The 288,358-nt window shown below is 42.2% G+C and overlaps 4 protein-coding genes and 4 long non-coding RNA genes across 12 annotated transcripts; 4 read left to right on the forward strand and 4 right to left on the reverse strand.

The window, feature by feature from the left end:
- Positions 1–13,351: 13,351 nt before the first annotated feature.
- Positions 13,352–163,247, reverse strand: JADE2 (jade family PHD finger 2). 2 transcript variants are annotated; one of them, XM_081185556.1, is made up of 12 exons: positions 163,079–163,247; positions 143,493–143,550; positions 139,729–139,814; positions 117,818–117,975; positions 79,364–79,533; positions 56,525–56,736; positions 50,995–51,162; positions 50,244–50,360; positions 41,305–41,766; positions 29,137–29,254; positions 20,604–20,732; positions 13,352–19,141 (listed from the first exon to the last, which is right to left on the reverse strand). In XM_081185556.1, exons 2-12 carry the CDS (start codon positions 143,548–143,550, stop codon positions 18,246–18,248), a joined length of 2,574 nt encoding a protein of 857 aa, XP_081041682.1. In that variant the 5' UTR covers positions 163,079–163,247; the 3' UTR covers positions 13,352–18,245. The 2 variants fall into 2 exon arrangements, with proteins under 2 accessions (XP_081041682.1, XP_081041681.1); XM_081185555.1 differs by lacking the exon at positions 163,079–163,247 and adding an exon at positions 159,835–160,863.
- LOC308582509 lies at positions 43,176–49,519 on the forward strand. Its single transcript, XR_014005719.1, has 3 exons — positions 43,176–43,281; positions 43,880–44,032; positions 48,565–49,519. It is a non-coding gene; the product is annotated as an uncharacterized lncRNA (long non-coding RNA).
- Positions 163,248–169,865: 6,618 nt separating the features above from the next.
- Positions 169,866–185,210, reverse strand: LOC308582515. The gene is made up of 2 exons (XR_014005724.1): positions 185,177–185,210; positions 169,866–171,552 (listed from the first exon to the last, which is right to left on the reverse strand). It is a non-coding gene; the product is annotated as an uncharacterized lncRNA (long non-coding RNA).
- On the forward strand, positions 171,167–173,436 carry LOC308582504. The gene is made up of 2 exons (XR_014005713.1): positions 171,167–171,258; positions 173,343–173,436. It is a non-coding gene; the product is annotated as an uncharacterized lncRNA (long non-coding RNA).
- A 6,008-nt stretch (positions 185,211–191,218) lies between the features above and the next one.
- LOC308582506 lies at positions 191,219–213,813 on the reverse strand. Its single transcript, XR_014005716.1, has 3 exons — positions 213,074–213,813; positions 198,183–198,442; positions 191,219–191,328 (listed from the first exon to the last, which is right to left on the reverse strand). It is a non-coding gene; the product is annotated as an uncharacterized lncRNA (long non-coding RNA).
- Positions 213,814–213,923: 110 nt separating this feature from the next.
- Positions 213,924–217,021, forward strand: CDKN2AIPNL (CDKN2A interacting protein N-terminal like). 2 transcript variants are annotated; one of them, XM_081185705.1, is made up of 4 exons: positions 213,924–214,236; positions 215,337–215,436; positions 215,798–215,851; positions 216,821–217,021. In XM_081185705.1, the coding sequence occupies exons 1-3, from the start codon at positions 214,037–214,039 to the stop codon at positions 215,807–215,809; spliced, it is 312 nt and encodes a 103-aa protein (XP_081041831.1). In that variant the 5' UTR covers positions 213,924–214,036; the 3' UTR covers positions 215,810–215,851; positions 216,821–217,021. The 2 variants fall into 2 exon arrangements, with proteins under 2 accessions (XP_081041831.1, XP_081041832.1); XM_081185706.1 differs by lacking the exon at positions 215,798–215,851 and having other exon boundaries at positions 213,925–214,236.
- An 11,210-nt stretch (positions 217,022–228,231) lies between these two features.
- UBE2B (ubiquitin conjugating enzyme E2 B) lies at positions 228,232–241,561 on the reverse strand. Its single transcript, XM_081181623.1, has 6 exons — positions 241,365–241,561; positions 236,157–236,237; positions 235,409–235,434; positions 230,538–230,627; positions 229,166–229,254; positions 228,232–228,798 (listed from the first exon to the last, which is right to left on the reverse strand). The coding sequence occupies exons 1-6, from the start codon at positions 241,406–241,408 to the stop codon at positions 228,670–228,672; spliced, it is 459 nt and encodes a 152-aa protein (XP_081037749.1). The 5' UTR covers positions 241,409–241,561; the 3' UTR covers positions 228,232–228,669.
- A 6,715-nt stretch (positions 241,562–248,276) lies between these two features.
- Positions 248,277–271,466, forward strand: CDKL3 (cyclin dependent kinase like 3). 3 transcript variants are annotated; one of them, XM_081181619.1, is made up of 13 exons: positions 248,277–248,430; positions 249,959–250,140; positions 251,069–251,263; positions 252,483–252,661; positions 253,874–253,986; positions 256,025–256,164; positions 260,692–260,780; positions 263,542–263,683; positions 265,036–265,361; positions 265,631–265,724; positions 268,960–269,119; positions 270,717–270,814; positions 271,271–271,466. In XM_081181619.1, exons 1-13 carry the CDS (start codon positions 248,364–248,366, stop codon positions 271,307–271,309), a joined length of 1,824 nt encoding a protein of 607 aa, XP_081037745.1. In that variant the 5' UTR covers positions 248,277–248,363; the 3' UTR covers positions 271,310–271,466. The 3 variants fall into 3 exon arrangements, with proteins under 3 accessions (XP_081037745.1, XP_081037747.1, XP_081037746.1); XM_081181621.1 differs by having other exon boundaries at positions 248,303–248,430; positions 249,968–250,140; XM_081181620.1 differs by lacking the exon at positions 248,277–248,430 and adding an exon at positions 248,449–248,470.
- The last annotated feature ends 16,892 nt before the right edge of the window (positions 271,467–288,358 follow it).

Raw genomic sequence — 288,358 nt, forward strand, 5'->3', positions numbered from 1 at the left:
TCAATGCAGGAAACTGGCTTACATTTTAACGCTTGCTGGATCCAGGGGTTAGAAGGATCTTGCATAAACCCTACTTCCTCCACCCAAACTCATAACAGTATATATGCCAACCAACTGTAGTGTGAGCACTGGTGATTTAAGGGGAAGACTTCAGAGCACCAGCTAATTTCTCGTAGGCTAATAAAATAATTTCTGGACAATTAATCTCCACTAACCTAGGATGGACCTGAAGCATACATCAAAAATTGAATTGCTGTACAAAAGTTAAAGCTTAAAAAGAACAGATGGATGTTCCTATGCTTGTTGAACATTTGGATTTTGAATGTTGGCCATGTATTTCTGAAATTCATATATATATTTGCCTCACCTTGCTGTCCAGGGCAGCTATTATCTTTTCACTTTTGTTGATTCCGTTTTGTCAATATGGACAGGATTGTACTACAGTGGTACCTCGGGTTGAGTACTTAATTCGTTCTGGAGGTCCGTACTTAACCTGAAACTGTTCTTAACCTGAAGCACCACTTTAGCTAATGGGGTCTCCGGCTGCTGCCGCGCCACCGGAGCACGATTTCTGTTCTCATCCTGAAGCAAAGTTCTTAACCTGAAGCACTATTTCTGGGTTAGCAGAGTCTGTAATCTGAAGCGTATGTAACCTGAAGCGTATGTAACCCGAGGTACCACTGTATTATATTGGGCTGTATCCAGTGATGCTGCTCTGATGACGGAAAGCTTACATCAGCAGAAAGAGGAGAGAGGCAGGCACCCAGCAACACCCTGCAGCCATCCTAAATCTGCTCTGGAGGTCCTCCAACTACTGAAGGCAGCCATGGGCAGTGTCCAACTAGCTCATTACCTCAGCTCAAGGACTGTCACTTGTGCAATAGAGCTGCTTCCCCTAAAACTATTCTGGGTTTCCCCACAGCTGCCCAGAGCAGATTTGGGGAGGGTGTGGGGCATGCACAGAGAGAGGAGGGGGGTGTTCCATTTTGTCTTTTTTGCAAACTGATTTCACATTAGTTATCAGATGTCTATGTCTGCGAAAGGATTGTTTCAAGAAAGAGAATTCTGGAAATTCTGGCTCTGCAGCAGAAGGTTTTGTGCAGTGCATAACATACCTTCTTGCTGCAGCTCCACAGCAGCTTCTCCGCTAATGCCTTGTCTGTCATCCTCATTTCTGTAGGAGGCTGCCTCTACCATAAGATCAAAGTGAGAGCTTGTGAGGCTTGTGTGTGGGAAGTGCGTGAACACTTCCACAATCATCTTCCCCCAACCCACCCTCTAATATCTCTTTGCTGAGTAGTGGCACAGAAAATGGATGCTGTGTGTGTGTGTGTGTGTGTGTGTGTGTGTGTGTGTGTGTGTAGACAGCTAACCATCTTGGCAGGTGTTGGATGGACAAATCTCTCAATTTTCATTTCCCCTATTTCAGTCTTTAGTTTGCCAGTCTTTAGTCTGCTTGAGTTGGTGGTTTTTTAAAAGTCTGTTTGCAATTAACTCGGTTTTTTTTAATTCCTCAGGAAAATACTCAAGCATTTCTTCTCCTGATACATATACCTTTTTGCATGCAATTTTGCCAAATATACAGGGGGTTTTTTTGCATGCCATTTAATAAAATGCATTTGTGTATGTTCACAAATACAGGCATTTTGATTTCTAAGGATAGGTGAATTTTGGGTCTCATATTGTTCTAGGAAGTGCAAATCAGGGAGCTTTGCACTGAGATGTGAACTGGATCAAATTTCTCCCACACCCCTTGCTAGCACATCAGAAGAATTATAACTTCAGTGGCAACTTACGGTACTAGGCACAAGGAACATGTAAAGAAGTGCAATATAGGACCAGAAATTTGGGTAACAAAGCGGGTTGTCTCATGTGTCATTTGGCCTTTGGGACCCAGTCAGGCAGTCAATGTGGAGGGGGAGAGAAAAGCCCATATGCTAATTGGACCTTAATTAAGATGCTTGTAAAGCAAAAGAAAACAGCAAAGAAAAAGGGGGAAGGGAAGAGAAGGAGATACAGTATACAAGTTGTATGGATACTCTGGAAACTTGGTCACAGTTCTAGCTCTGCAGTGCCTCCCCCTTGGATCATGTTCTATTTTCAGACTCTGGAATAAGTCGTCTCCATTTCTTCCTTTGATCCCTCCCCTTGGTTTCTTAAGCTTCCCACAGTTTGCAGTTACGGAGCCACCTTCATCTCCAAGTAGACAAAAGTGGATGGTGTGCTGATAAAGAGGGGCAGGGACCAGGGCTGCCTGCCTCATGACACCTGTCAGATCACTGCCTGGAAAACATGGCTCATCCATCCCACAGATAGGAGAATCAAACGTGACCTTGGATGCTGGCTCTTTATCCCCCTTTGCTAAATTTGAAGCTCTAGCAATTGGGAGCACTGTGTGTTGGATAACCCTCAATGAGAGATAATGAATTGCTCGGGTACATTTGGATCAACATCTCATTTATGTCCAGATGGATTTGCTGAGGGAGGCTCTGAAAGCAGTTATCTTCTGTATCTTTTTGGCAGGAGTTGCAACATTGTATGCATGTGTTATTTTGCTACTTAACTTGATTGACTTTCAGGGAAAATTCAGCTTTATTGATCTGACAATTTCAGCCTCAAGAGCAAAGCCGCTAATGGCCAATCTGCATGAGTGCCCTTTTAGCCTCCATCTTTTTGGAACGTCTGTTTCCCTGGTACCTGTTATAATGGCAGTAGGGTAATTCATTGTTTCAAAGGAGAAGCACAGCTGGCCTAGCTATTATGTCATCATTAAAACTAAATGTACAACAATAATTCTCCACTTTTTTTTTAAGCCTCCTTTATTTTTTACTTTTTTTAAAGTAGTTCTTAGCTGAAATTGCCTTCTTGGAGCCTGCCCTAAATCTGACTCACAAAAATATACTTTATTGATGTGAAGAGTCGTGATGTACCTTGATAGGGTATTTCTTTTCTTTTTTTGCATGAAAAACATTAGATCATCTGCCCTCCAGCAAGTCCTCCCAAAACCTGTCACAAATAGTCCTGGGAAACTTAGGGCTGGATATAATAATCAGGAAGCCAGCAGAGTCCAGCAAACAGAGTTAGGCACTCACATATCACCGCTGTGGTTTTCCTGCCCCATCTATGCTAATGTCTAATTGTAGCAGAAATACATTCATAATGGAAATGAGCATTGTGGTCATGGTTGGTTTAGCATTCACATCACCACCTGAAGTTGAATTGAGAGCCCCTGGGGTGTGGGTTGGGGTGGAGGAGCTGGATATAGAATGTTCACTTCTACTGGAGTCCAATGTGTAGCCTTGGACAATTGGGGTCAGATTTAGCCACCTGGATCCATTTGTGGAAGCCAGTGCAAAGACTCCTGCTAGCACAATGGGGCTTTCCCCACTCTCCTCCCCCAACAAATCCACATTGGAGGATCAGAACTCCCAGAGCAGTGCATGGTGGGAGGAAAGGGGAGTTCCATCAGGCAAGCAGGAATGTTTATGTTGACAGAATGATCCCCTTAGCGCCACACTGATTTCAATCCTCTCTATCAGCCCAGGGTGGTGGTAGTGTGTGGCCTGTGAACATAATAAATATTTCAAGGCAAAAGTGGCATTTAAAATGATGCGGGATCTGCAACATAATGTTGCAGTGCATCCCTCGCCCCTAAAAGGAGTGCTTCTGTTCACAGATCCAGCCAGCCTGGAACAGGAGCCTTGTAGGCCTCTTCAGAACTTGATGGAAAGAGGGAAGTTTCAGCTAAGGCAGAGGAACACCTTTTCCTTCCCATTATATGCTACATAGCAGTAGACTTGGAACCTGAGCGTTTTATGGTGTGTGTGTAGAGGAGAATAAAAAAGGAGGGAAATGTCATTCCTCCGGAAACATTCCTGTGCAGCGGGAAGTGGGGTTTACATTCAGGTCATGCAATTCCACTACCCTAAGCCACCCTTTTCAGCCTACATGCTACAAAGCAGCTTTTACAGGCCATTTTCTCCCTGCTCTCCATTTAACTTTCCCACCTCCTCCACAGAGATGCTAACATGCTGCTTCCAACCATAGAATTGGCAGAGTCGCACAATCTGGTTGACTTCTTGTTCCTTTGGCACCTTCTGCTCCTGTTTCTTTCTGGTCTCGACTGCCACCCACATTCTGCAGGTCCTGGAACCTTTTCAGGTCATTTGTTAGGGTATTTACCTTTTACCTTTTTTGCCCCTTAATTTACACATTATATACGTCTGTGTACCTGATTAATTATCAGATGGGGGCTGACTTGCAATTCATGCTTATAGGCCCACTCATCTGGGAAGCTCTCTTACACGAGTCTCCTTGACAAGAATGGGAACTTGCGCAGGACAATTCTCCTGTGAGTTGCAGCTTAGGCCATGACATTATTATGTTTCTATCCCACCTTTCCTCCGAGGAGCTCAAGGTGGTGTACATAGCTCTCCTTCCTCCATTTTATCCTCTCTACAACCCTGTGAGGTAGGTTAGTCTGAGAGACTGTAACTGGCCCAAGGTCATCCGGTGAGCTGCATGGTTGTGTGATGCATAGAGAGCAGTGGCAGGCTGAGGCAGGCAGGAGGGGCTCACTGGCTCTGGGAGGAGGGGTTTGAGTCCAAAGCTGGAATAGGCTTGGAACAGGTCTCATCAAGCCCAGATGCTGCAATCCACATGCAAAGTACAAAAGGGAAGCGGAGCTGAGGTGCTTTGTCTGCTCATGTTGAGGGACCTCGTTTTGGATGCCCCAGGACTTCTACAGGACTGCACTTGGGGTTTGATTCTGGACTGTGTTTCCCGACTGCTGGACTTCAGACTTTGTTTACTTGGCTTGACCCCCAGATCATGTTTTCTGACTGTTGAACTTTGGATTTGTCATACTGTTTACACCAGTGGGAATTTTCGCCAGGTAAGCTGGAGATACAGGTCAACACCACCCTGGCCTGCCTAGTAGTCTGAATTCTCTAAGACTATCAAGAGACAAGGCCACTGAATGCCCAACTTTTCCACCTCCTCAGTGCAGAATCATCATGCACTGCAGCTGCCAAAGGAGTGAATGTATTCTTCCAGCAAGGATCCATCTGGATCCTTGGCACCCATACATCTCGGCTGTGCTGTTTTCCTTGCTGCTGCTTCCAGCTCTGTCAAGTTAATTAAACTCCTGATAGTATGTCTTGAGCTCCTGGATGCGAGTTCCCTTTCGTTCTTTCCTGCAAGCCCCCTTCCTCCCTTACTTGCCTCTCTGTGCCAGTCCTAATCTCTCTCCAGAGCCCTTTCTGTCTGCAGGTGATCTGCCTGAGTGACACAAGCATTGCTTGCTGAGTCATTCTCTGCAAACAGCCACAAACAGCAAAAGCTGTTGGTTCTGATCTCAGGATTATTCCTGTTCCCGACGTAGCCATTGGCTGACTTCCCTCACATTCTTTTGCTGCAGATAACCCTTGCATTCCATCTACGCCTCCCCCTCCATTGCTGGAGGAGAAAACATCGCCACCTGCAACGAATGAGCAAATCCACTCCTGTGTGCTGATTAATATTTGTCCTTGTTACTCTCCCATCTGATGCTATCTATATGCATTTATTAAAGTATTCCAAAGGACGCACCTGGGTTCTGTATTGAGATGCTGCTTCCCATTGACAAACAGCAAGGGCATTAAGCCTTGTGCCTTAGGAGATGATAGACTTGCAAATTGTCACATTCAGAAAGGTACCCCTGAACATTTGCATGCAATCAAAACCTGATTCCTTTCTGTCGCTCCTGGCAGAATTGGCAGACTCCAGCAAAAGCTTAAGTTGTAGCACATGTCTGTGAGCCAGGGTCTTTGCTTCCCCCAGACGGGATATTTCCCTTGGTTCGCTGCCACTTAATAGTAGATTTGTTTTCAAATCACCGCTTGCAAATTGCAGCAGGTGCACCTCGTTTTCCATCCCTACATGGACATCCATGAGAAATGCGCTATTTTAGTACCCAGCATGGCTGCCATAAATGGATTAATTTGGGAAGGCTAGATCTTATAATGCATATGTGTAAAATTAAATGCCTTTATGCACAAGTACAGCACCATCCTCTTCACATTTAGGGAACATATTGCTTTTACAGTAGTATTGAATCAGCTGTGGTATAAAATATCTTGTGCCACTCCTTTTAAGTTTGTAAGTTCAGCATTTTTCATATTCATTGGTGACATGGACCCACACTCCTTTTATTCAAACACTTCCTTTCTAGAAGCATTAACCAAAGCTGGATTTTATTCCGTTTAATTTTTGCTGGGTACTCCTGAATTAGTCAGTGTAATGCTGTGCACAACCCCATAGGCTACTCTATGCAACTTCATTGCCAGGCTCATATAAAGCTGTAAACAAAGCTGTTGTCTGGCTTTTGTTTGTTTTCTTTTCAGCAGGGGAACTTTCCTGTGAAACACAAACATTTGTGCTTGCATTTCAGAAGCCTTCCAAAACCTAGAAATGTTGTTGATGTAGTGAAAGATGCAACGAGAGAGAAAATAATCTTCCATCACGTCTGGAGGGCTAGTTAATGCTGCCTCTTATGATATCTTGTTGTGACAAGACCATCATCCAGTCTTACGTTTGCTATCAAAAAGCCTGTCATTACAACAGGTGGTTTGGTTTTATGTGTGCGTAAGCAGGGACTGCATATTGCGAGAAAATATGTATGGATGAACCGCAGCAGGCAGTATGAGGTGGAAACATGATGGCAGAGCCAACCCTGGCACTTCTGCCGCTGCATTTCCACTGCACTGACCTTGCTGCCACCATGCTCCTCCTCTCTCCATCCTGCTTTGCTGCAGTGTCCCAGTGGGATGGAGGTCAGGATAGTCGCACAGCCCCGCCACATCACTTGCATGCTGCTACATGTGACAGTGCCTTAGTACTGAGTTAGGTCATTGGTTCATCTAACTCAGTATTCATCTAGCTATCGAGCACCACAGCTTTGAGGCCTTTCTCAGACCCTTCCGGTGCTGGGGACTGATTCTGAACTCTCCTGCATGCAAAGCTCTACCAATGAGCTGTAGGCACATGTACAATGCCTCTCTGTATACTTTGCTCCCACCCACCCCTTGCTGGTGGGGTTTAGATCATCTGTGGACAGGAGTAGTTGGGCCTCTTGCAATAATTATTTCCCTCCTTAGAGTGCAGGAGGAGCTATTCATACGTAAATGAAGTAAAGGGGTACAGTTGGGGATAACATTGCTTAATCACTGTTTCTATCCCTCTTGCTCTCTGAAGTCTGGGGAAAGACCACCACCTTCTTGAATTATGTTCCAGATTGTAGCTTCCTTAATGAGAGCCACAGATCAGTATCTTCAGAGCCCCACTTAGAGCCCCACTTCTATGCACTCAACAGCTCTGGGTTTGGTCCTGTAACACACACACACACACACACACACACACACACACACACACACACACACGTCTGTCTAAGAGATTAGATGTAGTTCCTGAATATACCCTGGGTTGGTTTTCTTTGAAAAAAGGGACACGGGTGGCGTTGTGGTTTAAACCACTGAGTCTCTTGGGCTTGCTGATCAGAAGCTTGGTGGTTCAATTCCTTGTTACGGAGTGAGCTCCTGTTGCTCTGTCCCAGCTCCTGCCAACCTATCAGTTCAAAAGCATGCCAGTGCAAGTAGATAAATAGGTACCGCTGTGGTGGGAAGGTAAACAGCATTTCCATGCACTCTGGTTTCCATCACAGTGTTCTGTTGTGCCAGAAGCAGTTTAGTCATGCTGGCCACATGACCCAGAAAACTGTCTGTGGACAAACGCAGTCTCCCTTGACCTGAAGCGAGATGAGTGCCACACCCCATAGTTGCCTTTGACTGGATTTAACCATCCAGAGGTCCTTTACCTTTACACATTTTTTACCTTTCTTTGAATGAAGGTTACTGGGAACTTAGCGTTTCTGCGATATGAGGTTTTATTTATGCAACTATACAACCTGAGTATAAGATGGAAGATTCACAGCATCCACAGAACTGCTCCCTCTGTAGGTATTTTGGGGCAGCCCCAAAGTCAATAGAGGTACACAGACACCAGCCAGGGGACATAAGAAAGAGAGACGTGTTGCCAGCTACTTTGCTCTATGGCAACACGTCATTTGTACTTGGTCATCTGTTGCAAAGGCCCAACCTCCCAGCATAACATAATCTGCCAGGCTAAGCTTGTTCTGAAGAGGGTTGACCTCTTCAGCAGCCTCTTTTTCTTCAGAATCCAGAGTTACAGCAAGAGCACAGGGTCGGAGGGGACCCTGAGAGTCATTTAGTCCAACCCCACTATGGTGGAGTACAGAACAATGTAACTGAGATAACGGCATTATATTGCCATTGGTGATGCTTGGAAAAGAGCTCATCAGTGAGCATCCTGTTCGATTCCGCTTCTAATCACACTGTGCAGATTCCAGGGCTAATGACACATTCCATGCAAATATGTGTCACTGAACCTTGGTGGCTTTCTTCCTCATGAAGCCATATGGGATTGCTTTGCTTAGAGCAAGAGGTTCAGTGCTGTTGGGGAAAAATGTGGAGACCTAAGTTTTTGCTTGCAAAGAGGCTGGGGATTGGTGATAGTAAAATCAATGTGGGAAAGGAAACAGAGGATGTGGAGACAGCAGGATGTGAAATAGCCAGGGTGGTTGTAGGAAGGGAGAGTCAGCTGAAAAGCAAAGCCCGGAAAGAGGGGAAAGGCGGCAGTAGGGATGGGCAAATCCGTCAATTTCAGTTTCTCATTTTACCAGTCTTACATTTGGTTCCCCACATTTCCACATCCGTTTGCAATAAACCAAAAAAAGTCCCCGTGAAAATTAATCAACATTTTAGTGCTAATTTCTCCTAACAGACATATTTTTTTGCAAAGCAATTCCCCCTACTAGAATGCATTTTATATGTTATTTTCACTATTATATGCATTTTAGTGCACATTTGACTTTAGTATATGCATTTTTGTACACAGTACTTGGCTGGGAAACTGCAAAATTCAGAATAGTGTGAATATTGAAGGCTGGCTAAATTTTGGTTCACATATTGCTTCAGAAAGTGCAAAATGAGGTAGATTTGCCTTTAATTGTGAACTGAATCCCATCCCTTTTCTCCCCCATCCCTACCTGGGGGGGGGGGGAGAAAAGGGTTGGATAACTACACGGAACCTAAAAACAGACCAGGCTGCACACTTTTAGCAAGAAGAAAAATTGGGGAAACCCTTGGGACCAGTTACTGACCTGGGATGGATCTGGGATACGGGAGGCAAGATGAACATTATTTAGTAATTTAAAGTAACCACACAAAACTTTGGGAAGAATTCAGCTTCATGCTATTATGATTGTTCCATCAGTGCAAGCATTTATGCTGAAATGGTCTCTCCTATCCCTGTGGCCTGTTCTGGGGATTCTCCTGCCCCCGCCCCACCCTGAGCCAATTTGAGAGGCACGGGGGGGGGGGAGGAAAGGATGGAAACTCCAGTTGTGCTGGCACAACTCATTGTGCTGGCTCCCACTAGCACAACGGTGTGGTTGAATCCAGCCATTTGGCTCAAGCTCAGGGAGTGGGGGAGTCAAGTTGAATGTGCTTGCCATTTTGCCTCCAACCTGCCAATCGGAATGTCTCCTGCTGCTTTCCTGCTAATATATAGGGTGCTTTGACGAAAACCTGACTTCCCTTTGCCTTTGACTTGTTGGTTGGCATCCATCTGTCTCAGGGGACAGTGGAGGAGTGTGCCTTTGGGAGTGAGGTCAAACCATTGTAGAGTTAGAGTGCCTGCTGTGGCTGTAGAGCCCAGTACAGGAAAGACATGGCTTGTAGCATCCTTAACAATGGGTGGTCATAGCTTGTTTGCTACCATTAGAAGGTTTGGTGAGAGTGTTTTTGAATCGGGCCCTGGGATGCATTCGTAGCTCTTCCATCACTACTGATTTCAGCATAATAGTTACTGTTCTCTTTTGGTTAACAAAGCAGTGGTGCAGTCATCATACTGCAGCATCTCTTCAGAAGCAAGTTACCTTACTGCATACCTTATAGACATGGCAGTTGGCCCAGAACGAAAAAACATTACAAATGTGTCCCAGACCACTTACTGTCTTTTAAAAGCAGGGAGTTGATCTAGTGGGAGCCAAGGTTTACAACGGGGGGAAACATTTCCTATATTCTGACACAATCAGACCCACCCGGGTAATCATCTAGTGATCTGAGAGAACAATCACATGGCTGGAAGATTATTGTTTGTTTGGGTGAAGCTGCATTTCTGTTATGAATGGAAACCATAACTGCCACTAGATGGCCATTTATCACTTTTAAAAAACTCTGCCGAATGAGTCCAGCGGTTGTCTTATGGCCGTTATTCATGTTTACAGCAAAAGTAGCCAATATTTCATCTCCAATATGAGAGAGTGCAACTTTATTGTTATTTTCGCTGGCTTCTGACCAACGTTGATAGCAGATTATATGTTTCAGCTGTTTCTTTTCCATTTGGGTATTACATTAGCAAAACGTTACTTTTTAATAGATTTGGTTCCATTTGACCTAGTGTGCAGTTTCAGAAAAAGGAGTTGGGGGTGTATTGCTTTTTTAAAGTTTCTATTTGGTCTGGTTATTAAGACATTTGGAAGATGAACAAACGATGCCTCTGTTGAACTTGTGCTTTGGCCTAGCTATGAGCCTTCTTCAAACATACCTTCTTCAAACATACAGAAGGCGGTAGAAACTGTCTAGCACAATTCCAATCTCTTCCTACATAGATCTTAGATTTTGTTTGCTGTCTGTCACCCAAAGATGTATCAGTGGCCATTGGATTGATGCTAGCTTTTAAAAATCGCATTCCCCCCCCCCCACATTGAAAAACAAAGTGCTTCTCCCAATCCTCTATTCCCAAGCCTTCCATTTTCTCCCAATCCTCCCTATGAACCCACTGGGTGGCCAGGGACTGGCAAGGCCCTGAAGAGTGTGTGGAGGAGGCAGCAGACCAGGGGAGTGACTCAGGAGAGGGGACCAGTGATTTATGTGGTGTCACACCACCTGCAAGGCAGGAACCAAGGGAGGCAAAGGAAGGCATGCAGGATATTCCCCACCTTCCTCCCACCCCACTATCTATTAGAACCAGGAGGGATTTGAAAAGGGAAGAGCAGTGGTGACTTCCCTGTAGGTCTCAGGTTGTGGCCACACATCTGTTCAGAGGAGGGGATTCTAATAGGGGACAGATTGTTCCCCACAGGATTTTTTTCCTGCTCTGAGGCTTATTATGGGCCTGACCTGCATGGCAAATTCTATGATACATGTACCAGTAGTTAACTGCAAAAACCAATGTGGCACTGAAAACTGAAAATCCTCCCACTTCCCTCAAATTTAGAAAGTTAAAATACTGTAAGAAGTGTAACGGTGTAAAATTTCATGTTGAGAGCTCATATAAGAGCCACCTTTGCATAAACAAATATCAATGCCTTTACAGACATTATACACCTACTACTATTTTGAATGACCCAGCATGTGAATATTGTGTTTGTGGATGCAAACTCATGCTTTTCATTTACGGGATGTATATGTAAAAGTAAAATTACATAGAAAAGAACATGTAAACCCAGCTGTTATAAATGACTGTGATTTTAAGCCTCAGAGTTTTTGGTATAAAATTAAACACTATGTGAAGAGCTTTGCCCTTTCGGTGGTTTTCTGATATTTTGCTGTTCTTGTCTTATAAGCCCTTGTAGTGTGTGGAGATCTTCTCCAGAACTGTACTCTTGAGGAGCTTTCTTCATGCAATATTGCACGCATGTTTCCTTCAAGAATGTAGTAAGTTGCATCTTCAAAATGTCTATATCCATTTAGCTTGGTGACAATATAGGTCTCTCCAGTTTAACAGATGAGAAGGGTATCTTCCTGCTACAGCTAGTGTGAACTTGCTTCTACTAGATTGGAGTGTTCCCATATGTTTTGTGACTCCCAAGGCAATTAAACAAAACTGGGGATTCAAAGCCTAGTGGCACAATCTAGATAATCTTGATGGGGAGGAAGTCATCTTATACTTGTTGATCAGGCAATGATACAACAGAAATACACAGTGGGAGTAGTGGAATCATTCTCTGTTGGGATAAAGCTACAAAGGAATACTTAATAATTTGGTCTGTCTTTCCTTCTCTTTGGGGGCTATCTGTACTTTTCTCCACTGTTGATATGTTCCTGCTATTATTATAGTCGACCATTCCTGCAGGATTACAGCATAAGCTCCAAGCCCTTACCTTAAATTGTATTTTGTGGTTGTCTCATTCAGTTACTAGATTGGAACACATAACCAATGGGGGTTAAAGTATTATGTATGGAAGCCACAGGAAATAACAAGCATGTATTGAAATGATTGCCTCCCCCCCATTTCTTTGTATATTTACATACTGCATGGGAAGGTGAATACATACAACATAGTGAGATAAACCTGTGTATACTTTGCAAGATGAGCAGCGGCTGGGGAGTAGAAGAGACGACTGCTTTCATGCCCAACCAGTGGACTTTGGTCACTGTGGGAAGCAGGATGTAGTTCAATTCAAATTATTATTTACTCTGATCAGTTTTTCCTTACATTACAGTGCTTTCCGAACAGGAAAGTAGTCCTTAGAACAGGAACAGGCAAACTCGGCCCTCCAGATGTTTTGGGACTATACCTCCCATCATCCCTGACAACTGGTCCTGTTAGCTAGGGATGATGGGAGTTGAAGTCCCAAATGTCTGGAGGGCCAAGTTTGCTGATGCCTGCCTTAGAATTTAAATCCCCAGGAGGAAATGGCACCTCAAAGATACAGCTGATTCACAGCTCAGTGTGTTGTGCTCTTACTCCTATAAAATGTTACTTTGCAGGTGTATAGCACCTGGTGCCTGCTGTGCACACCTTTGGGTTCAATGGGATGTACTGCCAGGTAAGGGTGTATAAGATTGCCTATGGCATTTACACTCCTGATGCTGCAGTCCTATGTGCACTTGTTTGGGAGTAAACTCCAGTGCATATGATTGCACTGGCTGCATGCTTTGAAGGACCCTGCTCTAATATTAATAATAATAATAATAATAATAATAATAATAATAATAATAATAAATAAATAAATAAATAAATAATAGAAGGGATACATCCCTTTTCTACAGTGTTTACTATTCTGCAGCTTTCTTGCACTTTCAAAGTCCTGTGGCAAGAACACTGTACCACTACTGAGGAATTAAAAAGGAACTATGCCCTCAATCTTGATAGAAACTGATTAATATTGTATAGATACTAACTAGTCTAGGGCTCACTGCTACTGAGATTTTATGGAAAGGTGAAAAAGATGACTCCTTTGGATATGGAGGTGAGTCCTGTTGAATACTCAATAGCCAAACAAAAGTACACAGAAAACACGGCTTTATTGACTGCATTTGCCAACACATTGAAGAATGCAAAGGTATTTCTTTTCTTTTTTTATAAGCAAATGGTTCATGGTCCCAATGTGTATTAAAGCATACACTGAATTGAAACATGATGAAAATTATGGCGGACAGACCTATTCCAAAGCAACACAAACAGCATGCATAATACAGCTTTCACACAGAACAACTTTTGATACATTATATTGCTTTAAGGATTAACTAACATGGAAAATGTACAAAAGGAGAAATAGGTTTTTGCATTAATGAAAAATACATTTTTTTCTCTACAAAGGAATTTCTAATACAAGAAAATAAATATCGCAACATAAGCCAAAAATAATTTAAAATTGCTCTTTTCAATATATTTTCAATATTTCTCTTTTATATTAACAAATGGCACATCACTTTCTTTGAAACAAAGAAAACAGAAGGGCTTTACCTTCTGTGACATTCATATCGTTTCCTGTAACTGATATGGAGTGGGCCTGTTTTGCGTCTGTGTGGAATGGAGCAAAGTATCCTACAGTTTCCTTAAAGAACAACCAAATTAACACACCTACCTGGTAACAGGAAACAGGAGTCTTTTTATGAGAGCTTGCAAAAACCTCACTTTGAGGAGCTCTTGGGGGGGGGGGGAAACCAGGTGGGATCGAAATCTTCTCCTTTCTTCCTGCAGAAATGGCTAATTCTCCATTGTGTTTTGAGGAAAAGCTCTGTCAAATAATAGTTTAATTTTATTTTTTTAATAATAAATGTTAAAATCTTCAAAGAGATGCAAAATATGCTACAAAATTGCCTTTAGGAAATTCAGTTGACTGAACACTGATATTTTAAAAGCAAGATTTGATTCTTGTTGATGAACGAAAGAGGAGAATCGTTATGACCATGTTAATGGCAAAGCATGACGCTGCTTTTCCAAAGGAAATGAGATTCATCCTTTACATTGCAAATACAAATGCTTGCCATTCACACATCATCTTAAAGACCGTTGCTTAATAAAATAGACCATATATGCTCTCTGTTCATCTCAAAATACATTTACAGTTCATAAAAATATTTTCCATGGACAATTTCTTCTTCCTTTATGCAAATCTTTGTTGTTGCTGTTGTTGAGAAAAAGGCAAGTGCAAAACAGTGAAGGAAGATTGGAGTTCTAAAAATATTTTTGAGCAATATGCAGATATGTCAACCGCACAGAAACGTCAACAAGACTTTAGATGGTCACTACTGGAGACCATATGAAATAATCAGAACTGGAAATGATTTAAAGTAAGTCAGAGCTGCACTGCCAGAAAACCCCTTTTCATTAGCAATGCTTTTGGCTACAAACGTTTTAGCGTAGCCAGCCAGATATATACCAAAACTCTGATGCCAGAGGTGAACCTGGACTAACCATATGGAGTACTTCTGTGTACTTAGCACTGCATTATGCTTGTAAAGTGGCAGCTTACATGGGCTCCTCTACAACTCCAGAGACTATGCCTTGTTCCAAGGCACTCACTGGCCGCCGCCGCCACATCTGCAGTTACATTAGGAGCATTATTGCCAGGCCAAGCACATTACAGAATCCAGATCAAGGGATTCCACAGCAGTTATACAAAAATACTAACATTTTGCCAAAGCAACAAGGTAAAAGTAGTTATGTATCCTACTGCATGCTTGTCTACACTGAATACAGTGAATATATTTTCTAACACACAGGTGGCTCCAATGGTGTTCTTCTGTTCACATGTGTGACACAATTGTTTAAAATACTTCTCCTCTCTCCCCCCCCCCCATCTTCATCATGGGAGGTGGGGGGCTGCATGTGGAATCTGCGCCCCATACTTCTGTTTGCAGAAGCCCCTTCCAAGCCAGAAGGGCATTGTCATCAACTAGTTAGGAACAATGTTATATTCCTGGCTTCCAGTAAAGTATTCTGCATCTTTTTCTTTCATCTTTCTCCACACAAAAAGGCCAGAATCCACATACACCCGGCGTTATTCCCTGTTAGTTGCAAACGTGGATATATTACATGGAAAAGCTGTGATCCAAGACTCCACAGGGCTTTGGTTTCCCATGTGAACAACAGCAGCCCTGGCTCTCTTCCATTTTGTGGGGCTTCTCCTAGTGTGTAACTCCATGGTGTAATTTCAGAGACTTTGTGTACAGGGTCTCATTAATGGGCTGAAGGTGCTAGAATGGGAGAAAGCATTTCTTCTTTTTCCCCATATATTTTAAATTTTTGTTTTTGGTTCACTATTACTTCTTATTCACAGTAACAATGGGAGTGTCTCGGAGTGCTACATATAATCCAAATCAAGACGATAGGTGTTGCTTTAGTTTGGTTGTTCTTTAAAGTTTGTTCCTTTTGCTGTCCTGTACTGGTGAGCAGGCAGGTTATGCAGTAGCTGATGAACAAAGCTGTGTACAGTGAGAATTCTGGATTTCTGTTTCTCTCTTTCTCTTTTTTTTTTAAGCTATAGTTGAACTGAAGCACACGGAAGCAAGAGCCATTAAAAGGCAGCATATTGATTATTTGTATGACATAACTAGGATATTGTAGCTAAAGCCTAGCAAGCTTGATAAGATAAAACTAAGTCCTATTTACTGTATTTAACATTATCTGAACATACCAAGCCTTAATTAAGGAGCAGAATTTACTTGCCAACTCATATGGGTTAGGCAAACACCAAATTGTTCCATTTCAGTCAGTGCTTTTGAAAAATCATTTTGCGAACATAACTTCTCAAAGCAGCAAAAACACTGATGTGTGTTTGGCTCCTGATTTTGGTTTCTTTTCAGAATAAAGGTTCTCCAAGTTGTGGCTCAACTGGAGTGATATTAAGGACTTTGGAAGGCTTGTAAAATGACTGACTCTCAAAAAACCAAGGACAGCCAATGTCTGGCATCAGAAAACATAAAACCAACATTGCTCAGAATGCAATGAGCAAAGAGCATCAGAAATCAAAATGGTGGGGTGTGATCCAAATGATAAAAGCATCATCTTCAGCAAGCTTGCAACCTAATGCCTCAGCTGTGTCATGAACACTGATTTAGTCCTTTTGCAGCTAAACAGCTTTCATTCATTCATCACCCCCCCTCCCCAAAATGACAAATTTCCGGTTTCTGGCTGTGCTATTCTCAAAATATTCTTTGGCATCCATAAAATAATTTAACTGATTCATCTGAACAACTGCAACGTCTTCATCTCCCCCAGTTTGAAAGTGATGGATTAACAAGCGGAAGTGTCCCAGTATATATATATCTATATCTATACGCACACACTCACATACACACATTTAAAGTAACATACCAACAACAAAAAGTTTTAGTGAAGTTCACTTTTCTTTTTGTTTTTGTTCCCTGAGCTCACACTGGGGTCACTCCAAGAAAGTATGTAGCAAACCTTAACCATGACCTTTGAAGCCAAAACTGAAGTAATGGTGTAATTAAGTGCAAACATGGAAAACCTGTGTGACTCATAGGTAATATGAGTTTCTGAATGACACTTAAGGCGTACTAGACACAATTTATGCACAACAGTATTGAAATATTTAGAACGGTGACATCTGTCTATCACTTTCAACGGCCTCCTAGTAGGATTTCAGTTATGAAACGCAAGGGCGGAAAGGGTAGGAAAACCATCAAATCCATTACAGTGTTTAAAGACAGAAAAGAAATGGCAAAGGAAAAAAGGTTCAATTGCCTCTCGATGTCTACACTAAAATGATTGTACAGAGGAGGTTTACATGTTTTGCTACCTGAACAGGAGCCATAATTTGGGTATTTATGCTGAAAATGTAGACTGGCCTCTTTTATGGGAACTGAAGCCATTTGATTAAAAAAACAAAACAAAACCCCAACACATTTGAGTAATATTTTTCTCAGGTTCGTGGAGTTGCATCTTCCGTCCTATTATCTCCATTGTGTTTTGGTAAGAGGCTACTTTAATCAACCTGAGCAAATTACGGGAATTGCTTCAGACAACCAAGGGTTTAGGTTTTACCAATAAATAATATCGGATGTCACTCAGGATGCATACTGATTCAAAGCAGAGCAGCTTTAACAAAGATATGTCATTCTTTATCTTGGATGAGGGTTTATGGTGCTGCCCAGCTGATAAGTTGTGAGTGATAGGGCTAAATCTTGGTTCCTGAACCCTTGGATGGACTTGGATCAAACTGGAGGTAAAAAAGAAAAATCAAGGATTTAAAAGACCATAAATACAATGTTGTCTTTCCTCCAACCATTAAGTGCTTTCTTCAAATAAGCTTGTTGTGCTTCTTTAAAAAATAATCGCTTATTTTACTTCATAGTTGCGGCGCACACACACACTGACAAATCCTGCAGATGTATGCATACACACACACATGCACACACCCACAATTTACTTTTCCATAAGTTCTGTGTATATAGTTGGCTACTACAATAGTACCCCCATTCTGCAGCCTGCTAAACAGAGGCAATACCAGGCAGACCATGAAATCTATTTGCTTGGTTTAAATAATGCCCATAAAACTGTCATCCCTGCATGAACAACAGATACTGGCAATCTAAGGCCTCCTTGTTAAAATTCTAGGATGTCCTGCTCACTACCAGCAAGCACTAGCCCCTAATAATGCACATGCTTGCATTTTGTTTCACTATGATACACATGTTTTGACTAGGAGAGGCTAGCTACTGTTACAGTATATAAGTCTAAGTCAGTGAAGCTTTGAGTCAAACAGAGAAGAGGAAAAACAACAGTTCTTTTTTCTTAAACTATATATACAAATTAAAAACGAAACGAAAAACAAAACCCTCTGTTATGATACCAGGTGGAAATTAGACATGGCAGTTGTAACTGGATTTAGGGCTCACAGAGCTGTCACAATTGGTCTATCTGGCGTATTAGGATGCCAAAATGCTCATTCTGAAATTATCCTCATTTCCTGAATCTAATTGGCTATGGTGCCCTCTGCCACTACCAGATTCTGTGTCAGAGTCACTCATTTCTGCATCTGAGAAGTAGCCATCAGTCTCATTGTCAAAAGGGTGTAAGATAACTTTCGACCTCTCACTTCCTGAAGGTCCATTAACCAGCTCAGCAGGCTTCTCGCTCTGGGATCTCCGAGTCCCTCTGCCTTCTTTTGGTAATCTGAACCTCACTACTGTTTTCGGACTACCTACTGAATCAGGCACTTTAACCAAGGGTTTGGGATCAGAAGATGGAGTATATTTCAGTGGTTCCTCCTCCTCATTGCTCAGGTTACCTATCAGGCTCTGGGAGGCATGTGAATCATTTGCTTTTGGAAGAGTTGTGGGGTGTGAAGAGCCCTTCTTAGCCGACTTTTTCACTTCGCACATCGCCTTGCGCTCTGGCTGAAGTTTGTCCCCACCTTTCTCTGCTTTGCTGTTTCTTAAATCATGGGGTGAGGACTTGGTGGTGCTATCTGGCAAAGAGCTCACGTTAGTCCAGTGATGTGAGTCCTCTTGGTGTCTCTTAAAGATGGTACTCAAGCCGTTTCTTGCCACTTTCTTCTTCGTGTGCGTTCGCACTTTGCTCCTAGCTTTCTTTGAGGTGTCACTGTGCTTTAACGGGGACTTCAGGGAATGATCCATCATGAAACTCAGCAAGGTCTCTTCATCTTGTAGAAGTTCCTCAGAAAGGCCTGGGGTGGTGTCTTCATGGTGGTCATTGTTCAAGGACCACTCGCTCATTGCCATGTTCTCAGTGGTGATCTGTACAGATTGAGCCAGCCAGCTGTTGAAGAAGGTCCCATCAATGGGAAAGGAAGTGGACAAACCTAAACCAAAAAGGAGTAGAAAAAGAACAGGACGCCTTAGGATTCAGTAAACATCTAACCGCTGTCACAAAGGTAATTTCTGTTCCAATTAGAACAGTTTTCTTTGTTTATAATTGTAACATTTTAATCTAATTTTTATAATTGTATTTTACATTGTTGTAACTCAGCATGGGGTTTTACGGTAAAGGGTGGCTATGGAAACAAACAAACAAACAAACAAACAAATTTGGGTCAGTAATTAGGCAGACAGAAGTTTCAGAAAGACCAAGGCAAAACGTGCCATTACGTATGATTGTAATAACACAACACCTAAGTAGATTGTTCAGTCCGGGGAAGCCTGGATGTGAATCACACGGCCACCTATTTGCATCAAATATTTTATCATGGCTGGATACAAAGCCCTGATATAGTAACATGAAACTCTATAGTTATGCGTGAACAAGAGGAGAATCATTAGCTTTACAACCTAGGGTCTCCAACACGGCACCTGCATACATAATGGCACCCTTCCAATTTCTTAGTATTTTCAATTTGACATGTTCACTTTCCCCCCCTTTTAACTATGGGTGGCACTGGGCGGGACAGAAGGCATCCTTGCTTTCTCCAGATTTCCTCTGGGCCCCACATGGTGGTGCTTTGTTAGTTTGTTGGGGGACTTTTTCCTTGTTTGCCCCCCCCCTCTTTTTTGGCTGTTTCTGTTTTATTTGTTTTGGAGTGTGGGCGGCTGTTTTGTTTGTCGTTTGAGGGGGAGTACCTGAGAACTGCTTGCTTTTCTTCTGTGAAATGGGTATATTGTGGTGCCCACAACTGTTTCTTAGATTTCCAAAAGTGCCTAGCCCAAAAAGGTCAGGGACCCCTCCTCTAGACAGATGGAAACTCCTAGACTTGGATGCACTCCCACGGAGTGGATTCTTTATGATCTAAATAGCCAACTCTTTTCACGAAACACATGGGGTTCACAAATACATTAGTACATCCTCATAAAGAATCAGTTTGATATAGTGAACTAGTAAACCGAGATCAGAATTCAATAAAAGTTATCTCAGGATCAGCAGGTGGTAGCACCTAAGGGCCTCAGTCACTGGCTGACAGCCCTGCTAAAGAAGTCATATTGAAGATTACTTCACTAACAGTAGAACCTTCTTTCTTTAATGTATGAATTGTTCTACGATACCAATAACAATCAGAGTTCCAGGTTGTGTGGACTCAAGACTCCATCTGCCAGTCCCTGCCATTGGGCATGCTGAACATGTGATATTCTGAGACCTTGCTGGCCAGTGCCCATATGCCTGCGGCATAGCTATTCAGTGCAGTCCTATTCACATGATCACTTAACATGTGAATAAAAGCTTCTGAATGGGGCAATCGTTAAACTTCCCACCCATAAGCTCCATGGGCAACATTTTTAAAGCATTTAACCTCTCCACAGGTGCTAAAGCAGCTTTTTTGAAGCCAAACTTACCCAGCTGCCCCAGCACCAACTCATTCCCCGATTTCCTTTTTTCTTTCTTCTCTGGGCTGCTTTTCCTATCATCTCTTCCTTTTCTTTTTGGGTCACTTCTTCTTCCCTTTGTTTTCTTTCCAGTTTGCTCTGTTTGGGTTTAAAAAACAGAAATCATTAATACTAAACACAACCAGCAGACACTTAGGAAATACAGAGGAAACGAAGAAGAAACAAAATGTATCAAAGTATTACAATGGCTCCTAGTAGAGCGTGAAGTTATATGGAAAAATCATTTACCACCGTTTTAGGAAAGTGGACATTGCAAACTTGCCTTGTGGCCCATGAGCAAAGCATCACAGGCTGCAATTCTATGTCACATAGTCTAAGACTTTTTTTGTTTTGAGACACACGAATGGGGTCACTGGCACACGGGTTTATTTGAATACATAAGATTTAACTCAATGTGAACCACTGAAATAAATAAGACTCCTTGGATTAAAACCAGTATCTTTTAAAGTCAAGTACCTCTCTTCGTGAATCAGACTATTAGGTTGTGATTCACAATCCACTTTTATGGTACCAGTTTTGCCCATCTCTAGAAAGTTTGGGTCAGCAGAGCATTCCAGCTTTTGGAGGACATAATCAACTGGTTCTTTATCTTTTAGGACACTTTGCTTATCTTTAATTCCACTCAAAACAGCCCAACGGCTGTATGCAAATGCAACAAGTTCCATTTGTGTAATGGGCCTCCCCCTGTGTACCACCTAAACTTGTTCTGGGTTCCCTCCCCACAACTCTCCAGAGCAGATTTAGGGGCTGCCAGGATAGTGGTGGGAAAATGCCCCATTGTGTGAGTTGACCTCATTCCACAAATACAACAAACTAAATTGAATCCTGCTTCAACATTCAATTTATACAAAACAATCTGAATGATCCCCAGGATTTATTTCCCTTGGCTGATTCATACTAAAATAACAAGGGACTTTTGTTAAAATATTCCTTTTTTCCAGCAAAGGAACTTCTCCAAGCTTTTTACTTATTCCTTGGGATGCTGAGCATTCTCAGTGAGGTCTTGCCTAGAGCTACTTCTGCTGGAGGCTGCAGAAGAGAGGGGAGCTCTTGTGTGCTCAGGTCCTGATTACGGCTTTCCATAGGAATCTGCTTGGCCACTGTGAGAACAGATCGCTGGACTTGATGGGACCACTGGTCTGATCCAGCAGCCTCTTCTTATGTTTACACCTAGGACCGCATTAGGATGCCACATGAAAAATGAATTTGCACACTTGATTCTGCTTGTGGTGGACAGCTTGTTGTAATAGTGTTATGGGAATACTAATACCCTGCGTTTTAGTAGGTTTCTACCCGTTTTGATGTTATGTGAGGCTCATGGTTAGATTACTTGCTTAATGCAAGAGAGTTGCCTCTACATGCTGCCTGGTGGTTAAGAGAGAAACACAGCAGCTACCATGGTACACATCAATAGGTCGTACTATTATGAACCTATTTCCAAGCATGCAGAACGGTCTGGTGTTAAGAGGAAGACTACAAATGGTGGTGGTGTTCAAGAACTGCTGGCTTAAACTAATTAGGCTGTCCTTTGGTAGTCACTTAATAAACCCACTGATGTGGAGAATTTATGTTTCCAGGCATGCCAATCAAATACTTCCCTCCCCCCACCCAGCCCTCACAAGTACTGAACTGACTTCCAGGAAGAAAGAAAAGGAACATTGATGTTTGCTCAATTCCTGCCAGCTAACTGGAGAAGGGCAGACCCATTTTTCACTTGACTTAACAAATAAAAGTATCTGGCTTTTGTTTAGATGCTGCAATGCTTCCAAACAGCAATATGAATGTTAGCCTTTCCGAAAAGGAAGTCTGTCAAAAGGAACAACAGCTGCATTTCAAAGTCTGACAGCTAGGGGGGGTTGCTTTTCAGTTCACGGGAGATAAATAGAAAACTCCCACTTTTAAACGGGCAGCCCCTTCCCACTTCAAGAGGCAATGCCTAAATGATTATTCATCAGTGGCAAAATAAAAAAGCAAGCTTAACTTTACGAGGGCTGTCTCCAAAAGTGAAGTGTGCCAAATGTGTTTCACCAAGAGGTTGCTCATTAACCTCTGTGGCATACATTAATTAATAACTTGCACTGGGCTAATGATGGATGAGGAAGAATTTTCTCCCTCCAGAAAGAAAAGACAACAGAGGACAAAGACATCTTGGGTCAATCTCAACAATGCATTTTGTTCGGAAAGCATGTCGTTCCGTGCAAGGATAGTAACACTAATAACGAATTATCCACAACACTGATCCTTGTGCCCAATTAAATGCAACAGGGGTTGAGGATATTCAGCCAATTTCCGAGGGCTACCAGCTCCATGCAGGCTTTTGATTCCAAACAATGCCAATTTGGCAGGGCTATAACTCACAGAGTAACTACTTGCTGAGGAAGTGATTTCATCTTTTGTCTAATTGACCCATAATAATAAAAAAGCAAACCTCCTCCATCCCTTGCACCCAGGAATTGGTACAGACATAAATATATTATGTGAAGTACAGTGAGCAACATATGGCCTATAGCACTTCATCTTCCAGCCCACTGCCTCCTACCAGGGCGCCCACTTCATAGAAGCTGCTGGCAGTCTATTGCTCATCTCAACCATTTCCTGCTCTGGAAACCAGAAGTGGGTTAAAGAGAAACCTGCAAGTGCCAGTTCCTGGACCAAAACTCTGAAGAAGTCAAAACTTTGTGCCCATACTCCTTAGAGTGGCGATTTGGTATTTTTGTGTATCTGGGGGCGAAACTAAATGAGACAAGGAAGTTGCACAATTGGCTCTTCCATCTCTTTAACTTTTGGAAAAGAGCATCTGGGGAGGGAGGTGTGATACAGACTGAGACTGTTGGGCTGGGGAACAGAGTTAAGTCTCCCATTGCCCCATGATACATTTTTCCAATTTCTTCCTGCAAATTAGTATTTGCCCAACTAGGAGGGGGGCGGGAAATACACTTACAGGCTGCATAAACACAAGTCCTCCTTTACTGTACAAATAAGCAGCTTCAAGAGAAATGACCGGGGGGGGGCTATCTCCCCCCTACTCTCAGCAGCATGCTCCTGGTCCAGATGGTTATCTCTCTCTCCGCCCTCCCTCACCCCAGATATGGTTTCTACTTGCTAAAAGAGAGAGAGAGGCCAGGTAACATATTATTCCTTCCATGAAACTTGCCTGGCTGTTCTTAGGGGTGCTGAGAGGAAAGACATTAGTCAGAAACATTGAAGGAGAAAAGTTGCATCTACAGTGGTACCTCGGGTTACATACGTTTCAGGTTACAGACTCCGCTAACCCAGAAATAGTGTTTCAGGTTAAGAACTTTGCTTCAGGATGAGAACAGAAATTGTGCTCTGGCGGCGTGGCGGCAGCAGGAGGCCCCATTAGCTAAAGTGGTGCTTCAGGTTAAGAACAGTTTCAGGTTAAAAACGGACCTCCGGAACGAATTAAGTACTTAACCCAAGGTACCACTGTATTTAACTACTCCTTCAGCAGCTACAGATAATGCGTTTTTTTCTGCTTGCAAAGTGGAGGAGGAGCTGGCAGGGTGGCCTGGCTAGTGGCAACCGCAAACCCGATTATCATGGGCCATAACCTGTGCCATTAATAGCCCTTATATAGTTGCCTATTGGAGTATCACAACCTACACTGTGATATATAGGACAAGCTACAAGAATTTCCATAACTTCATCTTTCACAAGCCAAGCTTCCAAAGTGACCACAAGTGACAGCACGAAAGGCCACTTTAAGCACATTTCCAAGAAAACAGATTTGTTTTGGAAGTAAAGGCTTCTGGGCTACAGATCAAAAGAGTGAAATGCAACTCTTATGCATTTCTTGGGGTTACTTAATAGCCTCTGTGACCACTGGGATTACAGAATGATGTGCCAAAATTAAACTCCCAGGGCAAGAGTGATTACTTATCCAAAACACATTGTAAGTAGAAAGTATGTGTGAAAATGATTATCGCAGGTCTAGCTAGTGACTGCCAAAGCAGAGTGGCATGTATGTGAATGATCTGCATATCAGTCTCAGAAAAACAAAAACAAAAACCTATTCCTATTTCACTTAAATAGAGGTTTGATTTGTATAAATGGGGAGATAAGCATGAGGCCCATGTATTCTTGTTATAACTATTTTTAAAACCGGTAAAATAATTAGGTGCTCTACCCAGCTGGAGGCGGGGGAGAGGCTCTGCCTAAAGGCTTACAATCATAGAGAGCAGTAAACAAAGATGCTGCCTTATGATTGTGTTCATGGCCGAGATTGCTTTTTCTAGTGAAGCTGCAATTTCTCCTTAAATCACAGAACTGATATTTGTGGCTTGATCCCATTTCCGCATTTGTCACTGGCAAAGCTCCACTTCACTTAACAGGAAGCCGGAAAGAGCTTCTTCAGTCTCAAGTCTCTCTCAATCTCACTAGCTCTTTTGTGGAAGTCTGCATCACCTGAGGCTAGCAGTCAAATCTCAACTACAACTGAAACAGAAAAGACAACTCAGCTCCAATCAGTTCAGCTCCTGTTTAAAAAAATAAAATAAAATCTAAGCTGGCAAATGTGAACCATTTGGAGTAGGCGACTGAAACAAAACACCTGCACCAAAACATCCTGGCTAATTACAAAACCGGCATGGAAGCTGCCATGTGAATCAAATGGTAGCTGCAATATTCTCCTTGACAGCTTATTTTGGCAGGAACAACCGCTAGATTAGCAGGTGGGGACAGTCTTTCCCAAGCATACATGCAATATTAACACACTTCTAATCCAAATGTGGCTCATGGATAATATAGTTCAACTGAATTCTCAAGGTTACCATTATCACCCAATATAAACAACAGTTCCCTTATCTGAAGTCTGATTACATGCAGGCCTATATATACTCTGTGTAAGGAACGCAAGCAAAAAGCTCCGATCCAAATTCTGCAGCAAAGACAGGGGTGAGTAGGGAAGGAGTCACAGACAAGATAAGGACTCTCTGTTGTCCAACAACAGCTGGAGGTCCACAAGGCTCCTTTCAGCTATCATTAACCATTGATAGACCAATTTTTAAATCACTTTGTCAATCCTTTTTGAAACTCAGGTAAATGGCTTATTTTGTGAGAGTGAAACTTGAGAAATACGTATGCTGATGGAGTGACCTGCTCAGTGCTATGTTGGATTCCTCCAATTGTTTATTAGTTTAAATACTGCTTATATGCCAAAATGGCTTTTAAGTGGTTCACAACTATAAATGCACTGCATAAGTTCTATGCATCCACATGGTATTTTTATCTCACTGTTTCTGGTGGAAACTCCTCAACCTTAGTCCTCTCCCAAAGGTGGAAAGAGGCTGAAAGAAAGAAAAAACACACCCATGCTTGTGCAGAAGTACCCATGACTCTCTCTGGATACCAGTCATTTGTATTTTTCATGTAATATAGGAACTGAAATTCCAAGATAATATTTGAATATTCTTGTAGATAGGTTATATTGATTAGTTGTGTCATGATGATTGCTATCTTCACAAGAATTTATTAGTGTATTCAAACAGAACTACTAAAATAAATAAATTATTGTTGCAAATTTGCACGTTTTCAAGAATGCTGGCTGCTTTTGCTACTACAGTTACTGAAAATTCAAGGTCTGCAAAAAAATAAAAAGAAAAAAGGGCAAAGCACTATTTTGAACATATACACTCCATAGAATGTTCACAAAGAAGGACTCTAAATTATTCAGCCTGAAATGAATTTTGTTCCCTTAGTCACTGTGTAACTTGCTGCTGGGGATAAGCATCAATTCTTGATGCACTGAAGGTTTTCATGACATCCCTACCACCTTCACCTTCTGTTCTCCCCACCCCTCTTAATAGTTCTGCTAATGGCAATATTGTTTGGACACAGAATTTCCAAAGTGGTTCTAATTCCACTGCTATCTCTATTTTCCTGTTTATTTCCATTAATTGAGTGAAATGCTGTTGTTAAGTAATGTTCCCCAATTATTGCAACCCCCTCAATCTGGCGATAATTAAGCATAAATATAACTCCCCTTTTCTGCTATGCAGGCTCCCGTTTGACACCTGACTCCCAACCTAATCTGCAAATCTGCACAAACACGTTGAAGTGAAATATTAGCCAATGAGGAAGTAACCCTAGCAAATTAAGTCTATGAAATGTGTGACCCCCACAGACTGTTGCAGCAATAGCATGAGTCATGCCATTAAAAAAAGGGAAAACACATCGTTCAGAATCAGGCACAGAATTAGGTGACCTTAAACCCACTGGAAATTCTGGAACTTCCCTAACACTTTGTTATATCGTTGTTGTTTCCTTTCAGTAAGAAAACTTAAGATAATGAAGAAAATATGGCTGAGTTTAGACTTCTTTCCTTTGTTAATGCTCTCTTTTTATAGAGAAAAGAGCGCTACACAGCAGCTGACAAAATACTGTGATCCAAACCCCCTTTGTGCTGTCCTGGATTTCCCTGTGCCAGCCCTGCTGGCCTCCGGCAGCGGGAAGTTTCCCCTTCTGCCTGTGTTCCAGGGCTGAGCCAGCCCAGACCTACTGGATGCTGATCTGGGCATGATCACAGCATCAGTCATTTGGATGTCCCCACCCACCTAGAGGGCTGCACATCCTACTGTGGCCCCACTGCTCTGTCAAGTCCTGCCAGGCAGCAGCCAGGGTAAGAACTGCAGTTTAACATATTACTTTTGGCATAAACATTTCTGGACCAGAGCCCACTAGATGCATAAACAATGATCCCCAGTTGGCAGCGAGCGATGCATGAATACTGCAAAAACTGTAAACACCATGCCTCAAAACACAAGTATACAGCAGGAAATCTGTGACATTTCTATGATGATCCCAAATGTATACAAGGTAAAAACAGAGTGATCCATTCACACCAGGAGTCTATTCTAACAGATGTTGTTTAACTACAACTCCCATCATCCCTGACCACTGGTCAAGTTAGCAGGGACTGATGGGACTTGTAAAATAGGATTTGGAGGGCCCTACACTGGTGTCCCTGATGTGGTGAGTTTTCTGAAGCTTTTGTCTGCCTCTGCTTGGGTTGCCATAAATGTAGTTATGGGATCTTATCTTCTGCGCACAAAGAAAGTTTGCATCATGGTCAAACAAACATGGAACCACACATTTCTCAGGTAACACATTCCTCAGACCCTCAAAATTGAACTTGAGAAGAAAGCTTTCAGCAAAAGAGAATGTGGTCCAGACAGTCCTAAAGAAACCCTAACCATGTGATGGCTTCTGAGGAGGCTCCAAAGCCACAAACACAACAACTGACTGGAAACTCTGCCAGACAGCCAGATGCTCCTTCTGGAGAAAATGTTACATAGCTTTGAGTTTTGGGTTCTGTGCTCTTGTTGCAAGAGGGGATTTTTTTTTAATTTTCAATTTATAAGATATGGACTCAACAACTATGTGCTTTTTGGCTGGGTGTGCGCCTTTTCAAAGGAGCTTATTTTTAAAATCTTCCGATGGTTGCATGCATCTTAAGGCTCTCCTTATTAATGGATAGCCACAACTTAATTTGCAGATAAAGCTAAGAGCAAAGAGGAGCAAAAAGATCAGCTGCCAGCAGTTCAACCTTTGATCCTTAATAGAGTCAGAGGCAGTTGCCAGGAAGCCAGTGTAAGTGCTGGCAAACCATGCTAGTGAACCAGATGCTGTCACTAAAAACACTAAAGTCTAGAGCCTTGGGGGCCAAGAGGAGCAATAATAATCCAAAGAAGGTGGGAAGCAAACAGCATGCTTCTGCAATAGGATTTCATAACAGGTCAGGTTGATTAAACAGAAATTAACTAATGCAGTTAGGATTTCTAGCTAATTTCTACCTTAGATGTGACATATGGCTTGTTTGCACAGGGTCAGCCGGAGCTGCGATATCAGGTTCTTCTGCAAATCAGGAAATTAAAGGATTTGCCCTGATGTCTTGCTAACTATGTGAAGATGATTTCCTATATGTTCAGAAGGAACCTTGTTGCTTATCCCCATTAATAGCTGGGTGATGACACACTGGCTTACCTTTTAAACAGCTACAGCTTCTACTGTGTAAGTAAGCTAGACCCTGGGTAGCTAATGGCAAACCAATTAACTGTAGTACCATTTCAGATTTTCATGGCTTGGCATTACAAATGAATAATAATTAATTCTCTGGAATGGTTAGGTGGTAGTTTCCTATTATAACAAAAAATATGTTTTTATAAGTCATGTTATGACTTAACATAGTGACATTAAGTGTTTTTTTTAAAAAAAATCTCTGACCGTTCCTTATTTAAACTGGCTTGAGGGAGTGTAAGAGGGAGTGAGTATGACATCCAACAAAGTTGAGCCCCTGCAGCTTATATTTAGAAATTAAGCTCTTGAATTAATGCATCTTTACAGGAACACATACATACCCATTACCAAAAATAAATAAATATAGCACTTTAAAATGTCAGCAAACACATCAGCAGTAATCATTATGTTGACACTAGGTTTTTTGGGCCCCAGAAGGAACATATACCTGGGTAAAGGTCCTTCTCAATAAGTTTCATCTGAAGGTGGAAGATCTGTTCCTGGAGTTTGCAAATGGAGTGCTTCATTTTCTCTCGCCTTGTCACCATGTAACAGAGATTCCTAACCTGCAAAACAGAATAAGCCCGGTTTCTACTTTAGTAGTGAATTCTGACAAAAATCCACTGGCATCTCAGCTACTTAAAATGCCACCCCATTTCTCTGCTTATCCTTGCCCTCTTGTTTATCATGATCAAATCTTTCCATGGCACACTTTGTTTCTCCATCTTTCATGCCTGCATTCTTGTACACTCTGGAGGCAGTTTGAATAATGCAAATACTGCGGGCAAAAAACTACCAATAAAAGAAACATCACCCTCTTGGATCAGTTATCAGCCAGATACCTATGAATAACTGACAATAACCTAAAGCAGGAATGGGTAACCTGTGGTTCTCCAGATGTTGGTGAAATACCCACCATCTCCAACCATTGGCCAAATTGGCTGGGGATGAGGAAGTTGGGGTCCAGCCATATCTGGAGAGTGGCAGGTTTTCTATACCTGGGCTCAAGGCAAAGGCTGTTATAAGCTGCCATTGACCATCAGCAGAGGCCGTCTGGCATCTAATTCATGTAATAGGATTGGGGGGTAGCTTATCTACCTTTTCATGCAGCAATTGTTTGCAAACAGAAGATGCCACAAATATTTTGTCCAGTCTTAATCCGGGAATGGAGTTGATCTGTGGAGGGCAGGAGAGAGGACTACACATGGCATGAAGTGTGGGTTCTTCTGGTTATGAGAGCAAGAACTATGGTGAAAGAATGAGGGAAGGTGAAATGTGCAAATTGCACTTGTCAGAAGGCACCCTGTTGGAAAACTTGCAGCAGTACCTCTCTCAAATAAGTCCCTGTACTTTCTTATACCTTAGTGCAGGCAGAACTCATGCCTTTAATGTAAAAAGTATTTTGCAATCCACTTCTCATTTTTTTCTCATAGTAACATTTGGCAGTACATCATTGTCCCCATTTTAGATACAAGGGGCAACAGTCACTGGGGAGTTATGCAAACCCCACTGAAATTAATGGGGACTGTGTAAGAGAACTTCATGAAGGAAACAGAGAAGAAATAGTGGTGTAAAGACTATCCAAGGCATCAAGGAATGAACAGAACTAATCATTTCAAAAATAGTTCTTTAAACATTTTCAAGAAAATAAAACCAAAATCAAAGCATATTAGCTAAGATAATTAAAATAAGAAGGCTTGAATTAAATCCTACAGTTTCCAAACTACTAAAAAACAACAACAACAAAACCTTAACCTGCACATTCCAGTTTACACATGGCTGGTTCTTGGGGTGGGGGAGTCTCTCTAGATCTTGCCTTTAAATTGGGTTAAACAATTCACTTTCTCAAGACCCTTTTCTCTGAATCAGGAGAACTTCCATGAAGAAAAACAAAAACAAAGGAAATATTATTTCTTCTGGGTCCTTGTTAATTTTAGGTTGCCTTTAAGGAATATTTAACTGCTTCTTTGCATGTTTTTGAAACTTTAAGGAAGCTTACAAACTCTTATAAACATAATATATAGACCATGGCTGGTGCTGGGGAGAAGCAAAGTAACTTCTTTTAAAGAGGAAGTAAAATGTGGTAAGCTACCTATGTCTCTGTTAGTTAAGGGTGATGTTTTGTTACCTAAGATCAGCGCTTTTTTTCTAGAAAAAGAGGTGGCATTCACCATGAATACCTCCCTTGTTCTCTTATAATGGCAATGGCGCCCACCTGAGAGGTTCCAGAACTGAGTTCCGGCTGAAAAAAAAGTCCTGCCCACAATATTGAAGCCTTTGGGAAATGTTTGCAGCTAACACGTCTGCTCTGCATTAGAAGACCATTTTAGGAAATGCCAACACCCCAATGCAGTTAATGTTAGTTGCAACTAAGGCTGCAGTGCCAACTCTTCCACCCCCTTGACAGGGCTTTGCAGAACTGTGGAGCCATCACTGCATCTGCAGTCTAATCACTCATGGCAGTCACAGCAGAGAGGAGGGTGGGCAAGTTGATCAAGCCCAATTCCCACGCCTGCTGCAGCCTGAAACAGCAACTGGTTCCGGACTGGGCCTGAAGCAGACAGCTATGATCCACCTCGAGATCCAATGAAACCCTGCTGTGGGGCTTTCTGCCGGCAGCAATACGACCAGTGGCCCTCCTGCGCACATGTTTGGTGGCCAGTCAAATCAGTCAGCAGAGCCGAGTGGAGTGACATTGCCACTCAATCTAAACCTCACACAGCCTGCCATAAGAGTGAACTTTGTCAGTACTTACTACAAGTGTTGACGGTTGTGCAATTGCAATGACTAGCAAATATTAATGAGTCATAGACTGGGGTAAGAAAACCTCTGTTGTGTCTTGAATCTTTTAATAATTATTAGTAAGTGTCTGCTTCTTCTAAAGAAAATTTTCTACCCTACACTTGCAGGGCACAACAAAGTTCTAGGCTGGAAGAGATGAAATTGTCTTGTTTTATCCTTCTCATAGAACAACTCATATGCTTCTCATATGACAATGTCAGCCAGGCAGGGCTGAGACATAGTGACTTGGCCAAGGCCACTAAATGAATGTCAAAGATAGGAAAGGATTGGACTTTGGGTCTTCTGCATCCACGTCCAAGCTCAAAATCCAGCTACTATGGTACAACCGCTCTCAAGCAGGCAACTAGTGTGCCTTCAGCAACCAGAGGCAGCCCAGCTGTCCTTCCTTCCAACAAAGATTGAGCTATTGGTACAATGCATTATTTTGTTTGAGCGTGGCTCTGGTTGGTAATGGGAATGAACTTTAAAATCACAACATCTGTAGGATACGTTTAATATAATTAAAACCTACATAAAATAGTACTTTTATGGAATTCTGCAGTAGAACTGCAGCAAGTTTTTCTGTCATTACGTTTAAAGGTCCTGTGTTGCTAGTAATACAGTGGTGCCCCGCAAAACGAACGCCTCGCGAGACGAAAAACTCGCAAAACGAAAGGTTTTTTCGTTTTCGAGTTGCTTCGCAAGACGAATTTCCCTATGGGCTTGCTTCGCAAAACGAAGCTTGCCCCGTAAGCTCCGGGGATAGCGGGAAGCGCAGCGCGTCTTCCCCGCTGTCCCCGGACCTCTTTTGAAGCAAGGGGCGGCGCGGAGAAGATCGCTTCTCCCCATTGCCAGCCCCGCAAGCTCCGGGGACAGAGGGGGAGGCGCAGCGCCTTCCCCTCTCTCCCCGGACCCCTTTTGAACCAAGGGGCGGCAAGGGGGAGAAGCGATCTTCTCCTCTCCGCCCCTTGCTTCAAAAGAGGGGACAGAGCGGCACTCCCCCTCTGTCCCCAGACGGTCTCCATAGGAACGCATTGATTGATTTTCAATGCATTCCTATGGGAAACCGTGCTTCGCAAGACGAAAAACTCGCAAAAAGAAAAAACTTGCGGAACTAATTAATTTCGTCTTGCGAGGCACCACTGTAGCTTTGTATAGTGGAAGAGAATTATACAGCAAAGACTCAGTTTGCAGACACTGCTGGAGCCTTGAGGAGCAGGATTGATCTACAAATGTCAAAAAGATGCAGTGGCCCACTTTGCATGGCATGGTAAACCACAGTTAATGGTTCACCATGAGTGCATCTTTCTGGACTATTTGTCGGCTCCCTGCTAGCATGTAGAGGAAACTCTGGCTTAAGTGTTATATCCGAACCAGGGATTATGGTTTGTTTCACTCCATCAAACCATGATCAGTACACTAACAAACTTTGGCTACGGATTGTGGTTTACAAGGAGTGGAAAAAACCACAACTCTTCATAGTGCTAAGACAGGGGATGTGGTTTAATACTACTGGCTTTGTTTGTCCCCACAGACAACAATCTGCCACAGAATTTTCCAAATGCTTCTTAAAAAAAAAACAACCCACAGAAAACAATAACACCTTTCTCTCTGGCAGGTGTACAGCAAATGACAGTGCTTCTAAAACAAACCCAGTCACCCAAAGGTCACTTCTGTCTTGCTTCCTTCAGGAGAGCTGCTGTCATTTCACCAGTGACTGATGACCCAGTTGCAAGAAATCCCCCTCAGAGAAAAGCTCCATTCAGCATAAATACTGTATGCAGAGGGAATGTCAGTGGTAAAAGAAAACCTTGTACCAGTTGGCTATCCTGTTTCAACAGCATAGCTGTTCAGGAGAGAGCAAAGCCCAGACACAGACCAAAAAGAGCTGTTCAAGTTTCAAATTACTTCCCGACACATTATCATGCTGAGGCAACTGCAGGGGTCCGAGACCTCAACCCCTGACCCCTGAAGTTCAAGATCAGTCTTCAAGCAGAAGAGCTCCTGATTTTTAACATTTGCTTTTCCAAATCAGTACAGGGGCATGAAAAGCCTGTTGCTAATCTCTAACAGGACTTCATTGATGATTTAAGCCACCCTGTCACACAGTCAGAGGCACAGTGTGAAGTAAATATAGACTTTACAGGCATCTAAATATACCCATCCTCTTCTGACCTAAGACTGCCCTGGTTCATTCATATACTAACTGGGCCAAATTCTGATTCATTAAAGCCCTGTGCAATGCTGTTACACTCATGCCCATGAACAATAACAGCAGCTGGTATGAAAATAAAGCTTTATTCACGTAACAAAAAATCTCTCTGGAGACCCCTCCTTCAGAATCCCTGCCAACTCCTACCTACATCAAACTTTTAAGAAACTGTACTATTTCATCAGGACCTTACCCACAACTGTGTATAACAGGCACTTGGGGGGGGGCAAAATAAGCAAAACCAAAAAGAAGTTCTGAACCAATTTAAGCACAAACTCTGTGTCTTGCATGATGTTTAGCTCATTAAATTTGTATACAGATTTACAGTGGTGCCTCGCAAGATGAAAAGAATCCGTTCTGAGAGTCTCTTCGTCTAGCGGTTTTTTCGTCTTGCCATTGACGGATTAGCGGATTAGCGCTATTAGCGGCTTTGAAAAGGGGGGGGGAGGAAAAAACCCCGCAGGAACTCGCAAGACATTTTCGTCTTGCGAAGCAAGCCCATAGGAGATTCGTTTTGCGAAGCACCTCCAAAACGGAAAACTCTTTCGTCTAGCGAGTTTTCCGTCTTGCGAGGCATTCGTCTTGCGGGGCACCACTGTACATTAAAAAGTCCTGAAGCGATCTCCAAGCAAGTAAAGAAAAGGGGTGGGTGGGTGTTGAATTCAGCAAAGTATTTGCACAAGAGGAACAGTGTCCAAGGTAGGAAAAATGACTAAATTCAGCTCCTCCCCACCCACTCCAGAAAAAAGAGAGTTCCCAATAGCTATGCGTGTGCAGCCCTAATAGATGGATCACAAATGCATATAACCAGGCAGAGGGCCTTTTCGGTAGTGGAACCCATCCTGTGGTCTTCCCATCAGATGTCAAGAAAATAAACAACTATCTGACTTTTGGAAGACATCTGTAGACAGTCCTGATTAGGTAAGTTTTTAATGTTTTATCACGGTTTTTAATATAGTATTCTGTTGGGAGCTGCCCAGAGTGGCTGAGGAAACCCAGCCAGATGGCTGGGGTATAAATATAGTTGTTGTTGTTGTTGTTGTTGTTGTTGTTGTTGTTGTTGTTGTTTACATCTACTTGTGTTTATGAATCTTCTTCCAACTAGGGACTGTGCAAGTGGAAGCTTGATTCCATGTTTGTAGGCCAATTGACTGGATTAGGCTATGTGTATATAAATAAACAAATCCCCCTCATAACAGCATTGTATTTCTGAAGAAAAACTGTGGGATGGCGTGAACGTAGGGAGGAAAAGTAAATTCTCACTGGAGTGCTTAATGCACAATGTCCTCAACAATATTTCCAGTATTTTATACAGACATAGAATGATATTCACATAACATTTTTCATTCTTCCCCTCGCTTTTTGGTGGGGGAGATGAATATCCATCTCTTTAGTAAGCCTTGGATATCCATGGCTATGCATCCCTTTGGTAAGCTTTTACAAAACAGTGCAAGTATTTAGGAGCCTGTGTATCTCTAACATCACATTTGATCTGCCCCTCACCATTAATCTCTGCTAGCTGGAACCAAAATAGTAAACAGAGTTGTTTGCTTGTCAGAGGCTTTTTTTGAAAGCTATATGGTGAAAGAAACACCATGAATTTACACTTGCCCAATTATCTGGGTTTCTTCTGTCTTCACTGATGAATTAATGTGAGTGAGACTTTGGGCAGTGAGCTTCCTGGATCTTAATTGTAAATAACCAGCAAGACAAATAAAAACAAGGGCCTGTTCCTTATGTAATTAAGGAGGACAAACCCTGCACTCAAACAATTATTCTTTTCTCTGGGTGCAGTTAAGAAAATTGCATCCAGACTGGGTGCATTTGCACTGCAGTGTTTATGTCAGAGTAGACCTACAATGTAATCCTTCTAGGAGACTGTCACCTGCACAATAGTAACTGATGTCCCAAAATTTAAGGTATTACAATTTATGGTTCTCTCTGCTTCTGAAAGGTGTTTGGTGGGGAAAAAATACCCCTGAAATCTATTGGGGTTTTTTTTGCCACTGAGGTGCTTTGTTGTCCCTATCTATATTAACATATCCAGGTAAAAAAATGCCCATGCAGTTTTGCAAGCAAAAACTGACCCAGTGAAGCATGCAGGTGCCCTTTTTCTGACAAAACACACATTGCTTTGCATGGGGGCTTTTTACCACCCTAAGACACAATGGAATCTAGACTGGGACAGCGCACAAAAAAGGTAAAGGGACCCCTGACCATTAGGTCCAGTTGTGACCGACTCTGGGGTTGCAGCGCTCACCTCGCTTTATTGGCCGAGGGAGCCGGCATACAGCTTCCGGGTCATGTGGCCAGCATGACTAAGTCGCTTCTGGCGAACCAGAGCAGCGCACGGAAACGCCGTTTACCTTCCCGCCAGAGCGGTACCTATTTATCTACTTGCACTTTGCCGTGCTTTAGAACTGCTAGGTGGGCAGGAGCAGGGACCGAGCAACGGGAGTTCACCCCGTCACAGGGATTAGAACCGCCAACCTTCTGATTGGCAAGTCCTAGGCTCTGTGGTTTAACCCACAGCACCACCCGCGTCAGTTTCTTAATTTTGGTCTATCAAGGTCAATAATGTGAGGGGCAAAAGAATCAAAGAAACAGGACAGTGGAATACTTTAAAATTGTCACATCTGTGAATGGGTGGTTTTGTTTCTTTCTTTCTGTCTTTCTTGGGTTTTTTTTTTAAATAAAGGCTTCCTGGAGTAACATGAATACAAAATATGATGTCAGTTTGGAAGTAAAAGCAATCAAAAGTGAATTGAAAATATCACTAATTCCTCAATAAGTCCTAATTAGCCAGAAAAAGAACACCCTCCTGAAACGAATGTGTGCTGTAACAGTTCAAAGGGAACTAAATATGCAAAAGCAGAGGGCTTGACTTTACTGATACAAGCTCATTAAGGTTTTAAAAGGGTTTGAGTAGATTGGTAAAATGCATATTGTGCACCAAATCTAAAAACAATCATCTTATGAGGATATAATTGTGAGTTTTATTTATAATTTTATTCACGGCAGCTCTGACTGTGCTCTCCCATTGCCAAAGCAACAAAGGTCCTGCGTGAGTGCAGTAGCCCGAATCCTGGATTCAATACAATGCTTCAATAATACACAGCTCCTGGGTTTGGCTCCTACTGCACAATTACTTTTTAGGGATATAATCATATGCATGCTTCTTTGGGAGGAAAGCCTTCCGAACTCAGTGGGACTGAGTTGTGAATAAACATAGGTAGGATCAGGCTAAAAGTTTGGTTAAGCACTCACAGGATTAAGTAGTTCCTACATGGACAGCTAATCCTGAATAATAACACAAGAATCAATCTGCTCACGGGAACAAGCCTTAAATACTATAAGGGATGACACCTCCAGCTAATAGATGAGGCTTTCAGTATTTTCTAACTCCTGTGGGTACTCAGTGATCAAAGAATGCTTATTTTAAACCTATCAATCATGTTTCTTTTGTTGGTTTTTTTTGTGGGGAGACCAATCGTTGCTTAAATAGCTGCCTATTGGTAGGAATTGTGCCAGATATTCTGCCCTCCTTAACTTTAGGTTTGGGTGGATAGTCCACTTTGCTCTGTGAACTTCCCTTTCACATAGTCCACTTCTGCATTAGGTTCAGATCTGTAAATTTATACCACCTCAAGCCATGATTACACTTTGCAACTCCTTTGACACTTTCCCCAGCTGCAATATCTGTAACTGAAGATAGCCAACAAGGGGTCTCTACATGAACTTTCAGGCTGTAACCCAGGGCAATAAAGCAAAGATAGTCTCTAAACTAAATACTATGGACTGCTTAGAATCAAAACCTGGTGGTGAAAATGGACTACAGAGACTGGGAATGGTGTGGTATAAAAACGGGTTAAAAGAAATGCGGACAACTAGTTGTGAAAGGTGGGACAATTGAGGTGAACCAACAGAGGATGATGGGAGGTTTGTGGCATTAAAAAAACCGGGTGGGTCTAGAAATTGGGCGGCACTGTAACGGGAATAGTAGGTTTTTATGGAAGAAGGTTTAAATAGTAAAATGTTTGTCTTATCTGTAAAACACCCTAGAAAGCAGTCTTCACACTGTCAATATATCCTGTATGCTCTTTTTGATGATCCCTAGGTGAAGTTTTCTATACATTGCTTGCTTGGTCTTATAATACACACATTGAAATATACTGAGACAGCTCCTAGTCCCACCATAAAACTGGTGGAGGAAGCAATAAGAAAGTGGATGACAGAGAAGGAAGTTGGTGCAAAACAATACCGTCTTATCTGCATTAATGTATCATGACTGCTCTAACAGTGATGCACTTTCCTGTCAGACCTACATGGTTTGGACTGCAAACCCATACAAAATGTTAGTATTATCTCAAGAAATTTTGGAAGGTCCTGTTTTAGAGGTGGAAAAGTTTTTAGAAAAAAACGGTAAGAATAAATACCCAAGACTCAAGTATAGAAATGTGATTTATGCACTATATATTTTATGTGATCTATATTTTAACACACACCTTTCGATTTATTATGGTTTGAAGTGAACATCAGACTGAAATCTCTTTACAAGGGAAACAGCTGCCTCTGGCAAGATATATGTTAGAATGTCTTTCAGTTTCTTAATTTATATGTCTAACAGAAAAATGCTTTTTATTGGCCATTTAACTACTTTCACCAGCATTGCTAAAACTACACACACACCATAAACAAGCTGCACTTCTCTGTCAAGTAACTGAAAGATTATGAAGCTTTGCTGAAGTTGATTAAGATAAATTAATTTTTACAGCTGCATTGTTTTGAATTCACTGAGTCTCGGGGGAAGTTAGGACAGTGGCTCTCGGTGGAAGATTGTTTTGCTGTGTTTGTCTTTGTTGCTAAAAACACAGCTTCTACATCCTAAAATTACAGAGATCAGAAATGTAAGCAAGAGAATCATTTTCCTATGTTACAGGAAGAAAATAAAGGGTGAAGGGAATGTACATGGCTGAAGAGCAATCTTGTAAGTCCAACACAGTTTCTCAATGCATAATCATGTCATCTAGGATAAAGGTTATATCTGGTTCAGGAAATCTCTATTCCACTTTTAAAATCTTTTAGTCCAATTCTAAAGATATTTCAGATTGGCACGAGTCCCCCCCCCCCTTTTCAATCCATGCCTCATCCTGTGATCTGTCACTTACTGTTCCTGTTTAATGCAGCATCCTGCCCCTTTACCCGCTCCACAAAAACTAGTACTTTATTAAAGAACTTGAGCTATTAGCCTCAACTCAAGTGTTGTGGTATTCCTCTTCTTGGCCCTGTTCTTGTTCCTGGTTCTTTTGAATTGAAATGGTGTCAATAGTGGTTTTTATGAACAATATTGTCCTAGATGCAATTGTATCTTATGGATAAAGTTAATTTGGGTTCTTATATAGTTTTTAATATCAATTAAAATATTTGTAAAAGAGCAGAGAAAACAGGTTTCTGACCATGAATTAAATCATAAAACAGGGATGAGGAGCTTGTGGTCCTCCAGATGTTGTTGGACTGGTTGAATCTAACAAAATCTGGATGGCCTCAGGTGCCCCATCCTCATCATAAGAAGAGATCTGGATAGCATTTTGGGGGCATGATGCTGGTTTCGAACCTGTTTTCAAGACTGTAGCAGCAGCTGGTGCAGAAATAATAATGAGTTGGAAGAAACTTAACACTAGCTGGGTTTTTTTTTTTTTTTGAGGTGGTAAAAAGGTGTCTTTTTTTAAAGTGAAGCATTAAATTCCTTCATGAAGAGCAATTTCTTTGGGTCACTTCATCTCTTACATACAGAACACATCCTAAGGCCCAGTGGCATTTATACACAAAATGCATGAAGTCCCCCAGCTTCACATGGTAGAGATCAGGAATTGCATTTCTGCTGAGTACTGTTTATGGTAGAAAGGCAGGCGATACATTTTAACATAAGCACACATATAATCATAGGCGAAAGAATCAAAATTAAGTGTGAATACAGTGTTTTACAAAATGCTTTGATTCTTCATCTTCCTCTCTGATCAGGACGGATCTTATATTTTCATGGCTTATTTGAACCTCCACAGTTTCACCTCTGAACCTGGCACAACTAGGGCAGTCCGTCACAAGGATGACACCTGCAATATCCTCTGTCAGTGCTTACCCCTTGTACATTTATTTCCATGCACTATTAAATCCTCTTTTGCTTCCCATTCCTAGCTTTTCCTTTCTGCTTCTCTGTGTTTTCCTTTCTCAAGAGATGTTCACTAGGCAATTTGTTTTGTGTCTTCAATCTCCTCAGTTGTTTATGCAGTGCCAACTCCATCTCCTCTACTGCCCCCACCTCCTCTACTTTCTGTAGCATCACAGTTGGTTCCGCCACTGTTTGTTTTTGTATGCATAGCTAATAAAAGAGAAATTTACAAGAGTCCAAGAGTTCTGGCAACGTGGAACTTCAGAAAGCAGGACTCTAATAAATTTCCTTTTACTGTCTTGCATGCGGCAGCACAGCCTGCACTAGACACAGCAGGGGAAAAGTAGGGCAAAACAAAAGTAGATGAAGGTCTGTCATCATAAATTGTTACACTGAGCAATTTCACAAATATTGACCATTCCTTTGAAAAGAGTATTAACAAAGCATTCCCTGGCCTTATCTAGAAACTGATTCCTACTATAAAAATTAATCACAAAGGAAAGAATAAATTTAATGAGAAAAGATACCCTTCTGTCTATGCTATCCTAGCAGTGTGCTTTTAATTTGCTTAGGAGGGACCAAAATGTGTGGTGGGGTGGAAGGGACTGCAGGATTTATGGGCATTTGACTTCCCTACTGAGCTTTTCAAGAGCTAATTCTAACCAAACCAACGGGTCTGTGCTGAAAGACACCCCATGTCATGGACCTACAACAGATAGTATTGTTCTGCGCTCTCTCTCTCTCTCTCTCTCTCTCTCTCACACACACACACACACACACACACGCAATTCCTACCCCCATTTTTCCATTTGATTTTTGTGCTTGCTTGGAGTAAGCATGGACCCACAACTTTTGGTTTACATGGAAGGAAAGTTTGATTGTGTTCATTCCGACCTAACCCTGGTAAATATACACAGGACTGCAGCCCTCATTTGTCACCTGGGGAAGAGGAGCAGGGACTTGTTTTGGTTCTGGCTGACAAAAGTGCTTTGAGTCCTTCACTCTGTCACACAAGCTACCCAAGGAACAGGAGGAAAAGTTTGGTGCTCATTTTGGTCCCATGTGGCCAAGAGGATCCATGTGCCAGCCAAACCTTCCTCTCTGAGTTGGAAAGGGGGTGGGGATTTTCTCCACTGTTGTACTGAACCCTCGGAAGCTCACTCAGCTGTGGGGACAAATTCTGCCTTCTTGCTAGCTCCAAGGTAAAGAGGAAGGCTGGGGCCTTTCTCGTTATCTTTACAAAAGGATGATCTAGACAGGCAAATGAAAAATATGGAACTCCTTGAGTAAAAATCGTAACGAAAATGAATATACAGATAGCGATCAGAACAGAAGCTATGCCTGGGCGCTGTGAAGTTTAGGTGATTGTTAGGATAATCAGGCCACTGGAGTTAAAGAATTACTAGAAACGGGAGAACAGCAGAACATTTCACAAAGCCTGTAATTCTACTCACCCTTTCAAGATCTTGCCTGAGGTGTGTGAAGAGCTTCAAGCGTCGGTACAGCACATCTTGCTCTTGCTGAGCCAAGTTGTCCACCTCATCTGTTTTGGGCATCATTAGAGGCTTGTTGTAATTGGCTTTCCTCTTTAACTTCCAGTACTGATAGACAAAATCCACTAGCCCCTCAGTCAAGTCAAGGTTCTCAGCCACTTCAGAGGGCTTCACAAGATCATAGAAGTCTTCCTCCAACTGTTGGAGCTTCTGTTTCCTCAGCGTTACTTTTTCCATATCCAGCTTGCCTTGATCTGCATCCGTCCGTGCTTCGTCTGGTGGCTTAGTGGCACCGCTGCTGTGCTCAAGACAGAAGGACTTGAACTTCACCTCATCGTTCTCTGCTAAAAGCGTCCGCATGTCCAGATTGCGTTCAAAGGCGCATGTTACGTGGAAGGCTGTGATGCAGGAAGGCATGGAACACTGCAACAGGTAGGGGGAGAAAGCAGAGCGAAGACCTGAGTATTCTTGTAAAACCATTTCATGGTTAACTAGGATCACTTTTACAAGAGTACCAACAGCAAAAAAATTCCTGCCGTAATTAAAGCTAGCAGTAAAATTAACGGAGGGTGATAGTGGAAAGTGCCACATCCCCATTACTCTCTGTTCAGACCCCTCACTTTTCTTGAGATGGAAAAATACCCCTCCATAGTGCCCTCTCTCACTATTCATCTTCCACAGTACATTTCTATCCAGTAAACTACAGCCTGCTTACACACTACGTTTATGTTCTTGCTGCTTTTCCTTCATGTAAACATTCCTCATGGGATCTGTCTACTTGATTTTGCTGAGGAGATATTTAATTATACAGCACAGCTGATCCTGTGCCCCACCAAATTGGCTCAGTGTGATGGTCAGGTATTTTGCATGGCCAGCCCAAGTTTTCCCAATTTGTTATTATATTTCCACTGATTACACTCAGAAGCCTTGTTCTAGCAAAAATAGAATGAAAGCCCATCCAGGAAGAGTTGCTATGTGGAATGGGGTGAAGATGAGATCTGCTGTTTTCTTTGCTCTTCTTAAAACTTGTCCAGGTGGCCTCTCTTCTGGGGGAGGGGGGGAGGGCAGGAAGAGTGCACTGATTTCACATTAACAAGCTGCATCCCAGAGAAAGTACAGGTCTGTCTATCTATCTATCTATCTATCTATCTATCTATCTATCTATCTATCTATCTATCTACTGGCTTGTTTATTTTTACACTGCCTTTCATCCAAAAGGATTCCAAGGTGGCTAATGCAATTTCTGTAGGATGTCACAAACATTAACATCCTGAGAAGTTGCAAATCAGAAAAGACCGATGGAGGGTTTTTATTTCTCCTCTCCATATTTTCCCCTGGTGACCAATTATTCAGAGCACACAAGGGCCATGCCTTTGCCCTGCTTACTACATTTTGAAAGTTATTGATACTTGAAGCCAGCGTGCTGGTCAAAAGGTCAGCTAGCTATGATATAATACTAATTACCATGGGGTAACATGAACTATATGAGTTTGACCAAACTGCGGTGGGCAGTGGAAGACAGGAGTGCCTGGCATGCTCTGGTCCATGGGGTCATGAAGAGTCGGACACGACTAAACGACTAAACAACAACAACAACAAATATGAACTATGGAACTGTGGGAGATTAGCAGCCAAACGTAATTAATGCATATTCCTTGCTAGTTAGCAGGAGAAGGGGCCAATACCATAGAGCGGTACTGCTGACAGGCAATTGCTGAGTGTCTACTCAGACCACAGAAATACAACTGGTAGAGAGAGCTGTGGGTTACATCATTTCCCCTCCTCTCCTGGAAAGGAAGCAGCATAAAGTACTTCCTGTTCCTCTCTCTTCTCTCTTCCTTTGATTAGTGCTGGATGTAGTCATGGCCCTGCTTGCTGCAGCTCTAGGTATGGGGCTTTTGCTGCTACTGTTGCTGTGAAGCAAAGCATGATTATAAAGTAGGTAAATCTTATTTTTAAACTTACATTACAAGTTGTTGCCTGATTCTTCGTTAAGTGGGGTAAGAAGGGGAAGCCAGCTTACTTTATAGTTGAACTTTCTCCAAAGGGAGGCCCTGCAGACTAATTCCTATTCTTTTAATTGAGGTGCCAAAGATGGGATTTTCAAACTCTGTTAACCCACAGGCATGGGGGCCTGGTGGGATAAACTGCAATCAATATATCCTCTCCTACCCATTTAAACCTATCCCACATGTACCAGTTTCCAACACTGCAGAATCCTTTTTTCACTGTGCCACAGGGAAGGGCAAGGAAAACGGAATTCAGTAAAACAGTGTCAGAAAAAAACATTTTACTTGTAATGTCTGAATGGTGAATAAGACTTTTTTTTTTGCCACTGCCAAAAAAAATGAGGATACTTTCTTTATTACATTTATACACCAGCTTTCCTCCAAGGAGCTCAAAGTGGTAAACATAGTTCTACTGGGTTCCTGGAGGTAAATACCCAAGGTGAGGGTATTTATATATGACACAAACATTGCTGACATAGAAAGTAATCTCCTGTTAAACTAAGCAATATGTTTAACCCTTTGAGTAGAGCTGAGTGCATGTGCCAAAACAGAGGAGAGGAGCCTGTGACCCTCCATAATATGTTCTGAGGCCACAACAAACATCCACCCCAGTCAGAAAGGCTAATGGTGAGTGATGATGAGAGTCACAGGCTGTGCAACCCTAATATAAAAGGAGCAAGGTATGGAAAAGTTCTGATAAATGAGTGGGTTGGTTTTTGTTTTGTACTAAAATGCAGTAACAGTAGAAAGAAAATGGACTTTAGAGACTCTCCCCCACTCCCCAAATAATTCTGGTTGAGATTTTGCCTTTGCCTATAAAACAGAGCAACGAAAGTACTAATGGCGCAGAAGCATACATTTGCCCTTCTGAAACACTCATATGATATTATTGTGTGTTTATGAGGGTGGTGGTGAGACCAGAATTTCTACCTCATTGTTCTGTTCTTTTTGAACTACCTTAGCTAATGTGATTTTTGGGTCGCGGACTGGGTCACAAGTTCATGAATAAATCTACACTCTTGGGGGCTTGCAATGCCCCTGGAAAGACTGGACCTTTAACAGTATCTTCCCCTTTGATATATGTTCTCTAATTATATATTAAAAAGAAAGAGAGAAAAAAAGTGAGCCTCAAGCTTTTGGCAAGCTAGTAACATAAAAATTAACTGATTAACGCTCATTGCAGTCGCTAAATAGCTGTCAACAGTTCTTTTAAATAAAAAAAATCAAACAATTTTATTAAAGCCCTCCCTATCTAATTTGTTCTGTCCCCCTCCTCCCCCAGGCAGCAACATCTGAAGTGCCATTTCCTACCCAATATAACATATTCCCCAGCTAGCTGTATGTAACTGCTGTCTCTTCATGGATCCACCCACTATTCATTAACTGTTTTTTAATAGCTCTGAGTGTCAGGTAATTATTTAAGCCATAACCCATAAGAAATCAGTCTATTCCAGCTGCTAATGGCCAGTTAAACAGCAATAAGGAGCTGTTCTGAAGACCTTATTGCTGAAGACACCACACTGAGCAGTTTACATAGTTCAGATATATTTGTTAAGAACCATGGCTGCTCCAGCTTGAATGATCGCATTAACGCAAGGGGACACTTCCTGAAGGATGTTGAGAAGCGTTTCAGGATACTGTTGTTGTTGTTTAGTCGTTTAGTCGTGTCCGACTCTTCGTGACCCCATGGACCAGAACACGCCAGGCACCCCTGTCCTCCACTACCTCCCGCAGTTTGGTCAAACCCATGCTGGTAACCTCGAAAACACTATCCAACCATCTTGTCCTCTGTCGCCCCCTTCTCCTTGTGCCCTCCATCTTTCCCAGCATCAGTGTCTTCTCCAGGGAGTCTTCTCTTCTCATGAGGTGGCCAAAGTACTGGAGCCTCAGCTTCACGATCTGTCCTTCCAGTGAGCACTCAGGGCTGATTTCCTTAAGAATGGATGCGTTTGATCTTCTTGCAGTCCATGGGACTCTCAAGAGTCTTCTCCAGCACCATAATTCAAAAGCATCAATTCTTCGGCGATCAGCCTTCTTTATGGTCCAGCTCTCACTTCCATACATCACTACTGGGAAAACCATGGCTTTAACTATACGGACCTTTGTTGGCAAGGTGACATCTCTACTTCTCAAGATGCTGTCTAGGCCTGTCATTGCCCTTCTCCCAAGAAGCAGGCGTCTTTTAATTTCGTGGCTGCTGTCACCATCTGCAGTGATCATGGAGCCCAAGAAAGTAAAATCTCTCACTACCTCCATTTCTTCCCCTTCTATTTGCCAGGAGGTGATGGGACCAGTGGCCATGATCTTCGTTTTTTTGATGTTGAGCTTCAGACCATATTTTGCGCTCTCCTCTTTCACCCTCATTAAAAGGTTCTTTTAACCCTCATTTTCACCCTCATTAAAAGGTTCTGGATACTACACGTACTCAATTGAGTGTGAGGGCATTTCAGGGAAGAGGAAAAACAATTTTATGTTCAGTTTTAAATGCACACTCTGTGCAGCTTTATCTCTGCCCCACTGGTCCCTTAAGGTGCTTTTCTCCTCTGCTGAGCTCCAGGAAAAACATCTGGTGAGACGATGCTAAGGGAATATGAGAGGTTGGGGCAAAGAGAGTTCACTTCCCCCTCACCTAAGCATCTCCCTTTCCTCTAAAAAGGCAGACCCTTATCGCTGTGACTGGGGAAGACATAGGGTTAAACAAAGAGGTCTGATACTGACATGTCAGGTTTGGTCCTCATATTTTCAGCATCTTAAGGAGGGCAAAAGAGCCATAACAGTGCTATGGGACACTCTGCCACTTGTGGAGCTACTAACAGAAATCTGTCCTGGGCGGTGATCTGATAGTCCCTAAACAGCAGATCTAACCAAATATTTTCAACTGCATTCCATGCAGGGATGAGATGGGGTGGGATGCACTGACACAGACATGACCTAAGGATCGGTGTATTGAGTTCTCATTCATTTTGCTGGATGCACAGTACCAGTGCCCAGATTTGTAAAGCAATGCTGTTCTGCTATCATGCGGTTTTTATCATAGGCCTGCCTGATATAAACACCTGGGCTGGGGATGGGAGACTATGTTGAAAAGATGCAGCGGAGTCACTTTCCTAAGTGTTATTGCATTTTGAGGTTACAGGCTTTTGCCAGCAGTAAACAGCTTTGATTGAGTTTTCTTGTCCGGTAGCCAAAGCTGTAATTTTACTGCATACATAGCTAGATGGCTACTGATGGAGCCAATTGTGTTTATATTGGAGTAACATCTGGGGGTACTTTAAAATGAGTGATTGGAAAGATCCTTTGTGCTGTTGTGCACACAACTAGCTGCAGTGCTGAGATGAAAGCTGGGCAAGGACCTCTCCGGCTTAGCAAAACTACTGAAATAAACGCATCTCGGTTTCTCCCCTCCCCTCCCTATTTGCGTCACAAACAGTATTAATATCATTATTAAATTGTTTATGACTTTTGCTAGAACAACAGCCTACACAGTGCCCTTTTATGAAGGAAAGATTATCCGCGCTACCTTAGAGATAAAACAAACAGAATGCCACCCATCCTGGGTTTCCTCTGACAGATGGCAAGTAGCAGTTGTCAGGGACTCTGCCCGAAATGCAAATAGGAAATAATTAGCAAGCTGAGCTGACAGGTCAACAACGAAAAGTACCTGTTCAGCAGTAGCTACCAAAGAACCTTGCATTAAAGTGATAATGAAGACGTTATTGATGCATTATTCCCCTCCTCCAGCCCAGCTAGCAGAATAAAACCCTACAGCAGAGTGGGGGGAAGAATATACTGAAAGGTAGAAGGAGTTGGGAATTGTGTTAATGCTCATATTACCCTACACCCATCTGGCTGGGCCTCCTCAGCCACTCTGGGCAGCTTCCAACAGAATATTAGAAATACAATAAAACATCAAACAGGAACCAGGCAGAGGGCCTTCTCGGTAGTGGCGCCCGCCCTGTGGAACGCCCTCCCATCAGATGACATTCACTACCTGACATTCAGAAGACATCTGAAGGCAGCCCTGTTCAGGGAAGTTTTTAATATGTAATATTTTAATGTATTTTTCATCTTTGTTGGAAGCAGCCCAGAGTGGCTGGGGAAACCCAGCCAGATGGGCGGGGTACAAATAAATAAATAAATAATAATAATAATAATAATAATAATAATAATAATAATAATAATAATAATTATTATTATTATTATTATTATTATTATTATTATTATTATTATTATTATTATTATTTATTATTATTATTATTATTATTATTTTGCCTTGCCTAAAGGTACTATCTCCCAGACCACCTCCTTCCCTACAGCACTTCCCAGATGTTAAAATCGGCAGAGGTGGCCCTCTTGGTAGCGCCACCTCCCAGGAGAGGGCATTCTCTGTGTCTGCCCCTCTTACAGAGGTGCATGTGGCTTCTTCATTATAGAGTATTCAGAGAATGCTCAAGACACAGCTCTGCCTGTGAGCCCAAGGAACTCCTATGGCTGAAAACTGTTTAAACTGTTTTTAATTCTTAATTTTAGATTGTTGAAACCCGCCCCAAGACCTGTTGGCGAAGAGTGGGTAATAAATTTAACAACAACAAATGTATTTATAATAGTTCTTATCTGACCTTCACCATAAGGTTCCAGGGTGGGTTATAGTAATATAATCATACAAGTAAAGGAGGAAGGATTTATATATGATTATAAAAACAAGTAACACAATTCCTAGCAACCCCATTACTCCATTACCTACTCCATTACTTTTCTCCACTAAGTCCCTGGCTATTGTCACTTTCACTGAGCTGCATGAATTTTGATCCCTTTGCCTGGAAGGTTTCAGGAAAGTTACCCCCCCCCCCGGCCAAAAGCTATTTTATAAAGCTATTGTGGAGTCTTCTATGCTAAATTTCACCTGCATAAGCAAACCCAGATGGAGATGCTACATCAACACAAATAATGAGATTTGCAATCCTAATGTGATGAGAGTGGGGGCAGATCTGAATTCTAATTCCCCCCCTATGTTTCAATTTGATGCTTAGTCATTGCTTAAACGTTTAAACAAATGAATCATCTACATATTTCTTTCATTCCTGCTTTTGGTGAAAATGTTCTCCCTCTTACGAGGCCAGTGCCAACAAAAGCTCAACTGTCAGTCTTATGAAGACTTATGAAATGTGGGATGTCAGCAAAGGAGACAATAAAACCCTGTTTTCCATTTCAGGTGACCTTTCATGCAAATCCACTCAGCTCAGAGCATTTCAAAACTAACACGCGAGCCAGAGCTAAGAGGATGAAGTCTCAGAGAAAACTGAATTCTTCCTTTTCTTCCCACCCCCCCCACCCAACGCTGCCAAGTGTAGCCGTCTCGTTTCCCTGCCCTTCCGTTCTTCAAAAGCAGTTGCCATTATGACAGAATATCTCCATCTGGCAGGGTGAATAAGCAGATCCACCCAGAGCCATCGCAAATGAAATTGAATCAAATGTTGGAAAGATTTAATGAAACGTGTGTGAGAGCTTTCACTTCAGGCTAAAAGGGATTGCTTTAAAATTTCTCCCTCACAATGCCCCAAACGTTATGGTGGTGGCTTCACACTTTCTGTTCATATAGCACATGACTTTCCTTCCACCAGATAGCTGTCTCACGACAGTTGCAGCCTCAACATACAAACAATCTTTGACAGATCCTCCCTTTGGACCCAGAGATCAACACTTCGGTAATCTTCCTAGAGATCAAAGTGAGCTTGGATAAGATAAAATACTGTGATAAAAGAAGTGGAAAAGAACACTCCACTGTATTCAGTGGCATATCTTGTTACCTGGGAACTAAAGATAAAAAAGACCAACATTCTGCTGCTCCCTCCTGCAAAACCTGACAGGAAGGGAAATAATTTACACACAAACCCCCTTGACTCCATGGAGACACTGGGAGAGGAGAGGAGGGGGAGTCCATCTCCTTTCCCTTCCAACTAAAAGCTGCATATGAGATAAAAGCCAGTGGGGTCAATGTAAAGTAACATAATGGTTAGCAGGTTGGACTGTGACCTGGGAGACCAGGGTTCGCCCACTCAGTCAAGAAGGGCACTGGGTAACCTTGGGCCAGTCACCATCTCTTAGCCTAACCTACCTCACAGGGCTGTTGTGAGGATGTAATATTTTGGGGGGTGTCAGGTGACTGCCATTGGGGGGTGTCAGGTGACTGCCATTGGAACAGGGGAGAGAGGCAGAGACACCATTGGAATACAGGGAGCCTCCAATGCTTCTAAGGAGCAGTTCCTCTTCCAGCAAGGGGAAAAGCCACACCTCCAGTGGAGAAGAGAGGGAAGGGGCCAGCCAAGCGAGGAGAGGGCTCAAAGATGCTGCTGAGAGCCCAAGCACCTCACCTAGCCCGGCTGGCCAGGAGGCACACACGCCACTTCCGTCGCCAAGCTTGCGCAGAGGGGTGAAACACAAGGAGGGGAGGCGGAGATTTGGGGTGTCTAAGTTCTTATGTTGGGGGAGAAGCCGGAAGGGGCAACTCCCGGATTCTGCAAGTGACTAAGACTGACATGAACCTTGTATATCTGCACTGTAAATAGTTTGCACAATAAAACCTGTAAAAGACAGGTCAGAGTCCTGCCTGGTTACTCACGAGCAACCACCACCCAGCATTCTGACAGGGGGGACACCCATGTACACCATCTTGAGCTCCTTGGAAGAAAAAGGTGGTATAGAAATGAAATCAATCAATCAATCAATCAATCAATCAAAAGTTATAAACACCCAGCAAGGCCTAACAGGTTGTGCCTTTTGGTTGCTTGTGTATATTATTTGCCAGTGACTCTCAACATGCATTTCATTAAAACAATTTCTTTATCTTTCTGATATGGGTGGTGCACAGTTTGACTATACATAACTGCTTACCTGAATACATGTTCCCGTGCACTCCTTGCAAAGACTGCATGACAAAGCCCATCTGCTAGCTGGGATATGTGATATCTTCGTAATGGGTTCCATTTTTTCAGGGCATCCAATGCTAACCTGAGCACAACACAGAACACACCAATTATTGGCCATCCTGTATCTTCTCAAAGGATAAGAACAGAACTCTAAGGGTGGCTCTGATACAAACTAAATTCGACACATCAACCACAGTGGAATTTGCTGCCAAGGAGTGTGGTGGAGTCTCCTTCTTTGGAGGTCTTTAAGCAGAGGCTTGACAACCATATGTCAGGAGTGCTCTGATGGTGTTTCCTGCTTGGCAGGGGGTTGGACTCGATGGCCCTTGTGGTCTCTTCCAACTCTGATTCTATGATTCTATGATTCTATGTAATGTGTGAAACAGAATTAAACCGTGAAAACTGCTACCAGGAAACTGCAAGTGTATCCATGGAATGCCTGCAATGTGTGTTACAACTGTAGTGTGAATAGCCCTGGGGATAATTATAGCACATTGCATGGAGAAGGTTCTGAATGTATGAATGGACTGTTTAGAGATCACAGTGCTCAACAATAAGCTTTTAATTTCAGGCATCCTTAAATCCTGTGTGCTCAACATAATCCTTGGCATGAATGACAGGTGATGATTCTGGACAGTACCTGGCATGGTGAAATCCAAATATATCTCATCTACATAACATCTACCTACTACTTAGAAAGTCATTTAGTATCTTACTTCAGGTATCCATAAGGCACAGCTAACGTGGACCCATTTTGTCCCACTCCGGGTGGGTTTCAGAGCTCCCCCTCTCTTTGGGCAGAGTAAACACTTTGGCTGGACTCCAAGGGCACAGGTTCGGCAAAGCCAGTTTCCGATGGGAACTTTCAGGATTCCATAGCAAGCCTAAGTAAACATAATGCAAAAAGTAAGTTGTTTTTATGAGGGATGGGAAACAACACTGTAAAATACGCTACAACCAAGACAGGCAAATTAAATGTGGCTATCTCTGATACATTTAATTCCATGTGCTAAACCTGTTGGTAGACATATTGCACTTCTTACATTATTCAGTCTTATTTTCTTAGTCTTTGAGAATCCATCAGTATGATTATTTACAAAGCACTGGAGTTCAAGTCACAAGTGTCCAAATCTTAAGTATTCTAGACGTTATGCGACTGTGTGTGTGGGGGGGGGGGCAGGCATGCGCCAAACACGCCTTTCAGGATTCCACAGCAAAGTTTAAATGATTTATATAAGTGGCATTAACTTCCAGATTTTGTTCATTATACACCCACATATTATGTATGATGTTTAAACGGTACATCACTGTGCAATTATGCCTAGATTGAACTTCAAATAATTTACTAATTATTTAATTTAAATTACATAATTAAAAAAAAACTGTTGTCAAGATTGCTTTGAGATATTTGAAAGGAAGAAATTAATAAATGGAAATAATAAATAAATAAATATGTACTGTGGACATCCCTAAGCTTAAATTGGCCCTCACCCATGATGGGGGCTGAATGATGATCTCATTACAGAGCTCTTCCTCTCTCTGGTGTTTTGACAATCCCAGAGCTCGATATCTTTGCTACTAATGAACAACTGGGAGAGGAGTGAACATGGGAGGAATGAACACAGGTACTGGGCTCTCATTTTTTGAGGCAGTTTAGGCATATTAACATCCTAAAGCAGGGGTGCCCAAACTTTTTTCAAAGAGGGCCAGATATGATGAAGTGAACATGCGTGAGGGCTGACCAAAGTTGTTGAAGTTGACCCCAAGATTGTTGAGTTGTTTCTAAAATTGACATTGTTGGGCTTTTGTTAGGATTTTACCCCAGGACGTATACTGCTACGGGGACTGGATTAAATCAAACGGCAGGCCAGATTAGGCCCCCGAAACAGACTTTGGACATGCCTGTACTAAAGAGTCATGGATTTCTAGAGGATAGTTTTTGTCACATACAGCAGGTCCCAGGTTCAATCCTGGCACCTCCTGGTTTAAAAAATGGGGGAGGGAGTATGTTTGCATTTCAAGTTAGCAGGATTAAAGAAGCCTGAGACCTGCTTGAAGCCTTGGAGAAAGATGCTTCCAGTCAGAGCATACACTCTTGGGTTAGATTCCCCACCCCAATCTTACTGGACTGCAACTCTCATTGTCCCAGACCATTGATCATGCAGGCTGGGGCTGATGGAAGCCGGAGTCCAATAATATCTGGAGGGTCACAGGTTCTCCCTCCCCCAGCTTAAATGGACCATTTTGACTCAGTAAAAAGCAATTCCTTATGTTCATGTTGAATTCAAGCCACCCTGAAAGTCACTAAGGCACTCTTGGAGAAAGAGTAACACCTCAGGTTCATTTCCACACAAGCTACAGCTCAAGCCCATCAGTGTGGGCTACCCATACTGGAATGAATACATTAGACGTTAAAAGCTCACTGCCTCATTAGCAGGTCCCTCTGTAGGTGGTAAATTTTAAAGCCTAAAGGTAATCCAAAACCAGCTCCTGACTTATTCATTTAATTGATCTGACGTGTGTGGCAAGACGGCAGTTGATGCACAATTTAAAGTTCCTCTTGGAAAAGGTAGAATTTGTGCTCTTTCCTGCAGCTGTTTGCAATCTTTAACTATAAGCTCCTTAAAATTCACAATGTGTCCCAGATTGTTGTGTTCTTCCTTCCAGGTTAGTTCACTTGTAGGTTAGTGTGTGAATCACATTATGGACTTTTATAGAAAATCCAATATCCATTTTCTTCATTCTGAGCTCATGTGTCTTGGAAGCACAGTGTTTAAACAGCTTTGATTTAACTGTGCCAGAGAGAATGGAGTAAGAAGAAATCCTTAGGAGCAAAGAGGAATCTATAATCAACTGCCTTCAAATTCACCTGTCATTTGCATCCCTACACTGAGATCAACAGCATACTTGTTTGGAAAGGGGGGGGCACACAGAAGCTGCACCCAAAGAAGTAGCAAAGGGTACTAATGAACCAAACGAAAATGTATTTCCTTCAAAGACCAGTTCTCAGCACCCCTAGTAAGGTAAAGGTACCCCTGCCCATACGGGCCAGTCTGTCGACTCTAGGGTTGTGTGCTCATCTCACTCTAGAAGCCGGGAGCCAGCGCTGTCCGCAGACACTTCCGGGTCACGTGGCCAGCGTGACGAAGCTGCTCCGGCGAACCGGCACTGGAGCAGCACACGGAACGCCGTTTACCTTCTCGCTAGAAAGTGGTACCTATTTATCTACTTGCACTTAATTGTGCTTTCGAACTGCTAGGTGGGCAGGAGCTGGGACCGAACGACGGGAGCTCACCCCACCGCGGGGATTCGAACCCCCGACCATGCGATCGGCAAGTCCTAGGCGCTGAGGTTTTACCCATAGCGCCCCCCGCGCCCCCCCAGCACCCCTAGCTGTTTCCAATTTTGAAATTCATATGACTGTTGTTGTTTTGTAAAGGCAAAGTTTTCTCATCTGCTTTTTGGTAGAGGGCCAAAATAAGGTCGTAAAATTATAGCGTGCACAGAAACTGCTGGTGACACACTTTGTGGGCAATTGCAAGGCATGCCTTCCTCGTCTGCATGTGGTTTGCATGTCATGATAAGGCAAACTATGAGCTTGCACCTGCTTTGCTCTTCCCCGGTTCTTTTAGCACAGTATGGTGGGGCAGCTAAGTTAAGGCTTGGCTGAGCAGAACATCTGAACCCAGGATCCTAGTTAAGGCCTCGCCTTGTTAACCATGACCTGTAGCACAGCTAAAAGGACTGAGGAGGAGCAAAGTGGGTGGAAGCTTCTTTCTGAGAGCCAGCTGTTGCATGGTTTTGGTAAGCCATACAGTGGTGCCTCGCAAGACGAAAAGAATCCGTTCTGTGATTCTCTTCGTCTAGCGGTTTTTTCGTCTTGCGAAGCAAGCCCATTGACGGATTAGCGGATTAGCGCTATTAGCGGCTTATCAGATCAGCTGATAAGCGGCTTAGAAAAGGGGGGAAGGAAAAAAACCCTGCAGGAACTCGCAAGACATTTCCGTCTTGCGAAGCAAGCCCATAGGAGATTCGTTTTGCGAAGCACCTCCAAAACGGAAAACTCTTTCGTCTAGCGAGTTTTCCGTCTTGCGAGGCAGCACTGTATTTCAGTTTACTGCAATGTCTTAAAGAGGCTACAGAAGGGACCGGTTGCTGCTTGCTACTGGTCAAGATGCAGCCAGTCTGACATAGCAATTCCTGCCTTCCTGGAGGAATTCAATCATGAGCCCAAGCCTTGAGTGAGAGAAGAAATGTTTGCTTCTTAACACAGCGTGAAACTCTCCAATGAGGTGCATTAAGCACCACCTTTTTTCTGACAAAGGCTCTGTCCCATGTAAGACAGACAAAAGTTCAACACCATGAACTTTTTCTACTATGGAAATACAGCTGTCCCTGCTGGACTTCTCTTTAAAATTGTAGCTTTTGAATGTATTGGGGGAAATTGTGAAATCAACAAATGAAGCAATTAGACAAAACCAACAAACAAATAAAAAACCTCACAAGGGACCATTTCTGTGTCTTTTTGCATAAATTTATTGCTCAAGCACATAAACCAGGGAAGAATTTGTCTGGATGAGGGTAAACAGATACAAAGGAGAAGTGAACTTCTGCAGCTGTCTGACAGGTGCAGCTTGTTGTATATAGTTGATCGGGGGTGGGGTGGGGGGAGAGCATGTTCTGAAATTCTTTCATGTACACAACACTTAAAGAGTTATCAAAACCCTTTTCTTCCATTATACTGGATCAACCCAGAGATATAGCCTGCCCACACTATATTCTGCCGTGTAAGAAATCTTTATGATTCCTGGGCCTCCCTGGCATTAGAACTCATGGGGGGAAAATGTGTTTTAAAGCATCTTATACTGTGTCACAACACACGGAAGCAGAAAAAAAGTGACAAGAGGCTGGTCATATAAGTGAGGATTTGTTATAGACATGAAGAGGGCAGGGAACAAAAAACAAAAGAAGACTCACTGGAAAGGAAAATTTAGAAGCCCATAGCCTTCCTAGCACTATGATGCTGACTACTTTTTCCATATACATGAGGCTACTTCTGTAGAAATACATTTAATTTCCATGTTCTATTTAAGGACATGCACCTTTTGTACTAGAGTTGACTCCTCTTTGTAATGCTGGTCTTGTAACATCCTAAGAGTAATCTCTGGAAGATATGATAATGTTTTACTTTTAACGTATCAAAGACTTGCATAACTGTGATCCACTAGGAAATGGACACCAGTGATGGAAGCTGTGCCCTGTGTCCTCCTCAACAACTCTTTTTCTAAATCCCAAAATGCTCTGGTGCAAAACCTGCTAGCAAGTGGCAGCACTGAAACTCCGCCAAAAGAGAAAGAGGGGAAAGCCTGTTCTCTCTGCCTAAAGGAAGCTACCTATGATTACACAGAACATCCCAGAGTCAGGTTCACACTATTGATGGCCTGACTTCAATGGCCTTCCATGGATTTTCTTTCCTTCTAAAGGACAGTCGGGAAACTTGACTGGACAGACCTGCGTAGGATATTTGCTACGTATTTGCCTATTAAATTGATTGCGAGCAACTTATCCAAGATCCTCTCTTAGTCACAGCCACATTCAGCTCAGTCAAGGCCATTAAATCATCAACCAGAACTTTGTTACAAAAGGGCATGTAAATGAGTAGTTAAAGATATACCAGATTCAACTATACTTGAGTAAAAAAGGGGAAGGAAATCATGGGGCGAAACTTAAGAACTTAGCCCCATGCCTTACACCCATTATATTACTGTTTTTATACCAGCATAAGCTACTGGTCAACACAGGCATGTGTGAATATACTTAAGCCTATGTTCAGGTGGGCCTGAAGGATGTCTCTTTTTCCTCCAATATCATGGTACGCAATAATGTGAACACAATACAATACAAAACAAAATGCAGGGAGAAATAACATATGAAGAACATAAATACCGAAGAATAAGAAATGCAAAAGGCAGGCAGGAGATTATAAGCAGGATGAGTTTGGCAGCATCCTCTATTCCCTAGCACAGTGATTCCTCTCTCTTACCTCTGAGGCAAGACTGTTGTCTCAATGCACATGCTAACTGTGAAGAAAAGCCCAAATTTTCCCATGTCATGAGGGGACGTGACAAGCCACAGCAGTAATGGCTGGAGGATGGCTGTCATTCTTGGTTCTGGTGTGTGCCAGGCAACTAAGTCCTCTGGGGGAGGGGGCTGTACTGCCTCAGCAAAGTGAGAAATGCTACTCACCTGGTGCACACAGACGTTGCATTTGTCACAGAAAACCATCTCGTTGCCATCCTCTCCTTCTGGCGAGCGGCACACGTCACACACGACATCCTCATCGTACTCTATGCCGAGACCTTCTTCTGTCTCGATGGCAACGTTCATGTTCTCATAGCACAGCGTCTCCAGCTCCTCCAGTACTCTTTCCAAGGTGAATTCATCCATTTCTGGCTTTTCTAAAAGACCAAAAACAACAACGCTCAAATTACTTTAATGTCAAGGGTTCTCAAACTTTGTTGCAGTGAGAAAGGGTGGGTGTTATGTTTAATCGCAGCACAACCGACACAAAAGGAGCACATCGTTGACAGAGCCTCATCACCTTAGCCCAATCGAAATATGTGCCAAAGCTGGGCATAGAAAAGAATGCTTGCCTCCCTTGACTATAATTGGTGCCTACTTAAAGAAACAACAATCCTGCTCCCTTTGTGGACTATGACTGTTCTGTTAACCAGTCTTGCTTTTAAGTCCTGGAAGCAACTCCCTGGAGTACCTGCCATTGTACCTGAGCTACATAAGTAACTACCTATAAAGGGTATTTTTACAAGGTCATTGTACATAAAAGAAACACTTTATAGTGTTGAATAGACAAATGGATTGGTAAAACAAGGTCTTGTTCAGAAAGCTGCTTTTGGTTCTGAAGGCTGAGTTTATGTGTCACAGTTAGTAATAAAAGGATGTGTCCATTAAAGTGGCAAACAGTGGGTAGTAAAGAGGGATGAGATCAGTCAAACCAGTGCCAATAATTTGCTTTGGCAGTATCAACATTTATGTCTTGCAAGGATGTTCTCTGTTGTTTGAACTTTTAAAAAGAATGCTTTGATGCAAATAAGCTTGTGAAAACTGATCCACTTTAACAGTAATGGCAACTGCTCACAAAAATGTGTTTATTAGTTTGCTTTACACCCCCCTGCACAAAATTGAAAGGGGAGGGGGCATTCACAAAAACTACAAAAAGTGAAAACTTAATTTGTTTTGTATTTTTTGGTATTTATGTTAACTGTATTTTATAAAAAAAAAATTCTTGCACTCTTAAAATCTACCCCTTTTTGTGGTAGTGGTTCTTTGTTTTCCCTAGTCAGCTGATATGCTAAAATGGGGTGGTCTGCTTACTTTTTGTATGTCTTACTTTGCTTTTTATTCTCATTATACCAGATTTCTCAGTAACAATAGCTAGTAATGTGATCCTGTCAGTGGCTGATCCACAGCAGGAATCTTTACTTTGAAATTATACCAAAGACGTCTTGTTAGCAAAAGTAATTTCTGGCTGCTACCTTAGTCACGTGATTATTTGTTTTTTAATAATTGTTATTTGGACATTTTATTGATATTTTGTTAATTAGCTAAGATGTTGATAATGGGAGAGAAATGATATACAGTTTTTTAAAAGATACAAATAAATAAATAAAAACTAGCAACTAAAGCAGGAAAATCTACAAATGTTAAAATTTCACCAAGCCTTCATTCTCACTCAACTTGTTCTTTGAGGGTTTTTTTTTTTCCATTCCAACACTTTTCCAAGGCCAATAGGAATGCAACCCCACTGTTCAATGGAACAGTCTGGCATTGAGCATGTACAATAAGGCTAACTAGAGCACCATAGCTCTTACCTTTAAAAACACTGAATAAGCAGGGTGTCTCAGAGGGGTACTTTGAGAAGTGCTATATTTGCAAGACACTCTTGCTGCTACACATTTTATTTTGCTAAGGGTATTTGCATCATATTTCCCCAACTGAAATCTAAATCAATAAATAAATGATGAATATGCAAAAGAAAACAGGTTAGATGACCACAATTAAATCAAAAGTACACAATTAACACCACCTAACCCAATTATCTTATTCATAAGCAGGATCATAAAAGTGATTTTCAGTTATGGTTCACACCATATGTTCGTGGTACAGAATGATGCTGTGATTTATCTGTAATATGCACACATTGCATTCAGTGCAAAATCAGTGGTGTAAACACAACTGGCAAATGCACAACTTACACTCCTGTAGCGCATATTCAGGGTGCAATAATTATTCCTCTGCACCCAGTACAAAGTTGTAACACAGATCTGCTTCCTTTTTTCCTATTTTGAAATATTAGAGCATTGATTGGTGTCCTTTGGGCTTTTTAGGTCCCTTTGTTTCTTATGTTTCTGGATGTATGACTGCCAGACATGAGAATATGATGAGCATACATATTAATTTTACGCAAATAACAAATGCCCTTTAGACATTGCTCCCCATCTCTCAGATCCATTCTTCTATGCACTCCCCTTGAGACCAAATACACTGGTTACATCTGACCAATCAATGTAAGCTATCTTCAAAGGCTCTTCTGCAGGTGCTCCTATCAAATGGGCTTCCTGTTGATCTCTAAGGTGGTGCACCCTAACCTCTGGCCATGACCCCTGGGACAATGATGTGATGAACTGAATGTGAGGATCAAAAGAGGGGAGGAATAAAAGGCTTCTCTTAATACGGGCAGAAAAGTAACAACTGCAAGATAGTGTAAAGGTTGGATCCAGACTGCAAAAGGAGTAGTTACAGAATAATAGGTTGAGCTTCTGTTCCTCTTCGCTTCCCATCCCCTTTTCTTTTCGTCATGTACTGAAAGCCTGGTTCGCTAGTTTTTTAATTGGGAGCTTTTCCAGTTGCAGAGCAGGAGGTACATGTTTCGAATGAATGAATGGAAATTCATGCAAGTACACAGAGCCCCCTTGCTGCTGCTTCACTCCTTCCTTCATGTGCGTGGACAAAACAAAGTAGAAAGTGAAGTTTACCATAGCTTACTGCCATATGTGAACTGGAAACCAAGCAGAGACGTACCTGGGGGTTTGTGAAACTGGCCCCCGCTGGGGGGCGCAGGCCCAGGGAGGGGGAAGGAATCACCTCTCAGACTATGGAGTGTACAATGTATGTGTGTGGTGGCACGCCGCCGCTGTCACAGTGAATTCAAATGCAGGAGAAGCTTCCAGTCCTTCCTGCAGCATGGCACAAAAGTGTGCAGTAAAGTGATATTTTTCGGCGGGTGGGTGGGTGCTGTATCAGCTCCTTGCAAGGATGCAAGGGATCCTATGTACGTCTCTGAAACTAAGGTCAACGGCTTCCAAGCAAGCCAGGATTCGGAAGCCACATATGTCCTGGGGCTTAGAAATCCTATTGGCAACATGGACTCCCACTTTCCCTGTGATGTTAATGCCCTTGATTATTGTAGTGCTTGCTCCACCCTCCTGCTGCCAGACCCTGTTGGTGCCTCAGACTAGGAAATGTCAGCAGGAACTCTTTGGGGCTTGTTGCTCTTGAGACAGCATGTCACACATACTGGCACGGGACTCTCTTGTGTCTCAAACCACAAATTCTAGAATTTCATCTATAAGCATGTTTTGTTTGTTTGTTTGTGTTTGCTCTACAGAGCCAGCAACCTAAAAGAGAGCCTAAAAAGGTGTAAGAATTTTGCCATTTCCTCCCCAGGTCTCCAAATATCCCCACCCCAATTTTTTTCAAGGTATGAATGGCCCTGTAAAAGTGTGCAGGGGGTAGTGGGTATATATGGTGCACCTTTAGTAGATACCCCATATAAAAGGTAAAGGTAAAGGGACCCCTGACTGTTAGGTCCAGTCATGAACGACTCTGGGGTTGCAGCACTCCTCTCACTTTACTGGCCGAGGGAACCAGCGTACAGCTTCCGGGTCATGTGGCCAGCATGACTAAGCTGCTTCTGCGGAACCAGGGCAGCGCCCGGAAACGCTGTTTACCTTCCCACCAGAGCGGTACCTATTTATCTACTGGCATTGCACTTTGACGTGCTTTCGAATTGCTAGGTTGGCAGGAGCTGGGACCGAGCAACAGGAGTTCACCCCGTCGTGGGGATTCGAACCGCTGACCTTCTGATCGGCAAGCCCTAGGATCAGTGGTTTAGACCACAGTGCCACCCGCGTCCAGATACTCCATATAGTTACAGATAATTAAGTCTGGCAATTTAGCCTCTTTTATTCTTCTTCATGGTAATGGGCCTGCAGTCCAGGATGTCCTGATCCTGAAATGTCACCCCCTCCTGGGCTTGGGTCTAGGACCATGGTTCCCAATGTGGGGTACACACCCCACAGGGGGGCAATTTGATTTTTAAGGGGGTGGGAATTTGAGAATGTTATTAATAGTTAATAACTCATTTTAGGCTTCCTCCACGTGGATAGGAATTCACTTTTTAAATAATAAGAATTATATCTCACGGGGGGAGGGCATCAGGATTTTAGAGATGCTTAGGTGGGGCATGGCCAAAAAAGGTTGGGAGCTACTGATCTAGGGTATGATTATGGTACAAGTAGTTACTTCCTAGTTAAAGCTATTAAGTAGAAAGAAGCTGGTTTTTTGTAGCATTTGGTGAAGCACTGCCAGTGATTGAGAGCTGGGACTTTGGTTCTCTATTCTCTTTGCCCTGTAGCTATTCCCAGTACACACCCCTTTCACAAGCGTTTAGGTCTCAGTATCCAGTCCTTTCTCTCTCTTTACGCATTTCTGTTTCCCCACCTCTTGTCAAGAACACTAAATTCTTTGAAAAACCTAAGGTTGTACACTGAATAAATTATGGAAAATAATGCAGAAAGCTGAGCAGTTTTGTGCTAACAGCTGTGCAGAAGACCAAGGATAGGCACAATATTAAAATAGAGAGGGGGAGTTAAACATTGTTGAGAGAATAAGGTGTATGCAATTTGAACAATTTATTCAGATACCACTATCTGAATTTTGGCAGGGAGTAATTGGCTCAGAAAACATGCAGATCTACAATGTGCTTGGACACCTGGGCAACATAAAGAGCGTCTCAAAGAGCCATCCATTTTCATGCTGTTTTCCTTGGCCTGACAAGTTTAGGCAAGGGTCTGGATTGGCATCTTGCATGTCTATGTCAGTCTGGGATTCAGCCAGCCAGACAACACAATTCCCTACTAGGGCTTTCAAATGCTAGAATAGTTACGCTAGAACATGCAGAGAAACCTAACAGTACCAGTTTTGCTGTTGGCAAACCTCATGGATGACTACAGGATGCTTTCAGAATCTTAATTTGATATATAATAGGAAGCATGCATTGACTCTGTGTACTTCCCAAATTATAAGGCAAATGGGGGTGATTTGGGTGAGGTTTCCATATTCTGTAGTTGGATTGTGCCGCTAACAAAGCAATGGATCAGGAACTTGCTAAAGTCCCAGGTAGACCTCGGTGGCCTTTTTAAAAAAAGAAAAAAGGCAAAGTGAAGCATAGTTGATAGAGAGCTCTCTCTTTCTGTATCTGCAAAAATATGTTATGGGGAACAGAAACCCCATTTAAAAAAATAAAATAAAAATCAGTTGCCTACAATCTTGCAGGCTTAATCCATTCTGGAGAGGCTCTTATGTCTGCAACCTTCATGCACCTCTGTAAAACTAAAAAAGTTATATCTCTGTTTATATTCCCCATTGTATGGGGAATGGAAAGAAAGCAACAGATTCATTTTTCTAACAGATCTATCTGGTCTCAAATAATGTGTTGAGCTGAAAAGACATAAAAGTTGCTAAAACGGATGGGTTGCTTCCCAAAGCTACAGGTACAGGTTGAATCTTGTGGCTGGTACACAGTCTTAGTATATACTGCTTCATGGCACAGTACACACAGACAACTTTTTGAGAGGGGCTTTATAGCTACTGGCTTCTACTGAAGATGGCAGTATAAAGAATCATTGTCCAGCGAGAGCTTGAGTATGCATATTAGCACCCTTTAAAATGATAAGCCTTTTCCCTAATCGAGATCCTGAGTCAATGAAGGAGAGGCTATGTGCATTTAGATTATCAAATCCTGGCAGGTTTCTGACCACGACACATGCCTTTTCTCTGAGGACTGAGTAGGATCACAATGCTAGAAAACCTGTTGTAGCTATTGTGGTGCCTCTCTCTCTTTGCCTCTTCCTGGGGAGCTGCTTCTATTCCCTTTTCCCTTCTTGTTTGAGTGAAGACCAGGGTAAGGAATGGCTGGGGAAGGCCCCTTTGATCAGGCCGCTCCCCCCCCCCAAAGGAGCAGAGCCTATATCATGCCATTGCTGAGCAGTGATGTGGGGGGATGGCAGTGAGAAGAGAAAACGGAGTGTTTTACAACAAAATACCTCTGTTGTCTAGGCTGCAATCCCTTTGCTGTCCTTACCTTTCTGCCCCCAGATGCTCATTCCACCCACAGAACCTGCAGACACTGTTGTGCACTCCCACCACCCAGTTGTAAGAGGGAACAAAGAGGTACCGAATGGACTAATGTTCCATTTCCCTTGCACTTGCCCTGCCTAATTCATGACAGGCTGGGTAAAAGATCAAAGCTATCCTTTTGGGGAGGACTGTCAAATTTCTCTGACAAGACTCTGTATTTCTGACATTAGGCAGGTCTGACATGGGAACACGGAGGGAGATCCCTTCTGCATCAACAAAAGTTGAAGGGCCCTGCCTCTGGAAAATGGGGGGAGGAGGACCCTAGCCCTGAAGCGACTGGAATGCTTTCCATGAGCTGGAGGAGAACAAGTCAGTTCATCAACCATTTCAGGATCCAGTTATGTTTTGGAAAACAAGTGCCTTTCTACTTGTTCTTCACTGCTACAGAACCTGAAGTGTGTATTGCAGGCCAGATGTGACAAAGCTAGCTAGCTTGAGGATTCTTTGTTTATATATTATTGGAAGTATTATTTCATAGGACTGAAAGCATTAACTGAACAATTCATTCAAGTTGAAGCAAGGTCTGTCTAAACAAATTATTCTGCTGTGCTATTAAATGAGAAATGAGCACTTCCATTCTACAAATAACCTAAATGACACCTGTGCTGAGAAAAAACATGTATTTATTTCAATGTAAACCAATTATTTCTATGTCAACCAACTGTTAAGAAATTCAAAGCCAGTCAACCAAACAAGTTTCAATATTTGGAAGCCCTAGTTTGCATGATTCCTGCTTTTCTTTTCTTTTTTCTTTTATGCAGTCTAACAGGTAAACTAAGGTGGAGGACAACAAATAGTCTACCGTAACTGACCACATTTTTCTTAATGCTCATACATTAAATCTGAGGTAGAGCCAGTACAGATATTAAGTAGAACAGCAATTATGGCAGTGTCTTTGCTATGAATCTATGTTTCAAGTTAATGCTAAGCCATGGTTTGTTTAGCTTAACTGTGGTTTTATTTCCACATCTCAACTCGCTTCCCAATGAATTAGCTATGGTTTGTATGGTTTATTCGGAGCCAACAAACCATAATCTGAAACCATGGCAATCCTGACTTGCATTAACCATGGTTTGGTGTCATGTCTGATCAGACTATCTTGACTTCATCCTAGTTTCCCCCCCCAAATCTCCATCCCAGCCATTCACTTTGCATGGTTACAGAGGTACGGGGCAACGTTTTCTGCACCTTGTCCTCACTCTACCTGACAGCAGGCTTCTTCCTCCACAAACCTCCTTGCTGACTAGCCCTCTCTCTCCAGCCTAGCTCTGCAGCACCCTTGTGGGAAGAAAAAACCTGAGAAAAAGGTTGGGCCATTTTCCTAACATCTATCCAGGAACGCATAATAAAAGCATAATTTTGCTCTTAGCAACTTATCCAATTTTAAAAACCAATGCAAAAACCCACACGAAGGAAGCAGACAACACCAACTTTTGCTCCTCCACACTCAAGTGCTTTTTGCAGCTCTGCTTCTGGGAAAGCCACATTTGCGAATCCTATGTACTTAGTACATTGTTGACCGAAGAGTGACTCCAGAAAGCCATTTCCATGGACCCAAGCATGCATGCTCCCTTGAGGCAGTCATGCTGGACCCTAGGTATCAAGGCTGTGAAGAGCATGTGACAGGTATTGTCCAGTAAAGGACAATAAAAAACCCATATACACACCTGGTACTTCTTCATATTTCCTTGGAAGGTGAATAAACTTCTTAATATGTGTAATCTAAATTGGTATTCTTGGGACCTAAAACACACAGAGAGGTCAGTGTCTATGCCACAGCTACGGCAGACAAGACTTTCTCTCATAGACTCCCTCTGCTGCTGCTAAGGATACAAGGATTTCACAGCAATTGGCACCCCACATACATGCAGTCAAAGACTGGAACAAGGAAGAGGTAAGGATCTTTGTCAACCTGTGGAATAGATAGGAGGTGCAAATGGAATTCCAGAGAATGTACTATAATCTAGTACAGTGGTACCTCGGGTTACATACGCTTCAGGTTACAGACTCCGCTAACCCAGAAATAGTGCTTCAGGTTAAGAACTTTGCTTCAGGGTGAGAACAGAAATCGTGCTCCGGCGGCGCAGCAGCAGCAGGAGGCCCCATTAGCTAAAGTGGTGCTTCAGGTTAAGAACAGTTTCAGGTTAAGAACAGACCTCCGGAACGAATTAAGTACTTAACCCGAGGTACCACTGTAGTATTTATCCACCTCTCTGAAGAAGTAGGCCTACAGAGGTTGCATCGTTCAGCTCACCAGTTAAGCAGGAAGATGAACACTTGTATAAAAAGAAATAAGAAAGTCACTACTCCCAATAAAAACTCTGTAACAGAAGCAAGCCCTGAAATGCTAAAAAGAGGCAGGGGGACAAGAAACCAACCTCAAATGAAATAAACCACTGTTCCTTTGTTTGTCTGTGAGTGGAATCCTACTTCTTCACAAACCGTGGTTTAAACAAACTATGGCTTAGCATTGGGTCCGAACTGTTCTCCTTTCACAAAGCAGGACAAAGGTGAAGAAGGTACGGAGAGGGTTTTCAAAAGAAATATAACACCAAGCCAGAGTTGACAAAAGCACTGAGAGGGTGCCTATTTAATTCAAAGTGGAAACAAACTTCTTATGCCTGCAACTGTATCCTTACCCTACGCCTTCTGTTACAGCCTTTTCCCTCTGGCCAGTGAAGACTGTAAATTTTTCATTGTTAGTGATATCGCCAGCTGAACCCACAAGAAATGGGACAGAGATGCTGAAAAACCTCTTCCATCTCCTGGCTGGCTTTGCTTAGTTCTGAAGGCGAGCAGAAGACTGGCGCTCCACTGGGGCTTTTAAACAGTAAGCAAGAATTATATGCGATGCCTGCATGAACGGGAACGCTCGTTGGTTATACGGCCAATCTCCTTCTCTTGTCTCTTACACACATACACTTGCATTCCATTTATGTGTAATTACATTAGCACTGTAATTAGTTTGCCAAGCTCCACTCACAAGTACCCCGGAGCCTATTCAAGTGACAAATGTACTTGATGGGTATGAGGCGATTAATGGCTTATGAATCGCTAAACGACGAGGCCTGAGGGTAAAGTTCTTTTTCCATTTATGCTCCATTTATCTTCCTCAGCATCATATAAAGTTATTGCTATTCATAAAGTTTTCTTTTAAAAAAAACCAAAAGAACTACTGAGTGGAACTATTGGCTTTTGACAGTGTTCAACAGAGGAGCTCTCTTAGCCATCAAGTATCTTGTTCTTCACTTATGTCACAGGCATGAGAGAGAGAGAAATTGCAGAGCCAGCACCATTTCTAGACAGTTCAGTGCTTTTCACTCTAGAGCAGCAGGGGAAATGTAATATGCAAGCAGCCCCTTGAAAGAAAGCTGGAATCTCTATAGCAATTCCAGACACAGTGCTAAGGGACTATGTAATTAGACCAACACAAACGAATTCAAAAGCACACGCAGGTCCTGCTTTTCAATATCCCAGGAAATTGTTTGTTAAGCGAGTGTTTGCATAACAAGTTGATGACTTTCATTATTTCCTATGGGGACATATCTAATTCGTGATTTGTTGCTTCTTCCTCCCCTCCCTGCTTTCTGACTGAGACTACTGCAGCCAATCAGCAGAAGTCAAACAAGGGGGGGGGGATTTGTCTGATCTCTCCAGCTCTCCAATTTGTCTGATCTCTCGTCCTCCCTCCATGCTTTCTGCTTAAAATGGCTGCCGCCAACCAGCAAAACACAAACAAGTAAGGAAGTGGGCAAACTCTCGGCTGTTCAAGATATCTGAATCAGCCATTTGTGTAGTGAGGTTTGGGTATAATTCTTTGTGTTTGGATAACTGAGATTTTGGATAATGAGCATTCTGATAGCGGGGACCTGCTACATAAAAACAGGCCTGGGAAAGCCGTGGTTCAACCACTATGGAAAGGAAGCTATCTATTTATATCCCTCCTTGTGTAAAATAAGTTACAATGGATATAAAGACTGCTTGATGGGTGTTTACTAATTGCCAACTTTTTTAAAAGGAAGGACTGCTGCACCAAAAAACTGCATGACAGGCAGAAACAGAACAGGTGGTGCTTCCCATCAGATCTATGTTCTGAGGAAAGTGTCAATTGCTTAATTTCTGCCGGTCCTGCTTTAGAGCAAAAATACAGGTACAGGAGCAATGCCAGCAAGAAGGTTGTCAACTCTAGTGTTTTTCATAGACAGCAAAAGGCAATGAAATGTGTCAAAACCTCACAATGGTCTGAAATAAGTAGTCATAAATTCAAAACTTACAAACAGAACTCCATTTGTTTGTTTGTTTGTTTGTTTAGTTGGTTGGTTTGTGATTATATTTATATATCCTGTCCTTCAGTATTTCTACCCCCAGGGCAGTGCTACAAAACACTATTAAAAAAGGATCCCACTTTGCATTGCCAATGCAATCTCTCCGCTGAGATTAGCATCAGGCAAGGGTGAGGCTCCAATCATCCCATTGAGAATTCTCTTTCTTTGGACTCTCATCAACCACGTCTTCATAATGATGTTCTGTGGTAGAGGTGTGGTGGTTTGGCATGCTCATATTAGTCCCATGGCAAGAGGATCAACAGTTTCCCATTAAATACACATTTTTCTACTTTTGAAGTGTTCTGATAATGAATTGCTTAATAAGCCAGAGAGAAATATTAACAGATGAACCACCTTGTGCAATAACTGAGACTTATTTCCAGCTAAACTGCACTTCAACTGAAATCAATTTACTGAAACCAGAACTCTTTTCGCCCTGCAGAGTATATTGGAGAGGATGATAAAATTGCTCATGAGCAACAATTTTAAGGCCACTGGCTGTGCCATTAGTTGATTCCCAACAGCACAAACCTAATTGTGTGTGCGCGCGCACACAGACACACACACACACGCATACTAATATGTATAACATATATAAGCATTCTTAGATACTGAGATATAATAAATATTGCTGCAATCCTACAATTTTAACAGGAAGAAACTCTACCGCCTAAGCCCTAGGTCTTTTGTCTTCTTTTTTATTTTACTCTTTTGGCAAATTTCAGCAGTAAGCATGTGGGCAACCTTTTTTTAAAAGCAGCATAAGGCAGATTTCAAATCAGAGACAGTATTTCCTATGCATTAAATGTTTATCTTACTTTTAATTTATGACCTTTTATACGTTTTTTGTGGGAGGGGGATTATTGGTTTAGTTGTCGTTGTTACATATTTTGTGTTCTCATTTGGTATTCTTATGCTGTAAATGAAGGGTGGTATATAAATTTAATAAATAATAACAATAGCAGCAGCAGCAACAACAACAATAATAATGTTCTTTCTGTAGATAGCTTTAAGAAAGGCACTTAAAATCTGTCTGCTTTATTTTGAAAATGCCCTTTACCTACCCCACAGGGTTTCTGCAAGAATAAAAACTATTAAAACTATCAGAATGTGAACTGGGATTTCAAAGCACGAGAAATAAATAGGACTGGTTCTCTCCCTTAATCCCCCAAACCCTGGTGTGCTGGTGTGCTCTGATTGTTCAGTGACAATGATACCAAATCATTTCAAATATTCCAATGGAAATTAGAGGCAGAGTTCTCTCAAAAGATAAATCATGCAATCTGGCTACAGCATGGTGGGGTCAGGAAATTCTGAGCTGGAAGGGGTATATTTTTAAAAACTTTCTTAGCATATAAGTTCATTAAAATCACATTTTCCAGTGCTTTCTGAACTCACAAGTCCTAAATCAAAAATACCGGTGACTGAACTTCAATATTGGTGGAGATCTCTGTTTAAGTACATGCAAGTGCTTTCCTCTGAAATCGCTAAAACTTGCTTTCTGTTAGGATCAGGAGGTGAACTTGTTGACAAATCACCAGCTCTGGATATATCCCATGAACGTCAAAGGGATTATTTAGAAATTGATGGGACCCTTCCATGCTTCCTTCCTTTCTAAATATTTACCTCTGATTTTGCTTCCTTTGTAAGAGGAACAACACAATGCTTGCTTCTTTTTAAAGTGGTGCATTAAGATGCTCAGGTGATGCAGTGATGAGTGCCACACAAACCCTTCTCCATAAATGAAACAAAATACAGCTAGCAGATGAGCCAAGCGTGCGCTATGAAGCTCCTAGATATTTCATTATGAGCACATCCCGCTAATGCACTTAAAAGATTTACAGGAACCAATTAGCACCCTTTATGCCACCCACCAACATCAATTATTTCTTAAATTTAAGATGATGGCAAAATGTTTTTAGAAGTCACTTTATAATCAGGACACACACACACACACACACACACACACAGCCTCTGTAATAAAGCTCTCCTATCACAGAACTGTTCTGAGACAACTCTGATTATGAGGCTATTTTGTTCCTAGTATCCTCTCAAGTCCGGATACATAATTGGCTCCCGGTTTTGAGGAGGTTCTGGGCAAAGTGCCCCCAGTGCTGCCCCTATACAGCCCTGTTCCTGTGTGTGTATGAGGGGGGCTTACCAGGAGATAGGGGTAGGGAAAGCAGCAACTTACATACCTCCCCAATGCTCCCAAAGAAGCATTGCTCCTGTACTGGGGGCCCTGGAGTAGGATTAAATGAACGTGGAGAATTATCTAAACCTGTTTTCACTGTTTTCTCAAGGAACAGTAGTGATTGCACTAGCTGGGCTTCTCTAAGGAAGGAATGCCACAACTGAAAAGGCCCTTTTCCTTACGTTACAACACAATTCTATCCCACTGAGTTCAATGGTGCTTTTTAGCAGGATTAAGTCTGTAATAGGATCGCAACCACAGGCAAAGTAAAATGATCGGAACATCAACAAATCTGGCTTTGTCATTTTTTCTATCATTCTTTGTAAGAACATCCACTACATCAGAAGTGGTAATCCTAATGGATTTTCCAGCAGTAACTGAATCATTACTAGCTCCTCAAGTGCTGTCCCAGAGAGATCTGCATGGGTTTTTAATTCTAATGCAGCAGAACATTTTCCTCGCATTATGCTTCTGCGCCCCCATGAAGGCAAATATTGAAGTCAATGAGACCTCGGGTCTCTCTAGTTATAAAGCACTTATTTGTATTGATCACTTGAGGCCTTTTAAATACTTCATATTATGAACTTAATAATACATCCCACGGCTGCATACATTTGAAAAAAATCAATTTTAATAGCAATGTTGCACATGTTCTGTAAAAAGTAATAACTTATTTAATGAAAGACCAACAAAATCAGCTCTGGAATGTCCAATGGAGCTGCTTCAGATTGACAGTGGTGAAAAACTAAGTGAGACCAAGCTCCAGATCTGTTTCCAAGGCTTCTATAATTGCTAGTTCACATCTAATTCCTATGATTGATTGCATCCTCCATTCAAAACCGTTAACACAGTGTTAAGTGGCAGTGGGTTTACTGGTTTTCTTATTCATATAAAAAGAGATGAGAACAAAAAAATTCAGCCCTCACTTGAAGGCTTCTTGTGCAACACATGGGTTACCAAAAAGAGTTCCAAGAAAATGAAAGCTGCCTTCTAAACTGATTATAGGGTATTTCCTGCAAACTTTATCCTAAGATGAGTTCACTTCCCCTACAAAATCAAAGAGCTTGGTAACCATACATGTGGAAGACAAATGGATGAACTGACTCTTAATGGCATCCTCCTCCTGTTTGTAATATATGAATAGCAATATGTAGTCAGACATGAACAAGGATGATCTATACCACAGGAACTGGTTGGAAAGCAGATAGAAGGAAGTGGGCCTGACAATTAAAGGAAGTAGAATCCATGCTTAAAAGGACATGGCTTCCCACATCCCACCCACAATTCAAGAAATAAAATACACAGTGCCAAGGAGATGAAAGACGGGACAGTATTAAGCACTACTTCAGATACAATACCAATATATCAATGATTTTGATTCAGACTTCATTCACTGAAGCACAAAAGAAGATCAGTTCTATAAATGGAATATACCTACAAGGCATTGCAAAGACAAAATAAAATAGATTGCAACACAGCTCAGGGGAGGGGGGGAGGGGGGAGTTTAAAGAATCTTTAACCAATCTTTAATTCAATAAAGATCGGAACACGAAAAGGGCAACAGAGTAGAGCAGAGGTTCTCAAAGGGTGTGGCCTGCCGTATTGGTGTGGCAAGAAGATTCAAGGACAATCAAAGAAACATTTAAACATTTCAGTACAGTATAGTATCTGTATCTGTACTGTATCTCTATAAATTTATATTAAAGAATATGGATAGGTATCTTTTCAAAATGAGAACAGGAGCATAAATCGATACTGAGGACAATCCTAGCTGTGATCCAGAATCACGGTTCAAGAGTGCTGGAGAAGACTTGTTGTTTTATACTTGCTGGATGCCCCATGATCATCTTATAAGGTAATTGATTTCACTTGTTATAAATCAAGCACTGCCAGGGGTTGTTTCTTTTTGTTTCCCGATGTATTTCTTATCAGAAAAAAAAAATTTGGTGTGGCGTGAACAAATTTTTATTCAGACAAGGAAGTTTGGTCCAGACAAGAAAGTCTGAAAACCATTGGAGTAGGGTTTGCATTCTACTTATCCACCTTACCCATTCATAAGACACACATTGCAGAATACAGAAAGCACTAGCCAGACTACTACCCTATTCAGTGTTGGAGAACATGCTTTGTCCCCAAGTTAAATCTCTGGCATCTCCAATTAGGAAACCACATTGCAAGTGATGTTAAAGATGCCTCTGCCTGAGTCCCTGGAGAGTCACTGCCATGCAAAGTGAACAATACTGGGTTTGATGGATGAACAGTCTGATCTGGTAGAAGGCATATTATGTGCTCTGGTCCAAAAACTGAGCAAAATATAGAATACTGATGATTAAAGTCGAAACCAGTTGTAAAGTATACACATTTCTGGGTCTACAAAATGTACAAGAGAATTATTTCAAAATCAAGTGCTAGCTGTTTTGTAAAAGACCAAGATACTAAACTGTATTTCAGGAAATTATATGTGAAACATCTCCTACAGTTCCATCTACAAGTGTATCTTCATCTCTCAGCCCCCTCCTCACGAGAAAGCCGAACACAGAGACATTATTGACAGTGCCTCTAATCAGCTGTTACTGGCAGTACAAACAAGACTGATCAGGAAATCAACTGCTCATGAGAAGAGCTTTGCTCCCACGCACCCAAGCTCAATTTAATAACTGCTTTCCCTTCCTCCTTGAGGAATAAATAGACCTTAATTAAGCCTTACTGGAGACTGTGCATTAGATCAGGATTTCTCAAATCGGTAGGGGCCACCCTCCCCACTTGAAGGGCACAAGAGACTCTTGGGGGAACAGGAAGGACTCCTAGCTTGGCCATCGGTACCTGAGCAGCTACAATTTTCTCCCCTCCCACCCCTCAAATATGCCTTTATTTCATTCTGTTATGCAAGTAGAGAAAGCAGCTACAAGACTCAAAGAAGGACAAACAGAGCAAGAAAAATGGTAGAAAGGATAATACAATAAAAGAGAGAAACGTAAACAGCACAGTGGAGCTGCAAATACGTTGCAGCATATAACTTTTGGGGAGAAAGCACCTCAAAGCTAAAATTGAATAAAAATATTATGTGAGGTAAACCAAAAATCACGAGTGATCACTGTCCTAAACTAAGTGTCTCCAAAGACTGAGCTGTGAGACTGGAGTTTGAATGTGCCCTTCAGATCAAGTAACAAACACCTGGGGGAATCACCAGGTACCCTTAAACTTATCAGTCTTAGTAAGGCCTTTGTACCATGGGAGCTGGTGCATTCAGCATTCCACCAGGGCTAGTTGGCACACTTTTGTCTACCATACTCAAGAGTGATGTAGGGATGAAAATGCCAGCGCTGGACAGTTTCTAGGCTGAGGGTACACTCAACAAGGGAAGATGTGAAGCAGAAAGAATGTAGTTTTAAGCTGTAGACTTTAAAAGGTTGAAAACCTCTGGCATAAACAATAGCCGTATTGCAGGAAAAAGCAGAGAATTCAACTCCCTGAGAATATCAGCTTTCAGCTTTAAAAAGAGTAATTTCTGCTTCTTATGGATTTGAAGATATGCTTAAAATGGCATAAATAGTGTGAAATATATGCTTTAAATTGTGCTGAGATATCAAGAAGTCAGACAGGTGATGTCAAAGATTTCCAGTGGCTCCTTGCCTTCCCCATGTTTGAATTATGCAAATTTGTTAAATTGCAAAATAAAGTATGTGAAGTTGTCCAATTTGTATAATTTATACAGGTAACAGAATTTAGCACTGATTCTTATGAATTCTGTATTGCTTAGACATATGTATTGAAAACCAGTCACTCATATGACTTGATAGTTCAGTATTAATATGTGCGAGCCTGCCTGGATGACAGACAATGAATACTGTTAAACTTCTTTTTTGACAGTACTGCATCCCCTCTGATTGCTCTGCTACTATTGATACTAATGCTCTCATGCCACAGTAGGCTTGTTACTCTTGCAAGTGGCCAGGTTCCTTATTCTAAAGATGCAAGGATCTCTATGCCATTAAATGCCTAAAGAAGACCCCCAATATTGTAACTCTCCAATTGCAATTGGCTTAGTTGCTCTGATGTCACAGCATGCTTTCCAAGTCTTTGGTCAGACAGTTCAGTAGGGAAGCCTTTGACTCTGAATTCCAAGATCCACGGGATGCTTTAGACGAACAATCTGAAGTGCATTTCACAATGGATTTGAAAATAACATATTGTGGTCTCTGAGTCTTTCACTAGTAATTTGATATGGTTTTGTTGCCTACAGTCTACACCTACATAAACACCTACAAACACACACTCCTGCATCCTATGAATTATAGCATCATGACTGAATATGAAAGGATATATTAAGGCAATCTTTAATATACAGTATCATGCCATCTTACAGTCCAATGAATATTTTTACACAAGCTGGCTTTTAAAACAAGAAGCATCTACCTTGCCTGCTTGCTGATTTCCTGTATTAGAAACTGCCAAGACACCTACCATAAATCTTTTGCTGAATCTGTGGCCCACTTATTTTATTGCCATCAAACAAACCACACAGGGCTTTCTGGTTTTCCCTTCATCAGCATTGCTGTGGTTTATTTATGTGTATTTAGCTCTTAAAAGTTCCTTTAGTCAGTTGTCCATTTTTAAAGAGCTTCCTTTGGAGACTGGATTCTAGGGCAAGCTGCTATTTGTGTTTTCAGACTCTGGGCTCTCTGGCTTAAAGCCACATGTTCTCTTGGGAGTCTTCCTGCTGGTTCTTTTTCTATTATTTTCTACCTTCACCAGTAGATTATAGAGGATATTATAGTGCAGTTACATACTTCATTACTCTAAGTTCAGAGGTATTAAAGAACAACTCATTTAGAACATGTGATCTTGTGACCATCCCTCTGGAACTGTTTCATACCCACTTCTTCTCAGGTGACTAAAGACATCGCCTACTTCCAGTTACATCCTGTAACTAATTAACAAATTAACAAAAGAAAATGATCCTACGTACGTTCAAAAAATAAGCCCTAAGGAATTAAATCGGACTTAGTCCGAGAATAGGACAGTGGCCTAGGACCACCAGCATGGAATATACCTTGAAGAGTCTTAGCATTTCAATAAGCAGGCCAGGTAACTCTTCTAGTTAGGGCTGTGTTAAATTTTTGGAAGTAGGGCTACTTGGAAAAGCTGGATTTGCAGTATTTGGGGCCATTGGGCAACTGCTAAAGAAAAAGTACCCCCATCACAACAAAAGGTGGAAGTCAGTTGGAATGATCATATCTCCTTCTTAGTGTCTGCAGCACGAACAGATATTTCCATGGTATAATGCTTGAGGCAGGCAATGGGGTCATCAGCTTCTCAACTAGCCCCCAAGAGGTATAGAAGAACAGAGCTGGAAAAGTTGTTCTGCTTGCCTCCGAAGGCAAAAAAAGGAATAAATTATCTAACTATGGCTCTGAGCTGGGCTAAGCCTTTGCTTGCAATAGGAGCTGGAGGTCCTCTTCACATATACTAGGATGGGGGTGGTGGTCATTGGTTTCCCACTGTTTCTCAGTCTCTTGTGGGGAATAAGTTATGAAATGGTGTTCTTGTGAAGCAATAGTGCCCATAGCTGTTGCCCAAGGAGGAAGCTAAGATGCCAACCACAGAGGAGGGAGCCGGAGCACGAGAATATGGACACTGAAAATCTAAGCTCAGTCCTATGTGCAGTGATGCAGAGAAGTTTGTGTCAAAGGAAATCGTAAGAATGGCTGAGATTAACTTTGAGATTCATTGGAAGAACTTTTGAGCTACAGGTGGAAGTCCTTGCAGTAATGGGATGACTTCACTAGATAAAACCCACTGTCTTTTTGCAAATTCTCTGAGAATATATTTGTGGCAGAAAGAGACTGAGCTCAGCTAGTGAATCAGGAGGATAGAAAAGAAGGGGGGCTCTGTATTATTTTTGTTCCAGACCTTGCAGATTCTGGATAAGATGGAATGTTTTAAGAGGTGGCAGAAAGACATTTCGAAATTTGTCTGGCAGGGCAAAAAGCCCAGAATCAAATTTAAAATATTGACAGATGCTAAAGAAAGAGGGGGTTTTGCCCTGCCGGACTTGAAATTGTACTATGAGGCAGCAGCATTTTGCTGGCTGAAAGAATGGATGCTCCTCGAAAACACAGACATCTTAGATCTGGAAGGTTTTAATAATGCTTTTGGTTGGCATGCATATCTATGGTACGATAAAGTCAACAGTGCCTTTAAGAATCACATTGTTAGAAAAGCATTGTTCAATGTTTGGATAAGATACAAAGATCTGTTGGAAAACAAAACCCCTAGATGGGTCTCACCAGTGGAGGCCAAGGCAGTGAAGAAACTCAATATGGAGGTCGGATGGCCGAAGTATTGGGAGATCTTGGAACAAGATGGAGATAAGTTCAAATTGCAAAGTTATGAGAAATTGAAACATAAGGTACAAAATTGGTTTCAATATCATCAAATAATGGAATTTTTCAAACAGGACAGGAAAATTGGCTTCCAGATGGAAAAATCAAAATTAGAAACTGAATTGTTAGAACCCAGTACTAAGAATTTATCTAGAATGTATAACTTGTTGCTGAAATGGAATACACAGGATGAAACAGTCAAATCAGCTATGATTAAGTGGGCACAGGATGTCGGTCACAACATCATGTCAGATGACTGGGAATGGTTATGGAACACCGGTATCAAATTTACGGCATGTAATGCCTTAAAGGAAAATATTATGAAAATGGTATACAGGTGGTACATGACCCCAGTCAAGCTGGCAAAAATTTATCATCTGCCCGACAACAAATGTTGGAAATGTAAAGAGACTGAAGGTACCTTCTATCACCTTTGGTGGACATGCCCGAAGATTAAGGCTTTCTGGGAAATGATCTATAATGAAATGAAAAAGGTACTTAAATGTACTTTTCCCAAAAAACCAGAGGCCTTTCTCTTGGGCATTGTCGGCCAATTGGTGTCAAAGAGGGATAGAATTTTCTTTATGTACGCTACAACAGCAGCAAGAATACTTATCGCAAAGTATTGGAAGACACAAGATCTACCCACTCTGGAAGATTGGCAGATGAAAGTGATGGACTATATGACATTGGCCGAGATGACAGGCAGAATCCGTGACCAAGGAAAAGAGACGGCGGAAGAAGATTGGAGAAAATTCAAAAACTATCTTAAGGACTATTATAAACTTAATGAATGTTAGAGTGTTGTGGTTTTCAGAAACAAAGGGATACAGTGATATAAGGCCAGAATACAGAGATGATTAAGATGACAGAGGTTGGAAAGTAACAATCGGGAGTTGCTATAAAATTATGGACATTGGGATGCAGAAGGGGGGGGTATGGGGAAGTCCTAGAAAAGAGGGTTATGAAAATATGTTATGAAACTATACATGTATGTTTGTCTTTTTAAGTGTTTGTCTGTTTTCTAAAACTTTGTAAAACCAATAAAAATTTTATTAAAAAAAAAGAAGGGGGGCTCTGTGGGGGGGGGAGATGGCTATGTAACAGTGAAGGGACTTTTCATGCCTTTGAAGTCTCACTAGTCACAATCATACAATAGCTTTGGATTAAACGGAGATCACAATATATGGCGTGAAATCTTAATAAAAACATAAATGGCCCAGCTTCTGCTTAAAAGGAAAACAGTCTTATGCTGCCTATAATGTCCTATATGTGAATGTAGTTCAGTGTTTGATCCAAATTACTTTAGACCAACTTTCTTTATTATCGCAAATGGCAGCAGCAGCAACCAATAAAACCATCAGACACAGTTAAATGTTCATCATGTTATCGGTTGGCAGCTCTTTACATTGCGTATTTTCACCAAGTAGGGGAGCTGATAGCCAGCATGAGCTTCTGATAAAGAAAATTGACTTTTTCTGTTTTGTGCTTGATGAATTAATTGTGCATTTTGTTTATATTGAGGCTTTTCTGTTTCTGGGTAAAGATGTCTACTTTATATTGAAAGTACTACAGAAAAGTAGAATATTTGTTTATTTCTGGGAGGCATGTGTAATCAGCACAGCTAAAAATCCCATCTCAGGGGTGGGGATATAAACTAGCATGGAAAAGGCATTAGAAATACTAGGTAGAGCAATTCCATGTCATCAGGCGGGTGAACTAGAGGTTCTAATAGGTATTTTCCTTACCCTCTATGTAGCAGTAAGCTTCTGTGCAATTCTTCATTGTTGCTTTTCCTCTGAGGACAAGAACTAGTTTGTTTTTAAAATGGAATATACAAGATGAGGAACAGGCAACAGCCAATACACTGCCTTCCATAAGCTAAAATTAGGACCCCTATTAGGCTCCTAATTTGGTACAACTCTAAAGCTGCCTTATTTTCTCAGGATGGCCCCAATAAGGTGTCACTTGACTTCTTGGAAACCTTGCATTTTTGGACCAATGTGCCAACAAATCTACAATTTAAATCTACAGATCTGTCCCCACACCCACTTTTAAGCAGGGAATTCCCACTGCAATATGAGAATTTCTGGAACCAGCAATGGAAGGGAAGGGAAACAAGGTACTAATTAAAGCAAGACTTTGGACACTTCTAAGTCAAAACTTCCCGGACTGCTTTACAATCCTATTTCTACTGTCTTTAATGTGGCATACTCAGAAATAAGTTTGCGCAGGCTTGCAACTTTAGTGTAGGATAAAAATGTAGGACACAGCCCTAGAGAAATGACATAAATGTGTTATGGAGTTTATCACACCTTTACACACACGCTGTGACATCTACCTCAACCCGATCTTTCATAAGAGTGTGATTGTGGGGGCTGTGCATGTATACTGAATAAATATAGCTTAGTCCTGAGAAGGGGGGAAAACCCTCAGTGAAGGAGATACAGTGGTACCTCGCAAGACGAATGCCTCGCAAGACAAAAAACTCGCAAGACGAAAGGGTTTTTTGTTTTTTGAGCTGCTTCGCAAGACGATTTTCCCTATGGGCTTGCTTCACAAGACGGAAATGTCTTGCAAGTTTGTTTCCTTTTTCTTAACACCGTTAATACAGTTGCGACTTGACTTCGAGGAGCAACTCATAGCACGCGGTGTGGTAGCCTTTTTTGAGGTTTTTAAAGACTTTGGTGATTTTTGAAGCTTTTCCAAAACTTTCCCGACACCGTGCTTCGCAAGACGAAAAAAAATGCAAGACGACAAAACTCGCGGAACGAATTAATTTCGTCTTGCGAGGCACCACTGTATGTGGTAAATTCCCAGCTTATTTCCTGTAATATGTTTGGTAAACGGCTGTGTCAACCTTGCAAAAACTGGAGGCCACAGCACCACCCCACTTCACAGAACTGAGTATACTGAAGGCTCAGATAGGCTATGGTGAGGTATGCTCACAAATATGACCCTTCACCAGAACAGCAGGAGGCTAGAGGAAATCAGTAACATGGAGCTATCTTGCCTTGGTAACATACAGAGTCCTGGTCCATGGGGTTGTCCCCAGACTCACTCTACCCAAATCTGGAAGGGACAAAGTGATTGGCAGATATGTCCACTAGTGCAAAATAATTGTCCTAGGCAAATAATGTACTGCTAAAGAAAGAATACATCTTATATAACTTCTCTTCCTCCCTTTTTTGCTTATAACATTTGTAGGATATGAAAGAGTCACAATAATCCCAAAGTAATGGTTGCTATTTAAAAAAACATCAGTAAGAACATAAGAAAAGCCTGCTGATCAGGTCAAAGGCCCATCTAGCGCAGCATCCTGTTTTCAAAATGGCCAACCAGATGCCTGTGGGAAACCTACAAACAGAACATGAGCAGAAGAGCATTCCCAGCATGCCATGGTTTCCTGCAACTGGCATTTGGAAGCATACTGCCTCTGATGTGGAGGCAGAGAATAGACAATGTCCAGTAACCAACTGCAGCCTTATCCTCCATCTAGACTGACTTTTGCCTATTGCCTTTCAACTTCTCAAAGATCATCATCCTTCATAGACTGGGACAGTTTTTCCCTTCTTTTTTCTACAATATGCATGAAAGCCTACTGGTTGTGAAAATTTGTCTTTGGTTTAAGACTGGTGAGTGTGCAACCCAAGAGAGAATTAAAAACAACAACAACATTTACCCATTTCCTTAAGCTCCATGTTGAAGAGTTCCAGCCAGCAAGCATCGATTTCATCCAGGTCATAGCGACTTGCTCTTTGGGAGTATGTCCTGGTGACATCTAAACTGTCAGAGCTGGACAGGTTGCTTGGTGAGGTTTGTGGTGATGAATGTTCTAGAACAGGAACGATCCTAGGGAAGAAAACAAGCATGGACATAAAAGGGAGGTACAGGAAGGAAGAAGTTCCTTTTTACAAGAATGGGCATTTAAATACAGTGGTGCCCCGCAAGACGAATGCCTCGCAAGACGGAAAACTCGCTAGACAAAAGAGTTTTCCGTTTTGGAGGTGCTTCGCAAAACGAATTTCCTATGGGCTTGCTTCACAAGACGACAATGTCTGGCGAGTTCCTGCTGTTTTTTTTCCTCCCCCCCCTTTTTCTAAGACGCTAAGCCGCTTATCAGCTGATCCGATCAGCAGATAAGCCGCTAAAAGCGCTAATAGCGCTAATCCGCTAATCCGTCAATGGGCTTGCTTCGCAAGACGAAAAAACCACTAGACGAAGAGAATCACAGAACGGATTCTTTTCGTCTTGCGAGGCACCACTGTACTGAAATTTAAGAAGCCTAATTTATGCCTAAATGTCAACTCATCTTGATATAAAATTTACCATTTTGGAGCAGAATAATTTAGCAATATTTATACCACAAATGGAAACTGGTTTAACCATTATGGCTTTTCCCAAGGAACCTGTGAAGCATAGTTTTGTGAAGCTGTTAAAAATTCAATTAGAAAGATTATTGGCATATTCACAGAGCTATAGCCACTAGGATTTCTTCAGAGAAGGTGTGATAGTTAAGACGTGGAGAGAAAAGATGGCTAGTTTTTAGTAATTTCTGGCTGAAGAGTTCAATGAGACTCCAAAACTTGCAGATGCACACCAAAAACAAAGAAATGACCAAGAAGTTAAAAGGAATCACTTCCCAAAATTTCTCAAATTCTACAGGGCTGAAGTGCCAGACTGGGAAAATTATCTGGGGCACCTGCTTATTATTAAAGCCAATTTAGAATCACCTCAAAAGTGGCACTGACTTCCAACTCTTTGAAAGACCTTTGAGGTGCTGTCAAAACCAATGACACAAAAATAATGGTTTGTTTGGGAACTATTGACCTTTCTGACAATCAGGAAGTGCTTTTTAAAAGACATAACATGAAGAGAATAAACTATATGTACTAAAGACTATGTAATGGGTTTTAATAATCAGCAGTGTCAAGAAAAAGGTGTTTCTGAGTGACAAGAAAGATATAACCATTCAGCACTGTTACAAAGCTCTGAGTACTTCCCCCTTGACCTTGCTGATAAAACTGACTGTTGAAGTGATTCACATGGCAAATGGTTTCGGGGACACCTTTAGTGTTGGCACCACAAGAGGTGTAACTTTCAAGGGACCATGGAGCTGCTGCTCAACTATCAAGTCACAGGTAATATTACTGAGGAAGAACCCCTTCCCAAACCGAACCTTGGGTTCTAGCATGCAACCCTAAGTGATTTAGCTGCTGTACAAAAAGGTAACTCCAGCATTTATCAGGAAACAATTGCAAGATTATCTCTAAGGATGAGCCTGAGACCAGAGACGGCACGAAACAGTTGGTACAAGAGGAAATCCCCTGTATTAACAATAAAATAATAAAAGTAAATAATTGAATATGATTGTCTTTTAGATAGGCCACCTAATCATAAAGCTAGTACAGTGGTACCTCGGGTTAAGAACTTAATTCGTTCTGGAGGTCTGTTCTTAACCTGAAACTGTTCTTAACCTGGAGCACCACTTTAGCTAATGGGGCCTCCTGCTGCCGCTGCTGCACAATTTCTTAACCCGAGGTAATATTTCTGGGTTAGCGGAGTCTGTAACCTGAAGTGTATGTAACCTGAGGTACCACTGTACAGTCGTGCCTTGGTTGTTGAACACCCTGGAACCCGGACGTTTTGGCTCCCGAACGCTGCAAACCCAGAAGTGATTGTTTCAGTTTGCGAATGTTCTTTTGTAACCCGAACATCCAACGGGCTTCTGCGGTTTCCTGCAGCTAATCAGAAGCCGTGATTTGGAAGTCCAATGGACTTCTGGAACAGATTCCGTTCAACTTCCAAGGTACGACTGTACTGCTGAAGGTAACTCCTTAATTTGGATTTTCTAATTGGTTCTTACCTCTATAGGAGACAACCATGCCTGGTTGAAAATATCTTGAAGTACATGCCACATAAACCTAATGCTTTCAATTGCCCTAAGAGTACAGGGGGGCTGTACTATTTACAAAGAAGACTGGAAATAAGAATACTTTATTTCTTTTCTTGTCTTAAAAAAAACACCTACTGCAATAGCAAAAAAATTGAACCTCTCCAGAACAAAGGAAGAAGCAAACAAAACCCAAAAACTCTCCCACATTGGCGCATTGTTTTTCTGTTCTAGTGCTGCATTTGTGGCCCAATGGTAATGGGATTTTGTTTACTAGAGTCTTAATCTAACATTCTTCATCTGGTGCACCAGAGGCTTGCCGCAAATAAGAACAGAATAGGGTGACCAGATGTAAAAGAAGACAGAGCTCAAGCACCTTTAATAGCTCTGAAGAATTAGGAATTTCAGCTGAAATTCCTCCTTCCACACATTAAAGAGCTCATTTAACATCCGGCCAGCCTCCCCATGACACCCTGTGGCTCTATTCCATCCTGACACCATGAATTGCATGAATATATCTACAGGAATGGACAAGATGCCCTTTGGCCTTTCCTTTTCTCCAATTCTGTTGTTCTGTCTGTTACACTGGACCGAAAGCTACAAGTTTCTTTCTAAAGTAAATTCAGGGGATGATTAACTCAATTCCTGACTACTTCCCTCCAGCTTCATTACTTCCCATCCACCTGCTATGGCACACATTGCCACATTCAACACACAGACTGAGTCATGTCTTTAGTTTCTGCTTTTACCTCCTGATCTATGGAAAAGCTACTGGGTGCAACCAATAGTAGAGCTTGTAGAGCTGGGCCCATAAGATTGTCTGAAAGTCAAATGCCTTATGCTCACACCACAATGAATTAAAGTGGTTCTTCCCACCCTCGCACTAGATGTGATTCTTTTATTTCCCTTTTTGTTGTTGTTGCTTTGCCAGCATTACTATAAGCCTGTCGGCAACAACCTCCCACATGTTTTGATTCTGAAGTCAAACAAATAACCCTACCTACGGCTAAATCTGCCTGCATCAATCTTCTCATAATGTTTCCTATGACACTGGAGGCTTTCTTTTCCCTGGAGCTTGCTGAGGATATCACTCAGAATAATCACATGTACAAACCACCACTTCAGGAAGAGAAGGGAGGGGAAATAACCATGGGATTTTTATATATGATACAAAATGATAAGTGAATACAGGCTGTTTCAGCCTCAGCTGAGGTAGGCAAAGCCAAGCAATTAAAGTCATTTACTTTGAGGGCTTCCAGAAGGAGACAATAAGCCCAAAGAATTCTGCTTTTTCTGGTTTATAAAAAATAAAAACTGACAACTGTGCTTGTTAAGGGTAAAGCACTTATTTTCTAAGCCTCCTGCCCCTTTTTGTAAAGGTGGGGAAGCTCAGGAATTTTGTATTTTTTTCCACAAAATGACAACTTCCTTGCTATTTAGTGTCTCCACGAATGAGCCAGCTCTCGCTGCACCATCCACCATCCTATTGTGGTCCTGGCTGTGGACATCGCCTGTTCTGTGACTTGTGGGAAGGCCTTCTCTGCAGTAGTGCCGTGTCCTGCATCTTTGGCGCTGATAATTCATCACCATCTTTTATTCACCCAGGCCTTTGTGCCATCCTCACTCATTAGAGCTGGGTTACCTATACAGTGGTACCTCGCAAGACGAACGCCTCGCAAGACGGAAAACCCGCTAGACGAAAGGGTTTTCCGTTTTGGAGGCGCTTCGCAAGACGAATTTCCCTATGGGCTTGCTTTGCAAGACGACAGCCCATAGGGAAATATCCGGGACAGCGGGGAAGCGCAGCGCGTCTTCCCCACTGTCCTCGGACCTCCTGCCCTCGCCGCCCCGCTTCGGAACGCTGCTCCGAAGCGGGGCGGGAGGCGGGAACACCTGCCCCCGCCGCCCCGCTTCGGAAAGCTGCTCCAAAGCGGGGCGGGGGGGCGGGAACACCTTCTGAAGGCGGGCGGGGGGCGAAAGTCTTTGTCCCCCCTGCCTGCCTTCCCAGGGGCTTTTACATCGCCCCGGACAGCGGAGAAGTCCTCCGCTGTCCCGGGGCGATTTTAAAATGCCACCCGCCAGCATTTTAAGATCGCCCGGACAGCGGAGAAGTCCTCCGCTGTCCCGGGGTTTTTTAAAAAGCTGGGGGTGGGAAGAAAAGCCCTTGTCCCCCCCCCAGCCTTCAGAAGAGGTCCGGGGACAGACTGTCCCCGGACCTGGTCTGAAGGCAGTTTCCCTAGGAACGCATTAATTGATTTTCAATGCATTCCTATGGGAAACCGTGCATCGCAAGACGAAAAACTCGCAAGACGAAGAGACTTGCGGAACGAATTAATTTCGTCTTGCGAGGCACCACTGTATTTATTAATCTGCTGCTGTGCTACTATGGATCTGCAAATCCTTGTTTGAATTTTATTGTTTTATTGGTTGCAATGTTGTTGTTTGATTTTATTGTTTTACTGCGCACTGTAAACCACCCTGTTGTCTTTTGATGAAGGGTTTCCTATAAACAAAACCAATAACAGAAAGCAAACTCAACTGTTGAATCATAATGGTTAAGTATGAGAAACAGAGCCACAGAGAGAAAAGAGGGGTGCATCTGCCTTTCTTGTGGAACATCAAGGCTGGAATACACGGGGAGCATTTTTTGGTTGGGGCTGTTCTTAAGTCCCATTTAAATGAAAGACTGGTCCCAAGTTGAATTTAAGAATTGGCATCTCAATGATTTCAAGGGGATTTAACCAGAAGTGATTTTTCTCTGGACAGCATCCTTGCCAGATGGTTAATGAAAAGGGCACAAATGTTGCCAAAACACACAGGAGACAATGGAAAGGCAAAAACAGTGTAGGTTGTCATATATTTTAGTTGTCCCATGTACAGCAATCTCATGTACAAGGTCCAAGTGCTATTGGCCCCAAGGACTGGGAAGAAGGAAGCATCAAGCCATGGGCAGGGACCATGACATGTCTATGTTCTGTTTAGCAGCTAATTCCCTGTTGGCAATGGCGTTAAACAGCAAAAGAATCCATGGCAGGCTTGCTTAGGGATCCCAAAACTTCTGACAGCTTGGGCACACTTTTTTGTTTCTTTTCTTTATGAGTGAATTACAGCTGCAGGCATGTTTCAATCTTATCCCCCAAAAAAGGTTCATTTGAGAGTATGCAAGAGCTCTGGATTTGGCTGTGCTTCCTCTGAAGGGCTGTTAATTCTGGCGCATCTCTGCATCAGGATCAACTAAATGATCCAACTACACCCAACGCAGACATGCAGCAAAGTTACCCACCCCCAGGAAAAGCTGAGTGGGAGACATCGAGGCTGAAGCCGTGAATCACTGAGAGACGCAGCAGACAGGCTCCTCAGTGGGCAGGCAATTTCAGCTTGTGTGAGACTTGTATTTGATGATTACGTATGTTTTGGTTGTAGACGTTTTGGTCATTAAATCACTTCAATATGTTTCATGGGAAAGCGATTCATAAATAAATATATTGTCCATTTCTCACTATACAGTAGCAGTTCATTTGTACGCAGCATAGCATATTTGGAGACTTCTACATACTAAGTGTGTGGTACCTAGTACTGTAGACATCTGCACATGTGGGTAGCAGCCCAGATTGGCAACCGCATATCAACAGTGCTCTATGCAAGTTTTAATGTTCTCTACTTCCCAGAGGTGCTGGGATGTGGGGGATGTTTCGTAAGGGAAGGTGTCACACCCATCACTCATGAAGATTGGCCTTGAACACTGAGAAATAAGGATGAGGAGAGGAGAGGGGCCTTGTCTGTCCATGTAGTTTCTGGGTGGGAATTGAATGGGCATTTGCTGTCAATTCTCCTGCTGTTTTCCAGCAGCTTGGCACCATTACGCATGACACTTGCCACGCACACAACAACAGTGTCACACATAATGATATACCATCACAGGAAGAGCTCGGCCTGAGAAGCGGGCTGTGATGCCAGCTCTGACAGCTCTCGGCACACTCAGGAGCTGAAGCTTGCCATGGTATTTGCAAAGATCACATCTCTCCCTGGAAATATCACATTGTGACACAAATGCCAATATACACTGGTGCTGACAAAAACAAGCAGAGGAAGAGCAACATCCTCCTTGTCCTTCAGGAAATAATTTGAAATCTGGGGTGTTCGTGATCATTCAGTTCACGTCACTCTTACACTTTCAAGAGAGAATATGGAAGGCGGGAGGAGGAGGGATGAGAAGGAAATGTCCCTCAACAGTTTCACTGAGATCTTCTGGAACAGAAGGGTCCACATAAAAAAATGTTTTGCACCCTCCATAAAACCACTCCTGGGGGTCAAGGAACCTTCTGGAACTGCAGAGGGACTGGGGAAACTGGGATATTCAGGTTGTGAGGTACGGTGTTCAAGTTGAAGTGCCTTTCTGCTCCCATAATATGCCTTTGAATCCAAGCAATTATATATTGCTACTGGGAATCCATTAGGACTGACGCAGATTGACATGTTTTATGAGATTGCCCAGTGGAGGCAAGTTCCTGGGATTTGATGAGAGGGGAAGACATAGAAAAGAACCAAAAGTCATTCTGAGGAGACTAATGAAGGAAGTAAATGTAAAAGGAAGAATGTTTTGATAGATTCCCTAGTAGCTGCTTAAAATGTTTATGCTACACACTGGAAAGTAAATACAACACCAGATTTGAATGAATGGTTATTTAATGTCTGGCATGTCACACTGAAATGGAAAAACTGACTTGTATTCAGCAGGCTAGGGGGAAAGGCAGAGAATGTGATTTTTCAGGATTTATGGAACATTGGTCAAAGGTTATAATGTATTAGAAAGGGAAATCTGGATAGATTTCTGAGCATTTTTTTAAAAAAAGTTTAGTGTTTGTTTTCTATGGTGTCTTTCTTATCTAAACAGTTGGGTGGGAGTAGGATCACAACTGATGTTATTTGAAGCACTAAAGTTTGTGTCATATGCTATGTTTATCATGTTATACTGATTTTTTAAAAACTAATATTTAAAAAGGTTGGTGAAGCGAAACCTTCTCTTTACACGAATAACACTGGTTTCCATTAGCAAGGCTTGTCCTCCTAAATAAATAAATAAATAATTTATACCCCACCCATCTGGCTGCGTTTGCCCAGCCACTCTGGACGGCTTCCAACAGAATAGTAAAAACATGATAAAAGATCAAACATTAAAAACTTCCCTAAACTTCAGATATCTTCTAAAAGTCAGATAGTTCTTTATTTCCTTGACATCTGATGGGAGGATGTTCCACAGGGCCTGGTTCCCTGTAACCTGACTTCTCACAGAGAGGGAACCACCAGAAAGCCCTTGGAGCAGGACCTCAGTGTTTTAATAGTTCATGTTTTAATAGTTCTAGCTTGAATAATGCTTTCAACCAACAGGCCTGAGCTAGGCATACTAAGCAATGGTAGTCTTCCCCATACCTGAATCCATGGCTTTTATAAGGCATTGTCTCTTGAGACAGATGGATGCAAACAATTTATTGTATCTAGGAAATTTGCCTTTCCCCTCAACCTGGGATGTATATTTATCTAGCAAGTGTGACAACATGTGAAGTCACCAGTGGTAACCAAATTCTCTATCACCACCTCAGATATAGTAATTACTTTTGTCTTTCCACCTACAGCAGTTCTGTGAAGACATTTTCTAGGGTAGTAGACCAGAATATAGATCAATTCCACTCCCAATGGCTAGTTCCATATTGAACAGGCCTTATTTTAGGGCTTTATTTTAATCAAAACTATTTTTTTGATACATTTGTGAATTATGCCTTTTCTCTTTTTGCCAGGAATTGTTTATCCTCCCAATTTTTCAATATACAGCTTCCTGCACATATAACAAAACTGTCCTTTGTGAGGTCTTCCATACTTGGAATGCCATCTAATAATCCTTTGCATGACTGATTCTCCAGAAATACTGTATATTGGATTAAAGAAGAAACAACTCCTTTAAAATCTGCAGGCTCAATTCTATTCTAAAGGTCTGTTGAAGTTTTAAAAATGCCACCGTGATTGATTTCAGCCCTAAACACTCTCTTAACATCTTAGTATCAGTACAATCTAAGTCTGTGTTAAATCATGAGGCAGCTACTTTAAATAGAAAGCTTAGCGCTCTTTTGCAAATTGATCAAGCGACAATAAATGTGTTGCTTTTTCACTGCCACTAAGAACGTCTGAACTGATCCAGCTACACAGCATGATCAGGCTTTAAACCTTTATTAATCCTACTTACATAACTTGCTTACAGAACAGTCAGCTTGCAACAGGTGATAGTTTGAAATGCATCCAACTGATGATGCTCAAAAAGCACTGGGCTTTGAACCTTAGCGGAAAGAAGGTTTTATTTTTAGCCTGGCATTAAACTGCAAAGATCATTCACTGTACCTATCCAAGGCTACATTCACATGGACAAAAGCAAAGAGCTACAGATATTGCTGTAGGGTTATTTAGGGTTATTTGGGAATGACTGGTTTCTGTTTCATTTGTATTCTATGTTCATTCACCACTTTTTCCCCCATGAAAGGGGATTGTGCTTAGTGAAATTAAATGACACTATCCTGGAGGTTTGATTTCTAAAGAAGAAATGATGGTGAACAGAAGAATCCCAGGAATGAATATAAGTAACTTCCTCAGCTGCGATGGGTGGGTGTCTCTCTAACCGAATAAATTTGTAGAGTTTATGCACAGTGCCGTTTCCTGGGCTGACCTCCCACCCATGCATTACACACAGGGGAATACAGGTATAGAGCCCAATATGTGTGTGCTCAGTCCATGCAATCATTGATCGCCTCTCATGCACTATACCAAGGACAGGAAGCCTATGGCCCTCCAAATATTACTGATCACTGGCCATTGAAGTCAAACAACATCTGGACAGCCACAGGTTCCCTATTCCTGTTCTGTGCATTAGAACTGCAATGTTACAGGGTTTCTGTGACAAAACAAGTGGAGATAAGGTGCATTAAGCATCTGTTAAACAAAAGCTAAAAGCACTTGCTGGTGAGAATAATGCCAAAGAGCTTGTTCATGTAGAGCAGTGAAAAGCCTATGGAATACAGTAGCTCTGATACTGATGCAAGTGCAGACTGCATGCGGTTGGGGAAGGCTTTGAACATTGCACATATGATATTGTACCAAGATAACTGAAAGTTCAGGTTTTAAGCACTGGTGGCTTGCAGAGAGCTGTGCATGCACAACTCTTGTGGGGTGTTGTGTGTGTGTCTCCCTGAGGGCTTCTGTTCAAAATTATCACTTCGCAGAAGAGAATTTGAAATGAAGCTGTGCTGAAGTTAGAAGTGAGACACTTTCCAATGGTGAGAAATAAATCTTCACCCAGTCTCGCAACCACCTGTCTAATGCTGATAATGGCTACAAGCACCTAAAAACCTGAGGTACAGAGTAACTACATTTAACTCTCAACTTTCTACATGTTGCTCTATGGTAGAGATAAAAAACATTATCACAGAAGAGAAGATGTGGACTGAACATTATAGTTCTGGCAGTCAGTCCTGAGGGGCTACTTTAGTTGCAAACACTGACTTATGCCGCTGCAGCTGAAGTTAGCATCCTGAGCACTACAAGTGAGACCGAACTGTGCAATGATTTCTGAATTACCAGGGGAAAGACAGTGTCAATCCAGAGTCTGTGCCTGTGCGAACGATACAGAACTGCTCCAACAGTACCTGTGACCCGGGGAAGGGGCTGCTGGCAACCTCATCATGACTTGAGTATGCCTCTTGCATGGCCTAAAGCTCAGCAATTGCATGTTTATGCCAGTTCTGAGATGGTGACAATAACAAATCCCATGAGTTACATTTGTGCAGTGCCTAGCAGGGGTCAGTCACTCTCACTGGTAAATTACAGCCTTTGACTTTTCTTAAAATGACAATGAACTGGGACTTGTGTAATGCCTAGCAATAACATTTTTAAAAGAAAGTCTGTTAATGTTTTAACTTAAGGTTACGCCCACCTCATTAATAGGTTGTTCTCCATAACCATCCTCTCCGTTCTTTGATAGCTCCTCGTTTTGTTAATCACACGCTTCCCACAAGCTGTTCCCATAGCCCCTCTGAACTGCCTGATTAAAGATCCTGCAGAGCTTCATTCTTAAAGTCTGCTCTGAATGCATCAACATCTGAAGGAAGGCGGACGCAAGTTGCATTTAGCTCATGTTTCCTGGAGCCAATTCTTATGTCGCTGTCGCATCATGAAGACCTCTTAAAATTGCATCTGAACTGTGAAAGCTTATGCCACAGCAAGCTTATTTGTTGTTGTTGTTTCACATTGTGAGTTACCAATGCAACAGCTGCAATGTGTAGAATGGATGGATTGCCAAGTGGACCACCTTGATCACATGGGAGCATTTCCACACCAACATCGACTTCCATCAAGAATATCTGATCCAACATGGAGGCACAATGAGTCTAGTTCACACTGCAAGATTGCTTTATACCAGAGTTAAGGAAGCAGTAGCTTTCCAGATGTTGCTGGCTAAAAGCCCCACCATCCCTGACTCTTCCGGCTGGGAGTGATGGGAGTTAAAGAATCTAACAACATCTGGAGGGGCACAGCTGGCTGCACCCATTTCATATATTACAGCTACCACGCAGAGCTGGCACCACACATACACTGTTTTGGACAATTTCCACATGACAAGTGTAACCTGCACATCAATCAAAAGTTTCATGCCTTCAATGCCCCCTGAATCTTACACCAGGCTTCACCAATCTGTTGTCCTCCATATGCTTTGGACCATAACTGTTCATCAGCCCTATGGGAGTTCTAGATAAAAACTTCTGATAGTGAAGGCTGACTTACACACACTTTGCAATAGAAGTGCAGTTCACGATCTAGAACAAAAACATCTCACTGCTGTAAAACTAGAAAATCAGTCACATTCATGTTGTCTCAGTCCTCTGATGTAAAATGTGGGGGAAGGTTTTGAAACACAGAAATCCAATGCCCATCCTGTAGTTTGGGTGTGTATAAATCCATTTATATCAACGGATAAAAAAATCACACAAAGAAAAGAACATAATGTGTAACACGGCTTCAAGTGAGGAATCTCTGTGTATATATTGGAGTCCTACATGCATAAGAAATCGCTAGATTAGGGCAAAACATGTCAAAAACGGTTTATTTGTCTCAGTGTTTCATTTCCATATGTTACACCACAGGATAGAGTTTGGGTATTATGGCTGGCTATTAATAGCTTAATTAAGGCATCAGCCTCTCATCTAACAGCAATAATTCACAGTGCCTAATTTACAAATGTACACGAATCAAGCCTCTTGACACACTCTTAAAATAAATATCACAGTGTCCATTTGATAGCTGAGAACATAAGTAATTGAACCGCTAGTCATAAAATGGTTAGAACTAAAAACAGCCCTTGTCTCCAAACTACCAGAATCCCGCTGTAGTCGTTTATATTGCAAACACAGCAGAAGGCTTCCAATGTTGACACAAAGCTGATGGGAGGCTACAAAAAAGGAAAGTATTTTTTCATTTCCAAGAAAGTCTCCTGAAGTGTGCAGAATTTCACAATGTCCATGTAATAGGTGTAAAGCTGTTCCCATTAGCCCGGGGGGGGGGGAGAGAGCCACTACCAAGACCGTACATTGAGAGTAATGGATTCTGTTAAGTGCTGAGCCGTCCTCTCTGTAGCAATTCTGTGTGGGTTAGCTTCTCTGCTGTTGCTCAGACAGGAGGGAAACTAGGGGCCAGATCCTGGTTATTCGTACACCAGTCTGAATACATGTCAGATCAACATGTATTTCATAGGCGGTCTTCCAGGTCTTGCAGATTCACAGCCTGAATTAATGCAGTTGGCTCTTATTGGAACACCTTTAAGCTGGAACATATGGGTCCTTGCCCCTGCTTTGCCCATTTCTGACCCATGAAACAGCTTTGCACATCAACATTACATTGCATCTGGTGGCTCTTGCCAGTGCAACAGGCAGGTTTCCACTTTCCTCCTATGTCCCAAAGCTGTCTTGGATTACCAGCTTTACACCACTGGTTCAACAGTGTATTAACGCAGTGCATTACACTTGATGCTGAACACATGTACAGCAGGCAGTATGTGGCTCCTAGAACTGATTGGGCTGCAAGTTTCTTCTTACTAACAGCGGTTATTTGGGTGTTTTTTGAAATGCTTGGATTCACTACTTTTGACTTGAGCAACACATTTACACTTTTGCAGTGTGAATGTGAAGTCCTAAATGGAGAGGGCAACCTTTTAAATGTGTTAACTTAGATATCTATGGCATTTATTTTACCATAGAAGCAAATCATGCCACAAAACTCTGTGATAACTAACTGTTTGGCTGTGGTGGGAGTTTTCCTAGGAATAGCCCACTGCATGAGATTCACAGGATGGACTGAATTCTTATACCAATGATGTCCTAGATGCCACCCTTTCCAAATTTACTGCACCCCAGGTGATCTGGACTATAATTCCCATCACTCCCTGACCATTGACAAAGTTGACTGCAGCTGATGGGGACGGCAACCCACCAACATCTGGAGTGAACCCGGTTGGAGAAGGCTATGTAATGGTGAACTTCAAGAAATAGTTATTGGCCTGCAAAATTAGTTCTATTTAGTCATCATGGCAGATAGCCACCGACTGACTTATCCTCCATCAATTTTTCTAATCCCCTTTCAACCATCAGCATGTCTTGTAGCAATGAATTACAACAACAACAACAACAACAACAACAACAACAACAACAACAACAGCACGCATTCACGTGACACACTCCATTAAAGCAAGCTCTAAAGAAGAGCTTCTGCTTGCGCAATTGTGCTTTCACCCCACTCTCCTCACACCAAAAGTTGCTCTGAACAGCTCTGGAGAATCCCCAGAACAGTGTGTCGGAGGAGGTGAGGGGGGCTGTTCCATCTGGCAAAGTGATCTGCTTGAGCAGACAGAATGTTTGTGATAATGCAATGTTGAATTGCACTATGTGTTTTGTGATGAAGTACTTTCTTTGGTCTGTTCAATTAAAATTCAGGCAAAAAGTGCCAACCTGTTAACCAGCATAATTAACAACCTGAAGCTTGACTACAGATTAGAACTAGATGGTAACTGTGGCCTGGGCTTTCTCAGGATTTCAGTGAGTTGTGTCCTTACACTGTAACCTCCACTTTTGTTTTTCATCGTGAGGTGAAAGAAGAAAGGAGGCTGCTAGAGTTATGCCAGGGACTAACTCCCTGGTGAAATGAAGGGAGTCTTGTTACTTTCTAGAGTCAGTTCAGAGAGAAAAATGAGAAATATCCCCAAGAGCTCGAAGAGCAGGCAACTACATTTCTCATTATGTGACTCTCTGGGTTTTTGCTCCTGCTAATTAATATGAAGTGTGGTGGCCAAAGGCCTTCTAGAGTGAACATGAAACATGGTTCTGGGTCTCCTGAGGTACTATTCTGGGTTGCTGCTTTCAACTGGGGATCTCAGTAAGCTTTAACCTGTATAGTGTGCCTTCCTGGTCACAACAGCCAAAACCCTTTCCCTTTTCTACTGAGTATAAAGGCTCTGATCCCAAGGTCCCAGAACAATTTGCTGGTAGGCACTTCCTGCTCTAGGTTCCATAGGTGAGAGTAATGGCTGCTAAAACATTGAAAGTTCCCTCTTTCAACAAAGCTTATTTGTCCCAGTTGGTATCTATCTGTATTTGACTGGAAATTGTTTTTGTATGTGCAGTCATTTTAATATGCGTTAATTGTTTTAATAGTTCTTATATATGCAACCGTTTTATGTGTTTTTATATATGCGATTGTTTTGTATATGTTTCTATTGTTCTGTGAAATCACTTCAACCGAAATGATACATAAATGAAACAAATAATATCAAACTTGTTACTCATTCTGCCTCAGAAGGTCTTAAGAAGGCACAGACAGTGGCGGAGCTTCATGCTCCGGTACCAGGGGGCGGAGAGCAGGCAAGGGCGAGGCTGGCACGCATCCTGGGGGCGTGGGGCACGTCCTGGGCGTGGGGCACACCGCCTGCAGGAGCGTGGCGCCCAGGACGGGGGGGGGGGAGCCGCGGTGGCACCCCACCGGGATCGCGCTGCCGGGGGCAGTGAGCTCACCCTGCACTCCTCTTCTTCCACCAGTGGGCACAGAGCAGTGACCACCAAACATTATGTACGTGGATTAAAAAAGAGAGAGCAGAGCTAGGGGTTGATCATTATTACCATTATTAGAAGTGAAACATAGAAACATAAGGTTCTCAAAGATTACCTCTTGCAACTGGTTCTGTTTACTTTATTCATAAATTATATGGAGCCAAGAGATGGACAATGAGCTAGTAAAGTTGCAGATCACATTCAATTAATTCAAAATGGTGAAATCCCAAACAAAGTGGAAAAGGAGCTCTCTAAGCTGGATGACAAATCCACACAACAGCTTAAAACAGACTTGCCCAACCTGGTGCCCTGCAATCAGCCCCAGCTAGCATGAGTTGGCTGTATGGAGCTGTAATCCAAAACATCTGGAGGGCACCAGGTTGGGGAGTGCTGGCCTGTAAGAGTCAACATTAGCAAGGACAAAGTGATGCAAACGAGAGGAGGTGGAGAGATCTAACGACATATACGCTGATAAGGTCTTAAACTACCCAGGAAAAGATTAGTGAATTGTAGAAAATTCAATGGAAACAAGGACTCAGTATACTGCAAGCTTAATAAAGACAAATCCAGTGTTGAGTATAATTAAGGAATGGGTCTAAAAATAACATGCCAAGCATAACGCCCAGAGGTCCACAATTCCACCAATGTTGCCTCGTCCTTTGGCAAGTGTGTCATGACTCAACCTTCTACCAAACCCTGGAGCTGGGGAGGGGATGAGGATCCTCCCCACAGTTGTACCGTGCTATGGAGGTGCTCAGCCCTGCGTAAGAATGGGGAAGATCCCAGGTCTCCTCCTTCCCAGTTCCAAGCTGAAGGAGGCAGCTGGAATTTATTACTTTGGCACTGCAAGCCTTGCTGTTGTGGAGCTGTGCTGTGAGAGCCTCATAGGCCCATTGCCCAAAACAAACCCCACCCCTCCTCTCCAGCTCCAAAGAGGAAAGCTGAGGCTTGTTGCCTGGCAGTGGGCTGATGTGAAGTCCAGTGCCAAAATATACTTCAAGTTTCCTTGAAATCTAAAACTGAACATTATCCCAGGGATATTGTGTTCCTTACTATCACCTATGAATAGGGCATCAGAGACCCTAGGAACATATAAACGACTACCTTTCCCCAAAGTTATTTTTTTGGAGGGGTCCAGCACTATAATATACAGCACCATTGTGAAACCACTTAAGGCTTAAAAAAAAAGCCATCACAGTGAATACTGCCTGCTATAAATATGTTAACAATGGAAATAAAAGAGAGGCATAAAAGGCAGGCTAATGTACTATGGTTCAGGTGTGAAACATCATCTGGAGACAGGAAGAATGGATAGTTAGGTCAAGGGTGCTCACCAGAGGCCCAAATTCTTTTTATTATCATCATCAGTCATCTCTATAGCATTTTCAGCATGTGAGATGCTATACAACTATTATTTCATTCACCCTCACACTAATACCATGAGGTAGATCACTGTTATTCCCATTTTAATTATGGGTGAGAAATTAATGGGTCTAAGGTCACCCTTGTCTGCCACATATTCTGTAATAAACGTCCTCTTTCACTGCTCCTTCTCTCTATGATCCTTCCCCTCTATTCTGCCCATGTTCTAGGCTAGCGGAAGGTTCTATGAGAGTGCAATTCTTTCATGGTATCGCTTTTTAGGTAGGATACTGCAAATTTGTTCTCTCACTTATTAAAATGTTGTCTAGCTCAGAAATGGGGGTCTTGTGGCCCTCTATGTGTTGGGGGACTTCAACTCCCACCAGCCCCAGCTGGCATGGCTAATAGTCAAGAGACAATTGGAGTTGTAGTCCAACAACATACAGAGGGCAGGATGCTACCCATTCCTGGTCTACCTCAAGTCTTATGGTGGAAGTGGGGAAAGCCAAGATTTGTGTGTTTTCCCCAGCTCTCTTAATTACATTTGGTGAGGCAAAAGTTGGCCTTGTAAGTTCTGAGGCAGTTATGGAATGAGTCATAGATTCAGATGTAAGTTATGTTATCGCTGTTTTCGAAAAAGAGGCTTGCTGTTATGACCAATCACTTTTGGCACTTTTGAAGAAGGCCTGTGCAGAATCTGGAATTTATCTTCTAACAAGATCTTGCGTGTGCATTTTTAAAATATGTTGAGCACCAATTCACGTAAATGTACGCAAAGTATAAACTTCCCTAGTGCCACACAAGCCTCAAAGGATAAGGAGAGATTAAAAGCTGGCAACACAACTATGGTGGCCATGAAAGACTCCTACCCAGGGCTTCGCATGCCTTGCTGAAATTCCCTCTTCTACACAACTCTATAAAGAGGCAGGAACCCTCTCTCCTTTTACATCTGGCCAGCATGAAAATTCCCATTGACCAACAGCATTCTGGTGGCATAGAGCTATCAGGCTACAATGCAGTCACAACTGAGATCAGAAACATGATGCAGACATGCATACTCCATACCCCTCTTCTTTTCTTCTCCCACACATTAATTCTACAGTTTGCTTTAACTATATAAACAGATTCACTCATAACCAGGGTTTGCATATCCGTTTCAAACTCTGGTTTCAAATTCTGAGTATAAGGTCAATCCTACTCAGTGATTACCACAGCTAGGGCTGATGCAAATATAACCCTACACAGTGACTTAAAGAAGATCAATAGCAAACAATAAATAGGCAGCATCCAACTCGAGCTTCCCATCAGTGCAAGGATTTACACTTGTGCAATGGCGCTTCCTCCTCTCCTCCCCCTGTGTCCTCCCCAAATCTGCTCTGGAACTTTAGAAGGCATGCAGAGGAAGGATGTTCTGTTATGCAAGTGTAAACACTTGTGCTAGCAAGACACATTAGTTAGATGTTGTCCAGTGTCAGGAATGTACATAATATCTAAAATGGGCCAACAAACTAGTTGGAGAAAGCCAGAGCAAAAGAAATGTGTTTTGACAGTCTCCTGTGAGTGCCTCCTGTCTAGCAGGAGAGAAAGTGTTTCAATGAGTGGGTACCACTACAGAGAAGGCCCATCCATGTTGTCAGCAAGAAAAATATTGTAAAAAGCTATCTGCTAACAAAGCCTCCACTGATCTTAATATCCTAGCAGGTCCGAGTAACAGAAGGCAATCCTTTAGATATCCCAGTCCCTAAACCTTGAAAATAACTTGGTAGCTAACAGGCATTATTATTTGTCATGGTGTAAATCCTTGCCATGTAATGCTTTAAAAGCATGCCTTTCCATCCTTAAAAATGATGTTCAGTCTGAGCCAATAGGAGGAGCTGAGTTTACCTACTGTAAGTGAAACACCCATTGCAGATTTGGTCTCGCAGCTGCAATTTTGCCTCATATCTTAGCTGCTTCTGTTGGTGTTGGGGTGGGGTGGAAAATAGGAATGTTCCAGGTTCAGAATTAAAAAGATGGGGATTTAATGTGAAGCACCAAGAGTGAACATCAAAAAGCCCACGATGAGTGTTCTTAAGTTTAAAGGAGGGAACAATATGAATGAAACCAACTTTTTGTCGAGATAAGCCTGCCACTAAGAGAACAAGATAACACTTTTGAACTTTAAAGGCTCTGCATGGTATATACAGGGAGATAAGAGAACAGAAAGAATTGATCATAACCATTGGAGGGGGTAGAAAATGTCACAGGAACTGAGTGACTCATCCCAATGTACGGAGGGAATCTTTTCAAACAGGCTAGAAAGTGGGCAGGGGATAAATATACTGAAAGGGGAAACCATTAAAAGAATAAATGCATTCAACCTAAAGGTGACTAAGTAAAATATGATAATATAAGGGAAATCATTTCTCTATTAAAATTGGGAAATTTTGTTTTTAAATTTGAAGCATCTACACAGAGCCCAATTGCTAGGCTTGGTTCCCTCCTCCCCTACCCCAGGCAAAGATAATTGATTGTTAAAAAAAAAATGTTCGATGGGCATACTGTTATTGCTGATGTTTTAAAAAAGCCCCACATCTCTGTCATTACTATGGAAGAGAGGAGCCACACGGCTGCTTATCCCACATGTTCATATGTGGAAAGGTTTGTACCTGCAAAAATTAAGCAAATAGCCAGGAGATGCTCCTTCGCTATTGCAGTCTGGTATGCTGATTATATATTTTTCCCCTTTGAAGCTGTTTGAAGTTCATGCCAGAGGTGGGAGTAACAAGACGAACTGAAAGGCAGAGATGAGTCATCTCAAGATGATGTTAATAAGTGATGTTAGAACAGGAAACCTCTGAGAGCTCCTCTCAGGGTGTGCAGCAAACCACCCTATTAAAAGCTTTCATTTACAGCCAGAGGCACTGGAGGGCTCCTTACTCTGGAAGCAGATATGTCTGAAAATGTAAAGCCTGCACTGGAGGTACAAGATCCATTTGTTCATACGCAGTTCAGCTACATTCATCTGAAGGGCCCAGTTGGAGGACATCAAAGATATTCAGATAAAGTTTAAATGCATGGTGGACACGGGCATGCCCTGAAACGATGGCTATGTAAATTTGGAAAGCAAGGAGAACAAGACATCGAAGGCCCACTTCAAACATGCAGGCGAACAACATCAAACGATGACTTTTATCACAGACTGTGAAGGAACTGGACTTTACTGTCCTGGGGTGCTTGTATATAAAATGAGAATGCTTGTTTTTACCTGTCTGCTGATTGGGTGGCATAGGGTTAACTTGGAGTGAAATGTGTGGTAGTGTACATCCCAGTCTGAGGGTGAGAAAATGAAAAGCTCTAAACATTCCTTGAGCAGAGATCCCAAGGGAAGGAGCTGATGCTGGCAATTCAACCTGAGACCCTCTATGTGCAAAGCAGAGCTATTGCCTGTCCCACGGGAAATTGCATTCCCATGATTCCTGGTGGCATATGAATGACAAGGGAGGTCTATTAAAACAGATAGAGAGCCAGGAGGCAAGTAGCTCAAGGCCGAATTCAGCATGATAAGGAAGGAGGGCTGCCACGAAAGAGTAACTTTCTGCTGAGTAAGTTCTGGTGCCTTTTAGGGACTGTGCAGCCCAGAGGTAGTGGATGCGTTTCTGTAAGTTATGCCTATCTTTTTCCTGAAAACACTTATATTTAAGTATGTTTAAGGAAGGGAAGGTCTTGATGGAAAGGTTTAGCGGGTAACTCAATCCACACTGATTCCAATTTAGGACCTACATCTGGATGGCATTGAGTAACAAAAACTTGTTCCCCTGCATTATTTCCAGTGCTTTGGGGGGGGGGGTGTCCTACCTATCACCTCAAATGTAATTCTGTTCCATGGATTCAGTTCACACATTCAACTGCCCCATTCAGCTGTTCCGCTTGCATGCAAAGGCTACACACAAGCAGCACAGGCGTCTCCAAGTATGGTAAACTCTACAGACACTCTGCATTGCTAAGCCAACCGCTTTCTATGAGCTGGAGCAGAGATACTCCTCTGCTTGCTGAGCCTTCCGACATCACACAGGGCCCTGCAAAATTGAGCATCTAAATCATGGTACAGCCTCCACTAATAAATGAGGCTACCCACTTTGGACTTTGCCTTCCAACTTGTCGGTGGCGATGGGCACAGTTACATAGGGGTGGGATGAAGTTTAGCACCTTCGTCATCACTTGCCCTGCTTGTATGTAGCTTTAAGTGCTAAGTGGCACACATGAATGGGGCTGTAGACAGAAATTCAGACAGAAATTAAGTTCCTGAATTCATAATGTTAAAGGGAAATAGTCTATTGAGCTGGTTGGAAAGCACACAATACAAGGGAAATAAATAAACAATGCACTCAACTGAGAGGAGGCAAAACCTAAACATATTTCAGACCAGATGTGTCAAAAATATCATTTCTGGTTACAATCTACCATCAGTTCACCTCAGCCCACACAGCAAAAGCCTCTTTTTAGACACAACATTGAACACTAATTCCATCGGTTGGCATTTGCTTCTATGTTGTAATTTGTCATTCATAGCTTTTGTAATATGATATATCTGGAGAATAAGTGTCTGGAGTGTCTGATATATCTGGAGAATAAGCAGCTAGGATGCTATAATTGGACCGGAATGACCTGGGTTCAAAATATTATTTGGTCATGAATCTCACTGGTAATCTTGGCATAGTCGTGTCTCACAGGGCTGTGGCAAGGATAACATGGGAGTGACATCTGTGTATTTATTTATTTTAAAATGTTTACCCAGCCATTTGAGCATAGTCCTCCAGACAGCTTACAGCAAAATAGTTTTGAAAAAACAAGCAAATATAAAATACATCAAAACAAACAAAAAATACATCAATAAAACCAAATGCAGCAGCACAGTAACATTCTTGATTTTTCAGTCTGGGATAGCTCAGCTGGTAGAGCATGAGGCTCTTAAACTCAGGGTCATGGGTTCAAGTTCCAAGATGGGCAAAAGATTCCTGCATTGAGGGGTTGGACTAGATGATCCTTGTGGTCTCTTCTAATTCTACAAGTCTATGATTCTATTATTATTATTTGCCACTAAAAGTCTGGGCAAATAAAATCATTTTAGCTGGCACACTATCATCATCAAAGGGACTGTCAGGTTGGTAGGGAATTCTATAAATAGGGTGTAGAAAAGGGGAATGATCCTGCTCCTGGCAGCTGCTCATCTAACCTCAGAAGGTGGGGCTACTCAGAGCTAGGTGCCTGATGAGGGTATTAACATTTGAGGCAAATTCATATGGGAGCAAAATTCTCTAAGGACCAAAATTGCTGCCAGGTCCTTAGAGAAAGGGTGGGGAATAAATGTGAGAAATAAATAGTTACTGCTGCAAGATAAATGGGATAACAAGATGTACAGTGAAAAGAAGTGACTTGCCTAGCGCAATCAAAAGTGGCAAAGAGCAACTTAGGCCTTGTGGCACTGCTCTAGACTAGGAGACCAAAAAGGCCTCTGCAGAACAGTAAGCGAACAAATCTCTTGCCAATTTGGTCACCAAATGCAGTGGTTTGGTATCAACACAGCCCAGCTGAACTCAGCAGGACTTACTTCTGACTAAATGTGCATAGAATTGTGTTCTACTGAAGTCAAAACATACTTGGGAACCCAGCAGAGAAGTGATTCCCAGATTATTACTGCTCCCCCAAAACAAGTTGCAACAAATTTATTGCATGTGTTACTCATCCACGACACTGAACATTTGTTGTGAATATTCTGCGTGCCAGGATTAAAAGCAGCATCCCTTAACTAGTAATTGGGACCTGTTCAGATATTGCTTCACCATCAAATTCTATATAGGGCAAGATCAAAAGCGGGTTCTGAACTTGTGTGCTCCCTCCACCACCTCTCCCCCTCATTAAAGGTAGAAGGTAATTAACAAACTATGCAGTAAGAGGAGTGTCAGCGTGAACAGCACTTACATTTACACCAACATCCAACTGTTTGACTATAACTGGTGTGCCCCAAGTCATATAGATCATTTTGATTCAACTCCAGATTGACAGTTTATCCTCATAATCACAAATTAGACATTAACTGGAGGGTTCATGGCTGGACAACCATGACTACACCTTGGGCTAAAGAGCTGCTCCATTTAACCAGGGCCTCGAACAGATGTGTGGAGATTGGTAGATTTGGAACCCCGGGGTGACGTGTATGGCTTAGTGATTCCAGAAACAGCGTCTGAGGTCACATCTCAAACATGCAATACTCCTTTTAAAAACTAATCTTGACCAGGGATGGCTCTCCTGGTCATGTGGTGCTATTGCAACAGCCTCCTACTGTTGATGCTTAGCAGGAAGAACAGGAGGCAGTGAGGTCAGGACATGGCAGACACACCAGCAAAGCCAATCTGGTGCTCCCACTGCTGCTTCTGTGCAGCCATGACTTTGCCATCTCCTCAGCCCTCCCAGTGAAGGACATTGCTGAAGCTCTGCCCCCTGGGAAGCCACTCCAGCCCAAGAGACCTCGATGGAACAAATAATCATGTCTTAACTGCTGGCGGGGGGCGCAGTATGTGGCCATGAAATAAATAAAGCATTTGCCTGGCTTTCTGCCTCAACCAGATGCCATGGGGTTTTCTCATACAGTATGATTTCTTTTCACCTCTAGCTTTTCTTCTCCTGTAGCTGCTTCATAACACCACAATGGTTCCTTACTTTCTGAATATCTTTATTAAATCTTTTTAAATAAAATAAAATAAAATGCATGTATTCTGGAAGGTGGATAAGGGTGACTGGTTCCATGTGCCTACTGAACAGCAACTATGCAGGAATGCACGATAAAGTGCCATGCAACTGGAAGCCAGCGGCCATTTCAGGTATTTCAAATCTTCACTACACAACTGTCCTTGGGGAAACATTTGTGTGGAGCATGCAATATATGGCCCAGGATATCCACAAAAAAAGCTACAATCGTACCCTAGAAGTCAAACAGCCTAGTTCCCGAACGTTTTGGCTCCCGAAAGTCGCAAACCCAGAAGTGACTGTTCCAGTTTGCGAAATATTTTTGGAAGCCGAACATCCAATGGGGCTTCTGATTGGCTGTAGGAGCTTACTGCAGCCAATCAGAAGCCATGCTTCGGTTTTTCTAACGCTTTGGAAGTCAAGTGGACTTCAAGGACAGATTCCGTTCAACTTCCAAGGTACAACTGTACAGAGTCCTGGTCATGTTTTATGCCTTAGGCACAGCTCATTTTCCGTTGCTGCAATTAGTGATCGCTTCTGGCTAGCTGTTACTATATTTGCAGACAGTGCTTGTTGCATCAAGGCCAGTTAGGGCACATCTTTGAATGGATGCAACAGCCCTGACACACTCAAGGAAGCTGCAGAAGCAAAAAATAAATAAAAATGTTAGCTTTAATAGCTGCAGGGTCACCTCATGTATGTTTCTGAGCACACACATACAATACAGTAAGCATGCACTTAACTGTGTATTGTATAAATGTGGCAACCACATGTGTACCATACCAGTCTGCTTGCCAGGGAACAGTTGTTGGTCAAAAATTCTGATATTCTCTGTAACAAACCAACCTAGGCTTGCCCCTGAGTAGTAATATTATGATGTTATTGTTGTTGTTCTTATTAAAATTTATTACTCGCCCTTCACCCCAAGGTCCCAGGGCAGGTTACAACAATTAAAACACTGCATGAGAAATTGCAGAGGCGCTTGGGAGGGGGGGGAGGGAAATAAGCCAATAGCTGAACTATGAAGCTGGTGCATGGTTGAAAAATGGTTCAGTCCAGCTCCTGAGTATTCGGTATCATGAATGCTAACCAGCAGGAGCAAATGTGTTTTCTTATTTTATATACAAACTGTTCCTCTTTAATGTGCTAGATAGGCATGCTACATCATTCCATCTACTAATTCCCTTATGCAAATCCTTAATTTTATTATGGCAGATGCATTAGTCAGTCATCTTCTCTCTACCTACATTCTAGTATAAAGCCTTCGTGGCCAATGCCCATAAACAAATCAGCTTATTAAAGTGGGAAGATAGTTCTGCTAGCAGTCTTCAATGAAATCTCACATTGTTATTTACTGCCACCTTGATTCACTCAGGAATTATTTTCAAAAATAGCACAACTCAAAAAATAATAATGAAACACACTGTAAAAGGGATGTTTTTCATTTTCTGATAATTATAGCAGCTTATTAAATGTATCTGGCAAAATGATTTAGAGCTTTGCCAAATCTTATGACTTTCACAGACATGGGAAGGGGCTAGTGATGTTATGGGGGGGGGAGAGAAATCCTAGGAAAGAATGAAAAGTTTTCTGAAATCATACCTACTGGTAAACCAACAAAATACCATTCAATGAAAGTAAAAGCTGTAATCCTATCTATAAGTAACACTCTATGGATAAAAACAAGCATGCTAGTAAGTCCCCTTGCACTGGTGGGGTCTGAAGGCATGACAATGCAGCAGGTGTGCTGGTGTGCTGTTGCACAAGAAGCAAAAATAGACAGAGCAGCGGGGGGGGGGGGACAGAGAGAGAATGAATCCCACACTCACTCCGATATCATTTCTCACCCTGAGAGACAAAGGTATGGAATGGTATATAAAATCTGCAGACGAGGTGACAGAAGTTTAGAAACTCCCACTGAAGTCAATAGAGATCCCAAAATGTCTGGAAACAAACATCTCTGCATCATAGCTCCCTCAACTATTGGAAGCATTCTTCTCCCACTCCCGCCCCGAAAACTCTTCTGTGCAAGGTAGACAAAAGGGCAATCCACACACAGAACCCATCTCTGTGCATGAATGGCATGTACTAAGCCGCCATGACTATGATCCTTAAAATCAAGTGTTGTAGCAGGGAGCAATATGGGATTTTAAACTTTAATAAACTTTCCCATGAAGTCTTCCAACTTTTCACTGGGCATCAATAGCCACTGGTCTGTTTACATTGCAACCAAATTACATATGGGCTCCAGCTGCCATGTATACACCAAGGACACTATGATCCCTCTTTGGTAGACATCTCACCATCTCTCCGTTATTAGTGAGAATCAGTGCCATTGTGATATTTGTTATCAGAAAGTGAATTATTATAGTTTATTGGTGGGTGTGGGAGGACAGCAACACTTTCCACACTTTTTAACCGAGGAGTGCAAATGAATAGTTGTCTGTTTCATTGCTGAAAGAATTCTGAAAATATTGCTGCCTTGATAATTAGATAAATAATTCCAGATGCTTTTGTATTAGTAATTTGGCTCCAGTTAATGTATTGCTCCATCCTTCCCCCTTTCAAAGCTTATTTTCATACACTTTTGGCAACACTGATACCAATTCTCAAACACGAGCTGGCTCATTAAATTGAAATTAACAATGTGTTAGAAACCTTATCCCTCGTTTTTAAAAGAGCTTGAGAGAAAGAGAGAGAGAGAGAGAGAGAGAGCACGCTGGCATCTAAAGTCTACTACCAGAGAAATACCTTTGGTTTGGAACACTTCCAGCTCTACCAAGAACACTGTCTAGAATGGAATATCTCAGCTGGTGGCATGTTTGAAAGTTAAAATGTGATGCATTTCTGAACTCATCTCTGTGCCCTATGAGATTAGGAGCTGGGTTTAGGCTTATGTGCTCCCTTTCCTGCCCTGTTCCCATCCTCCCCAAGCCACACAGGAATCATAACCTATATTAGCTAATGCACGTGTGCTTTCTATGCATTGTGATGAGGGTGGGGAAGAGGCGTGGAAAAGTATTGTGCAAACAGTCCTGCCTGTGTCTCCCTCCTTTAAGACTTTGGGTCAAAAGAATTCACAGGACTACAGTAATGGCCCAAGAATTTTAAGCTGAGAGACACTGACTTGGCTCAAGGCCACCCAGTGAGCTTTGTGGCTCAGCAGGGATTTCAGTCTGCATCTCTCACATTCAGTCCCAGCACTTTATCCACTTCATCACAGGAATGAAACTTAAAACCCCTACCATGATTGTTTACTATCCATCCTAGCCACAGCGAACAATGCCTGTAGAAGTGAGTCAGAAAACAGGTTTTCTCTTTTGATTTGCCTGGATTCAATTCTAAGCTGCTCTGTTACTTTCTGCAAGTCCACCACAGGCTCGCCATGGACCGGGAAAGTTTTTCTTGTTATCACATGCGCAGCAATGGGAATTATTTATTCTTGCGATAGCTATATTATCCTATTTTAAAATCACATGTGCCTATTTGCATATGCGCACGTGGTTGTTTTAACTCATTGAAATTTCAACGCATCAAGCAACAACACTACTAATACGTGCCACAATTCTCTTCTGAATAAGAAACGCAGGAGGTTCTCAGCAAGCTGCAGACCATGTCACTTGCAAAGCTGACTTCATTCCAACTGTACTAAGTGACAGCATGTGCCCCCCCACTCATTTTGATCCACAAAAATGAACACTACAAATCCCATTATGCATTGAGCCTTCACAACAAATATGAATATGCATGCAGCTTGGCCACATTCCTATGCAGCTCTGAAAATTCCACAGGAAATCTGTTCCGGGGGAGGTGTCTGAAGATACATTTTTAACAGGTTAAAAATAAATAAACAAACAGGAAGACTAAGCTGCCATCCAGTAGACAGCATTCCTAAAATAGATCCCAAGCTGTTATTGGTGTATTAAAATAGCCTGACACTCAGCCGACTAGTTAAGTCCAAAAAGTGTTGGTGTTCATGCCTTCCCACTTTTAACATTTCTAGAAAAAATTGACAGGCTGAACAAATGAATTATTTAAGTCTGAACTCCAGTCCATCATCCAGAAGATAACTGCCACGCAGAGTCCTTGAGAGTAAAAGCATTGCGACCTACAGCAATGTCTCCGAGGGATAATCGGGAGTCTATTATTAAAACACAAGAGATTAAGGGGAACATTTTCAGTGTTTTATGGAATGGCTTATGGATACAAATCGAATCAAGACACTGAGCAACAAGTAAAGATTTGGTTCCATTCCAACAAAAACAAAGGGACAGATTTTTGGGGTGAGGGGATTGGATGACAAAAAGCAATTTTGCTGTATTGTAAATATCAGCAATGTTCAGTGATATTAGTTGCATATTTGCTGCTTGATGCACCAGCTGTTAATGCCTATTCTTCAGAGAAACCATTAATGAGAAAGGCCCTTCTGAGTGGTAGAAATGGATTGGGCAGTAGGGGGAACTGAATACTCACTTGTCAGGCTTTGGGACCAAGGAGATACTGCATATGTAAATCAGTTCTTGAAAACAGAGTGGAGTTTTAAGGGGGCACTGGATGCCAGTCATGATCTATGCCCCCTCTTTGTTGCAGACAGTGTGAGTGTCGAGTAAGGGGCACGTTTCTGCATATGTGATGGGAGGGAAGCATAAAAATTTGTGGGATGGAACTTCTCAGAGATAGTGTATACTGCCGACAGAAGCTAAATCCAAATCTGTTTTTTACAGTCCTAGCCTGTCTGTTGTTACTGAGATCCTGGTGGCCTGACATGTATGGCTTGTGGACTCTGAGTGGTTTTTGGGGTGGGGGTGTCAAAAGTTGTGTAGGTCTGAGCTAGACCAGAGTTACTAACATTAAAAGGACTAGGATTGATTATCGAAGCAACAGAAAGTTTCCAGAAGTGTTTCAATTAAAAATGCATGCATTTGCAACCACCTATTAAAAGACAAGAGGAACTGTATTTGGTGGGTGGGTGCACTCATGCATCTGCTATGTGCTTCAAATCCTGTACAGCTGATTAGAATTCTATGAAATCTGACCTATAAAAATATTAACGAGGCTACTCACAGAGATGAATTCAGGCAAGAAATGTACATTGCCATTAAAAAAATATGGTATCATTTGCACAGCTTTATACAGAATGGGAATGACTAGAAACAATAATTCAATCTTACATGTTTACAGGGTAGGAGAGGGAAGCTACACCTGCAGTCCTAAGTACACATTTACTTGGGAATAAACCCCAATGAATTCAATGGTGTGAAGCTGGCCTGTTTCAAGCAAACCATAGCTAAGATTGGCAAACTGGCTGAAGTTTTAGTTTGTAATAATAATAACAGTAACAACAACAACAATAACAGCAACAACAACAACCAAAAGCAAAACCTTATAATCTGCTCATTGCAGCCATGTCTGAGGAGAGAGGAGGGAGAGTACACAAGCCCAAGGTTTGTTGCAGATTGTGGTCATCACGATAAACAATGGTTCATTTTGATACTTGAACCACCTCACCAGTTACTAAAGTGAAATCCAAGAATTATAGAGGATACTGATTTCACAACCTGTCACACCCAGAAAAGAAGTCCTCATCAAGCATCCCTGTTTCGAAAGGATTAACACACCAGACCTTGATGCTGTTGTAATACACTGTCTAGTGAAAACACTAATCAAGAACAGTTGCTCAGTGACCCAGAATGTACTTACAAACAGATTCATATTACACAGGGAGTATATACAGAAAAGGCACTGCCAGAAAGTTGTGACTGTTTGCAAAGCATTTTGAGGTCTTTCAGTACAGTACTGCAAAAAGGGGGATATAGCTATCATCAACTGCTTAACCATAAGCAGTTCCAATTCCTTTTTAACAGAAACATGTTTCCAATTGAACATTTCCCTGCATTAATAAAAAGTCACTATATAAAGAGTAAGAACACTGCTTCAGCTCAGTTAGACCAGGGGTCCATCTAGTTCTCTAGAACCTTAAGCAGAGGTTCTTTGCTATGGAGGTACCCTGCTATGGATATCCTTTTTTAACTGGAAGTGCCAGGAATTGAAACTGGAACTTAATGTTTCCAAGCTGTGGTTTCTACCACTGAACTAAAGCCTCTACCATTTTATTCAGCTGATTCACGAGTGGCATTCAACAAGTGCAGGTTCCCTGCATGCCTGGGAACCCTGCATGATCAGGGATCTCAATCACATGGGGAGCCAGGATCCCCACTTCAGATCTTCAGCCCTAATGGAGGTGTGAGGTGTGGAGTGGTGAGGGTTAGGATTAGCAAGAGATGTGGCTCTGGGGGCAGAGCCATGTTGTGGGCCCTACTCTGTCTGACTCTTTCTCCCCGACACGATTTGGAGAAACTATTGAAGGGGACTATCAGTTCAAATTGTTGCAGCCATTTGGTCTCTTAAAAATTGTCATGAACTTCTCTGCAAAAAAAATAAAGAAATAACAGAACTTTAACAGAAAAGGATGATGAAGAAACGATTGCCTAGCATGAGAAATATAGCTGTCAGGGCAGACAATCTGGAGGCAAATGGGTTCAAGCAAGACAGGTTTCACAGTGATGATACTGAAAGGCGGTGGAGAGCGGGTCAGTGGGTATCTTCTCTGGAATGCCAGCACAATGGTGCAAAGAGTAAGGCACTGGGAGCCTGCCTTCCCAAATTCATGATGCAAGACACCTGTGCCAAAATTTTGCCAGGTAAGAGACACAATGATAATGGAGAGGAAAGAAATTAATACATGGTATGAAGCAGACTTTAAATGGGAACAAGAGAGAGGACTGTGGTTGGATCAAACAGGCTCAGACCCAAGAAAACCATCAAGAAATCACTTCTTCCTTTGTATTCAGTAACAGTAATGGGAGCACTCTTACTTCTTGACCAAGTGGTTTCAAGGGGGCTTTCACTATCTCTCATATATATATATATATATATATATATATATATATATATATATATATATATATATATGCAGGTTTTGGTGTCTTCGGGTGTCTTCCCGTGTAAGAGTTGGGGTGTCTAGGCGACGTTTCGACGAGGTCTCACTCGTCATCTTCAGGCTGGTGCTTTCGGCTTCTTGTTACTAGAACAGAGCAGGATCTCAGTGTTTGAGTTCCTATAAATACTGTTGAGGGGGTGTGGTGTATAGCCTCCAACGTTCTGGGCAGAGAGGGAGTTCCCAGGTTAGTGTGCCTTTTCTTCTTTTGTTCCTTAATTACTTGAGGGATATCTTGAGTGATTTCTTGAGTGATATTCTGAGTACCACTTAGGAGGGTCATTAGGTGTGGATTAGTTGCTAAAGCTTTCGTGTCTTGACCTCTTGAGCTTGTGAAGAGTTTTTCTGAGAAGATGGCTGTACTGCACTTAGTTGTGCTCTGGCTTGGCTTCGTGTATAGGGGCGAGCTGTGGTTTTGTGCCCTGTGCCAGCCAGATCTGTGTAGGGATTGCAGGGGGGTGCAGCATCCGGAGGTGCCACTATGGTTTGGCTACTGGATGGTGTCTGTACTTTATCTGTGGAGAGGGTCTGGGTTTGGGTCTGGTGTGGTTGATTGGAGATGGCGTTCTGTGTGTCTCTGGTTCTGGTGTCGGTTTTTGTGGGGAGGGCTAATTTCCAGATGTCTGGCAGGCGGGACGTGTCGTCACGCTTGTTCATGTTGTGAGGGTGTTTCTCTATCTCGATGGCTTCCATGATTATTCTCTTGTGGTGATGTTCCATGTTAAAGAGCAATTTGGAATCTGCAAAATTAATTTCGTGTCCTGTTTCTTTCATGTGTTGGTAAAGAGAGGAAGTTTTTTCTTCTTTTTTGACGGCATTCTTGTGTTCTGCGATACGTGCATTTATTCGTCTGTTTGTTTGTCCAATGTACGTGGCTGGGCAGACTTTGCAGGGTATTTCATAGACCCCTTGGTTTTCTAACTGGATTTCTAACTTTGCAGTCGCCCCGAGACGCATCCCCACGGAAAACATCATATGCGGAGTCGAAGCTAGCCTAACCAAAATCAACCCAGATGAAGCCAATAAAATCAGACTTGAAGTCACCAACATCCTCTGCTCCAGCAAACCACCCAGAAGCAATTTACACAAAGAAGAACAGAAAGCACTCACCAACCTGAGGAAAGACAACAACATAATCATTCTCCCAGCAGACAAAGGCAATGCCACTGTTGTGATGAACACATCGGACTACCAAGCAAAACTATCAAATCTACTCCAAGACCCTACCTACCAACCTATAAAAACAGATCCCACCACCTATCTGGAAAAAACCACCAAATCCAAAATAAAAGCCTCTCCTATCAGTGAAGAAATCCAGCTAAGAATCATCCCCAGAGAAAAATCATCCAGATGCCCCAAACTCTACGGTCTCCCCAAGATACACAAAGAAGGAACACCACTCAGACCAATAGTCAGCTCCATAGGCTCACCTCTACAAAATCTCGCTAAATTTCTCGCTAAGCAACTTCAGCCCTATGCAGAATCTATCGCTTCACACGTTACAAACTCCTTCCAGTTCATAGAAACAATAAAGAAGCAAAACCTACATCCCGATGACCTACTTGTGAGCTTCGATGTTGTATCTCTCTTCACACAAGTGCCCATTAATGAAGCCTTGACAGCCATTCAAAACAAATACAATCCCCCCGAATACATCCTGGACCTGACCAACCACTGCCTAACCAACACGTACTTCATCCACAATGGACAAAGATATAAACAGATAGAAGGAGCACCTATGGGATCACCCCTCTCACCGGTCATCGCAAATCTGTACATGGAACACTTTGAAACCAATGCTTTAGACAAGTCAGAACACAAACCCAAACTTTGGCTCAGATATGTTGACGACACCTTTGTAATTTGGCCACACGGGAAGGAAAAACTAGATAGCTTCCTCACACATCTCAACAGCCTACACCCCAAAATACAATTCACTATGGAAATAGAAGCCAACAACCAACTTCCCTTCCTTGACGTCCTAATCTACAAAAAACCTGATGGCTCCCTAGGACACACTATCTACCGGAAAAAAACACACACCAACCGCTACTTACATGCACAATCACACCACCACCCTGCACAAATAAACTCCGTAGCCAAGACTCTCATCTCCAGAACCAAACGCCTGGCTGACAAAGACCACTTGACAACTGAGTTACAGAATCTCTCAAATGTGTTAATCGCCAACGGATACCAACAAAACAGGGTTACGAAGCTAATCCAAAAAGAAACACCCCCCAAAAACCAAGACACAGAAGAAAACAATGGCATGGCCCTCCTTCCTTATATCAAGGGCACTACAGATAAAATTAGCAAAATCCTCCATAAACACAATATCAAAACAGCCTTTTGCACCAACCAAAAAATAGCCAATATCCTCAGAAACCCAAAAGATAAAATCCAGTTAGAAAACCAAGGGGTCTATGAAATACCCTGCAAAGTCTGCCCAGCCACGTACATTGGACAAACAAACAGACGAATAAATGCACGTATCGCAGAACACAAGAATGCCGTCAAAAAAGAAGAAAAAACTTCCTCTCTTTACCAACACATGAAAGAAACAGGACACGAAATTAATTTTGCAGATTCCAAATTGCTCTTTAACATGGAACATCACCACAAGAGAATAATCATGGAAGCCATCGAGATAGAGAAACACCCTCACAACATGAACAAGCGTGACGACACGTCCCGCCTGCCAGACATCTGGAAATTAGCCCTCCCCACAAAAACCGACACCAGAACCAGAGACACACAGAACGCCATCTCCAATCAACCACACCAGACCCAAACCCAGACCCTCTCCACAGATAAAGTACAGACACCATCCAGTAGCCAAACCATAGTGGCACCTCCGGATGCTGCACCCCCCTGCAATCCCTACACAGATCTGGCTGGCACAGGGCACAAAACCACAGCTCGCCCCTATACACGAAGCCAAGCCAGAGCACAACTAAGTGCAGTACAGCCATCTTCTCAGAAAAACTCTTCACAAGCTCAAGAGGTCAAGACACGAAAGCTTTAGCAACTAATCCACACCTAATGACCCTCCTAAGTGGTACTCAGAATATCACTCAAGAAATCACTCAAGATATCCCTCAAGTAATTAATGAACAAAAGAAGAAAAGGCACACTAACCTGGGAACTCCCTCTCTGCCCAGAACGTTGGAGGCTATACACCACACCCCCTCAACAGTATTTATAGGAACTCAAACACTGAGATCCTGCTCTGTTCTAGTAACAAGAAGCCGAAAGCACCAGCCTGAAGATGACGAGTGAGACCTCGTCGAAACGTCGCCTAGACACCCCAACTCTTACACGGGAAGACACCCGAAGACACCAAAACCTGCATTCCTGTACCCGTGAAAATCTACGAAAGCAAATATATATATATATATATATATATATATGGAGGTTTTGGTGTCTTCGGGTGTGACGAGTGAGACCTCGTCGAAACGTCGCCTAGACACCCCAACTCTTACACGGGAAGACACCCGAAGACACCAAAACCTGCATTCCTGTACCCGTGAAAATCTACGAAAGCAAATATATATATATATATATATAATGGAATTCAGGATTCAGGAGCACCAGAAATATGTCCCACAACCTATTTTTCAGTCTGGGGCATGCACACCTAGAGGCAATGAGGAAGTAGGCTGTCAGTTTATAGATACCCAAGCTTAAAGATGAAAAGAAAAGCAAAAAAAAAATTTCCCTTCAGAAGCCAATGACTTCATTGCTGGGAGAGGAGGAGGAACAGGCAGAGAAATTATCTTGCTTCCGTCTTTCCCTCCCAGGGGAAAAAAATTATCTGTGCATCATCTAAACATTTGCTAACGAAGGAAGATTATTTGTCTATGGCATGTAGTGGAATTATTTCCTAAATGTGTCATGACATGCTATTGCCTGTGTTTGTGGCTTCCAGACCTTGGTATGGCTCTTTTCCCCTCTAGGAATTTCCAATGTAAATCACTGTCAAGAATGACAGCATTAGCACAACAGAACACAGGGCATTTGTCTCCTTGCTGGCTTAAAACCCCACGGCCTTCATTTTCACTTTCAGAGAGGCATTTACGCTGTCCCATTATGAAGAGACCTTAAAGAGGGGGCAATTGCCCATTTTTGTTTGAGCAAGCATTAGGTCATCTGTGCTGTTTATTTGAGCAAATTGAAAAGAAAACATCAAGAGGAAGAAAACCACTAAGGTCTGAGATTCCAAATGTTGCAGTGGAAGGATGTGGTATAACTGGTAAAAAAGAAGAAGAAAGTTGCTACTTTGTTCATGTACAGGTTCTGTAAGTCACATATTCTTACCTCATTCCCCACATGTCAACTCAACAGCTTTAAGGCCCTCCCCAGGTGTGTATACTGTAGGAATGGGGACACTGCAGAAAAAAGGGGAGTAGTTGCTAAGTTGCATGGCAGAGCCATCCCTCTCTAATGAGTAGCCAAATCCCTCTTGTAAGTAAGGTGTGGGATTTTCCAAGGCTTCTTTGGCATGAGGGTTTTGTGACTCTTTTCAGATGGCACAAAATCAATCCAAATAATCTACTCATTTATGAGACACGGGCAGCTTTGTAAAGCCTTGAAGCACCTGCTCCTTATTCAACTGGTCCAGGGTAGTCACTCTGGAAAAAAAGATTAGAGAGACTGTTCAAGGGCCAACTATGTAGCTACTTCATCTTTATGGGGGAAACGTGGTTTCAGACATCACAAAGTCTCCCTACAGCAGTTCTAACATCAGCTAACCAGGACTGACTTTGTAACATCTGAAAGAAAATTTCCGAAGAGTCTGAAACCCCTCCATAAATTCAGCTTTTATTTGAAGCCTGCTTTTGAACAAAACAGAAAACATATTTCCAGGGTCTCACATGTACAGAATGTTGAGGGCGCATGTTTTTGTCATAAAGCGAAACGTGCAAAGTGTTGTTTATAGCCCGAAGTCATAAACTCTGTGTTTGAAATCCGCCTTCCTCTTTTGAATGGGACTATCATCTAGCATATGACAGAAAGTGGAAAACACCTGGACAAGTGATTATGCCCCTGGGGTATTCAGAGAAGGAACAATACATGCATACATCCCCTGTCCCTCCTTCCTGTTTGCTGCCATAAAGACAGCCGTCAGTGTCACTATTTATATTCCACACTCCTGGTTCTCTCTATTGCCTGCGCTAACTACAGTCATTTATAGCAAGTGGCTATGCTACCCATTCTTAAAATGTGGTCACAACTGAGATACAACAGACTTGCAAGGTGGTAGCAACACTCCTGAAAATTCACTCCTTATTTTGAAACTTAGCTTAGGAGATAAAAGCTGCCTTGATATGTTCCTATGGAAGTGGGACTCTTGTTTTTAGCCTATGAGAAAATGTAAGAAGTTGCAAACTGAAATGGCCACTTGACAGGAAATAATGGGCACTTTAGATGCACCTGCATTACTGACACAGGAAGCTGTGGTTTCCATCTCGACTCACTAATTTAGAATGATGTGCAGATGGCTGAGCAAGGATGGATGCAGGAAAGGGATAGAAGTACAGATGAACTCGGCTGGGTGGCACCCTACCCACAGCCAACAGAGAAGGGCCACGTCCTGCAGAACTGTGAAAGGTGCTCCTGTGTAGTTTGAGATGGTCAGGTCTACCAGCGGCAGACATTCTGGAGCAGGAAAGGGATTCAGGTGGCCTCCCTAAGTGATGGGTTGAACACACTGAATGACTGCAGCAGGTAATAGCATGTGACTGGCTATCTGAGATCACCTGATTCCCAAGTTCAGGACACTTCCAGGCTGCGCTGCTGGTATCCCAGATCAAACTTATTTCATCGTCTCAGACCACTGACCCTTGCAAGAGTGGCTAAAAAGTACATCAGGATCTACTAGTACACTGTAGGGTGATTTGTAGTAAAATGGCATTTCTAATGCCCCTAATAGGATATCCCCTCAAATATATTGAAATCTCTCTTTTGTAGTACCTTGGATATAGATTTATACTTGCATATGGAGATTATTCAAGTGTATAGTTCTTTGAGAGCAATAGTTAATTGAGGCTACCTCTTAATCACCACTTTGCTTCTGGCTCTGGCCTCTGAGCCACAATTTTGCACCTAGTTCTGGTTGATGGATCATGGGGTTCTAGTTACAACAATCAAAAGTAGATCCTGCAAATCTTAGGTCTACCCATGACTGGTGTAGGAAATCAGTGCCTGGTTTACAGAAACCACTGCTTGAACCTTGGAAATCTGATAGGGCAGAACAAATGGGTTCAGTATAACCTTTGCCAAGAGTTCTTCAGATGGTATTGTGAAATGCCAACAATGGCTTGATAGTGTGTGGCAGATGATTCAATTAGTTCAGAAAAGATGGTGGAATAACGAAGACTGAAGCACAACAGCCCTAGGACTGGACACACTTCCTTACTCAATAAAAATGCTTTTGGTTTATGCAAAAGCATTTTTCTCCCCCTTTGAAACACTGTACAACACAGCTCCCATATGCAATCCCTTGGTCTCGGTATATCATTCAGAGTCCTCAGTCCAACGTGGAGTTAGTAACATTTAAGCCCTGATTTCAAAGGCTTTATGGGTGTCCACCTCTGTGCTGGGCTGTGTCCAGAGCCTTTGGCTACCTCCTCACTGGGGTGAAAGAGCAGATCACATTAAACAAACTGCTTGCCTGCAAAGTATACTTGCCAAAAAAAAAAAAAAGTGAATCCGTTTAGTCTGTCTTTAAATAGGCACCTCCGGCCCAGGCAACGTCAGGCTATCACTTTTCATCTTGACACAGCACCAAAATCAACCTTCAGCTCTAGAGCAGGACATTTACGACTACAGACTGTGGTTGTATATCAAAGTTGGTAAAAATAGATATTCCACCCAACATTTCTTTAAGGATTAAATAAACTTCAAATTCCATTTTTATGGCTTCCATTTTGGACGTGTTTAGATTCCTCATTGAAGTTTGGTTGTTTTCCAGTCGTGTCATTCATCCCCCAACCTTCCCCAAATCCTTATGGAAGGAGATGAGTGCACAAAAGTTTATTTCATAACTTTCCTCTACCAACAGCTGTTGCTGCTGTCACTGCTGGACAAGCTGTGCTTCAGGCAGTTATTGACTTTACTGAAATATTTCCATCCTTTTTGGGGGGGAAGGGGAGGAATTTCCTGCATGAAATCTGAAAACACCTTAATGTGCTTAAAATCCTCTTGAGCTCTTTCAACGCACTGATTTTCACAGATTAACAGTGGGCTTCAGAATTACATGTAACATCTTTTAAGTGCAGAAAGCCCCAGGATCTTTGATATCAATATCAAAGTTGACTTGAAAAGACACAGGGAAGAAAATAGAAATGGCAAAATGCAGAGGCAGGGATGTTATTGGCCAAAGCCTGCTCAAATGCTAGTCAGTTGCTTTTGCAGTACATCATGTGCAAGAGCAGCCTTGAATTAATTTAAATAGGACCTTTTCCATTTGGGCTTCAGCGTTTAATAAGAAGCTAATAAGGATGCCAGGAGATGGGAGATTTGGGTTTGGAACTGTTTTCTGCCAGAATTCTTTTGCAGAATCTTGAACAATTACTTACTTAAAGAGTTGTATTCTATCATAAAGTCTTAAGCCGGGTTATCGCAGCACCAAGCCATAAACATCTGATCTACAAGATATACCATGAAAAAGGAAAGACAAAAGCCTATTCAACACCATTAACTTCTCAGCACCAGCCACTCACTTAGGTATGTTGTGCCAATATGTCCCAACAATAACAATACTTCTCAAAATCATGGGGTGTCTCACAGTCAGCCTCATCCATGAGGAGTCACAGGATGCCCAAGGAAAAAGCCAGATAACCAGTGGAAATTTGTGTCCTTGTGGCAATTACTTCCCTGAAGCTGCATGTACATGCAGCCTGGACCGCATTATGGTTTCTATAAGAATGCATTCCTGGGGATGGTCAAATGTGCAATACATGGAGAACAATTTCAGAGTTTCAAGTGACCCTATATAACAGGTACGTCCAACTTCCAAGAGACTGCGATCTACTCCCACTATTAAAAAAATGAGGATGAGCCGAAGTTGTTGAGCTTTTTTGGGGGGGCATCGGGGTCCCGGAATTGACCAGGGACACATTGCAATCGACCTGTTGGACATCCCTGCTATGTAATGTATCAGTGAAAGAAACTGAAAACAGGGAGATAGAATGCAGTTCTGTCCAGTTTGGATTTATGAAAATCTTTGAAAACAGAATTTGGTGAGACGGGGGGACATTTATCACATATGTTCAAACACACTTGACTTTAACTTACCATAGTTGTCCTGTGACTTTGCAAAGCCATCAGAATAGGAAAGATCAGGAGGGTGGAAAGCATAGCAATAGTCTGGGATTTATTATCCCCCAACAGCATTCCATATAATGCAAACTGCAGTAGGCTTTTGGCAGCCAAAATCCACTCGAATTATCTGGAGTAACAGCACAATTCTAATCATGTCTAGTAACAAGCAAGTCCTACTGAATTCAATTGGGCTTAACCCAGGCAAGCAGGTTTTGGATTGCCACCTCAGGGAAAATCATACCCAAGGTAGATTTTCAGGTGAACATAAACCCTCTCATTAACCACTAACTCCTTTGAACCATTTCATGCTTGCAATCCGATTTTCTGCTGGTGCAGTGGTTAAAGCTGGGACTGATCCTATTCCAACAGCAGCACAGCTAAGTTAATGCTGTTTCTGCCTTCTAGCTCAGAACCCAAGTGAGTCAAATAAGAAATGAGATTCTCTCGGGGATATCAAACAGCCCTAAATCAGAAAGCAGTTTGTTGATACCATAACAGCTATTGGAGGATGCCACATGGTGACACTGGGCCTGACTCTTAACTCCCTCACAGGAAAAGTTAACCCTGTAAAGCTACCCTATACAACTGGGATCATGTAAAGATTCCTCATGGAATCATAGGAGGCAGAACATGGCACTCTCTGAGGGGGAAAAACCAACTGAAGGTATCTCACAAACAGAAGAACATCAGGCTTACCTAACCACTGGTTCAGGGATTGTTTCTGTATTTGCTGGCACCTGAACACCTTTCTCCCACTCTTGCCTCCAGGGATCAGCAAGGATGTAGTACTCATCTGGGCTCAGTTGGTAAGAATCTGGGATTTTCATAGCTGTTATCAGATCGGTACGAAAAACCTGGAGAAGAAGATGAGAGTGGGACAGTGAGAGGCAGGACACATCCTTGGCACTCTACTTGGCCTTTGGGAGTAGAAATTCATGTCTACCACCTGGCTGTACCATGTATATATGGGGGAAACCTCTTCAGGCCTTGGATAATTAAGGGAAGTTATTAGATACACAAAAGCAAATGTGGCTAATAAGTTAGCTCCTATATACATGCTGAGCTCTTACATCAGTACTGAACATTGTGAAAAGGAACCCCTGTCAAGGAAACTTGGAACCAATTATGTGCAAGTTACTCTGAAGGAAGAGTTGGAAGTGCAAAACAAATCATTTTTGAAGGGAATGTCTCTGTATCCCAGGAGGACTTATGGGTACTTGCTTCACTAGGAATTCATTTGTCAGCACAGTCTCACTCATGGAGAGAACTACTGGAATTAGTACTGCAGGGTAGATTCACTGAACCCTATTTTCTGTTTGTTTTCTTGTCTCTGTAGTTTCTTGAAATTTCCCACCAATTCACTCTAACCCACAAAGATTGACTGATTGAAACTGTTTTCTCTGATGAGTCATCTCCTTTAGCATATACATGCTGTGAACTGTTCCAGGGAATTTTTTTTTAAAGTCAAATAATAGCAGAGTTACTCCTCAAAAGATGCATATGCTTAGCTTGGACGCATAAAGGATTTTGACTTCTTGCTAACAGTAGTAGTAGTAATACTGGTGGTGCTACTAGCAGCTGAAATATTGTAAATATTTTGTCACATAATTATTGTTATCACATTATTTTCCAATCTTCAACCCCAGACACCCCAAGTTCATTCATTTTCATTTCCACACAAAAAGTCTAAAAGGGGGTCTCCAGTTGTTATTATCACTAAATGTCAAGAATAGTCTTCCTCCAGCCCAGTATGAAGACTTTATCTCAAAAAACCCCTCCAACATCCATTATGAGAATAATAATCCATAGTTACTTGTTGCAGCTTCATTAACATATACCCAACTCCATGTCTTTCTCAAGTGCCTTCATTTGCCTGCAATATGTCTTGAACTGCAATAATGCCTCTTGCTTGCACAGAACTCTGTGGCCTTTACACAGCTGGAATAGAGTCACTGTACGGAGGTGCGCTGCTTCCTTTGCTCTTCCCAGTTCACCTCTGGCACTACCTACTGCTGCAGTGCAACCCAGAAGGTTGCCTATGAGTGAATGTGCCCCACCCCTGTGCTCTCTAGGGAGTTCAGAGAGATGTTTTAGCCTCATAAGGACCTTATTAAGAAGTCTGCGTTGATAGTGACTTCCTCAGGGCCACCCAGAGGGCTTCTTGGCCAAGTGTGGATTTCCAGTGTCCCAGCCAGACTAATGCACAGCGACACACTTCTACAGTATAACAAAATGCTCTAAAATGGACACACAAGAGCGAAACTGAGCCAACAGTTGGGCCTATCCAATCCGCTCCCAATAACGGAAGAAGCTTGACAAGAAAGAAAGGCAAAGAGGGGAAGATAGGTTCTGATATTACTGAAGAATGAAGAATGTCCTAACTAAGGCTGCCACCACTGCTCATCAAATGGGTCTCCACGGGGGGAGAGGGGAGGAAAAAATATTCAGCTGAATGTCACCCAATCCTTTCCTCCTTGACACAAGGGAACAAAAAGCAGCAGTGAGATGCCAGAGGAAGAAATCTAAAAAGCTAGTGCCCATGTCCTCTATGGTGAGGTAGACAGCATTTCCGATTCAAATGAATGGCACTGAGCCTCTGTCACTTACTGACAACTCACATCCATTATTTTGGACACCTCTCAGGATACAGCATGAACTGGTCCAAACCAGAAGTTGTATCCCTTGATGATGTGCTGCCCCACAGTTTTTACAAGGCTTGGAATTTCGGTTTGTGTCCCGCTAAACTAGCATATCGGGGAATTCTAGTTCCCAGAGATAGTGGCAACGTGGTCAACTGCAAACTTATGCATATAATCAAGGAAATACAGCGTGACTAGGAATGGTGGAAATGTTTACCCCAGAGTCTGTGGGGCAAGGTTCCTGTGATAAAAATGAACATGCCACCCAGACTGATCTCTGTCCTGAGGGGATTATCCATATTGCCTTGGTCCTGGGAAAATCCCCAAAATTCTTGGATGCTCACGCTATGTTCAGTTATCCTGCAGTGCTGTGGGTCCTGACAGAGGAGCAAAGTAATTAGACTTTGCGTGCCCTGTTGCTGGTCCAAAGACTAGTGGAAAGAGCATATATCTCTCCACTCCTACCACACGCACAATCGCTCAGAGGGCTCATCTACTCTGGCACCATATGGGGGAAAAGCTACCTTCAGTAGGTGGCACAAAGAGAATACACACTTGAACATTTGGGAGTTGTACTGGAAACTGTTTGAAGGAAGCACACGCCCATCAGGTTCTGCCAGGACCTATTCTCCTCCCGCTTTTCTTCCTCCCACCACCCATTGCTTCCTTCTTTTAGTTTTGTTCTGGTTGTATTTACTTTAACTGTATAATACTGCACTGCAAATTGCTATGCTCCATTGCTGATCTTTCTCTTTATTGTCATTGCCTTTATTCCTCGACTGTATCAAGGAAAATAAAAATAAACAGAACTCTGAGCATGATTTGAAATTGGCATGTATCAAATGAAAAGTTGCCCCATCTTACTTCTGTGTAAATCAGAGGATGAATGGCACTCCACATTAATATGGAAGCCACCGGTTGCTTGAGCAAAAGTCCAAACGCTGTCCTTTTTCCAGACAATGGGTGAACTTAGTACAGCGGCCTCAGAAACATTTAATTTAAAACTAATTTAGCAACTGAAATGACTCAGGTTTTCCACTGTGCTAGCCTTTCCTAGGGCATGTTGATGTTTTCTTTCTTGTAATTGAATGGCTGGTCCAGATAAATGCAGCAGTGCAACTGCAGTCACCTGATTCTCATTCTCTTTTATATATTATTGCAGGCAGAGCAGGGGAAGAAAAAAAACCCACCACCCTCCCACACCTGGATCTTTAGAAAGCATTCCTTTCAAATCAGAGCCCAATTCAGCAACCATCAAGACTGTTAAACATAAGGATTAAAACACAGCAGCAACCCCACAAAACTAAAGGTTGCATTGCCTTGTTATCAGAAGTAAGCATGACTACAAGCATGCTTCTTGAGTCTCCACTGAGTTCATGCCAAAAGCAAACTGGGAAAGGACCAAGCTAATTGTAGCATTGTTAAGAAAAATGCCATTAATTAGTTTACAGCAGCCAAAGACCCCAACCATATAATCTACTAATGATCAGAAACACAAAAAACTGACCAGTTTAACTCCCATGGCACAACTGTTGTACAGCCTACAAAAGGCTAGCAGAAAGTCATATCAGTTCTTGCTGGATGTCTTTCAGCTGAGATGATTGTGTTTCACCCACATGTTAAGTAGAGTGTGGCGCTTGAATGCTGCCACAGAACCAGGCAAATCTTTCTAGCCTGGGTAACTCAGGCCACCTTTTACTTTTTTAGACTATGCCTTGAGGAAGTTCATGAGGGATCATATACCACTTATAATAATTAGGGTGGTTCTTACAAGCTGGTGAGGACTCAGCTTGTATTTTTATTTATGAATACTACAAATCCATGGCACTCTAGTACATTACTAGTAAATACAGAATAATCCCTCTGAAAGAAAGTGTCCCAGGTTTACATAAATACTCTGAGTAGAATTCAATGCCATGCTGGTGCCTGTACAAGCATATCAGCCTGCCTGGCAAAACATCCCACTCTTCCCCTCCCCTGCTGTTCTGGAGGTTCAGGGGGCACATGGGGGGGGGGGTGAGCAGGGGAATACCACCCTCTGTCTTTAAACTAAGGTGGTGCAGATGGTTGCTAGAAGTGGTGGAAGCTTCTTCGCTTTCTGACTTCTCCCATCTTAACTTTTCTGCATGACCTGATTGAGACAGAAGTGTGTACAAGCGCCAGTGGAAATTTTGAAAGCCCACATTTTAGCGTGGTCCTGAAGGCAATTTTGTTCATATATTTATCAGCCTTGGGAACCCCTTGTAAGTGGTGGGTTACAAGACCCCAACAACATGCATAGGGTTTGAGTCTCCGCTCCTCCACATGCAGCTGCTGGGTGACCTTGGGCCAGTCACACTTCTCTCAGCCCCACTCACCTCACAGAGTGTTTGTTGTGGGGGAGGAAGGGAAAGGAGATTGTTAGCCGCTTTGAGACTCCTTAAAGGGAGTGAAAGGCGGGATATCAAATCCAAACTCCATAGGGCATCCATAACATCTGCACCAGGTGTACTTGCGAACCAATAAAAGGTAAGTATACATACCGCCCAATTTATTCAAACTTTATACTGTACAGTACACTGTTTTCAAGCTAGAAGGCTCACAGGGAACTAGATGTATGTGTGTACTGTGGTGGTAAGCATGTGCATGGAGTCTACCTCCACTATGAGTAGGGGATTTCCTGGCTGGTATTTGTATGAATCAACATTGTATCTGTTGAGCTAATGAAAGGTCTTTGTTTCTTCTCCCAGAAGTGAGGTCTCTCAGCAAGCTGGAAAGAATGCTCCTAGTTCCAAGTAATAATACCTAGGAACATTCTGCAGCTGCTGGACACAAAGGAAGTGCTCTTACCTGTCTACAAGCTTAAACGTTTTTTCTTTTACAGCAGACCTTGTTTTGAAGAAAGACCACTTCACACATTGCCTTTTTGTAGGTGACTCATGCAACAACACTTGTCACAAAGCTGTGATGTTCTGCAGCTCTTTGTTGACTGCAGATTTTATCTTCACTTCTGAAATGGCCCAGACTGAGAGGACTCCTGTTTGCCACAAAATATACCTCCCTGAAATCAGATCACCATCTTGACTTAAGATATAATATTAGTACTTATTAGTCACTTTTCTTTTACAATAACTCAAAAGTAATTCAAAGTGGCTTACAAAATATACATGTATTTTATTGTTTCGTTTTCTCTTAGAAGAATGGGGGGTTATCATCTTGGGGGGGGGGTAGAAAGGGGAAAGGTTATTCAGAAAAATAGTAAACAAAATTGTAGCCATTGTCTTTCTTGACAATGTCTGCAGCCAAACCCAACCAGATTCTCAGTGACACATGAAACTGCAAGACCAAGATCTACGCTGAGTCTTGCTCTCATGAGAATATTTCAACCCCCATCTCCTTCCTATTTTCCTTCTATAGATTCCCCTAATGTACACTGCGAGGGTAAAAGAAATAACATCCTAACAGCAACAAGAACAACAATTCCATCATGGCAAATAATGCTTTTCTGTCAAGAATTAGCCTTTGATTTAACTACAGCCGTCCCGCTTCTCAGGGTCATTTGTAAATGAAAATGGATAATTTTGCCTTCCTTCTGCTATATGTTATTATCTGAAATGATAATCTACAAAACTGGCAATAATACTCAAATACCACCAGCTCTAATCAGTCTCTCTCTAGCGAATTCTCTGATCTTACATGAGGACAGAGATGGATCAGGTGTTTTCTTCAGATGCCTTTTAATTTGTTTTGAGTGCTTATTTTCGACAAGCTAACTACTGCTCAGCGTGAACAGTAATAAATGATTCAAAGGCAGTTTTATACTTTCAACACAGAGCTAAAACGCTCCAGAAGTTACTTTGGAAACCAAATCTTTATAGGAAGGGGGAACATTTAACCCCAACAGAGATCTAATATTTAGGTCAGTTCGTTTAAGCCTTGAAGCTGCAGCTGATAACCCAATTAAAGCTAAAGTACAAAAACATAAGCAACCTTTGCTTCTAAAGTCAGGGCCCCCTCTTTCCACACCAGCAGCTCTTTCTGTCCTCCACATTTGTTTGGAGAACATTTCCAACCCCATCTAAACAGAGCAAAGCTGGACTGCCCAGACGCAGTCGGGATGCATCTTCCAATAAAAACATAATTAACAGCCTACTCTTTTATAAGTCTGGGCTTGAGAAAGGTCAGCTTCCTTGAAGTCTCTATCTGCCAACATAACATAATTGTTAAAAAATGCCGCAGTAGCATTTGATTGCGCTGCTGGGTGTGAAAAAAAAATTAAAATGAGATTAAGATAAATGCTAATTAAACACAAGGCAGGATTTGCAAAAGATGTCAGAATCCTTGCAGTTTTGCATATCTAGTTATCAGGCAATAAGACAGCTAATAAAAAAGGAAAGGAAGCCCAATGGTAATCTAGGACTTTTTTCTAAAACATAATGAACACTGTTGCCCTTTTAGAAATACATTCCATGTGTTTGCTGTTCTCTGTCACTATATCAGGCTAGAGGTGGTTTTAAGTTACTGAGTATTGCCAAGTGACTATCTCCTAAAGGGACAGAGCAAACAAGATAAAGCAAAGCCTCCACCAGATGCCTAGTCTGCTAAGCGCTGCATATCTATTAGGATTGGTGACCATGACAATCTGCCTGCCCATATATTGGATGTGGTTTAATGACAGCATTTTATGCCCATTTTAAACCTTGCTCTTTTTCTCTCCATCTCTGAAAAGCCTCCTTTAAATGCTTCAGGATTTTAAAGACCTAAAACAAAGAAACGAAAAACAGCATCGATATTGAAAGTGAAGGGTCGCGAGAGGACCAGGGCTGCTTGAAGGAGACTACAAAGTATCTCTGACAATAACCAACGCCCCCCCCCCAAAAAAAAAACAGATTTGCTAAAAAGATTGGGAATGTTGTCTTTGTTATGTTGAATTTCAATGGGCAGCATGACATGAAGAAAGGTGGGGGTGGTTGTTATTTATTAAATTTGTATACCATCCTTCATCTGAACATCCCAGGGTGGTTCACAATGGAAGAGTTGACTTCAGGGCAAAAGCACCAGAAATTCCCACTGTCCAAGAAACAAGCTGCTATTCAATGTTAAAAAGTAGCTTGCCTCTTCTGCAGTGGGAACTTGCACATTGAAAACGGGAGGCAAAGAGCTGTCCCTCTCGGTCCATTGTGGACATGTCTGGATTCCAGCCATAGTGACAACGGAGAGAGGCAGGGGTGGAAATGCAGACTGGAGACTCCTCAACATAAAGGGAGAAAAAGAAAACATCTGAAGACAAACATACAGAGTCAGAAGAGGAGGGAAATAAAGGCTAAGTTCTCTAGAGCTCCCATGGGGAATGAAAGAACCAAACAGAATTGACCAAATAAAAGGCAGCTGGAGAGACAGGAAGAGTTTTGGAAGAGGACAGCCTGAAGAAGAGAAGAATCAGAGGGTGACGTGACTGATAGCGTCCGGAAGTAGCAGAGAGACCAAGAAGAAAGAAGACACAGGAGAAGCTCTTAGCTTTGTCCAGAAAATAGGCATTTTGAAACCTTGGCAAGAGCAGCTTCTTCAGTAAGTGACACAGGCAAAAACAACTGTGGAACAGGGCAGGGATTTATCGCAGCAGGTTTAGCCAACAGCGTCAGTTTAAAAAGTTAACATTGGAAGCTCCCCATCAGTGCAAAACTGGTACAGAAAACAAGCAGCAATGCTTGAGCAAAGCAATGTGACGAGGTCTGGTCTACCTTTTTGTCTGCAACAGCAGCCAATCAGATACCCCGAGGGAGACTTGGAAGCAAAGCCCACTCACCGGCCCCCGGATGAAAGTTCCCAGCATCCAATAATCAATAGATGGATGCCTCTGGCCATGGAGGTTCCATTTATAGCTATTATGCCTAAGAGGAACTGACATACTTATCATCGATGAATCTGTTTATTCCCATTTTTAAAGCATGCTAACTGAGAATCACATGCTACAACTTAAACAATAGGAAGGAATGACATTTCAAGTATCCTATGGTTTAAGTTGTAGTGATACTTCAGCTCTGCCTCCCCCTGCATCCAAGCAAGGGATTGCCTGCAGGAATTTGGAATGGCTTTTGCTTTGCTTAAATGTGTTGTTCCCTTGAGCTCTGCATCCTGTGCAAGTACGCTCTTGCTCTCTGCTCTCATGTTACATGCGACACTTTCAAACTTCACACTAAACCACGGGCTTGTGAGCATTTTGCTTTATTAAACAAAGATCTGATTGTGCAAACATGGTCGGTGTTACCTGCCTGTCAGAGAATATTATAGGCACTCTAGCCATGGTCCTGAAACCATCCCAGATAGTCCTGCTGATGCAAAGCTTTTGAGTTCCTAGCTCTGCCAAGCCCTTAACACCAGCATCCCAGATAGCTTCAACTCTTCACTTGCCTAACCAACCCTAACCCATTTCTACCTACCATCGATAAAACAGAGAATTTGCACCCAGTGTATTAAACTCAACATAAAACAGTGTATTCTCATGTGGATAGTTTAGGGCTTCATGTCAGGCTAAGTTATAGGTGTCTATGAACAGAGATATTAGTAAATCTGGGTATGCAACGGCTGGGACCTTTTTATCAATATTTTCTGGTGAAATGGAAGTACTGGAGCACAAGAGAGAAAACAACAAAGAAACCTGTGGTACCTTAAAGACAAAGATTTTTTATGGAATACAGTCCACATTATCAGATGCATGAAGTGTTGTCCTGAGTTACAGGTATCTATCTATCTGTACGCTTGGTTGGAGGCTGCTGGTGGTTAGGAATTGTAAACAGCAAGGTCAGAGGGAAATTGTTTTTTCCCCCCTCATTTCGGTTTTTGCTGCAAGAAACTAACACAGCTAACCCCTCTGGAAATTGTTACAAGAGAGAAACACTGTCTTGTTCTAAGATGTGGTAGAAGGAAATTGGAAATGGAAGTCAGAAATCCATACAACCAGTACTATGTTTTCACTTGCAGGCATGACTGCAGAGGTTTGCACTACAAAAATGAAAATTTCTCAACAGAACTAAATGGCAAGCTGTTGGGCACTATATAATGCATTAGCGCTTGGGGGCTGATACTGTTTGCAGAGTCCATGCAAAAGAAAGAAAGAAAGAAAGAAAGAAAGAAAGAAAGAAAGAAAGAAAGAAAGAAAGAAAGAGAAAGAAAGAAAGAAAGCCACAGATGGGAATCTTCAATGGCGTGAATCACCCAAATAGTTTTAATAGGGGATCAGGAGATAAAAGCTAACTCCATCTAATCTGGCTGTCTATCTGCTTATATTGTCCCATCCAAGCAGCGTCTGAACTCCCACCCAATGAACCCCTACAAAGGGGGAGATCTCATTCACAGACCAATTGTCAGCAGAGTTAAGCGTGCCTCCGTAATCTGTTATTGTTGCAGTAAAGTGCTTTTCCTCCTTGCCCTCCCCACCATCTGGAGGCCTTTTCGGCAGAGGGTGGGCTAACGGAAGGTCATGAATGAAGAGCAGTTCGCTTAATTGACAGTCAGCTACCTGACAGTTTGCTGCTTTCATTGCAGTCCCCCCTCCCTCTTCACTCACTCACACTCTCCCTCCCCACCCCCAACTTCCATGCCGCAGGCACACAGGCAGTGAAGATCAAGCATTAAAGATCAAGCATTAAAAATCAATCACTTTGGGGTTCTTTTGCAGCAGCAGGTGGACACACCTTCTCCTTGACATGCGCCTGGATGAGAAAGGAATCTTGTTTTGCAAGCAAGCTCCTTACCATAAAAATGAAATGTGGTGGTGGTTGGTTGGTTTGAATTTTTGTTTGTTTGTTTGTTTGACTGATTTCCAGCAGCTACCTGGCTCCACTTATTTAGTTCATTTTATGTCACCAGGATGGCTTTAATGGGGGTCATGGCTTCTCTGCATCTGAACACATGTTCTCACCTGCTGCAGCCTCCGGCAGCATCATCTTTGCTGAGAAGCTTACATATACTGAGCTGTGTGTGAGGCTTTGGCTACCTGGTGAGCCAGGACTGAATGGAAAACATGCAACAGTCACAGGGTATCAAAGCTCAAGAGAGCTTGTAGAATCTAGAATGGATGTTTGGGGCAAATATCTTACCTGAACATCTACACAGGTTGCAAGCTTCTGCTTTTTCCTTCACTAACTTACCCTTTCCCAGCATCCCCTACTCCCAAGCTGTCTCTTCTGGCTTTTCATATCAGGACCGAGACAGCAGATTAGTTCTAATATTATGCCAAATGACTGCATCTACTTCCTTGAAAATAGAAAGGCATGCACAGCCTTGATTTGTAATATTGCTACCTCACTTGTTTAGTGCCCCTCTGAAGAGATAAGCTTCCCACATTCAAAGACAAGGAAGTGTGCCAGCACTCTAGTGATGATGATACTTCTTCTGATGTGGAGCTGGAAATGCACAAAATTATGAATGTTCAAACTAGGGCCCTTTAGAAGTGATGGAATGCTGCAGAAAAGGCCTAAAAGAAACCACAGAAGTGGCCTGGAAAGCTACCAACAGCTAATATACTCAGACTGTAATCTGAACATTTCCCCCCTTTTGTTTCAAATTATCTAGGATTAGCGTTTGGGAAAAGACTCAATCATTCCACTCAATTCCGAATTATTTATAGAAGCTAAATAAAGAATAAATTGAGCAATGGTGAACTGAAGACCTGGTGGTGGAGGGAAAGTTGCATACTGGAAAATGAGCAATTTTCTCTCAATAGGACTGTTTATTATTTTCTTCCTTCTGCAGAAATTGACAAATTATCTTTAAAGTTCTGCTGCTTAGCAACACCAGTTCAACTGATCTGCTTGGAAGATGTTAATTGCTTCTCCAAACAATGAGAAATGTTTAAAGGGATACACCTCTAATTTAATAGAATGATAAACTGGTCAGGAATATGATAGGTTAATCAGCTTTATGGCTCTAGTTTATTTGGCCTTTCCGTAGCCACTGGGCAAAAGACAATCAGGACACCCCCAAGCAGAAATTAGTTGCTCTCTATGTAACAAATTTCTGGAGAAGAAAGCAGAGTATGGAAGATGGAAGGTAATAGCATTTGAAGCCAGTCCAGTCCAACAATTAAGGCAAAAGTGGACTGTACTCAGCTGAAGAACATTTTTAAAATTGCTACTGTGCCTATTGAGCATTTTCCTGTACTGTGCTATATAGAATCGGGCGATAACCAACTCTGGAAAGCAGCTTGTCAAGATGTTTGTATTATTATTTTTCAGAAATGAGTTCTATTTTGACCTTGAATAAGTGTCAACTAAAGGACTGGCTCTTCTAGATAGAATCCAGAAGGAACCTACAATTAATTAGAAACACCAATTTTCCCCCTTGGTATCCACTCTTGAGAACAGAGCATTTCAGAGCTCATTATCTGACCGAACTCTCACCAGTTTCCTTAAGAAATGCCTTTACTGAGCTGCATTTCCAAGCGACACCCACTGCAGTATTGGATGGCCGCTATAACATACTCAGACAGACTTTGTATTTGTGGTCAACCTCAGGTAAAACACATCACTCATTATCTGTTAGACTGCCCCTCATATAGAGATCCAAGAGATCACTTTCTGAAACCCTTGTTCACACAAGCAAGCAGGCACACCTCAGCAGAAACGATCTGGTTTCTTCTGAAGGAAAATAATAGCTTCGTAACACAGAGAGTGGCCATCTATGCACTGGCTGCAAAAGCATCAGGAAAATCACTATAAATTGTTGTGGTGATTCGGAGGTTTAATCTGAAATCAAGCTGGATTTCAGTTTGCTGGTGTCTCTGGAAACTTCTCTCTTACATCATGGGTGTTGGCAAGCTAGATTTTTAAAAGGCAAAATAACAGAATTTTATCTGTCAGAGATGCACAAAGCCTTAGTTATACTATTGATTTTTATATTATGGATGAATGTTCTGTATTATTTTATTAATACTATTGCCTAATAAAAGTTTGTCATAGCTTTTGGCTAGAAAAATAAACTTATGAACTGGAAACATGTCAACTAAACCATATGGTTCCTTTGCTAATAGAGAATGAGAATGAACAATGGGTACGGATGAGGGATGTAGTTAGAGGACACACAGCACAGCACCCTCCCATTCTGGAAACAAAAATTTGGTTCTTTACAGTTCTTTGAAAATGCTTATACATCGACAACATTTAAAATATGGACCAAATGGGTGAGACACTTGGCATCAGGAATGGCCCCAGTTATCCTACTGCAGTGGCATTTCTTGTTCAAATATAATAGCAGATCATTTAATATATAGCCTCATCAGTTATACAGTCTCATCAGTTATACACTCTATTGGACTTCTATGCAAAACATTATCTACAACCAATATTAAGACACACTTGGCTCTTGGGTTGCCAACTGAGGTCTTTTCTGTTAGGTTCATAGACAAAAAAGGGGAGCGCCACTATGTAATTAATCCAATTTAGCCAAATAAATAAAGATGCAAACGTGCCTGTAAAGGGCTTGGTCTCTTTATCATGTGAAATATTGATTTGATGCCTCTTTTGGTTCCACTCACGAGTCAGAGACTCTGGTGAGAACTTAATTGGACCACCACTAGAGGAGGAACAATGGAATGGGCAGGGGTCTAAACCACCTTTTTGTCAGCACAAATGAGAGCGTTCTAATTAAATAGACCGTCATTCCTCTTTATTTAGCTCTGCTGATTTTTATACACATAGGAGGCGGCAAGACTTAAACAAAGGGATCATTTTGTATTTGTTAGCACTGGCATGGTCATATGTAATAAAATTCTGAAAGACCCTTGATCAGCTTAGAATAGAATAGGCGACTCTCAACTTACATGGGGACAGCGTGTAAAGCCAATACACACTGGGTTCAATGGCAGGTGGGATTGCCAAAGTCTTTTTCCATGGACACCCACCCCCTTTCCTCCCCCCTCCCCCTAATTGTCAAGCACATCAAGCTGAATGCGCACAAGTTATATGTGTGTAAGTTGAGAGTTACCTGTGTGGCAAATTGCTCTCCTGGGAGAAATTTCCTATAAATAAAGTATCCAAGGGGACAAAGAAGTACAAAGGAAAAATTCCTTGCTGAGCAGTATGATTTCATTTCATTTCTAAACTAGGAGACACATGGCCAGAAACTAAGGTCTGGATAGTGTGAACATGTTCTGGTCTGAGGTATTAGTCTTAACAGAAAACAGTTTTGGTTAGAAAAAAACTGAGAAAAGAGAGTATAGGAAGCAATGCTATTATCTTTTTTATTTATCTGACAAGCCTGTGAACGCACATATAAATTTAAGTTTGATAGACTAATTGTCCGCACAACACTGTATTGTATTACCTTTCTTTCCCTGTCTGTGAAGATGCTGTATTTTATTTATGTTTCCCCTGATTTTCTTATTTATGTATATTTTCTCCTGGTGTCAATAATCAGGGAGTTCCAATGTGCAGATTCTGCTAATAGTAAACTCAGTTGGTGACAGCTGCCAAGATAGCAGCTGAAAACTGTTTGATGCAGTGGAAGTTCCCATTAGTGCAATGAGAAGGGAGTGTCTATTTTGCCAATTCACCCTCAATCCCGCAGCTTCCTTGCACTACCACTCCCAAAGGCAGGCGGAGCTGTCAGCGAGAGGAGGAATCAGCTTAAACCACTTCCCTTCTGTGTTTTGCTGCCACTGGATCAATAAGCCTTTTGTCTTTGAGGGGATTCCATTGGATATAACCCTTTGACCTTAAGTTCTACTGAAAGGAACTGGACTTAAGTTAGTCCATGTGTTTTATCCACTGGTTTCAATGGGACTTTGGCACCACCAACTTTAACTGGATTAGGGCCATTGTACTGACTGATGGGTGAATTGCCAACTGGTTGCTCTAATAAAGCCTATGGTGTTCCAGGGGAGCCAACTTGGGCCCCAGGTTATGCGTGCCCAGTGTATGACATCACACCCGCCCGCCCCCCAGCCTTCGAACCTGACTTCCAGTACCCCTGGAAGTCAGGTTCTGAAACCTCAGAAGGCCTTAGAAAGCATCTCTTGAGGCCTCAGAGATGTTGTCCTAGGCCTTGCACAATCTCAGAAGTTGTGGGGGGGCCCTGGGTGTGGGTGCAGAGCACCCACAACAAAATTTTGGTGGGTGCTCAGGCACCCAGAGCACCCCATACTTGGCGCCCCTGTGGTGCCATTCATCAGCTCTGTGTCATCCATTCGGAACTCTTCTTGCCTCACACAGTTTGTGAATGGAGAATTCATTCACCCAGAGAAAAGTTCCCGCTCCCAAAGAACCTACAGCAAACATCTATAACTTCCAAAGCCGGTAAGAAACCCTGCATTAGGAAGTGCTGCAGGTGCTGGACTGGCAATCTGTCCTTCTGAGTTATTGGTTCTGCATCGGCTACTGCTTTAACATGATAAATACTGTCATTAAAAATCAGCTCAATGGAAATATATGTCATTTCCACTCCTCTGAGCTCCCGAGACTGGCAGAGGCTGAATCAAATCACCACAAGTGTGTTTCAACATGCTATTTGCAAAGGTTCTTATTTATTGCCTACTTAGGAAAGTGGGTTGGTATTCTTTTTAAACACTTCTGAAGAATTAAAAGCCTTGAATCAATAAGAAGCAATAGCCCCATATATTAGCCACAGCCATAACAAAAGATAACCCAACCAGCATGACTCTTTACTTCTCAGAGCTCAAGCAACCAATCACAGGTTTCGGTTCAAGGCCAAGGAAATACTTTGATTGTGTGAACCTGAGATCACAAGAATAATCATAAACAAATATCATAAAGGCTGCCGTCTAGCTTTTCATAAGCAACTTATAGAGTCATAGAGTTGGAAGCCGTCCTATGGCTATACCTGCCCAAATATGAAGTGCTCTTTAAAAAAAAAAGTTCAACTAGATGTTATATTATTTTTAAGAGACATAGAAAATGCAATCTAGAATATTAAAATCCAATGAGGTTAGCCCCTAATGGACTGTGCTCTGGAATTACCAAGCAAGAGTAAGTCAACTGGGCACTAACTTCATGAATGGTTTGAAGGCTGGCAGAATCTAAAAGAAACTGTATAATCAATCAATGCAGAACCAATCAGCCACTTCTCAAAGTATCATTATTTCTAGCCAATCCATGGCACTGCCATATTCTGAAATGAGACTCTAAGCCCTGATCCAAAACACACTTACTTGAAAGTTCTACTGAAACAGTGAGATTTACTTTCCAAGCAACTATGTTTAGGAGAAGTGATCATTTTCATTTTAGACATCTTAAGTAAACTGAAGGAAGTCTTGCTTAGAACCGCTTTTAATTAGCAGATCAGTTTTGCATAAATTTGCTTAATTTGAATACTTTATCAGCTGTAGACTTTGCCCATAAAGGAACAATCTGACACTGATGCAGGCTGTGTAGTTCTCACACTGAGAAGGCTCATTAATGTGTTGGAACAATTGTTTATGCTCCGTTCATGCTATTGCATGAGTATTAAAATGAGCCTAAGGCTATGATTTGCAGAATCTTTAGCATAGAGTACGTATACTGAAGCCACTGAGATTACTCCAAAGTAACTGACCAAAGCATAACACTCCAATCTGAAACATCTGTTCTGATTAATCTGCCCTGAAGGCCAGTATAACACTCCTTCAGTATAAACATAATGTTATGGGTGGAATTCAATGTCAAGCTGAGGCGATCATTCTGTCTGCACAAAATTTTCAGCTGGCCAGACAGAACAATTGCTCCTCCCCCTGCATGCTGTTCTGGGGGTTCTCCCAGTGTTCCCCAGAGCCAAATTCAGAAGGGGACTGTGGGTGGGGGGGACTCCATGGCACAAGTGGAATCCCTTATGCAGGATCTTTAAGTGAATCACACTCTATGAGTTTTTTTGTTCCATGGCTGTTGTGGTCAGTATATTCCATACTAAATCAAACAGTTTACAGGCAAGGACCAATTCACACACATTTAGAATGTGCACAACTGTGCACGCACGCATCACGGCAACCCAGAGGTAACCAGGAAAGGGAGTGGAATGGGGCTTAATGGGGCAGAGCGGGCTTATGCACGCTCCACTGTCATGCACAATAACCCAGAACACGACCACGCACAAATCGGGCATAGCCTGTACTTAGTAGTGAGCACATCTCAGGATCAAGCTGCAACCAAGTGTGTTCACTGGCCCTAAAAAGGTAAAGGTAAAGGACCCCTGACAGTTAAGTCCAGTCACGGATGACTCTGGGGTTGTGGTGCTCATCTCGCTTTACTGGCCGAGGGAGCCGACGTTTGTCCGCAGACAGTTTTTCTGGGTCATGTGGCCAGCATGACTAAGCCGCTTCTGGTGAAACCAGAGCATTGCACAGAAACGCCGTTTACCTTCTCGCCAAAGCGGTACCTATTTATCTACTTGCACTTTGACGTGCTTTCAAACTGCTAGGTTGGCAGGAGCTGGGACCGCGCAACGGGAGCTCACCCCATTGTGGGGATTCGAACCACTGACCTTCTGATCAGCAAGCCCTAGGCTCAGTGGTTTAGACCACAGTGCCACCCGTGTCCCTGAAAATGATCAGCCTCTACTCACTGGCCCTACAGGACTACAATTTACAGTCCTCAAACTTTGAGTAGAGGCAGATCATTTTCAGGTCTACTTGCATTTATACTTTGGGAGAAACTACCATTCTGCAAGGCATTCCCTTATGGATGCATGTGGTGGAAAGGAAGATGGGTGCAAATGGAATCCATGAATTGATGTTACACATGAAGCACTGTAGCTCAGTAGCAGAGCATCTGCTCTGTAGGAAGAAGTTTCCTGATTCAATCCCCAGCATCTTCCAATAGGGCTCTGAAGATTCCCCCACCACCACCACCGCTGTCTGGTTTCCAACTGACAGTCAGCTGACCAACAGGACTAAACAAGTAGGAACTCTACAAGCAATAAAATTGCTTTAAATACAGGGAAGTCAAATCAATTAAGCAGTTTAAGCATATTTGTGGCTAGCAGTCCACAGTAAGTACATGCCTACCACGAGAAGTACCTATATGCTCTGCAAAGTGCTGAAACAAGCGGGATTTCACCACCATAAACAAACTTCTAGAGGAAGATAATTTTAGAAGCCATTTTCTTGCTGCATTGAAGACTCAACTTTATTACCCCAGTGACGCGTACAAACAAGAGAAACCTGAAGATGATAATGGTCAGCAGTTTTGTCAGACCCCTTTGCAACTGTTGAAATTCTCCATCTCCCATAATGTGCTGCTTTGCACTGGCTTGGCACAAAACCACTTCTGCTTCACATCTAACCACTTCAGTTTTCTCTCTTCCCATCAGCCTCTTCACTTGCTTTCCTATTAATTTTTCTATATCCGTTTCAAGGCTGTTTTATTCACTTTCAAAAGCTCTAGCCAATCTCACTAGAATTCAACTGGCACTCTAAACCCTCCACCAACAGCCAATGCTTTTAAAAGCAGCTGCAGATTGGCAAATCTGGGGCTGCTAGAGACCTAGCTTGCTTTAAGTGTCCCTGGAAAACACCAGAGTTCCTTCCTCTTTGGTTAACTTTTCTGTGTTTGTGTGAAATCTGCTTCTGGCTGAGATCGAAAGCTTTTGATTCTGTTTTGGACTTCAAAACTAAAACAAAGAATAAAACTGCTTTTAACTAGAAGATAAGGCCATTTTTCATAAACATGCTTAATTTGAATTGCAATGCTTTGTTTTGCTCAAAGTTCAGGACCTTTTTGGCAAGAAATGGGAATGTGAGTTCCAAGACCAGCATGGGCAGCTAGATAGGGACTTGGAGCCATGGGAATGAATTGGCTTTTATCTTAATGCTTTCACTTAAGCTTGGATGTTGGACTGGAACCTAGATTAGGCACTGAGGTTTACAATCCTACACGTCTTTATGTGGGATCAGGTCCCATAGAGCTCAACAGGACATACTTCTGAGTAGACTTTTATAGGATTGTGTTGTTCTCATTAGTGTGTGTTTGAGAACTGGCCCCATGGTGAATAATTGTTCTGAATCCTATGTATTAGAAAGTGATTGATGTTTTCAACCCTTTTCTGAAAGCAGCAAGTATTGGCAATTTCAGAAGAGGTATACAAAAGGCTTATGCAGAATTTAATCCACATTCCATCTTGGTCAAAACCACTGATGCACTTCTTTGAAAATATAAAAACCTTTTTTGGTTGCAAGTTAGCCTTCACTTCTTCCCGATATAACTAGTTCTTTGGGTTAATAGTGAGTTGTGTAAAAGTATCTCCTTCCATCTGTTTTAAAACCTGTGTGTTTAAGTCAGCATCTCCTCGTTCACTTTTGCTATAGAGCAGTACTATGCGGATATAGTACTACCATCCATCCATCTCTCCCTTTTGCTATCTAAGGCCCCTGGTCCATGTTCCTGGTCAATTTATTCTGCTTTATTTTCCAAAGTCTACTAAATCCTTTCCATACGACAGCAACCAAAAATGGTGCTCAATATTCAAAAGGCAGGCAGAATATAATTGTAAATGAGGCATTATATATTCTTTACTATGGGTTCTTAGTATGCCATTTGCCCTTTGAATGGCTACATTAAGTTGATAGTTTCAGTGGACAATTTCTGGCAGCTCCCAGCTAATATGGATCCCAAACACAGCAAGGTCAGATCTACATGCTGTTCAGAGGCCAGGAACCAGAAACTCAGGGAACAATGGGAAGGTGATGACAGAGGTTGTCACACTTAAGATCACTTAACCGCATACCGTACAGTCTTTTGTTTTTAGTACTCGGGTTAAGAACTTAATTCGTTCTGGAGGTCCGTTCTTAACCTGAAACTGTTCTTAACCTGAGGTGCCACTTTAGCTAATGGGGCCTCCCGCCGCCGCGCAATTTCTGTTCTCATCCTGAAGCAAAGTTCTTAACCCAAGGTACTATTTCTGGGTTGGTGGAGTCTGTAACCTGAAGCGTCTGTAACGCGAGGTACCACTGTATCTGGCTAACCTGTGCTGCGGCAGCCAAAAGAAGGGTATTCCCCAATTCCTTTGGTTGTACTTCTTTACATACATATTCCCTTGGTATATGTCACTAGCCAGCCCCTGAATAAGAGGAACAGACACAGGTGAACAGTGAAAAGCCTTGCAATTCCATCCATACTATGATTTCACTATGCTTTATCACCACTCAAATACATCTTCAGGCTGTCAAAAGGAATATATATATATATATATATATATATAGTCTTGCCAAAGGAGAGCCATTATGGCACACGTTTGTAAACCACATTGCTAACGCATATGTAAGCAGAAGCCTATATTATGTTAGGACTCTATAGTCTCACCATCTCCACAGATACATGGCAGCTACCTTGACTGTTTGGAACGGGCCTCAGGCTTGTTGCTGGGTGTCCTGATAATGCTGCATAATGACCTCAGTGTTGGCAAAAGGCTTGGTGTGTTTTTTTCCTCTGCAAAGAAGCTCGTTTTTCCAGTTGAACTGCAAATGCATATAGCTAATCCCTTGTCACACAGCCTTTCATAATAAGCACCACTCTTGATTTAGCTAATGACTATGTTGCACTAATGCCTTTGATTCCTTATCTTTCCTGCCTATGCTTCTATCTAGAGGAAACAAGAAGGGCATCTCAGCTCAAAGATGGAACTAGAACACGGCCTCAAGAGGGACAGTCCTAGGGTCGTTCATCTTGGATCTCACGCCTTCCAGAATCCAGGGCTGCTTTTTAGTGTGCCAGAGACAGCATCTTAACTCATTTGGACAGTCAATGTGGCTAAAAGACTGAGTTATGAATCAGCAGGTCCCAGAGTATTACATCTGCTGTTAATGTCTAGCTTTAGGCAAGTCATTGGTTGCTTCACAGCCTCAATACTCACATCTACAACACGGGGCTGATAACGCACACCCACCTTGCAGGGTTGTTGTAAGAGTTTCATTGTAATGGCTTGGATCACAACAGAGTTCACGATCATGGGGCTTTCATGTCTCAGCTTTCCTCTGATGTCCCCTGAAAATATGCTCCTGGGGACTGTGAAACCTTTGGGGGTGATTTGGGATGGGGGGGTGCAGTCAAAAACTGCCATCTCTCTGGTGTGAATGGAGGAGCAACTTGGGATCCAAGTCACTGTATGTGGAGTGCTTGAAAGTGCTGTCTAATTCTAAGTACTTTTTTTAAAAAAATCTAAAATTTAGAAATAAATATTTAATAATGCTTACACTACAGTGAAGATTCACCAGCGCTATGACAGGGAATGTTTTTTAGATCCCACAAGGCCATTTTATTCAAGCCTGTCTATATGCTTTTGATTCCTTTCTATCTCAGTAACCACACATACAGGTGTAGCCACAATAAATAAATGTGTTAAAAGCACCCGTTATATCTTCTTTCCTGTTCACCATGAACAACCAGTTCTTTCCACATGGCAACAAAATTTATGTTTGCAGTCTACAGTAATGTGTATTCTCAGTCTGTGCAAAGGCATAATTCCTGAAACGTGGTATCTTGAAAAGGAATGGTATTTGCTAGAGCAATGGAGAATGACACCTCAGGCAACCAAAGAGAACAGTTTTCCAACCCTGAGTTGTCATTTGAAAGGGCCAGGCTGTTTCTCCTTCAGCTTGTGATGAGTGATTCACCTCATCTCCGAGGAATCTGATTCTTCTGTTGGGTACTGTGTGTCACACACTTCCTGGGGCCCTAGAGAAATATGTATAACTAACCTTTCTTGTCAAATGAGCTGTTCTTCACCACAAGTACCAGGCAGTGAAACTAAAAAATGTAACTGAAGTATAGAATTTGATCTTCGTTCTCTACTGAGTTGTAGTTTGCTGTTTTGCTTCTTTTATTCTGCGCATTTAATTTTATTGTGCATTGCCTTAAGCAAAGTTTTCAGTGGAAACACAGCCAATGAACATTAGAATAAACAAATAAAATACATTCGTTCCTGCACTATGTGGAGTCTTCATCCCAAACGCCACTAGTGCAGCACTGCATCTTTAGCTGTAGTTAAAACTGGCACCACCCAAATGCACACACAAACTGCTTTTTGTTGGGAGATGTAGGATAACTCTAAACTGTGGTCTACTGAGAATACTCGTCATCCAGTCAAATTTAGCTATTGTCTTAAAATAGCTAAAGAAACTGGAAGCCATATGGAAGTCTGTTGGAGCATTTCCCACTGTGTCAGGCTCATTCACACATTAGACTGATCCATGAGTGCTGCATGGATGGTAACATTCCATCATCTACAAACGATATGCTCAAGGCTAGCCCTAGGTTTTAGTGAGCTCTATGGAAAGCCATTTACTGGACCGTCCCCAAGTCTTTCTGTGGATGGTCATATACCACAACTCTGGATGCCTTCTGCTTGGTCACAGCTTACCCAACAGCTCCACACCAGTGTGCAAAATTAAAATATATACATATGTAAGCATATCAAGGAGTAAACATGTAATTAAGGTTTTACCACATCAAGACAAAAAGTGGAACCAGAATACAAATGACAGTGAATGAATGTCTGCAGAGGCTTTCATTTGTCTTGGAATCAAGTTTGGGATGAACTAGGGGTTTACCTGGATCAAAAGTGCAATGAAAGCCAACAGATAGTAGGTACTGCAGGACCAAGGACAGCAACTAGACAGACAGCTCTAGCAAAGCTCAACTGGGAACTATCATATAGCTGTAATTCATCGGACCAGATCTAGCCCCAGCTACAGCTGTTAGCTGGAGAGGTGTTATGAGAAGCATGAGTTCTGGACCTGCACTAAAATGGTGCTGGACAGTCACCTAATGTGCTTTCTGCATCTTCAGATGGGAGTTCACTAGAATTGTTTATGTATTTCGAAGGAGAGAGATATGGGCTTCCTTCTAGTGTCTCTGATCCCTGCTGGTGTGTCAAGAGCTGCCCTTAACTTCAGGTTTGAGAACATTACTTTTTGTATTTAAACCTACACACACACACACACACACACACACACACACACCAAATGCCAAACACAGAGGCTGAATAGAAAGATGAAATGCAACCTACCTCTGAGGGTTTCTTCTCCTTCTGTCTTGACCAACCGGATTTTGTATTTGGAATTTTGGAGCACCTTGAAGCTGACGTTGTCTGACCTTCAAATGAAAACAAAATTCATTAAGATAACAACAGCAAGAGTTCCATGAAGAAAAGTCTAATCACCATCTAACTGGTGTCTAACAAGAAATTTACAGTTCACTTGTTGATGATTCTTCAGGACCTATGGACTGCAATCTGAACACCAACTGTGTTGCTGAGGAGAATAATTCAATGCACCAGAACTTCTGAGAAAGCGACTGGGTGAAACTTAGCAGAGGTATATAAACTGGTTCTACGTGAGGCCAGCAGCTTTGTTTTGCTCCTGTTGCCTCTTGTTTGAATTATCTCTTTACTAGATGCATTACTTGATTGGAAATATAGGTTTCTCCTAAATCAGCCTTTCTCAACCTGTGTGTCCCCAGATGTTGGTGAACTACAACTCCCATCACCCCTAGCTAGCAAGGTCAGAGCTCAAGGATGATGGGAGTTGTAGTAAAACATCTGGGGACCCACAGGTTGAGAACCACTGTCCTAAATGATGCTCTTGAATATCCTGTATAGCTATTGTACTTCAAATGCTTCTAATTTGGACAAGCATCTGGGTCTTAAGAAAATACAAATCCAGGGGAAGCATCAAGTGTTGCTTCAGTTATGGGCTAGTAGCTTTAAGCATAATAAGAGTGGACAAACCTTAGTGGAAATCTCATAACAAAGCTGAGGTTTTTAATTAGCTCTAACTCTTTGTTGGGTGATTCCTTCCTGCTTTCCCCCCTGTGCTAATCATATATCTCAGTCACTGTGAGCCAACCTATGCAGACCCAAAGTGAAGGATTCAACACAGCTAAGCAGATTGCTCCATCATTGCAAGCATTTCCCAGGTTCAAGCCCCACAGGCGTCTCCAGGTAGGGCTGGGAGACAGCCCTGCATGAAATCCTGGAGAGCCACTGCCAGTCAATGTAGACAATACTGAGTTAGATGGATCAATATAGATAAACTCAGTTTAAGGCAGCTTCCTATGGCCCTGGGAGGAGTCTCTTGCTAGAGCAACTCCACTCAGGTGCTTTACCAAGTGACAAGAATGGCAGCTTTTAGACATGGTAAGGTCTACAATGAAGCAGCCCGGCAAGAGCCCTTGTAGCAACTCAAGTGTCATCAACAAGCCTTAATTTTATTGGTCATTGAAGTGTACTTCACATGAGGTGCCGAGTACTCACACAAGCAGTCATGGAATGAGTGGATTTTACAGGTTGCAGACATTCAAGGATTACAAACTGTTGTTAATTGTGTTAAGTCTCTTCTAATCCAATTTAAGATGCCAGCCAGGGTATTTGATAAAACCATCCATTGTTATGTGGTTCTGCTATTTAGAGGAAGGCCACAGAAACTTGCTCTTTTAGCTGTTGCTTTAAATAGTTTATGCAGGAGCTCTGTTCTGATCCTCTCTCAAGTGCTAGAGATCACACCTTTACAATTTTTTTAAAGGCTCTCCATGCAGAGAGTCTGCAAAAAAAAAAGAAAAAAGAAAAAGAAAAGAGGGGGGAAAGCTGCTGTTGCCATTGCAGTAAAAGTCCCCGCAGGCTAAAAAGGTCCTTGTTGCTTGACTTGTTCCAATTAAATCATAACATAGAACCTTATGCTGCCATTTATCTCTTTTGGCTTTCTCGGTTCAGAATAAACTTGCTTTATTCTGTGGGTCAGGAGGGCAAACTTTCCCTCCCACATGTCAACTCCTCCTTGAGTCTGACACTTATAAATCTGAATGGGTAAATGAACTCTGTGCCAGCATGCCAGCATGCACATACACTGTCCTCAAGGGGTAAAAGGCTATGGAAGTAGTTCTATATAGGCCATGCTGAGGCCTACCCATGCATACTATTCTGAAAACATCTGTGTGGGGGAACCTACCCCAAAACCTAACGCAAGTCAATTTTTGTACTGTGTTGTTACTCTTACATGAGTTAAAGAACACTGCAGATCATAGTCCTGTACTTGCATACAGCTTTTGGACTCTCTCTCTATTCCAAGAGGTGGTTGGTTATTCTTTTAAGAAAGACACTTGCATATAAAGATGTGTAATAATATGCTGTGCTCATTTTGCATTTGAATGTATCAAGTCCTGGATGTGTACCTGTATTAAAAAGTTAAACGTGGAAGAAATGTTAAACTCCACCTAGAAGTTTGGGTCAGCAAGGTGAAAATCCCCAGGAAGTGTCTGATCCCAAGAGTGGCATCATCCAGCCTCACATGGCTAACTCAAGAGGCAAAACACAACACATGAAGCTGATTCTTACTGAGTTAGGACATCTAGACCAGTATTGTCCGCTCAGTTAGCAGTGTCTTGTTTAAATCAGCCTTTACCAACCTGGTGGCCTCCAGAGGCTCTGGACTACACCTCCCATCGTCCCTGACCATTTGCAATACTGACTGAGTGGGAGTTGGGAGTCTAACAACAGCTGCAAAGCACCAGTGGGGAAGGCTGCACTCAATTCCCAGGTAGTGCTGCTACTGGACATCCTTTAACAAGAGATGCCAGCCATTTAACCTTCTGCCTGCCTGGCACATGCTCTGTCCCTGAACTATCACCCCTTCCTCTCAGCACCAGGCTTTTAATAACCCTAAAAAATAAACCTCTAAAAAACTTTTCAGGAGAGCTTTAGGGCTCTTGAGGGGTTAAAACATTGTTAATCACAGTATTAAACTGCACCACCTTATCTCAGTTGGACTTTGGTATTTATGCAGTAGGTGATGTTTTAACTGTTGACAAATGCTCTCCTGCAGAGTAACTGTAAACAGAGCCATGACCTTCCTTTTCCAGGAAGTGACAGTAGCTGCACATTGTCACACGGTTTTAAATGCCACATCTTGTAGCTTGTTTAAAGGTAACATAGCATGGGAAGTTACGGAGAAGAGTCCATAATATTTGCACACTAAAGTAAATTGTGTTCATGTTGCACATCCCAAACTAATTCCTACAATATGCCCAGTTTAACCACCTACAGTTTGTTTTTATGCCAACAAACATTCTGCCCTTGAAGTGCTAAGAGCCTAAACTACACAATTTACTGATGGAAAACTGAGCCAGAACAGTTCCCATACAGTACTCAAAATGATGCTTGGAAACAGAACACTTTATTGAACATGGAAGAAGTCGTATGTCAAAATGTGTTGACCATGTTGCATCTTTCAATTAAAATGCTGTACTTCTAAGCACCACTTGGAGGCTTCGCCTCTTTTTGGCTTCCTTGTGTTTAGTGTCTTCCTCAGTTTTTGTTCCTGTAACGTAGCCATCAGATAGCTTTCCAGCCTTGCCAAAGACTACTTTGGTTTTAAAGTTAAGTTTATTTCAAACACTTGCTCCTTCCTGAAGCCCAGTGTCCTTTGACTAAGCTGTTATGAGAGAAGATAGGTTGCAGTGTGCCGTCTATCAAGGGTTTTGTCTGAGTCAAAGTTTTATAATCAGTTTTATTTTATGGCTTCCTCTTGCGCACCGTTCACAGGAGGAGAAGGACACTTAGATCAGACAAAAGGCACCCCACTGCCAGATATGCAAGTGGATATTAACGTCTTGTAGCATGTTTTGAAAAGCAATCCCCAAGTACAATTTATTGTTCAGGGACTACCCAGTAAAATGTAGCTTTCCCCAGCTGTCTGCAAAGTAATTATTCAAATGCTTTCCCTGCTGGAGGTGAATCGTTTAGTTATCTTGTTCAAAGCCTTGAATTAAAGGTCTTACTGTCAGTGGTGTCTGAGTTATCACTGCTGATCGAGTACTTTCGCCGTTTCTCTTCCATCTGTAACAAAAGAAAGTGAATATTACACTTACTGTTCAGGAAACTCATTATGGCACCAAATCACTGTTATCTCAGGATATCCACACATCGCATTAACCCAACCATACCAGTGAATACTTAGCCTAATGACAAGAGAATTACCAGGGGCTTAAAGAGTGAAAAAGAACATCACTGAACCACTGCAGTTTAAGGTGCAGTAACATTTTTCTTCTAAATCCCTCTGCCACTTGGGTGTATTTTATTTTTAATCATGCAGAATTTGTGGAAACCAAAACTTTCAAACCAATTCTACAATAAATACAAATTTAAGGAATGTCCATCACTGTGGCGTGGAGAACTCAAGGATACCATGCATCTCTAAATCTGGATCAAGGTCAGCACTTACTTATAGCCAATTGCCCAATGGAGCAAATAAGTTGATGAAAAGTTTGGGAGAACCCCTTTAGAAATCATCCATGGCCCATAGCAGCAACAGCATCGATCTTTGACTTGATGTCAAATAAAAGGTGGAAATTATTTTGCTAAGGGGAGATGTAGTCTTGGACAAGCAATAGCCCCACGGTAATGGTTTGAAAATTGAACCACATGGTGGCTGGCTCCATTCAACAAGCCACTGAAATGTAAAATGCTTATCATGCGGATTTCACCAAGTCAATAACATTCACAAGGGTTTTCACCAAGATTTTAGGACTGGCATTCAGAAGGGTTTGAGGGCGAAGTTTCTGTTCCCATAAATTTATGCTCCTGATTAAGTTTCCTGTATGAAATGGGTTAAAAGACTAGCCTCCTACTGAGCTTCTGCAACTAGGTTAAAAAAAAGGTAAAGGAGCCCTGGATGGTTAAGTCCAGTCAAAGGCAACTATGGGAAGCGGCGGTCATCTTACTTCAGGCCAAAGGAGCCGGCATTTGTCCACAGACAGCTTTCCAGATCATGTGGCCGGCATGATTAAACAGCTTCTGGCGCAACAGAACACCGTGACAGAAGCCAGAGCACATGGAAACGCCATTTACCTTGAGGGGAGGGTGGCACTATTGATTAAAGATGGCACCTTGGCACAATTCTCCTCAACCCATGACCTTTTATTACAGTGCCCAAACCAATGAACCACTGCCTGTTTAAACTAGAGGGTCCACATCAGGATATGCCCCAGCACATGCCAGAAGCACAAGAAGCCACTCTGGAGGTTTATTTTTTGGCACAAACCCAATTTCATATTCAAACAGGAGAGAGAGAGGTGCACACCACAAGATCACAACCAAATCTCTAAGATGGAAGAAGCTAATCTTTACTTCAGTTCATTTATGTCCATACCGCAAGCCAACTGTCTTCCAATTATTCAAAGCCTCACTTGTGCTGCACATTATCACTACCACTCTTTCCGCTGGTACATACGAAGTGGGTGGGTGTGCAAGTATCTCAATGGTCAGAGCTCACGGTAAGTGGCATTGTTTCTACATAACACGAAAAAAAGCCTATGCTTCCCTCTCACAGTATTTGCATGCAGGTGTGGAAGTTGTTTGCAAAACAAATGATTCCCGAGAGGAAGAAGTATGCCAGATGCCATGTTACATACCAACCCATTGCATCTACATCAATTAACTCTCTGCTATGGTGCATAAGGGTGAATGCACATCTGTGCACAGGTCAGATGTGCATGGAAATCAGATTGTACTCCATATAAACTTTAAGGCAGACATGGCCCAAGTTATTTCTAAGAACACTTATTCCTAGAACTCTTGTGCTTTCCTTTTTTTTTAAGAACAGTATCCTTGGTTAATTCAAAGCATTTTTCTTACTGTCCACTGAACCAAGTATATTGAGAGAAAAAGAATATTAAGGGCAGCAGAGATTCACACACCAATTGTACAGAAACCCTGCTGTGAACACACCATCACAGCTAACCGTGCTGGATGTAACTACAGTGATACGCTATGCAACACAAATGGAGCAGTTCATCCTTACTACACCTACTCTCAATTCCTCCCTTATATATTGCTATCTAGAAACAGATGGCATTACATCTAGTCTGAATTGCACAAGTCATATATCACAAACTTTTCTAGGCCCATGGGGACATTAGGACTTTTGAGAAAGGGTCATGGGTACCATCCTCCGATCCCTTCACTCCCACCTTCCTGGATGGGGTCCCCTCCCACAGAGACATAGAAAGAGAAAGCGTGCACATGCACACACATGCCTTACATTTCCAAGCAATGCCGGTAAACGTTGGATCCAGTAAAATTAATCTGAGCTCTTCCAATAACTCTTCCAACTTCCTGCATTAGCTCTATGTACTTCTCCAGAGAGGAAAAAGGTAAGCACCCTCAGCCTTTGCAGACGTGGGATGGACACCACAGAAAGGAGATGGCTTGTCCATGCCCAAACAAACATGCATACATTCTTTATACACAAAGCAGCAAACGTCACTTTGTCTAGGCCTTCCCGTTGCTGCAGCTGCCCAGATGAGGGCATGGGTGGCAAATACCCAAGTCTGACAGATAGTTCCCCTTTTCTGGCTCAGAGCCCAGCACCCCAAGCCCACAGATAAGGATTACATCAAAGCAAGCCCATTAACTTGTATCAATGCAAGTGAGTATAAACATATATGAGCTCATTGCTGTAACAACTACCAATTAATTGTGGGGTTATCTTGACTACTATCTTCCAGGACAGTTCACCTTTGGTTGAACACAAACAGGCAGAAGCAGCTCTGGCTACCTCTTTTCTCATGGCAAAGGGGGATTTAAAACCACCCACATAACCTCTGGGTCCTGATTTGGCAAACCCTAAGAACAAAGGCCTGCTTTTTTCTGCTGCTTCTGTGCATTTTCAGATTTTCCAAAATACGCCTGGTTTCATCATAACGAAAGGAGTATAAGCATATTTTAATCCCCAAGTACAACATTATCTCACAAGCCACCACCATAAGAAATCATAACATACAGGGCAGGGGTTCTCTAAGGTACCAATGACTAGATACCATTCACCACCACCACCCTGTTTTTCTTCTTCTAGGAATGAGGAAGGAAAGAACAAAACTGTGGAAAATAGTTTTGTTTGTGGTTTAATCACAAGAGCTATTAGGAGAAAATTGCACTTGATGACAAGACCACAGGATGCTATTATCCTTTGGAAAAGATGACAATCCGCAAAGGAATTCCCATAAATACTAAATCATAAAATCCTAAGCACTGCCTTCATTTCCAGCACATGTGCAATGTTTTACCATGCCACTACGAAGGATAATAACAGCGAAGTAACATAAACATTTTTACTGACAACGCTGTGGTAAAGAATTGCCCTGTCAAAACATGATTAAAATTACTTCTTGACAATATGGCTATATCAATACTTTTCTCCAGTAATTCAGGGGGAACAGATGTTATTAAAGCAGCCTTGCACTTCAGGGCCATTAGATTTCAGGGAGAGAGAAAGATGCCACAGATGGATTTGAAGACAGTTTATGAAGCTGAAATTCCAACTGAGCATCTTCCTACTGGGGTTTTGCTGACCAGGTCAGTTTAAAAAAATAAATACTTAACGGACCAGCTTCTACTCTTTGGAACTAAGAATGGGCAGAGAAAGATTCATTTGAGGACTTGATATTTGTCCCTCACAAGCTCTCCTGCAAAAAAGTATTTGTGGGGCAAATTAAATGCAAAAATATCCTGAAGGGTGCAAGACTCAGAGCTACAAAATTCTGCTAAGTTCCACTGAGACTTTTACTTCTTAATATTGTTGCCAGCTGTGGCAAAGTTATTTGTGCCAATTCATAGTCCCCTGCGCCACTTCAATGGCACAGGATGCTGTGTGCCCAGTTCCTCAGCACTGAGTTGAAATGGAGAAACGCTTGTAGGTGTAGGACCTCCATGAGCAGGCACTGCACTCCAGAGCCTAGGTCACTGCATCGGGAGTAAACAAGTTACCTGGCAGAGATCACCAGGCTTCTTCTAGGATACTTAAGCTGTCAGTTGTCAAATGATGCTAGTAAAGCCTGCCTCCTCCCCTTTTGCACCAAGCTGAGAGGCTAATGTTCTTTCATGCTGCTCCTATAACATGTGAAATTATGGTGAAGTCCTTCTAGGTTAGCAAACAGTCACATTATAATAATCAGCATTTATTTAAAAAACACGCTTTAGTGCTCAAGGTGCACCACATGCATTCCTTCAGTATACAACACCCCTGTAAGGATGGCCAGCATTATTATCCTCATATAGCAAATGGGGTCTGGGGTTGAGTGCTCACGGCTTGCCTAATGGCACTGAGTAAGTTTGCTGCAAAGATATAAAAATTCTAGAAGAGTAGCCATGCTAGCCTGCCGAAGCAAAAAAACAATAAAATATTGTGGCTCCTTAAACGCCAGCACATTTGTTAAAGTGAGATTTTGTAGGCAAGAGCCTGGTTCATCACATCTACTAACTAAGTTTGCCAAAGATGATTAAGCATCTAAGAATGTTTTTATAACCGTCCCAAGGTACTCCTCAAAATCTACGTGCAACAGAATGACAACCATGTTTGACCTTTTTACATTTCTTGAACAACTGAGCCATAGGCATTTATAAAGACCTGACATGCTGTGGGGGCCAGTGGTCCTTGCACGGCACAGGTGCCACACACAGGGATGGTAAGGGAAGCCCCGGTGTTGGCAGTAATTTTACTTTATGTAGAAAGCAGACCACCAGTAAGCAAGCTAATGTTATTAGGCCTGGCAGATAACTGCAGGAATGTGGGTTGAGAACTTTATTCTTCCAAAAAGAAATTAAGGATGAATGTTCTTTCAAAGGTTTTCGTCAAAGAGCCTCCTAACAGCAAGCTGTATTGTGCTCTCCCCTTTTCCCTTGGAAGAAGAGCTGAGTCAATCCTGCCATGTTATATGCGGTTCCAGAGTCTCTAAATAACCACAACCTGCTGATGAGATTACTAGGTTACCCTATCCAGCAGGGGAAATGACATTCTATGCATTCCTTCCTCTGCTTTACGCATTAGCTGTGTCATTCTCTCAGGCATAGAAAATTCTGACTTACAATGGCCTGCTCCCTCATTTTCTTTGAAAACTTTCACTTGTGGACATATGCATTTTCTTGCTGGATCATTCCAAGCCATCTAGTTCAGCACTCTGTTTTCGGTCTCAGCTAGCCAGATACTTATGAAGGCTCATAGCAAGTTACAGGAGGTGATAGTCATTTGTTTGGCCTGAACATGGAGAGCCCACTTAACTTTCATGGCTAAAAACCACTCATAAACTAATCCTCTATTTACATTATTTCTACACACACTTTTTTTTAAGGTTGATAACGTGCATAAACAAGTCATATATGCAAGCCAAGCAGCCTTGTCCCTCAGAAGTGTATCTCAAGTTCTACAACTTTTCAGAAGGCACAACATTATTCTGTATGACGTATATTGCAAGGATTTGGCAGAATTCTGGCATAAATTCTAAACTAGCACACCTCTGCATTAACTTTTCCTCACAGCTCAATCAGCCAGCCTACCCAGTGTAGGAATAAGCTTTGCAACAGCATTACAATCCACAAAGCCATTGCCTCAAAGTGATACACATACGCGCGCGCGCACACACACACACACACAAACACTTTAAATTGACAATGCTAACTGCAGGAGGCAACTTCTGAGACTTCCCCCTGTGGCAGGTCACTAAGAAGTTGAATAAAATGAGATGCTAATAAGATCTAAAGTACTTTTGCCTGGAAAGTCTCTCCCAGAGTGGCACTCTTTAACATGAAAGCGAGAATTATACAGCAACCGTAATGTGCAAATGCCTAAACCACTCCAACATGTGAATGGAATCTCTATCTTTAATATCACTAATTTATTCAAATACCGTCTTGGGAGAGCAAATTGTAGAAAAGGAAAAAAGTGTTTGGTCATCAGATAATCTGCCTTTGGGACGCCTTACTTAACAGTGTCCCATTTGGGGCTCAAATTTCCCCATCCCTAGTCATTTTTTTTATCCTATGGTGGTCAAGGGAAACGCACACACTGAATTCTGTGTTCTCTCAAGTTGTGGTACGGCTGAAAGAAACCACATTCCTGTTTGTTCTTCCTACATACCTGAATAAAAAAAAGAAAACAGCACCCCCGGTGGCATGTTAGGAATCTTCTTTCTGAATCCGTAATTCTTCTCTAGCAATCCATTTTCAGACACTTTCCTTTTTGTCAGCTAAAAACTCACGGGACAGTTCACTGCCTTTTAGCTTTCATGGAAACTGCTTGGTAACGTCTAGAAAATACAGCTAACCTTTTTCTTTAAAAGTATCTTACTGATCCTTGGGTTTTCATTCTCTTCTTTGTATTTTCTTTGCTCTGTGCCATAAAACATTCCCCTCTACAGTTTGTGAATCAAAACTATGTAAGGCCTAGGTAACCCTAGGCTGCATCACTTGATTGACTACTACTCTATATCAAATAATAATAATAACAGAATTTTTTTTTTGGGGGGGGGAGGCAGAATGGCTAGAACTATTTGCAATCATACAGCATTCACAGCCGTATAAAACTTCACTTGCACTATAAAGTGATCCAAGACCCACATTTAGTACCTCAGTAAAAACTAGGCCTCACTCAAGGTTCAGACAAGAGGGCTCATTAATCTGAAAAGAATGAGTCCAAGCCAGGTGCTCTAAATTCCTCTTCTACAATAAAAAGCAAAGAAGTCATTCTCATGGTTCTCCAAGGCCATCAATCAAATTCAGATTTCTGGGGCTTTTGTGTATGAGAAGAGCCCACGATGTGTTCAAAATACTCTAAGCCCATCTTCAAGCCTAAAGCAAATGAGGTTTAAAGCTTTTTAGTCATGCCCCTCCACACCTGCTCCATCGACTAGTGTTTGACTAGCTTCAAGTTTCAAAGTGATGGAGCACTGCATGCGAGAGGTCCGATCCCTGTTGCTTCCAGGTAGGGCTGGCGAAAGCTTTTGCTTGAAACCTGGGAGAGCCATAGGCAGCCAGTGTAGAAAATACTGAGCTAGGCAGAACCAGTGTGGTCTGACTGTGCTGCTTCCTAAGCTCCTAAGACTGGCTCAGAGCACATCTGAAAACTAAGCTCCTAGATCTCATTTTATCATCTTTCTGACCAAGCTGACATTTTTGTTTAGCTTCTGCTCTGCATTTTTCAAACTTGAGATGCGGCGAAATAATATAGCTAACTTTTCCATTCTATTAGTATTAGTATTACTACTACTGTACTACTACTACACCTTTTCCCCTAACAGAACTCAAGGCAGCTTACATATAAAATAAGAACCGCTAGAAACATAGGGGGAGGGGGGGAATCATACAAAAACAATTGAACATGGATAGAATTAAAACCATATACATATATAAAATCTATTTAAAACATATCAATAATTGCAATTTAAAAAGCACGGCACAACCCCTTTCATTAGAAGCAGTCAGTTCCCAAAAGCCTGTTGGAACAAGAAAGTCTTCACCTGCTGCGGCAAGACCAACAAAGAGGAGGCCAGTCGAGCTTCTCTAGGGAGGGAGCAGCTACCGAGAAGTCCTGTTCCTGCCTCTCTACCAACTGTGCCTGAGAGGGTAGAGAAACTGAAAGAAGGGCAGGTTCCTATGAGGGAATATGGTCTTTCAGAGAGCTTGGACCTAAGCCCTGTAGGCCTTTATAATCAAAATGTTGAACTGTGCCCAGAAACAGATCGGTAGCCAGTGGAGGTGTTGTAGCAATGTGCTTCCTATAACCAGCCCTGGTCAACAATCTGGCTATTTTGATTGGTTTTACCTGCACTGAACCAATGGGAACTCTTAACATTTCCCTCTGTGGCTAACAAAAGAGAGGCACATTATGAAAGAAGAGAAGAAGTGACCTTCCAAAAAGAGCTTTAGTAATATAAAGTTTGGGATTCTTATGTACAGAGTTCAATACCATGGAACAGAAGGAGATACACAAGCCAATAAGCCAATAAAATATGGATAAAGTTCCCTCTATAGTATCTATATGGTTCAATAAATATTTTATTTAAATGGTTCAATAAATATTTTATTTAATGCATAGAACTGACTTGGCACTCATTATGTTTATGTTCTGTACTTGTTAGTATTAAGATGCTTAACCACACTTAGGATGTAATTCTAACCATGCTTTAAAACTACAGTCCTAATCTCATTAATCTGGGAGTAAACACCATTGAACTCAATAGGATTTACTGCTGAGTAGACATGGTAGGACTGCACTCTTTGTTCCCTGTCCCTTCCACATATCTAAGTATCCTAGTTGGTTTTCTCTTGGATAATTTTTATTTTTAGCATTCTACTTATTCCAAGAAAAAGAAGTTTCCAAACTGATAAGAAGGCCCTCTACTGGAGGAAAGAACAAAGTTGAGAAGGGGAGTAGACTAACTAAACAGATCCAAAGAGAAACTCTTGCATTTACACCATCAAGCATGGCACACACACTGGGTGATACCTTGCACCTCTACCATGGGAGAGAGGTTTTCCTGGTGCATAGCTGAAAAGCAAAGGTGACCCATCTCCCCTCCATGCTGTATGCACAAAATTTTGGTTTTTGTGTCCAATAATTCAGTTTTTCTCTTTCTTTTAAAGAATCCTGTGAATTCTAGTTCTCATTTTTAAGTTACTTTCTAGTTTTTAATGAGAAATATGCCATAGAATCAGAAACACAGAATCAAACAAAAAAGCTTCAATTGTTTTTTAGTCCCTGTGTTTACATATCAATCATCTTCAATACTATACTCATTTTTTCCCCCCATGTGAGGCAAACAACTTCAGAATAACAATACAATGCAGCATTCCCATTAGTTGTGTGGGGGGATCCTGTGGAAAGGATGTGCAAATTATTGCCTTCTCCAGCTTCAGATACAACCCCCCAGCATGACTAGGCGCTTCCCATCCCTGGCAGAAACGCTTTCACTAAAAAGTAATCAATTTCCCTTAAAACTACACAAAGTAGTAGTTATGCACATATCTGAATATGTAATGCACTACACGTTTTAACATCTAAAAATATGGCAGACCTGAATACCTGAGGAAGCAGCAACTAATAAAAGACCATGAAGGAAAAGTCCCATTGTATTTAAAGCCCTGCACTTACCCTTGCTTTTGGATTATCTAGAAACTGAATGGGAGATTGGCCTGTGTGGAAAGTATGGACTGTGTGCCTCCTGTAAACATTTTCCACTTAATAGGTCCCGTTGAAAAGGATGACTCCAATAATTGTAGTCATCTTTCTAAACAAAGAGAAAAGTTACTTCCTGTTTCTTCCTCTGCCAGCTCCAACATATGAAAAATCTAGATCCAGTCAATCTAGCTTCACTCTTGGTTTTGACACTGAAAAAGCTTTGATCACCTACACAAGTGAAAGGACAGGGAGAGCGAGGCCCTTCTAATTTTCCTGTACTTCAGTGACCAACTCTGCTTAGTTTCCAAACAAACCAACTTCAAAACACTGGCTATGAAGTTGGCTTGTTTAATTATGTTGGATGCAGCTCATGTACATAGTGATAAACCACAGTTTAGGATCACAAGCTAACTTGGCCAGTGTTAAGGCTCAATAACGGACTAGGTCAGCAGAACCATCATTTTCATGACAACCCTTGTCACAAGTATGGCAAATCTGGAACTATACTTCATAATCTGATAACACTGATGGTCTTTACTTGGACTTTGTTTTAACCCATGTGCAACTGTATTCATTCTATGTGCCTATTTTATCGCTTTGTTTTTCATCTTTTAATTTTCTTCTGTTGCTATAATTGTTCTTTACAAAATATTATTATTATTAATAATAATAATAATAATAATAATAATAATAATAATAATAATAATAATAATAATGGACCAGGCAATAAGCAATACACATGAAGCCAAATTGTGACAATACCCATTCTGGGCATGGTTACACCCACCTGAAGAATCAAGTTTGTATTTTGCGGGTGCCAATAGATCTAGTGTTGTCGCTGGAGGTCACATTATGCACCTCCTGCCATCAGCTTCAATCCCTGTTGGCCCAAATACAGTTATTCATGTTCCAGTAGTCTCTAAATTAAACTACTGCACTGCACAGGCAACTACTTTGCAAACTTCTCAGAAACTTTAGTTATTCAAAATATAGTGACTATGCTGCTAACTGAGACTGGCTATAAGAAGATTGAGGGTTGCTTACAATCAAGCAGTGCCTAAGTTTTATTAAATGAATGAATGAATGAAGAAAACTGTAAGTTGCTTGTCCAGCTAACAGTGGCTGCCAGTCAGTTTCTGGGCACAAGTGGTGGTGCTGGCCTTGAAAGCTCTAAATGGTTGGGGACCTGGGTTTCTAAGGGGAATGAAGCTATAGTGCAGTGGTAAAGAATCTACTTTGCATGCAGAAGGTCCCAGGTTCAATCCCTGGCATATCCAGAAACTCCTGTCTGAAACCCTGGAGAGCGGCTGCCTATCAGTGTGGGCAGAGCTGAGCTAGATGGACCAATGGCTTGACCCAGTTGATGGCAACTTTCTATGATCCTAAAGGGCTGCCTCCTTCCACATGAGCCTCCCCAAGGGTTGGCATTTGTCACCTGAGGCTTTTCTTCAAGCCCCCTTCTTCTGAAGGTGGTAATTAGAGAGGGGGCCTTTTCAGCTGTGGTGCCCCCACATTTGGAACGCCCTTCCCAGGGTGCCTCACCTAGCCCGATTCCAGTGCCAAGAGAAGACATTTTTATATGCCCAGGTCTTCTAGGATGTCAGCTAGATGATTTTAACCTGGTGGTTTTAACCGTTCTCTGCTGGTTTTGGATACTCTGCATTTTTGTGCTCTGCTGTATTACTTTACATAGCTTTAATCATCAACAGCTATATCAGCGTTGGATTTGTTCTATTATCTTGCAAGCTGTTTTGCGAGTTTGCTGTCTGAAGACAGCATGTAAACATTTTATTTATTTATTTAGCAGAGCATCAGTATAAAAATGCCGCTTTGAAAGCATTGTTTGGCCATATTCAGAGGTCACCGAACACCACATATTTTCTCTCTCTCCTGCCCCATGACTCATGCAGCTTCCATCTGAAATTGCTTGGTCTCTGGTATCCAAAAAGCAGCTGGTAGATGGATCCAGTGAAACTACTCTACATTTTTGTCTGTGCAATCACCCAGCAAAAAGCTACCAAAGAGTTGCATTCAGACATTTCAAGATGCAACAAGGGCTCAATTACTCTGATTGAGGGGTTAAACTAGCACTGTGTGCTTTGATCAACACATACTTCTTAGGGTTGGGAATTTTTGATTTTGCTTTAGCCATGCTCACTATCTTGGTTCCTGGAGCAACTTCTAAGCTCATTTAAATTTGAAACAAAACTCTCTTGTGTTCACTTTGTCTGCTTTGCATTTTTCCATATCTAGGAGGATTTTTTTATCACATATATTTATGATCTTACTTTCCCTTTCTGACTCTCTTTATTCTGCTAACCCTTTGGTTATCCAAAGACATATCCAGACAAACGAGCAACAGAGACAGACAAGAGTGGCTGGGGAAACCCAGTCAGATGGGCGGGGTATAAATAATAAATTATTGCTATATTATTATTAAGTTAATGACAGCAGATGTTAATCTAGATACAGGGAGGAGAGATGGGCATCACCAACATAGTAATGTCTAAGCATAACAATAATAAAATACAACTAAGCATAGCCCACTCTAAACAGAATTATTGAAAGATGGTGGGTAGCCAAATACAGAATATGCATGCTCCAGGCCCTGATTTTGGAATCCTACAATAACTGGCAAATATGCACCTTGAAAATGATTTGGCAACCAACTTTCAAAGCCAGCTGCTGGCTGCACTACTAGCAAAGGGAGAAAAATAACTTCTACCGTCTACAGCTTTTAACTGAAAGCTATCTATCCCAGTGAAGTCATAGTGCTTAATGTGTGAGACTAGGACCTGGGAGACCAGCATTCAAATCTCCACTTGGCCATGAAACTCACTGGATGACCTTGGGCTAGTCTCAGTTTAACCTAACTCACAGGGTTATTGAAGATTAAAGAAAGAGAGGTGATGAAGCTATGCCACCTTGAACTCCTTCGAAAAAAGGTGGCATATAAATGGAATGAATAAATAAAATGATAAATAAACTCAAGAGTAGTAACCCTAGCAGCAAATTTATCTTCTCCACAGTTATCTGTGCACTGTTGTCCCAAACTATTCAACATCTTCCCCAAATCAGAAGCAGCTCCAACGTATGTATGTATCTGACAACTGACAACTTAAGTCATACTTCAGTCTTCTGTTCCCACAACTTCTCACCTCCCATTTTCTGTTATTTATAGAACAGGAATACTGTTATTTATAGAACAAGATCAGAAGGTTAATGAAAAATGTGCGTTAGTGCCAGAGGAGTACCCAGGGCTCCATTCACACAGCCAGATTTGACAGGTTACAACTTTCATTACTCATTTTTAACTTCATTCAAACAAGGTTAAGGCAGGGTAAACATAGTCAGGCCTTAAGATTCTTGGAAACAGAACAGAAGTTAATGCGACTTTAAGATACCTATTTGGACTAGCATGACAGAAGTCCAAAGAAGCCAAGGTTTCAATATTTTCAATAATTATATAAACAAGGCAATTTCAGCAGGGACAGCTTTTCTCAATTCTGCATGATAAAAGCTTTTCCTGACAGAACCCCCTCTTTTACCTAACATTAAAAGTTCTGTCCTCCTCGACATCTGACCATGTTAATGCAGGCAACTATAGTTATTCCAATTATATCCTCAGTGGCAACAACCTTAGGGAAATTTTGAGTAAAGCCAGCCTCCATAAGCACAAAATATGTTTACCTTCCTGCCCTGTTTCAGCAGCCTTGGCTGTCAAAACCCAAGCTGAATTTTCCTACAGCAAACTTGACCTTTATACAAACTATTTTTCATTCAGTCTCAAATATGCTTCAACTTCAGGGGCCAGCAAATGTTTAAAGGTCAAGTATAGTTCTTAAAGGCCAATATTGCTTAACCCCAGTGAGAAGATGAGGGAAGTGAACTGCTGCCCTATCAGGAGCCAAAGACTCATTTGCAAAGGTCTTTCTGATATTGTTTTGCATGTAGATTTACCAAATTAGTGCACTGCGTTTAATGACAGTTGGAGGAATAATCAATTGCCTGTTTGCAAACAGCTGCTGCTGCTGTGCATAAGGTTCACAGCACCTAGGGATCTATACAGCTGCATCTGAAATTCAGTTGCTTTTTACAATGATCAGGTGCATTTTCATCTTCCTCAACTTAAAACTACAAATGCAATTTCTAAGAGGGGTGCTGACAGATTCCCTAGCATCTGAAAAGGCAATTAGGATATTATATTCAATTTAGGTCTAAAATTAAAATGCTGTTAGCCGCACGATCAAAGACGGGCATTTGATTTGTAAGAAAAATATGCTCAAAGTTTCAAGGGTGGAGGGCAAAGAGATTAATTTATATCCCAGAGTGACAGCTGGGAGGCCCCAACAATTTGCAAAGCTACTTGAAGAAATCAACCTTCTGGAGATTATGTTTTTTCTTTATGCAAACATAAGCAAGGAGAGATTAAAATGTTTGCTTCTATGAACTCAATTCCACAGAAGATGAAGGAGAGTAAGCAAGACAAAATGAGAAATGAGAGGGACACGTGGAAAAAGCAAGGACCATCAAGCATCATTTACTGAGGAATGAAGAGTAACAGAGGAAGCTGACTGAGGGAGAAACAGGCAAAGAGAAACTGACTATCTTTGAGATGCTTTGAGTTGGAGGGAGATTAACCAACAGTTATCACAGTTAAATGCTAACCTGCATTTCTGTTTACTTATAAGTTTCTGGACAATAATGCAGAATCTACCAAGCAGTCCTCATGATTTATGGTACTTCCAGGTGTTCACAGTCCCACCAAAGGAAGGATGCATCCACATATCAACAAGTAGCAGACAAAAAGGATGAGGATTGCAATTAAGAACAGGAATACAGAGTGAGCATGATCATGTTGCTGTGGGGCTTACTGAAGCTATAGAGAAGATGGGCACCTGGGCATCTTTGAGGGCTGCTAATACTATTAAGGACTACAGGAGGAGCAAAGTTATACAGAAGAGACAGTCCCAGTGTGCCAGCAATGGAAAAGTATCAAAAGAAGGTATGACTGTCTCAGTGGCACAGGAAAATAGCAAGGTGTGTGTGTGACAGAATAACTGACAACATAACAGAAGGGTAAGGAGATTCCATTGAAGCATGGGTAACAGCAAAGTGCAGAATGCGTCAAAGAATGTTAAAGAGTCAAGAGAACAATCTTGGGTAAGAGTAGGAAGCTCAGGCACTGCTACAAAAATCACATGTACAAGGAAGTCAAGCCCTAAGAGTTTGGAAAAGGAGCAGAGAACAAATGGGAGATGGGATGGGGTAGGCAAGCTGTATGGGAAAGTTTTTTTGTTTTAAAAAAGATTAACACTCATTTTAAAGAAGTGTTGAATGAGGCCTAATCTAATCCCTTGGGAAACACAAGAATGAAGGATTGGGAGGGACTGGGTGAGTTATGTGTTTATTTTCATTCCATGTTGATTCTGAGCATCTTCCGACACCCAAATTAGCCTAAAGATTCCCAGCCATTTGTTTGCTTTCTCCTTCACCAGTATTCAACCTCCCACCATGATAAAAGCTCAGGAGGCTGAAGGCTAGTGCCCTACAGACATTGCTGAACTACAATTCCCATCATCCCTGACCTGCCAATTGTGCTGGCCTGGACTGGTGGGAGCTGGAGTCCAACACCACCTGCGGGGCACAGGCACCTCACCCCTGCTGAAGGGTATCTCCCCCTATTCAGAATGCCTGCCCTCAGCCTGGAAAAGATGACTGACCAAGCCCGGGAAAGACTGAAAGGTGTTCAGCACTGGGGGGGGGGGGGAGTATAAGCAGCACCTGTAGCAGAGAAGAATGTTTGAGTGAAGAAAGATCTGCAGGGGTTAAGCTGACAGAGGACTCAGCCCTAGAGACCAAACAACCATAATGGAAGAAAAGGCCTTTTGGTTTAACCGTGAGGGAGGCAGCATCTGTCCTCAGGGTCATGTAAACCACAACCAGCCCACACACTTCTGGGACGAGGGGTGGGCTTCCAGGGCAGAACCTGCGCCTTGCAGGTCTCTGTCCCTCTGACTTCATATACAGTAAATGCACTGTATAGAAAGCAGCCGCAAGCGGGGCATCGGGTGTCCGCACGAGGGGTGGGGGCAGCAGGGCAGGAAAAGAGGATGCGCCGCCCTCAGGAGGATTGCCCAGCCCAGCCCAGGCAAAGTGCAAAGCCTGCAAGGAAGTGCAGGGAGGGCGGCAGGGGGAGGGAGGGAGGGATTCAGTGGCAGAGATGGAGGAAGAGATGAGACGCCCCCGGAGGAGCCCGTTGGGAGCCGGGAGAGTTTGAGAAGGTAAACAACAGCCACGCCCCCTACAGTCCTTCTCCCCACCGCGCAGCTCCGTCGCAGCCGTTGCCTGTACATTTCCACTCCCAAATCTCTCCATGCCCCCCAGCGGCGCGACTCTCGCCCTGCCCCCTCCCAGCCCGGGCAACCGCCCACCGCCGTCGCTGGGCTGTGCAGCCCGACTGCAAAAGCCACCGGCACCCCGGAAAAGCCTGCGCCCTTCCAAGCCCACCCGGGCTCGCCCACCCTCGCCAAGGAAAGGCGCCTCTTCTCCTCGTCTGCCTGCCTGCCTGCCTCCTGGGCGCATTGTTTGTGTCTGTTGCAGGAGCTGGCAGGGACCCCACAACCCTAGCACGTGAGAGGAGCGGATCATGTGGGTGCAGCTTCAAGACATGCAAAGGCTCCAAAACGTGCTGCGTATCAACAAAAATGAAACTCGTGTCTCTGCTAATTGCCGCGCGAACCTCTTTTTACTCGCGGATACAGGGCACAACACACACACCCGCCGCGCACTTTTCGCCCGCCACCCTTTTTTGCCCCTCGAGCGCCTTCTTCCCCCTTCCACCTCAATAAAACGTGTTTAACTCCCCTCTCCCGGCCACCCTCTTGCTTCGAGACCTTTTGGGGTTAGCTCTGCCGCAGTCATTAATTCGAGGAAACGTTTCCTGAGGCTTCTGATCCTTTAAAAAGTTGTTGTTTACATTCCTGCCGCCTCCCTTTTAAAACATGACTGACCAACATGCGCAATCCATGTCTAAAAACGCTACACACTCTTCCACCCCCCATCCTCCTTTGCAGGCAGCACAGTCAGGGAGCAGTAAAACAAATGCAGGGGGGGGAATCGAGAGAAGCTGCAAAAAAATAAAAAATGGAGCAATTCTCCACCCTTTTTACCTTGCCTGGGAAAGAGCGTCCTCCAAGAGTTGAGACTGTCCCTCGGGTTACCAGAGAGGTGTGGGGAGAGATGCTCCAAAAACGTAACCGCTCATGGAATCTCCCTTTGCAAAGACTAATCCGGCACCATTGCGCAGGGGACAAACCATCTCCCTTGTAGGATCCGAAGATGATGCCCTTCTTTTAGGAGTAGATACAAAGTAACTCCATGGATGAAAAATTAAAAACAAAAACAACAAAAAATCAATTCCAAAGAATTGCTTCCAGCTGAGATGGCCGCTCTGTGCAAAATCCAGCGAGCCCTGCGTGTTCCTATTTCTTTTTTAAATCCAGACTTCTTTTCGGATCTCTTTGCAATTGCCCGAAATCCTGCGACTGCCCTTTTTCTTCTTTTCTCTTCCGACCCCCCTTTTCCCCTGCTGGCGAAGAAGGGACTTCTTCAAAGGAGTAGTATATAAATTAGGGTGATGCTTGCGGTTTCACCCCACCTTCTTCCTCCCCCCCACGCCCCCTCGCACCCCCTTCCCTCAATTTCTTATTTTCTTGTTTGTTGTTCCTCCCTGACGAGCAGCAGGTCCAGGTGCAGCGGCGGCGGCGGCGGCGGCAGTAGCAAACGTGGGTCCCATCCCTGATTGTGTTCGGCATGTGTTGCCTCCCACCCCAACGCACTGCTCACCCACCACCCCTCCCTCGCCTTCACCTCCCTCCGATGCGCTGAGTCCCCATCTCTTTTCTCTTGTGCCCTGGGCAGCTGGAAAGAGGTCGGGTTGCATACACGGGCTCGCTCTCCTTTTCTCCCTCTCTCCTTCTCTCCCTCTCTCTCTACAAGCCTGATCAGGTCACTTTCGCAATGATCTTCAGCCTCGCGCGCGCACACAACGGCGGCAGCAGTGCACACACAGATCACAGAGCTGCAACACTTTCTTTGCTTCCTCCCCTTCTCATATATACACACTCCCCCTCTTTTTTCCTCTCTCTCTCTGCGCCCCCCCCCGTACCGCGCCGCTTTCACCTCCCCGGAGCTATGCACAGGCGTACACACTAGCCTGCTGCTGCAACCTTACAAAAAATAAGCTTATACTTAACAAAATCTTTTGGCGCCATATTAATGACGTACTTCAAATTTGCCATTTCTTCCTGCGTCAAAAAGACGTTTCTTGCAAATAACAGATGAGGTGCAAGGCGGGCGGCGAGGGATATTAAGGGGAAAGGAACACCGAGCAAGAAACCTCTTCCGCGGGAAGGAGGAAAGAGACCCTCGCAGCGAAAACCGCGCGTGGGGACTGGGGGGGGGGGGGAGTTCGCATTCGCTAGGAGGGCACGGGAGGTGAGGGAGTGAAGCAAGCCGGCGGGGGAGGTTGCAAATCGAGATCGGAACAGAATCGTTTCCCCGCGGGTCACAAAAGTTACGCGGCCACCTCTGTGCTGAAATACTACCACTCTGGAGAGAGACCGGCATGGGGGGGGGGTCGCTTTTAATTCAAATAGTTATCCAGATCACTTACAGCCGGGAGCATGCTGACGTTAAGCACTTGCTCCTTTTCAGCAACCGTGCCAAAGGGGGGGGGGGAGAGATTGAAAGCAGGAGTTGAACGGCAGGATTCGACACACACAGAGAGAGAGAGAGAGATTGGGGGGGCGCTTAACATTTTTGCCCCATTGAGCCTGTTTGTTTCGATCTCTCCAAATGCCCTCTTTTACTACCGAAAGGTTTCCACAGGGCAAAGAGGAAAAAGAACTTTGCCCAGTTTGCACAGGAAGAAGAGGAGCCGGTCCGCCCTCCTGTAGTTCTCGACTTGACCTTGTGATGTACAAACAATACACTTCAATCCGTTGCTGGAAGGGTGTTTGTTGCTGTTGCTCTTGCCTGTCTGTTTTCTGTGGTGGCGGCGGCAGCAGCAGCAGCAGCCGCTGAGAAGAGCTCCAACATCCAGCTGGCCACACCCACCGCTGCCTGCTTGAGGCAGGCACCTACTTCTCGTAAAATAACAGTTATTTCACGCAGGGGAGGCCTTCTGCCTGATCAACTGTCCCCCACTCAAGGCAGCAGCCTCCCCCAAGTGCCTCCTTAACCATCGCACACCACCACCACTTGTTAATAATGCTTTGCCTTTCTAGAGTGGTTCCCACTTAACTGAGAACCTTGTGCATTTTCAAAAGTAGAACTTTCCTCAGGAGCTGCTGCTCAAAGCTCTGGGTTCGAGATGTAGGCTTGCTAAGGGATTTTACAGTGGTACATGTGCAAGTGTTATTCAGATGTACGAAAACAAAATTTACCTCCCAACATAGGGTTTCTTATTGAGATGATAGCTACATTCTCCTAACACTCAACATTGCAGTATTGTGGTTAGGGGAAACGTAAAGTGCTATGCTGTTGCAATTCAGGCAGCATCTCTCCAAGATATCAGACAGCGCTACCTGGAGATGCCAGGGATGGAACCTGGGACCTTCTGCAAGCAAAGCAGATGCCCTATCACTGAGCTACCACCCTTGTCCTAAAATATGAAGGTATTTATTTATTTACCTCATGTATTGGAACTATACATTCTAGGGTTTCCATATGTCCCGGATTTCCCGGACATAGCTGGAATCCAGCTGTCTCTAGCAGTGTTCAGGCGGAATTTGGGCTAATAATAATAATAATAATACTATTTATTTCCCACCCATCTGGCTGGATTGCCCCAGCCACTCTGGATGGCTTACAACATATATAAACACACAACCAAACATTAAAAAGCAAAATATCTTAGTATACAAGCAACATAGTAAAAGGTAAAGGGACCCCTGACCATTAGGTCCAGTTGTGACCGACTCTGGGGTTGCGGCACTCATCTCGCTTTATTGGCCAAGGAAGCCGGGGTACAGCTTCTGGGTCTTGTGGCCAGCATGACTAAGCCGCTTCTGGCGAACCAAAGCAGTGCACGGAAACGCCGTTTACCTTCCCGTTGGAGCGGTACCTATTTATCTACTTGCTCTTTGACATGCTTTCGAACTGCTAGGTTGGCAAGCAACATAGAAAACCAATAAATCAATAGAAAACAACAACAACAAACAGTTTACAGTTGTACCAAAATTAAAATAATTGCCAACCCCAACTAAACATTTAACCAACACCAACCTGACAAAAACAAAACAGAGGAACCAAAATTAGAACCGTTTAAAACATTTAAAAACATTTCAGCCAGTTGCCCCAAACCAAGAGTTGTTCCACCAATGTCCCAGTGGCCTCCCAGGAGCCTTTTACCTGTTCAGGGTGAGTCGGCCTCACGCCCTAGGCCAGGTGGAAATGGGCCTTGCAGCAGGGAGCAGGTCTTCCTTCCAGCACTCACAGCAGCAGCAAATGTCCAGGAAAATCCAGACGTATGGAAGCCCATGTCACAGTGCTGTTTTTGCCTATTTAAAAAAAAAGCTCAAAAACTGCATAATTTTGCCAAAATAAGGTCAGCAGCTTTGCAAAAAAAAAAAAAGCTCAACTTTTCTGTCCGGATGTTCACTGTTTGAACCCCAATAGAACCCCAATACATTCAAACTATCTGGGGATGCCTCAGAGCCACTGCAAGATTCAGGGGAGTTGCCATTTTAGGAAAACCATTCATGTGTTTCCCAGTGAAGATTTAAAATAAATAAATCCCAGAGTTAACACACATCCCTCAGCAATTATATTAAGAAAAGTGATCATTAGGGTATATTCCACAGGGAACAAATGGAACTTAGCCAAATGAATGAGGCCTTCATAGTAGCATTCAAACTGTGTGCTTAGTTTTAACTCTGTGGTAATATTACCACTTGGCTTTGAAAACACAAAAGAGGATAGATACTCTGCCCAAGAAATGCACCAGGGTCTAAAAGTTTATAATAATATTACCAGAGTTAAAACTAAGTGATAATATTACCACAAAGCCTAAGTCGCTACAGATCACTGTGTTGCATTCATTAAACCATGCTGCCTCTGATTTATTGATGACTAACTTTCTAGCATATGTACATTAGAAGTGCGATAGTGATATAAATTGCTGGTGTATTTTAGAACCAATGAAGCCACCGGGATGCCTCATACACAAGTTTCTAGGTAGATAGTTTGGCAGACAAATGGGTCAGTTTATCACCTTGTTCCCACATTTGTGTTTAGCCCCTTCTGATCTGCCCGGCTACAGAACCACATCCCATGGAACATATCACATTGTTTTTGGCCCTTGGAACACACATGTCCTGTGCCAGAGAAAGGGAATAATTAATGTAATACAATTAACATTCATCATATGCTAGATATTTTGGAGGGATCCAGTGGGGTTTTCAAGCCCTAATCATAAGCATGGTTTGCCTTCTGTCTGACATATGGAACAAAATATCAAAGTGTACTGAACTGGCATGATCATCAGCAGGTCATGACAGGGTGAAGAACTGGATGGGCAGGATGGTTTAGCTGCGGCACATATGCTTTGCATACTCCAGTATGCAACTGAATACATCAACAGCAGAATCACAGTCTCCATTTTGCTCTATCTCTCACACTTGTTTGAACTAACTGGAGTTGTTTTTACTAAGGCCAAAGATTTTATCAATAGTAGATTGTCTTCTACTACTCGTGGCTTTTTAGCAATCACAAGCAGCATTCCCCTCTCACCCCACCAGCCCATTTCCACCAGCTTCCCTTTCAGAAATACAAACCCTCTTCAGGTGTCCTGCGTTTGTAAAATAGTAAGACCAGTGGCCATGCTGGCTGGGGCTGATGGGAACTGTAATACAACAACATCTGGAGAACCGCAGGTTCCCCATCTCTGATCTACACGATGCAGCGACACCGTTGAGAAGGAGGTCTTCATCTGGTCAGTTTCAGTGACCACGTGGGAACTCCATGTAATGTTCCTCCAGCTTCCTAGGAGACATAAAGACACGCTGGTGTATTGAATAATTAGACATTCTAGAAAATAATTATTGGATTAATAAATAAGAAACACAGTTTATATAATACTTAAAGTGGGGCAGGAAATACAGAGTTCAGCAAGCGTTTGCTCACTGCAGAAATGAATATAATAATAAATGTAGTAAGGTAAAGGTAAAGGGACCCCTGACCATTAGGCACTTTGACGTGCTTTCGAACTGCTAGGTTGGCAGGAGCAGGGGCCAAGCAATGGGAGCTCACTGCATAATATCTCTTCTGAAGCAGGGGTGTCAAATTCAAACATAAATTCAATATACTAAATGCTCATATACTTTTTTTTAAAAAAAAAGCCCTTACCTTTTTTTATATAGGATTAGGCCAACTATCCTTGAACAATTTACAGAACTGAGATAATAGTGAAAATATTATATACACACATAACACTTTGTTCCGTTCTGATAAATTCCATGCTTTGATTCGTTCCAGTGCATCCCATTTTACTCCACTTCTCTTTCCTTTGTTTGCCACACATCCCATAACAAATGTGGAGAGTGGAGAAATCAAATGTGCTATTCTATTTACCCTTCCCTCGTGAACTGAACCCCCCCCCAAACCCTGCCATGTCCATATACTTTCTTTGAGATAAATGGAAAAGCAATAACCCAAACAAAAACCATGTTGCTAAATTGGGGAGGGGATGGAGTAGAGTGAAAATCTGATGCGGTCTCCTGTAGCAGCAGCCACTGCTGACTCTGACCCCTTGCCCCACTAAGAACAACCACATCCTAACCCTGAAGATGGTTCAATAATGTGAATGGTATATGGTAGCGGTGCTGTGCTGTGCTGTGCAGACTTTACTGGGAACCCCAAAAGGAATTCTCTCTACTGAAAGGGCAGAACGATGCACTTAACAGTTTAATACGTAAGAAATTTAATCTCTGGAGATGATGTCTGCTTTATTCCCCCCCCCCCATCTTTATTCACTAAGACCATACTCCCACTTGCATTTGCTTATCTGGAAGGAAAACGGGAAATAGCCTTTGCATGATGAAAACACAAGTGGAATTACCAGATGTTTTGTAACAAAGAGTTTATCTTTTATTGGGTTTTATATGGTCTTAAATCAGTAACTAAAGAGGGCTCTCTACAAGAACTGCAAGATTCTTACTTACTTTTCCCATAAATATTCCGCAGACTGAGACTGCTGAAGGCTTGAACAGGTGCTGCTCACACTTTTACTTCTTTGCATTTAATCATAATTGCACCCCCCATTTTTTTTTATTTCTGCAAATTAATACAACAGTATTGAATCAGCATACATAAAAAACATAAATTACCTTGCAATAATTGCTTGCAACAAACCCTATTAGCTGGATGTAAGAGCCACTAAATACTTCAAAGCAGAGAAATTTTGGGAGACAGAAAACTAAATAAAAGCTACACCAGCTTTCATAGTAAGGCAGCTCCAAACACTCAAATAACACCTTTGTAACTTACTACCACATATGTTAATTAAGCTGTGTATACATTCTGATCATAGTTTTATTGTAAGGACAGAAGCAGCCACAAAAATCAGGAAGTGAGGTAATGTTATACAGGGAAAGGATTTGAAAGAAGAGTGAGGTGACTGAGGATGTGAGGACTATGTGGGGTTCTTGTCAGGAACTGATGGAGTAGAAGAGTATATTCCACATTTGCTTGTGGGTGGCATGGATCTTCTTAAAGGTAAAGGTAAAGGGACCCCTGACCGTTAGGTCCAGTCATGAACGACTCTAGGGTTGTGGTGCTCATCTCACTTTACTGGCCGAGGGAGCTGACGTTTGTTCGCAGACAGCTTCTGGGTCATGTGGCCAGCATGACTAAGCCGCTTCTGGTGAACCAGAGCAGCGCACGGAAACACCGTTTGCCTTCCCACCGGAGCGGTACCTATTTATCTACTTGCACTTTGACGTGCTTTCGAACTGCTAGGTGGGCAGGAGCTGGGACCGAACAACAGGAGCTCACCCCACTGCAGGGATTCGAACCGCCGATCTTCTGATCGGCAAGCCCTAGGCTCTGTGGTTTAGACCACAGCACCACCCGCGTCCATGGATCTTCTTAGAAGCCCTTAATAAGGACATGAAGGTCCTATGACTGCCCACTTAGGGCTTTCCTGTTACTTCCTACCAGGAGCCTTCTATATCTCAGTATTATCAATGCTTGTTTCACTTACATTTGCTGCACCTCCTGGGCTCCTATTTCTTCCTGCAAACAACTTCTAATCCCTTACAACTTTGCACTCTCAAAACCTTCACTCAGTTGTCAAACTTGGATTTCAGATTCTGAGCTTTGCCTGCCACCTTTGTGCTTGTTTGCCTTGTGCAGCCTCCGGTTCAGAATAAACTCACCCATCAGGTCCTGATCCTGCCAAGAGTGCTGCCTAAAATGCAGTGCTGCCTGGTTAAGAGTTTAATTTTAGTTAATGAACAGCTACATGAAAGGCAAAAATTGGTTTCTCCCAACACAGGCCACACTTCCACACAACAATTTAATTGTGGTTTTGGTGCTGTTCATGCATGCATGTATTTCTACAGCATTCTCATAAAAATCCCATTCCATATTCACCACCCCATCTCCATTTAATCTACTGTGTTCTTAAGGTGTTTTTTACTGTGTGTTTTTTTGCGGAAATGGTAAATCCAGATTAAATTGAGAAATAACATAGGACAGCATTTTTATGAGGAAGATATGTGGAAGTTGTGCAAAAATTTGCAGCCACAATAAAGTTGCATTTCTTTCGTCTACCCGCCTGTTGTAAAGCTTTCTCTATTACAAACACAGAATTTCTGCCCATTAAAAGGTGACAGCCCCAATGCTAACAAACAATAAAAAGTAATTAACAGACACAATGGTAGAAGAAAAGGCACCTTACAGTTTCATATGTATATATAAAAGAAAATGCAAATGCTTGTCACAAGCTGCAAATAAATGTTTTGTGTTGTTATTGTTTTATCCAACACCATTCTCTGAATCTCTACAAGTCATCACTACAAGATTTACTTATTAAAAGAACTTCCTGCTGGAATATACTGTAATACTTTGCTCCTTGTCCTTCCTTCCAGATGTTACTCATAGCCCCTTTCCCCACTTAGACCCCAAACAGGCTTTTGTTGAGACAAACATCTTAGAAGAATGAGGGGATTCTTCTTTTTTTACTACCACCTAACCAAAAAATACCAATGGGGAGTGGGAGCTGGAGCAGTACCAAAGTTTGTCAAAATTAAACTACAGAATAGTTCATAGCACAGGCCAATAGTGCTTCCATTATTCAACAGTCATTCAAACAGCCCTTTTACAAGAATTAATGTTCCCAACCACAATTTATCCAAAAGTTCAAGATCCCTTATATTTTGCACCGCTTCAACATAACCCCTTAAAATGTCAAACGTTTAATGTGCAGGCTTTCTTTTTAAACGTTTGTTCCTACACTAACTATATAAGAGGGCATTCCAGAGGCCTGCATATTTACATGAAGCTAAGGAAAGGGAAGGGGGTGTGTGGAGAATGCTGTTTTTTAAATAAATAAGGAGACACCTTCTGTAATGTATTAGGGGCCTATTGGCCAATATAAATGAATAAATAATAGCAATGATATAATTGGGGACAACTTAAATACTGCAAACCAGGTATGAGGAACCTGTGCAACCTTTGGATGTTGTTCGGATGTTTAGGGAAGTTTTTAATGTTTGGTGTTTTTAATGTTCTGTTGGGAGCCGCCCAGAGTGTCTGGCGAAAACCAGCCAGATGGGTGGGGTATAAATTATTATTAACATCATCATCATTATTGTAACTCCCATCATCCCTGACTGTTGGCCTGGTGGCTGGTCTAAGGGGACTTGGAGTCCAACCACATCTGGAGGGCCACAGATTTCTTACTCCTGTAAACGCAAAAGGTTTTCAGCTGTGGCTAGTAATTTTTACATCTACCGCAAAGGATCTCATTTTGCTTGCGCTTCTTTTTTTATAGCTAACCTCTTTTTACTTAACTGTCTCTTGCAAGAAGAATTTTCTTACCTATTTTGTACAAATACACCGGAGGGGAAATTGAAAATAAATAAATGATTGTGTAGCTAAACTAAAAAGCATGTAGAATCAACAACTTGGTCTGGTTCCACTGCAGCTATAGACACAACCTGAATCTTGTAAGTAGGATAATGCCAGATGGCATTGTGCACTGCCATAGAGACTTTCCTCCCATTTTCTAACTTAACAGGGTTGTACTGGTGACAATGACTCAGCCTAAAAGGACCAGAAGTTGCCCCTTAAAGAGACTGTCATCAGCCATGCCTTCCCATTGCCATCTTGACAAATGGCATCAACCAAGATGACCAAAGTGGCTTCAGTGTCATGACTGGGCTTGAAGCCAAACTAAAGTGTCACAGGTGTTGAGTAGAGACAACCTTACCACAATATTAGGATTCCCACAACTGATCCTGAAACTACATATATTGCATGTATTAAAACTGTATAGATCCAACATTTTATATGGATTTCCTTCAGCTACTCAGTGTATAAAGCACTTAGTCAATTTCCACAGCATTTCTCCTGGGAAACAGAGGAAGAATTCCATTTTAAAGCCTCTAGTTCCCAAGGGAAAAATTTACCAAAAGCAAGTGCCTAATTTACTGCATGACAGAATGGAGCAGTATATACAGTATATGCACACATGCACACAATAAGCAACAAGTAGCTAGAATGACATTTGTTTTCCACAAGTACTGCATATTAGAAGAATTTGCTTTGGCTTAGAAGTGCTATTAAATATATCTGCATTATAAATTGCAGCTGTGTAAGTGATATAGCTATCAGATGACACTTAAATAGTTTCCTGTTGCACTATCACCACTGATAAAAAGAAAAAAGAAATTTTAGTAGAGTTTCTAAAGTGTAAACCGTTATCTTGTGTTTAAAGTGTTGTTCTGGTGATTCTGTTTTCATTACAACAAATATTGACTCAGTAAATATCGTGGAAAGCAGTATTCCACCAGCCTGGAGATAATATAGGAATATATAAAAGCAGTTTTATAGTTGATGGGTTCCTTAGCAAATTCACTAGAAGCATGGTTCACAGTCAGTGTGTTTCAGGGCCCCCTCAAGAACAATTTGCACATTTGGGCAGTATGTTTATTTAAGGCAATACAGCAAACCTGAGTATGGTAGGAACATCATCAACATAGTCAAACATTGAAGAACAGGAGCCTGGTCTAGGTTTTCTGTTTGCATTTCAATACAAGAATGGTTCGCAAATATTTTGTACACTCATTCTACAAATCCAAAATGATAAGCTTCACTCACTTTCTTTACAAGTTATAAAGACCCATTTCAGGAACTCATTAAAATCTGTGGAAGCAGAATTAAGCCCTAGAAGAAATACTGAAAAAACACATATGTAGTATGTTTTTGGGTGTAAGAGTGCAATGTGCTTAAAATATAATCCAGGAGGAGGTGAAACACTCATGACCCAAGTATCAAAAGGTGGGGAACCATTCTTATTGCCACCTTTAAATCATGCCAGCACCTTCAGCACAGGCAATGGGGGAAGAGTTGATTCATATTTCCAGCAGGCTTATGGCAGCTGCCTTTTCCTTCAGCCCATAGATCACCTGACTCATTTGCCTTTATCTGCTTTTACCTGCTGCCACCTAACCACAGCAAGGTGGTTTGTGGAACATCAGGTCTAAATAAGCTCTTGGTCCCTGATGGTAGCAGGTAGTGCGGCAGGTAGAAGGATTTCTGTTTCATTTTATCCAATTTAATTTTGCTGCCTGAGCCAAAGGAGAAGACTTTGTATTCCATGCACGGGAGCTAATCAGACCAGTAGCTGAATCTGACTGTAATGCTGCTGATGGGAAAGCCGTCTTCCATCACAAGCTAGCTTAGAGGGCACAGGGCATGCTGTGTGGCACACGCAGCTCTGAGTACCAGCACCTTGCTTCCACTCTCCACATCTGCCATCTGAGGTGGCTTCCCTCACACTACACAATGGTAGGGTCCGCCCTGATTTCATCCTTAAACACAAAGAACGCAATGGTTCCCCAGTGAGGATGCCATCTTGCACAGCCAAATCCTACTGATTTCAAAGGTTGACTTAATTCAGCTTGTTGATTTAAATAAACACAGCCTTGGTTTCTACGAGACAGTTTTTCGGGAGTTGTATGTGGGATATAGGAATGGCCCCAAAGGGACAATGAATGGAGCTTGATTTGTTATTGGACAACGTTTAGATATAACTAGCTGTTGCCTCAGAATGGTGGCACCAATAAGGCAAGGCAGAGAGCCTCCAGACAGACGCACGCACAATCCTGAACTGGGGAAAAAATAACCAGACAAATATAGTGAGTCACAATGGAAACATGGCATGTGAATGTGACAGGTACTTAGACAAATAGATTGTTAACACCCAGACAGAGAGAGCTGATAAGCCTCTTCAGCCAACTGGACGCTTCTTTATCCTGCTAAGGAAGAGGAGGAAAGACTTAGGATGATGAGCAAAAGTAGACCTGGTAAGCTCTGACACATTGCTTCCAGACTCCAGTCCACACCCATGACAAACAAAATGTGCAGCGTCTCTCAGCAAAACTGCTTTATGTACTGGAAGGCTGTAAATATTATTCTCTGCTTCTGTGCCAGATAATGATGTATTCTGTAGGCCAGGGCAGCTTCCTCTGCATCATTTCTGGTTATGGCGATCAGGCTTTCACAAAGAAATTTTTCATTGATGCTGTAGTAGTAGGGTACTTTGCAGGTGACAGTCATCTCTTTGGAGGAGTCCTCTATCTGAAATGCTATTTGAAATGCTGTCCATTATAAAGATAAAGAACCATAAGAATGGGCCTCTTCTGTGTTGGCTCCCTGTTTGTGGAATACTCTCCCTAGGGAGACTTGCCTGGTACCTTTGTTACATATATTTAGGCACTAGGCAAAAACACTGTGGATATACAACCTGACTGTCTGTCTCCCGGCACTGGTGATTGTAAGGGATTCTCATATGGTGGGGTTGATGTTGCCAGCCTTCCTGTCACATTTTCAGGCATTAAATAAATAAATAAATAAATAAATAAAGGAAGAAGGAAGAGAAGACTTGAGGGTGCCCATTAACAGTTAGCACTTGGACAACTGAACAGGCTCACAAGCCATCTGATCACAGTCTTCCTCACCATAGTAAAATGATATTTCTATAGTAAAATATTGGTATTTCTATTTAAATTACAGTAATTATTTCTAAATTTGCATATATGCAGTGCTTTTTTCTGGGGGTGCGCAGGGATACGCATACCCTAAACACTTTGTGAATCTTTGTACTTTTGTCCATTTACAGTTTTTTTTCCCTAATTTGAACTATAAAATGGTGATTTTCTTGAATCAAAATGAGAGTACCCCCGAACATTTTTTAAAAGAAAAAACGCACTGCATATATGCATACAAATTAGGTTCCCCACTCCTGCCCTACAGCAAACCCTATTGGTCTCTTGAGTCACATGACTGCCTGCCAGCTGCAATGTTGTCCTCTTGCCTTCAGCTGTGCTGAAGCTCAGCAACTCCCTCTTCTAGAAAGCTACTAAGGTGGCAAAGAGAATTAGTAAGTTGCATTCTCTTGTTTCTAGAGGGGAGCTTTGAGACTCCCTGAGCCGTACAATGTACATGGCAAACAAAATAAAGGTAATATTTGTTTGGAGAGAAAGCTTGAGAAAATTTGATTGAAGCCAAATGTGTGAAAACACCTTAGAAACCGAAACCTGATTATCCTTTTCCAGGGTGTGCGATTTCAAGGGTAAACTGCTGTGTCATCCATCACGGAAGAAACACAAACACATTTCCTCCAGGTCCCTATCAGGAGGAAGACTCATGTTCCTCCCGTAAAGAGGCAACTACCTGTTCTGACAAAACACTTGGAAGTTAAAAGGCACTGATACTTGTCTTCCACTCCATCTTGTCAGACTGTAGACAGAGGAGATCCGGACATCACTCTTATCAGTCTCAATTCACTTCACAAGATAAGAGTAATGGCGGGGGGGGGGGGTAACAGAGCTGGCATTCACCAGGAATGTTATTCCCTCTTGTTAGACATGAGCAGGATACAATCTGGGTCCTTAGACAAAAGACAGCCCTTCCACTGGCAAATCCCATTCAACAGTGAGGCAAGAACAGCTGCAGATTCCTTTTCCATAGCACAGGGGTGGGCAGCCTGTGGCCTTTCAGGTGGTTTGTGGACTATAATTCCTGAATATTAGCCATGCTGGATGTTCAAGAGCATCCTGAGGGCCATAGGTTCCCCCAGCCTGCTGTTATATGTTAAGTATTACTGTCTCTAGGAGATTATTGGAATTTCTTGGAAGGACACATGTCAGAAATGCACTAAAATGCTAAGAAGTCAAGCACCACACACACAAATATAAGTATTATTATTATTATTATTATTAATAATAATAATAATAATAATAATAATAATATTTTGTTTGTATAAAGCAAGGCTGCCCATGCAATAAGGTAGAATTAAATGGCTGCATTGGGTGTCAGATTTCAGGAATTATTAAAAGGAGGGATATTTTTGATCAATATATTGTTTAAACTATTATTGTATTTTCAGCCTCAAGACACCAAAATGTTCTGGGCCAGCCATAGGCCCAAGGCTCTCTTACTACAATTGTAAAGTGAAAGGAATAAGAGAAGTTGAAGCAACAGCTCATATTCTCCAGTTCTCAATGCTGGTCTAAGATTGGACACTGCCCTTTTGTTATGAAACCCACAAGATAAATGGGCCAAGCACTAGGTGCTTACCTACACTGTGTGGCCTTTTTCTTCATCATTTAATAAGCCTGTGAAATTCACATTGCAGAGGCACCATTTTTTGGTAAAAAGAATATGACAAGTCTAAGTGGGACCCACACACTATACTGTATACATTGGCAGCCCAGGCCATCTCTTGCCTCTGACTGAGGCAGGACTGCTGTGTTTCTTTGTTGTCTCTACCCAAAAACACCCAAAGAGAGGACCTTCTTAACTACCTTGTGGGGTGTGAATGTAAAGGGGTGTTTCTATTCATGCAAGTAGGCATTTGGGGAATCCAAGTTTGCACCTCGTTGATTTCCAGAATTCCGAAAGCCAGCATCTGGGAAGTAAGAGGTGCTATATAGAACAAACTGAATGAAAGTCTTTGCAAATTCCCAGCTATGGTGCAGCAAGGGAAGTGATCTAAGCCCTCTTGGACAGGACAAATTCAGAGAAGGAACATTTTAAGAGCAAAGATAAATAATGATTATGCAGAGAGGGGCAGCCTAAAGGGTTGAGAGACTTGTTCCAAGAGACAGACACTGTATATTTTTGTGTGGCGTTTGGAAATAAATCTCTAGGCACATAACATAAACGCTGATGGAGAAAAACTTAAAATAACTAGTAAAAAAAATGGAAGTCACCTACTACAAAGTAATCAGTCATTAATTAAAATTTATGTATATTGAGTTTAAAGGTAAAGGGACCCCTGACAGTTAAGTCCAGTCGCGGACGACTCTGGGGTTGCAGTGCTCATCTCATTTTAGTGGCCGAGGGAGCCGCCGTACAGTTTCTGGGTCATGTGGCCAGCATGACTAAGCCGCTTCTGACAAACCAGAGCAGAGCATGGAAACGCAGTTTACCTTCCCAGGTGATGACATGGCTCCCCAAATCTCTTTTCTGATGAGAGCAGCTTTTGCATCTCATTTGGAAACCAAGGACCCAGAGTCTGGAGGAAGAATGGGGAGGCACACAATGCCAGATGCTTGAAGTCCAGTGTGAAGTTTCCACAGTCTGTGTCATCAGCTGGTGTTGGTCCACTGTGCTTCATTAAGTCCAGGATCAATGCAACTGTCTACCAGGAGATTTTGGAGCACTTCATGCTTCCTTCCGCAGACGAGCTTTATAGGGATGCTGACTTCATTTTCCAGCAGGACTTTGGCACCTGCCCACACTGCCAAAAGTACCAAAACCTGGTTCAGTGCCCATGGGATTACTGTGCTTGATTGGCCAGCAAACTCGCCTGACCTGAACCCCATAGAGAATCTATGGGGCATTGCCAAGAGAAAGATAAGAGACACAAGACCGAGCAATGCAGAAGAGCTGAAGGCTGCTATTGAAGCATCCTGGTCTTCCATAACACTTCAGCAGTGCCACAGGCTGATAGCATCCATGCCATGCCGCATTGAGGCAGTAATTGATGCAAAAGGGGCCTAAACCAAGTACTGAGTACATATGCATGCTTCTATTTCTCAGAGGTCCAATATTGCTCTATTTGCAGTCCTTGTTTTGCTGATTTCATTTAATATTCTAATTTTCTGATATTGTTAATTTGGGGTTTTCATCAGCTGTACACCATGATCATCGCAATTATAACAAATAAAAGCTTAACATATCTCGCTTTGCATGCCATGAGTCTATCTCATATATTAGTTTCACCTTTTAGGTTGAATTACTGAAATAACTGAACTTTTCCACGATATTCTAATTTTCCGAGTATCACTTGTACCTCAAAAGTTAATATATTTTGTGGGGTGTATGGGGTGTTAGGGGAGGCATAGTACTTCTGGTGGGGGACACATTGTGCTTCTTCTGGGGTATCTTATTCACCTTTGGTCCCCATCCCGTACTTAGCTCTCACCAGTGGCTCCTAGAAGCTGTCAGCATGTGACAGTGGCCACAACCCGGAAAACAGTTTTGACTGGTTGCCTACACCAGGTGAGGGTAACCAGTGGGTCTCAAACCCTCAGTGAGTTAGGGGCTTTCCCTGCATGCAGAGGCAGGGTCTGGAGGACTGATAATTTCTCATGATTAATCTTTACTAGCTCTTCTAAATTATTTGTAAACTATATTTCCAAATACCTTTTTATTTCCCCACCCACCCACAGCTTTGGTAATTAAATCTCTGGAACATTTAAGTTACCAGTTTACCCAAACACCTAGGTTTTAACATGAAGCGTGCGAAGAGAAGTGCGATGTTCACATTCTCACCGTAAATAAAGAAGGTATATGTACTCTGGGCGGCATGTGAAGGAATATCCTTGAACAAGGAAAAAGAATAACTGCATTTGTTGCTTCCTAGATGCTGCAGGAGCTGATCGGGAAAACCGCTCGAGGGTTTTGTCATTAGAATTTTGGTTTACAGTGGCTACAATTCAGGTTGTTTGACGGAACAATTCTTTCTGAGCTGGAGCCCATAGCTCTTGGGTTAAACTAAATCTGAAACATGTACTCATGTCGCTTTGGAACTTGAATCACCCAAGGGCTTGCTGTTGTGCCCACAGAGGGCGTTGAGGCAAGGGAGCGCAAAATTGAGAATATCCATTTGGGGGCCTCACACAGGGTGACATATTGCAAAAGATTGCCAAAGTCCCCCCCGCCCCGCGCAAACACACAGATTGTGCCAGCTCTAGCAACTGAATTCAACTTGATGCTAAACATGATTGGTATCACTTGCCATTAGTGGCTTCTCATGCACTGAAAGGTCTCATCATGCTACCTTCAAGAAACACACCACACCACTTTGCACTGCAGCCTCTTGCAATATTGAGACACCTATCTCTTTGTGTTCATTTTGATTTCTTTTTTTCCTTTAAGAGTGGGGTGTCTGATAGGAAAGTTTGCTTTCAAAAAGCCTGCAGAAGACAATTAGGGAGCTGGAGGGATTTCCTCTTCATCCCTCATAGAGTAGAATGAGAAGTAATAGAGAACAAAAAATAGAGAGGCGACTACTCAAAATCATCCCGGCACCTTTTGGACTCCAGGCAACCATGCGTCAAAAGGCAAGCCCAGCCCTTCTCTTCTCTAGCCCCAGTTTGGAGCCCTGTGGTTTCTGTAGCCAGTTGGGAATTTATTCACCTATCCCACACTCTGGAATCCCACATCGCACCAGCCAGCCAGTCCTGGTAGGGAAGGCTACCACCTTTTCTCTCTAGCAGCATCCTTTGACTTTAACAATGAAACAGAGAGGCAGAAATTCAACCGAAGCACATTGTACCTCTATGTTGGAAAAGCTGCACTGGCTGGATTTCTGCCTATCACAAGTTGGTAAAAGTGGAGAAGCCCTGCCAGCACCAAAAAAGGAGGAATCAATGCAGATTTCAAAAGCAGAAATTAGATTTGCATGCTTTCAGTTTATCCAAATGAAGAGCAAAAGGGAAAAGCAAAATTGGAGTTTTCTTTTAAAAAGATAAATCAATCTACATAATTTTTTCTGAGTGCATAGTATAAATGTCATTGGCATGCAGCTTGGATTCTATGGTGTATCCAATAGCCATGGATGTAAAAAAACAAAACAAAAAAACCCCCGGATACCTCTGCAGTATCCTTTTTATCCAATCCTAAGATATGAATTTTCTTTTTCTTTTTTCACCTGTTATTTTCCATGCATTGAAATCAAACTGTTTTCTGAAGACATCACTTGATTGGGTCTCTTCCATCCCCCCCAAAAGCTTATGACTTGATAGCTCAAAATGTCAGTACTAATTAAGAAAATGGAGCTGTGCGCAAACCCCCAAGAAGTGCATCTGCCGTGGGGAGGAAATATCACTATCTTCCCCAGAAGCAGGAGTGCAGAGCAAGTATTTCTCCATAAACTGATTGTTAGCCAGCGATTTGGTAACCTCTGAATTATATGCTGAAGTACCCAACTTCCTCTTGTGGTTATGAGGAATAATTTTATATTTTGTGAAAGCAGAAGTTTAAAAGTAGCCACAGCTATGAATTTACATAAGACACAGCCAAATCCCATTCTGATTTATACCCTGTTCAAAGGCTGCTTTTGATTGGGTCAAGGGGTACAAAAAAAGGGATCCCTCCAGCCATTGCTAATGATGGCTATTGCTACACTGTGTTAATAACCATGTAGCTTACATTAGCCTCCTGCCACAAATGCCCCCACTTCTTTTGCATTTCAAATTAAACCAATGTGATATTAGACTGATACTGGATCTCAGCACTAGGCTGCCAGTTAATTTATCAGCAGCCCTGAATAAAACTCAACATGTAATTTTCAATGCAATTTGACTGATCAGCAATAACATAATTGGTTGCAAATGTCTCTCTCTTCTGTTGGTTTTGTCAAGTGATACTTTCATTAAAGTGACAGCACCAAAAATATGATCTGTATTCTTTTCTTTTAAATCAGATCTTGGCAAACAAAGGTTGGCATGTTAATGAGAACTCAGGAAGGGTTATCTGGTTTTGCCTACTTAGCATTTACTGCTCAGATAATCCTTGAGATATTGTTGGTTGGTGGCATTCCCCCCCCCCTCCCCACGCGTGCGCGAGAGAAAGTTTCAAAGCCAGAGAGCTGGGGCCAAGAGCAGGAGCATTAAATGCCAACACTGAAATGAAAACTTGGAGGCAAATTCTGTCTAATGGCAGAGGAAACCTTTTAAATCCTGGACTAAAGTTAGCTTTCATGGCCTGATGTCTGGAGCTGTTGCTACAAGGACAAGGGCATTCTCCCTGCCTATGAGGTCAGAAGGATTTTAAGTTTGTTGCTTAGAAGATCAGTTCTTTGTTCCTTGCTAAAGTTGCACCTTATCTAATTTAGAAGGACCAGAGGAACTTACACCACCCCAGTGTATGAAGAACTGTCAGAAGAATGCAAACTGGGATCCTGTAACACTATTTTCTTGTGAATGAGGTTACCAACTTTTCTTTTCTTTTTACTAGTTTTGAAGCTGTGCCTTTAACAGCAGACTGGCAAGCAGAAATCAAGCTTTTCCAGGCACCAAAATAAGTGAAGGAATCCCCTTCGCCTAGGCTCAATTTTTGTGCATGTTAGGTTACAGTTCAAGGCCCAGGACCAAAACTGAGTCAGCACCAACCAATGCCAGCAACTAAGATGGTCAAAACCCAGTTCCCCCAATATGAGTAGCCTGATATGTAATTACTTGCTAATTATGCAAATCAGGCACATTAATGTGTGCATTCTCTACCAAATGCTTTGTGTTTTGCTCCTAGCAAAGATCACAAAAGTCCAGGAAGGAACAATTAGCAAAGACCACAAAAGTCCAGAAAGGAGCTTCTGCCAGCACAGAATGGTCTCTCTCATTGGCTCAGTTCTCATGTAACCGCCAAGCCAAACCATAGCATAGTGCAAAGAATACAAGCACGTGGGTTCCTAGAGAGGCTGCTGTGCTCCGTCCTAGTCCTGCTGCTGCTGCTGCTTTGCTACACAGCGCTAAGCCATGGTTTGGCTTAAGATACCATCTGAGCCCAGGCTCATAGTTTGCCTCCACCAAACAAAACCATGAGTATCAAACCAATTTGAAAGGCGCAAAAAACTCTAGGGAAAGGGGTGGCTACACAGTGGACTTCCAGGTGTTGCTGGACTCCCCACACCCCTCACCATTGACCGTGCCAGCACGGGCTGATGGGAGTTGGGAGTTAGAGCCCAACAGCATCTCGAGCGCCACAAGTTAGCTGCTCTAAGTTATGTGTCTTAGTTTACATGGTCTGTAGAACCATATCTGCGTCAACCCCCTGGCTTGGAATCAATAAGATGTGCTTCAGAAAGAGGCCAGTCCCTGGAGCCTATTAGGCAAAAGAACAAGGCGAGGCTAATGGGCAAGATTAGCACAAATCTGTGGGGTCAGAGGTCTCGGAAATTAACAACAGGCCTTGAGGTAATTTTTCCTAGCAACAGGCCACGGACTGAAAGGAAAAGCTTTCCCACTTCTTTTTAAAAACAAAACAAAATTTAAAAAAACTTGCTCTTGTATCTTCCATAGTAGAGAGTATTTTCTCTTCCACTAAGATAGGCATGTGGAGCCTTTAGCCTTCCAGATGTTGCTGAACTATAAATTGCATTATCCCTGGCCTTGGGCCATGCTTGCTATGCCTGATGGGAGTTGTAGTTCAGCAACACCCTCACCCCTGCGCTAACAGAGGAGTCCTCAGATACAGGATTAGGCATGGGAAGGTCATTAGAGGATCAGCCATCACTATAAGAGTAATCAGTCTCATGGACTAGACATTCTAGCATGAAACAAGACTGGCCCAAGACATTTTGCTGCCCATGGCAAAGGACAAATTGGCAAATCCAGAGGCTGACCAGATTGGTACTTGATTCTTACTTTTAAGAGCCCTGTCTGGCAGAACCTGAGATTCTCCCCCTAAGTCCTGATGCTGCAAACCATCTCCCATCGAAGGCCACCTCTTTGGCAGCATAACATATATGGCACCACAAAGCTACCCTTGTGATTAAAGGCTCCAACCACCAGATTTCCCCAGCTCAAAAATACAAGCAGGAAGCAGGCACTTGTCAAAGGACAGGCCTTCCATGTATGCTCAGAGGCTCCCAGCTTTAAGTTTCCGAAAACAAAAAGGTGACAACCTGATTCTTCTTTCAGATCACACCCATAGCACTGCATCAGTCAAACAGTTTAGCTTCAGGTTTGGGAGCGGTGAGGCCTCTTTGTGAAGATATTATAATTCACCCCCTATAATATCGCCTGCAATGTTTGAGGGTGAAAACAATAATTTGATCAATAACATTCATGTTTGGGTGGGTGTCAAGGAAACCAATCTTTCTCTTCACAGGAATAAACAAGCATTTAAAGTCAGGGGAAACAAACAGATCCAAGCTCTGTCCCCCCAGTTGCACAGCTGGACTGAGCACAAAGCACCTCCCCAAGATAAAGTCACACAATCCTTCTAGACCATGGATAGTAAATGTAATACAGTAAGATGCATTGCAAGTAATTCAAATTAGCACCAGAAATTACTAAGCAATCATTGTGAAGTCTTAATTCTAAGGCTGAGTCTAGAACAGTAGTGGGGAACTATAATCCAACAATGTGTGAAGGGCCACTAGTTTCTTATCCCTGGCCCAAAAGGAAAGTCATCTTACAGCCACACATCAAAATCCAGTTTCCCTCCTTTAAATTCTGTCCAATTAACAGAGCTATTGCTGCTTTCTTCTCCTTGATCAATTAATCATTAAACAGTGGTTTCCATTCATTGGGTAGGATGCAGGAAAGCAGGAGCAAGCTTGCTTCAAACTGAAAATGTGAGCAAAATATTGTCTGCATGTTTTCCCTTAATATACCTGCAAATATAAGGGCTAGAGGCTTAAAAAAAATTGTTTATAGAGATGCCACCTTTTTCTGGTAGCATCCTCTGTGCCTTTAACAATTGTGCAACAGCTAGAATTTGAAAGGTGCTTTTTTACCCCACAACCTGGAAATGCAGCAATCAGGAATTACACTTGCTGAATCTTTGCCCATTATATAATTGTTAAAGCGCTGTTCCCCAGGCTAGATATACCATAATCTTGGTGTGTGGTGGTGGGGAAACATGTAATACACTTTCATCCCTGGGAAAGGTTATGTGAGTCAAACCTCATTATAAAGACCACAAGCAGCTTTGATGAGTCCTGGTTTCCCTCTTCTGTACGCCAATTGATATGACTCCTTTCCACCTTCCTACTCCACTGTGCTGAAAAAGGCTGTTTCTCATGCCAGGCTAAACGAGTTACTAGGTAAGGTGCTTCAGGAGTACCCTCTTGCTGTTACTGACTAATACAGGCACACTTCTGGAATTCATATTAGAATGATGAATCACAGCTACAAGTAACCTACTTACACAGCTCACAGATGCTGTCATCAAATTCAAAGGACACTATTCTGCTGAAATGTTCTTAGTTTGGGGGCAAATAAAATTTGTGAACTATAATATGTCATCACATGTCTTTCCCATTTCCTACTTGGCAATGTGTATATTTCTTAGCAAAGGTTTTAATTTGTGAATTAGATTCAGCAGTACTGAGGTCTCGCTTAACTTCTGCCAATCACATCCAAAGCTGCAATTTCTAGCTTCCAATTGTGGAGTTGGAGAATAGCATAGAGGGGAGAAGTGCAGCTTATCTTGTCTACTGGCTGTGATCTGGGGTCTATTTTTTTAGTAATAGCTTTGAACCACTAACTATCCTCCCCTGCCTGCCCCAGAGGAGGGGGAGAATATCACTTTAGCAGCTCAGGATGGAACTTCAAACTAGTAGCCCTTCTCTGAGTGTTGTAAGATATGAGTGTGTAAGCTGGAGAGCTGTAGCATTGTTGAATGTGGACAGGTGATGGGGCTGCAAATGCAAACATTCAGGCAGGTAGCACTTGTCAGAAAGAAGTAAGACCAGCTTAGAATCCAAAAACTACTTGCTTATTTCTTGGCAAGAGAACCAGTATGATAGTATGACTAGCATATTAATCTATCGGACAATGATTGGGGAGACCAAGGCAGGTTCAAGTCCTTGCTCTGCTATGAAATTCACCTTGAGTCAGTCATACTGCCTCACAGGGCTGTTGTGAGGATAAAGTGGGGAAGAAACTATGTTGAAAAAATAATAATAAATACGTTCTCCTATATTAAGTAAAACAGATTTCTGCTCCACAAACACAGGGTGGGGAACCTTGGGCCTGAAAGCCAAATATGGCCGTCCTCCATGTTTGGTCCTCAGGACTCTCTCCCAAACCACGCCCTTCCCGAGCTCTGTTTTTTTGTCTGGCTCTGCTCATGCTTCTTATTGAACTAGACCAGGCTTCCTCAAATTCGGCCTTCCAGATGTTTTGAGACTACAATTCCCATCATCCCTGACCACTGGTCCTGCTAGCTAGGGATCATGGGAGTTGTAGGCCAAAAACATCTGGAGGGCCGAGTTTGAGGAAGCCTGAACTAGATGAAGGGATGTCTGTGCATGAAGAAGCCAGGGCTGGCCCAAGACATTTTGACACCTGAGGGAAATCACATAATGGCATCCTCCCCTGCCAGGGAAGAAGGGGTGAGTGAAGATCTACATTAGGAACAAGGGGAAGAGCAAGGGTAGGAGGAGACCAGCAGCACCTCCTATTCACCACTAGGCCACTGCAGATGAAGCATGGGGATAGGGGGTTGCTGAGGAGGCGGCAGCTCTGGCCTCAAAGGAGCTATAACTGCCACCTCACCTGTGGCAGCAGCAGTGAGCAATGCATTCCTTGGAGGCCGAATCTGCTGCCCCTGCCAATCCTACCACCCGAGACAATCACCTCATCTTGCATCACTGGTGGGCCAGCCCTGGAAGAAATGAGTCTCCTGCACAAAGGTAGAAGTAACATTTGTTGCTCTGCCTACTTTTGTCCCTGGCCCTTTTCATCACTGGTTTGTGTTGGGGGACCCTTTAACCAGCAAGGAATATGGCCCTTCAACGAAAAAGGTTCCCTGCCCCAGGCACTGCAGGTGAGGGTAAGTCAAGATACATTCCTTTGGTAAGGGCTTTAAAGAAAGGTTAAATTGCCCGCTAACACCCTTTGTCTGACAACAATGACCAAGCCATGCCAATGGCTTTGCATAACAAGGCAGCAGGCCTCTCAGCCAAATGTTTCAAGATAGCTGTTAAGTCTTCACCAAATTGTCCACATCCTTCCTCTGTGAGGTAATTTCCATGCACAGATTTACAATCCTTTTGTTTTCCTACCAATAATAACTGACTGAAGTAACTAAGCCTAGAAATTCCAAATTTGTAAGGGTCTCCTCAGGCTAAAAGTAGGGCATTTTAACTGAATTGAGCACTTTTTTTCTCATCAGAGCAGATGAAAAGTGACAGATTAGTTTGCAGAGGATTTTGTGTACTTGTTTTGTTCTTTGGCTGGACTTCAGGGGAAAAACGAGTCTCCTGTACTTTTTGCAGGTAGCTGAATTTCTGTGCATCGATTTCAGAAGTTTATTCATTTATTTACATCCCAATTGGGGCCCCTTCCAACTCTACAATTCCATGAATCCATGATTTATATTCCAAGGATCTCAAGGCACCATACATGCCCCCTGTCCTCACAGCAGCCCTTGTGATGAAAAGTTGGCTGAGAGGTGGTGACTAGCCTAAACTCACTCAGTGAAGTTCACTGTTGCATGGGGATTTTGACTTAAGTCACCCAATCCCTTTGTTTGATGGTCCGACTGCTACACCACAGTTCATCTGCAGCCATAGAGCCATAGACCTTTAGGAAGTTGGTCAGTCAGCTTTCTCAACAGCAGGGCAGCTGCAGCTTCTTGGCAGAAAGTGCTGTAAAGGAACGCTAAGGAGTGTCTCTTTTTTCACACATAAAAAGCAAAGCTAATGTCAGTGACTAAGCATTTTCTATAAATCAAGCTGAAACAGCATTTGGAAGCCTAGTAAAAACCTGCAGATATATCAGGGGGGAAACCGGGAAAGTACTGTAGTGACTTGAGCATTAAATAGGTCTTAGATGAAGTATAATGGTTATTATTCGGCTTAAACTTGTACCTTGAATGAAAAGGACTTTAAAATTCAGTTTGATGTCTCCACTTACAGATTTAGAAACCATCATGAATCAGCTTGATTAAAAACATCCAGGGTTGTAATTTGGGGTTCCTTTCTCCCCTGTCCCACTTGCTTTACTCTTTCACAAGCCTACTTTCCTTAATAGTAGGAAGTTTCAGAAGCAACTTTTACACAGAACCAGTTCCCTTGTGAATATTGAGGACTTCTGATGTTGCGGTTTTTAAAGTTCTTTACAAAAATGCAAGTTAAGTACAGAGCAGCAGGCAGACACCTAGACAAACAAAGCTGGTATTTAAAGCAGCATCCGTTTCCCCAAAGGAACAGCACGCAGTCTACACAAGACTGCTTCTTTTCAGAAAGCTGCAAACTTTCAGACTTATTTCTCTTTTATTCTGGCAGTGATCAGAACAGTCAAATGGCTTCCTTCAGTCCCCAGTACCAGGTGGGTGTGCAGTAGCTAGTAGCCACCAGCCTTCCAACGCCATTAAGCAAGCACCCTCAGATAGAAAGCTATACAAAAGCTTCACAATAATGTCATTTTGCATCTCTACGGAGCAAACTGTCAACAGTTATTAAGTGTGGCTTCCAACTCTCATCCATCAACATTTGGATCACTTAATGCTTTTACCCATTACATTTCAGTTAACTTTATGCAGTCTCACCTTGGCTTTTGGCTGCTCCCTTGTCCAAGGTGTACAGAGAACTGCTCCAAAGTGCAAGCTGTTCACACAGCTGCAAGACAAGAGGGTACAGCAGCCAAGTTGCAATGCTTAATGGAATGCGGGAAATGCTGTAATGCAATAGTGCTAGCACAGAAATTTATCAGCAAGCGTGAGAGACTGATCTTGTGGGTGCTCACTCAAGATCACTTATTGCAGGTTACGTATTCCATAACAGACTTTAATCACCATTTTTAATTCTTCACACAATTGAAGATGGTTAATGACAAGTGACTGAGTCATCCTTGCCATTGCTCTTCTCCCCTAATTCACTGCTGATTTGTGCCATGGCTATTTTAGTCTCCTATTCCACTTTATTGATTTTGAGGTCAGGTTCACACCATAGAGTGATTGGTGTAAAACAAAACCAATCACCTTCATCAATCCATCTGTATGGGGGGGGGGTGGCTAAACTCTGGCCCTCCATCTTACACAAAGAGGCATTTTGTAGACCAGCCCTAGATTTGTTTAGCTTCCTTCACCTATAGGTTAACAGAAGAGAAAACCTTAAAAACCTTTGTGTTCCAGTAGGCATTTAGTGGCTTGGATTAAATATGGAGTTCGGTTTATTTTAACATACACAATATTTACTTTTTCAACCATACGTTTCTTTATGCTTTCAACCAGACTATTTCTTCACTCCACTGTAACATATATACCAAGCTCAAATAATATGAATGTTAAGCAATATTATTTTATATTCATGCCACAACTTAAGGAAGGCTTCCTCAGTCATTTCAGGCCTAATCTTGAATCCTCCTGCCACCATTTCAATAGTCCATCTGGTATTTTCTCTGGCTTCTTCCAGTCTATGCCACTGCCTCCAGTCATACGGCCTCTCAGTCTTTGAACACAGAGACATGGACACACAACAATATCACACACACCCCCCATCACTTCACATCTTTCTCCTCACTTCTCTCTTTCGATTAGTTTACTCCACTGTCTTTATAAAGATCCAAAGAACAGAAAGAAAAACAAGTGAGATTCTCACTTCTTAGGAATGTCACAAACTCCTCATAACACACTGTATTTTATTTTAGTTAGTTTAGTTTAGTTTAGTTTAATTTCAGGATATATTTTAGCCTCTTTAAAAATATGTTTACTCTCTTTGCCTATTATTCTCTGCAAAACAGCTGCAATCAATATACCTTTGTCTAAATGCAAATATCCTTCAGGAAAGCCTGCCAGTAAAAAGAGAGGGGGCGGGGATGTACTTCCTGGAAACAAGGACATTTATAATTACTTTCCTCCGCTTACAAGCCCCGAAAAAGGATACAGCAAAGAGTCTGCCTGATGTCAATAGGCAGGGAGTTCCGAAGTATGAGCCTGTCACACTAAAAGACTTATTCCTTACAAGTGCAGAATGAACACTGTGTGGCACATGCAACAATAACAGTTACAAAGATTGAAGTTGTTGTGTGGGCATATCCCTCAAGGAAGCTGATCCCAAACTGTTACGGGCTTTATATACTAATAGCAACACCTTGAACCTGGCCCAGTAACAGACTGGCAAACAATGCAGATCTTTGAGCATATGGGGATAACAGTATTTGGCTTACCTTACAGCAAGGGTGCTAATCTGTGCCCCTTCTGATGTGCAGAAATCCCCAGCCAGATGGGCGGGGTATAAGTAATAAAATTATTATTATTATTATCATTATTATCATTATTATTATCTGGCCTAGTATGTCAGAGTTCAAGGATGGTGGGTGTTTAATGACATCTGGAAGGCAGGGTGTTCACATTGTAAGGCTTACAGGGGGCATGAAATCAGTGCAATAGTGTACAGTATCTGAATCCCTTACATTACAAAGTGCTAAATTTGGAGTATACATATTGGGAGGAAGTTGTATTTTAAACACTGAAAATTAAGTTTTTCACTCCAGTCCTTAATTGTGTTACAGTTTTAATAATTTTATTTGTTTTGTTTAATTGTATATTTTTATTGACGTTGCTTTGTGATTTTCATTTTCATTGTAAACCACCCTGGGATGAATATTTAGAAAGGGTGATAAACAAACAAAAATTGTTATTTTTTATTGTTATTTAATTAAAGGATCAGGAGATAAGCTTGATTTCTAGCTATGAGCCAATGGTTCTGTCTGTCATAACCTGAATGGGGAGAGAAGCCTAATTAATATAATATGTTTGCTTGGGAAAATCTGTTTTTCTCCATAAAACCATCTGTGCTAAGTGGAATGTGGTGCAATAGAATTGCTGATGGAAGCTTTAAAAACTTACAGTTGCTGATGCAGAGTTCTGATGCTTGGATTTCTGTTTCACTGTATAAAAGAGTTGCCAGTTGTCCTTTGATCAATACTTTGTATTCTAAGCTGACAAATTATGTTCTTAAAAGTAGCACAGATCTTTGAAATAAAGAGGAAACAAGAAGGAATTAACATTTTAAAAATGTATGTTAGAAAGGAATCTGAATCCATGTGGCAATCTTCACTCCTAATTGTGTCTGCAATTTTTATTTTTTTAAAAAAACATGGAGATAATCAGTTTATGTATATATTGGGGTGGGGGAGGGAAGAGGAGGCTGCAGCACCCCTAAAAGTGTACAAACTTCGATCCTGCTAATGTATACAGATCTAAGCACAAAGTGACAGGGCATATCTGAGGGTTTCATCAATGCAGGCTTTGGAGTCTCAAAGCCCAGGTGGGAAGCTGCTCCTAAAAAAACCCTCCTTGGACACTGAGGATAATTATTATTGCTCAGTCACTAATACCGTATCCCATTTTTTGGTGCTCTTGGATGAGAGTGATTGTCTGGACTAATTTTAATCTGATTTCAGGTCTGGTGACGGCCTTGGACACCAGATGGAATAAACTACAGTGGTACCTTGGGTTATATACGCTTCAGGTTACACACTCCGCTAACCCAGAAATAGTGCTTCAGGTTAAGAACTTTGCTTCAGGATGAGAACAGAAATCGGGCTCCGGCGGCGCAGCAACAGCAGGAGGCCCCATTAGCTAAAGTGGTGCTTCAGGTTAAGAACAGTTTCAGGTTAAGAACAGACCTCCAGAACGAATTATACTTAACCTGAGGTACCACTGTATGCCAGAAGAAGGACACTTGCAGAGAGCACACTTCTGCTAATTCTCCGGTCTTTCAATAACATTGACCATGGTGCGCTTCTGGATGGGCTCTCTAGGTTGAGAGTTGTAGACTTGGCGATAGGGAAATTCTACTCCTGTCAATTTCAGAAGGTGCTGCTGCTCAGCCCCATTGCACTGATGCTGTCTTTCAAACATTTACATGGAAATGCTGGGAGAGGTCATTTTGGGATTTGAAGTGAGGTGCTATTAGCATGCTGACAATACCCAGCTCTGTCTCTTCCTCATTGGACTAAGGTGAGCAAGTGGAACAGCAGAACCAGGGCCTGGAATCAGCAATGAGCTGGAAAGACAAGCCAGTTCTGTGGACAGGCAATGTATTTGTGAAGAGAAATTATATTCAAGCTGTTTCAGATGGGGTTATACTCCCCCTAAAGCAGGAGTGGCGAACACCAGACCTGACAGCTGAACATTGTCCTCCAAGACCACGCTTCCTCTCCTTAAGCTCAAAGGTGGAGAACTGGATCTGGTCCATTGGAAGGTCAAGTTTGACAGGCAGGTGGGATCACCCATTTGTCAGTCACCTGATATCACAAGCCCCACCCCCCTTGGCTACGCTCATGGCCACACTTATCCATGCTGTAGTGATATCCAGGGACGACTGCTGCAATGCATTATGTCCTCTTGACCCTTGTCCATCATGATTTATAAAAACTAGCCAACAGGGTGTGGCTGGAAGGGTCCAGGTATTGCTGAACGCTGTGTTGCAGGGCAGAGGGATTGGCCCTTGAAAGAGGTGGTGGTGCATCCCCTTTTCAATTAAAGTTCCTAGTAGCACAAGAACTGGTAGTGTCTCCAGCCAGTTCTTCTTCCGACAGTACTGAAAGACCTTTGCTGGTTTCCACTTCTCTACCAAGCCCAATTTAAGGGGTCAATACTGTCATATAAAGCCCTACTCTAGCCCAACATCAACCTTCCCAGCAGAACAGGCCCTATTGGAATTACCACCACCCTCTGTGGTTTTAAGAGTGGTGACACACGAGAGGGCCTTCTCTGTGGTTGCCCCCATGTTGTGGAATTACCTTCTCTCTGAGGTGTGTCTTGTACCATCACTGTATGCTTTTCAGCAATTGGTCAAGTCCCACCTCTTCACCAGAGCCAGCGTGGTGTAGTGGTTAAGAGTAGTGGACTCGTAATCTGGTGAACCGGGTTCACATCCCCGCTTCTCCACATGCAGCTGCTAGGTGACCTTGGGCTAGTCACACTTCTCTGAAGTCTCTCAGCCTCACTCACCTCACAGAGTGTTTGTTGTTGGAGAGGAAGGGAAAGGAGATTGTGAGCCGCTTTGAGACTCCTTAAGGGGAGTGAAAGGTGGGATATCAAGTCCAAATTCTTCTTCTTCTTCTTCTTCACCACCAGATCTTTGGTAGAGTTGATGGCTTTCCTCCTCCTGCATTGCTGTCCACTACTGTTCTGTGCTACTGTTTGTTACTTTGCTATTGGTTGTTTTGTGGTCTTATTTTATGAATATAATATAAATTGTACTTGCTTTTAATTGTGACATTTTTGTAACTCACCTTGGGGTCAGTTGGTAAAGGGCAGGTTGTAAGTATAAATAATAAATAAATAGGCCCGCCTTTGAAGCCTGTTCAGTTACTTCAAAATGCATCCACTGGGTTCTTCACTAGGCCTGATCTATGGGAACGTACGCCTCTGGTATCGAAAGAGAACAAAAGTATACACAATGAGGGTCCACACACACAATAACATGAACAACAGGACTGAATATACATTTTTATAGTTGCAGTGCACCATACAATGAATATGGAATACTGGTAAAATCTGTTTCAACTAGATGCAGTCTTTATCAAGTTGTATAACAAAGTCCTAATTTCTTGGGAAATATTTTCATGCTAAACTCCAATAAGAGATGCTGCCAAGTTGTAATCCACCCAAGTGTGTGGAGATAAAAGAATTCTTCCTGTTGTGAAGCAGACCTCTGAAAACATATACTGTAGCTTACCACATATCCCATTAATTAACAGTCACAAGAACCAAATACAACCTGTGATTCTTACCATAAGCATGTCACTTGGATTTTTATTAAAACCTGGCCATTTGAAAATTCTCTGCCTTCCGTATCAGTTCCAGGAATGGATAGATGCAGCTCCCAACTGATGTTAATTAATACTTGCTGCAAAAGTATCATTTTCATACACTCGGAAAACAAAGTAAGTTGGAATTGTCACAATGGAAAGTGCTGGTTCTTGCCTCCAAACCTTTACATGGTTTGTGAACCAGGTACCAGAAGAGACACCTGCTCCCACACCAACCTGTCCATGCACTGAGGTCATCCTTGATGGCCCTTGCATTGAGATCATATTCTTCCAGGTGCCCTGAATATCCAAGATGAGGCAAGTGGCAATAAGAGAGATGGAGAGTATTTTCAGTGGTGGAACCCTAGAGAAGACTCTCCTTTTAGACCAGGCTTCCTCAAACTCAGCCCTCCAGATGTTTTGATACTACAATTCCAATCACCCCTGACCACTGGCCCTGCTAGCTAGGGATAATGGGAGTTGTAGGTCAAAAATATCTGGAGGGCCGAGTTTGAGAAAGCCTATTTTAGACTCTCCAGCAAAGATGTTTTCATTATCCTAGGCTCTAAAATGTATTATTAGATATTAGCTCTTTTTAACATGTTGTTTGTTATATTTAATATATATGATATAATGTTTTTGTAAATTACCCTGGAAGTTCAATGGAAGGGTGCTTTATGAAACTTGAATTAAAATGAATTCCAGCTATGCCTAGACTTGGGTGCAAGCCCCAGAACTGGATGCTTGCTACCCTGACCGACAAGTTGTTCACATTCCTTGTTATGTATATTTCCCCTGAACCTGACAATGAGCTAAAGTGGGTTTTTCCTTTACTGGGGGTGGGTGGGCGAGCTATGAAGTCTGCTGAGGATCTCACACATGCTATGCTGTTCATGTATGCTGGCATGGGTTTTTTAAGTCCTCCAGATGTTGCTGAACTACAGCTCCCATAGTCCCACACTGTTAGCCATGCTGAGTGGGGCTGATGGGCCAACAACAGCTGGAGGGCCACAGCTTCTCCACCCCTAGTTTAGAGCATTGTTCCTTCCCCAACCTGTTGCCCACCAGATGTTTTGGACTACAACTCTCATCAGCTCCAGCCAGCATGGCCAATGATAAAAGATTATAGGAGTTGTATTCAAAAATGTATGCAGGTCAGTAGGTCAGAAGAAAAGTAGGAGGCATATGAGAAGACATATATAGGTTGCTGGGTCAGTACTGAGAACATTTTTAATCTTCAAAGAAGCTCACATGGAAGGAACTTCCTTCATGGAAAGCAAAAGTCACTCTGTTAATAATAAAGCTAACATGGCTCTACAGTTAAGGCATACTTTATTAACTTCAGGTCTTCCTCTACTGTCTCGCATTCCTGTGGATCAGAATGTTGATTTCTTGGAGCCTCAGGTAAAAGGAATCTCAGGTAATCTAAAATGTGATAGAATAAATCTTTTCATTTTGATATTGCTATATCAAAGACAGCGAAGACAGGAGTGCCTGGCGTGCTCTGGTCCATGTGGTCACGAAGAGTCGGACACGACTAAACGACTAAACAACGACAACAACACATTGTATTGTTTCCCCCCTCACAATTCTGAAGGGCATTGTGCCTCCTCTGAGACAGACCGAACAGATTTTTAAAATCTTCCAAGGAGATTTTGCTGATTATACCATGATCAGTGCATTATCACTTGGTGACAACATGGAAGCAGACCTTCTCAGTGACAGCACCGTCCTTCTGATGTCCTTTCCCTTTGGTCATTTGTGAGGTCAAGACAGTAATGACATTTAGATATTTCTTAAGAATCTACATGCTTCCCTGCACTCTGACTTTTAGGGGGTAATTTAACATCACACTCTTCCAGTTGTTCCATCTGCGCAAACATTTCAGCTTGCCAAATGGAACAATCCCCCCCCCCATGCATGCTATTTTGGGGGTTCTCCTGGCCCCGCAAGACAATTTCAGGGAATTGGGGCAGTTGAGGGGGGCAGAAAGCCCCTTTGTGCAAGTGGAGTCCTTGTACAGTGCTTCTGCTGACAGAACTGTTAGGTGAAGCCCACACTATTTTGTTTTGTTTTGTACACTGCTGATGTTTATTTGTGATAGACAGTGGCATTTTGTTTTAATCTAGCTCTTAGGACTCTTTTGTTGAATGCAGTAGATGTGTTTTTATTGCTTTCATGTACAGTGCTTATAGTTTTCTGCTATATTAAGTTGTAGAAAAATGTGGGTAGCATAATTGCAAAAATGTCTGGGCCCTTCAAGTGAAGAAGTACTAAATCACGAATCTCCTGCAGAATATGTAGTTTGTCTCTTTGAGGTTATTTATAGAACTATGAAGAGAGGCATTTGGTCAATTAAATCTAGAGTTCTCCTGTACTCTGTTCTACCAAGTGAATCCATAAAAAGCAACAGCCCATCTAAATGTGCTTAGTAATAGCTAGAAGAGACTTTCATAGCTATGGTTCCAGTTACAGATAGGTAGCCGTGTTGGTCTGCCATAGTCAAAATAAAAAAATTCCTTCCAGTAGCACCTTAAAGACCAACTAAGTTAGTTCTTGGTACGAGCTTTCGTGTGCATGCACACTTCTTCAGTGTATCTGAAGAAGTGTGCATGCACACGAAAGCTCATACCAAGAACTAACTTAGTTGGTCTTTAAGGTGCTACTGGAAGGAATTTTTTTATTTTCATAGCTATGGTAAAATCTGGGGATCAGCAACAATGGCTTCTTCTTCCTGCCCAACTATTTTAATTTGCATCACAAATATTAAGTTTCCCCACATTCTTAGCTCTGTTGCAAGAAGGCCTGATAAGAATAAGCCCTTTTAAGCTCCTTTAGTGTCTGAATGGAAATACATAGCATAAATTCAAGTTAATCTGGCCTGATGAAGATCAGTAATGTTTGGCAACCATAAATAATGTTCTCTGGATGAGGTACTTGTGAAAGAAACAGCGCTGTATTGCCACCATAAGACTGGGCCACTTCTTTCCATGCAGATCAAAGACAGATTCATGCTCTTCAAAGACTGGCAGGAGTTGCTTTGTACAAGGGAATAGGAACACTCCTCAACATATGGGGAAAGGAAGGTTGTTTCAAGTTGTTACTTAAATGGCTTAAAACAATTCAGATGTGAAAACATATGGGCCTGGGGGCTCCCACTAGACTGTACATTTTACTGCAGATAAAGCTAATGGTCTGTGTGATGACTCAGCTTTATGATCAAGAGGTAAAAGTTTACATGACCAAAAAATCATTATTATTCCATGTTACAACAAGGGAGTATCTAGAGACAATGGTGCTTGATATATTGAACATATTCAAAGTGCTATTGCACTTAGTCTCTTGCTGATATTACAACAGTTAGCCTTAATTCTGTGCTCCGAAGGATTTGTATATTAGTTTTTGTTTCAATTAGTGATGACAATTAAAACATAGTTCTAATGTTCATCCCAAATTATGGGTTGTATCCAGTAATAGTTCTACTCAAAGTAGACTTATAGATGTTAATGGTCTCACTCAGTAAAGGTAAAGATAAAGGACCCCTGGACGGTTAAGTCCAGTCAAAGGCGACTTTGGGGTGCGGCGCTCATCTTGCTTCAGCCCGAGGGAGCCAGCGTTTGTCCACAGACAGCTTTCCGGGTCATGTGGCCAGGATGACTAAACCACTTCTGGCACAACGGAACACTGTGACAGAAGCCAGAGCGCAATGAAACACTGTTTACTTTTCCACCACGGCGGTACCTATTTATCTACTTGCACTGGCGTGCTTTCGAACTGCTAGGTTGGCAGGAGCAGAGACCGAGCAATGGTAGCTCAACCTGTCGCGGGGATTCGAACCGCCGACCTTCCGATCAGCAAGCTCAGTGGTTTACACCACAGTGCCACCCGCTCCCTCTTCTCACTCAGTAGAAGGCAGCTGACTGTGCTCTGAAATGGTACAGCCTACTCAGAGTTTGTGAGGCTTCATAAAATTGCTTCATGTGCTACAAAGTAAGGTAAAATTTATTTCCTTAAATGCTGCCAATTTTCAGAATGACACTGATCCACTTTCTTTGGTGGTGGTGGTTTTTTTTGGTGGGGGGAATGTTGAGCTATTTGTGTCTTCTGATATGATTGTTGTGGCTTCAATATAATCCCTCACACTTACTAAAATATAGAGATGATGGAGAATGTAAGATAAATACCTTTTTGTTTGTTTTTTTGCCAGACATTGAAAAGAAGGAAGACTTTAAAAAGAAGAAGGGTTGAAAATGTTATGTGCGGACAGGACTGTGGTAAAGCATGGAAGAAAACTGTATTGATTAATTAATCAATTTGAATGGTCCCCAGCCAGGGTGGGCCAAAATGGTGGCCTCTAGCTGTTGCTGGACTACAATTCACATAATTCCTGCCAATTGGCAATACTGGCTAGGGATGATGGGAGTTGTAGTGTACAAATAAATCTGGGGGGCATCACATTGGCTACCCCTGCCCTAGCGTTATTCCAGAGCTCCCAAGTGTGAGGCCAACTGGTCTAGGGAAATAATTTTAAACATTTAAGAGAGAGACAGGCTGCCCCTCGAGTACAGGGGCATTGCCAGAAGCTCAAAAGACCCAGGGCACAGGGTTATGACATAGATTTGCAAATGCTGATTTATATAGCTGTTTTGAGTGTGCTGGTGTTGGGTGAAGTATATGATGTGGCTATGTGGGAAAGTCCCTTCTCCATAGGAATCTCCTTCCCTTTGAAGCTGCTGCTGGTGCCAACGCTCTGTCCCTTTCCTCTTTTTATGAAGGGTTTTTTATTTATATGCAAAAATAAAATAAAATACAGAACATGAAAATAAATAATGACACAGAATTATCGAATATATTAAAAAAACACCCTGTAGTTCTTGGGTGTATGCAGTTTTTCTATTTTAAACAACCTTAGTTACAAACCTTCTGTATCTTTTGACACCAAATGAAAACCGCACTTGTTTCCTCTTGCTTGAACTGCTTGAATTTAGGTAGCTTACACTGTTTTGCCCATTCTATCGGTACGTAGAAATTGGTGGTTTTAAGCATTTTATTACTGTCATAGAAGTAATAAATAGAACAAATAGAAGTTTGATAATACTGTTAGGTTTTTGTGGCTGTTACTGGCCCTTAGATCATCTGATGAAGTGTGGGCTAAGCATATTTGAAATAAATAAAATATGTAAATGTATGTATAAAATATAAAAACTATATGTCCTCTGAACAAAGAAAGATGGTCAGGGTTTGGAGTCTCACTTTCACTTTCCTTTGCATCATGCCCAGCTGCTCTGTAAGCAAAGTATTTGGAAAAAGGAAGGGGCAAGGGATGGGGGGGCAGACTGGGCCAAGGATGCCCCTGCTTGGGTTGTTGATCCTGAAGAACCATCTCTTAGACGGGGTGAAGGATCACATTCTGGCATTGCTTTCATCTGCTTGTATACAGAATGATGGTATCTTTAGCAAGCCCATCCTTCGAGTGTTCAAGAGCTATTGCTTCTAATGGAAACAATAATATGTACTCCAGATGTATATTTAAGCTGGCTAGGAATCTGACTGCTCTGCTTCTTCATTCATAAAATTATAGTTCTCAAAAGGAAAATGCAGTTTTATGTGTGTATTTTTAAGATGACAGAGTATCATTCAAATGCTCTTTTTTCTTTTTCTTTTTCACTCAATAGTTTATAATCTGGTTTGGCATCAGTCGCCATTGTACATTTCATCTCTCCCAGTGTCAAACTGTTTTATGTGTCTGATTGGCCACCCCCACATTACATGGGGGGTTGGGGGAGTGGAACCCCTGTAATGTGCCTACACAGGAACCCAGCCGTCCTTCCTTGCTGGGGAGGGCACATGGCTCAAGCAGAGATGCTCTTCATGTAGTGGTCTGTGCTGACCCCTATTGAGCAGGTACTCCAGACATATTAAAGCTCCTCATCTCTAAGCCTTCAGTCAAGAACTCCATTCTGCCTAGCCTGGGATGCAGTCACCATCACTTTCACATTCAAAAGCTTGTCAAAACCACAGGACCTTTTGCAGAGACAATTTAACAAGATGTGGAAGATTTCAAAGCCATAGAGAATGTTTCCATGTTACAATATACATGTGGTTGAAAATAAGTGAGGCTCAGCATCCTCAGAACAATTTCTGTGCGGTTTGGCTTAAGCCACATGGACATTAGTTTGTGAGAAGCCTCTGCCACAGAGGAGGTCTTGCAAATCAAGTGAATTTGGGAACAATTTCATGGTATTTTCAAGACTCTGTCTGTGGTCAACACATATTCCCCTAATATGGGAAAATGTAAGAGCAAACATCTTCAGGAAGGAGGAAGAGGCAAGCATGCCAGGGCAGGCTACTTAGGGCGAAGGGCAACTGTACCCAAATTTGTACCTGGATGGTGCTTTGGGTCCCTAAATGATTTGAACTAGAAGCTGTATTTCAGGAACCTGGTCTATTGACCAGCGCAAGGCAGGCCAAGGTACTAGTCTTTATACCAGACCTGACCATTCCAATAGTTGCATGCAGCCTGCCAATCCCAGGAGCCTATGCTGCACTAAACATCTCTGTTTGCCTCTTGAAGAGGGCTTTGAGGCTTGAGTAACACAGTCAACTTGGAATGGTAACTTTGATGTCTTACATACTTACATAATTTTATTTGTGTGCCACCTTTCCATAGCAAAAGTAGTCATAAACAACAAATAAAACATCAAAAATTACACAACCAAATTAAACGATTTCCACATAAATCATAAGACGATATAAAATAAAGATACAAAAAATTAATATCAAAAACATGCACATGGTAACTCAGTAGGCTGGGCCAGGCCTTGTTGCACATTTCAGGGAAGGGTTCCTTATCCAATTTTTAATTTTTAGTATTATTGAATAAGGAACCATTCCTTTAAATAAGGAACAGGTGGTAAGCCAATCCACTAGGCCCAGTTGCTTTCCAAGGCCCACAGTCCCTGATTGAGCACTTGGACATGCAGACTCAGGCACCCTGCAGTCTCTATCTCCATACTGCAGAGGCAGGAAGAACAGGAACCAGGATTACTAACTGACAAGGGAGGGAGAGAAATGTATGCTGAAGGACAATAGGAAGATTGCAGAGAAGCTGAATTAATTATTTGCGTTTGCCTTCACTGTGGAAGAAGTAGGTCAGATACCTGTGCCTGAACAGACTTTCTCAGGAAGGAAGTCTGAAGAACTGCAGCAAATAGACAGAACAAAATATTAACTCCTAGGACATTAACAAATTACCAGCTCCTGAGGACATCAAGCCAAAATTTCTTAAAGACACAGGAAATGGTCAATCTTCTTTAAAATAATAATAAGAAGAAGCTACAAACAGTCTGCATACCAGGGAGCTGAACTGGTGTTTACAAACTAGAAGAGATATATTTGTGTCATAGTGGACAGCTGAATGAAAAATGTCAACTCATTGTGCAACAGTTATATAAAGACCAATTCTATGCCTGAGAATACTTGGAGAAGAACTAAAAATAAATTGCCAGAATCATAACACTCTCAGCACAAATCTATGGTGTGGGCATGCTTGGAGTACCATGTACAGTTCTGGTTAACTCACCTCAAAAAGAATATTTAGAGTTGGAAAATGATTAGGGAGCTGTACCCTTTGCCCATGAGAATAAACTAGAACAATTGGGGCTTTTTAGCTTAGAAAAAAGTGAGTAAGTGGGATATGACAGAAGTTAAATACAGTGGTACCTCAGGTTACATACGCTTCAGGTTACAGACTCCGCTAACCCAGAAATAGTGCTTCAGGTTAAGAACTTTGCTTCAGGATGAGAACACAAATCGGGCTCCGGCGGCGCAGCGGCAGCAGGAGGCCCCATTAGCTAAAGTGGTGCTTCAGGTTAAGAACAGTTTCAGGTTAAGTACGGACCTCCGGAACGAATTAAGTACTTAACCTGAGGTACCACTGTAATGTATAATGTAGAAAAAGTAGATGGAGAGCCTTCCTTACTTCCTTTCTGATAATACCAAACTTTGAATTGTCCAATGAAATTGATTAGCAGAAGGTTCAAGACAGACAAAGGGAAGGACTTAGTCACACAAAACATACTTAACATTGAACAAATTCACAGAGGATAAAGCTATCAGTGGCTCCCAGTCATTATACCTTTAGGTCACCAAATAATCATTCATTGAGTTAGTAATGCCTAACTTGATCCCATTGATCTCCACCAACCCTAATGAAGCATGCATATGCCATCCCAACATTCCTGCAAAGCAAGCAAGTCTCACAAGTGAACATGCCGTACCTCATCTTTAAAAGCTTGGCAGACGCGGCATGGAAACTTGTTGGGACATCTTCATTGATTCCGTCCAGTTCTAAACTTCTTGCCCTGCTCCTGAAGTCCTGAATCATGACCCCTCAGCACTCTATCTGCTGCTGAGCCTATACAGTTCATTCCATGAATAAAGGTCTCTTTCTTTCTTACAGGTAAGAGCCTCTGCTTGCTTGTTTTTATAGCAGGAGGCAAGACAGTGACTCCCCAGACCCAAAATGGGCACAGCACTGCTGGAGGAAATAGAAGGATTTTATTGATTAAGATCACAAGGCGGTTCACAATATAAAAATACAAAATGAGAATACAAAACACATAATAAAAACAAAAATAAAACCAGTAACACCCCTCTCCCACAAACAGATTTAAAATGATATAGAAGGTTAAAGGGAAATGTTTTTTCCCTGGTGCCAAAGGATGCAATTTGCTAGATTTTCTTGCTGCTCAGAAAGTGTACAGTGGCCCAAGGGCTTAAGAAATTTCCCCAGGAATCATGGTAGTGGTGGAAGATAGCATTGTAGAATGGTAAGGATTATCAACTATATACTGTCATTACAAGTGCTAGTTGTTAGGCTTTTCGTTCATCTATGCTTTTATGTGGCAGGTTGCAATGTGGGGACACCTGCCCATCTTCAGACTAATGAAATTGTCAGGATAGTACACCTCACCTACAGAGATGTTTTCAGACAGCATAGTTCAGATGAGCTTATATGTACTGGTAAAAAGGTAAAGGGACCCCTGACCATTAGGTCCAGTCATGGCCGACTGGGGTTGCAGCGCTCATCTCGCTTTATTGGCCAAGGGAGCTGGCGTACAGCTTCCGGGTCATCTGGCCAGCATGACTAAGCCGCTTCTGGTGAACCAGAGCAGCACACGGAAACGCCGTTTACCTTCCCACCGGAGCGGTACCTATTTATCTACTTGCACTTTGACATGCTTCCGAACTGCTAGGTTGGCAGGAGCAGGGACCGAGCAACGCGAGCTCACCCCACCGTTCAAACCGCCGACCTTCTGATCGGCAAGCCCTAGGCTCAGTGGTTTAACCCACAGCGCCACCCACGTCCCATATGTAGTGGACCCAAGGTAAAATACCAAGGCCTTAGTTGCTATGGTAGGTCCTATCTGATTGTTTAGACAATGATAATTTTACTTTCAAACACATTACAAATTTGGTACTGCCAATGCTTCTATATTAGCAATGCTTTCTAAAAACCACTTGGCACTATACCACTGGGAAACACCAAACATATATATAAAACACTATTTAAAAATGTGTATAAACCAATTTTAGTTCCACCAAAAAAATCACCATGAGAATGTGAATAAAATTACTGGAATACAATGATAAAGATATCATCTGTCCAGAATGATGCATTTGCATCAAACTGACTTGACAGACAATGCCTACAGACCAAACATGCACAATCCTCCTCCACCCCAACAAATTTGGTCAACAAATGTTTCAGATGGAAGCGTTTCCTTTGACCAGCTGTTGAAGTTGAACTCTGTTTTAGGAGCTTACAGGGATACAAGGGGCATTGCCAGATCAGGCGCTGGAGAGACCAATGGAAAGGATGGGACAGAGTACAGAGCAATGAAAAGAGAGTAACAGATGTAAACAAAGCAGGCAGATTTAAGGATACAGGTAAACTCCACTTACAAACTGCTGAGGAGCCTAAAGGTAGTAAGATATACCTCCTACCTTTTACAAGGGCTAGTGAGATGCCGGAACCAATGAAACAAATTTAGCCCCCCAGTGAGTTTTGCAGCTGAAAAGACTTTGGGGCAGGACTGAGGAGGAGTGATTCCTGACTTCCTGTTTCTAGAAAACTCTCTGACTCACCCTCCTCCCCAGATATCAATACTGCATTCTCCTACTTGCACTGCTGGCTGCCCACCTACAGGGATTTGGCAGCTTGATGCCTACATTCTCAGGATGTGACACATTGTTTTCGTTAGCAATCACTGATTAAACTACTGTTTTGTTGTTGCGACGGCTTTGGTGAAATTCTGAGGAATTGAATGTGGAGTTACAGTTCAAGGCATAACCTCAGGTTAGCACATTTGTATTTTTATCAGAAGCCACAGATAACGACATCCAACCTTGTAAAGTTTATTCCTGGAACCGCTATTGGTGTGTTCTGCTTAAATTCAGAACATCATTAGCTTGCCTCTCTGCTTTTTAGGAATCAAGGTAAACTGGATAAAAATTGGGTAACCAATTCAGATGTATTAAAAAAATTAGTATATATCTGAATTGGTTAACCAAACTCAGACTTCTACTCAATGTGGCATTGTGCCAACTCTCGAGGTCCCTTCAGCAGCACCCCCATAAAGTACTTGAGGGGCCCACACACTTCAAAGTTAATGGACATTGCCATTCAAATGGGGTGCAAGTGCTTACCCCCCCCCATATTTTATTCCAAGTTGGCACCCATGGTGCACTTTCACTGCTTATCAGGAGAGAATTTAATGTGTGGGTCAGGGTCTTTACTGGCCACTGGAAGAGGGGAAGATGGCCATCAGAATAACTATACATCAGACTCAGATCTGACTGTGTAAAGGAGCGACGGAACACAACAGGAATGGGTGAAGCAGCCCCATCTCACTCTCACCAATGTAGCTCTTGGAACATATGTCACAGATACATTAACACTTTTCCACACCTTTATCCTGATTACAGGTAAAATAGCATCATTACTCTTAATCTTAGGTTCGGATACAATCTTTTTCATCGTAAGACCCTATTTTATCATTGAAAGATAATTTGGCACATGCACAAGGGCCTATAGCAGACTCCATATTCCTCTTTCCTCCCCGGTGGGTGGGAGTCAAAAGAGTTGCTGGGAATACGGTAGGGGGTCCACTCGCACAACAGGACTTTTTCATCCTCCCCCTCCTGTGGCCCTTAAATATGCTCTCGAGGGATGGGGGAACCCATGGACAGGTTCAGCGGGTGCACATGGGGGGGAGGGAGTCTCCTTGTGTGAACAGACCCCCTTCCCTGCATGCAAACCCCACTTAGCATTGCACTGAATTCTACCCAGTGATGACAGCCAGGAATTCCAAGGCATACAGCCACATTGGCGGCTGCTTCTGTGGTATCAGGGCCAGCTCAAGACATATTGCTGCCTGAGGATAAAATGGCACCCCACCACTACCACTCTATGTACAAAAGCCAACTGGACTGGCAGCTGAATCATATTTCTGTACTGGCAATGAGATAGTATAGTTGTGCGCCACCCCAGTCTCTGATCAGCGCAAGATTCCAGGGGTTCCAGGCGCTTACCCAGGGTTTGTGTTTCCTTTGGAAATGAGGCACAGAAGAGATTGCGGTGTCTTTATGATATATGATTTACATGTTCAACCTGAGCCTAAGATGGAGGGGTTTGCAGCATTAACACCCCAAAATGGCCTTATTTTCCCCATAGCTACAATCTTGGATTCAAACATGGCTCCCACTCTCTCCAGCTTGCTGCTTTTTCCTCTGGCTCACATCACTGCCAAACTCTGCTCTCAACTCTGGCTGCTCTTTCCAACTATCAAGCATCCCACCTTTGCTCATGTCAGATTGAGATTAACTCAAAAGGTGATCAGGAACGTGTTGCCTTGAAATCATGGCAACTCTTCAAAGTGAAAAACATCCCTCCTTTTGCAGTCATTCGGTTCAAAGAACTACCCAGCATTAAATATGCTCGTTTCCTAATGAGAGGTAATGCATACATATTAGAAATCTGCTCCTCTCAGCGGGAGAGGGAGAAGGGGATGCTTGTGCCACATTTAAAATATAGCTAAAACATACCATCCTGCAATCTAATTTTTACTTAGTATCTTAATAATAAAAAATACGTAGTATTTCTTTCCCACATCCACACCCATCTCGAAGAAATGGGTGATTTTTTACTGCTTGCACCCTGGATAAATTAATGTTTCAGACTAATTTGCTTACACGGAAGCTTTGCATTTTGCCTTTTCCTTGATCACAGAATCATAACATTGTAGAGTTGGAAGGGACCTGAGGATCATGAAGTCCAACTCCCTGCAATACAGGAATCTCAACTAAAGGATGAACCCAGGAAGCAGCACCTATATGTAAGGTTCTGTTTGGTCCACTTCCTGAGGAACTGAGAGGCAGAAAGAGACCTCTGTGGATATTACAGCTGGATAGCCAGTTTGCCCTGTATTTCTTCTGTACAGAAATACAACTTGAACCCCAGCCCAGAAGTTCAGTTGGGGAGGACAGACAAAAGAAGACGTAAATAAAACCACCCGCTTTGGGTATCCCTAATTTTGAAACTATTAAAGGAAAATAAATATGTGCCTCAGGCCTAGAATTGCTGTACTGGAGAGATTAGCAAACCAAATTGCTTTAAGAAAGAGAGGAGAAACCCTCTGGGCAAAACTTAAATCTGAAATCCTTTAGATTCTCTTTGAACACCTGTGTAGTGGTAATTGGCAGCTGCTGTGCAGAAGAGAGATGGGAAAGCAGAGATATTGTGGGTCTTCATTGCGTTAAAACACTGAATGAGATAAATGATGCCAATGACCTAAAGAAGCTGCCAGCCAGCCAATCAAACCACTAAAATGATGTCATGCTGGGTAACAGCAATAAGGCCTTAAAAGCCAGTATGTTTCTAATTAATGGCTGTGCTTCATGGTACTGAACAAACATAGTCCACGAAGAGAGGCAATATTGATCAGGGGGCAGTCATAACCCTCCCCCTTCAGGTACCTAAGTTTTATTCAGAGCAGACCCATTGAAATCAATGGACCAAACTTAGCCATGTTCATTAATTGCAATGAATCTGCTCTGGATACAGCCACCCATAGAATTGTCCCTCAGGAGCATCTTTGTCTCAGGCAAGCACAGTGGTTGTCTATGATGTGCAACTACTATTATAAACAATATTCAATTCCTCCATACGCTAGTCCCAAGAGACAAATCCCTTGGTGGTTGATTTTTCTCAAGAAAGAGGGGAAGAGTAACTATCTTATGCTGATAACATTCCCATAGGTACTGTGAAATACACGAAAAAGCAAAATCACAATAAATATTTGCAATTCAACTGGCATAAGAATATGACAGCTGTTCTCGTTAGATCAGACCAAAGATCCATCTGGTTCAACATCAGTGGTGGACATTGAACTCTCAAATTTCAGCGGTGCTCTGGATGATGCTAAAATTCGGCACCCCCTGCCTTTTGTGCTCTGTTCTACAGCATTGTTTTGGCACCCTCTGCAGCATGGTGCCCAGAGCAACCGCACTGGTTGTGCCACCCTAAAACTGCCTCTGCCAGCATCCTCCTTCCCACAGAGGCAGCCACCCAGATGCCTCTAGGAAACCCACATCCCACTGGATTTCGGTCCCTTCCTGAAATCTGACATGGCACCCATCTTTGTGGTATTGCTGGCTTTGCCTATCACATCCGTGTCTAGGGTGTGCTGGTAACTATCCCAGTATGTTTCCGTGCAGATCATATGTTTCAAATAAAGAAACCTGAGAGAGAGAGAGAGAGAGAGAGAGAGAGAGAGAGAGAGAGAAAAGCAAGGTCCCACGCTGAAGAAGTTAACCAGATGTCTTTTTGGGTTCCTTCTAAATTTTTAACGTTGGTTGGAATAACATGCAGCACTTCACATATTTTTTGGGTGAGCAGCATGCACTCTGGAGTCTGTATTAGTGGCTCTCTGGTTGCCTTTGCTGCACAATGACACGGTTTTGCTCTTAACTGCTCACAAACAGCTCAAGTAAACAGGGCCTTAATTCCCCATTGCTTTTGCTCTCGGTGGCATTGTGAGGCTTTGTTCATTAATGCTTAGGATGCTCTCGGGTCTTCAGTCAAGGCAGAAAGTAGCATCATTAGGGGTGTACAAGTCAGTGTTTACCTGCCACCTCCTGCTTACCGGTAATTACAGAGCCAGCCTAAGAGTCAAGAAGAAGGGGTGGGATGCCACCAGAGCTTGAAAACAGTGCGGTGCTGCCATCCTGATTTGCCACACCTGAAGGGAAAGTGTAGAAGAATGCAAAGGACTGCTGCTCTATCAAAGCAGCACAGCAGAGAGCCCGTCCCCTGGGATAAGCAGCAAATGTAGGAGTGCTCAGAAATAATTATATTGGAAAATAAGCAACTGCGTTACCGGGGCTGTTTTAGTCATTAGCTAGCACAGATGAAAAACTGACGTACCAATGAAAGTGCTGGTAGCAGCACTATAACACAAAACACAAAGGTTATCAACCAGGTTGGGAGCAAGGCTGCAAAACACTTCCAAATTGTCATTGCCTCAGCAGAAATTTGGGGAGAAATCCAACCGATTCTCTTTTTAAGCAATTGTTTCCAATTCTTCCCTCTACTCGCCAGCTCTAGCCAGCGCTTTCTTCCAGCTGAATAGAAGAAGCTTTTTGCTGATTCCAAACACGTCTTTCCCCGTTCATTCTCAGCACAATGCACAGAGAATGAGGTACACAATTCCGTTAACAAGAATGGGAGATTGCTCCCGTCTCCTGCCTTCCTGCACATCATGGGATAAATGAGGGTAAAGTGTTCAGCACAGAATGCTGGACACACAACTAGGCTTGGTTAATGGGAGTTGACGACTCTGCTTTTTTGTTAAAAAAATAGATAATAAAAATCTTACAGAAGGGGCAGTAATCCCAAGCACGGCCACGACTCTTACCTGGCATTTCCAAGGCTACTGAAACAGCCTCGATAAGCAAGAAATGAAAAGCATTTCAGTTTACTAGCCGCATGTTTGTAATATATGCAATTGTTTTAATCTACGTAACTGTTTTATGTAAGTTACATCAAAAATCATCTTGGGGTGCCTCGTGGCAAGTGATTTATAAATGAATTGATTAGATGAATAAATAAGAGGAAATGGTAATGACAATCTTCCTTGGTATATTAATTTTTCAAGAGGTTTCCAATTGTGTGGCCTGCTTTGATGCTTATGGCCTCACCACTTACATTGTTACTGTCTCTACTCCAATCTAGCGTATTTCTCATAGAGGCCCTGCGACAACCACACTAGTCTACAATATCTCTTAGTTCATATTCATTCTCATGGCCTCAGCTGCAGCCTTTACATTGGTGACATTCAAAACTGTGTTTCTGCCCTTTAACCACCACCCCTTCTTTCAACCCCTGTATCTTTGCCATCCTCTTTCCTTCTGGATGACACCAACATCTCAAAGTGAACTTGGAGAAGTGAACATTCTCACCATAGAATCATAGAACTGTAGAGTTGGAAGGGACCCAAGGGTCATCTAGTCCAACCCCTGCAAATGCACAAATTCTGCCCACAGCCATCTCTGGGAGGCTCAAACCACAAAGAAACCACTCACGTAATTTTGAGATTATAAAACTGATTTCAGGATGGAGGATGACCTAAGCCTGTAATCTATTTTGCCATCTTATTTTCAAGCGCCAGGTATCTAAATCCACAAGGACCATTTTTAATAGGAAGGTTGAGGTTTTCTGTTATCTGTCAAGGTCCTGGAGGCTGCACAAAACTGCTGCAAGTAGTGTATTGTTTCTCACCCCATCAACATTCTTACACATTGCATGCTTGCTCTTCAGAAATTGTCAAAGGAACTGTATGACCAAATTTAATTTCGACGAGATTTATGAACAGTGTGATGTCTAGCCCCCCCCCCCAAAAAAACGTAGAGGATGCACAACTTCCACTGAAAGCTTCCTTATCCTTTCTCTAAATGGAGTGAAGCCATCAATGGCATATTAGCATCACACCTAGCTGTAGTTTATGTGATGAGTCTGAATTCTTCAGCAATCTAGGGCAATCAATACTTCAAATACACTGTAAGCATTAAGCATATATTTGATTTCATTTGCATCAGCAGAAGGAAACACCTTCCCTACACACCATTTATTTTCTTTACAAGGGGAGGGAAATGTTTCCCCCACTACAAAATGTAACACAAGAATGTCTTCTGTTGGGGATGATGTTTGTTGGTACTGAGTTTGTTCCTCATGCTGTTGGTTGGTGCTCTGGTTCGCTGCCAAAGGTTTTGAAAGAACAGTGCAGATTTTAGCCAACTACTTCCCAAGAACTGCATATGACAGTTCTGCACAACACTGTAGAACGAGAGGTTTTCTTCTGTCTACTTTTCCCAGAAAACAGTAGGAGGTCCTTTTTTTTTATTCCCAGAAATTTGAAGTTCAAAAGCTTTTGTTTCTCCCACTAACTATAACAATGCTCACTTCCTCCAGCACCTCTTCAACAAAACACAGAAACATTGCATAACAGCTGAACACAGGAAATGAATGATCACAACCAATTCTGGCTAACAGAATGTAATCACAGAAGACCATATTCCTAAACCACTTGGAGGGCTTCCAAGCCAGTCGGCCTGGATGGTGAAAATGCAGCAGCAGCAGCAGAAGCCACAGAGCTTCTTAAAGTTGTTTCAGCTCCACCCTATCACAGAAACATGTGAACTCTGTCTTATTCCAAGTCAGATGATGGCTTGTCTAGCCTTGTACTGTCTTGCTTCAGTTGCCAGCAGAACTCAGCCAGAGGTAGTTGTATTTATACTCTCAGGGTTCAAAATGCAGCAAACCAATTTTTATTAACTATTTTCAAAATGAAGGATTAATAGAAAAACTATAGTCACTGCTGCCCCCAGATCATTTCCTACTGAAGGCTGTTTTCGGATCACACAAGCAGTACATTTAAGCATAATCCTCTTAAAATGATAGTGTCTCCCACACAGAGGTCTCTTCCTAGTGCAGCTATCCAAGATATTTTGAAGAACGTAAGAGCCCCATTGGATCAAATGATGTAGTCCAGCACCCTGTTCTCACAGTGGCCAACCAAATACCTATGGGAAGCGCACAAGCAGACAATGAGCACAACATCACTATTCACTGGTATTCCCCAACAACTCACAGTCATGGGTATAGTCTCTCTAGCCATAACGATGAAGAAGACTGTAATCTTCGAAAGCTTATGCCACAATAAATGTGTAGGTCTTTAAGGTGACCCAAGATTCTATGTTGTTTAGACCATGGGTGTTTCCCTTTAGCTGTATCTTTGTCTAATATACCACTTAATCATCAAAAACCTCTAAGCGGTTTATGTAGTACAAGATTAGAGTGTTGGACAAGGAGCATGTCTCATGTCTCCACTGAGTCCCGAAGCTCAGGATGTGACCATTGGCTAGCTACAATCTCTCAGCCTACAACGTTGTTGTGAGGATACAATGTGGGCAGAGAGAACCACCTATGCTCCCCTGAGCTCTTTGGAGTAAAATGTGTGATATAAATGCAATTAAATAAATATCACCAGTAGCTGGAATGGGTCACCCTGCAACTTGCTCATACCCACTCCTGGAAACCTGAAAAGATCCAGGAACCCAAGCTCAGCTCACACAGTTGTCCAGCCAGGATAAGATGCAATACTTCAGGAATATGTTATTTGTAGCAGGGGAGAAGACAAAAGGCTGATGAAGCCATTCCTCCATCTATAGGTTGCTCACTGCAATTCATTCCCCTACATAAGCAGCTTTTCCTCCTATAAGGTTCAAGTCCAAGGTTCTATCCCCAACCTGCCAACTCCAGGTAGTACTTGGAAAGGCTCCTGGCTGAAATCCTGGAGAGCCACTACCCTAGCTGGTATTTAGAAGATGCTGAGCTAGATGAGACAGCTTCCCAGCTTACTAGAAACAGAGGCATACCTAAGCTTCTTTGTGCCCCTGGCAAGGAGCTGTATCTGCGCACCTCACCCTGGTCTCTTGCACCCCTGGCAAGGAGATGTATCGACACACACACACCCATCACCAGGAGGAGAAATGATGTAATTCAATAATCACAAATGACTCTTAAACTGGGCGTTTAACAGCACGATCCTTTAAATGTTTAGTCAAAAGTAAATCCCACCGAGTTCAATGGGGCTTACTCCCCAAAAACCCAGTACACAGGACTGCAGCTTAAATCTGGTAAGCCAGAGGCAGAAACCTCTGACAATACCTTGCTTGCCTTTTCGTTACTTCTGACAATGCGCCAACTTGGAGGTTGTGCTCCAGTGCACACTTTTCTCAGACGTAAACCCCACTTAAGTCAATGGCTGTTGCTCTCTGGAGTAAACATGCAGCAGTGTGCATGTTGGAAATAGGTCAAGGCGGCAAAGAAACCAAGGAAAAGTGACTCAGCTGTGGTAAAATAAGAGCCTCGCCTGACGTTTCTCAGTCACCATATCAGCTGAAAGGCCATTATTGGGGCAAGCAGGAGGAGCGGAGGGTGGGGAGCAGCACCACATGAGAATGGAGGGCCAAGCAGTGGTGTCCTCACTGGGAGCCCCATTGTGCAAACTAACCACCAGTGCTGCTGGTGGACTGGGGAGGGGACTCTGCAGGGTTGCTGTGACGGCCCATATCAGCACCCAGATTCCCCAGTCAAAGCAAAAAGAGAAGCACAATTTTTGCACTCTCTCCCCTGACCTGCCCCCTTGGCGGGGGCCAACCTCACCAACCACTAGGTACGTCCCTGACTAGAAAAGCCAAATAACTAGACCAAGAATTGCTCCACCTCCATTTAAGAGCCTTTTGTTGAGCATAACCCTAAGCATATTCACTCATAAATTCACCGTGTTGCTCTTAATCCCAGTTTGAGTGTGCAGGATTGCAGCCCAACACCACAAGCCTATGCACGTTCGCTTAGTTCTAAATTCTGCTGTTTTCAAAGGGATTTACCCCCCTGTATGTGTGCATTAGGATTCCATCCTTTAATATTGTTTGCCTTCAGTAAAATTCATTTCCTAGTTTCAAACGTTTAAACTACATGAAAAAGCCATCCCATATTTTTTAAAGAATGATTTCTCTGGCCTACAAAAAGTATTAATCAGCTAGCAGTTTGGTTAAACTACTAGAAACCCCTGAGAGAAATATATGAAGACACATAGATAATCATCACTTTTGTCAGTCTTCTGCTGCTTATGTTACAAGTGCTTTGTATCAACCCAGAGATGCCATTTTAACAGACATATAGATAACGAGATGAAGGACCAGAATATTAATTTTCATTCAACAGCCAACAAAATATACTGCTTTAAAAATGCAATGGGGGTGGGTGAGAGACAAGAATGACAAGAAATCTCTGGGGCATATGATTGTTTCTACAGTCTTATGATGTTAATTACAGCTCTTATCTTTAAAAGTTTTTTCCTTGTGTATGTTCTTTGCTCATGGTTAAGTGTGATACGAAAGACGCAATACAGCAAAAGAAACTGCTGGCAAACTAACAGCCCTGAACATACATATTATCTTGAATACATGTCAAAACTGACAGTGGTTTTCAGGACTAGACAACATCCAGTTTGAAGAGGCCAAGGTGCACCCTCTAGAAAAAGAAGAGGAGGAAGAAAGAACTGGAGGGAAGATACAGTGCTGTGCCAGACAGCCACAGTAGAGAGAGTGTTGCAAACACAGTTATAGGTTCAGCAGACATGAATTTAGGAATAAAGTCTTCTCCAATCTGTCAGATTGCTTAGTACAACTGATCTCTTGGCTGTAAAGCTGTGGAATGCTACCTACACAAATCATTTAGAACATATTTTTTACCCCAACACATGCTTTGTCTCTCTCTTCCCCCCATTATCCCTAATACTGCTATTTGCTGTAGTAGTTTGTGCTACAAAAAAACTACAAGCAATGTCACCCGACTTTCTTGATGTTTATGGGGTTGTCACCTTTTCACCTTACAGTGCTCCTCCTTTGTATAACAAACTGCAATTCTATTCCTACTTAATTGGGGTCATGTCCCAATGAACTCAATGGGGCTTCCTTCTGAGCAGACATGCACAGGACTGTGTTGTACAAGGATTAAGATTTTTACCTTTTTGTTTCACCAATAGTTCATTTTCATTTTTCCAGGGGAAACCACCTGCTACGTTTCCGTGGGTCAGGCAGAAAAGCAACCCTAGGAAATGGCATTCACAGCTAATCCAACATTTCTTCCCACTCCCCATTCCTCTACAGTCCCAAGTATGCCCCACCAAGTGTATTTTGCCACTTCCTTTTCTCCTTCTAGGTATCATCCCATCCCTAGTACTGTCCAGCTAATGCAATTGGCACTCAATGAAAGCAAGAGCATGGAAACTGCATCATAGGCTTCCACATCAATATAAGTCATTCTGCTGGTTATTTGCCCTGAAACAGGAAGTTCCTGTACACTTAGGCACTATCCCAAGTATGCTAGAGGGAATGGGAATATTCCTAGCACACATATTCTTCTTGGCCAAGATTGGGCTACGTAAGCAAATAAGAAGAGAAAACCGGGAGCTAAGTTGGATAGTGTTTGGAAGTGAACTGCTGCAATGTAGGCTGAGGGCTTAGCCACACTTCCTCTTATCTTGCAGCTTTCCCCTGGGGAAAACTGCTCTTTACCTCTCATTCAGAGCAAACGGCATTTTGGGGTTTCTCCGGATTGACGTTTTGCTCTGATTTAGCATTAAAGAGTAGATTTTCCCTGGGAAAGTTGTGGGACCAATGGAAAGCCTCTTGGACCAATGCTTTCTAGCCATGGGACAAGTGCAAGTATGGACTAGCCCCTAATGTACTAAGACTATGAATAAGGTTAAAAATGGGAGCAGGTAGGTAGAAGGCTGTCCTAGCAGAATACAATGTCTGCATGTGTGTGTTTTTGTAATTTGGGAGAAACAGAACTTGGAAACAGGCAGGCTTAACAATAGGAATGGCAAGGTATGCACATACCAAAATGGCAGTATCTGCAACCAAACACCATCTATTGTTAGGATGCTGTCAGCTGGTCCTGAGAAAGGTTCCAACATTTATTTATTTTTGTAAATGTACCCCTCATTCCTATATATGTCTACTTGGAAGTAAGTTCCAGGTGACAGCATGCATACAATTTCAGCCTTATGCCAATCTATAGTAAATAAAGATGCATGCAAGCCTCAGAATCTGCCTTTCTAAAGACCATTTTTTTCATAGATAGGCTTAAAACGCAGACTGGCTTAAATCACATTTTGAAAAATACGACACCCTCGCTTATGTACTGCATCTCTGACAGACAGCACAGGAATCAAAGTGCCCCACATGGAAGACAGTGGTAAAGAATTGAATCCAAAAAGGCGAAGCAGCAAGGGAATGCTGCATGAAGCCACTCTTTTTAAACTGAAGCAGATTCTAGAAATTCACCCCCTCACCCCCACTGCTTAGAATACGATGAGAATGGAAAATGAAACCCACATCCATTTCCCTGTTGTTGTTTTCTAAAGGCATCTGGAAGATGCCTGCGATTATTGTGCCTGGGTTGCTCCAGTACTAAGGGAAGCCTGCTGAACATTCTGCAACCGTCAAATACTATAAATATTCAACTCCAGATATTGCTAACTTGTATCTACATGCTGTGTGAGGATTTATTTTTATTGAGCACTGGCAACAGGAAAGCAATAATTTGGACCAACTCGTATGATACAGTAGTTCAACCTCAGCTCATCTGAAGAATGACAGTCCTTGCAAGCTGCTGAAGTTTGTGCAGCCCACTTACAAGCATTGTTATTCAGAAAGAAATCCCACTGAATTCAATAGGACTTATGCCCTAGTGTTTAGGATTGCTGTCTTATAACACAAGTAAGTAAGCACCACAGAAGTAAGCACTACTGAGCTGGATGGGACCTACTTTCATGTAAGTGTGTATTGGATTGCAGTCTTAATTAGCTAAAGGGTGGGAGATGGGACTTTTATAGGAAATGAGACAGAAGTGGGAAGCCCATCAGCATAATACAAGGCTATATAGAGAAGGACTACACAGCTTAAATAGGAAAAAAAAGTCATCATACTAAATGGAGAAGGGGGGTGGCATCATGTTGATAGAGATTGGTGCAAAGTAGCATGTTTTCAATATAAAAGGACTAGTAAATGAGGTAGCCAGTCTAAACTGAAGCTTCCGCTGTACATTACGGGGGCTCAACAGAGAACCAGAAAGTGCTCATACTCCCCCTTGATTCATCCCTTGATGTATTAGCTGGAATGTGCTATAAGGAAATCTATTGGCTTTGAAGCTAATTACACTATAGAACATGGCACAGCCGTGTAGTGGCCCCAAGTGTCTTCTTCTCTTCTCAGATATTTCTGTTAAATTAGGCCTTGGGGATTTAGGGGACAGTGGAATGATAGTGGAAATCAACGAGGAGTTATTTTTACCTGAACAAACAGAGTTTCAGCAATAGGAGATCTGGTGAGGCTCTGGAATTAGTTTAGTTTCAGGGATTTAGGATACACTTTGCAATAATGGGCTTTGTGTGCACATTAGCCTCTGTAATGTGTGTGCACTAGCCTCTCTAAGTACAGTTAAGAGGAAGAGAAAATAATTAAAGGCCATGTTTTGACTATGCCGTTTTAGATTATTAAGGATAGGGAACCTGTGTCATTCCAGATGTTGTTGAACTCTTAACTTCAATCAGCCTCAGCCAGCATGGCTATTGGTCAGGGATGATGGGAGCTGCAAACCAACAGCTGGAGGGCCAGAGGTTTCCCATCCTTACCTTAAAAATTAAAGATGTGGGCAGGAAGATAAATGGTTGCCATCCAATGCACACTTACACCTGAGTAAACATGCATAACCGTGTGCTATGAAATAAGGCTTGTTCATGCATAATCTAATCCCCAAACCACATCATATGCTTTAATTCCCTTTCAGGGATGATCATCTAATGCTGTATGAAGTACACTGGAGTAAACTGTCACTCTTGAACCTTCTGGGGCATTTTGTCTTTGCCTGCCTAGCTAGGCTTCCATAGGATGGCCTGACTACTCTGTAGGAACAGTGGTTTTAATTAACATAATGATTTCCAGTGCTTTTTTAATGAAAAAAGCTGCCAATACTCACCGTGAAGTTGTTACAGTTAAATGCCACACTTTTAACATTTTGGAAAAAAAGGTGCCGGTACTGTGTATCCTTGAGTACCCCGGGGGGGGGGAGTACTGGTCAGTTGACATTTAGGGGGTAGACTGTCTGTCTGAAGCAAAGATCCAACTCGGGATACTGGGTTCAGGGGATTATAATCCCTGTGGGGGCAGATTCAGGAGTGTGAGCACAAGCGCGGGAATCTCCTTTCTGTTTTGTAGTTAGAATTTGCTTTCTGCATCAAGGTTGACGCATAACGTGTGCAGGCACATCATGGGCTCACGTTTCCCCAGAAGCTAAGCCCCTCAGAGATCAGTGAATGAAGTGGTTTGGAAGAATCTGAGGCTTTAAGGCCGGGGGTGTTAAAACACGTAATCTGCACATTCCTTTGCGTGGATCTGGCGCAGTCAAACGCAGCCCCTCTCGTCCTCCTGTGAGGCGACGCAGAGAGGGCGGGAAAGGGATGCAGCGCAGTTGGCATCCCGATGACGTCAGGCGGGGCTACGGAATCGCCAGGGTAGGAAAAGGAAGCCGGGGACGTAGGAAAACACCACATGAAAACACAGGATGGGTGGGGGCAGTTTCATGCTGACAGCAGTGGGCGTGGAGGGGGGGCGAGGAGATGTAAACAACGTCCATTTGAGACGCCTCAACTGAACTCGCGATCCCACAGCCCCAAGCGAGCTGGGGAACGGAAGATGATCCCATACGGCCCCATAGCGCATGCGCGACCTGACCAGAGCGCGGGCGTAGGGGGTGCAGGGCGCATTCAGCAGCCGGAGGTGCACCGGAGGAGTAGAGAGAGCAGGCCAGAGCGGCAATGTTATTCTTCCTGTTTTCTTCCCCGCCCTCGCTTTCGAACGGGTGCGTCATATCCGTTTCCCCGCAGTCCCCCCCCCCCTTTTTATTTTCTGGCGGGCTGAAGAGGACGGAAGAGTGAGAGGGATGGTGAGCGACGACTGCGAGGCCGAGTTCCCCGAGCAGTTCCGCTCCTACTCGGAAAACGACAAGCACTGGCAGGCGCGGCGTGCCTTCATCGTGCGCAATTATCCGCCGGGAGACGGGGAGGCGCTCTCTCCGCTCCGCGTGGACCAGCTGCTCTCGCTCTCTATGGTTTGGGCCAATCACATCTTCATGGGATGCAGGTACCGCCCCATCTCCCTCCCGCCTTCCAGAGGACTAGCAGCATGTGGCGGCAGAATCTAACTTCCGCTCCCTTGTTTTTTTTTTACCTATTAAATTTATATACCGCCTTTAATCCAAAGACCACAGGCCGGTTTACAACATAAAATCACAAAACACACTAGATAATAATAGTAAAAAAAGGAGACAATACCCACCCCACGTGCTTTTACAGGCACGCACACATGGTTCCCTTCCATATTTGCCCACCTACGAGTTTTTTAACAGTTGCGGATGCTGAGAGTTGCAGCTAACGTGTCTGTTTCTGTCCGTGGAAATCCCCTTGCTTCTGTGGCCATATTGTAGGTTTTCAGTATAAAAATATTATGTGACTCAGGTTTTGAAAGGCTCCGATGATGCTGCAGCAGCAGCATCCTATACTTGTTCACAGTACTTAGAAGTTACAGCAAGCCTCGATCTTGCTGTGTTTAAAGGAGAGGGTAAAGATTGCAGTCGCAGTGGCAACAATATTTCCCTTATTAAGACTGAGCAGATACATTTCACACTTCACTAATCTGTTCCAGGCATTGTTAGGAGAAACTTAATAAAATTTACTTCCTAACTGCTTGGCTTGGTGGAGGAATTCAGTGCAGTGCTAAACAGGTTGCTCAGACCAGCGCAAGCATTTCTGCTTACCTGATGAAGCAGTGTGCCCTCTCCTGGTGGTTTTCCTGACACCCCCACCACCAGCAGCCAATTGTGGGTTGGGGTTGGAGGGAGGAAACTCAGTTGTGCTAGTGAAGGTCCCTTGCACACAGGTTTCCACTGGCAGGACTTGTTTGTTGAATCCGTTCCTGCATATATAAGTGAAGCACACAAGGGAAGTTGGTCTTGCAATGCAATTAAAATCCAAGAAGAAGACTGAGTTGGTCTAGATAGAAGAACCCAGTTTTCCTCACTCACCCTTTCAGCCTTTTCTGCCTTTAATGTATGCTGCAGTTTCAGCTGCTAAAATTACATGAGCTAAACTTTTTAAAAATCATACATGGATTGTGAGTATTGAGAACCGAGAGGAACAGCAAAATATTGGACAAATATTCCATTTACTCTTCTTTTTATTCAGCTACAACAAAGATCTCTTGGAGAAGGTAACTGAAATGGCTGAGGGAATTGAAGTTGAAGATGCACCACATTTCACAACCCGTGATGAGATAATGAAAAAGGTGAATATTCATGATTTGGGAACTCTTGGGGTGGGGAACCTGAAATGCTGAAGGGACCTACTTTTGAAAATACTGAAACTGGTTAGGATCAGAATAGGATCTCTTAATACACATAATTAATTCAATTGGAAAGAGAATGTTGTGATCCGTTTTTGAGTATTTTATTATAGCTCCCCAACAGTAACCTAGTTCTCTCTTGATCTTAGTGTTCTAGTACTTTGGAAAAGGTGCTTTCATGCAACACATTACATTGCAAAGCCGCCATTGGATAGAACCCTTTGACTTTATTTCATTAAGAGCTGTCAACTTATGTAACCTGGTGCCATTATAAATTAAACATTTTCTGTCTTTATGGTTGCAGGGAAAAGTGTGAATACATGCATGCAGCTTTAGGGAAAGCTGAAAAAAATTAGAGGTAGGTTAAAGACTACCAACATCCCTAGTTTCCCTTTGCCTAATAGTTCTTTGACTTCCTTTACCCACATCCTAGTTGTCCTTATTTTCCAAAGCTGTATTCTACTAGATCAAATTTTAACTATTCGCTAATTGTGCAATTTTGAGCAAATGTTGCACTTAATTGCATTTTGATAATTGCATGGTACTACTGCTTACTAAAATACTATGGAAAATTGTCCCTGTAGACAATACATAGTATTGTGCTAAGCATATGGTAGAGGAGGTGAAAGCTAGTTTGATCTGTTGTGACTTAAGTGTCAGGAAAAGAATCAAAACGTATGTAATGTGACAGGTATGTGCTGATCAGACTTTCTGCTTGGTTGTATTAAAAAAGTCATTAAAATCTGTTTCAGTAACACTAACATATGATAATGCAGTGTCCCAGGGCTCACTTACAATCATTTTAATATATAGTAGCCATAGGGGAAAGTCAGTGCTGACTTCAGCAACTCAGGTCATGGCAATATTTATTATTTATATTATGCATAGTTGTGTGCACATGCCACTTAACACCCACAGCTGGCCTTACACAACTGTAATACAGTAGTAACTAGTGTTGATGTTGATGGCCTATGCAGGTTGGAGCTGATGTGTGTTGGAGTACCACAGCATCTGGTAGGTAGGCCAGCTGCCAAGGGCTGAAATGGTTGTATGAATTAGTCTGGACTTACTTGTTAATGACTTATTTTAGAATCGCTTACAAGTGAGTAAACTGGGAGTACGGCTTTCGTTCATCCTGCAGGAGATACATAATAAATTACAAACTTCAAGAACGATCATGCCCTGCTGCAGGATTTCTTATTGCTGAGGTGCATTATTTAATGAATGACTAAACTAAACATTTTAAATAATAATTTCATTATTTCAGATAGATTCAATTGTGATTGGCTTAACTGCCCTCTACTGCACACTTTTCTTTTTCTTTTAGAATCAACACTAGTGTCCAAGAGATGTCAAGCTTTCATTATGCCACACCATCGGCTTAACATGGAAGACTGCAATCCTGACACTGCAAGAAGGATCACTTCCAAGATGCATTTTAAATAAGGCTATATTTACACTGGATACTGATTTTAATGGGGTGGTTTTTTTAATTAAAAAAATGTATATCTTGATTCAGATTTTAAAAGGTACTAAAGACTCTTATTCTTCCCCTTCTGATCACCTGACACAGAAAAGCCCTTCCAGAAATTGGTATGGGGGCCTGGTTCAAAGGTCTTCCCCCAGGGTCAAGAGTCTTAACATGTAACATGTTTAGCAGATTGTCTTCTCTGTGTACTGGTTTGCTAAAGATGAGAAGGACCAGCTGCTCAGAGCAGAGAAGCAAATATTGTATCTAGAGCAGCCAAAGTGCAAATATGCCTGTCTGTCTCTGCTTTGTGGTGGCAGGGAGAGTAGGCACTAGGATACAAGTGGTGCCTGCTCCATGCCCAGGTTCTTGACAAGATCAATATGCCTGCTCACTTAGTGGAGACCAGCAGTTATGTGGTGGAGAAATGGCTAGATGGGGAAGTAGGTGTCACCAGAGGCTTAATTTGGCAGATGGCATCAGCAGTAGAAAGAAGGTGGTGAAGGATGGTGTCTTTTTGGTTATCTTGCCAAGGTGGCACAGGAGGATGGTCATAGGATCGTGAGAATACTGAGCACGAAACAGTGGCTTACTGTGTCCTAGGTGCTTTAGGCATTTTAAAGGATGTCATCAAGGGACTTGGCAATGTTTCTGTGACCCTTGGGGGGATAGAGCGTAGAGCAGAGCTTTCCATACTCTTCATGTTGGTGACACACTTTTTAGACATGCATCATTTCGCGTCACAGTAATTCAGCTTTACTAGCAAACCAGAGGTCAAACTAACTCCTTTCCAGCCCTGCGAGGAGTGTGGGGAGCATTTGTGTGACACACCTACACGCTGCAGCCGACACACAAATCTGTCATGGCATACAGTTTGGAAAGCTCTGATTGTGACCTGCTATCTGGCTTACCTCATTAAGCAGGGCCTTTGACTTGCTGGGTACACAAGGTGCATATCTGACTAGATGTAGCTTAAGGGTTCTGTGATCAGGATGAGAAGGAGCAGGTTGCAATCACTCTCGCATCAAGGAACTACTTACTTGTCATAAAAAAACTGCACACACAACCAGGAAACGAAAATTAGAATAATTCATGAACAATTAAAACACCCAACTGCAAACATCTGCTGGTTATTTCGCAACAGTGAATCTCTTGAGTGAATGAATTGTATTGTCAGTTAACTGCTTTTATTTAAGTGACAGTTTCTGTCTTTGGCTTTCAGAGTTCACTTTTCTGTGTGCTCTCTCTCTACTCTTCCGTCTTCTGTATCCTTCATTAGATCCCTTTGTCCATCTTCTTTATACCTTTGCTGCTTCCCCTTGTGTCTTCTCTCTGGCCTCTTACTTTGCCCTGCCCCAACTGTACTTCCTTCACTGAGACTCACTTCCACCACCACCATTCCATGCCCCTCCCAGACGCATTGCTTGTGTTCTAAAGTTCTTAGGAGCTGGCCTTACATACTTTGCCCTGCTCTAATGATACCTGCCCTCATGTATCCTGCATGACTGTGTTTGTCCCTTTAAGCTAGTCAGAGCCACAACTTATCCCCTGTCGTGAACAAGAGGTTCCACAACTCTCATGAACTCCGGAGGGAATGTCTCTTTGGGGCTTCTTGGAGTGCCTAAGACTCTTGTCTCAAAGTCGAAATCAGCGGAGCTAAGCCCTTGTCCCCCATTTGTAGGCATCCCAAACCATTGCTTTGTGGGAATTTCACTTAAGGTCACCTTGACAGCATTACGATTCTCATAATCCAGTGTGGTGTAGTGGTTAAGGGTGGTGGACTCATAATCTGGTGAACTGGGTTCGTGTCTCCGCTCCTCCACATGCAGCTGCTGGGTGACCTTGGGCCAGTCACACTTCTCTGAAGTCTCTCAGCCTCACTCACCTCACAGAGTGTTTCTTGTGGGGGAGGAAGGGAAAGGAGAATGTTAGCTGCTTTGAGACTCCTTCGGGTAGTGATAAAGCGGGATATCAAATCCAAACTCCTCTTCTTCTTCTTCATAAGAACATAATAATACCCCTGCTGAATCAGTGGCCCACCTAGGTCAGCATTCTGTTCTCACAGAGGCCACTCAGATGCCCATGGGAAGTCAGGAAGCAGGACCTGAGTGCAAGCACACTCTCCTGTGGCTTCCAGAACCTGGTATTCAGAAGCATACTGCCTCCAACTAGGGAGGTACAAGATAGCAATCGGGGTCCGTAGCCATTGATGAACTTGCCTTCCGTAAATTTCTGATCCTCTTTTTTAAACGTCATAAAGCTGTTGGCTATCACTGCCTCTCGTGGGAGTGAATTCTTTAGTTCATGTGTTGTGTAAAGAAGTAGCTTTATTTGTCCTGACTCTTTTGATATTCAGCTTCATTGGATCTCCATGAGTTCTAGTTTTATGTGAGGAAAAAAATGCTGTGGTCCTCAATTTTCTCCATGTTATGCAACTGTTATGTTGCCATTTACTTGCCTCATCTCTAAACTAAAAAGCCCCAAATGTTGTGATCCTTTACTCATATGGGAGTTTATCCATTCCCTCAGTCATTTTGGTTCCTGTTTTCCAAACCTTTGCCAATTCTATGATACCCTTTTTGAGGTGAAGCAACCCAAACTGAGGCAGCCACTTGCAGTACCACACCTTTTTACTTCCTCTCAGTACATTGCACCTACTTGCTTGGGAACAGCATCCAGCTGTTCTTCCAGTTGTACTATCCTTGCTTCCAGAATAGTGATGGAAGACTTATATTTAAACTTTGGCGCATTCTCCATTTCCTGCAGCTTGGCCTTAAACTCCTTGTTCTGATGCTGAAGCTGCCGGTGAGCATTTTCATTCTTCATGGGCTTTACTATCCTCTATGTCTAGGTCTGCTTTTATCTGGTCAGTCTGAAGATCTGCTTCCTTTAGATACAGCTCAGTATTGAATTGTTCTTCGTCCAGTTCTTCTTCAAGCAGAGCTATCCAAGCCTTCAGGCACTGCAATCTCATCCCTCTCTTGCTGTGCCTGACATTTAGCATGTTCAACAGCTGCAAGTTCCTCCTTCAAACCGAATAATCTCTGCTTCCATGAAAAGGAGTGTGCCAAATGTCAGACGCAGCAAGAGAGGGATGTCTTCTCATCCTCAATGGCCTGTGTTAACATTTCATATAAGTATCATTCAGCTGTGCATTTAATCTTTCATTTGGGCCTGCAATTTGCAGTGTTGTTTGATGGCTGCCTCATGATTCCTGCTAGCAAAGTCCCTTTGGGCCTTCAGATCCATTATTACATCTGTTTCCAGCCTCCTGGCAGCCACAGCCATGGAGTGCTGCTCCCTTTGCTCTTCCCACTCCACTTCCATGTCTTGCACCTGTCTCATCAGCTGCTCCAGAGCTCTGTTCGACTTTTCCAACTAATGAACACTCTTGCCGGCATCATTTTTCTCCCCTGGCAATGTGCCCTGGTTTACCACATCTTTGGCAGATAGGTCTGCGATCTTCATCAAGTTTATCCTGTAACCAACAGTCCCTTCTGCTGTGTCATGGCTCTGTTCTTCAGCCTTGTAAACACTGTGCGTCAGACCTGCTTTCAACTTTTGCATCTCCCTCTGTACCTTTTCCAGCATCCTCTTCCTGCTTTCAGTTGCTTCAGCTCCTTCCATCTTGCCTCTTCCTCCTCTCCATCTGTGCACAATCAGCATCGCTGGACTTTTGCTGCAATGCACTGATACAGTCAAAAGCCCTGGCAAGATTCTCTACAAAAGCCTTGTTTTGTTTTCTGTAAAGCTGAGAAACCATTCTCCTAAAAATCCCAGAAGGATGTTTCCCCATTTGCCAAAAGAGCCATTTTAGTTTAATAATGCTACGCGGAACACAAACCCCTTCCAGAAATCTCTCAACCATTTGTTGTGCCTTGGGTCCTCACTTGCTTCCAGCTATTGAATTGCTCCTAAAGCCCCCTAAAGACCTGGGGCCTATTCCCTCAAATGTTCGGTGGAACCCTGAATTGTTAAATAGAACCTTTCAAACACACACACCAGACACTTAAAGATGCGTTCTGCCATCTGCTTTTGATTCGATGGCCAAACTAACACCACCCTGCTTCAGTTGGCAACTCATGAAACCAAAGCATGCATTGCAGAATAGCTTTAAATTCCCCAGACACTGTCTTGTTCCCTTGCATATTTTACCATTAAAAACCTAGGGTACCCTAAAGAAACAAAGGAAAGTTAATGGAGTTTGTTCCCTGCACCCTTTCTGCCTTGTCACCAGTGTTCTGACCAGCAAGGCTCATGATGCTTCTGAGATGATTGTGCTCTTTTTCACCTTCAGTTTTCTCAAAAGGGAAAAAAAGAAGGAAGTTGAGGGACAAAAGAGTTCAAAGTAAAGCAAACTGATAACTGGAAGACCACAGACAAGAACTGTCACATGAATAGCATTAGTTAACTAACATTATTGATTCATTTATTCAATAAATTTGCTCTTATCAAGTAAGTGGGACAATGGGGTGTTTTAAATTCCCGTTAATTGTAGATTGTCTCTGTTGAGTTTTTATTTTATTTTGAGAGAAAGAAATGTGTACATGTTCTGTAACTTCAGAGTGATTGCAGCCTGGTCCTGATCACAGAAATGCAAGGCATTAAATTTGGCGTCATCAACAGGATTGAGGAGTCTGGGAAAAAAAGAGCACAATCATCTCAGAGGCATCATGAGCCTTGCTGGTGAGAACACTGGTGACAACAGCCCTGTGAGGAAGGATAGGCTGTGAGACTGTGACTGACCCAAGGTCACTCAGTGAGCTTGATGGCTGAGTGAGGATTTGAACCCAGATTTCCCAGGTCCTAGTCCAGCACTAACCACTACACTGGTACCTGAGGAGTTAGTATCCTGCCCACCAACCAAGCAGGTCTTCTTCAGGACCAGGAGCAGTTTTCCACACGTCTTCAAAGTTGGCACTCTCTTTTATAGTATTTTGTGAGGAACTTTTGGCTATTTTGCATAACAGGAAATGGTCGATATGAGATGATATGAGGCCAGTGTTGTGTTTTAGGGTCAGATTCTCTCTTGCTAACCCTGTACATAATTCAGAGCTGCACATTTGGCAATCGTTTTCCGGGAGCCAAATAAACAGACCATTTCCCACTAATGTTCTATACAAAGTAGTATAAAATATTTACTGAATACTTTTTCACAAAGCTAAGAGATGAAAGAAGAGAAATGCTAGTCAACTTTTTCATTAAAGCATTTTTCATGTCAAAATTTAACTCAAGAAAAAGAGAGAGGAATTTAATACCAGTGTCACGCCATCAGTTTTTAAAGTGTGTATCCAAAAATTTACAAAGCATCCCCATCTGTCTGTAAAAAGTTGCCATACATTTTCTTTACTTGCTTTCATCACTTTTGAGATGGAGACTCTGTTTTAGAGACAGTGAAGCATAAGATCAAAAGAATCACATAAACATCCTAAGAATACACACATTGTAATGGGGAAGGGAGCCAGGTTCTTTTTGTAGTTTGTCCTCATGTTACAAAATTCTTTTTGCCAGCTGATCCCCACAAGAATACAGGTTCACAGGCCTTTAAGCTGTTGTGTAAAGTATTCTTTTTAAAACAAGCTTGTAGAAATATTTTGTGAGCAGCTGTCTGCATACTGAACTGAATTTTGTGTGTGTTTTATAATAAAATGGTAGCATTTTTAATTGTAGTGTTTGCAACTCTGTTTTAATACGATAGCTGTCTTCAAACCTAAAAGGTCTGTTCTTGTGTTGCTGCCCTCTGGACCTCTCACGGAGGGGGCACCCAAAGAAGGACTCAGATGATGATCATAAGAGTCTGGGGTGGAGAGGTGGTCCTTGAGGTATTGTGGTCCTGAACCTTTTAAGGCTTTATAGCACTTTGAAATGGCCCTGTAAACTACTTGGCAGCCGGTGCAGTTGAACCAAGATTGGCACTGTATGCTCAAACCATCTTCCCCTGATCAGCAACTTGGCTGCTGAATTCTGCACCAGGAGCCCCATGTATAACGCATTGTAGTAATCTAACCTAGAGATTACCAGAGCATAGAGGACAGAAATTAGGCTATCCCTGTCCAGACAGGGATGGAAGGCACTCCCCACCACTGAGGCCACCTGAGCCTCAGGTGACAGTAATGGACCCAGAAATACCCTCAAGCTGCGTACCTGCTTCTTCAGAGGGAGTGTAACCCCATCAAGAGCAGGCAGCCTCTGATTCATCTGGTCTAGGGAACCACCCACTAGCAGTGCCTCAGTCTTATCTGGATTGAGCTTCCATTTATTGGCTCTTATCCAGTCCATTACCAAGGCAAGACAACAGCCCAATACATACACAGCCACACCTGCAAATGTAAAAGAAAAGCAGACCTGTGTGTCATTAGCATATTGTTGACAACTTACTCCAAAACTCTGGATGATCCCACTCAGCAGTTTCATATAGATGTTAAACAGTATGGGGGATAAAATCAAACCCTGAAGAACCCCACATTGAAGGGTCCAGAGCATGGGTAGGCAAACTAAGGTCCGGGGGCCTGATCCGTCCCAATCGCCTTCTAAATCCGGTCTGCGGTCCGGGAATCAGCATGTTTTTAACATGAGTAGAATGTGTGCTTTTATTTAAAATGCATCTCTGGGTTATTTGTGGGGCACAGGAATTAGTTCATTCCCCCCCCAAAAAAATATAGACTGGCCCCCCACAAGGCCTGAGGGACAATGGACTGGCCCCCTGCTGAAAAAGTTTGCTGACCCCTGGTCCAGACGGCCGAAAAGCACTCCCCAAGTATCACCCTTTGGAAATGACCATCCAAGTAGGACCAGAACCACCACAAAGCGGTGCAACCCACCCCAGCTTGGATAGCCGCTCCGAAGAATACAATGGTTGATTGTATTGAAACTTGCTGAGAGGTTGAGGAGAATGAACACTTTCCCCATCTCTCTCCTGACAGGGTGACTAAAGCAGTTTCTGTGCCAAAACCAGGCCTAAACCTCGATTCAAATGGATCTAGAAAATCAGTTTCTTCCAAGAGCACCTGGATCTGGATTTAACCATTGTGGCTAATGCCCATTGATAAATCTGTTTTTAATGAATTTGTCTTACAGCTACATCTTGTGGCAGTGAATTAAATGAAGTATTTCTGTTTTGTGTCACAATGCAAGTTCTGCCCCTGCCCTTTTCTGGCCTATATCAATGGCCAACCCAGATAGTTTTGATCAGACTCCTACCTATAGTAGACCACAAGCTTAACACGAGTCAACAGTGTGGTGCAGCAGCAGAAAAAGCTAATGCTATTCTAGGCTGCATCAACAGAAGTATAGTGTCCAGGTCAAGGGAAGTAATAGTCCTGTTCTATTCTGCCTTGGTCAGACCACACCTGGCATACTGTGGTGTAGAGTTCTGGGGGCTGTAATTTAAAAAGGATATTGACAAGTTGGAAAGTGTGCAGAGGAGGGCGACCGAGATGATCAAGAGTCTGGAAACCAAGCCTTATGAGGAACAGTTGAGGGAGTTGGGGATGTTTAGCCTGGAAAAGAGGAGAGGGAGAGGAGATAGGATAGCCATCTTCAAATATCTGAAAGGCTGTTACATGGAAGATGGAGCCAACTTGTTTTCTCCTGCTCTGGAGGGTAGGGCCCAAACCAATGGCTTCAAGTTACATGAAAGGAAATTTTGCCTAACACTGTGAGAGCTTTCTGATGGTAAGAGCTATTTGATCATGGAACGGACGTCCTTGGAAGGTGGTGGACTCTCCTTTGGACATTTTAAAGCTGAGTTTGGATAGCCATCTGTCATGGCTGCTTTAGCTGAAATTTCTACATTGCAGAGGGTTGGACTAAATTCCCCTCATAGTCTCTTCCAATTCTACAATTCTATGAAGCTCACTGCATTTTGTAAGAAAGAAAATGGCAGCACTGGCAGGTCTAGCTGCTCAGGCTCAGTCAGCACTTCTATAACAGCTGCTGTTGGGGTATTTGTGGCTCACTGCCAGACAGCCTGTAAGGAGTATTGAAAGGAGCCCTAGGCCTGCATGGCTGGTCTCTATACATACGACATTGCAGGAAAATAAAAATGTTAGCGCTACTGCCATACCAAAATAAAAAGAAAGGCGGGAGCACAAGGCAGGTTCTGTGGCAGTGACTCACACCTATTTTCCCATGGCAAATGATATGCTAGCAATGAGCCTGCTATCTGGTTCCAGTTCTTAGGGTTCTTCATATATTACATCCCCGTTGTTGTTGTTGTAACTTGTTAATGGTCAGGCAAAAACTGATATTTGTGTGGCTTGGTCATTGAGAGGGAAGGGCACACTAATTGGCCACCGACTGTTTCTACATATTGGGACAGAGAAAGGAAAACATTTTTTATATATATAAAGAAGATTGGCTACATAAAAATGCAAAAGCTTAATTTCTATGTTCCACATACACAAACCTCAGCTTGAGATGTGGACATTAACACTTGCACTGTCTGTAACAGTGCCATAACTGTTCTTTCTGTTTGAAGAACTTCCAGGAGGTTGATGATATGTGACAGTCAGGGGGCAGAGGGAAGGGGGACAGTGAAGGGCACTTTGCTTTCCTACCTCACCTCACCTTTCTCTGTCATATTAGGCTAGGAGATTCCTTTCCCCTGCTGCAACCAGTAGCACAGCTCCCCTGTGTGGAGTTGTCACATGGAGAGTACACTCTGCCACATTTCACAACATAGGAAACTGCTACCTGGGTCAGGTGTAAGGAGCCTTTGGCCCTCCTGGTGTTGCTATAACTCCCATGCTTGTTGGGGTTGATGGGATTCAGCAACACAGAGAGAGGAACAAAGGTTCTCCACACCTGATCTAGCAGGTATTGCCTGTCTTCACTGGAAACAGACTCTATTACATGTTCTCACATGTTTGATCCAGGGTTGGTGGGGGGAAATATTCTCTACCACCCCCACCTGACTCTGGAAAGATATTCTCACTTTTGTCTGCCCCACTTGCAGTTCATGCTAAGCACAATTCAGCTCCTGTGCATATTCTCTTTGGTTGTACAGTTCTAACCTATCAATAACTTTTATGGGTAAAAGTTATGACAGGAAGTTGAACTACGGAAAGAAGCAGCAGAAAAGTACTGCTTTATTACTGTGAGTCTCCCTAGAAAGCATATGACCTCTGACGTAGGGACATGGACTGTGGTTGGCAAGGAGAAAATTACCGTGTTTATTTTATTTTAAAAATATATTTTAAAAATCCCCAAACCCATTCTCACATTTTATGAATTTCTTATCCCAGCAACCATTACTGATAGCCAAAACTACCCACCCTAATACCACTAGTTAATTGTGAAGCCCCTTTTCCTACTGTTGGGTTGTAAACTTCCACTATCTTAATCTGCTTTTACATTTATTATTGTGAGAGAATATTAAAGTCCCTCTTTAATGTAATGCAAGTGATTGTTTGTATTACCACCACATCTTTCCTCGCCTTATATAAAAAGGTTAGCCCCTGCGAATTTAATAACATTTCCCAATCCTTTTTAGAGTTTCCATTCCTACAATTCACCAAGCAAGCATATTCTTTAGCCAAGGTAGTGTTTATCTTTCATTTAGCAAAGGCAGGACTTAAATGACCTAGTATGCCTGTTAATGAGAAGGTTGTTATAGTAACATGTATTCTGATATCAGTACATGGGTACTATTTATATAGAAGTAACATAATCTTAACCAAAACAAAGATCACACATGCATAGCAGTTAAGGAAAAACCGAATTAGATGCTTGTGAAATAGCTGCAATGATAGAGCACAAAAGAGAAGTCTTGTACTTTCTACTTTGGTTATTAAAGAATTGTACTTCTAGCTGGTGATTTTGTACAAATCGTTTTCCACCATGTTCAACAGAGTACACATGAAGGTAAATTCAGAACATTTCCTAGTATTTGATATTACTATTAATGTTGTGTCTTTCATAAATCTGGGTTTTCAAAGTCATAGTAGGAAATATTTTTTTTAAACTTGTTTCAGAATTGTAAATAAATTATACAATTGAATCTTGCGACTGAAATGATCTAGGATTGCAGTTTCTTAAACCATAAAGTACTAAAAGCATCTGAAATTTCAGGATTCTTTAGAAGTATTAAATAAATAAAACCGTATCATACTTTTCCTTGGTTTTGAATTTCTCACCATGTAACACTGGAAATGTTTATTTATTTTTATAAAAGTACCTTAACTCAGCAAAATTTTGCTATCACCAGCATTCTGACGGCACCCAAAACTTTTACCTTTTACGTTTAAATCCATGGAAACTGTTCAAGTTCTGAATGAAAGCCTGATTCAGTAACAGACCTAATGAGGGCAAGCTGAAGCTTAAACCACACAGGACAGAATGCTACTGGCTGGTTGTAAGATAGCTGGGTTTTCAATCAGCCTTGGATAGGGCTGCACTCTCTTTGAAGATATAGTTTAGGTGTACCTTTGCATTCAACCCCGAGCCTGGGTGGGTTTTGACAGCATCCAGCAGCACTTTTGCACAGCTAAGGTTGGTGCAAAAACTGTGCCTGTTCCTTGCAGTATCAGACCATCGTTAGCACATAACTTACTTAAATCTCATTTGGACAACTGTGGCACTCCACACGAGACGATCTTTGAAGAGTATTCAGAAGCTCAAGTTGGTTTTGCATGCTGCACCCAGTGAGGGGGGCCAGCTATCAGGGGCATGCAGTTCCCACGCTTTCACAACTTCATAGGCTAGCAAGTCTGTTTCTAGGTAAAATCCAAAGTGCGAGTTGTGTGGCCTGTGAAGTCCTAAATGACTTGGGACCGTGTTATCTGAAAGTCTGCATTTTCCACCATATGAAGCACATTTGATGGGAACTAAAAAAAAGAGGACCTTTTCACCTGCTGCTCGCAGGCTCTTGAATGCCTTGCCAAGGAAAAGGAAGGGGCCAACCAGGCTTGACGACCTACCACCAGCAGGCAAGTACATTTTCATTTATATAGGCCTTAGACACAACATCTGGCTTTTTAGTTCTGTTGATGTTTGTTTGAACTCGCAAGACATTTTCGTCTTGCGAAGCAAGCCCATAGGAGATTCATTTTGCGAAGCACCTCCAAAACGGAAAACTCTTTCATCTAGCGAGTTTTCCGTCTTGCGAGGCATTCGTCTTGCGGGGCACCACTGTACCTAGGCAGAATTTTAGACTGCACACATGAGAGGGCATCTTACATCTTTTTTGTAGTTTGTAGTATTTTTGTAGTTAGATCTGCATGCAAGTGATCTGTGAGCCCATGGAAAACTTGAAAGAAGTGACAGAAAAATGTCTTGCACTGAGGTTATGTATTTCAGCTTTACATGAAATATTTTATATATAAAACTCTGTTAAGTGATTTTTGTCCAATTTATAAATCTAAAGAATTCAAAAATAAGGCATTCAATATTTTGAAAAAAGTACAGATTTACAAAATATGTATATTCTGTCATGAAAACTTCACACCAACATTATACACTTTGAAAAAAATACAAACAGGATATATTACAAATTTATGTAGCAATAACTTAGGTCATAACATGCAATAGAAAGTACATTAATCAAGGTACACAAGCTTTTAGAGTTTTGAAACTGAAGGGCTTATTTTTGCAAACACATCTGTATGCAAGTCAAACGTGGCACTTGAGAAGTTCTGATAGCATTTCCTATCGCGAGTTAAATTGTACATGATGATTATGAGGATGTCGGTTAATGAAGTAGTTATTTCTTATGAATCATTCCAACTTTGTTCAACAATAGCCGAAACTCTTTTTTCATATTCACGCTTGTTTTCCTGATAAAGTTGTGCAGCCTGACTGTTGGCAGGACTATTTGGATTGGGTTCGTCAAGCAGCGACTGGAAAGAGAAAAGGAAGCCAAAATTGGGGGTGGAATATAAAGCAGCAGCCATCAAAATGAAGAGATCTAACCAGAGTAGAATGCCATGTTTGAGGGTTACAACAAGCCCAGGCCCCGTTCTTGCAACGTTTACATTTAATATTACATCTAAACTGATACAGTAAAAGAAAAATAACTGAATCCTTTAGACAAGCACTTCAGACAAAATGACTTCCTAAATAGCTGTACAGTTACTAGAAATAGTTCAAAATATTCATTGTAATAAATTGCTCAAGATAGAAAGGACTCAATCTTCATCAGCAATTTTCCCCATCAGCTTCTCAGATGACTACTATGAAGACCAGTATGTTATTTACTAAGATTACCTGAATTGAGGTTAAAATAGATGAGACATCATACGTAGGACTCCAGCGATTCTGAAGGATATCTAAACATATGCTACCATCTGCATATACTAAAATGAAAAGAAGGTTTTAAAATTATGCCACTATTATTTCACTATTATTGAAATCTTCATAAACATGCATAGATCATGCTGCAGAAAATATATAGGAGAAGAGCGTATTGCAAACTAACTTTTCACCAATGAGGCAACCTGCAGTTAATCTTGTGTGGGCACAGGTTAGAAGTACTGGTCACTAGGCATTTTGGGAGGTAGTATCCATTTATTTATTGTTCACTTTTGGGCAGGAAGAAAATCAAAGTGAAATTCTCGTTCCCAAGACGGGTTTTTCTGCAGTTCAATGTGCTGATAGAGACTCATGACTCATAACAATCCCGATGCAAAATCTGAAGATAATTATATGAAAGGTGTTCGGTTTCCTTTGATTTGTAGCAATAGAAGAGGAACCCTCTCACTTTATCTCTAACCAATCTTCCTAACAAAGTTAAAATATATGGGTTCCTCTATGCGTATGTTAGTTACACACACTGAGCAGGAACATAAAAGTTCCTCTCCAAAAGGAGGATCAATCCTCCTTCACATTATGGGCATGTAGGCTCGCTGTCTCTCTTTAAAACAGTGTATATTGTCTAGCTACATTTGACATCTCAGTAAAAACAATCTCTCATTCCTCCTCACTCTTCAGCTGATGAACAGCAAGTTGCTTAGGCTACAGGAAGAATGGGAGGAAAGGCTTCAAAAATATTGTACACAGGGCCTCGATGTCTTGTCAAATGATTGAATCAGTGCTTGGACAGTGTCAATACTGCTCCCTGTCAACTGAGCTCCTTGCCTAAAAGAGAAGCAGCCATATGCTATACACAGAGGATTCAGCAACAAATTTTGAGACAGAAAGCTTCCAAAAAGGAGCACAGATATTAAGGAAGATCACAGCTCCAGCTGCAACATTCATTAAGGCTTTGGATTTTGCAGATGTAGGGGGCTGGATCCAACAGAGGCGGCCACTCATGCAATGGATCTTTCCCCATTCCCCACTGTACCCTCCAAAGCAATTCCCTTAATCAGGAAGTTCTTTATTGGTCTCTAATAGAACAAACTATTTCTAAACTTAATTAGTTTCCATTTATTTTTCTGATTGCCAGTATGACATGGCTGTTCAGTGTTCAGATATTATTTTAATGAAAGTATTAGCTGCAGGCTGTGAAGAATTTCTGTGTTAAGTAGTTGCCATGACAATTACCTTCAGCAATTGATATGGATATTAAAACTTTGTTAAAAGTCAGAGGGCACATGCTTGCACCTAAGGTTTTTACATATTCTTCATGAAAACTTACCATTGGGATGAAACATTTTTGATAAAAACCGAACAGTTGGAGGCTTATTTGGATATTCTTCTGAAAATTCTATTACTAGTTTAAAGGTACCTGTAAAAAAAGAGAGAAAGGGACGGAAAGGGGGCAACAAACAAGAACAAATCATGTAGATGAATCTGCTTTTAAAAGCCTAAACATGACATTTTATTTAATACATTTGTATCCCATCTCATAAGGCAGTTTAGAGTTATATAACAAAGCTATTACAAACATCTTAAGATCGCAAATATATAGCAGAAAAACTAATTCATTTCAAAAGCACTTATGATTAACAAGAGGGCTACTACTCTTGAAATAAAAATAAACACTTAGTCTAACATTATTTTTAGAGTTAATAAAATGCTGCAGTACACAGCTATGAATAGAAATAACATCAGCATCCTAAGAGTATCTTAGCAGCCCACTCAAGAGTAGAATCTAAAACTGTGTAGAAAAATATGCAGATGAATCAGGTATATTCCTTTTGAATTTCCACAGGTTGAAAATGTAACATTGGTTTGGTATTAAAAACTAAACACAAATGGAGTTAGATAAATGTCTGGCAAACCTATTTAGCTCAGATATTTATGAGTTACCGTATTTTTCGCCCCATAAGACGCACTTTTTCCCCTCCAAAAATGAAGGGAAAATCTGGGTGCGTCTTATGGGGCGAATGCAGGCTTTCGCTGAAGCTTGAAGAGCGAGAGGGGTCGGTGCGCACCGACCCCTCTCGCTCTCCAGGCTTCAGGAAGATATCCGCCGCCCAGGCAGCCCTGTGGGAGGTCACACAGGGTTGCCTAGGCTGCGGATAGCAGCCTGCTTCTCGGAGCGTCGAGCGCCCTGAAGGCAGAGCGCCCGACGCTTCGGGAACCATTCCGCAGCCCAGGCAGCCCTGTGGGAGGTCCCACAGGGCTGCCTAGGCTGCGGATAGCAGCCTGCTTCTCGCAGCGTCGAGCGCCCTGAAGGCAGAGCGCCCGACGCTTCGGGAACCATTCCGCAGCCCAGGCAGCCCTGTGGGAGGTCCCACAGGGCTGCCTAGGCTGCGGATAGCAGCCTGCTTCTCGCAGCGTCGAGCGCCCTGAAGGCAGAGCGCCCGACGCTTCGGGAACCATTCCGCAGCCCAGGCAGCCCTGTGGGAGGTCCCACAGGGCTGCCTAGGCTGCGGATAGCAGCCTGCTTCTCGCAGCGTCGAGCGCCCTGAAGGCAGAGCGCCCGACGCTTCGGGAACCATTCCGCAGCCCAGGCAGCCCTGTGGGAGGTCCCACAGGGTTGCCTAGGCTGCGGATAGCAGCCTGCTTCTCGGAGCGTCGGGCGCCCTGAAGGCAGGGTGCGCAAGGCTTGGGGCGGCAGCGGACTGCTTGCGCGCACCTAGAAGCTTGGGGCGTGCTGAGGTCAGCGCGCCCCAAGCTTCTGCATGCCGGCAAGCAGTCCGCTGCCGCCCCAAGCCTCCCGCACCCGGCAGGAGGTCCCGCCGGGTGCGCAAGGCTTGGGGCGGCAGCGGACTGCTTGCCGGCATGCAGAAGCTTGGGGCGCGCTGACCTCAGCACGCCCCAAGCTTCTGGATTAGCGCAGGGGTCCGCTAGCCCTGGGAGAGGCGCCGGCTGTCCCACGCTAGCGGAGACCTTGCCGGCACGCAGAAGCTTGGGGCGCGCTGAGCTCCGCACGCCCCAAGCTCCTGGTGTAGCGCAGCGCACCTGGGGGGGAAATAAAAATTTTTTCCTTCATTTCCCCCCCTAAAATCTAGGTGCGTCTTATGGGCCGGTGCGTCTTATGGGGCGAAAAATACGGTACATAACAGTCATTTTAAGCTGGTGCTGATTAGCTGTTCTAATGAACAGGTCTTCATACATTATACATTTACTACAATGAAAGTATTTCTGTGAAGAAAGCAGCATGAAATCCATGCTCAAGATCACTGCGTGATACTTCTCTCTTTCACACACACACACACACACACACACACACACACACACACACACACATATGTGAGATACAGATACGTTTCAAGGATCTGAACTCATGCATTTCACACTGTTTCCAAAAATAAGAATGTGTTCTGTGTGGGGACAGAAGCTGAATGTGTAAATTGGCCTGAAATTATCCAGCACAGTCAAACACATCCTTGGAGAAAACAAAAAGGAAAAAAGCAGGGCAGTTGAGGACGAAGCACTATACACAAATGAGGAGTTGCACGCCTATATGTATAAAAATGTCAATGTTTCAAAAGAAAACTTGCTCCCAGGACAGTAAGTACAGGTGTGCTTTTCTTTCTTTTTTTCTGGAGCAACCTGGTGCCCCCCAAACATTTTGGACTACAAGGCCGATTGACCTCAGCCATAATTTTATTTTGAAAGAAGTAACATTCTCTTAGAAATCTAAGGCTTCCAGTACCTAGATTTTCAGCAGTAATTTGAAGCATGCCTCTTTTTTTGCTGCTTTTGTGTGCTTTTCGTATTGAGAAAGGGACACTTAAAAAAAGAGAACCGTCAACGTTCAGTTGACAGTCTTCATTACATCCAACTGGGTATCAAAAACTAACAGAATCTATGGGCTGGGTCAGAGACAAACAACTTACCACCAAATAGATTATCAGAAACATTTGCCGTCATTTTTGTGATGGCAGCCTGTGTTTCCCCTGTACTAACAAGTTCCCCTGGGCTATACATGAGAGCCTCAGGTGTCTGGAGCTTGCAAGTAGTCATTTACTTCACTACAGGTGCTAAGCAAAAATTGCCTCGAACCTAGGAAGCTCTACAAAAAACTGCTTTGCCCCACCTTTTCAACTACAACTGACAGAATCAAGTTTAAAACACACACACAAAATATAACAGGTTACAAAGTTGAACCTTCCGCTGATTTTTTTTATAGGACACCCAAGAGTCATCCACTTTACCTTCTAGTGTGAACCAGAATAATCAGTATGAGGACAGAACAGCTCTATGGTCATTAAGACTTACAAGTTTGCAGGAAACACTTATATACATTCTAAATAAGACCAATACAGATCTTAAAAGAAACAAAAGGTGGGGGGAAAACACCCACACAAAATTTTGGCACTTCAACTTTTTAAAAAAAACCTGTTCAAGACACAACACTAGAGAGTGATAAACAGGTGGCTTTAAGTCTGCTTCAACCACTGCAAGAACAGCCATATACTTTACTGTGGTTATTTTCACCGAGACAGTTTTATATACAGATCAGTTCAAGGGAACGTAAAGTTGTTTTTATTTTCAGTATCAAAAGAGGAATCAGGATCATGTGCCATGGGCAAAGCCAGGCATTACCAAAAAAGCATGAAAAATGTTGGAATGAACTAATGTGAACTTCTCCCCAAATCTTAGCAGGCTCTACTGAATACAAGCTCAAAATCATACTGAAGGTCTGGTTTTAGGTACTGTCCTTGTGTGGGACTCTCTCTCTCTCTCTCTCTCTCTCTCTCTCTCTCACACACACACACACACACACACACACACACACACACCCCGTGGGCCCACTCTTTTCCAGTTGAATATCACATTTGGAAGACACCCAAGCTGTCCATCAACAATTATGCCTGACTGCTTTATTCTATGCCTAAGTGCCTTGTTGATGGAAACTGTGGCTAAAAGCCAAATAGCTACTTTAGCGATGGCCAAGGTCTTGGGCATGCTCAGTAATATTTGGGGGGGGGGAGGGAACAACAAAATTTCAAAATCTATTTTCATGTGTCATGGGGGAGTTCTATTCAAGAAATACAAGTCCAAACTTCAATTAACAAACAGAATTGGTCTCGGGGTTTCTTTGGATCCCTGTCTGTTACGTCAGAGTCTCCATTTTGGCAAATATGCAATTGTCCCTGGAGAGAGGAATTTTGGAGCGGTCAGAGGGAGCTCCAGTAGAACCAGCTGCAAATTCAAGCATTAAAATATTTCCAAATTGTCAGTCATGGTTAATTTATAACTCCTCCAGATGACCCAATTTTAGATTAGGGATGTGACAACCTACTTCATGAAACCATCAGACTGATTAGCACTTTGTGTACTCGGGCTGCAAACCTAAATGATAAAAGACCCTTTTAACGAAGTGGATTTTATTTATATTGTACAGTGCAATCCTAAACAGGTCTACTGAAAAGTAAGATTTGTTGACTTCAATGTGACTTACTCCAAGGTGTGTGGGGTTAGGGCTGCAGCCTTAGTATTGTTAGGGGCTTATGGTCAAACAAGTAAATTTACATGATTTAAAGTACTAGGACTTCTTGCTAGTAGGTACTGTAAGAATAATGGGCTTTAAAAACAGGTAGTTGGTTTTTGTTACCAAGGTTTACATGTATTATGGGTAGAGAGCAAGTGGTACTGTGGTCTAAACCACCAAGCCTCTTGGGCTTCCCAACTGGAAGGTCAGCGGTTCGAATAAGCATGATGGGGTTAGTTCCCATTGCTCTATCCCAGCTTCTGCCAACCTAGCAATTTGAAAGCATACCAGTGCAAGTAGGTAAATAGGTACTGCTGCCACGGGAAGGTAAACGGCGTTTTCGTGTGCTCTGGCAATCGTCACTGTGTCCTGTTGTGCCAGATGTGGTTTAGTCATGCTACCGCATGACCCGGAAAGCTGTTTGCAGACAAACGCTAGCTCCCTCGGCCTGAAGTGAGATGAGCGTTGCACCCCAAAGTTGCCTTTGACTGGACTTAACCGTCCAGGGCTCCTTTACCTTTGCTTACATGCATTACTACTACAACTGGAATGTTATCCTCAATATAACAATATCAGACAACTATTACAGGTAACATATGGCAACATAATGCAAGTTTCCTGTGCTTAGATTCTAAATTTTAGAAAAGCTACCAGAAGCAAAAAATGTTTTAAAAGCTTACCATCTTCAAAGGGAGTACCCTCTGGCCTGGAAAGAGAGATAATACGAATTAATTATTCCTTAACTGTAAATGAACAAACAGAACTCACAAGCTATTTTCTGCCATTTAGCTTCCCATAAAACAGTAGCCAGTAGCTTGGTATATAAATGTGTTACTGAAAATATATTTGATTCCCAAACTCTAGATATTGCAGTGTCTCTGCAAAGAGTCTCGCTTGCAAAGCTATAATTTGAGACAATACATTCACTGGAATTTTCAGCCAAAGTGCTCAGCTTGTTCCACTCTCAATTAAAAGCGCCATGCTTGTACAATTACATGCTATATCATAAGAAAGCTTAAAAGAGAATGATTTGAGAGGGATTCAATTTAGTGCTAAACAGATTGCTCCATCAACACAAACATTTGTGCCCCTCCCCCTGCATATTGTTCAGGGGGTTCTCCTGACCCCACCCCCACTTTGGGCATGTGTGTGTGCAAGGTAGGAGAGGGGGAAGCCCCGCTGAGCTAGCAGAAGTCCTTGCATGGGCTTCGACTGGTGGGGCTTATTAGTTGAATCCTATCGTATGTTCCATGTTGCCCTGATAAACTGAATACTCTCGAGTGCAAGACTGGGCCCTTAACAATCTGTTTCCAATGACGTGCTCAATTGTTTCAGTCATCATTTAGCATTTGTGAAAGTGGCACAGAAAATAAATAACTTAGAATATATTCATTCATTTCCTTTATAATGAAGGTAAGGTTCACTTACCCAAAAATAACTGCATTCCATTGCATTATGTTGTTCTCAGATGGTGCACCACTGACCCCCACGGGTGGATCTTCCTGTAACCTTTAAAGAAGAAAGCAGAATGCATGGAGACATTAAAATCCATAGTGTAAACACACTATTCCAGCCAGCCAGCCAGCCAACCAACCAACCAACCAACCAACCAACCAACCAACCAGCCATGCCTTCCTTTATGATATTCCACCCATTCCTCCTCCCATCTGGTTTTCTGTCTCCTCAATGGTCAGCCAGCATTCTGTATAGGTGTCTATGATGATTATCCTCTTTTCTACAGCTGTAAGAGGAGGAGAGTTGGGGACACTTGCACATCTTTTCTCAGGCTTAGCACTTCTGGTGCCTGATGTAAGCAAAGCTTGTCTGTTCACTTATGCCACCACGTAAGTAGTGTTGGTAGTCAACCTGAGATCTGCTTTGTGGTGGCTATTGCTGGGTACTGAGGCAACGACCATCTGCATCCAAACAGATGCTCTATCAGCAAGCTGCATCCTTCTCATGAGCATTCAGACCATCGCTTGGAGATAACTATACGGAAAATGAACTGTTATTTGTTTACATATTGGCAAGCATCTACTGAAGCCATAAATTATGCCTGTTTGAAACACAGAACATTACTGAAACATCAGGCGAAATCAAGACCCTTGATTCAGCTGGTTTGTCAGCTGTGGGTTAGCTCCACTATGGTGGCTCATGCATTGGTGACCTTTAGGATAGACTAATGTAATGCGCTTTATGTTGGGCTACCCGTGAGGCTGGTATGAAAGCTGCAGCTGGTGCAGAATTCCACAGCCCGGTTGCTATTGGGTGTTGACTACCAACAAACTAACACCTGTGTTGAGGGAGCTGCACTGGCTATCACATGCTGAGTATTTTTCTTCAAGGTCTTACTATTAGTATATGAAGTTCTAAACAACCTAAGGCCAGTGTACTTCAAATACTGCCCTATTCCATAATCCCTGCTTGAACTTTGTATCCTGCCACCTAATACTTGTCAAATGGTGCCTGGCTATCCTCAACAAGAAATTGTGAATTTAAAGTGATGGCATGGGATTATGGAACTCTATACCTAATGAAAGCAAGTAGACATTATCTGTAATGAGTCTTAGGTGCCAACTTGTGTTATTATGTCACTATTTCAGCAAGCTTTCCCATGGAAATAATTTAGTTTTCATAACCTTGTCAGGTGACCCAGACTCTACTTAAGCTTCCTAAATGTATTTTGCTTCAATTTTATTTATGTTGCTCTGGTTTTGAGATTCTGTACACTACAGAAATATATTTTATCTGGGTTTTCAGGAGAGAAATGATGATCATTAATAATATCTGTAGTGAGACAGTGCTGTTCTATTTTGGTTGGTGGAACAATTTGATTTCAGAGTGTGCTGTACCGGCCCATTTCAACCCACCTCCATATGTTACTCCATTTTAAAAAAAAGTCCCAACATGGTCAAGATGCATCTTTTTTTAAAGTCACTCCGTTTCTCAAGCTGGATTACATACAGGGACATCTCTTAAAGAAAAGCTGAAGAGACAGAGTGAACTCCTTCCATGTGGCAAATATGACCTCCTCACACTTACTTTATGTAACACAAGAGCTTGCCTTGTTATGCCAGTATTGTATACGGACATTTTTACAGCAGAACTGCAGTATTAGTGATAGTCTGTTAATCATGTTTATTTAAGAGTTTGCAACATTTTGCAGAGGAAAATTAGAGATTTAAGACACTGAAATAATTCTCTGTCAGTAGCCCTCACATCAAAAAGTACATTTCCATTTACAGTGGTACCTCGGGTTACATACACTTCAGGTTACATACGCTTCAGGTTACAGACTCCGCTAACCTAGAAATAGTGCTTCATGTTAAGAACTATGCTTCAGGATGAGAACAGAAATCGGGCTCTGGCAGCGCAGCGGCAGCAGGAGGCCCCATTAGCTAAAGTGGTGCTTCAGGTTAAGAACAGTTTCAGGTTAAGTAAGGACCTCCAGAACGAATTAAGGACTTAACCCGAGATACCACTGTATTGGGAAGGAAGACTTGCAACAGAGTAGCATTAGGAATAACAGCAAATTAACAGCATTCTGCATTGTCAGTCTACATACTGTTCCCTGCCCTTAAAACTACCCTGCATTTATACAGCTCTCCTCTTGGAGCATGCTCAGTTCAATCAGTTTAATGTCAACAGCACAAGCTACCTAAAACCTTGGCTGGAGAGCAAAGGAACGTGACTTCTTGCTACATGATAGCCAGCTTGCATGCCAGTGTCTCAGCAAAAGCATTAAGCCCCATGTGCTGTTCAGAGATAGCTTTGGTTCTTGAAGCTTCATGAACACCATGCTGTGAAAAGCCTTCAGCTATGAAGATTTTGCACCCCTGACTGGGATTTCACATGCAAACAGAGTTAATTGAAGATTAGAGGGAGCAAGGATGCCATTTACTACTAAGTCAGCCTAAATGAAATAAGACTTAAGCAAAATATACCTTCCTTAACTCAGATGGCTTGAGTGCCAAATACTCAACATTTATATGGTAAATTTCAAATGTTCAAAACACTTCACATACGTTATCCAAGAATACTTAGAACAGTTGAGGTGAGCTTTGAACTAAGTGTTTCCTGACATGAATCCCAGTTTCTATGTGAAACCAGCTATCTAGCATGCACTTTGAAACAAACGCATTCCATTTTGAGATTTCTCGTGCCAGATATTTCCCCATTCAGTAGTTAAAATGTCTTCATCAATAGTGTTATGTGGAGTTGTTTAACAAATGTCTAGGCTAGGGATCAACAACTAGCAAGTTAAGTGCAGTTTAATTTCTAATCATAACCTTTCTAACTTTTGTGTCAGTTTTCAAAACATTGGTGCCTTGGTGAAAATATTGCTTGGTTCTGGGGTCATAATTTTTCATGTTTTTCCAGATGCAACACAAGTTGTCTTAGGGCAGATTTTAAAATTTAAGTCAGTATAGTGAAACCAGTAAAACAGTTATTAAAACTAACCTGGAAGTATAAAGGCCTAGTTCCCATAGTGAAACTTAGCTTAACTGAGGAATGTATAAGTAAGTTCAGTTCCTGAAATTAATTCTGATACATTTATTTCAAAGTAAGCCTTGCTGATTTCAGTGGAATGCATTCAAGAAAACAGTTCAGGATCACAGCTTTGTGCATTGTTGGATACGGCCCCCGTGTCACAGCACCAACCCATTCTGTGGCATGGCATAACCACATTTGCCATACTGGGGAAATACAACTATCTGCAGTCCTATGGCAATTCAGCAGCAACTGGATCCCATCTTAAAATGTTCACCTGTTCATACAATTATTTTGTTTCTTTATTCCTCTATTAATTCCAAATTTAAGCAAAGCTGGAGACCATATAGCTGTCTGTACAACTTAACAACATCCATGCTATAATAGTTCCTGTGTAATGTTATCTAAACAATATTTAAGTACACAATGTATATATTGTAATTTTATAGAATATGCACAGGTTTCTTTGTAGAATCCATTTGCAGTGCCAGGAAAAGCATATTTGGATAGGATGTCTTTCCTGGCAACCTGCTTGAGAAAATAAAATGGCCATTATTTTGCCAACTTCAGCATAACCTTCACAGATGCCTCCAGATGTCAGTAAAAGCAATTATAGGAAGCAGCCCTAAACAAATACGGAAACAACACAAGCCTCCACTGTAATAGTAACAAACAACTTCAGTGTGAGAAAGTTAGCATTTTCTATAAGCCATGACTAAAATCATTGCATTCACTTAAGCACAGCCAACATTCTCCCGGCTTTTGAAGAATACAGCTGGTTATATAGCAAAAAAATAAAAATTCAATGTTTCTCTCCACCATTTCCCCTATCCCCCCACCCAGGAAGCTATGGATTTCACAGGCCAGCCTTTTAAAGAGTTTACATTTCTGAGAAATAATTCATATACCAATTCTCTCTGCATAAGTCCAAGTCATAAGGGAACAGAGTAGAGTGAATACCAAATGCACTGAAACTCTACTCTGGAGCAGATCCTTGGGGATTAAAAGATTCAACATAGCTAAAGGAAAGAGGGGGACACTGGACTGGAAGGAGTTTTATTTACAGCTCCACTGCTGGCTCACTGGGTAACCTGAGGCTGTGACAATGGCTTCTTTTATTTTTGAAGCATCACATTGGCAAGATGCTTTGGGATCAGTGGATGAAGAGCATAGAAAAATTCTATTAAACGGAAATAACAAAGCTTGCATTTAATACAGCTCTGTGGCCTACCAGTTTCCTTCCTTAAAAAGAAAAGAAAACCGTTGAAAATCATTTCTTGGGCATACCATTTACTGTGGCTTTTATGTAACAAACCCGTTTTCACACTCGGCAAACCCCCAAAGGCAGCTTGCATGCTGAGTACTTGGAGGGGTGGGGGTGGGTGCAGGATAGGAAAAAAAAACCAGGTAAGAGGCGACTTCTTAAAACCAGTGACCTAATCACTATTTTGCATAACGTCCCATGCTATAAACAAACTGGCTCCCTAGGTCATTCCCGAGTTGGGGGGGGGGCCTTCATCTGTTCCTGTGACGTGGTCAATCCAGTCTATTTCAATCCAACTCCCTTATATCAACAAGACAAGTATTCTACAAAGGGGCGTCAAAGCAAAAAAAAAAAAGGGGGGGAATGGTCTCTCGAATCAGTTTGGCCTCTCTTATTTGGGGAGGGGGGTTGGTTTAAAGAGAGAAGAGGGAAAAACCCCAGCAAGCTTCTTAAGTCTTTTGTCTAGCACAACCCTTGTTCTTATAGAAGCACCTTGACTTTCTTCTTCTTAACAGAGGAGGAAGGGGAAGGAGGGAGGGTGGGGGGCAGCCTGGGTGCGGGGCAAGGGCAGATCTTTTCGAGGGGAGGAAGTGGAAACTCTTGAACTCTTTGTCCTCCCAGCAGGTTGGGTTTTTTTGGGTAGAGAAGGGCAGGCAAAATCTAGAGTTCTTCTTCCCCTCCGCCCTAAACACAGAAAGCCCCCCCAGCTCCTTTGGAAGGGCAAAAAGCAAAGGTGAGCAGCTAGGCTCTCACAAGGGGGTCCCCAAGTCCGGGGGGGAGACCCCCTTCCTCCAGAGAAGGCGGGAGGGAGGGGGCGCATTCCGGCCCTGGGAAGCAGCCAGAGCTCTTGGGAGGAGGAAGGAAGGGGGAAGAGCGCTTACCTCTTGAAATCTCTCATTAGCCTCCGCCTAGCTGGGGTGGACATGATGCTCCCCGCTCCTCTCGGCTGCCAAATGAATCCTCGGGCCTCCCCACCTCCCCAAAAAAGGCCTCAGCACCGCTGGCAACGCCGACGTCTCCCTCCCCGGCAGCCGCCTGCTCTCGCTCTCCTGCTTCACAAACAACTCCGCAATGGCGTCTCCCTCCGCCGGTGGGGGAGGGAACCAGCCGCCCTTCGCGGCTGTACCACTGCGCCTGCTTGGGGAGGGGACCCAGAACGCCTTAGGGATGTACCACTGCGCCGACCTGAAGGGGGTGAGAAGGCTTCTCTCTCTCTCGCTCGCTCTCTGAGCGCGAGGGTGTCGCCCTGCATGATGATTGGCTCTCCTGTCCTCCAGCAGGGCACGGGTTGCTGCGCGGATATATTTTGCAGAGTTCGCCTACAGGAGCCTTCGAAGGCGGAGCAGCGGCTGCTGTGCGTGTGCCTCGGCGCGGGCAGGAGGCGTTGAGTTGTCAAAGAGTGTGGTGACGGTGTTTTTTCGGGAAATCATTGTTCCCTTTATTTCTTAGCTGTCACAATATCGTTGTTTATTACTTAGCTAAGGCTAGCGCCCTAGCTCTACTTACCCTTTTGAATTTTCTCCGAAGTAGAAATGGTTTGGGTTGCACTGTTAACCAACTACTGTACATCCTTATATAAAAGTGCAAAGGTAGCCTTGTTTATCTAAAATCCAAAGTTGAGGAAATGCCTTTATTGGAGCCAGCCAAAATGTAAAGCAAAAATAAACCCATCTTAAGCTTGGTTCTTAAACTGACCGTATGCTGCAACATTTTAGCCTCCCGTTTGTACGTTTTTCGGTATTTTTATTTTTCGCCTGTCACAAATCTTATCTTGATGGAGGATTGTGAATAACTCGGAACACCTGCCACAATTTCGTGGCTTTTTGGTTGGTCTGAATACAGACTTATCCAACAAGATTTTTTACATTTCTATAGCTGCTGTATAGCAGAAATTCGCGTTGCAACTCTCAAAGCAAAATACAAAACAACAACATTAAAATACAGTATAGAGCAATAAAAACTACTGCTAGTTTAAAAACAAACATACCCTAAAACATATTCTAAACTCATTTAAAAAGTCAGAGGCCCAGAGTGAGATAACACGTTTAAAAAAACCTGAGTAAATAGTATGGGATAGGTGCTCCTTATTTCAGAAACTATCATATGAGGGTCTAGTTCCTGATTTCAGACACCATAACTTTACAATATTCTTTATGGGGGAAAGGAATCTCTTCCATTCTTCGTTTTAGAACCTTGATCTACACATGACCTATAAATGTTTTCTGAATATAAGGTCCACTCAGTTCAGTGGATTGTGTTTCTCCTAAATAATTAGTGCAGATGGTTGTAGATAATAGACTCCAGTCATCAGCACATTTACTTAGAAATGGTCAATCAGTTCAGCAGGATTTACATCCTGGTAAGCATTGCAGCCTTAAAACCTTGACTTTATATAAATGGGCTCCTTCAGGATCACAGTCTAAAGATGCAAACCTATGCACATTTGAGAGCAGATGAAGGCTATGATCCCAGCTCCACTTATCTGGAAGTAATGCTGATGGAATTAAATAGGACTTACTTCTTAGTATACATGGTTAAAGGTAAAGGACCCCTGACAGTTAAGTCCAGCAGCAGACTCTGGGGTTGCGGCGCTCATCTCGCTTTACAGGCCGAGGGAGCCGGTGTTTGTCCGCAGACAGTTTTTCCAGGTCATGTGGCCAGCATGATTAAGCTGCTTCTGGCGCAACAGGCTTGTGCAATAGGATTGCAGCCTTAATATGTTATTGCAGTTATTAACCTTTTTCACTTAAGTGAAACTTTTTTCTATTTGTGGCATGATGTAATTCTTTATTCAACAATGTATAGTATGATTCATTTGGTAAGGTTTCAGATTGGATTACTGTATTGTTTTTTTACTGAGAATAATAAGTCAAAACATAATTAACCTTGTTGATTCCAAAAAGCAACAACACCATAATCATACTAATTTAATTTTCTGGTTATGTAGGTTCTTTTACATAGTTGCCACCACATAAACTATTGCTTCCTCACTGAAGAAGTGATAGCATCTGATTTTGGTCCAGATTAATTCCAAAGTGTCAGATGCTGCCCAGTGCTTTTTAAAATAAAAAATCCCATTTGACTGGCTGTTATCTTTTTCTAGTTTGTCCTGTAGCTACAAATCATCTTACATTGGAGTGGGGGAGAGAAGAAGACTGGATATGGCATTTTAACTGTCCTGATTATTTTGATCCAGTACTTTTTGTGTTTCTAAAGTCCCAGTATTTAATTAAAAATTAACATGTATAGTGCAATGCAATCCTTTGCATGTGTACTCCAGAGTAAATCCCATTTGGTATCCAATGCTTTAGACTGCAATCCTGTATCCATTTACATGGGATTAAGCTCCTTTGTACTTAATTAGTCTTACTTCTGAGTAAGATTGAGCATAAGATTGCAAGCACTGATTTTCAAGTGAATGATGCGAATGAAACAGGCTGTGAAGATTAGTTTATTTCAATATTGGAATCTGGCATCTCTGTCTAAAGTGCATTATTTGGAAGTAATTCACATAGGCTATAGGCTATGCTGCAGATCCAGTTAACTCAGGATGGAGCTAACCTGTTGCTAGAAGAAGGCCAAGTGCTTTGTTTAGGAACTCAAAGCAGGTGGGGGAGTGCTGGAAGTGTAGGAGCTAGGTAGATTGTAAGGAAGTGGCGCCATTTAAAATGTAGTTATCACAATGGTGGAAATCAATCCTAAATGCAATTACACCTCCATAAGTGGATTTGGGAGCATACTGTAAAAGGTTTATGATTGTTGTTGTCAGAAGCAATGTTCATGAAATTGTAGATGCAATTCAGGGAGTCAGTATTATAACCTGGCTCTTCCAAAGGCAAGAATAACTGAGTTGTGAAGTCCCAGTGGGTATGAAATAAATTGGTATGCAGGAACTGACGGCTAGTGTAGAATAATCTCATACCAAGCCAGAGGGCAGTGCATTGACAAAGTACCACCATGCAAGTCAAAAACTGTTTCCATGTAGTCAAAACATTATATAGTATTCACTGGCCCTGTTAAAAATGTTGCATTAAACCATAGTTCAAAATAAACTAAGCAGTGGTAGCTAACGGGGTATCCCCCAGATGTTGGTGGACTACAATTCTCATCGTCACTGACCATTAGATTTTCTATACTGTAATCACTTTTTGCAATTTTTATGTCTATCTATCTGCATGGTACAGCAACAGGATTCCTGTTGAAGCAGACAGCAAGTATTGCCGCATATTGGAGAAGTGCTGCCATTGAATACCTGTGACAGCAGGCCTCCTCCCAACCCTCATGCCTTAGCTGTGTCCTTTGATGGCAGTGGCGGCAGTGTTACAACTTATACAGGTACAGATAGGTAGCTGTGTTGGTCTGCCATAGTCAAAATAAAAAAAATTCCTTCCTGTAGCACCTTTAAGACCAACTAAGTTAGTTCTTGGTATGAGCTTTCGTGTGCATGCACACTTCTTCAGATACACTGAAACAGAACTAGATAAACTGAAATAGAAGGATCTGGCAACTTCTGTTTCAGTGTATCTGAAGAAGTGTGCATGCACACGAAAGCTTATACCAAGAACTAACTTAGTTGGTCTTTAAGGTGCTACAGGAAGGAATTTTTTTATTTTAACTTATACAGGATTCTTGTCAGCTGTGAAAATGGCATTGTGTGGTGTGGAAGTCTGGGGGAAGGCATTGAAAAGCTGCCGCCATGAAATGAGGGAGGCATCTGCTTCTGGTGTCACTGGCAGCATCAGGGCCATTGGTGATGGGAACCCTGGGGATGGGTGAAGCAATATAATTATTGGTCCTCAAAGACACGTTTTCCCTACATCTGTTATCATGAGTCACATTGGTCCTTCTGGTTAAGACACACCCTCTAGAGAAGATTGGAGTGAACCACAAGTTAGAAATGAAGAGAGACCAGGCAAACAGGCTTTATATACACAACTGGCAAACGGGAGAGGATTTTAAAGAGGGCAATTGTCGCCCAAAATGCAACAAAAGGTACCGTATTTCTGAGGACTCAGATTGATCCATGGCTCAGCAATGAAATAAAGTAATATTATAAGAAAAAACTGCTCCTTTTCCCTTATGGGGTATCCAAGAGCCCGTATAGAGTCTTTAAGTGGGTTCCCTATCCATAGGAGAAAATAACAGAGGCTGACCAGAGTATATTGAAAAGCAAAGCAGATAGTAAGCTTGATCTTTATTAAACTGTTGCAACAGGGTCCCCACTCACCATACAAAGGAGGGAGGAGAGAACCCAGAAGAATGGTGCACATATACTTTTGAAATTGCCCACCCTGTAGCCCAAGACTACCCCCTAAAACATCATACATACATCACAGGAGGCGGTCTATAGCAGAAATCCTGTCAGCCAGGGTACCTGATAATAGTCACTGATTGCATTACCTGGGCAGTCTGGTCATTCTTTTGTGATGGTTAATACTTTGGTTTCTGTATGCAGGTCACAGGCTCACCCTATTCATACACAAATATGCCCTCAAGACAGGATTTGTAAGCAAAAGACAGTGGGGAGGTTTTCCCATTTTCTTCCTCCTTGCAGAGAAATATTTGAGGACAATTTGGGAGAGTCAAAATGGCTTCAGGATTGCTCTCTTGTACTATTTCAGACATGTGGTTTATATACATATGTATGTGTTTGCCTTGTAAAGTTTTGAACATTTAATTTATATTTGAGACCTTAGAATTCTTATAACAGCAATAACAAGCCGTTTCTAGGCATATGCCATGTTAATATACTACATTGTCACTGAATAAATTACCATCTCACCACCAGACCTGTACATCTGATATTAAGAGGCAGACTTTTCAGGTTATGTAAGACATCCTGGCATGCTTTAGCATCCACATTTCTCTTCGTAGCAATTAGCAACTGCAAAATCCTATATGGATTTTACTAAATGAGCAGAAATTTGAAAGATTTAACTTTACATTCCAGGAATCATGAAAAGCCTTGAAAACTCAGCAGCTCAAAAAACTAACTGAAAAAGTACTATTTTTGTTTTATAAATTGTGCTGTATGGGTTATGAGTCCCCCCAATCTGTGTATGAAAGGAGCAGTTCTGGACCCTGATAAAAAATTTTGCACAGAGCAACAGTCCTGTAGGGTGTGTGTGGGTGGGTATGTAATGGCACTGACTTTTAGGCAGCCAAGAGAATAGAGCACTTTTTTCCTATGCACTTTCTGAGTTCAGGCTGCACAAACCCACAAACCCATACACAAACCCACCACTGATCAGTTAATAAAGGTTTGTCCTAAGGGAATAGCATTTAATTATGAAGTAATAAATAACTGTATAGTGCTTTTTTCCCTTAACAAATGTTTAGGGGTACTCTCATTTTCCTACTCATATTGAAATACTGCCCCTCAATGAGGCCAAACTTAGATTCATAAAATGTTTAGGGGTATGCATACCCCTGCATCCCCCCCCAGAAAAAAGCACTGACTGTATATATGATACAAATTGTTTCATACTTGATGATGATGATGGATGTCTTAAATAGAAATTAATAAAAAAACTTCTTGATTCATTGGTGGATAGGTCATAAGACACTTAGCTCATGCGCGTGGTAATTTTGTTCTATAAGCTTTTTTTGTTCAGCTACTGAAGGGGTGGAAATAAATGGCTAGCTGGATCTAGATAACACTGGTCACCAGTGTCCATTAACTTTGTGTTCTGTTTTGTTTTTATATTTTTATTTTAGAAATTGGCGTGCCTTGAAAGAGTGCCTTGTCAAGAAGAGGTGTAAACCTAACAGCAATATTCCTATGTTAAGACTGGTTGGGTGTGTGTGTGTGTACATTTTAGTTCCCACTGTCTTGCCTGGCACACAGGAGGTGGATAGCTGATTTCTATTATATATAACTTTCCATTCTTTTTCAAACAAGTTCACATGCTGTCTGTTATCATTAATGAGGGCACCTATGAAAGTCGGAATGTTTTGGATGAGAGGTAAAAATATCCAGCCGTGGGAAATAAAATACTATGACAGGTGCTGTCCAGCTGTTCCTTTGCAAGTGGTATGTTAGATGGAAATATTAGGAAATGGTCTCCTGATAGATGGTTCCTAACTATCAGGCTTGGAGGAGGTGACACCCCCATCATTTGAAGTCAGGCTTGCTTGTGTGGTTGGCAGTTTGGAGGATAACAGCAGGCATCTGAGTTTGTACCTGAAACCTGGGGTACAGGGTGCTTTCTGTGGGATCTGCTCCCTTGCTGGCATACCTGTTTACCTGCATAAAGTGAATTATCAAACAGCACTTCTGAACCCTTCCATCATCGGAAACCAAGACAGTGCAATCTTTTCCCATGCTGACTCTGAGAAAAAGGCCCACTACATTCAGTGGTGCTTACTCTCTAAGTCAGGCATCCCCAAACTCGACCCTCCAGATGTTTTGGGACTACAACTCCCGTCATCCCTAGCTAACAGGACCAGTGGTCACGGATGATAGGAAATGTAGTCCCAAAACAACTGGAGGGCCGAGTTTGGGGATACCTGCTCTAAGTAAACGCCATTCCGAATGGCAGCCTTTCGGATTGCGCTGCCCCGCCATCGGAACGCGTTACAATCTTGGGCAGATCGATTTGGGGCAGTCGACATTTCGTGGTGCTTGCAAGGAAAACCCTAACGGAGGCCCGGCAGCCTTGCGAAACGGTCGTTTTTCAGAAAACCCCGTTAGGTAAGAGGAGCGATTCCGGCCCCATCCGCAGGTATGTTGCGGGACCAGCTGACGTCACCCACCGGCCAAGGCTCAGCACTCGCCCCACCTTTCGAACGCGTCGAACGCGATGAGGTCAGAGAGAAGCACTGCCTCTCGCTCCCGGGTGACGTAGGCCGGCCGGCTGTTGATATTGCCGGCTGTTGCTATGGTAACAGGGCCGGTTTGCTTGGCTGGGCCTAGGAGGAGTCAACATGGGGAGCTCCCGAGAGCAGGTCAGAGGCAGGAGCACCTTTAATAGGAGCTCCTCCGTGGGTGGTGCACTGGCGCTTCCCGGAGCCAAGGTGGCCCCGGTAGGGGCCGGGACGCGGGAGAGGCGGGGGAAAGAAGGGAAACCGCAGGAGGGAGGGAACTGCGGAGCAGCAGAAAAGGCCGAGGGGCCGGTTGTGTTTACTGCTCTTTGGCCAAAAAGCCTCCCAGGGCGTCTTACCTTAAAATAAAAATCGAACGGACTTCTCATCCTTGGAGGTTTTTTTAGCAAAGGTTGGAAGGTCATCTGTCATGGATGCTTTAGTTGACATTCCTGCATTGTAGGGGGTTGGACTAGATGACCCTAGGGGTCCCTTCCAACTCTTCAGTTCTATGATTCTAACAAATGCATACCAGCCAGTGACTCCAAAGCAAAGATTTAAATGCGAGAGAGCATCCAAACCCACAGAAGGGCTCGTGCGACCTGGCAGGGGTTGAGCCCCAATGGTTCTGCGCCAGTGCCCCAAATGTGGGTTGAGGTGTTTCTTGAGAGGCTGGTGAGGTTTCCTGTCAAACAAGGCAGGGTGATTCTCAAGGGCCGGATCTGTGTAGGGAGGGGTAGGAAAGAGAGGCAGCTGAACTGTCATTAGGCAGTGTGAGGGCAGAACATAAGTGGACCGGGATAAACCACAGACACAGAGGGTGCAGATGCTGACACCCAAGGTGGGGGTGGGAGAGGTGAGATCATCCCTCCCTCCGCACTTCCAGGCAGCTCTTTTGTGCAACTGCATTTCCCATGTACTTTGTGGTGAAGCTTTTTACAAGTGAATTGTGGGATGTCTCCAATCAATGAATGAAGAGTGATACTCCCTGCCCCCCATATGAAAACAGGAACTGTTCCACATTGCCTCTTTAGTTATATTGTACTGCTGTGATCAAAACTGTTTACAAGGTGGTGGAGTAGGAACACCAGCAGTAGCTACAGTGTAAGAAAAGTCTTGGGGATTGATTTGTTTATTTAAGACCATCCATGGCATGACACCTTACAATTAACAGGTGGGGCAGGTCCCTAGCGCAATCTAAAAGAAACAGATGCATGAGTAGGTGGGGAAGAATGTATGATTATTTAAATTATACACACTTTGCCCTAGTGACAATAATCTGGAGATAATTCAAAGTGGGGTGTCAGATGTCCCTTGCACACTCAGGTACAGGCCACTCCTAGTTACCTAACTAGAGGTTTCAGTACACCAAGCCCCAAGTCATGTGCAAGCCCTGTTGAAGGAAAACAGATTTTGCTGCAGCAGTGGTAGATTGCACAAAAAGAAATAACAGCTGGTCTTGATACTTACAGCTCTTCCTTCTTTCAGTGGGGAGAACTACATGGTATTTTGTGTTACTGTCTTTAACAGCTGCAGCGCTTGTTAGATGTGAAACTGGTTGAAAAAGTTTCTGTGTAGGAATAGCTCCTTTTAAATTTATTTGCGGAATTCATTTAAGAAGCAACAAAAAAGTTTGAGTACTTCAAAATAACATTTTCCCCCTTCTTTGAAGAGATTTCAGACTTGAGTATGGAGATGTATGAGATCCTCGGAAAAGTGGGAGAGGGAAGTTATGGAACGGTAATGAAATGTAAACACAAGGAAACAGGACATATAGTTGCCATTAAGATATTTTATGAGAAACCTGAAAAGTCCGTCAACAAAATTGCAATGAGAGAGATAAAGTTCCTGAAGGTTTGCTTTCTTTATTGCCGTTTTGAAAATCAATGCGTTGATATCCCCAGAGATCAAATATGCATACTTGTTACATATATCTTTTAATTATTGCCTACTGAACACATATCAGAAAAAGGGAAGGGATAGTGTTTGTGTCAGATTTATTTTGTTGCTATGCTTTAAAATTAGAACCAGGATGTCAGTTGATTTCTGAGTACTGTACATAGATATGTTCTAGTCTCCTTCTTTGGAGGTCTTTAAGCAGAGGCTTGACAACCATATGTCAGGAGTGCTCTGATGGTGTTTCCTGCTTGGCAGGGGGTTGGACTCGATGGTCCTTGTGGTCTCTTCCAACTCTAAGATTCTATGCTCCGGTGAATTCAGTGGTATTTTAGTGCTAAGTGTTCCAATATGAGTTTCTTCCAATATTTTCTTCACAACCATGAGGGCTGAAAACTTGCTTTTTCATAAGTGATAACAGATTTTCTGATATTCAGATTAGAAACCTTAGACGTTGTGTTAATGTTGAAAATATATAGAGCCTTATATAGGCAAACATAAGCGCTATTCCTTTTCTTATTGTTAATAGTAAGACACATTGTGAAATTATTTTGTGTTGCTACCAGTTAAAATAATTATGCCTCACGTAAAGGAATAAAAACACAGTGGTAGAATGTTTACTAGACCTTAAATGAAGTAAACTTTATGTTAATTATTCATAGAATAATTTTATAGCTATAGTTAAAGTTATTTTTCTTAATCTCTCCATAAATGATAAAACAAAGTTTATAAATACGTATTGTATTTTCCCAATAAAGTACTAGGGATATGTTTGTTAAATCACTTCAAATTGTGTAGGCTCAAATTAATTGCGAGAAAGTAGATGAATTGCAAAACTCTTACAAAGGGAAGAAGAACAGAAGTTTGTTTCCTCTTTTGTCAACAGCAATTTCGTCATGAAAATTTGGTCAATCTGATTGATGTCATTAAACAGAAAAAGAAAATCAACTTAGTCTTTGAATTTATTGACCATACAATTTTAGATGAGCTACAGCATTACTCTCATGGACTGGATAATAGAAGACTTAAAAGGTATCTCTACCAGATTCTTCGAGCAATTGACTATCTTCACAGCAACAATGTAAGTACCCTATAAAAGTCATGGAGAAAAATCAAAGGTTGAAACAGAATAATCTCAATCTGAATAATTTATCACATCTTTTATTGACAGAGGTTTATCTGCCTTTAATAATTTCAGGATATTAAGCTCAACAGATGCTGTTTTCCCTATTACAGAAGTTCAAGAAAAACTATACCTGTTGTGTTTCTGTTAATCACCTGTTTAAAGTGCAGGAGAAAAATATCCTCTTATTTGCCTCATGTATATGGTCATGAATGTAAACGCCACATAATATGTTTTGTTTATGGACCAATCTGTTCATATTCTTCTTTCTGCCTTATTCCCATTATGCTCTATAATTTCAACATACTGTAGATACAATAGATAAAGTTTGATAGTCTTCATTACTGAGAATACATGGTGAAACGAGGCTTTTGTAAAAACTATTGCAGTTGTGAAAATACAAAACTATTGCACGGTTTTTAAAGAAGAAAGATCATTAAGGTATAGGAGGCTGCAAAATTAGAAATCAAACAATGTCCATACTTTGGCAACAGCTGTGGCACTGATTTACAGCATGTGCTGTCACAGGATAGCACACTTATGAGTTCTGTTCATTGCAAATGCCCTTATCCAACTGCATTGCAAGCTTCAGGAACTAACACTGCTTCAGAAAAATCCTGTGATAATGGCATAGCACATACCCACCTGATAGAAGTGCTGAGTATAGTTCTATACTTTCCTTTTAAGTAGACCCAGCTTAATTCAGTGGGACCTACTTCTGACTACACATGCATAGGCTTGAGCTGTCAAAACAGTTTCATTTTTCTCACCAATCAGTCTTTGGAATTATAGTTTTGTGAGGGAGGCAGGGATTTCTCATAGAGAATTCTCAGTACCCTCACCAAATGTCAGAGGAACATGAGATAAGCTTGATTTTAAATGTAGATATGACCATAGACTTTAGTTTTGTTCCAGTCACACTTTTCCTCAAATCCAGATTTTTTATAACAGCAGAATAATTATTTTCTTACTATTCTCTGAGTTCCATTTCTTCTTATAGCTTCTCTCCATATCTCAATTTAATTGTTTGATGGGCAAAACATGCCTGTTTATTTCATAACTTTGGGTAATCAATTAATTTTCCTCCTTAAAAATAAACTTCTTTGTTTCTCAGCTGATTCTTAAACTTTCTTTGTTCAACTGATTTTGTTCTTAAGCTTTATTCTTATTTTGCCAGGTCATTCATCGTGATATCAAACCTGAGAATATTTTAGTTTCACAGACTGGAATTACTAAACTTTGTGATTTTGGATTTGCTCGGACCTTAGCAGCCCCTGGTGACATTTATACTGATTATGTGGCCACACGGTGGTACAGAGCTCCAGAGTTGGTATTAAAAGATACTACATATGGGAAGTATGTATTTTTTAAAATCCTGTTAATGAGCCTGCATTGGACAGCACTTTATCTTATATTTACCGTAGATATTCAAGAAGGTAACTGTTTAAGGATATTCACATGAAAGCACCGAAAAAACAAATTTATATAAACTTGGATGCTGTGGGGCATAGCAGAGGGACATGAGATGGCGCCCTCACACACATTTAAACAGCAACTCCTCTTTTGATGAAGGGTGAGATTGATAAAATATCCAATCTTAATAATTCACATGACATTGTTCATAAACCTACACAACTGTACATATAGCATTGGATTCAGTGACATGAAAAAACATTTACCTTTAAATAAAATGTGTCTACTAGTGAAGGTTTCTGCTATTTGCTATATTTTGAAATTGAAGTAGTTGTGTTACACTGTGATTACACACCAGTATTATTTTATATTTACAAGTCTCATTGATTTCAGTGGAACATAGATGCACATAATAGGCATGATGCAATTAGGCTAACAATTTCCCCAGTGCCAACTGCAGTGTCAGTCCCAGATTTTGGAGAGCACAAGGGCAAAATGCCCTGAGTAGGTCTAACTCTTTGGCACTGTCACCACAGACCATTTACTTGCCCCCCAATAGCCAGTCTGTACCACTATCCAGAAGGAGAGGGCAGGCTGAATAAAGGCTGCTTCTCTTTCTCCTTCCTCTTGCCACTGCTATTAAGCCTGGAGAGGGCAGGTAGCTGTAGCAGGAAGGAGAATGAGAAGGAACAGAGTCAGGGGGCTCTGGGTGTCAGCAATAGTCTATTTCTGTGGTGTAGGCATTGGCAGACGTCTTACAATACCACACCTTGACCAACTGTGAAAGTCCCCTGTGGTGTATAGGTAAATTGAGAGAAGTCTGGAAGAGATTCTGATTCCAGCCTTATATAAAATTTATCCCAAGTTCCATTGAAATCATTGTGATGCATGCCAACACAATGCATTTAGGGCTGGGGTGCTGCCAGGCTGCAGTCCTCAAAGCACTTGCTGGAAGTCAGCAGACTTCCATGGACAATAAAATTTGACTGTTATGCCCTTGGCTTTTGCTAATTGTCCATGTTTTTAGTTTCAATTTTTGTACTCTTATAAACGTTTCAATTTTTTCTTTAAATTTCTTATTGAAAAGATTTAGCTGACTTTATTATAGCTCCAGTCTCTGTATTGTTGAGCACTTTGTTCATTTCCTGATCTTAGACCTGTGGACATCTGGGCTTTAGGTTGTATGATCATCGAGATGGCCACTGGCAACCCCTATCTACCCAGCAGCTCTGACCTAGACCTACTTCATAAAATTGTGACCAAAGTAGGTAGGTACTGCTGCAGATGATCTCTGCAGAAATCATTGTAGTAAAATGTTGTTCATTGCTACTCTAAGCTCAGTAATTAGCCATTGTACATCTCTATACAAGGTTTGGGCTTTAAATCACCATTTCTTAATTAAGGGAAGTGGAGGAAATATATTATTCACCTAAAAAAAAGAAATCATTTGCCATCAAAAGCTACAGACAGAATTCTAGAAGGAATATGCTCAACATAACATTCTCTACAGTTCAGTAGTTCTGTCTGTGTTCTCCTTTGATGCAAAGAGCAGCTTTGGGTGAGGGAGGGAACTTTTGGATCAGGAAATTGGCGTAAGAAAATGTTAACTTCCCTCTCACTCCCAGTGGTGTAGCTGTGATCCATTTTGCCCCCCTCATCACCAGCCAAATTGCTTTTACATTTAGAGAAAAGAAAATAGCTGAGGAGATCCAGGAGATTTACTGCAGTCTTTTCTAGTTTGGTCCTCCTGAGCAGCTGAGCAGATTACCCCTCCATTTCTCCATAAGTAGATTTACTTTACTTTACTTTACTTTATTTTACTTTACTTTACTTTACTTTACTTTACTTTACTAAATGTCTATACCTCCATAATCCAAGTATCACAGGGTAGTTTAGAATATAAAAACACAAAAATATATAACATAGTAAGAAACAAAAACAATATCCCCACAGTTTTATTAAATTAGAACACTTAGACCATGCACTTTTAAACACGTTTGTCTGAATTACTTATTTCAGTGGATCTTACTTGTACATTGCTTAGAGACCCATGCAGTTAAGTGCTAAATGCATTACGTCTTAAATAAATAATAATATAGTTTATATACTAGTGTTATGATTAGGTGTTGAGTTATAACATATGCTGAGTTCTCTAGTGGCAGTGTAGGTGGGATGGCCATGGATACGGGGTGGCTTTTAACATATTGACCCCTTTCTATTAGAATCATTTCAAGGGAAATTATTATACGAGGTCTAGAGGCTGGTGTAAAGTTACTGTATACTGTTGACGCAGGAGTCTCCATAGATCAGAGGTATAACAATACATTATAAGTGTGGTCCTCCCTCCTGCTGCACTCCATTTTAGCCACTCCACCAGTTTATTGTTGTGACAGAAAAGCCTTGAGGTGTTCTATGTTTCTGTGCATCTTGTGTTCCATTGATAGAGCAGAGCCCCTACTAAATCTTATACTCTCAGCTGGCATTACAGAAGTGTGCCCTTAGTATTCCAACTATTTTTTCCCCTTTTGGAGCAAATATCTTGTTGTTGAAGTTTGGGAATGCAAAAGGATTGAAGTTTGTACATAGATTTGAGCTAATTCTGCTTTTTCCCATTGTGGTCTCCCTTGCTTTCCATATTCCTAATAAACGTTTAATAATTTGACAAGATTAGGTCTGCATGCGGAGTTGCTAACCTATTCTGGGTTTGCAGGAACTGGTTGGAGTACAGTGGTACCTTGGGTTAAAGAAGCTTCAGGTTACAGACTCTGCTAACCCAGAAATAGTACCTCAGGTTAAGAACTTTGCTTCAGGGTGAGAACAGAAATCGCGTGGCGGCAGCAGCAGGAGGCCCCATTAGCTAAAGTGGTACCTCAGGTTAAGAACAGTTTCAGGTTAAGAACGGACCTCCAGAACGAATTAAGTTCTTAACCCGAGGTACCACTGAATGTGCTTGCCTCACTTGAGCAAAGTAGAGGGACAAGAGGGCCGGGCTTTTCTACATAAGTGTTGTGTTGAATGAGTCTTAAGTACAATTACTTTAAGATCTTCACCAATATTATTTTAGGTTACAATCCTATATACATTTACCTTGAAGTAAGTCCTACTGAACTCTGTGGACCTTGCTTCTGTATAGGATTGCACTGTTAGCATAATTAAACGTGTTTGAACGTTTTGTCAATTTCAGTCTTAAGAAGCATGCTCTGTTTTTCAAAGTGTCAGGAGTGCACCTGAAATTCAGTTGATTTTTGTCAACAAAATGTGCCTTTTATCTGACACATTAATGCTTATTGGGTTTCTTTCTTTCAGGTAACTTGACACCTCACCTTCAGAATATTTTTATAAGGAGCCCAGTTTTTTCAGGGATGGTCCTTCCTGAAGTTCAGCACCCTAAAAGTGCAAGGAAAAAGTATCCCAAGCTCAGTGCCCTGGTTGCAGATATGGTTCATGTATGTCAGAAGAGGTCTGAGTATCAAGCTTACTGATGATCATTATTTGTAGCCTGGTATAGTTTGTGTTCTGTAATTGACATTTCAGTGTTTCTGTTACTTTGTGTATTTAGGATTGACCTACAGACCTGTGGTATCCCGACTCCCCACCCCCACACCCCTGCTTTCTCACTGACTCCCCCACTACAGATGATAAGTAGGCTATGTGGATTACTTGAAATCTCTGTCCAGGCCTCATTAATTATCACCTTTGTACATTTCAGAATCTCTTGGTAGGACCATGAGATTTCATTTTTCTAATTTCTCTCCTGCTGCTGTTAAAGAAAAGTTTATCCTAAAAGCTTCAATGCCAGAAGGTTAAGAAAGCCAGACTTATTTACTGTATTTCACAGACAAAAATCTGTTTCATTTTAAATGAATGTTTTACCACAGTGAACAACTATTTTGTGCCTTTGAGTTCATTTGGTATGGGCAATGTGTGTGATGCTCTGTTTTTTTATGATTGAACCTACCATTCATTCTCTTATATTAGGAAATACTGTATTTTTCTGTATATAAGACGCCCCCCATATATAAGACGCCTCCTATTTTGGGGGACTCAAAATTAAGGAAGCACTACCCGTGTTTAAGATGATTTCAAACCTAATTTTTGGGTAAAAAAACCTAGTCTTATACACAGAAAAATACGGTAACTGGTGCGCTTGTTTTTAAAAAACGCACACCTTCAAATCCATTTAAAGAAGTTTAAGAGCAAAATTTTAAGGTAACTTTTTGATAAGGTCTTTATCAAAGAGAATGTTAAATTTCCTAAAGTATAAGCTGCTTTTCCTTATGACAACAACTAATTCCATGTTGCTTTCTATTCTCTGGGTGTTATCCTAAATACATTATTTTCAAGTAGAATCTGTACATTAGAATCTAAATTCAGGAAGAAAGAATCTTTATGAGAGTTTTTATGGTTGAAATAAGAGACCTAAGAACTTCATTCAGCAGTTTAATCCTCTGAAGGATTCCGTTGAATTTTAAATGGCTTATTACATGTATCTACATTGCTAATGTAGGCAACCCTACAATGGAATCAATTGGAGCTATGAGTATGCTTACAAATGTAAGTTCAGTAACTAAGGGCTTGTCCACACTTCTGTTAGTGGCATAATTTCTAGGCACAGTCTGTGATTTTTAGGCATGGGTATGAGAATGGTTCCCCACCACCACTGTCTCTGGGAAAACCCACTGTTTATTGCTGAATTGGAACAAACCTCAATTGGGTTGATACACAACAGTACTGCACTTGATGAGCCTTCTAAACCCCAGGGTTGTTTTGGCTGGTAGTGGCTATGAAACAACTGCCAAGGCCTCCGTGACTGGCCTGAAATGTGGCATCAGTTGTCTTATCCGAGCCTGGTCCTTGTCACTTGAAACATTGCTCAGAGCAATCACAGCAACACTGGCTTTTGTTGCATGGTCACTGGGCCAAACAGTATCCTGGCTCCAAAATAGGGTTTGCAATGGCTCATCTGTGGTAAATTGTACTGGAAGATCTAGTTGAAATTTTGAAGCATACTATAATAGTCCAGCCCATTTCAATCAAAATGAGAACAACATCAGTGTAAATAAATCAGTCATCCTGCATTTTCTGGTGTCATCTTGAAAGATGTTCCATTAGGGTTCCTTGTAATATTTTAATTGCAAAATGCATTTTCCTATTCTTTTTCTCTGATGTGTTTCTGCAAACATGCTTCTAGGCAGTGTTTGTTTGTCAGATCTTAGCTTGAAGTCATTTTTTAATAGAGAATTATGTAAATGTTGAAGAAGGTGCCATTACAAACGTAACAAATCATTCATGACAACAGCAATGCCAGGCACGCTTGCAATAATGTGCATTGCACTGCTATTATTCATACATGAACAAAAGTCTAAAGTATTCGATTCACAAACATAACAAGACATGCCATGATAAAGTGTCCTTACCAGCAGTAATTTCTTTAGCACTGGTAGGATTGGTTTTAAGGAAATGAAGGCTCTTATTTATTCTGTGAAAGGTTAATGAAGTCAAGGTTCTGTAAGTCACAGAATGATAGTATTCATGAACCAATAATGGCACTGGCCAAACATGGAGATGCTATGGCATCCTCAGTTTGTTTGTTACACAGTTCTGTTGCATATTAAACAATGCTGGCGATACAAGCAAAGTATTTTGTGCAAAGAAAGTGATAGCTATGTTGTTCATTGGATGCCTTTGTGTTAAACTTACAAAAGTATTGGACTGAGTCCATTAAGTTATATTTCTGCTCAAAAGCACAATAAAGATTAAGGAATAAAACTTTGATTTACCATAACATCATCCCAAAACAGCTACCCCTCCCTGAACAGTGTGCTATGTGGGCCAATTATATAATGTTAGGCAACATTTGCTCCTTGATAAATATGGAGCAGCTGGCTGATGGGCAGCATTGTTCCAGAAAAATAGGCTTGCATGTTCCTCACTTCTTTGAGGAATCAGAAGTTCCAAGGACAGTTTAATTTTCTTTGGAAGAGAGCCCTGGAAACTTACACTGTCCTTGTGATAGCTGTTGTATTTACAAAGGTGCAAGCTGAGAACGTGGAAGAGGTATGTCATTCTCAATGATAGGCAGGAAGCCTGGTGTTCTTGCCTGACATCCGCAAAACAACATTAAGCAAACTTGATGTCTCCCAGGCTGCTTCCTTCCAGTCCAGCTAACTACAGAAGGCTCATCCTTCTCCCCCAACTCAAAACTTCAGATCCCTTTCCCGCCAGGCAACCCCCTGTTGAGCACTGACCATAGACCCCCTTCCTTGCAGGTAAATTGTCCACCGGGAGAGGGAACCCTCCTAATCATTACTTTTCATTGGGGATCCGCCCTCACCACTTGCAAGCAAGCAGCTTAACAAAAAATAAGTACTTAGCAGGTATAAATATGAATTAGCTGCTCCGTGAGCTGCATACTTTTAGATATTAATTCATTCAGAGCAACACCTTTGTAAACAGAGAGCTGGCACGTTTTGTTTTTGTTTTTTTTAATTTCCAGGGTCCTGGCAACCAGATTGATTTTCCATTTTCCAGTAATTGTATTCACTCTTCTTTTAAAAAGCTCAAAGTAGCTTTTGTGTGCACAAAGTATTTTTCTGTCATGGAAGAAGATGAGAAGCTTCTGCTAGGTTTTTTTGGGTTTTTTTTTGTAAGCATGAGTCTAATTCAGTTCAAAGCATACCACTATTTCATTTTAATCTTGGTGGTACTGTTTTGCCTGTACAAAGGCAATGGCATGATAGCCACTCCATCCTTCAGTTTTGCTGCTGCTGTGTCACTCCCATCCATCTGACAGTGCTGGGTGATGTCAGGTCTACAGTGACTCATATACAGTAGAAGACTCAAGGAAAAGAGGGAGAAGCATTAAGAGGACTCTCCACACTTTTTCTTGACTTCGAGCCAAATTACATAATATGACAAATAAATCACTAGGGAAGTTTGTCAGGTTTGTTTGTTTTTAAATGATGTTGGGGATTTTTCCATTGGGACCTCAGCACTTGAGGATGGGAGGTTTAATCCTTCCATCCCTAGCTATGATAGTGATAAAAATTAACTGCTCCATACAGCTATTAGTCCTGAAAAAGCTTTAATTGGCACCAATAGGAGCTCCCGCTCCCCTGCACAATAGCACTGTGAGGGGGACGTTTTGGTAGCTCACCTTTTATACGTATGGATACCATAGCATGATACATCATAAAATAAATCACACAACAAATTTATACGCAAAAATAGCACTCAAAATCCCAGTGAAAGTACTATTGCATTTTTCTAGAAAGAACATATTGTGCTTCCTTTTGATGCAGTAGTCATAACTACTTCTTTGGCCTTTTGTTTTAACTTTCATGTAAGCTGCATTCTTTACATGGTTATTATTCTGTTATATTGCTTTCACAGACGCTATCCAATAAATGTTCACAGCCCTTTCAAATAAAGTTCAGACAGCATTCCAAAACTCAATGGTTCTGCTAGCTGGGGGAAGCATTGCGTTTTTCCAAAAATAACATGTTGTGTTGGGAAAATTCAAGTTATGTTTCCTGTAGGCAGAATGGCTGGATCCCATGTAATACAGTAAATGATCAGCAGTTATATAGTTCTTTTGCTATAAAAGGGGTCTGGGTACCCATTATTGGAAGAGGGGAGATTTCAAAGATCAGAAAAAAGATATTTATCTTTTATTTTAAGTACCATGAAACAAAATTTCTCAATTTTCAGCTCAATTTTCACAGTAATCAAGAGAGATTTATTTGTTACAGTAATAAAATGGCAAAATGACTGCATGTAGAAAATATGCTAATATTCCTTAAAATTGTTAAATAACAATATCAATATGCTTTCATTTTTTGTTTATTTCACTTATTAATAAATAATAAATGTTATATAGTACACATTTTATTATACACATTTCCCCCCTGGATAATATTATATAAGCTTTTAGAAATGCTGCCTTCTAAAATAATTGTTCCATTATTTTTTAGGCTTGCTTACAAATGGATCCTGCAGATAGGATATCATCTGCTGATTTGTTACAGCATGACTATTTTACCAGAGATGGGTTTGTTGAAAAGTAAGTGACATGACCTCAGGCTTTGGATTTTTCTATGAGAGCCTTTCAAGATGATTGACATTTTTCATGACAAATACATGCTAATAATTTGTTAGGAGTGAGGGAGGAATCAAAACATCTCCACCTATAGTAATGCTTCTGTTGGTGAGATACTGCATATTCCCTATGCTCAAATACTTAATTTTTGGGAAACCTGGTTTTCTTACTAGGTTTGAAATGCAAAATACTGCCGTTTCAAATGTAACTACTGTGTGATTGTAACTGTTCAAATGTCTCAACACCATGTTGGCCAGTGCATGAGATGTGACTGATGGCTCCTGCATTAACCAGGAAGAATTGTGAATACAGTGGTACCTCGTGTTACATACCATTCCCCTTACAAATGCTGCGGGTTACGCGCTCTGCTAACCTGGAAGTAGATGCCCCTTGTTGCAACCTTTGCCCCAGGATGTGAGTGGAAGTTACGCTCCATTGTCATGGCAGCAGCAGGAGGCGCCATTAGAGAAAGCCCGCCTCATGTGGGAGGTGCCATTAGAGAAAGCACGCCTCATGTTACAAGTGGTTTCCTGTTATTAATGGACCTCCGGAACGGATTAAGTACGTAACACAAGGTACCACTGTATACATTAAAAAGCTCTTAACAACACTGTGACAATGTTCAGGAGTGCAAATGATTTTGCAAAACATAGGAGCCAATCTGATCCGATCTTCTAGGAGCCAGTTTGGAAGGAAGATGAGATTGATGTGTGAACTCACCATCAAGTAGAAGTCTTGCTCTAGTCTGTCTCCACCATCCTTTTTCCAGGCTATGCTTAATTGAAAGGTATCAAACTAACCTGAAAATCACAGCCTCAGAATTGGAGGCCCTTCATTCAGTGAGTGACTCCTACTTCCATTTAGGAACCACAGCTGCAATCTTAATCTCATTTACCTGGGTGTAAGCTCCATTGAATTCATTAGGACTTCTGCCAAGACATGGGTAGGATTGTGGTGTAACATAGTAGGAGGAGAAAGCCAACTCTCATACACATCAGCACACATGGGAGAAACTTGCTACCTAAGCTCTTCAGTCAGCTGGGTGCCAGGAGCAATATTTAGGCACAGCGGCAGCTTGTGTTTTTGCACATCGGATGCTGTGTAAATTGAACTGAAGTTTCTGAAAATTAACTACTGCTACAAAAAAAGCCCCCACTCTGTACTGCAGCTGTGTCTCTGAATGATCAAAGCTCATTAGAATCTCCATCATTAAAAGATAAATGGTCACAAGTGGGGTAGTGTAAATCACCTTTTGAGAAGGGCAACAGGATGCACAGATTTACTGTCACCTACCTCAGCAAGTGGCTGACACTTTAAAGCCTGACATGATCAGAATCTATTCAGAGGTAGGGATGTTGTGCAGAACCCACACATCCTAAGTGCTTGTATATTGTTGGCTCCAGGTGGCAATTTGTTTTGGGGTTTTTATTGGGGGGGGGGAGAGCTAGAAGGACAATCCATGTGCAGAAGGCTGTTTCCAATTCATACATCCAACTCATGGATTTGGACCTTAAGGTTGCAATTCTAAGGACATGTAGTTTGAAATAAATTTCATTCATATAATTAGGAATTTAGTACATGTATTTTTAGATCATTCTGTGTTATGATTTTCAGCTAAATGGACAATCATTCACTATGATACTGTTTTTCTTGACTTAATCGTCTTGTCAAGCATTAGGCAAAAAAGAACAAATTTGTTGCAAATCTTTCTAGGCATTTGTTTTGTTTTCTCAAACCTCAAAGGGGCTATTTTAAAGTTCCATGTCAAGAAAGAATGCTTGATCTTTAGAATACAATAAATAGACCGGTGCATAATTTATGAAGGCTGAAACAGAACTTGAAAGTTGGAATATGGTTTGCAATGAGAAATAAACATTTGACATGGAACACAATGCACTTATAAGCAAGTGGTCTTTAAAGTATTTGCCTTTAGGGCCACAACTAAGATGTAGAACAGATGTGTTGTGGTTGGCATGTTTTCTAGTTCTGCTAAATATATTCCAGAAGGGCAGTTGTGTTAATCCATTGCAGCAAAAACAACGGAGTCTTGTGGGACCCTAAAGGCTAGCAAATGTATTACAAAGCTGCGTAAGCTTTTGTGGATCATAGTTAGCATGGTTGGCATTCTGCGTAGGATAAACAGGTTGGTGTCTTTGAAAGATAGTAAATAGGCAAACCAGATAACTAAAATGGCAATATAGAAAAGCCAGTGGAGGGATATTTCAGACCCAGGCCATTCTGTGATGGTTCTTAAGGTAGCCATTATTGAACAAAGGAACTTCAAAGGAAGACTGCAACATGAAACGGTTGAATCATGATACGTCAAGCAATTCAGTGGTATCAGTTGTAGATTGAATCAGCGTAAAGGATTTTAATACATGTGTTAATTGGCTTCCCAATGCCTGGATTAGCAACTACTTTTTGTGAATGACCACTCATAATATAATTTACCCATAATCTGTACTTTTAAGTATTTCATTTCCTTTTCACCTGTTTACACTCCCTCCCCATTTGAATCAGACATATACCTGCTACCTGGGATACAACTTCAAGTACCTGAAGAAGTAGGCTGTAGTCCAAAAAACCTTATGCCATAATAAATGTGTTGTTGTGAAGATGCCATAAAACTCTTTGTTGCTGTTCTTGCTACAGGAGACTAGCATGGCTACTCCTCTAGAATTTGTTTGTATATGCTTGTTGATATAAATGCACTTTCCATTATCAGATTCTTACCAGAATTGAAATCCAAATTACTACAAGAAGCAAAGTTGAATTTTCTTTCAAAATTCAGAGACAATAATAAAGAGATGGATGAAAAAAGAACAGTTCACATTAACGTGTCTCAGAGTGGCCCAGTTATTGTGAAAGTAAGAATGATTACTTTTTTAAGAATGTTTATTATTATTTTACATGTAGCAAAAACTATAGGCTAGCAATATGCCACCCCACACTGAGTAGTTAGGAGAGCTGCCATAGATAGCTACAGGTATACAATTATTATTCCCCATTAATTACTTGCTTATCATTTTGTACATATATTAGGTTCCCAGATCCCACTAGTATAAACAGAATAAACTAGTGTAAACAGAATAAACCTGCCTAATGTACACAGGTTGCAGAATTTGATTTGACTTGAGAATTTTAGCTTACTCTGGGGATTCAGTCATATTATTAAATGAAAGGTCAATGTGATACTTATTCACAACAGTTTCAGCCCATGCCAGTTGCATTGCAGAGGTGGACTTTGAGCTTCTCAAAGTGGTGCCTGTGCAACACCAACATTTGGCACCCTCATGCCTTCTGTTGTTCATTATTTTTGTGGTGCCCCTTGCATCACCCTCTCAGCTCAGCACCCAGTGTGGGTGAACTGGTCACACTCCCCTGAATCTGCCTCTGTTGCATTGTTTGTCAGCCACACCTGACTTTTAGGCTGAATGAGTTATATGTTATATAGCCGCCCTGAGCCCGGCCTTGGCTGGGGAGGGCGGGGTATAAATAAAAAATTATTATTATTATTATTATTATGCTGGTCATGTGATTGTTGCCTTCACGATTGAGATGTGTTGAATTAAGATAGTTGGTGTCCCAAAGAAGGAAAGAAGAGGACATGAGTCTTGTTATGGTAACAAAGTCTGAGAAGCACTTATTGGTCTGTTTTATAATATTTGTATTTTCAGGGCTATGAACATTGAGAGAAATTAAGGAATGGTTTGCAATTTTAAGTAGGCCACAGAATTAGTGACTGTTCTATTATGTTGAAACTGTGAGAATGGAGAAAATTCCACAACAGTGCAGCATTACTTTGAATACTAATTACTAATAAGCAAATTCAAGATCATTTTTAGATTGTGTTCTAGTATTTCATAAACATTTTACTATTGGCTCACTCAGGATTTTTCTCTGTGTCCATGATCCACATGTCACTTCCAGGATTTGACCCAGAAAGTGAAACTGTTGTTCACTTTTGATTGCCTGACCATTTGCCTACCAAAGCTACTAATCTATAGTTGGTGGATTGAGGAATTATGTAGGGATTATACATCTTTTCCTGTTGAATGTATCAAAGAAGAAATTCAAAGTGATTCACACTCTGAAATGAATTGGACACTACTGTTTTTCTTTCAACTCCATGGATCTCAACTCCCAACTTTTTCTATAGGATCAGAATGTAGGTTAATAGAAGGAATTGCTTAATAGTTGTGTGTATTACCTGTTCTAGGAAATTGAAAAGGACAAAAAACCAAAGGAGATGAAGGTCAAAGGGATCAAAATGAAAGGGGTGAAATCTGAAATCTCAGAGCTGAAAAGGAATGAACAAGAAGACGCAGTTTCGCAGTGGGCTGCTCTGTCTCAGAATGCTCTAAACATTCCTCATGAAAACAAACTGACAGGCAATGATGGCACTGGTCTGGCAGCCGGCACTGACGCTGGTGGGACAAAGGAGGATTCTCCACAGACACCCACTATGACAATGCCACGCATCAACCCAAACTGCGGAAATCTTACTGCAAATTTCAATTCTCACTTCCTGTGCCCTAATTCAAGGTATGTAATGCAAAAGTGAATGCAGGTGGGGAATTGGAATGCTTGGGAAAGATCAATTTTTGCTCAAAGTTTTAAAAAGAAACAATTTAGCTGCTGAATTTAGATAAGCTATGTGTGATTTCTTATCGAGGAGCTATCCCTGTCACAGCGTATGGGGTGGGTGGGGAGATATTAAATATGGAACATGCTTCATAAAAAATAAAAATCTAATGACATGAGTTCTTAGTTGAGAATGAATTTGTTCCTTCATTTATCTGCTTGTTTATCAGGTTACCTGAAAAAGCAAAGAAAAGACGAAGTCCTTGGCCACAAGTGTCACAAATAGGTCCAAATAACCGTCAAGAAGAAGGGACTATATCTCAAGTAAGTGTACAGTTTTAAAGATCAATTTGGTTCATCTGGTTATGTCTTTGAAGTATATTTTTAAGCCAATGGTTGCAATTCAGAGAATGATTGACATGCCTAAGGGCCAAATTTGATGCAAAAACAGCAGGCTCTTTCTTTAAACCCACTTGTGCCTGCCAGATTGTATATAAAGCAGGGAGTGTTACTTTTTTTTATCAACAAGGGTTAGACATAGAATTGCTAAACAGTCCCATTGCATTAACACTTACCTCTCTGAAGTCTCTACCTACATGCTTTTTTACTTAGCCCAGCTTTGCTTGAGAAATAAGCTTCCGTTTCACCCATGGGCCCCTTTTGCACTCAGAATCAGCCTTCCACCTCCATACACTTGCTGGTATTACTAGAAAACATTGAGCACTTGTTGAAAAAATAGCAACAACTAAAGCACTATATGTGCAGGCTGACATTCATACCTTCCTAGCTTCTGGACCACAGTTGTTAATCTTCAAATAATAGACTTACTCCCCCCCCATCCTCCACCCCAAAAGCTATGCATAGGTTTTGTCTTTGTTTGTGCTTACACCCAGGGAAAAGTGAAGGAAGAAGGAAGCTTTAGGCTGAGGATGCGGGTGGCGCTGTGGGTTAAACCACAGAGCCTAGGACTTGCCGATCAGAAGGTCGGCAGTTCAAATCCCCGCGGCGGGGTGAGCTCCCGTTGCTTGGTCCCTGCTCCTGCCAACCTAGCAGTTCAAAAGCACGTCAAAGTGCAAGTAGATAAATAGGTACAGCTCCAGCGGGAAGGTAAACACTGTTTCCGTGCGCTGTTCTGGTTCGCCAGAAGCGGCTTAGTCATGCTGATCACATGATCTGGAAGCTGTACGCCAGCTCCCTCGGCCAATAAAGCGAGATGAGTGCCGCAACCCCAGAGTCGGACACGACTGGACCTAATAGTCAGGGGTCCCTTTACCTTTATGCAAGTAGCAAGATTTTCTGTGAAGGCTGGCTGCATTTTGAGCAAAGATCACCCTCAGGGCAAAGGATCTCCTTGTCTAGTTAAAACAACTCACTCACGTATTTTGGAACCTCCTTCTAAGCACTAGCTTTGCACAACTGTTCCTTCACTCTCCTTTTGTTTTGCTTTTTTTAGTGCTGCTTTTCTCCTCTGCTTTTGCTGTATTATTATTTTATTTGTATGGCTACTTACCCCTGAAGGTCTCAAGATGACTTACATAGCAAAAAATACTCCTTAAAAAACATACAACGCTAATAGTGTTCACGCTAAACATCTCCTACCCCACATGTTCATATCTCCCACCATAAATTTCTCACAAGTGATCACTGTAAAACAGAAAGCAATGAAAAACCATCTATTGAGGAAGCAGAAGACAAATATCAACATTCAAACGCTTGAGTGTACAAAAAAAGTCTTAACCTGGCACTGAAAATGTGTTAGACCTGCTTGTAGAAAAGGTGTTTTCTCATGTAGCCCTTAGAAGGAATACTTGGAGGAGGATCTCCAAGAACAACGTGAGACTCCATGCAGGTTTAAAAAGAAAAAGGCACTCTATAATGTAATCTGGTCCTGGGCTGTAGAAAGCTTTACAGACTAAAATTAGCACTTTGAATTGGGCCTGTAAAGCAACCTAGAAGTCAGTGCAGACAGACAAGCATGGATATTATATACTTGAACCTACTGGTCGGTCGGCGGTTCGAATCCCCGTGGCGGGGTGAGCTCCCGTCTTTCGGTCCCAGCTCCTGCCCACCTAGCAGTTCGAAAGCACCCCTAAAGTGCAAGTAGATAAATAGGTACCGCTTTATAGCGGGAAGGTAAATGGCGTTTCCGTGTGCTGCGCTGGTGCTGGCTCGCCAGAGCAGCTTCGTCACGCTGGCCACGTGACCCAGAAGTGTCTCCGGACAGCGCTGGCTCCCGGCCTCTTAAGTGAGATGGGCGCACAACCCTAGTCGGACATGACTGGCCCGTACGGGCAGGGGTACCTTTACCTTTTTTTACTGGTCCCAATTGTAAGTCTGGCCACTGAATTCTACATCAGCTGAAATTTCCAAATTCTCAAAGGCAGATGTCAGCTCCTGATCACAAGCAGCTATGGCACTAATTGGACAGGGAGCAAAAAGATGCTCAGCTCCTAGTACATTACAGCACCAATTGGTAAGCTGGCTTGCAAGTGTGCACAAGGATGAGGCTAGTGACTACAGTCACCGAACTGCCTGTTTGCAAGTGGCAATGGATGCTGGAGGGCTGGGGCATGCAAGTTATTAGCCACAGAGATCTCTGCTGGACTTCATGGGCCATAGCAAATCAGCGGCGTAGCGTGAGTTGTCAGCACCCGGGGCAACGCAAGTAATTTGCGCCCCCTAACCCGGGGCAAGGCACGTAATTTGCGCCCCCCCAACCCCTAACCTGCGAGTTGCCGTTGGCGCTGCCGCCCAAACGACGCCGCTTGCCCGGAGGAGGAGGGGGCAGAGAGGCGAGGAAAATGCAACGGCCCAGCGGCTGCAGCAGCACCGGCGGAGGCGGGGCTGTGAGGAGGGGCTGCCTGGCGCGTCCTCCGCGGCGAGCGCTGAGAGCCGCTGCCTGCCGGGCGCCTTCAGCCGGGCGCGCGAGACATGTGGCTCTGCTACAGCCTGCGCCCGAGGCTCTTCGGCGACTCCGGAGGCAGCGAGCGCGCCCCCCCAGATGTTGCGCCCGGTGCGGCTTGCACCCCTTGCACCCCCCACGCTACGCCACTGTAGCAAATGTCCCAGTATTCTGGGTACTGGGTCTTTTGTATAATGTATAATGTTCACCGGATAGTGTGGAATACAGTCCAGATATCTCTACTACTGTTGCTCAAGGGAGTCTTCAGCAGATAAGAGAGTTGTCATGCGTCACCGGTAGATGTTGTAAACCGAACAGGTGATTTAACTGTCCATGGAAATAAACAAATATATTTGTTGCTGGATGCTTGCCAGCTACTAAGGAAAAAAGACCTGTTGATTTTGTCAGAAAGATGCAATTTCTAATAGTTCTTCTAGCCCATAATAGTGATTTATTCCTGCCTGGTGATATAAGCTTCCTCGAAAGACAGACTTTAAAGATTATTAGTACTTTGTGTCAAGGTCAGAATTAACTACATAAAGGCATAGATAAGTTGAAACTGTAGCACAGATGTTATCTTGGATACATACTGATTCCATTTTTATACTCTGGCTTCTCCTCAGATCGTATAAATCTTTCGCCTTTTTCCATTTTTAGAACCAAATAGAGAAGGTCTCTCTGTATGAAAGAGCTGCTCAGATTGATCAAATGGTCACAATAAACAGAAAGAAACGCAATATTTCAAGATGTGAGAAGAAGGACATTCACTTCCCAGAGCTAACCACGGGGCAACAGAAAGAACTGAAAGGAATGGAAAGTATGCTTGCTATCTTCTGTAGATTTTTTTCAGATAAATTGTAAGGCTCAGATGAGTTAATCTGAAATGAAACTTAAATATCTATATATAAGATTTGTGGAACGTGCTGCAAAATCGTGCAGTTTTATTTAAGGCTTTCTTTTGATGAGTCAGATTCCTTCCTTTTCAAATCAAAAGCTGCATGCAAATAGAACTAAAAACAGAAATCAGCTCAGGGCTGGAATGTATGTAAATGCTGATTTTATTTATTTATTGGTATTAGAAAGGGCAGTGAATTAAAACATCCCCTTCCCAGTACTGCTGCTTCATAAAAAGAGACCCCTTACTTGGAGCTGCTTTTAAGTAACTATTTCAAAAGTTGAAAAATACTGTCATGGATCTTCTGTATAGATTTTTCTTTGAATAACAGAACCCCTACTCCACATATCGCAAACTGCTTTTGAACACAACACACACAAAATTTCAAAATTTTGCCATGTAGCTTGAGGTGAGAGGGGAAATGACTTCCATTTCATAAAACTAAGACTAAGGTTTCCTTGGGCCAACAGAACTAATTTCAGAGTACCTTGAATTATGGCTTCTGTATTACGGTTCTGTATTTGAAGTGATTAAAAAGGTTGAGTGGTGTTGGCAAGTGTTCAGTTGAAGTGGTGGGTGGGCATGGCTGAATCTGGCCTCCGAGAATTGTGCTTGCAGCTGCAGAAATTTATATCAATGAAGCAAAAGGAGCCTCTTCCCAACACCACTTGTTAAACTGAGGGGTGGGTACTCCGTTGCCCCACAAACTTACCAGGTGTCACCATTAAGAGGTTTTTTTCTTTCTTTAAAAAATGTGGAACCCAGAGAAAGGCTGGGAAAATGAAATTGATAGTATGCATGACTGCAGCCGGTTCAGCATATTACTGAATATTATTATTATTATTTATTATACCCGGCCTTTTCCCACTGTTCAGAACTCAAAGCATACAATCACAACAAAAACAGCACAGCACAGCAGCACCCCCCTCATTAAAAGCAATCAGTTCCCCAAAGCCTGTTGGCACAAGAAGGTCTTCACCTACTAGCAGAAGGACAAGGAGGGAGCCCGTTTAACTTCTCTAGGGAGGGAGTTCTAGAGTCTGGGAGCAGCATGAGTGTCTGCCGGCCTGCCACTGTGAATCTGTGTTTTTGTAAAAAGCCGGGGTCTGATGCCCGTCTCTGGTGGTCACTTGTGGGGTTTGTGGACTACAGGGCCCCAGAGGGTGTCCCAAAGTCAAGAACTAAAAGCACCACTGAATGAATGATCAGTGGCCAGGGGGGTTAGTGCTCAAATATTTTCCTATTACCCCATGTTCAGCAGAAAAATGCCCCCTTCAGTTGGTTTTTCCCATGTGGGAGGTCACAGAATTGTGTTCACAAGAATCTGAATTTAAAAATGAAAGCTTCCATGATATAATAAGCTCTAAAGCCAAAAACAAATAGTTATCTTTCATTTTAAAAAAAATTCAATTAAATCATGGTTTTCTTTGTTTCCTTAGCTATTGGATTGTACATTTTGGATAATTCAAACTAGAAAAGCATCCAAATCTAGAAATAATTAGGTATTTGTTTGTAAAAGTTAAACAGGTAAGAGTGCTGAAGAGGGAGTCAAAGAAATCTGAAGTATCTAAAATACCATCTTTACTAAATGTGGATCAGAATCGTGAAAAACTTGAGGTAAATTCAAATTTCTTAGCCAGCATAAAAACATGGATTCTGTAACTGAACAGTGAGTTAAGTGTGCCTATGCCAGTTTAAAATAATGCAATTAAAGATAGCTAACTCTCTGTTGAATTGTAGTAAAAGAGTTTGTCAATATTTGGACAAGGTACAAATATTCTTGGACTTAGCTAAAATATATAATTACTGAGTTGTTGAAAATTAGAGAATACATGTAATATTTGCATTCTTTTGGCAGTCATTTACAAGTAAATATAATGCATAATTGCATTCAATGGGAACATTTCCTAGACATCTGCTAAAAAGCTGCTGAAGTCTTTTAGAAATATTGATTGTATGTTTAAAAATGCTTTGCTTTTTTATTTGGAGGGAGATAGTTTTAATTTGATGAAAAAGTGAGTATTCACTAATTGGCTTCTGTCAACTAACCTTATTTTTTAATTTAATATTTAGAACACAGGAAATGCAGGAAATACACCAAATGAAAACTAGCCAAGTTTGCCCGTGAAACAGCATGCATCTTGGGAAGATGTACAATGTCTGGAGGAGTAAGACACTTGCTTTTCAAAAAAACTTTTCATTAAAAAAGTTTCATGAATAACTCTGCATACCATGTGTAGATCCTCTAATAAAGTATTTTGAAATGTGATGGTCACAAAAACATTCATTTTTACAATATACTTTATAGTATTTTTAAGGCAGGGGGGTCACCAGTGTGGTGCCTATAGATGCAATGGGACCTTTGAGGTCTTGCGCTGGTGCCCATGAGGCCTCTGTCCCTTGGTCATGAGACAATTGGGGTGGTTACCTTTTTATTCCTTGTAAAGCATATAGAACTGAAGGAGGAAGTTGGAAGCGTGACACCCTTTCCCATTTCCTCTTTCTGCTCTATGTGTTTCTTGAAGGCTCAGAATAAATATACTAAATTGAACTTTTACCCAGTTCCCTTGGAACAATTGTGTGTGCACTTTCTCTCTCTTTTGTGGTGGTGGGCAGAGGCAGATTTAGGGTAGTGTGACTGGGCTCAGTGCCCAGTGTGGGGAAACAAGGGGGACGACACAGCTATGGCATGGTATACATGCAGAATGGAAGGTCAGAGATGGGGGTGTTGAATTTTGGCCTTGCAGAGGGCGCTGCTGGAATTTGAAAGACCAAAGTCCACCCCTGTGGTGGGGCAGATGCAGGGGAGAAAAGTAACTGGAAACTTACTTGTGCCTATGGTACTTGCTCAAAAATACAAAATTTGCTGAAAGGCTTAAAAAAGGTTGCAGCTACTGCAGATAGGAGCCTCACTAATGAAAGATGGCTACCCATACACCAGCAAATTAGGCCTCCTGGACATCTGACATAGAATGGAAGAAGTGAAAGGGAAGAAAGACCCATGCACTGTGGAGGGAGAAGAACTATTGTTCCACTTGCACAAAGCTAACCTTGCTATTATATTGGGATAAGGGTATTGTTAGATCTGGCAAGCACTACTAAGGCCCAAAGAAAACTGTAAGAACAAGAATTTGGCTTGTGGAACAGCTCTAGCTAGCTTTTGAGTCTACCTGGTTTGCTTTGAGTCCACCTGCTGGAAAAAAGCAGGATATCATCTTTTATAAAATTAAATATTACCGTGCTGCTTCTAGCAGCAAGAGATGACTGTCTCAGGGAGAAAACAAGTGGATAATTTCCTCAAACAGCTGCTTACTAATTTTTTGAGATAAATCATTGGGTGCTGGAGAACGACAGCTTTCATCATAGGCTCCAAATTCTAGCTAGGCTCTTTCTTGTCCCTGATTGTTCACCAAGTGCAGAACTGAAGCAGAGCTCGGTTATTTGCTTGTAGCTTTCTGAAGTCTGGTTTGGCTGGTATCACACAGGTACCATCTATTTCTCTGCCAAAATACTGATGTATGTGCCCCTTTTGAGAAGTGCTACTCAGGAGAATTTCCTGCTTTCCGGAAATAACTTCGGGCCCTTGCTAACGTGTGTGAGTGTGGGTGTGTGCTGGTGGTGGAGTAAGGAACTTAATACAAGTATTGTGTTTTATAACTCATCTAGCAGCCCCAAATTACTGGGGGTCTCAGCAAAGCACTTAATAAGCTTTCTCCAGCAGATCAACACACATACAAAACTTAGATTTTAATAAAAATTTTCCCCTTCAGCACTGGCCCCATAGCCAAAACTCATACTACTGTATATTATGAGAATCACAAGCCTTGGGCCAAGGCCTTGATGATCTGTTAACCTGCCATGGTCAAAACAGTCGCAATTAAAATAAACAGTGCAGGGCCAAGTTGACCATTTTGGTGGACCACCTGAATGGAGCTTGTGAATCACTAGTGGTTCACAAGTCACAATTTGTGAATGCTCTGATCTATGAGGACAGACGCCATCTTGTCCTTTGCCTGGAGTGGCAAAATGTTGGGATGGCTCTGGACTTTTTTATATTGAGGGGGCGGGTGATATTCAAAAATTCCATCTTCTTCTGGCAATCTGAAATGGTATAGTAGTACACTATGTCACTTCAGGATTCTACATGGGTAGATCAGGCTTAACTGGGTGTTGAAAAGTGGGAAAAGTAGCCTAGTTGGAACCAATTCTGCCAGAATAGGGTAGCTGAAAGCAAATGGCAAAATGTGTTACTCATGTGGAAGGAAGCTGGAACAGGAGAAGGGGCCAGCAGAAGGCTGGGAAGCTGCCTGCCTGTCCCCATATTCTTTAATGGAAGTCTGGCAGTTTTACCTCCCCCTAGATGACATAATCAGGACCACTTTGGAACTCTATTCAGTGCAGTGTCAGTGGGATTTCAATGGATTTGAACTACCCTGTTATTTTGAAAAGACGCACTTGCTATATTGCTAGATGTCTGGAAGCCATTGTGCCAAAGCAAGTGGGAGGAATAGTGTGAGCTGGAATTGTTTTTTTGAACAGCATGGTTATTAAAGACCAGCTGGCACACCAGGAATTATGAGGCACATTCGAAAAGCCCTAGTTTATTTTTCTCATATCAGTTAGTACATACTCAGCTAAACTGCTTGTATTTTCCAGGTCAGAGAAGCTTTCGGAAACATGTTAATCCAACAAACAGTGAATTAATGCAGCCCCCCCCCCCACTTTATGGTTTCTCACTGCTTATGTTTTTTCATTCCCTCCCTCCTCAAAGTCTTGATAGAGAACAGTAAACATGAGGCAGTGAATTGTTCTATCTTTATATGTTGCAGTCTTTTAAAAGTCTGAGTGTATAAAGTAATTTTAGCTTAGCTCATTAGATGTTTCAGAGCCTATCTTGACTGCACATATCATGGACATTAAACTGAATTTCTCTGGGTGTTCAATTGGGAACCTTTTTATAGGCATAGGAGAGTATAGTCCCATTGTTGCTGTTCGTAATGCATGGTGGATCAGCAACATAAAATTTAAAACAGAACAACCAAACCACACCACACTAATTATAGAAAGGCCATAAGCAGAGTATGAATGTAGCAGCCCTCTCCGTCTTGTGCTCCTCAGCAACTGGTATTCACAGGTATATTTTCACAAGTGATCTCCATTCCCTTGTTTTTACAATACTGTACTTCCTTACTGGTTACGTAGGCAGAATTCTTTTTTAAGAAAGCAGACATTGAAGTCTTACGAAATCTCCTGCAAGTGAAGCACACAGGAATGGAGGAGCTTCAAAATTATGAAAAAGAAAGGGCTGCAAAGTGGAACAGGCTCAATAATTCACGAAAAATTAACAAAGCAAGATGACACTTTGGATTACGTTCCACAGGAAGCCCAGAGCAACATCTTCCAGTGGTGAGGAAGTTTTGAGGCCACTCTTTGAATGTAGTAAATTCAGAAAAGTGGTATACAATTACTGTAGCTATCTACTGCAGCTAATCAAACATAATGACAATATGCATGATAGAGTTATCATTTGTCATATTTTTATTGAATCTGGATGATAAGAAATGATGCAGAAAGATAGCTACAGCAAAGCCCATTCATTTTTATGGTCTTGTCCTATGCTTTTCTGGCATGCAAGCTTTTCTACTCTTTTGTTCTAATGTACAGCAGGCATCAGCAAGACATACTGAGCTGGTGGACAAGAAGCAAGACTTTCTAAACTCTACATGTGAAAATAATGAATATACACTATATATAAAACATACAACTTCTATCTAGCAAGTACATTTCTATTGTAGGTAACAATTGCTGAAGGTAAACCATCATGTAATGAATCACTCATATGCAACGGAATGCAGGGATAGAGACATTCTCTCTTCACAAATATGAGCCAGCCCTCTGATTACAGGTAGGGATGCATAGTTTACCACATTTCTGCAGCACTTTGTTAATTTTGTTTGTTAAAATCCTCATAAAAATTATTCAGCATTTTAGTATGACTTTCTCCCAATAAACACCTTTTTGTATGCAGTTTTGACTAATGTACACGCTTTTGCAAACAATTTATCCTAATATAACGCAAGCCTGTATGTTATTTTTCACGTCTTCTGTTTTACGCACATTTCCCCCCAATGCACACATTTTTGAAAACATTCTTCGGTTGGAGAACTGCACAGCAAATTTCAAAGGGTGGCTGGGTTTCGGTTCCCAGATTGTTTCGGAAAGTCCAAATTTGATAAATTTATCATCTTTAAATGCAAACCGATTCCAGCCCCCACTCTCTAATTGAGGGAGAGTGAATTTGCTGTGGCCTGCAGAAACAAATGGTCGCCTCTTCCTTTATCACTGATGACACAGATGTTTAACCCTAGCCAGCTATGTGGCAGAAGTGATGGAGGGGGCAGTGAGTCACTGAAAATAGTCAGTTGTTGATCAGTTTCTCAGAAGCAACCCAGATTCTGGCCATGAGGCTACAATTGCAAGTCTTGTTCTGCTAGCAAGTCTTGTTTTTCAGACCTGAAATAGGAAATTAGGAGTAATTGGGGGGGGGATTATTTATTTATTTTAAAGCAAATTATTTGTTTCCTATGCATGGAAACTATACAAACTTGTATAAGGCAAAATTACATCAGACATACAACTATTCAGTTATAATTAACAGAATGTGGGGGACTCTTGATTCACCAGTGCCCACCTGCTAATTAACACTGAAAATTCCTTCTTGTTGCAGTTTTAAAGCTTTTGGGGTCACATGAGAAACTCCAGTTCAGAACAATGTGGCCATTCTTTATATGAATTCCTATGGGAATTTATCTGAAAACTATAGCAAACGAATCCTTCTACCCCAGTAGTTAAACCATAGTATTTGGAGTCTGGCAGACTGATAAATCATACAAGCAGTGATTCAATTTGAAGCAACTTTTCGCATTTCTTAACCTTTCTGACTTGGCTGAAAATAATAATAATAATAATAATAATAATAATAATAATAATAATGGTAATACATATTTTATTATTTATGGCACACCCCACCCATCTGACTCGATAGTCCCAACCATTCTGAGCAGCTTCCCACATAAAAAAGAAACACAACTATATGTCAAGCATTAAAAACTTGACAGGGCTGCCTTCAGAAAGACTTACAGTATAACTTCCCTTGCAATCCAATGGATAATAAGCATGAGTTACTTTAGCATGTTCTTTTGTGTTCCCCACATGAAGTCACAGGACAGAATCTGACATGAATGATTTAAAGCCTTTTTGTGAAGTCCCAAGAACTGCACCCATTTCTGCCCAAGGCCAGGCTGACTCATGAGAGTCTGTTGCCGCATCTCTTGTTTCTATAGTAATAATTGCATCGCCTAAAGAAAAGCAAAATGCAGTTGGTTATCAACATCGAATTTATGACTCCCTAAATGTGCAGGTCTCGGACATATCTCTGTTGCTTCCCATGATGGGAGCATTTTAAAAGCTCCACACAGCTGGGAATGTGGCTCAATGTGCTCTCTGAAGTAACAACAACCATTATGATTTGACTTAGAGGGAATTTTAAAAGAACCCAATGCACAGAGGTACCGTGAGGCTCTCAAATAATATAATGGCAGAAGCTCCTTTGGGCTCCTGGACTGCACCCAACCTCTCCATTCCCTATATTAAAACCTCAGTTGATCTGGCTGGGAGCAGATTTCACATCAATAGACTAGCTTTCCCCCAGTCACAAACTCTGTCTTTCAAAGTCAAGGTGTATTTATTCCAGGCACAAGTTCTGCTATTGTAACAAACAAACTACTGAAATAAGCTAATAAGTAACTTAATGTGGCTTCCCTGTCTTCTTGCATTCTGATGCATTCTTTCCCCATCTTGTTTTACCTGGTTGCAAGGGGTGTATAGATCGGAATTTGAGTGATGCTGAGAATGGCATGGGCGCACACGTGAATTATGAATAGCACAGGGAAACACCCTATTTTTTCTCCTCTGAGGTACGTCATATGATTGGAATTTGGCTGTGCTTCAAAGCATGATGTAGTGAAATACAACAAGGTTTAACAGCAGTTTCCCTGTAGTAAATTATTTGCCAAGGTCTATATTCCTTTTAGCTGCACTTCAGTGGAGTTAAAGACCTGCCAGAGTAAATAAATATATATGTGGTTTTTGAGGAAGCCTTCACCATATATTCCAGCTTTTGCAACTGCATCATAAAATATAAATAAGAGAGCAATCTAGATGCACATGTACATATTCCAGCCCTATCAAGTGTTTTACTCTACCAAAGTCCCTTTTTCAATGCTATCAACCCCACTTTTCTTCGGTTGGTTAAAATTTCACTGTTGAATGTTCAGCCAGTCATAACGTTAGTCCTTGCATTGTGCATCTGGGATGGGCTACACTACGTGTTCTCGTCACTGTGACACTGCACAGAGCAGGAGTTGGACACTAAAGATACACTTTATCTCGGGAAGCAGAAACGAGCATGGCATGGGAGGATCCTGCTGCCCATCATGCTTTCCGCTTTGTTGATATTGCTGATGACAGGCGCTCTGAGTCTTACACATCTGCATGATGACAAAGCAAACATTCCACAGGTGCAGCTTTTGGTGAGAAAAGTGCTGCCTGTTGAATTTCTGCAGCTCATAAGAATCCAAATAAGGATATGAAACCTCTCTCTAGTGAAGAAGTGGCAGTCATACTTTGAGCACACCAGCCCCATGCCTCCACCCTCACCCTAGAACACACCTGGCCCTAATCTTAGCTCTCATGAGCCCTGCATGCTCACATTAATGGTGACGTGACACCAATAAATTTGATGTGTCATTTTCTTTTATCTCGTTATTGTTTTGAACGAATATACAGTACTGTGATAGCAGTGGTGGAATTGTGGGTGAGGGATAGGCATCAATGGCAGCTTTCCACCTGTTGTCAATAGCTGGCTGGGGCACTGGTTTGGATCAGGACCGTGGCAGGAACAAGGCGTTAAAGTCCTCCTCACCCAGGCTGTGGTGCTGATCTGCAACACGGCTTCCTGCTCAATATTGGCTATTTGTTTAATTAAAAACAAAATTATACAAGGAGAAGTGAAATATACTCAGAGTCCTGTAGTTATTTCATGCTCTTTATTGCAGCTTGTAAAATAGTGATTGAATTGCCCCCCAAACCTCAGGCTTTTATATACATTATTTACACAATGAGTCCTGTCTGATTGGCTGATTCTGCTTCCCTCCTGGAGCCTGATTGGTCGTTTCCTGCAAGCCAATCAGTTGTTGCATTCTATGGTCCTACTTGCCTATTGTTCTAGGATCCAAGCTTAGTACAGAACAGGAAGCTTGCTCTCACCTACTTGTTCTCCTTGCCCAAACTTCTCCTTTTTTCCTAGTTACTTCCACATATGGAACTGAGCACAGTGCATAGCTGTACTTCCTTAAGAGTCAAGCCTTAAGCACAGTTTTCTCTTTCTTCAGGATCCGAGTGGGTTTGAAGGTAACACCACAAATGGCTTTGTTTTTAAGACCTCCGGGTATAGGGTGGTATATAAATTCAATAAATAAATAAATTAAATTAAGTTTGTGTTTTTTCATTTTTATCTTGTTGAGGGCTTTGATGGCCTCAGGCTGTGAAGTGGTTTATACATTTGTAAAATAAATTAACCTGGTTTAAACTGTAGTCCAACAGCAGTGTATGAAGGGCTACAGGTTCTCCACCCCTGAAAAACAACATTTCAAAGAACATCAAGTCCTTGAGTGAACTGTCAAGTTAACACAAACGAAGCACTTGATACCCGACAAAACCTGTTTCGGGGTAAGTCATTCCGGCCTCTGGGTTACAGAAACTTACACGCCTTTTCTTTTGAAACAGTTGCACATTTCCCTTTGCTCAATGCCACTTCTGTGTATTTAACCTTCCCTAATTTCATCTCCTTGTTCCTTATTTTGTTTTACAGTAGCTGTCATTCTTCAGAGTCCCAGGCCATTTGAAATCCCTGCCTCAAGCAGAGCATTTGCTTTTCTCTTCTCCCTGCCTGATCTGGCTGTCAATTTCTCATGCCACAGTTCATAAAATTTGTCCTACAAGGGGTTGCTGTCTGTGAGGGCGGGGGGTGGGACAGACGACGACGGACATTCTTCAACTCTTAGAATTATCCAGATACAGACATCATATGAGAATTCTGGTTTTTGCTTTATTCTTGAGGACCCTGAGAACCTCTCTGGGAGGCCACACATTGGTTTGGGGCAGCAGTGCCAAAGGGAAGGTTGCTTAACCCTTGATCTCATGTCATTTTTAGTATTGAAATTGACCCCTGCTGCTAGCCTGAATAACAGTGTGCATGTGGTGGCGGGGGGGGGGGCGAGGGGAGAGATAAGTGTATACGTATTGTCTCCTCACCCAAAAAGCAATATCAGGGGAGTGATTTCCATCTGAGATATGAGGGTAGAAAGAGTTAAATACCCCTCTCTTAAGGCTACTACTACACACACACTATTCATGATGGTGATGATGATGATGTCAGGAGTGCTGCACATCAATTTCTTCCCTATCTGTTTTTGCAATACTATATATCTTGTGTGCAGACCTAAAAAAATGGAATGTAATCACTGCTGAATTGAATGATACCGTGTAAACCAGGCATAGGCAAACTCGGCCCTCCAGATGTTTTGGAACTACAACTCCCATCGTCCCTGACCACTGTACTCTTAGCTACGGATGATGGGAGTTGTAGTCCCAAACAGCTGGAGGACTGAGTTTGCCTATGCCTGGTATAAACAATGGATCCAGTTTGCTTTCTCCTTTGCTAGCTCTGCCATTTATCAGGTTCAATAAAATATAGTGACTGATATGTATGACTCTCATCAACTGGGATTACTGCAGATATTCCTTTCTTTATCCAGTTGTGCAAAAGGCAGATCAGCACAACCTGTGATCTGTCAAGCCATAAGCAGCCTTCCTGTAATACACTGTTGCTTACTCAGCAAACCACCTGTTTTTGCAACCTGCCTGGGGCAAAGGGCTGTCAAGCAAACGCCAGATCACAGATGCCAGCTTGGTGTTGTAGCTAAGAACGGTGGACTTGTAATCTGGTGATCCGGGTTTGTGTCCCCGCTCCTCCATATGCAGCTGCTTGGTGACCTTGGGCTAGTCACACTTCTCTGAGGTCTCTCAGCCTCACTCACCTCACAGAGTATTTGTTGTGGGGGAGGAAGGGAAAGGAGATTGTTAGCCGTTTTGAGACTCCTTAAGGGAAGTGAAAGGCGGGATATCAAGTCCAAACTCCTCCTCCTCCTGTACTGGGCATTTGGTTTGGAAAATCATGTAGTGCACACCTGGCAAAAGACACGTTTCAGTTATTCCCACTTTTTTTTGGTCGAATGATGTCCAATAGTAGCAGGTATAACTATCAACCGTATGGGAAGCGGGTGGCGCTGTGGGTTAAACCACAGAGCCTAGGACTTGCTGATCAGATGGTCAGCGGTTCGAATCCCCGCGATGGGGTGAGCTCCCGTTGCTCGGTCCCTGCTCCTGCCAACCTAGCAGTTTGAAAGCACCTCAAAGTGCAAGTAGATAAATAGGTACCACTCTGGCGGGAAGGTAAACGGCATTTCTGTGTGCTGCTCTGGTTCATCAGAAATGGCTTAGTCATGCTGGCCACATGACCCGGAAGCTGTACGCCGGCTCCCTCGGCCAATAAAGCAAGATGAGTGCCACAACCCCAGAGTCGGTCACGACTGGACCTAATGGTCAGGGGTCCCTTTACCTTTACTATAACTATCAACCAAGTAAGCAATTGCTCTTTAGGCTTCTTCTGAATTTCCTTCTTCATATTGGCTCCACTCTCAGAGGTGACTGATGTAGAACTTGATTGATTTTGCTCTGAGAGCTGACAGAATGTCTTTGGCTGCTAAATCTCGGTTCTTGCTTTCCTGGATCTCTTTAGGTCTTATGCAGAATCCCTCATCACTAGAACATGCTCAGTCATAACTGAACATGTGGCAAAAACTCCAGGACTGTACAACATCCAGAGATCTGCACACATGTGTATTCCAGTGCAGTAGGCACAACTCCCTATGTACAGCCTACAGCAGGAAAGACCTGTTGCTGCTTTTCGATACAATCTAGTGGAGTGCAGCCTGTATTCTCAATACTGCCTTGCTCAGTTTGCAACTGAGATATACAAGATTGCAAGAATTGAACTAGATAGAAAAACAGGTCCAGAAATATGTGCCATTGTGGTGCAAGATTCTAACAACCAACCAAGTTTAGCTGAAATCTGCCATGTTTCTGAGCCTGCAGTTATTTGTTACTGTATTTGACTTGTTTCACATTTGAATTAATAAGTTCCTGGTCACAGCTTGTTCTGTTAGCCACTACATTTCATTGTAGTGGCTGAGAGTCCTCAGCAAACTGCAGTCTCTTAGAAGAAACTCCCATCCTGCAATAGGGGAGTAATAATACTGACCTACCTTGCAGGACTGTTGTACAAGTTCCTGTAATATTTCCTGAGCACCTTGAACACTTAAAAGCTAAATACTAAATATTATCATTCAGGAATACTAATGTCTTTTAAGTGGACAGATATAACTGCTTTTATTTGATTGCATAAGTACACACAATATGCCCCAGGTCTAGGGCCCTGGACCTTTTCAGCTCTGGACTCAGGGACCAAGTTTTAAAAAACTTGTCTGCAAATTGTTCCTACTAAACAGAGAAGGTAGATTCATGATCTCATCTATGGTAACCAAACAGTGATACATAAATAATTTCAGGTTGCCACACCATTCTATTCCTCCCTCTTAATAGAGGCTCTGAGTTAGAACATTTTGTTGTGTAAAGATGCAAACTATTTTCAGTACCACAATAATTATCCTAATTGCATCACTACCTATTTATAACACACCGAAGGCACCAGGCAATGAGGTTTGGCATCACTTGTCCAAAGGACAAAGAGGGAAAATGTTTATCCAAATTGAAATATGATTCAACAATGGCTTTGAAAAGTGTGTCTTCATTATAATTATACAGATGAAGAATGTGGTGTTACTTTACTGTATAAGCACACAGACTTCAAACAGTGTTACATTTATTAAAATCCCGAAAGGTCAGAAGCACATACAGATTCCTTAGTGTGGATCTCAGTGTCAATGGGACAGCTTTCTGTCCCAAACAGCCCTAACCTAACACTTCACATGGAGTACTCTGTGGGATAACCATTTTGCTTAAGTCTAATTAATGCAATAAGGGGTTAAGACCATTGAGTAAGCTGTCCTGTTAGGTGTAGCTCACCTTGGGTGGGACTGCATAATCCTTTGTTCCCCTCAATATCCCCTTCCCCGCCAGAGAAGCTCAACACGAGAAGAGGTTTTGAGCTGGGCTCAGACCACATGGATCTTACAAGCCATTCTTGTGTTTCGATACCAATAATTTAGGAACTTTCACCACTGTAACCATGTCAACTTTTACTGCCAGTGCAACTTTTTCTGAATGCTGTATGTAAAAGCACATGAACTTGACTTTGGTCTTTTTTCTATGCTGGGAGGAGGGAAACTTTGGAAGGAAGTTAGAAGAGCAAATTCTAAAAGTCTAACAGCCTATATTTCCACACTTTACTTTGCTGCATTTTTTAACATTTTAAGTCTCTGTTGATGTTTTCTCCCTAAGGAGTACTTGCCCCAAATCTGAATCTTGGCATCCAGGAATTCCATAAAGCAGTGTGCTCAACATAAAAGCCTGGTAGACCTTCATCTTGGTATTAGCTGTTAGCATCACATTCTCCCATACCCTTTGCCTTTGGGAGAGGTGAGGCATTGCTGTGGCTGCCTTGCCAATACAGTGGTGCCTCGCAAGATGAAATTAATCCGTTCCTTGAGTCTCTTCGTCTAGCGGTTTTTTCGTCTTGCGAAGCAACCCTATTAGCGGCTTAGCGGATTAGCGGCTATTAAAGGCTTAGCGGCTATTAAAGGCTTAGCGGATTAGAGGCTAAAAGGCTATTAGCGGCTTAGTGGCTTAGAAAAGGGGGGGCGGGAAAAAATCAGAACACTTGCAAGACGTTTTCGTCTTGCAAAGCAAGCGCATAGGGAAAATCGTCTTGCGAAGCAGCTCAAAAATGGAAAACCCTTTCGGCTAGCGGGTTTTCCGTCTTGCGAGGCATTCGTCTTGCGGAGCACCACTGTATCCTTGTTCCAGCTCAGTATTGCCAGTGGTCAGGGATGATGGCAGCTGTAGTCCAACATCTAGAGATCCCTATGTTGGCTGCCTCTGTATTAGTCTATCACTTACTGTGGGCCACGTCACTTAGGTTCCATTTTGAACCTAATAATAATAATAATAATAATAATAATAATAATAATAATAATAATTTTTATTTATACCCAGCCCTCCCCAGCCAAGGCCGGGCTGAGGGAGGCTAATAAGCAATAATAAAAACAAGTTGAATGAATACAACTTAAAAACAAGATTAAAATACAACATTAAAATATTGAAACATTAAAATATTAAAATCAGCCTCATCACAGGAGGAGAAAGGAAAAAGAAAAAAGAAAGAGATGGAGAGAATCAAATTGGCTCCAAACCAAAGGCCAGGTGGAACAACTCTGTCTTACAGGCCCTGTGGAAAGAAATCAGATCCCACAGGGCCCTGGTCTCATGAGACAGAGCGTTCCACCAGGCCGGAGCCAGTGTTGAAAAGGCCCTGGCTCTGGTTGAAGCTAATCTAACTTCCTTAGGGCCCGGGACCCTAATCAAGTTCAGGAAAAAAATCTGTCTATAAAAGGTACAAGAAAGTTTCTCTCACTTTATCAGTTGGGTTTATCTTATGGCCTTGGGTTCATTCATATGGGTAAGAACCCATGAGAGTTCATAGAATCATAGAATCATAGAGTTGGAAGAGACCGCAAGGGCCATCGAGTCCAACCCCCTGCCAAGCAGGGGGTTGTTTTTCCTGGGGTTTCAATTTCAATTTCAGTTCTTTTTCCTGGGGTTTCAATTTCCTTCCCAGGTACTCATATCTCTCAAAGCCAAAATGTGCCAATCCCTTCTGTATGGGCATAAAGAGAAGAGACAGATTTCCTGAAGATTTTTTGTTTTTGTTTTAAGGGGATGGATTTTATATCTCTTCAAGCCAATTGCCAAATGCATGCAATTGTAATGCAAAGCTGTAGCATCACATTATCTCCATGGCAACTGCCTCTTTATCCCTATGATCTATGCCATATTTACAGAGCTTCTGTAAATGAGCAGGGAATAAAAAAATATCCATTGGGTTATGTGGCATATCACTCTAGGAATGGTTGGAGCCAAGAGACTTTTGATACAGATTATCAGTACTTTCTAGCATATTACCGTATTTTTCGTCCCATAGGACGCACTGGCCCATAGGACGCACCTAGGTCTTTTTTTTTGGGGGGGGGGAAATAAAGGGAAAAAACTTCTCCCCAGCGCCAGCCTCCAAACCAGGTCGAGGAACAGCGGGATGGCGGCGCTGCGCCTCCCCGCTGTCCTCCGAGCTTGTGGGGCTGCCCGATGTCTGCCCGAAGCGCGGGGAACTTCTCGCGCTCCGGGAAGCAGGCTGCTATCCGCAGCCTAGGGAGCCCTGCGGGAACTCCCGCAGGGCTCCCTAGGCTGCGGATGTCTTCCCGAAGCGCCGGGCGCTCTGGGAAGCAGGCTGCAGGTGTCTTCCCGAAGCGCTGGGCGCTCTGCTTCTAGCACGCCCCGCGCTCCGGGAAGCAGGCTGCTATCCGCAGCCTGGGGAGCCCTGCGGGAACTCCCGTGGACTCCCCAGACTTGCTGATAGCTTCCTGAAGCCTGGAGAGCGAGAGGGGTCGGTACGCACCGACCCCTCTCGCTCTCCAAGCTTCAGTGAAAGCCTGCATTCGCCCCATGGGACGCACACAGCTTTCCCCTTCATTTTTGGAGGGGGAAAAGTGTGTCCTATAGGGCGAAAAATACGGTAATTTAAACACTGCAAGCTTTTGTTTTACCAAGGCTCACCACCCTGGCATCTCTTCACAATAGCAGCAATTAACCTGGGAATGTATGTCTATATTTAAAAACATGTTTATAATTACCTTCATCCTTTTTTGCATTTCAGGGCAGCATAAAACCAATAAACAGAAGAACAATACAATAACAGATCAATAAATATAATCTGTAAAATTAACTTCCAACTGGCTCAAATACTTGAGTAAACAAAAATACTTTTGCCTGGAACTGAAAATATTGCAATGTTGGCATTAGGTGAGCCTCTGCTGAAAAAGTCCTCTCCTGCAATACCATACCTCTGAATATATGAATTAAGAAATGTTTTTAAATGAAAAAAGAAAAGAAAAAACCACTCCACCGCAAGTTTGCAGTGCATTTTCTTCACACTACTCATCAGGAATGAAAGGAAGGGCTTCTAAATCAGGTAGTGTCATTTTCCAGACTTGACTTGTTTCCCCACTCCCCTGGAAATTAAGCACTGGTGATTGGCAAGCACATAACACCTGCTTGACATACCGGTATCTTAGAAGTCCAAGGACACACAGTCGAGACAACCAATTTCTGAGAGTGGAAGTATAATCAGGGTCTGAATAGCAGTGTAAGTTTAGTGGGAGTCCACCCAGCCCACCCCATTAAGCTACAAATGCTTATGGTTATTTGTTAGGGGGTTATTGGCCCTATACATTTTGATCTGGGTCACCTCCAGACTAACCATATTTTGCAGGAGAGATTCAAGTACAGAATGTAAATTTAAGCTTGCACTATCACAGTGGATTAATCTCCCTAGCTTAACAAATCATTTCTGAATAACAAATTCAGACTTTTTCCAGTTAAGAAAATGACAGTGAAATGCACCAAAAGGTGTGGGATAAACAAATTATTAATGAGAAGGTTTATAAACACTGCACAAGCAAATTCGGATGAATGATCACTGCCATGTCAATATAATGTTGCATGCCACCCCAATCTGTGAGTGGTGCAAGATTGCAGGGGTTCCAGGCTCGATTTTCATGGTTTGGTTTCCTAGGAATGAGGGAGTGAATATTGCAGTGCCTTTATGATATATGGTTTATTTACACATATATACAACCTGAACCTACAATGGAGACATTCCCAGTATTACACTCCAAGAGGGTCCCTTGCGTCTCCCACAGCCACAGCTTTAGATCCCAGTGGAAATCAGGCATGGCTCTAGCTCTCAGCCGCCTAGCCTGCATCCAGCTTCTACCTCACACAACTCACCCTTGGCTTTTTTCTTTCTAACTAAATGACAATTGAGAGAGGGGGCCCTCGCCCATTTGTTTTCTGACACAGAGCTACTTCCTTTGTTACCTTAATGACCCATACTTAGGGGCCATTACAAAGAAACTTGTCTGGCTACTCCAGCAATTGGATCCTTGTTGGATCTAGGAATTAGGAGGGACTCAGGCATATAGCCTACCCTTGCATCTGATGATGATGATAATGATAATAATGATAATGATAATAATATACAACCTGTCTGTGTACAAATCAGAATGAATGCTCAGTAAAGACTGACCATGTAAGCTTTCTGCAAGAAAATCAGGACAAATGCTCAGTAAACAGGCTAGCTGGAGGAGACCCTGGTGCTCAGAGGCAGAATAAAAATTGGAAAAAGCTTTCACAGCCAATCTGGATGCTCTTGCCCAACCCAACCAACAGAGGCCCTCCTACAATGAAGTGACGTATGGCAATTCCACAATAATTGGTTATATTTTTGAAGTTTTCTTGCTAATGTTTCGTTCGTGTTCTCAGAACATTGTTGAGGTGGTGGCAGTGCTTCCTTTTACAAGAGAGAGGTGCCAGGAGGACTCAGGCCTGCGTGGGAGCTTTGCCATCTGCCCTGGAAGGAAGCCATATGCTTCTTAGCTCTAAAGCAAAGATCACACATGCATTTTCAAGCGCTTTCGGGATTACTTGGGAATCTTCTCCAACTACAGTCAATGCGCATCTCCACCATTCACAGGTTATGCTTTTCCCACTTTCAATGTTACCCTGCCACACCATCCACTTTCCTAACCTGGAGGCTGCCCCCAAATGTGAACAGCTCTGTGCAACAACTGAGGATCAGCTGAGGTCAGTTGAGGATGTAAATACAGTGGTCCCTCGGGTTAAGTACTTAATTCATTCCAGAGGTCCATTCTTAACCTGAAACTGTTCTTAACCTGAAGCACCACTTTAGCTAATGGGGGCTCCCGCTGCCGCCGCTCCACCAGAGCACAATTTCTGTTCTCAACCAGAAGCAAAGTTCTTAACCCAAGGTACTATTTCTGAGTTAGCAGAGTCTGTAACCTGAAGTGTATGTAACCCGAGGTACCACTGTATGTGCTTTAGAGGTGAAACTCCTTTTCACATATGACAGAGGGATACAGAGACATGCAGGAGGTGCTAGAGCCCAGCAGTATAGCCTGGCCTAAAAAAATTGGGGAAGTGAAAACCAAGGAACTTAAAAGCACTTCTGCCCATAAAAAAGTAAGCCCCATAGAGTTTGACAGACCTCAATCCCAGGAATGTATGCACAGTGTGCAGAAGGGAATCCCTTTTCAGTTCAAGGGCTGCATTATTTTGTCTTTGGTGGTGGATCAAAAGTGGGCAGGGCAACACACATATGACTCTGACCTTTTTACAGTTGTTTACATTCCAACCAGGCAAAAACCAGATGTTTCTACACCTCGAGCCAAGCAAGCAAGAGGCATTATCACAGTTCAAGGGCACATTCAAACTAGCAAAAGCACTTGAGGAGGACCTGGAGCAGGGCTAGTTAAGAGAGGCTTGAGGAGAGGGGCATGGTCTGTGTAGAACCATCTCAAGGGCTGTATTTGGCCTCTGGTCCCCTCACGCTGGGTGTTTAAGATCGGCACATGAAATTCCTGGATATATCCAAAAAGGAACCAAAAAGGGCAAGCTAATTGCATGTCTTTGCCACACAGATTTAATTATATTGATTTGGAAAGGGTGTGGTGCAGAGTTTAACAGGTCAGTAAATCCTGAATTATAGTATATCTTATATTAGCAAGTATATACACCCACTTGCTCACCTATGTCCCATTTAAAGCATACTCGAAGGCATACCAAGGGGTTGGTGAAATCAGCCCCTACCAGGGGCGCAGTCCATGGGGGTGGACAGTCATAAAAAGCACCTATCAGATTATGGAGTGTATGACATATATGTGTGTGGCA

Source organism: Podarcis bocagei, assembly GCF_964188305.1.
Source record: "Podarcis bocagei genome assembly, chromosome: 2".
NCBI lineage: Eukaryota > Metazoa > Chordata > Lepidosauria > Squamata > Lacertidae > Podarcis > Podarcis bocagei.

Excerpts from the sequence above, each read along its gene's own strand:
- CDKN2AIPNL (XM_081185705.1), top strand. The coding sequence starts at position 214,037 with ATGGTGAGCGACGACTGCGAGGCCGAGTTCCCCGAGCAGTTCCGCTCC. Across the intron at positions 214,237-215,336 it reads CACATCTTCATGGGATGCAG|CTACAACAAAGATCTCTTGG; the intron begins GTACCGCCCCAT and ends CTTTTTATTCAG.
- UBE2B (XM_081181623.1), bottom strand. The coding sequence starts at position 241,408 with ATGTCCACCCCAGCTAGGCGGAGGCTAATGAGAGATTTCAAGAG. Across the intron at positions 235,435-236,156 it reads TGGAATGCAGTTATTTTTGG|GCCAGAGGGTACTCCCTTTG; the intron begins GTAAGTGAACCT and ends CTCTCTTTCCAG. Across the intron at positions 228,799-229,165 it reads CTATTTTAACCTCAATTCAG|TCGCTGCTTGACGAACCCAA; the intron begins GTAATCTTAGTA and ends TTCTCTTTCCAG.
- CDKL3 (XM_081181619.1), top strand. The coding sequence starts at position 248,364 with ATGGTAACAGGGCCGGTTTGCTTGGCTGGGCCTAGGAGGAGTCAACAT. Across the intron at positions 265,725-268,959 it reads AAGAAGGGACTATATCTCAA|AACCAAATAGAGAAGGTCTC; the intron begins GTAAGTGTACAG and ends TTCCATTTTTAG. Across the intron at positions 270,815-271,270 it reads AGAATCGTGAAAAACTTGAG|AACACAGGAAATGCAGGAAA; the intron begins GTAAATTCAAAT and ends TTTAATATTTAG.
- JADE2 (XM_081185556.1), bottom strand. The coding sequence starts at position 143,550 with ATGGAAGAGAAACGGCGAAAGTACTCGATCAGCAGTGATAACTCAGAC. Across the intron at positions 117,976-139,728 it reads AGGAGAAGAAACCCTCAGAG|GTTTTTCGTACCGATCTGAT; the intron begins GTAGGTTGCATT and ends CTTCTTCTCCAG. Across the intron at positions 56,737-79,363 it reads CATGGAGCTTAAGGAAATGG|AAAAGCCAGAAATGGATGAA; the intron begins GTAAATGTTGTT and ends TTGGTCTTTTAG.